A 254,727-nucleotide genomic window follows, 5' to 3' on the forward strand; every position below is an offset into this window, starting at 1 on the left:
AACGTCCACATGTTTTCACATTAAAACTGAGACAGTTTAAGAGCCTAACAAAAGCCTGTTTCTCGTTGTGTCAGGCAATCTTCCAACAGGTTTGCCCTTTTCCTTTCTTCACCCATTTTGTGTGTCAAATCACTACTTTCTTTATCTTCACCTTTTGTTTTCTATTCTCCCCTCACTGGTGAGACACACTATCTGCTGCTTATCTCTTCCTCTTTCACTGATATGATGTGTTACTCTGTCCTCTCTCCATGTCTCTCTCCGTCTACTTTTTGCAAATTCAGTAGTCTCACCTTGTGTCAAGTGGAAGGTAGGGGACACCCAGGTGTAAATTGCTTGGCTTTCAATGGCTAGAGAAAGGCAGAAAGCAATTTCCACACGATTTTTTAGTTTGGTCCATCGCTATGGTTGTGAAGCCCTATAGGGACCTCCTGCAAAAGAGAAACCGCCACTTAACTGCTAGCCAGTCAGCAAGAAGGAGATTAGGAGAAAAAAGGGCAGCAAGAGGGAAGAGAGAGACGTTATCGCAGCTCACACTTGACTAGCACTCAGAGCCAACAGATTACTGTTATTGCCACAGATCTTAAACGGCTGCATCCACACTGTCACCTCCAATAAAGTGCATAACCCCGCTGTTAACGGGTGGGTCCCTTATTCTGGAGCCCATACGATTCTGTACATGGATGCAATGTGCTGAGCCTTTATGTAATATGTACTCTCATGGTGTTATCAATGAGGTTTCACATACACAGGCATAGGTTTTACACTGTACCTGGTATCAGATGTCACGGTCAAAGTATAAAAAAATAGAGAAAAGACTTATATGAAATGAAGCTCTAGCATAAGTTCAGGAAGGAAGACTATAAGTGATCCACGATTCAGGTCTTTCTCATTCACTCTGTCTCACGCTATCACATTTCTGTCGTCATTCTCAAGCTTTCAGTCTGGGCTGTCTTTAGGTTAATTATCTGTCCTATCGGAATCATCCATCTATTCTTCATCTAACTCAGTCTCATCAAGTCCCCAGCTTTACCACCACCAGGGTCCGGACTCCATGGGGGGATCTATCCTAATGACGCTTAGAATTTCATTCTTCAAATTCATCATCCACCCTATAGAGTCCGAGCACCAAAGAATTTTGTCAAATCACATTATCATTGTAATGAATAATTTTCTTAAGATCACTTGTCTCTCCTGATTGAAACTGTTTTGCAGATCCAATTCACAGGGATGAACAGCAATTGCAAATGAATAAATGGCAAAGAAGCAATGTAGGCAGACAGCGGCACATCATAACTGTACACGCGAACTTGCAGAGGTAATGGCCATTGTAGCGTATACTGCTAGCAGCTAATGTAAATTTGCATAATGCATCTGCATTGTTCTGCCTGAAATACAGTTGTACTTCAGTTATTTGGTTTCAGCTTTTTGCCAGACTTCATTGCTGAGGTCAAATAGCCCCCATAGCAACCTTACCCTGGGATCAACTGAGGAGAGTGTGATAAAAAAATGTGAGTGCCCTCATAAAACAGCCTTATCTAGTGGAGCTGAAAGCTGGTTTGAGATGTGCCCATGATTTAATATTCAGTCACAAAAGATGAAACCTCATGTGAAGTTATTTCCTTCATGTGCTTTTTGTCTATCTTGTCCTTAAGCTTGTGACACGAGTTGAACGTGTTTTAGTGGTGCTGTCTTCATTTGCCAGCCTTCTGTCTGTTTGTGACATATGTAACATGTACAACCCTGATTGTAGCAATTTTAATTGCTATGACTGGAAGTAAATTACCAACAAAATTAATAACGACTGCTTCTCAAATGCTTACCCATCAGCAGCATGTAGTGCTATTTGAAGATCCTAGGGCCCAGCTAGAAAGCAGCTCTCGCAGAGTTAGCTGGGGTCTGGGTTTAACCTTCATTCACCTTTTCCTTAGATCAAATCTTTAAGAAATACTGTGTAGACATTTACACTATATCATACTGAAGGCTTTAAAAAAAGAACAACAGGTCTGAAACAGGCACAGTATTATTGATTAGTGGGAGAAGCAGAGCTGCTGGCTAGTTCAGTAGACTAATAACTTCCCAGGTAGCTCCAGTTCATTAGACTACTGCACCTTTTGAAAATATCCAGCCAGGCAGTATTTGGCTCTAATTTGAGTACCAGCTGAGCTGATCTATTAAGATGTATTACACCCACAAGAAATCTACAGAGGGACAGCGAGGTCAAAGAAAAGTGAAGGCCTCACCTCAAGCTGCTGCCCGACATCCAAATCAAAATTTCAAAATCACTCAGCGAGATTAAAAACGTAGGGATTGGAGTGGATGAGAGGGAGGTAGGTAGTCACGCTCTTTACAGGAGATGCAATCTAGGTGCTCCTGCTCGACTGTTGCCATGATTACATACATCTTGTTCCATTATGTATTTTCCATTTTCTATTGCATTTTTTTCCAGGAGATTTGAAACATTTCTAATAGCTTTTTAAAAGACTTGCTGTCTGGATCACTTACTGTAAGGCAAATCGTACTCACTGAGACTGCAGTGCATGAAGAGGAATACATTCTCCTACTGCTTCTCTTTGTCGTTTGATGTATTTTTTCCTTCCTTTCCATTTTTTTTTGTATCTCACCCTTTTAACATTTTTCTCATTTTTGTTCTTTTCTTCTTGTGTGACCATCTATTTTTCATGTCAAGGGTCACTAAATGCACATGAGTATTTGAAGAAGGATTTCACATATACATATACATATATACACATATTGATACACACACACACACACACACACACAGTGAAATGCAGCTCTTCACCTGACTCATTATCACGTCTATCTTTTACAAAGATGTGATAAGCTGACACAGGAAAAATGTAAAAGGGAAGTCATGGAAGGTAAGATGTTGGAGTCTTAATAGAGTATGTTTGTGAACATCTTAAGGCAGTGAAGAGAGACCCTTGGAAGGTGACACTGTGGGCAAATATCAAGGATGTATGAGATGTTTTAGGTTATGGCTGTGATGCTATCTTTATGCTGCTTATTTTATAGCGCTTTTTTTTTAATTGAAGCAGTTTTAATTTTTTCGAGTTTATTTTGACACGCTTTAGTAGGGTTGCTCTTGGAAGGTTATTTTATTCAGGTTTTGTTCTTTTCTGGTGGGCTGGAAAAATATCACTTTGTCATTATAAGGGAAATGAGTAATAAACAGGATTTTGAATCTTGTCAAATGAGTTACTAGCAGGTGATCAATACAAGGCTCTGTTGAAAGAACAGACTGTTGCAAACGATACACCTCTGATTGTAGACTCTGGAGGATTAACTGTCATCATATCAGGCAACTGAAAGACGTCAGGTAAATGACAAATTTATGTGGGGAACAGAAAATAAACAAGTACAGTGGAGAAAATGTAGGAGAATATCTTTTCAGATACTGACTGAATTGAAGATGACACATTATGTAAACTGAACATAGTATCATATACAGTTGTGTTTGAAGACTGCAAAATGGAAAAGTAACAGAAAACAGACTTTGACAGTGACAGGCATGTAAGCAGGAACCCAATGCCCTTGAGTAGATTTCTCTGCCTTTTTGTGGATTGATATGATCAGAATAAGTCCTTTTGTGCTGCTACAATGGTCTGTTATTCATAGCAACAGTCTGATATTAAGAAATAGCAGACTTTTGCAATGCATAATTGGCCAATCAGAATCAAATATTTGACAGAGTCCACCAACCTGTATTAACGACCCACTCACTGGATATAATCACAATAACACTGACCAGTAAATTTATAAATACGTGTGGGTTCAGCGTAATTCCATACTGTTAAAGTTGTTCTCAATTGTTCACACACAGTTACTGATACTTGAGACACAATGATGGCAACATGTAACCAATGCACCAACACTCTGAACCAATTCTGCTAAATTTCAAGAGCAATTCCTGCTTTACACTCAATTTGCCGTTCTAAAGCACTTTTTTCAAAACGCTCCACACAGTTGACACAATTTTCATGAAGAAAATGTGTTGTTTTTACGAGGAACGTCGTTCAAAATTCTAAAATTAATCGCCCTACTATGCACACTGACTCAGCACACGGGCAAACACCTGACACACAGTTTTACACAGACAGACAGACAGACAGACAGACAGACAGACAGACAGACAGACAGACATTTAAAATAGACTTGTGCTTATGGATTCAAACATTGCAAACCGAGGCAGAGGAGTGAGAGTAAGAGGAGGAGGATGGGAAGGAAGAGGACCGTGATCTCTGATGAGATCTGAGCCACTTTGGTTGACCATGTGGTCTAACAATAAGGGAGGCTGCATGGCAAAGAGTACAGCCACATTTGAGCAGGCACACTGCATCCAGATTTTCAGAAATGAGAATAGGTAAGAAATCTACTCTCACTAGAAGTACTACAGTACTCAATGAGTAAAGTAGTATAGTATTGTCTATCCTACACAGGATTTACAGTATTTTACTTTTCGTTTGGAGGAACTGAAAGACTCATCATGACAGTAAATTATTTTGTTTTGTATGAGCAAGTTTGTGTTGGTCGGGATGTACAGTGTGAATAGTTTTTGTGAGAAAAATAATATACTTGATCATGTGTTTGTGTGTTCTGAGTATAAAAACAATATTCTCAAATATTTTACAACACATTGATATATATTAAGTGTAACACTGAACAAAAAAGGCCTAAGCCATTATGGTGAATGGAGAAGAAGTGTTTTCCATTCATCATAGTGTTTTACATTCAGTGTTCAACTGGTTCTTATAAATCTCTATTCGTATGATGGTTCATGTGTGTCATTTGAAAACAAAATACCATTTTGAGAACAAATTACATTATTTTGAATGTGAATGTTTAATTTGCAGGATAATTGAGGGGTTTTGCCCATTGTGTGTGTTATTTTGGATTTAGAGTTCTGAGAGTATGAGGCATGCTTTCAGAAAATGTGTGTAAACAATCGAGAAAAACTGTACTAAAAAAAATGTATATCTGAATATAATAAATAGTGTCTGATAACGATTGTACTGACTCAAACTTTCACATGGGCAATATAAACATAGGCTACAAATGCATGTGGAAACTTGTAAGAACACAAATGAAGCAATGCACCAGAGAGAAAGTGACATAACACACCCTAAGTCTCAGCACACAGTGATGGATGAGTCCAGGCGTCCCAAAGCGAGTCCAGGCGTTCTAGAACACTGACAGAGAATGAGACAGGCATTTTGGGTGTAAGAGAGAGGGAGAGTGAACGCAGGAGAAAGGGAAGAATGATTTTTGGGCGTGCATGTGAATAAGAGAGACATGTTCATTATTTTGTGTGGGTGTGTGTGTGTGTGTGTGTGTGTGTGTGTGTGTGTGGGTGGGTGTGTGTTTGTGGGTGTGGGTGTGTGTTGATGGCTGTTGTCCAGCCAAGTAGAGCGGAGGGTGACAGTGATGGAGAGGTTCATGGGAGAAGAGGGAGAGGAGAGTGGCAAGCAGGACAACTAAGTGCAGTCGGTGGTTGATGACTTGAGGAAAACAGAGAGAGAAAAGAGAGACATCAACTGACAACTTGGGCGGGGGGACAGAGCAAGACAGACAGAGAGGGGTCAGGACTTTCAAGAGCGGGAGAAAGATTCCATTACTAGTGGGACTAGGAGACAATTGTCTTCTCTTTCCTTGGGTAACAAAGGAGTCGTGGAGTCAAAAGCTCACAGTCTGGAAGATTTGAGTTCTGCTAGAAATAAATTAGATTTTAAAAAGAGAATGTGCTCTGATGTGTCAACAGACATGAACAACATACAGAGAGAGGGCTGAGAGGCTATTTTGATCTACAAATGTTCCTGTTTACTTTACAGTATATCTATGTACAGTAATGGATGCACACAAGCTGCTTTGACGGCCTATCTTCAAACCAAAAACAGGCAACTGTGGCTCAGTGATAGAGTCTTCCTTTCTCAACTGAAAAGACGGCAGTTTTTATCTACTGTAGACCACACGTCGAAGTGTCTTTGTACAGGACACTAAAGCCAAGATGCTCCCGAGTGACAAAGCCAGTCGTGTGTGAATGTGTGTGCATGAGAATTAGAGTATACAGATGGACACTTTACGTAGCATCATTTTGCCAGCAGTGTATGAATGTGTGTGTAAATGAGTTAATGTGATGTCCTGTAAAAGCACTTTGAATGGAGAGATGACTATTAAAGCACGACATGAGTATGGTCCACTTACCTTCAAAATCATATTTAAGTGTACAGGTGGCAATGTTAAAAAGTCCTCCAACTAACAAGAGAGTTATCTCTCATTGGTTGATTGGACAGTGTGCGTGCACCGACCGCGCAAGCTGCTTGTTACTGTTGCTTCTCTTCATAGCGCTTTACTTCTGTACTGTGTTTTCAAGCAACGGTAACAACCGAATTTCCCCCGGGATTAATCAAGTATTTCTGATTCTGATCAGTGGCAAGTAAGCAGACAGTCAACCAATGCTGTGAAATCTCGTGTGTATCCTTCTTCTGACAATATTTATACAGCATTTACAAGACAACAGCTGTTTCTCGGTAGAGACAATACAGAATACAATACAAACAATATTACCAAAAAAAATAATAATTAAGAGGTGTAATTCCTCATTGAGTCAATATGGTTAAACTGTTGTTTAGTGTTTAAATCCAAAAGGCCTCTCTTCTTAGTAGTTTGTTTAATGTCTCCCCCACTCTGGGAGCTGAATATTTTGTCAGTGCTTTGTCAGGGAGTTATGAGCATGATCAACTGATTATTGGTGCCACCAACAAGTTTTTCTTCAAAAGCTGTCATATGACTGTCCTTTGTCTGACACTCCACTTTTAAGTTTAAGATCTATTCCAATAAGAGTGTGAAAGTGAACTCAAACTGACTGTATTTCCTTTTTAATTCCAGGTATTTAATTAACATAGACATTATCTCTCACAACCCTAACACAACTATTAAATACATTATTCCATAATTTATTGTGACCACATCATGATTACATTTCCAGAGTACAGACTTCAGCCGTTTTGCACATGCAGCTTAACATGTAATGACATATTGTGTTATAATTTGTCTTTATCTGTGATTTAATTGTTTTTCAACACAGTATAGAGACTTTGGGCTGAGTGTCTTGGTGAGCCTAATTATTATCAATTTGCTGGCAGCAGGGCAACAGTAGGCAGCCTAGCATCACATCATTTATTTTCTTTTGCACCCTAAGTATGACAGTATCCTATAGATTGTTTTCATCTATTGTGTGTCCCAGTTTTGCAGTAACCAGAGACACTGAACCAGGAGGGGGAACAGTCCAGAGCTGAAGGAATATTTGAATGTTTACACAAACAGTTGCTGCTGTGACTGAAGCCCCCTGAAATATACCAGACTGTGCAGTTTTAAGTCTATTAGGAGAGGAGTCATTTCTGCATGGATGACAGTTCTTTAGGGTGTATAAGGACATGGCATGAACATTTTCATATTCATAAGGAGCTGTTCAATATCATATTAGCAGGTGATTTTATTGGATATGTGCACATTACATAAAGTAGACATTGTTTGTAGAGACAGACATATTCCACTTAAGCTCCTTGTTATGAGCTAGAAGAGTCTCCCTTCCCTTGATGTCAAACCCTCACCCTAACATAAAATGATGAACACACATCATCCCTCAGCTGCTCATAAGTTGAGCAATTAACATTGCATTACACGTGTTAGGGTTTTATTTATGACTAACAAGCAGTTAACAAATCATGATTTCCTCCATGACTGAGTGTAATGTCGGGCCTCAGTGGAAATTCAGCTGAGTTACAGCAACTTGACAGCTGCATTTCATAACGACCCGGCCACGCAAAGCACAATAACGCTGATTTAAGTCCCTGTCTGAAGCAGCCAACGCTCACACTGCAGCACTGTATCACTTTATTACACCCTGTATCCATCTCCCACTACAACACAAAGCTGCGGAATAAGCACAATACGAGTTAAGTGGTGCTAAAGTTAAAGAGATGTTGATTTGTTGCCTGGCTGGCAGTTTGTGTCAAGGGAAGTAATAATGAATGAAAACAGTAGGAATAAGAAGGTTAGGGGAGAGATAGTTAGAGGTACAAAGAAAGAATGGGAATAAATAAAGTTTTTCAAAAAGTACAAAGGAGCACAAAGATGGAATAATAAAGGAAAAGAGCAAAGAGGCAGACGGGAGACAAAAAGATGCAAGCAGAGAATGCAAATTAGAGGGGAGAGGATCACGGAAATGATTGCCCCTATTACAATTATCATTAGCATGTGTTGTTGGCAATAAGTCGTCTCATTATGGTGGATCCTATCATCATGCTAATTGTGGAGGATGTAAGGTTTTAGCATGCAGGGAGCTGTCTGTTACGCCAAGCCGGCTTGTTAAAAACATGCTCATGGTAGCTTCGACTAAAAGACTGACAGATATAAACAGAAGCTTGCACATTTGCTCCAATTTCATCATTACAAATGATACATTTTCAAGCATCAAAGACTTCATCTTAAGGGTTAACCAACATACTTTGTCTGAAGTTTCATGTCGCTCAGCTTTCCACTAGTTAGCTATTTTCTGAACGACCATATGGCATCAGCATCCATTGTTATGGAGGATTCCAGTTATGAGATTATTCAAATATTTCAAAAAATCATCAAAGCCAGAAAAATCCTTCATTTCTAAGTTGTAACGGATCAGGTCTTGTAGCCGGCTGCAATGATGGGTCACCATGAAGCAATCAAATTGATTTGGTCAAAATAGAAATACTGTCAACTATCCATCTACTATCCAACTATCCATTCGATGACACTGTTAAATTACGATCTCTAAAGGTACAAAAAAACAGGAATGTTCGAGCCATTAATGATTGTTTGATGTTTCCTTTCAAGCCATCAGCAGATTTTAGTTGGTCAAATTTTTGCAATATTTTTGATCAGGATTGATTATGTTTATAAACTCTCCCATGTACCTTATATAGCTCCTAGTGTCAGTCCTGTACTCGATTGTTTTTTTATTACTGCCTAGAGATTACAAACTAAAAGGCAATGTGCTGACCAAGTCTTATCTTAACGCAGAGCTAAACCTTCCTGAATGTCTGTTAAAATGTTGGGGATACTCTGTCTACAATGATTAAAAAAATATCTAGTTAGATATGATTATAGAGTTGGAGAATTAGTTAAAAAAAAAAAAAACCTTCAAACACAAAGACTGTTGAACGCATTTGTTGTTAGCTTAAATTTAAAACCTATATTTCTTCCTCAAATTTGTTTGTTTTAGTATGTGTGATGCGTTGCATAACATAACGTTGTCTAATACATTTACTTGGATTCAAACATAAAATTATCAAAGAGCAACAGGGTTCAGGGAAAGGGTAGTTCCTCGCCTAAAGCGGGCATCACACGTGCACGCCTTCATTCAAGCACGTTTGCAGTGTGCTGCATTTACTTTCCTCTCAGGCAGTATGTGAAAGTTGTTTTTGGAAACTAACTTATTCCAGCCTTCTTGTTTAAGGCCTGACAGTTCAGAAAGTAATTTGCCCAGTACTATCTCCCCAAGGAAGCAACATACCGTAAATGTTGAGTTTTTCAGTAGTAGATACAGTAAATGCTGAAGCAACTTGCACCGGGGGATTTTACATCTTGAAGAGTCTTAGCTCTTTAGCCTCTAGCTTTGGCTGAAAGTTGTTCATGTTCATTAATATTAATTGGACAAATTCAGACCTAAGGAATAACTCACACGGTTTATTAAAAGTGGTTCTATTGAACAAAGATTACAGCAGCTAAGTTGTAGCATTTTTATTCTCTACTTTTAGTCTTTGCCAAACAGATCAAAAAAGTGCAGGAAACAGATAGCTATGTTTATATGGAGGGGCGAAGCAGATCTGGAGGCTACATACACTATGATAATGTGAGAGGCTTAATCAACACAAATGGTCAAGATCTCTGACATGCTATCTTGTCAGCTCCAGGTCAGACAGTAGAACTATTACGTGATCTTTAAAGACAAATGTTGGTCAGGGTAGCTCGATGTTAAATGTGACGTTAATCTTACTTTCTTAACTCTCACCAAAAAATTTCTTGATTTCCTACATTAAAAATGTTGTTAAAATGTTTGTTAATAAATAAGAATTGTCTAATGTTGCATAATTGATTTAAACACTGATGTCTGATAGAAAAAAAAGTCCCCTGCCTTATTTCACAAACCCCAACATGAATATTAAACTCTGATGTGTCGCTTATGCCAGTAAAGGATGTGGAATAGTCTAATATATTCATAATGAAAATCACAGCACGTAAATAATTAAATAATTAAGCTCAATACATGAAGTTTCCATGAAATTTATTTTTCATTCTTCATGACTGCAATGGCCTTAACGTTCAAAAAAATGTCTGCTTAAATATTGGTGAAAGATCTAAGAATATCACTCGAGTGTAAGTACAGGGGACAGATCCTTTTTCTTTGTGTTTTTTCGCTCCATCACTGGGCCTATCAATCTTCTGCGCTCAAACTTTCGACTCTCACAATGCCTGATGCCAGCTATCAATCAAGCTAATGATGCCTCAATTCGTAGTTCAAGAGAGGAGGAGAACAAAAACAGCAGGAAGAGGTTCAATTTTCACTGACATGCTTTACATGCTTTTGCTTTCCTGTTTGATTCCTTTCTTATGTATGTTCTGATCACATGTAAGTCAAATGAATTGTTAATGGATTATTTAGGAATTTGATTTGAATTTGACCCTTTTTGGGGTTCATATATCAAGGGGAGCTTGTGCTTGCTGCAACGAACCAATGGACTTAGATCAGTGACATCACGGATATGTGCTGTCACAAGCCCCTTTTCAGCAAGGAGGATTAGGGAGAAAGCGTTATGCAGCTATTGCTTCAGCTAACATGAGGACATAGGAGAGGACGCGTTTCTGTGGGCTTTGAATTTTTGCAAATAGGTGTGCCTAGCATGAACAAGACATCAGAAAAACACATTACAGAGCATACCAGAAAAGGCATAATATGGACTTTTAAATATTATTCATTAGGTTTAAGTCTTTAGGTCACAATGACCCAAATATTGGTTATTCACTTAAGTAAGATGATAATTGTGCAATAATTGCTTCTGCGATGCTGGTGGCTAGATGGTTTAGAGGCTCTGTGTACATAGGCTGTAGATCAGATGGAACTGGTTTGAATCCAACCAGCGGCTCCTTTCCCACATCATTCCCCACTCTCTCTCGCCCCAATTTCCAACTCTATTCACGCAGCCTTCTTGTGAAGGCACAAAACAAATCAATCCTAAAAATACAATTTGTTCCTTACCTAGAGTGACTGTTAACTCCTTTTGTAAAGAAATAATGTTATATCAGCTCATACAGGATATATAAGGGGCTTGCTAAAATAGAAAAATATTATTGGAGGGAAGCATGTATATACTGCAGGGTTTTCTGTTCTACTGAACATAAGCACAGATCGAATTCAACTCTGATTATTACAAAACTATTACAACCTGATCTCGCTATCTTGAACCTGAATCACTGCAGCAATTGATTCCATAGATTTAGGCTACAGACAGTTTCGAGCAAAGAGGGAAATTCAACATTTTTATTAAATGACTGGATGTTTCACACGTCTGATGTATTGACTCTAAATGTGGAAGCTTCCTGTTGTTTTGTTCAGCAGCATTTAACAGCATCAAGGCAGATTTTACTTTCACAGCCAGAAATCTTTGGCATGAACCTGCACCACCCGTTTATATAATTCTATTACAGAACAACTTCACAGTGTGGGTTCAGATGTTATCTGTAGGGGGGGAAAAGTCAGTATGACTCACTGTTAGAAATGCACAGAAATGTGGGCAGGTGCAGAAAGGAGTGGGTTTGTGTGTGTGCAAATGCCCTAGGTGCATTTAAATATATGATTGGAGTGTGAGTAGGCAGTTACCGGTACATATCTCCACCTTTGGAAAGAAAAAACTAAATCGATCAAAAACTCAGCAACAAGTCTCCACGCCCAATGTTTTAAGGCCACCACTGCTTCAGAGCAATTAGAACTTGATTGCAGCTACCGAGGGGATGCTGATAATGGACGCTGCAGAATACTATCTCTGAAACACTGTGGCACATTCAACTACAGAAAAACACCAAATAGATACATTTTGCAAACAAAACCAAATTATACATTCACACTTGCTTTGTGTATTCTCAGTCTCAGAGATCAATGCATGCATGAAATACATTTCAGACACATGACCCCATATATGGTGTATATTACCAGTTGAAGTGCCTATGATTACGCCTGTGAGTGTCCAGAGTATTCCCACAGCAGTAAAGACCCCCAATCTCACCAGAAATGAAAAACTCCTTGATGTGTATACTGTCTCTTATTGTGAAGTCTGCATACATTATGCATGTAGCTGGTTGAGAATTACTGTACTTTTGCCTCTTAGATATGCCCTTATATCACAACACTGGCCTAATGAAAGTTAGGAAGTAATCGTGAAACTAAGGCCTCCCCCATTTCTCATTTTAAATCTTTCCGCAATCAAGAAAAAGTCTCAGGTGGCAGTGTATGGGTAGGCGACTGTAAATATGACAACCCCTTCTAATTAAGTCTTTGGGTCCCTGACTTTATTGTGCTGTTCGAACTGTGCAGTGCCAGCAGTAATAATTAAAGCCAAGCCCTCTTCTTCGGATGTTTTTTATTCCCTGATTTAATTACCTTTTTTTAATCAGAAGAAAGAGAAAAAAATCTCAAAGTCAGTTACTTACTTTTTTGTTTTTTTAGCTCACAGTTTTAGTGATATTGCAAATTGCTTTTGGTGGATTTATATAGATGTGATAATTATAAAATACAAGATCGTTCTGAAACATCAAACATTGCACAGACTGAGCTTGCTGTTTTGGGATTTCTCATTGACCTTTCACCATGAAAAACTTGAATTCCATCTTTGAATTAAGCACAGCATATTAATCAACAATACCTGTAAAAGAACAGATAAGACAACACCAGTGTTTGAACCTGGTGCATAAAAGAGGAGCAAAGAGGTATGCAGAGAGTGTGCCCAAAGGCTCAGTGCTGTTTGACTGAGCCTTTGGGCTTTTCATTTGTTTTATAAGTCTCTCCTGTTAAAGCAAAGAAGACCACACAGCTTATAGTCATCAGACCCTTTGCTCATGATGTGCCAACTCCAAAAGATGTCATATATGAGGAGGAAGCAAGAGAGACAAAGAAAGAGAGCATCATGAACCTCATACTGCTTCTGCCAGTCAGAAATCAGCAGCAGACGCTTGACGACTGATGGTAGTCTGAACTACAAGAAGACAAAAAATCGCAATTTCAGGGACACAGAATTGGTTTTAAAGTCACAATAATATGGAAAACGCCAGCCTGTCAGCTGTTCTTTATCATTCAACATTTTACAGGCATAAAATAAAATGTAAACTTTATAAAAGCTGTCATGGTAAACTTTGACTTCATGTTGATTTTGGCACCCCATTGTGGACATGGCTCTATTCTTGCACTCTCTGCTGGTCCTCTTAAATACATAATGTACAGAATGTGTACTATTCTCTAAGTTACTATTCTCCTAAAAGTACATTCATAGTTGTCAGTTTTAAGCTTTTTAATCTTTTGTTTGAGTATACAACTGGCTGGATCCCAATAGTGTTTCTCATGCTTGACTTCACACACATGTACAGATAAAGTGATCAGATAAGATACATCCTTTATTCATCTCGCAAGCTAAAAAATTTACAAAAGCTCGAGCTGTTACCATAAACATAATGGGGGTGTAAACTACAGACAGGTTATTATGTTAGTACTGAGATCATAGCAGAAAGAGCAACAGTGGTCAGAAATGGTACTGTACAGTATGTAAGGTCCCTAAATAAAGCGCATTTGGACAATGGTGAATTTTACAGGTTTACCTTCTGAAATTAAACTTGATCAGTCACCAGCTATTTTGACGGTATGTTTGTAGCTGTGTAGTGGCAATGGCACATCATACAGATGTGGGTAAAATCAACTTTTATTCAAAGGGCTGTGGCTTTGTTTTGCCTTCAGCTGTGTTGACTCTGGCACATCTCCTCTGCCTTTACACTACCCATACCAATCATGTGCATACTGCATCTATCAACCATGTAGCATTAATTTATTTTAGGAAATGCACAACTGGCAGCCAGCATGTGCTCATAACTAAATAGTCAAAAGCATATAGCTATGTCTATGGGCTAAGAAAAAATGCAATTAAATGCAAGTAATTTGCAGTGCATACACCTGTGGGATTTAATCTATTTGCCATCTATGATGAACTACTGAAAATAATGCTATGCCTAACTAGCTTATATAATGCAAGGAAGTGCAATCTATCATAGATAATACAGTTCAGGATACGAACGGTCATACCTTTTATCTTGACCTCGAACCACAATGGAAATGATCAAATATGAAATGCTTTCCTATCTCTAATAGCTAGCACAATGCAATCATCATCGCTACTGCAATATGTTGAAAGTGTTCAAAGCGTACTGAATAAAAAAACTAATGTGATCATGACACCTGATGAATGACCTTTCTTTAAAGTGAACAATAATTGTGCCAGTTTCATGCTGGTATGACCTACAATTGTGTCAAATCAAAATCCAAGGGGACAAAAATAAGCTGAAAGGAAGAAGACAGTCGAGCGTAGTTTCTAAAGCCAATGGTCTCTTGTCATCATGTCGCCCAGGGGGAGTGAAAGGATGTATGACAGAGACTGAAGGAGTGTAGCTATTTCCTCAAGAGAGGTGAGAGACACACTTGGCATGAAATACATCATTTGTGCATATACATAACACACCAAGCTAAAATATTGAGCTAATGCAGATGTTTTACTTCTTTCTGCTTGCACACACAAGTCCATTTACGTATTTGTAAATGTGCATATTTAGACAAACATGCTTCACGGGCATGTTTACGTATTTATTTATTTTTTTTTACATTTGTGAATATGATAACTACTTAAACCCACAGCGTAGCAGCAGAAACCACGGAAGTTCCATGGTAATCTGCAGAGAGACCAGAATCAAACCAGACCCAGGATGAGCTGATGGCTTATTAATGCACATGGGACCTGGTGTGCACCAGACACATTCTGATTGTGCATTTAGCTTCTTGCCCCATTACGGGCAATATTAAGCTGAGGGGTGCAGGACCCATTTCCAAAGAGCCGGCCTGTAATGAGAGATCAGAGGCGAGGTTTTATCATAGGCAATAAAACATGAGAACTGTGTGTCTGTTAATAAGACCCCAAGAGGATTGTAGAGGGGGGGGGGGGTTGAAAGGCGTGGGAGCGGAGGATCAAAGAAATGTCTGCCTGGAGGAGAGGCGAGGAGAGGAGAGTAGAGGGAGAGGCGAGGAAAGAAGAGGAAGAGAAGAGGAGAGGAGATTGTTACATATATGAAGGAACTGACTCTTACAGCTCTTTTCTCCATTAACGCGTTGCATGTGAAGCTTTCTATCAGCTTCTCTTTTCTTAAATCGCACCATGGTCTCTGTTCAAGTGCTGCAATTGTTCCCATGTTTGTCCTCTCTCTGTAAGACTTTGACAACTGTGTCTTTCATTAAGCTCAAGTAGCTAAGAAGTTAACCTCTCCTGCATTTACCATAATTTAAAATACTATAACTAACTTATGCCAGTCGTACAATGTAAGATTTATGTTGTTGGGTTTTTTTTTCATCTTAGCAACAATTTGTTTTCAGCTGATAGGACGAGCTTGTAGGATACCTGTAATATTAAATCAATAGAAGTACAATGTTTCTTATAAGCTTCAACCATGGTTTGCATATTTATGACCTTGTGCAAAGTAAGACATCAGAGCGCTTAAACAAATGGTGTGAAAATGATACAATAACGTCCTGAAATGTTGAATACTATACAAACAAGTACAAGGGTCTCAATTCATAAAAGTATCAATACTTTCAACCACTGACCAATACTGATGTGATTATTTATTTGGACATCAAGACCAACATTTGTGTTCGCATTTCAACATATTCATGCCTGTATTGTTTTCAAATCAAACCTTTTATGCACAGGTAAGTAAGAACAAGCAGTGGCACATACCTGTCTGAAGTCCTTTCTCATCTCTCTACACGAAGGTCAAAAATGAGCAGCTGCACTTAATGTGACAGGAGCCTTCCCGATTTATTTTGATTGGCCTTGCTTTATGCAGGTAGATTTCCCATGCGGTAAACTTTGACTTCTCACTGGGAGACTGGGAAATTCAAAAATGTGTGATTTTGTTGCAGCCAGTATGTGTTTTTCACAGGCTAATATCTTTATTTCCTGACCACCAAGGTGGACTTTAAACATGTTTACTGGGCTTCTGAGTACATTATGATAATACTACAGCATGAATGTAGTGAGAGGACATGGCAATGATTGTGAGTTATCAATGAAGTCTGCTCAGTGTATTTACACTGTACCTATACTTTACTTACTGTCAGGAAGGAATCACCTTGATAACCACATTCAAATGTTTCAATAAATGTTTCTTTTGATTTTATCACACTTCTATTAAAATTGGAACAATTAGATATGAACATGTTCAGTGATGACGTTTAAATATGCGTTAGCTAATTCCGAGAGTGAAAGTGTGTGATTAATCAACATAAAAATGATAATGGACTTCACAGCATGCATTGTGCGGAGGTGTGAAACTCAGCGTGATCCTCATCTGCAGCCTCAGCGGGCACCCTGCTGGCTGTGTCACAGCGAGTCTTGCTAGATGGTATCCACAAACCATCTGATCAGTGTGAACTGTGGAAAGATGTAAAAATGTCTTTTTTTTCGGACACCTTCAATCTCTACATTTCCATTGATTATGATTTCTTACCACCTTCTTTTATCAAGTGTCTCACTGTAAACACATATACATATGGATATTAGGTATATACATATATGTATACCACATAATGTCAATCATTAGTCATCTGAAAGGAGCTTGCAGAGTGTATTTTGGGTGGTTCTTTGATTAAAAAAAAATAACCCAGCAACCAGACTGACGCGAGTCTAGTCCCTTATTTCTAAATCAAATCGTCTTCAGTGACAGATTTCTGACCATGAAACATAAAAATGTTAAAATTTGAGATAAGGAAGAATAATCGTACATGCCATGTACGTCTAGGCAACTGCAAGAGTCATATTTAACAAAGAATTGTATGGTCATTTGCATCAAACATAGTCGATGACTGTAAGAGAAGTACAGACAAAGTCATGGAGAATCTCTTTCCCATCAAATGAGACAAGTATGAACATTACCCAGCAACAGGTATACTCTGATTGAAATTGTTGCAATCTTGCAAAAGAGGAGCTTCCATTATTCATTGTTAAAGGTGTCATAGAGTAACATTGTCTGCTTAAGCCTTCATAACCATACCTCACCTCTACCTCTTCGATTAAAATGAACCCCATCAGATGACAGCCTTATAGAATAAAAATCATGTATTATTCAAGTAAGAAGACGAACCATGTTTTACTGCTGCAATCTAACCTACATCCACAAACTCAAACATGTAAATACACAAATTAAAATCTGTAAGAATAATTTAATTATCAGGAAAAGATCATTAAATTAAAGATCATTGAGATCATAATCATTCAAATTATCCATGCTTATACTTTAGTCACTTCATATTAAAAACAAAAAAAATCTGTTGAGAAGCATACGATCTCTTTTTACATGATTGCTTTCCTGCATGCGTGTGCCATCAGTGGGAATTTAAAATTCATTAACAGGGCTGACTCCTCAGCCCACGTCGCTGAGCTGGAAGGCAAACTCTGTGTTCCTCTCACTTCCTATCCTGTGTGTCCTTAATGAAGCAGGATTGATGGCACGCCAGCTGAAACACAGCTCACCTCATCAACGACCAGCCAAGGGAGGGATGCTTTCCAATAAATAGTGCAGTAAACACACAATTGAGGGCCCACATATCACTGTTCCGTTATTACATCCTACCAATTAAGCATTGGGGGCAACCTCCTCATTTGTATCGCTTTACGCATGTAATCAGTAATTTAGTAATGATGTGCTGAGTCTCAGCTGCAGACTCAACCAGTGAGAGGCTCAAAGTGGGTGGTGTGTTTCTACTTTCTGCGGTGACAAAGTTTAGGGAGACAGAGTTTGTGTTGTTGCTGTGTTAAATCACTCCTTTTGTCGACCAGAAAAACATACACTGTCATTTATTACTTTTCTAATTATTTAAAAACCTCTGCTGATTCCAGAAGCTACAAGCAAACAATATATTTAACTAATTGTCTGTAATATAGGCCAACAAAAACAGAGCCAGAACGTTCATCTGCACTCACACTCACTTTAATATTGATATTGTTTCAAGCTCCTTCCTTTTTCCTTTCTCTCTCATCAAGCTGAACTCCAGAGCCCTCAGGCTGCCGCACAGTGTCACAATGAAAGGTGCACTGGAGCGAGTGAGCATGCATTTATGACCTGTTTTTAGTGCAGTGTCTCAAACAAAGAGATGTGCATATTATCTGCAAACAAGTTTCCCCCACCACCACCTGAACTCCCCCTCCATGGATGTGGACATGGAGAATAAACGCTGCTATCAGCTTCATGCTGAATAGTTATGTTTGACTGCCATCTAGTGTGAGAGATTTGTCAGTCAGGTGAACTTTAGAAATATATACAGCTGAATGATATGTTCCTCAAATATCTTGCATCGTCACTGAGATATCGCACAGTATGAGTAAATCTGAAACTAGTAAATTGAAAATAAAGAAGTTGATAAGTATTAAACATGTAAGCTATATAAAAGGCACAGCTGTGGAGGGGAGTAAGTGTAACGTCTCGGCGTAAGTCAGAATTATAGGAGTTATAGGTTCTCTGCACACAGAGCATGACTTCAAGATGTCTTGGATGGAGGGAAGAGCTTTCGTCTGTACCCTTTCTGTAGGGTCTTACATTCTCCTGCTTTGCAATTCCCTATATAAGCAGAAGTCCATTACCATTTCCAGGTCTTTGTACCTCGTCAAGTGTTTGTTTGATTGCAAACCTCACAGAGACCAGATGAATGTTTCCCTATGATATAGTACTATTTAAATTGCTGTGACAGGTTTTTAATCTTATATGTCCTTCCCTCTTATGTCGCTCCCCATATATTATACTCTATTGAAAATACATGGCTATTTTTTTCTGATTGTTCCAATACCATTTCCTTTTTTTGTGTGATTTTACTCTATATAATTACTTTCTTCTCTGACTTAGAAAAGTTGATGTTAATATAAAATCCTCTTCTTTATTACAGCTTTCTTCGTCAACCTGTCCACTTTTTCATTTCTGGCAATACCTGTATTGTTGAACCCACACAAATGTCATGTCTGAGCCCTGCCTCAAAGCCTGTGGATGTGAAAGTATTATTTTATACGGTAAGCCTTTGCGACTGCTTGATGATCCTGATTGAATACTGTATAAAGCACTCGCTTCGTCACAGCAAATCAGCACTTTGCTTCCTTTGATTTGTTCCAACCATTCTAAAGCTACTAAACTGAGATACAGCTCTACTGTATTAATGTTCGGAAAATCTGACATTTTCTTTACTGCTTCAAAAATGCTAGTGTTAGATTAACACAGTTGATCGTGTTGCGTTTATCAATGGGGTCTTTATCACTCTTTTGCTTTATGTGTTCATGAAATTCACTTACTAAATTAACATTTATTTTCTTTCCTTTATTTCTAATGACAGCACATCTATTTCAGATGTCGCAAGCATTCACACTCAAACTTGTGGCAATGATACAGTGGGACTTGTCTCCCAGATCTCTCACCACTTCATCCACCCAAAATTGGATTTTTGTGTTTTCTCTTTTTCCCAGCATGCCTTTAACTTGGTTATTGTTGGATGTCTGTCTGTATGTCCTCTCTCTCAGGTTCAGACAATAATTTGCTGACTGCTGGTTCCTCCAGCTCTGCTACCTCGAACTGAAGTGTATTGGAGATGACTTAACTGCCCCAGTACATATTCAAAGAGCCTGGGCCTGAATTATATCTAACACTACAAGTCTTGTTTTAACTGCAAATCCTTATCCCCAACTTTCACACTCAATCCTATAGATCAATAGCAACACCCCATATATGTAAAGCAGCAACATCTGCACCCTCATCTACATTAGGGTGACTTATACAATGTCTTTACATTCATCATCAGTAATATTGTTTGTATTTCTTGTGTTGTGTTAGTCTATGTTAGTCTGGCATCAACATATACTCCACAAAAAGGGAATGAGTAACTTGATATTGGTTATATTCCCTATATCCACTTTTTTATATATATGCTTTATTTAAACGTTTTCATTTTTGTTTTATGAGAAACGTAGAACAAGTGAGGGCTAGGGTGACTTGAGCTTTTAATAGCATCCTCTAAACAAACCACTGGATCAATACAGTAATTCCTGGTCCTTTTCAAAATCCACTTTGTTATTCCACCATAAAACCTCTTTACTCTTAATATTAGACAAGTCTTTCATAACCACATGTTACATGAGTTTATAAATAAACAACTTTAAGTCTAATCACCTGTAGTTTTCTCCATTGCCCTGATCATTTTCCTGGTTTCTGTATGGGGAATATACACACACACATAGGCCTACACATTAATAGTTTTATCTGTATTCTATAACATATAAAAGGACAATCGTTAAATCATCCCTAAATCCAACTTGGTATAGTCTAGACTGCTAACACCTTGTGTAGCAGGGGGCATTCATGTGAGAACCATCTTCAACCAGTAATGGAACAACAGTGAGAACAAAAAGTAAGAATCAAAGCAGCAAGTTACAAGAAAGCAAATGTGTAAATGAACACGTATTAATCAATTAAAACATTGATAATAATATAGGCCTATAAAACAACAATCATTAAACTTGAACCAAATAATAGGTAAAGGACTTTTCACCTTATTGTTGGAGTAGTTTAGTTTATTAGTTCATTTGAGCAGCAGACAAAATAATAGAACAGATTTACTCACAGGTAATAAAAGAAACAGGGAGAAAATGCTCTCAAAAGGAGTAGGGTGAAGTTCCCAGAACTTATGTGACCCCTACCCCTGACTTATCAAACATGAAAGAGCAGTTTGTGACAATCAACTTGTGATCATTTAAATTATAAAGAAGGAATACAATATTTTTTACCATCAATTAATCCTTTGATAGGTCCTTAATAACACCTATTTGATCATTTATGATCGTTCAAGTTTTAGAAAATGAAAAACAGAAATACAAAAACATTTACCAAGTCTTTCTTAGACCTTTGATAGGTCCATACGGAACCGTTTTTGAACGTACAAATTGTTAAAGTAGGAAGAGAGATACCAAACTTTTACCATATATTCTAGCAGCATCTAGAGTCATGATTCATGTTTTACTCGTTTTGTTCATCTTTGAAAAAAATAAACTCTTTGTAAACCTTTTTAAAATGTGCCAGGTTTTTGCAAAGTCTGATGTTTTCATCTAGATTATTCCACAGTTCTACACCACGTCTCGTGGCACACATGCTTTTCAAGGTAGTTCTGGAGAACTGTTTATCAAAACTCTTTTGAGTAAATGACACTCATTCACTCACAGTTCTTCTCATCGCCATCATTATCCTTCATGTGTGGTTACATCGACACCACATGAGCAACGATTAGCATCATGACAGCCAGATAGTAAACTATGCGTGTTATAGATAACAAACATAGCCTGATTCATTATCAGATGATTAGCGCTGACTTATTGTATAACAACAGACAGAGTCCAGATGATTACCTCCAGACAAGAAACTGTTGGAAACTGCTGGAGAATGCTGTTGTCACATCCCTGGGTTAAGTATCGTGTTTATTTCTGTTTTTCTCACATTTTATGTTGTGTGTTTTACTTTGATCACTTACCCTGTGTCTTGTTTCAGGTTTGTTTCTGCACACCCTTCCCCCAGTGTCTCCCACCTTGCTGATGACCTGATGTGTCTCACCTGTGTCTTGTTAACTCCACCCCCTTTACAATTTCTCATTTAAATCAACATCAAATAACAGCAAAGCGTCTCCACTATATGAAAAAAGAATGTATAAAAGTAAAGGTCATGTTTTTTTCACACTAAATAAATTACAAATGCTAATTTTATGGAGCATCTCTATCTAACTAATTTTAAGTCAAATTAACATAGAAACTAATTACAGATTGTCTCCACATTTCTCCTCGTTAGTTTTCGTGAACGCTCGGATATGGTTTGGATGCGCTAGTCACTTTAAAAGTTGTGGCTGCAATTAATTGTGAGACGGCACTTTCTTAGCTCCTTTTGTAAATGATGGTCCAGTGTTTCCTATGCCAAAGGAGGTTATAAAGGAAGCATTGAGCCTTGAACCTTTCCCTAACTTTTAGAGAATTCGATCTGTTAAGTTCTTGGACCTCATCTTTAGCCTGCCGATTTGGATACTTTTGCCTGGAGTGTTTTTGGATTTTGTGTACCAACCTTTTGCCCGATTAAACATACTTTGAAACTGTGTTTTGTCTATGTGTCGTGCATTTGGGTGTTCTGTGTGTAGCCGTGACAATGTTCTCATTACAGCCAATCTGACTATGAGGAAGAAAACCAAGAATGCAAACCTACCATCCAAATTTGACAACAAACAGCAACAGTTTTTGGAGTGAAACTATTGAACAGCCTTAGTGATGAGTTGCCTTTTTAAAATTCTTTGTTGAATTTCTGATGCTTTGTGTTATACAGGCAGAAATATGCCTTGGGCTTCAGCCTCTTCCTTTTTTGGTAGTTGAATATTTGAATGGTTGACTTTGTATTTTTTAATGAATAACCCAAACTGAAAATATTGATAAATTCATCCTCACTCCCAGAAACATCATTGCCTGAATTAATCTATGATATTTAATTTTATATAAGTATGAACAGCGTTGCTTTTTTTATAAAGCAATTCATATGCAGATATTTTTGTCATAAAGTTACTGAAGTTACCCCCACTTAAAGCAGTTGTACTGATAAATGCATGTTCAGCTTTGGGACTCGGCCAAAAAAACTTTATCTTAACTGACGCTGAAGGCATTCAATACTCCATGATGTCGGTGTTTCTGTAGGGAGGAAGGAAGCTTTTATTAATCTCTTAGGACTCTTCCTTTTCTCCCAGAGACATCTGATGGGATATGAATATGATTGACGAAAAATGTGACACCCTGTCGAGGCTCCTCTGGGCACAGCAAAGTTTGAGACAGATGTTCAGGTTTTATGCTACCCTACTCTCACTGAATTGCTTAAATGCTTTTTCTGCCTCTTTTGGCTTCATCTATCATGTACAGTAACTCATGCAACATCTCTGCGTTTTTGAGTGGTAAAAGAAGGATTCATTTGGTTCAGATTCTATGATTTAGATCTACCTTTGAAGATATAGGTAAATAAAAGTATTGTTCAGGGAACGTTTTGATCAAACTAAAGCTTCAAGTGACATTAATTTATCAATAACTAAATCGGTCCTTTCTTATGACAATAAACATGGATCAGTTTTGGACCATATTTGTTTTAATCCCATACCTTAATCCACCACTGAAAAAGCATTTGGCCCAAACCTGCTGCCTTAATTGCCTGCAGCTAGTGGGATGGAGAGAGATAGAGAGAGACTGTTGATTGACTTCTTTGTAATAATTTTTTAGTCTGCTCTATTGCTTTTTCAATGGATTTTCTTCTTGATATGTTTGGTAAACAACACAACTCCTTAAACACAATATTTCTAGGCAGCAGATTTGAATATTTAGAACTAATTGACAAAGTACACAATGTTTGGAAGGAGAGACTGAAATAAAATGTAAAACTGAAAAAGTATTTAGAATAGCTAGCTAATTTCTTTAAAAAATATTTCTTTGACCAATAAAACAAAACACTCAAGCAAACATGTGTTTTGCTTCAATAATGTTGTTTTTATAAGGTGTTGCTGCTAACTGCATCTGGTATTACTTTGTATCTTTAAATAAGTAACGCATTATTCATTAATCTTGTTATCCTCCATCCACTTTGTAGTTGACAGGGCCCAGGAGAATACAACCAAACACAGCGCATGACTGTCATTTAAGTACACAGATGAAGATGTGAACCGACTGAAAAAATGAGTAGATCAGCAATGTGCCTAAAAAAATTTGTAGCTAAAAATAAGCTTGGCAGATGAAAACCACCAGTTTGAGAAGTCATGAATAAATCATCAGGGTCATCCCTGCCAACATGTTCTTGCATCCTTCTAATTGCTAGATCAAAGCTATAATACTGTATCCAGGATTTGGAGTCAGGTATTTTTATTTCTTCTTTTTTATACCGTCTATGTCTGAACTGGTCAGCATCATCCAGGTGACCAGTATCAATGAGGACATAGAAATTGTTAAAGTGATCCTTTAATTTATCAAGACTTTACGTTTACTGCTTATGCCTACACTGCAATGTACCTCACACTAGCACAGGCTAACTGCTAGTGGCACCTGCCTGTCCAGCAGGAGAGAGCAGGCCAACTTCACGTCTGTGAGTAGAAGCCAACCCAAGTTTCACCCTCATTTGGAACAAGCTTTACCCGCTTGGAGTTACGCCTCACTATGACAGTATTTCTATTATTTGCTGCTATATGTCCACATCTGTCATATTCACATTTGAATTGAACCAATAGCTGAATTGTATCCACTCTCCAAAACACCTGTGCGCTTTTATTGGATGGGGGACAAACACACCCACTACCTGCCCAGAAATGTCTGAGTAACCAAAACATGAAAATCCAGACAGAAGACAGGGTCTCTGCAGACACACACATCAGGTTTGTGATGATTGAATGGCAAGTCTTTTTTTAAGGAAAAAGCTCATGACTCCATAAGTGGGACATTGTTTTTATTTGAGGAGATATGCCTTTTAAAATGCACGGCACTTTACAGGTGAAATAACAGTACAATAACTGATGTCAGGCAATAACATACATTCAAAGTATTCTTGTTCTTTGTGACATTGGAGAACACCTTTAACTACCACATGGACAGATGTTTGTTGATGACTCTAAACAAACGTACCTCTGAGGATGATGAGTTTACAAAAGTCCAACTAAAATCCTCACTGAAGATATATTCTCCTTATTATATTCAAAAATGCAATAGATTTCTTATTTAGTAAACATCTACATGTTGATTTAATACTATTTCATGGGTATGGTGGATATGAAAGAATCCTCTAACTGTGTGTACTGACTTAATGATATAAGTGTAGTTAAATATGAATTATTGTAAGCAGCATCAACATCAATAGACTGAGTTTTCTCATTATTGAACCCAGCTGGTAAGAACCAGCATTGTAAATAGAAAAGTACATGAAACATTCTTTTTTCCTTTTCATTTAGCCAAATCCTATGTATTTAATCAAGCATAAGAAGTTAAAACACTTGAATTTATTTCTATGTAAATTCAAAACTGTTTAATAAGTAATAAATTGTTTTTGTGTCTCTCTCCCTCTAAACAAGTGGGAGTATACTTTATGTATATAGTGCAGGAGTAACACTCACAACATCTCCTCTACTTAAGGATTAGACTTCATTTGACACACAAACCTATTACCTGTGTCTTGACCATGAAGGACTCAGGGTTAGTAATATGGGTATTTTAAAGTTCCCATGGTGGGTTGATTTATTGTGTCATTAAGGGATTTGGAGTGTCCTATGAGTGTGGTTTGTTGTGCTGCTAATGGATTATTAATGTGAGAAGACCCATAAAATTGATCCAAAAACCATTAAATGAGCCCTGACTGATTAGCTGAAATTACTTATTTAAAATCTAAGGCGTGCTTGTTTTTCTACACTAGGTGAATTTAATTAAAAGCAATGTATTTCCTTTTATCTCAAGCGGCAATGACTTTAATGATAAGATGGGAAACAACCTATATTTTATTCTTAATTGTCGACATGCGCATGAAAACACCAAATCCAACAATAAATTGCTGTGAGTTCCTTGTGCATTATAGGTCTTTCTTCGGTGTCACAAAGATGCATAGCTGTCCTAACACTTTCAAGAGAACATCATTAATCCACACTGCTCCACTGAGACATGTCTTTCTCTAAAATGAGCATGGCACAGTGAATTATTTTAAACATATCTACCAAATGATAGGAGAGTGACAAAAACATTGTTGAACAGCTTAAGTAACACAATAATCCTTACGAACCTCTTAAACATACACACTGCTGTGCACACCACACACCAGACTCCCATCCTTTGCTACCTGTCTTAGTTTTGTTTTTGTTTGATTTCTTGTTTGGTACCTCCGTCTTCTAAAGCTTCCTTGGGCCTCTTAAAAGGCGCTTTATAAACTCAATATTTTGTACTGTAGATAACTGCAGCAATGGTCTTTCTTTATTCCACTTTTCTTATCACTCCAAAAACTCCTTGAATGATCAACAATTAAAATCAGCCACCATTACTGACTTGTATCTGAACCACCTGCTGTTGTCCTATCTTTTTGATTATCTTTGTCCCGACTCGCTTTACCACAACATTGCTGCCAAAGGAATCTGGCACAGCTGCTAATATCTGATTCAGTCTGAGACAGCACAATATCAAAGAGCTGTTGTTGGCAGAATGTGGAGACTACAGGTACAGAGTACCTCACAGGGAGTAAACAATATTCTGATATTATCTTAGGCACATGGTTAAGATTTGTAGGAGAACATAAAGGTGACAGAAGTGAGTGCATGTAATCGTCAGTCTTCAAAGCCTTACTATTTGACGGTGTGAGTGATTTTTAAAGAGCAGCAGTAGGGGATGTATCCGCCTTAGTCGGTGATAAGAAATAATCATAGGAACACTTTGCAAGCTGACCAGTAGTTCTGCAAAGTTATGAGATGTTAATCAGATACAATTACATACGCACTAATAGAAAAACATCACACACATATATAGGCCTTTTCCGACTGGAGCTGTTTTGCTGTGAGATTATATCTCTTTCTCTGATCTGGGGAAAAACAGTGGTGTTCTCTACCATGGGTCAGAAGGTAAACACAAATCACAAATGCTATTCTGTCACCCAACAACAAACGAGATATCTGAGAGACCAAACAAGCATCTACAAACTACATGCTCTGTATTTTTTTTATCTCTAATTATCAGTCATTGTTGAAGTGATTATTAAACAGGGATGGCTGGCAGAGAGGGATGAGAAGATTTGAGGAAGGGGACCAGGATAATGATGTGTGTTTGAACTAGCTATTTTGGCTACAACACTGTTGATTGGAGGGAAGCTTCAAGTCGCTGTTTGAGCAGAGATGAACACTGACATAAACATACCTTCACACATACCAGTCTTTTTCTTCTGTCACGTGTTCCTATTGACCCCACATAAGACAAAAAATATTGTACAGGATACTTCTTAAGGGATGATAGCAAAGTAAAGCTCATTCGCTTCTGCTTTATCTCTGGAAATGTAAAATGAAAACTGAATTCACGGTCACCAATACCCTGCTGAGAACATACGGTAGATACAGTTAAGTGCCGACTCATATAAAAATCAGACATCAAAAAATGTTATAGCAGTAAAAAATAAATTAGAAGCTTCTTTTTTTTAAATGGGCTTGTTGTGCTTCTATTGGAGAGCTAGGACAGTGAACAGAGATGGAAATCAGGGAGAGATAGTGGGGACTGACGTCCTGGAAAGGAGCCACAGGCTTGAGTCAAACCTGGGCCGCCTGCATTGAGGACTATAGACTGGTATGGTATAGTAATGATGCATTTTTGTAGGCCAACCTAAAAAATGGTGCCGGTGGTTCCTACGAAAATTTGCCTATGGGATTTTTGCATTGGATTTTGGATCAATTCAGAAAATAAGCTCTGTGTCAAACACACCTTTCTGATGCGTAGCTGTTTTGTTCAGCGGGATAATGTCCTGTATGTGCTGCATTTATATATATTCTATTTTTATATAGTATTCAATATTATCACAATATTATTATGTTACCTTTATTATATTATATCTATATTACATTATACTCCTATAACTATATATCTATACCCTAGTCAAAACTGCACTATTTTTTTTACTATATTTATTATACTTTTAACTTATTACTTATAACTGTCAATACTGTTTACATAACCCTATGATCACAAATGTCACTTTAAATTCTTCACTGGTGACTTTAACATGCCATTCACTGCACAGTATTATTACTATCTATTTCATTGTCCTGCTGAGTCCACCACACTAAAGTCCTCTGTATATCCCCCCCACCCCCTAACAGTACCTGGATTGTATTTATGTTTATGTTATTATTTTATTAGCTTTTTTGACTTTTTGTTTTGATTCTACACTGCTGCTGTAACGCCCGGATTTCCCCATTGGGGATCAATAAAGTTATATCTTATCCTATCCTATCCTAATCTTTACAGATGAACATCATTTATATGAAGTTTGAAGAGTTAATGTAGCCGAGAGAAGTAAAAAGCTAACGTTATGCTCTTGCGAACTACACCGCGGTTGGTTTATAATGACGCCACGACCGTTATGCTTCATCGATCTAATCAGCTAAGATAGCTAAACGTTAGTTTAATAAGTTGTTTATTAACCTAATATTTGCAAGAACACTGAAAAACATGACTAGAGGCTGTAAGGAGGATTAGGGAGAGAGTTCCCGGCATGATGACGTGTAATGTCTGCAACAGCCACTGTAGTTTCTGTTAGCTACCTGTTAGCAACCGCCGTTTAAAGTTCACGTAAAAACTTTAAAATTCACAAGTGGGGTCTTAGCTAACGTAATTTATCTCGTCTAACAAAACGTCAACATCTCTAAAGCTTGTGTAACCACAGACCTTATTTCAGGCGTCTAACCACAAACCCATTCAAAATCCCCATTGACTTTTAGAGTTTGGAACCCATGGCACTAAAATGCTAACTCACTTCCTGGTTTTAGGACTGAAAACTATACCAGTCTATGGCATCCACATTGGGACGTGCACACTGATCACTAAACCACTGCACCACCAATTCCCCCCACTTAGAAGCTCATTTGACAAGTCAAGATATCACAGTTTTGCAGAAAGTTACACAAGCCATCCAACTCCATCAAGAGCTAATTACTACAATGCTGTTTGTTTGTTTTTCTTTAAATTAATAAATGTATTTTTTTTTTTTAATTTTGCACAATGATAGGCCGTAAATTCAGTCGCTTTCTGTCCTCCATATTAATAATATAGTGGATTCTGTGTCAACGACTAAACCTTGAAATCACAAGAAAAATGAATAACATTTTACAACAAGTAAGCTAAATAATTGTAGAGGCTAATGTTACAAATTGAGAGTTGGCCTAGCAGGCTACATTATTGGAGTAGCCCTCCATTAATGTATCTTTGCTATTTGAAAACTGATTGTCAAATCCAATCTCATTTTTACAAAGCAGGTAAATGTTGAAAATGCATGTCGTTTGCTCTGTTTTGTAATTAGATTTCTAATGCAGTAGATTTAGGTATTTAGAAAAGTGCTATATAAAACAAATTTATTATTATTATTACTATTTTTATTGTTGTTGTTGTTATTATTATTATTATTATAGCAGCATGGATAGAAACTATTGTACAATTCCCGATCTCACCCTCAGTGCGCTTCCTAAAGTGGCCGCTCGAAGTCGCTGTTGCATCTTCCTCACTACACTAGGAACTTGTTTGCTATCTGCCGCGTGGTCACGTGACACATCTGTCAGGGGACAGCATGGCGGCCATACATGTGGAGCCTCAAAAGAATTCGCACCGATTGTCCAGTTAACACCGCCGCGAAAAAAACATCGACACCGCGCGCAGAAGCGGGCCAGTGGCGCCCGAACAGACAGCAGGATGGACGAGGAGAACAAACTTCAGTTCCCGTCTCTGCCCGCGACAAAGGAGGAGCTTCTGGTGAGAGCGAGCCTCCTGCGCGAGCTTCTGTGTCTGTGTGGCTAACCTGAGCTAACCCCGGCTCCAGCCTTGTTGTCTGGCTGCTCCAATATCCGACCCGCTGTTATTGTGTGTGTCTGTGTATCCAACATGTCTCACCCGACATCTCTCATAATGTTCATGTTACTGTGAGACACTAAGGAGAAAGTCTCTAAGAATTAGCCACGTATGTACAGAACTTCCATGGCAGCCTTGAATATCTTACCCTGTCCGGAGGCTTTAAAAACCTGCAATATTAACTGTCACATTTACATGGTAAACTTACAACAAAAGAGCGCATTTTCTAACCTTGCATGTATATCTCCCTTTCGACAGGACTGGGCTTATCCGATGAGACGGGAGATGCAGGTATGTCAGAGGTTCATGTTGTCGTCTGTTGAGGGAAGAATGAGCCTGACAGGAGAAACACAGCTACAGATCTCTGTCTCTTCACATTGAATAGTTGTTTAAATATCATCTGGGATATTGTTCCATCTCCTGTTTTATCCACCCGTTAAGACCAGCTCGTGTTCATAAAACTAGAATTAAGTGTGCAGCTTCTAAAACTAAACACTGAAGGCTGAGATGGCATAGGCTGTTTCATGTCATGATGTGTTTTTTGGAACAGATCTGCAGACTGTAGGACAGCTGTGTGGATGCCTAAAGCAAACACATGAAATATAAAGAGTAAAGAGTTCCACAGTGAATTAACAACACATTAGTTTGATCATCGGTCACTGATGACCTGCTCTGTTCTGTCGTTTCAGGAGATTTTGCCAGGACTCTTTTTGGGTCCTTACTCGGCTGCAATGAAGAGCAAGGTAATGAGTTTACGCTAACCCTGCAGGCAGTGATGCAGCAAAATAAATGCATGATGTGCTCTAGGTTCAAAAGCTCTTATTACAAATGTGAGGTTATTTTGTATAATTTCTTCAATGTGCTTAATGTTGTATCCCCTTATTTTGGATCTTAAACATATTTCCTATTTAATTGTCTGCGTGATAGTTAATGTTTTTTTTTAAATGTGTTCCTCTTTGTTGTGGTGCTTCTGACGTCTTGTGTGAAGCACTTTGAATTGCCTTGTTGCTGAAATGCTTCCTTTCCCCCCCCCCCCTGTTTGTGTAGCTGCCAATTCTTGAGAGACAGGGCATTACACATGTCGTGTGTGTCCGCCAAGATATTGAAGCCAATTTTATCAAACCTAATTTCCCTCATTCATTTAGGTAAGGCAAAGCTTCTTCTTCAACGTGAGCAGCTGTCTGCGTTTGTTTAAGTGTAAACGTTGAATTTGAACTCATTTTCTAAATGTTGTTTTCACAGATACCTTGTGTTAGATATTGCTGACAATCCAGTGGAAAATATAATAAGATTTTTCCCTTCGGTAAGTTTTAAATATCGGTTTTCTCTTTGATGAAAGTGATTACATTTACATTATACATTGTTGTGTGCTGTTTGTTTTTCTTCTCCCTAACAGACTAAAGAATTTATTGATAGCTGCTTGGCAACAGGAGGTAAGGATGGATGCCCTTTCTACGTTTCATAACCACAAAAAAATCAAACAGGCAAAATAATTCTTGTGACTGAACTGTTCTTTGTGTTTTAAGGGAAGGTACTGGTTCATGGTAATGCAGGGATATCAAGAAGGTGTGTTGTTGTTTATTTGTATCCTACCATTTCATATAATTAAATGTGTTTATGCTTTGAATCTAATCCACTGGTTTCACATATTCAAGTACCAGACTAGAGTCTTGCATACTTTTTTGACTCGGAGTCTGGACCAGCAGAGAACCAAACTGTGTCTCTCCTTTGATTCTTTCAGTGCTGCCTTAGTGATCGCATACCTTATGGAAACATTTGGAATGAAATACAGGTAAGATTGAGTTTTTCTTTTCCCTCACATAGCAGTTTCTCCACCTGGTAGAAGTGAATATAAAAATGCTATACAGTCCTAGACATCTCAAACATACCGGAGCGTGTCATCAGTGCTGCAGTAACACGGTGTGTTCTCTCTTTAGGGATGCATTCAGCCACGTTCAAGAGAGGAGGTTCTGCATTAACCCCAATGCGGGCTTTGTGCATCAGCTACAGGTAACTTTGGACTTGAAGACACAAAATTTGTGTCTTCACACCGCTATTTAATAGAAATGACATGACTTGAAAGAGAAAATAATTGATGTATTAAAACTATAAATCCATCCAGTTCTAACTTTTAAATGAAGAACATGTGATCTCCCAAGCCCATTGACATTAAAAAGCCAGAGCGTGTAGGACTGAGCACTTCCAGCACTCTTCTTGAAAAGGAAAAGAACGTAAGAGTGGACATGACAAATCTCTCTTATCAGGCTTATTCCGTTGACATTTTCTCTTACGAGTGATCACTTGTGACTCTGTAGAAATGATCCAGTGTTTGGTCTCTCCGCTCTCCTTTGAGTCGACCCTTGTTTTATGCTGCAGGCCACGAGTGAGTCTGACGTGTGGCTGTCGAGTAGGCATGCACATAATGAGATAAAAGTGTGACAAGTTCATAAAAATCAAAGAGTGCTAATGAGCTGTAACTCAGCTGTTATGTCTGCTGCTCATGTTTCATGATTCTCTGCTGGATTCAAAATAAATCCAAATAGCAGTAGGGGGTTTTTTTCACCACTAAATTGAAAACAGAATGATATGAGGGTAGCTCATAGCTAGCTTGAGCTTCCTCTGACTGCATGAAAATGATGCGAAAGCATTGCCATTACTCTCTGGTCTCAATGCAGCGTGTCAAACGTGCACATCAGTGCTCCTTCATTGTAATGGATTCAGACTTCTGTGATGAAGTGCTGATTGATTTCAGTCCTCCTTTTTTTGCAACAGAAGGATGACTTGGCTCTTTTTGAGAAGAGGCAAACACCATTCGATCATGTTCAAATGGAAATATTCTGGTGTTAGTCATGCCAGTGTACAGGGTCAGGGTTTGTAGTCTTCTCTTTATGCATATGCTATTATTTAGAATCTAGGTTTGTTTCTTAATTCTTTTCCTGTTTTGTTTTTTTTTCCATGTAAAGAACCATGCAGGAAAGGTATTCCTAATTAGCTTAGCATTGACTTGCTTCATACTAGTCCTATTACAGATAACATGATCTAAATGATTAAGAAGCTAAACTCTTTTAAACTAATGTGTGGTTTGTTTCCTTAGGAATATGAAGCGATCTACCTAGCCAAATTGACCATAAAAATGATGTCACCCATGCAGTTGGGCAGGTCCTTCTCCATACAAGCTGGGATGCCAGGTACCTGTCCACTTAGTTGTAGTTGATTTTTTTCCTGAGTTTGTTTATTTCTTCTCTCAGAACGACGAGAGAAAATACATTTGCGCTTTGGCTCTTCTTTAAAACTCAAATAAAAGCGAGTGACAGTGTGGACCGCAGAGGATTTCATAAGCTGATAATGTTATTTTTCACCAACATGAACACTTCTATTAAAAGACTCAAAATCTTGGAGATCTAAAGACATCCTGTTCCTTCCAGCTGTAATCGGACTCACTTAATGTTGTTTTGGTCATTAAGAACAGATCATGATGTGTTCAGGGTCTAGTTCATGAGCTTCTTGTTGTATTTGTAAGATAAGTGTCTAGTTATTCTCTGCCTGTGTTTATCGAACAGGGAGCCGAAAGCGCAGCCTGGAGGAAGATGACGACTTTGGAGCAATGCAGGTCACAGCGACGCAGAATGGATAAGCTTCGCTGATACTTTGCTGTGTGGCAGCGCACTGCACTCAATCCTGTTTTTTCTTTCTTTTTCTTTTTTTTTTTTACATTTTTAATGGGATTAAAAATGTACATATTTGAACTTTTTCTAAGGGGAAGGGATGAGGGAGGGAGTGGGACCACTCGTGTCTGAGACATGCAGTGGTGATGGGGAATGGGAATATTTGATAATTTCTTTTCTCAAGCTGTATGCACTGATGGGAGATTTTTTGCAGTTTTATAGTATTTAAAGCATTTTTGCATTTGCAGCGGGACAGTATTGCAATAATGCACTTTCAATACTTGAATTTGTGTAGACGACCAGCATGGGGCAGTCGACAAAGGAAAAGTAGCCAGGACGTCGCCCAGTGGAGGACATGAGAGAAGACTAGCTAATGCCTTTAACATGGGAGTAATAGGATTAAAGACTAATATCAGACTAAAGGTGGGGTAGTAAGGAATGGAAAATAACTCACTGCTTATTAAAAAAAGAAGTCTGACTTCGTCTTGTGCTGTTTTTATATTCTCTAATTATTTGCTTCACAACTTTACATTCTTTGCAAAATGTGTAAAAATGTTACATTTGAAAGATGCATGTAGCAGACGACGTAAATATACATTCTACGTTTTCTTCTACTTGAACTCTTTTTAACTAAAAAAGGAGCTCTTACTGCACGTTAACAGTGTGCGGAGCTATGGGGTCGTGTGGCTACAGGAGGGCTGAAATCTGTTAGACTTATCAATCTTTATTTGTATAGCGTCAATTCATAACAGGTTATCTCGAGACACTTTACAAAAGCAGGTAAAGGACCTTACTGTCTGTCTGTTAATATTAACCAAAGAGCGGGTAACAAGACCATGCTCATTATGTTTACAAAAAGCAGGTAAAGGACCTTACTTATGAAATACATTGGGAGTAAATGCGAGTAATGTGAAAGAATTTAAATTCAAAGTAACCTTCAAATATCATGAAAGGTGTCTGCAGAACTATGGATCCACTTTTTACTGTCAAAGCTGAAGACATTTATTTGACAAGTAGAAATACAAATGCACACGCTGTAGATTGTAGAATATTTTATGTCACTTTAACAACTTAGAAATAAATTACATTAAATATTTGACCCTAATCTCCAAAATTAAACTATTTCTTTATCTGCCACCCAACACCACCATGTTTAGATCATTGTTTTTGATCATTTAAAGTACCGATAAATATAAAACCTGCTGATCGTATGTCCGTTTCACTGCCTCACACAGTGTAAGCTTTCTGTTCACTAGAACTGTTCTACATTATAAACTAGAAGTAGATAGTTCTACTTTGTCTTATCGTCCAGCAACACCACTTTCACAGAAAGATCACTTTTCCCAAAGCAGACATTAAGAAACATAAAAACCCCGTTAGAAAAATCAGGACATGTAAAGGAAGAGATTGCTTTTCTTTGGTTCATTTTTCCTCCTGATTAATGAGACAAAGCTTCAGTTGTGATCATTAATTACTTCAAGCATTCTTGTTTTTCTCTGGTGAACATGAGATGCTGTGGCCTGTCCTGTAGTGTATTATTAAACTATTTGATTTGGAAACGGTTCATGTGCTACCAAAGATTCCCAAAGCAAAAGTATTTACCTAGAGTAAGTTGCATGGCAGTCACAGATATGATTAATATTTAGTTTGCAGCTAATAACTTCATAATGCATAAGAATAAAACATGACATTCACAGTAGCTTCCTTTCTTCAGATGGTGGGGGGGGGGGGATGGTGATGGAGCGCCACCCTGCTGAGGTAGCCATGGTTACCAAAGAGGTGTAAGATTGACATTTATGTATACTCAGGTATGCTGAAATGCTCATCCTCGCAGCTCTGTCAAGTCTGAAGACAAATGTGGAAATGCCACTTCTCATGTCACTGGGTGTGTAAACTCAGGGTCCATGCCCCCAAAGTCAAGGTTCAAAGCTGCTGGTGTCCTCAGTCCAAAAACCTACACTGCATGTAAGTCTCATCAGAGGCGGTGTAGCCAAACTTCTGATAGAAGGCAACATTTCTGGGTGCACATTCCAGTGTGATTTTATAGCAATTCAGTTTTTTGCTGAGAAGAGTCAGAGTTGAAACTAATCTGTAAGGGACAGGAAAAAAAGAAGACGAAAGAGTTAAAAAAAAAAAAAGACAAAACTGTCCATCGAAGTGTCTTGCACTCATCATTTTCATTGGGACCAATAAAAGGTGTAAAAGGGGCTGAACAATACATCCTTGTGTAAGGCTCCAGCAGGTCCACTTACAGTTTGCCAAGCTGCTTCCCTCTGCACGCATCACTGACGACGACTTCCTCCACCCGGCCTCTCTACAAACCAAACACAGAAGAGGGCACTTCGATTCAGGCAGGATTTATGATCATTGTCTTAATCAATAAGCCTGTATTGTGACAATGCAATTGTGAATGTGACCTCCCCTTTGGTTTATGGTAGTTAACTATTTATTACTGCAGATATCTATTAACCACCACATTGATAAGTAACTTTTATGGCATCACTTTTTCCCTGAGACATAAAGTTCTGTTGTTTTCTTTGTGAAAAATGCACAAACTGCTCCGATAGGTGTAGTTTACCTTTGCACAGGAGTGGATAAATTTGTGCTCTGTGATCAAAGTGGCTGTGGCAACAATCTGTCCCAGATTTGTGTCCTCCACCACCACAACGTAATAGTCTCCCGATGCCTTCATGTGCTCAAACTTTTCTGGGAGAAGACAGACAACATACTTACAAAGGTTTGGAATTGAACTGTTTCTAGAGGGAGGGATTTTTCTTTTTTTTTTTTTAAATATGGGACCGGAGAAGTGAAAACACTTTAGCATTTTATATAAAAATTGTAGTATTGATGAGTTCTGCACATAATTAAAAGTCTTACTCGTGTCTAATACAGGGGCAGCATGATGCTAAGCATGACTTACTTGTGAACTGCTCAGGTGTCACATCACCTGCCTGAGTTAGTTGAGATAAAACTTTAAAGAATCCTGAAACACAGACCAAAAAACAGTGAAATGCCAAGAAGTGACTGTGTGACCTCAACGCTATGGAAATGTGGTCATCGTAGACAGTACCAAAACATGACTGTACTATTGCTTCCATCTCTGACTTACCCCTGTTTAAGTCTGCCGTACAGAGCGGCCTGAGCACCAGGCCTTCCCCAGGGCTGGACGGGGAGAGTGGGGGTGAGAAGGGGACAGTGTTACTACTCCAGTCAAGCTCCTGAAGCAGGGAGGGCTCAAACAGAGGAGTCTCGTCCAGCAGCATTCCTTAATCTCTGTGTAAGAAAGAAACAAACAGGTAATTAGTTCAATGACATACACACCCAAAAGTGTGTGTAAGGAAAACATACACATTGAATGTAAAAGCTTTTCTCTCTATCTAAGATCATATTTAAGGATATATAGTGGTTGACGTGGCCACAGAGTCAAACTGGATGGGAATTATGTTTGTTCTAGCACAGAACTTTGACCTGGCAAATACAAATTCACTTTGTTAAAAAAAAAAAAAAGTCAATACTTAGTTTTTTTTTGTTTTTGTTTTTTTAAACAAGCAGACTTTTATTCAATCAATTGATCATAAAGTTTAACGTTTGACAAAAAGACTCTTGTTCTTCACTCATGATTTCCTGTTCAGGATTTGCTCCAGGATATGTAACCTGAGAAGAGTCATGGCTAGGTCAACAGGCAACATCAATGAAGCTGCTTGTAACTTTACCAACTAGCTTTTTCAATATCGACTATTGTATGACAATAGTTTAAGACAAATCAACGAAGCTGAAGGAGACGGGTCCTAAACATGGTTACCATGGCAGCAAAGCACAATCACACTACTGATGTCACTACATTTCCCTGCAGTATTTATAAGGCTGTTGAAAGGGCTCGTTAAGATTAACTACCTGTAGAGGACATTGTTACATATTTACCAGTCTCTTCATCATGACTAAGCCACAGAAAAACTTAGAATACATTAAGTAAGAAAGGTCATGTTTAGCGTTAGCAGCAAACCATTAGTGATGTGACAGCTCACTAAGTAACACGAAAGAAAAAGGCGTCCTCTTGTGTTTATCCTCGTCTTTTTAGAAGACCTGTCAAATACCTGTGAACACCTTAAGCCGAGCAAACAGTCCAGCCGAAGTGGTGTCGTAGCTGAAGCTGAAAAGCCGCATTCAATCTTAGCTTCACCTACTTCTGGGCTGTCTGACATGCTAAGCAGCTAGCTGGCTATGTAACTGGCATATACACCTTAACTACTTACCAAAAGAAAAACAAACACACAAGAACAACTGAACGAATCCCAGTCAGAAGTTTCCTATAATGACAACAGGGAAATTCTTTTACTTTTGAATGAGGTTGGGCTTCATCATTAAAGCAAACAGCGTGGGTGTTTCCGCCTGGCACGTGTCTTCCTGTATGACGTGGCAGAGACGTTGGAAGGGAGGGGCGCGAGCAAATGACGTCAATCCGTCGTTACGTTTTACATCCCAAACTCTTATACAAAGACAATTCATTTCGTTATGATTTATTTATGAGCCATTTATGACTCTAATCAGACTCTAATCACATTGAATGATTGGGTTTAATATTACAACTACAACGACTTACCTTAGAGTCCAACCTTTGGCTCAGTGCAGCACACACACTCACATATTCGACTTATAAACTCAAAGATCTATTGTTACTTTTATTATTGTTACCTTCAATAATGCCCTGGCCCATAGGTCTACATAAGTCTGTAGGTTTACTTTGAAGAAAAAGTCGAGCCAAAACTGAAATAAGCCCTCGAAAAGAAATATTAAAGAACAGTTGTTTTGTTAAAAACCTTTAAAAGCTGTTTATTGAGTCCTCTGTATTAACATATCTTACAAAATCTAGATTTACAGAAATTATCCATAACTGAACCATTCTTGATTTAGGCACAAAATACAAGAAAGCTTAGTCAAAATGATTAAATAAGTAATGGTATGGAAAGATAACGCATGAATGACAAATTCATATTCATGGTTATTAAATAACTGTTGAAAAAGATTAAAGTAAAAACTAATCGTCCCCGTTTCTTTTTGTACTAAGATAAAGTGAAATCTGAACTCTCAATCGTAAATATTCTTTCAAAGTTTGATTTGCTGTAAATTATTTAAATAAAATCTTTGAACAAAGGATGATTTTATTCATCGCTGGTATGATTTTGAATTAAGAGTCCTCAGTGTGAGTAGACAAAGGCGGCACATATCAACCACTCTCAACATATCTTAATAAAGGCTGTCAGTCATTCAGGCCATACGACCAGGGAGTTCACTGTTATACGAAGTTATTTAATGGGAAATAATACTTATCTAGACTAAAATGCAAAGTAAAAGATGGTAGATTTAGAAAGACTGAGAGGATGACACCTGTTGTACAAAATATAATACATCCCTCTTGTCACCTATGCATCTCAAGAGAGCAGTTATAAGAAAACAAAGTTTGACGTGCCCACTCCTCTTGTTGAAAAACAAAATGCAAACGGTTTGTAATGGTTAATATTACACACTAAATACAGCAAACACTCCATGTGGGTAAAACACTGTAGTTTGCAGCATAATTTTGATAGAAACATTCATTTGACAGAAAGGCTGAACAATACTAAAGTGACATTCTCTTACTCCACAGTAAGAAACAAAAAACTGTTACTTTGCTCACACTAAATTCACAGTTGAAAACTTGTAAAATAATAACAAGTACAGATCAGATGAGATTCTTCATCTGACATGTTGCTTTCCATTATAAGCAAAACAGCAAATTGAAAACGCGTTGATGAAAGGAAAACTAACTAAAAAGACCCAGAAAACTGAAGCTAGTGCTGAAACCTTTGAAGACCTCTTGTAAAAAAAAAAAAAAAAAAAAAAGACTCTTCTGAGTGGAAACCATGCTCATTGTTAAAAACCAGTTCCAATTATGGCAGATACTGACTCCCCACTGAAGCTGGTGGTTGCAATGTGTGGCACATGAATAAAGGGTAACATAACCTTGCATTTAATGACTTGCACACAAAAATGTATGATGCTCCAAATCCTCCATCACCAATACCGTTCACAGTAGTCCCACTTAATTTAGGCAGCCCAAAACAGTCCAAAGGCCATGTTTGCTATGCTTTTTAATATTTTCTCAGAGCTGATGACCACCGACTGTACACCAAATGGACCAAGGGGGGTTGGGCAAATAGCTCTTATTGGTGCCTCTTGGGATGATGACTCTGAAGCCCGGCTGTGTCTCAGGGTGCTGGGTCTTGTTGATTCTGCATGCGTCTCTCTGCAGCTGCTGCCATGGTTCTACGTCTCAGCATAGTCAAGTCCAATCCAGGAATAATGTCCTCCTCCAGTCCAGGCAAATCATCATCCTGGTCATCTGGACCCTTGTTGAGATATATCCTACAGGAAGAAATAAACTATACATGATCAGACATGCAGAAAAAGAAAGATAATTTTGTAATAATTATCTTTCTTTTTTAATTATGCCTCTAGCATAAGTGATCAAATGTACTGACAACTTAGTTATTTAGTCAAGTATGAATCAACCTTTCAGCTGGTCTGGCAGCTGAGCAAAGAAGACCTTTAAACATCTGATTTGCTTAGCCTTGGTTCAAAGATTGAACTCTGTAGAAAGGTCAATTTTATGCAAACAAAGACGAGCTGTGATGCCAAATCTTTTCAGTGCACTCCCACTCCCAAATCAACTTGTCGATATAAACACAAACTGAAATGCCTGCCTCAGGAAGAGAACTCCAACAAGTCGTGTACAAACCTGCGAGCTTGCTGAAGCATCTCTTCTTTTCTCTGCTTTAACATTTTCTGCCTCTCCTCTGCCGACTTGGAGAAGCGACCTCCTCTGACCTCCATGTTGTCTATCTCACTGATGCCATGCTCGTCTGTTCCACTGGGCCCTTCCTGTTCATCTGGTGCAGCGCCCACCTGTAAGGGGGCACGCTCGATGGCCTGAGAGGGAAACAGACTAAAGATGTGACAGGAGTTTTTGTTCTGGACTTTCAGAAAAGCCATAGGAATGTAATCGACAGAAAAAGTACTGTAAGAACTGACTTGGTAAGCATCTATTGCAGAAAATGTTAAACAAGTTCATTCTATCAGATGTATTCATAAAATATATATTTTTTTTTAAAACACGTTATCAACCCCTAAGTTGACTTATGTATGTACCTGTGTGGGGAAAGGCACCTGGATACGTCCCTCCAGAATGTTGTCAGTAGTGACCTCAACTGAGCGGGTCAGCTGCAGGTCTTGCATGACTAGGTAGGAGGGCACCTGGGGGAACATTTCCTGGATCTGATGGGCCTGATGACAGGGAGGTGCATCAAGAGCAAAAACAGCAAAAGAGAACTTCCTTAGGCCATACACAGTATGTGGGTTAAAACAATATTTATTATTCTTTTGACAAGCATTAACCTGGAAGTCAAAAACTATTTGAGCGTTGTGTATTGGCAAGAATCTGAAGTACAATCTGAAATGAAGGAGAAGTTGTACTTATGTCATTCCTGCAAAGAGGAAGTCATACCTCTACTTTTTATGCATTCTGACATCTGTACCTGTTTGTTTGTTTGGTTTTTTAACAGGTTAACAGATACAACATGGCCACTAGAAGGGCCATCAATATTTTTTAACTCCCCTCGAGCAAAGTAAAGACATGACGAACTTCACAGACAATCAAGGAGTGGATACTCAAGAATAGTAGGAGTGAGTATTAAGGCAAAGTGTTGACGGCAACATTTTTTTAAGCTAATCAAGTAAAAAGAAATGTTCAGCAAGTGTCGTTAAAAATAGCGACGACCGTTTCATTTTTTCATGGAGCCAACAGCAGACACGGACTCACCATGGCCATGAGCTGAGAGTTGTTGGCCTGTGCCATTCCCAAGATGTTGGTGGTGTGCATTACTTCCACTGAGAAACTGGGCAACCAGCTAGCAATGCGGGATCCTGTTAAAGATAGTATGGTTCATATCATTTATTAATTCATATTTAAATCAATAAGATTTGATGTCACTTTGTCTTTTTCCACTTACCATCAAAGTGGAAGAAGTGATTGTGTTGGTTGATATGTGGTCTAGCATCTGCAGCTGCTCCGACTGCACCAATATCGCCTTCCCCGCCCTGTTGCGGGCCCCTGGCCTGGCCCCCGTCCCCATTAATGTTAAGTGACTTCCTACATGTTGGACATGACGTGTCCTGCTCCAGCCAAGAGCGCAAACATGAGCTGGGATCAAAGAGAGACACAATGCACAAGTTACATCTTATTTATCTGAACCTTTATAGTGGAGTTCAGAACAAGTCTACAGTAGCTGGACTTCAGATCAACCTCTGATGATTCAACAGGCAGCAAAACTTGTCAAATAAATAAATCAAGTGAACTTTTCTGTTGTCGAGGTAACTGTAGAAATACTTTAAGAATCAGGGATTAGCCGAGCAAATGATAGAGCATTCAATACTGGAATATCCTAGAGCAGGGGTGTCCAAAGTGCGGCCCGGGGGCCATTTGTGGCCCTTGACTTCAAATCGAAGAATCAGAAGATTTTGGCCCCAGGCCTCATCAGATGGCATGTTTCGTTCTTTTTTTCTTTTTCATGTTAGCGAGGGAGACCTATAAAAGCCTGACTATTCTTTCCAAAAGATTAGAACACAACAGTTTCCCACTGCAATTACTTATTGTGTATTTACATAATTTTTTGAAGAGGTAAAAATACAAAAAGTTCCTTCCAATATTTATAAAAAACAAACAAAAAAACCCTGTGGCCCGTGAGCGATTCTAACGCGACAATTTTGGCCCGCAAGAAAAAAAGTTTGGACACCACTGTCCTAGAGCCTGCAACTCTTGCAGTTTAGCCATCTAGATTCTGTAAGTAGACTAAAACGTTCTCTGTGCTGTAAAGACTTTGTTCATGGTGCCAGAAAAACACTATATTGACAAGAGCAGTGTGTGGAAGCTAGTCCGGCTGCTGGAGAAAACACCTTACTTGTGGAAGAGATGGCCACAGGGTAGTTTGCGTGCGGTCAACATTGTATCCCAGCAGATGGCACAATCATCATCATTAGCTGCAAGCTCTTCTGCTGTAGCAACGGCAAATCTGCACAAATGGAGTTCACAGTCAATTTGTTTATAATAGACAGAAAACTCGAGCTCCCAAAGACGAGCCGGCCACAAAAGCACGAGGTCAACATTTTGTAGAAAATATTGTAATACCTGGCCTCCATGTTGTTGATGACGCGAAGGTAGTTCTTGTGCCTGCGTACGCGGCGCTGGACCTCATGGAAGAGATATCGCAGCTGCATGAAGATAACCAAACTCGCCATGGACAGCCAGATGTTTCCAAAAAGCTAACGAGAGACGTGTGAAGAGAGAAGGTGAAGAGAGCAAATACACAGAATAATCACATATCCAACTCCTGTCCCTCATCCGTCTTACCAGCATGTGGATATGGTGCATGAGGTCCAGGAAGAGCATAGCCAGCTCCATAATGAAGTCTGTGTAATAGACGTACGTTCCCTTACTCTCCCAGGTCCCTGGGTGGTTGAGATCCCACAAATGAATGGAGTATCTGTGAAGGGAGATGCATAGCAGCTGATTCAGACGATGACAGTCCAGGTAACACAAGAAGTAGAAGGAATAAAGTAGTGAGTAACACCGGTTGGAGAAAATCCTTGCTTTTTCTTTTTCTTTTTTTGCTGTCAAGCCACAGAACTTTTTCTGACAACAGTTAACATGACTTAAGCTTCTGTATCTGATCAAAGTTGTTCCTACAGCCTACGTATTCACATCCATCCTCTTTGGAACACAGAAGCCTTTCACACTGATGCTAATGTAACTTAAGCCCCTGAATCTAAACCTGAGCAAGCTATGTCATCCAGACTGCTGCTGGTATGTAAAGCCAGCTTTAAGAAGGGACTTACCGCATGATGACATGCCCCGTGCGTACCGTCACCAGCAGACACTGAAGCATACAGAGGGATGAAAACAATCAACAAATGAAGAAAAACAAACTGCAGATGTTTTTTTTTTTGTTTTTTTTTGTTTTTTTTTAATAAATCAAGCAAAATTAGAAACTTATGTTCTGTGATTTAACTGGTACTAAGAATGGCTGCATGACTAACACTCCCGTTTTTAAGAATATAATGCTCCATATATAGTAGAAATACACCCTTGTTTTCTTAGCATGACTGTGAATAAATACATTAGAGAGGTTTCCAGTCCCTAAGTAATGAATCCCCAAGATTCTGAATGATACTGGTCTGAACTAAGTTATGTGTGAAAAGGTTAAATCTGTAAGACATTTACTGAATTACATTTTAAAAAGGACCTTACTGTATCATCAGACATTAAAGAAACACGCTATGTAGAAATGCTGGCCAGTATGTCCTCTTTCTAAGTTTGAGTTCGGATGCAGAATGGTCTTTGGTTTGACCAGAGAAGGTAAACGGTTTTAAGGCATCTCCACACGGCCGGTGTTCCTCTCGCCTGTCGGTTAGCCAGGCAAACGCTAAACCAACAGGTGTTACAGCGATGAAAGCAGGCAAGCATAATGGTTCACAATAAAACCTAAAAAGCCTTTGCATTTTTCAAATAAGCTTCACGACCAGAAATGTTGTAAAAACTGAGAATATCAGAGATGCTTTTGAAAAATAGAGGGAGCAGAAAAGTTTCAATCAAGACTGATGCAGAGCTGGCTAAACACTGAAGCTTTTAAATAGAACAAAACAAGGAACCAGTAAAAGAAACTAAAATGTGTTACTGACCCTGCCCTACCTCAAATAATAAATGCTTTCACCCCCCATTTTAACACATCTGTGGCTAAAGGTTCTCACCTCTGCTGCCATAAAGGAGAGGGTGTGCATGCCATGGGAAGCTCCCAGCAGACCACAGACTACGGCCAAGCCGCAGCAGTCCAGCAGTAAGGAGACCAGCAGACAAAGTACTCGCACATGACTGTTCATGGGAGTGGAAGGTGAGAAAGACAGCTGTGGGAGAGAAAACAATAACATCTTAAGTGGACTGCACCTTTTCTCAGTTTAGATGCGTCACTTTTTCACCAAGACCATACATGTGTTCTGGTTCAATCAAGTAGAACGTATTAATTTTTTGCTTCTTCTTCCATGCATATTGTTTGTTTATTTTATAAGTTTTTTTCCAACGGAAGAGTGTTCTATGATTTATTCTATCTTATTCTTTATATTGATACTTTTTTTGGTACCTGCTACATTTTATTGTATATGCTGCTGGAACCTAAATTTCAATAAAGTTCAGTCTAAGTCTATTACTCACAGAAAAACAACAAAACATGTATAAAAGGATCTCATGAAACACAACTATTCAAATGAGTATCTGGCTTAGACAGCTAACATTGTCTACAGTGTAAGTTATGTGAATGAAGATATCAATACCAACAGTGAAGCAACTCAGAAGAACTAAGATAGAGTTCATGGATTCTGTTCAACTTAAAAACAGAATGTTTTATACCCAGCACACTGACAACAGTAGTTTAACATACTGTTTCATCTTTCGCAGTTTGACCTACATGATTGTAAACCCCAAAGCAAGGAGCCCCCTAAAAAGGGAGACAGATGCTCTCAACCAACGGACAGACTCGAGAGGAAATTTCAAAATGTAGATCTCCAGTCAATGCTGAGAGACAAGAAGCAAAGACTCTCAGAGAGTTACACAAACACAGAGCTCCTTGAAGCACAGGATATTGACAGACTCCGCTGTTAACAGCAATGAGCCAGCCTGCATTACAACACGAGGAACTAATCAGCATGAGGCTCGTTTCAAATGTCATTGCTTGCATGGAGCTGCTTAAATCTGATATTTTGTTTACTCCAGCGCGCAGGGCTCTGATACACGGTCGTGTCAATGCTGCGACTGAAACTGTATCAGTGACCTAACAATCCATTACAAGGAACTATTAATAGGACCAGAACTAAAAAGAGTGCAGTTGCTGTCAGACTTTTTGGTCCACTCGCTCATCCTTTGAAGAGTTTAAAGTGCATTACTACGATGTCTTCAAAGACCAGACTTTTAACATTAACGTTTGATTATTCTAGGAGCTAATGGGTAACATGACAAACAATGCAGGTCTCATTCTATCAAGAGTCAAGAGCAGAGTGTGTAGGACCAGGTGTCATACTGGGATAATAAACACTATCATAACCATATAATACATCTTAACAAATAACACAAAAGAAAATATTATATTAACATTTGTATTACTTCCATCAGTATTTGTGAATATAGTACAGGTTTCTGTTACACATTCTGGTCATTACCAATGACTACATCTATAATACAACGGCAACATTGAAAAGTAGAAACACAACACTTTCATGAGAAACAATACTTACTTTAAAAAAATTTATCTTTACATTCAGTTTCTATCTAATCATATCAGGTCTATATTTCAATTCTGTTGGTTTCAATTAGTTTCAATATGACCCATTTAGATAAACTACCCACTTGTGTTCTTAGCTGATGATTGGTTGAATGTCAGGTATAATGTTAGTGATTTTGTATTTTCAATGGACTTGCATTGAAAATAATGATGAGAGTACTAAAGTAAGAGAGGACGATTCATGTACAGTATATCATTTAATTAAATCGGGATTATTGGACTACCATACGTCTCCACACAATCAAGTCCTAGATGGAGCTTTATGACCTTTGGAAATAAAAAAAAAGTCACCTTTTAGTTTTAATACTTACATATTCAAATCGGTCTTTGCAGAGCTGCACCATCAGATGAAGAAAGACAAGAGCAGAGAACCACAAACACCACATGACCACCTCCTCCACTGTCTGCACATTCAAGACTCCAAAGATGAAAATGAACTTGTAAAAGATGAAGTTCCAAAACTTATCCTTTAAATGCTGGGAACCAAAAAAAGAGAAGGAAAAATATGTTAAAAATAAGTTACATTAAATAATTTGAGGCATGATCATTTTAATAAAAGTAAACAGACTCACCTGCTTCTCGCTGACTCTAAGTGGGCCAAAGACCACATATTGAATCATTTTGGCTATAAGCATCAGAGAGCAGCAGAAAGTGTTGACTAAGACCTGAAGGGGGTACGAGAACTCAAGTGATACTTTTTCCTCTGAAATAACATCTTAATAATGAAAAGTACCTAAGCGGATAACACTTACCCATACAAAGAGGCTGTCAGTAACAAGATACCACAGAACAGTGGTAGCCAATTCTGTGCTGCTGATTGCATTGTCCAGATGCTCTAGATTCACATCAGTGGAAGCTGGAGTTTCCTCGGTCTCCAAGGACCCGAACCCCGGGTCTGTCACAGTGGTGTAGGCGCTGAAGATACTGCCCGCAAGCAAAGCCACACTCAGCGCCGTGTAGGTCTGCAGGCTGGGCCAAGGAAACCTCTCCAAGAACAGCAGAGGCATTTCCGTGTTTGATGGTCCCCCTTCTCAGCTTTTTGGGACTCCCGATCCAAGAACTCAGAAGAAGCTGTGAGAGGAGAAGAGACAGATGTTGAAGTTACGCACATAACCTAGCAACAAATCATTACGCACACGATTTGGGCTGGTTTGAGTATAAACAACTTAAGATTTTAAAGAAGAAAAACGAAACAATAAATAATTAATGTATGAAGGCTCTCAAAGTTTCAAGCAGCACAGCTAACTTTATGATGCTCCAATACAGAAACGTTTTTCTTTATATGTTTTTTTTTTTACTTCGACCTCCTCTGTGAAAAACAGTGTAGCTGTGAGAAAAACCAATGTTAAACCCCTGGTAGTGCTAACACTATGAGCAGCCCACGCCCCTGACATTAGCTGTATACCTGGCTAACGTTAGGTAACATAATACTAGCTTACTTGTTCTCTATTAAAAAGCTACGAAGCTAGCACAGTTAGCACGCAACACTCACCAACTTATAATAAATCAATACTTACAGTTTGTCACAAACCTTCTCGACAATAATGTTTAATGTCAGTTGTTGTTTTCAGTGTAATGCTTCCATGAAAGTCGTAGTTGTCAACATCGTCATGTTTACTCCACCGAGTACGGAGCTAGCTGACGGGAAGCTGCTTCTTCTTCTCCGCTTTCTTTTAGGTTTAAAGTGTGTGTCCTTTTCTGCATTACCGCCACCTTCTGGCGCTAGTTACCTCTTGCTCTGTGCGGCTCGTCAGGGGTTTATCAGTCCTGTTATCGTTGGAAAGTTTACTTTAACTAAACTTTGGTTATCTTTCTTTAGTCTTATTATCTATTCAACTCTTAACTTGTTCGTTAAAGATCTAACAGGTTTGTATTCTACAGTTTTTGGTTCCTGAAAATGTCCACAGACCAGTCTCACGGCGATGTTAATTATGCTGTTTACATAAGAGACAAGATAAGATAATCCTTTAGTCATCTTGCAGAAATGTACAGTTTTACAGCAGCAAAGCAGGATAGCAGAGAAAACCACACAGTGCAAAATTAGATAAAAATGTAAAAAAAATAATTAAAAAATGCAGCAAAAAACAGAGTGCACATAAGGCTGGGCATGTTATTGCACAATTTGTCCCATAAATTATTATTGCAATGCAAATCAAACTAAAAATAAAATACAAATAACATTATTATTCCTCAAGAGGTAGGAGTGAATAGTCTGGTTTGTGGGTGTGTACATGACTGTGGTGTGTACATGACTGTGTTATATTCCTAATTTTATTACCATAACCTCCTAATCATTGTCCTAAAATAATGTTATGTTAGTTGGGATGCAAGGAGTCTGAGCAGCACAAGTGGAATAAGTGTATATATTTTTAAAAGTCACTACTAAAAAAACTTTAACTGTTGAAATGTTCTGCTCTGATCATACAACATAGCTCAAGGAATAGATCATCTAATGTAAAACAGAGCCACAAACAAAGCCGCATAGAGCATAATGTCGCTATGCTGTCATAGTAGATCCTCTTACAATTTAAATTCAGCCGCAGATCACTTCCATGAAGATCACACTGTTGACAATTAAAACTGAAAGCCTTATCAAATTCAGTATTTCTTTTACTTTTTACTTTGTACAGCAAATCCATATAACCTACACCTGAAAGAGAGAAAATGTTGTTGTTTTCTAAATGGAGGGACATTGTTGTTATTGGGGAAAAACATATTCAAAACATTGTTCTCTGTTGAGGAATAAATCTGTCTGTATCAGTGCAGGGAACGTTTAGTTAGCAATTAACTCCTTAAATAGCAACAGAATCTAAAGTTAGGGTCTGTGGGAAGATGGTTACAAATATAACAGTAAGGGCTTTTTATCATACCAGAAATGAATAAATCACATAAGAGAAGATATCTGAAAAATGTTTAAGAGGCCTACCAGTGATAATTACCTGTGGAAAAAGAAAGACTAGCATGTTTAAGGGAACAACAATAAGATCTTTACATTATACCTTATAACGATGACCATTAGAGAGATGGTGACATTTACTTTGCAGGAAAGTCCCTTGACCACTTTATTTTTTTTATTTTTTTTTTTTATTTGTTGTAGAAAATATGAGAAACAAATGTAACTATTTTTCTCTGATTCCAATTCTTGTGCAAAAGATGGCAATAATGAACACAGTGCAAGGCGCTAGCACTCTCACAACAGAACTACAAAAGTGGGATTCCATACAGTAAGGGAACTCGAGGTATTGTCATTTTGAAAAGAGTAAGAATAAGTTTTGTTATCGATGCAGAGTAAATCATTAATATTGACATAATCATTATTCTACTGTCAGAGACGAAATGAAACACAGAGGAGAAAAAAAACAGAACGGGAACAGATTTCAGCCTCCATAAGACCAGTTGCCAGCATTTTTATTTCATAGAATCACGTCTGGGACTCTCTAATGATCCTGTTAAACCTTAAAGGGAAGTGAAAAATGGCTGGTGCTGTACTTTACTTCTTTCCAAGCAGATACTACTGTGAGCACACACGCTTGCACCAACCACTCAACAGAGCAGACTTCTTCAGAGAAAATTCTCACTGATGGATTTGCATGTAGGACAGTGGTGGCTTGTGTGATCCTGCGTCTGTCCCTCCTGGTAGGAGCTCCTGGGAACCTGCAGGTGATCTGGACCATCTTGAGACATGTCAAGCAGCGATCCCACACTGTGATGCTCATCCTGAACCTGGCTGCTGCTGACCTACTGGTCCTCATCACCCTGCCGCGGTGTTTGTTGAGGCTTTCTGCGAGATCTTAGTTTATGCTGTGAGTGTGTGCATGTTCAGCAGCATTTTCTTTATCAACCTAATGAGCATAGAGCGCTTTTTAAGCCATCTGTCATCCATTTTTAAGGCTGTGTTGGATGACCATGAGTGTTATGAACGGATGTCTTGTACTTTTGTGGATCCTTGCTTTGTTTCCAGGATTGCCTTCTTTACTTATGCACTCCGATAGCAAAGCAACCATTTATTGTCTCATCAAAGAATTCAGTTCTGTTTCTCAAGCAATTGTTTTATTTTGTCTGGACACTTTTGTAGTCCCTTTTATCAGTCTATGTATCTGTTACTGTCAAGTCACATCCATGCATCATGTGCACACTGTGGTGACAACATTTATGTTCTGCTGGTTGCCTTACCATGTCATCAATATTATTGACATGTTCTGTATCCTAAGTCCAACCACAGGCTATGACTGTGTGCGAGAGGGTGTTGTCTTTTGCTCAGTTGCCCTTGTTTTCATCAGCAACTCAGTGAATCCTGTGTTATGCATCTTCTTTGTGAGGAACCTGAGAGGTATTCTGGAGGAGTCGCGATTGGTCCGGCTGTTCCAGGAAATGGTCACTCACACGACCAAAATGAGGGAGCAGGAGCAGCAGCCAGATGGCAGCAGAGAGAGCTGATTTTCAACTCTGTGAGAAAAATCTATGTCACAGTTATGTTGTGGAGATGTGTCAAATGTATTAAGCCGTTTCTTGAAGGTCTAAACTTTATCAAGAAGGACCAGATGATCAGCAGCAATGAAAGTCTTTATTTGACATGTAAAACACTGCTACAAAACTGTAATATACAGTTATTCATGTCATTTTACATTCACCGTCCTATCCCAGTTTCCCATTTTCCTTTATATGTCAATATGAGCAAATTCATGAGTGAAATATTAATGTGTTTACCAAATGTGATTATAATTTTTTGGTTTTATTTGGGCAGACATATTCTCACAGTGGCCATTTTCCTCTGACGTCAAAGTCAGAGAAGGTAATATGAATTTAAAGTTATTGTGCTGCGTTTTCAGGTAAAACACTGTGTAAATGTTTTCAGAAAAAAAGGGTATACATTTATCTTCTTGCTGTCAAGCAACTGAAAAGACAATGATAGGGAACATGATGTAAGCAAACAGCAAATTAGATGAGGTACCTCCAGACGTTATAAGCAGCCACTTCCTCGCCAACATCACTGTTTAATAGTGTGACAGATAATTATTTCTAACCTATCCTGGGAACCCTTCCCTTTACAGTCCCCTATTTATCATGTATTTATCTGGTAATTGCATGGTCATTTTGGTGTATTATGGTGTAATACCACTGTAAATAAGGAGGTAATAACAGGGAAACTATAGCTGAATTACAGATAACTTCTGTTAAGTATCACATATTAACTCAGATTTATTGTGTATATTAGAGAAAACTAGTCAACAATTTCATAAAATCACCTCCTCTATTAACAATTAATTCAAAATAACCATGTCAGTTAATTTTATAGTGGAACACAACATGTTACATCATGTCCTGTTTGGAACTCTAGATGGTAGTTTCCAGTGAATTACTTTGTTTATTTGAGTTATCGTGTCTTGGTTTGGTTTGGTTTATGTTGTATTTCAGTGTTTTGAGTTCTGTTTCAGTAATTTTCAAGTGTTGCCTTTTGTGTGTTTCTTAGTTCAGTCTTTAGTCTGTCCTGTTTTAAGTTATAGTTCTGGTCTTCAGTGTTGTCTGGTTTTCTGCTTCTCTGTGTTTCCCTCCTGTCTTGATTACCCTGATTGTCCTCACCTGTCTGATTAGTCTCACCTGTGTCTGATTTCCCCACGTCTATTTAGTCTCTGTTTTCCATCCCTCCAGTTGTCAGTTCAAATAGTTTGTTTGAGTGTCATGTGTAGTCTGTACTCGTTGTTTATTTCCCTCTGCTCCCTGGATTTACTTTGTTTTCTGCTTATAGTATTTTGGATGTTTTTGGATTTGTTTGAGTAGGTTTTGGTTTAGCCTTTTTGTTTAAATAAACCTTTTGTATTTTTTACCTGCAATTGGGTCCTCCTCCCTGTTTTCCTACCCGAGTTTGTGACAGAATGAACTGACCACAACATGGACCCAGTGGTAAACTTTAACACTATGGACCCTTTGTCCATGGTTCCTTATTTTTAGAACTGTTTTCGTTTGGCCAGGAGCACTGCTATGTCTGAGCAGTCTCCATGGACAGGCCCCCGCCTGGCCATTTTCACTGGGAAACATGGATGCCCAAGAAGAAGTGGCCGCCATGGCTCCCGTTTCTCTAGCGCCCCAGTCACTCTGCCCTTGGGCTCCACAAAGCCTCAGCTCAGACTTCAAGCCTCAACCCGAGCCTCGGCCCAGTGTTCAGTTCAAGCCGCAGCCCACGCCTCAGCTCGGGCCTAAGTCCAAGCCTTGACCTACTTGTGCCTCTGAATCCCTGATTCCTGTTCCTGATCCCGCAGAGCACTCCTTACTTCCTGATTCCGCAGAGTGCTCCCTACTTTCTGTTCCTAGTCCTGTTGAGCACATTCTACTTCCTGATCCTGGTCCTGTCTTCCGTTGACGTCCCCCCGGCGGTCCGGCCGATACCTGACATTCCCTCGGCAGTCCGGTTGACTTCTGATGACGTCTCCTCTGTGGGTGTGTCCCCCCAGCGGCGGGGCCGACACCTGGAGACATCTTGCCGGCCATCCAGCCAACGCCCGATGTTCCCTTGGCGGTCCGGCCGATGCCTGACGTTCCCTCTGTGGTCCAGCCGACACCTGGACTATTCCCTGGGATTGATCAGCTTCCCGGCCCACCTGAATTCTCCCCATTGTCTGGTTGGCCTCTGGGCCGTCCTTCTGAACTGTCACAACTAATACCTGTTATTGATCCCTCACTCATCTGTGAAATCACCAACTTCTAACATTTATGTTCCATGACATTACTAATTAAAACATCTGTAGGTACTCAGTATAGGTAAGTGGTTACTGGACTGTAAAAGGTTTTCAGGTGATTGAATGCTGACGTTAGCTTTTGTTAACGGAGACTCATGTTAACAAATGTGCCGTCCCTCAAACTTCATTGACCACCAGATTTTTTTTTCTTTCAGTGACTGATTTATCAGGGAGCAGTTTAAAATAGTTTTTCTGGTGAGATTTATAATCAACACCACAACATGACTTTGAAGCAACATTTTAGTTTCCCACCTTCAGCATGAAGTCACAAATGGCTGCTGTGTGAACATGGTGAAATGTTTACTAAACTAAAACACGTTACTCTGTATAGTGTAATGTTCTATACAAAAAATGTTGAACTTGAACAAAATCACAATATTGTTGATCGTTGTACTTTCTTATTTTTCTAACATTTGTTTTTAAGAATTTTTTTTTGTAACTTATTTTCAACAGTTTTCTAAATCACTTTGACCACAATTTTCTTTTTACACCCTGATTCGTGATCTTATGACGCATACATGAATCACCACTGTGTCTCTAATAGCCCTATAAGGAAACCCCTTTCCTGTGCCGTCTATTCTTAAAGGGAAGTGAAGAGTTGCTTGTGTAGCAGTTTGTTTCTCTTTTCAAGCAGACGCCCATGTCAGCATACACACTCACACCATGAACTTCTCGTTTAAGCTGAATTCTACTGAGGCAATGGCTCCCGAGGAGTTTGCAGGTGGTACAGTGGTGGCTTGTGTGATCCTGGGTCTGTCCTTCCTGGTAGGAGCTCCTGGGAACCTGCTGGTCATCTGGACCATCTTGAGACATGTCAAGCAGCGATCCCACACTGTGGTGCTCATCCTGCATCTGGCTGTTGCTGACCTGTTGGTCCTCATCACCCTGCCTGTGTGGATCTACTCCCTGGCTCACTCCTGGGTGTTTGGAGAAGCCTCGTGTAAAGCTATGGTGTTCATGATCAATGCCTGTATGTACAGCAGTGTTTTCCTCATTACTCTCATGAGTATAGAGCGCTTTTTGGCTGTGCGCTATCCTTTCGCCTCAGCCGGTTGGAAGAGGAAAAAAGCTTTGAAAAAGGTTCTGCTGGCTTTGTGGACTGCAGCTTTCTTGTTCAGCATACCTGTCATCCCAACACAGGTGGTAGGAGAGCATTCTGGTGAGGAGTACTGTCTGTATCGCTTCTACACCTCTCTGACCCAGGAGTTGGTGTGTTTGCTCCTGGAGACGCTAGTGGGCTACATATTACCTTTCTCAATCCTGGTAGTCTGCTATGCCTGCCTGTTCAGCCGAATCACTCAGATGACTTTTAAGTCCAAGCGTAAGTCCACCGTCCTGATTGCCAGTGTGGTAGTGGTGTTTGCCGTCTGTTGGACGCCTCATCATATTGGAAATATCATCTCACTCATCATCCTGGCCATGGGGGACTCTTTCCCTGATGAAGCTGCTAACCTGGAGGATGTCAGGAACACCATGGCCTTTATTGCTGGGGCCATGGTCTTTATCAGCAGCACTGTCAACCCTATCCTGTACATGTTTGCAGCTCGCTCCTTCAGAAGCTCTCTGAGGGACACAGGCATCCAGAAGCTCTTCCGCCACATCTCCAGCACCTCCCCAGGTGAGGGCAACAGAGAATTGTCCTTTGTATCCAAGAGGCAAAGCAACCAGACCAACAGCTCTCAGTGCGTGTATACAACAAAAGACTTTAGTGAAAATGTGTGAAAATAATCCATCCTGATATTAAAAGTGTGTAGAGATTTCTTCATGTTGTATATCTCTGTAAAAATAGCTATAAGTTAGTTTTTTATGAGGAGGAAATTTGCTTCTTGTGAAGCTTGTTTCCTTTGAAATAAGAGAGAAGTGGATGAGGGGGGAAGTAATTGTCCAATCCTGTAAACAAGCTGTTTAATATCTTGTCTTAAAGATGTTTTATTAACAGTGAAGGCATATTTAAAATTTATTGTATATACTGTACTTACATTTATGATATAAAATATATTCCTTAAGACCTGTGTCAATGTGCGTTTCTTGATGATGTGTTGTTTTTTTTTCGTTTTGTTTTTTTCATTTTGTTGATGTTGACAAAGGGAGACTTTGTTGATGTCATTTTGAAAAAAATAAAAATCCTCCCTGTTGAAAGTGGGGAACATAAGTCAGGGCGCAGTAAGTATACAGCTGGTTATTCTGTGGTTTCCTCTGCCACTTCTTATTTTTAACACTTTTGAAACTTTTACCCCAGCTGGTCTCGTTCTCACTTGCTGTGTTGGGAAACTATAACATCGTGACACATTCCCACTCTTTGATATGAATTAATTTGACAAACTTTTATCAAATTCCCGTTGTTTATTAAAACCAAGAATGAACAACTCGAATAGATTAATTATGTCATGAAAATTTGAGCATGCAATTGATTTTTTTCTCTAAAGCCAGTCAGTTCTTTTACTTCCTCTTGAAGAAAAGATTGCAAAATGAAAAACTGCAAGTTTCCTTTACAGAGCATCAAAAAGAGGAATTGTGTCCAATGTTTGTCACAGTTTCTTAAAACTCAAGTCAGCCCTTTAAAGTGGGAAGGTTCAACAACAGCTTATCTAAATGTATATAACAGCAAGAACTGTTTTATATATAAATATAATAGCACGTTATGTTTTTACCTTGCCATGGTTTATTGCACCAACTGAAAAATTGCACAGTGTTTTTTTAAAGGACATTTCCATCAGCTCAGTGTGGCTCATATCAGGATCCTTTGTATGTTTATTTATAAGTATTTATTCAGGTTTTTCATATAGGGTTATAAATTTAAAAGTTTATTTTTCAAATAAACAGTGTGACAAACATAACTTAATAACACTGAAAATACGGTGGCCTTTCTACCATAGCGTTTCACTTCAAAATTTCCCATTGGACAATGGACAGTAACAGCAAATGAAGCAAAAAAAAGAAAACAGGTAAAAAAAAATTAAGTTTGTCATTTAAATGTATGTATTATTCTATATGCATCCATCCATGAAATGATCATGATTGGTGTTATCCTGGGTGGGAACAGTTTGCATTTACTGTTCAGAGAGACATGTGCGGGCTTAAAGTGGGCTGACTTTCTTGATATGTAAAATAAGGCATGTATTTTTTTGCTAAATAAAACAAAACTTAAAACAACTGGAATAGTTGACACCAATACCTAAAATGATGCCATTGGTGAAATATAAACACATCATTACGTGACAGAAAAGGAGTAGGAAGAAGTTTAAACTTATCTAATCCTACCTCCTTATAACTCAAATATATGATATAAATAATAGGATTAAAAATATATAGTGTAATATAATAATGAAATAATTACTTGTATGTCATTATTGAATAATCTAATCACACCAATAATGCTTATTCACATCATCATAATAAAACTATGTACAGTATACCATCACCAATGGTATGAATACAAATGAACACACAACCTTTTTCTAAGGATTACCATCTTGTTAAAGGCCATGCACTGCAACAGGATTGGGGACTGAAATTCCATTTTTGTTGCTCACAAATCTTTAAAGCCAACTCTGAAATCACAAAACGCAATTGGTCTTGGTTATGTCTTAAGTGCAATAGAAGCTTTTTTTACCACTGACTTAGAAGAGCCGCGCAATTTCCACAACATGATATCCGCACTGCATGACACTGGCATAGTTATGTTCTGGGTACAGTGCTGGCTCACACCGGTTGCAGTCTAAATTACTCAACTTTTAACAATTGCACCTGCTGCACGACTTAGCCCGTCATTTTGGTGCCACAGTCAAGACAGCATGTTCAAGCATGCCTGCTATGAGCAACTTAAAGACAAATGTTCTTCACCGTTGTTTTGTGGAAATATCATTACGTGTCTAGGATTTCAGCTGAAGTGTTTTCCAGTGTAATCCTCAACTGATCAGACTGGTTCAGCTAGAGAGAGTGGGTCTGCACAAGGAAGGAGACACTGAGAATTACTCGTGGCATTGGGGGATTTAAATGAGTGAAAGGAGATGAAGAGACAAAAGCCTCACATTCACTACAGTCTGCTGGCCCATAGCGAGCAAAGCTGGGAGTGTCAGCAGCAACAAAACAAAGAATTCTGGGATCCAGGCCAAAGACTATTGAAAACTTCAGCAGGCCAGTAAGGACCTGTAAAGTTATTGAAAACTTTAGGTTTTTTTTGTTCTTGTGAAGTTTATTCATTATGACATAGGTTTGTAAGTCTTTTGCTTTCTATTCTCCTTTCCTAATTTCTGTTTAGTCCACCCATCTTCCTTTTCACAAGAATGGCATTAGTCTACACAATATTAACAAAATTAAATGAAGGTAAATCTCCAATAATTTGCTAAACATCAAGGCAAAGGTATAACTAGCGATTTCATCAACAACTTTATCCCACCACACATGGTCAAAGATTTACAAAAAAAGGGCCATTGTAAGTTGCAGAGTATTTCATTAAAGAAGCTCAGGGGAAGTTTTAAGAAGTTCTGATGTGCAATCAATTTTTGGCAATTATAGTTTTGCATCGTTTTAGGAAAATTAATATAAACTAGTATATTAAACCCATTTGTATGTATTAATAGCCTACCAGAACAGAGTAACATGAAAGCACAGAATATATATTTTTAAGATATTGAAGATAGGACAGACAACAACATTGAATCACAACACAAATAAGATGTGACAATCAAGATAGGCTAACTAATTCAAAGTTTTCTGAACTATTTTAAAACATAGGACTGACTTGTGGAGACTATTATAAAATCTGACTGGCCTATAGTCATGTGATACAACATGGGATTCATATTGAAAGATGACATGTCATTAGTTAAAGACTTATTTTTAGTGTCTTCTCAGCATTCAGCAGTAGCCTAGGCTTATGATGATTTACTATGTTTCGTCGACTGAAAATATCAGTCAGCCAATGCCTCATGGATTTACAATCAACCCTTTTCCAAGATTAAGCTACTTCCTTATTGAACAGTTCTGGCCAATCATATTTTAGCACTCACACCAGCCTCCCGCCCTCACCTTTCCAAACCAGCCAATAGAAGAAGGCTCTCCTCGCGCAAAGGCTGGGCCACACAGGTAACTAAAAAAAATAGAAAGGAGAGGAGAGGGGGAAAAAAACTCCACGGCTTGTTATGGAGTTCGTGTGAACGAAACACGGATTTCCACCCTTCTTTACCAGTTAAACCAGTATCTCAGGATAGAACACACTCAAGTACTTCAACAGGTAGAGTGTCTGACCACAAACTCTTCCGTGGCTCTTCTGAAAATAATCTCTCCCTCCGTTTTCTATCTACCGTTTACCTCAATTGAGTTTCCAGCCCTTTTGTTCGCTCTTCTTATCACTTGGAAAAAGGTGAACCCTCGTGTTATTTTTATTTTAATCTTTGCTTTAATTGTAGTTTTTACCCTTGTGGTCCCTGATGGCTTCGCACAGTGATACTCTGGTGGTGTTCTTTGGGGCAACAGCTGGTGCAAATGGGGGTAAACTGGGTTCGGATGAGAGGGAAATAATTCTCTTGGTGTGGCAAATTGTGGATCTACATGAGAAAAAGGTACGGACCTTACTGACCTGTTCGTTCGTTGTACGGTGTCTTATGTAGCGACAGTGTTTGTGGCATAGTAGTAGAACAGTAGTGTGACATTTAAATCACTATGGTGTGCTCTCTGAAACCGTCTGTAGACTGCTTTTCTCTTGTGCCAGCTAACGCTACATCAACTCTCTGTCCACCTCACCTTAACAGGTGTGCGACCAAAATTTAACAAGCAGGTGAGAAGTGTAACTAAGGGAGATAAACACCTTTTGTTTTGGTTTGGCATGTCAGCTTGTTAATAAAAAAAAAACAACGCTTTATTGACAATTAATGGCTTTTTTTGCAACTACATTGTAAATTGTTTGTTTGACTTTTAATAAGATAGCCTACTCTGTCATTAGTCCTAAATGAGGCATTTATTTCTCGCTGTATTGTACGCCATGAAATGCTGAATCCTTCCACAGGTGGGGAAGCTTCAGAGGTTTCTTGTCAAACCAGACACTTTGGAACTGACAGATCAGTGTAAAGAGGAGACAGGACTGACTCTGGATGAAATCGTCAAAGCTGAGCCCCTGGACAAAGTCCTGCAACAGGTGAGTCTAAAAAGGAATTTAAAAAATAAAAATCCATGTAAAGAAAAAGGCCTTAAATCTCCGATTGGTCAGCTCTACTCTACGTTTTAAATATCTCCCTGGTGAAGCTGCATAATTTAAGGAAAAAATCTGCTGTATTTGATTTGATATTATTTTATTGTCAGCCATGGTCTGAAATTGTTCTTGCGTCACAGCGGCTCAATTTGCAACATAGAAATGACAGAAAACATACAAACATATAACACTGCATTCAATCACCCAACAAATATCCAGAGGCCTTAAACGTGCTGTGATCTGGGACTCTGCTCCACATTACATTTTAGTGTTGACTGCTGACCAAAAAAAACATGGGACCCTGTGTCTCCAGTTTGATGGGACTAGTTCACATTCTGTGTTCAGAATGTGGTTAGAATCTGAGGCGATGCTTTTAGCCGGCCTTGACGTGTTATAGTTCAATATTCCCATGGTGGTAGGATGAGCAGTGAACAAATGAACTCCTTTTGTTTTTCTGCTGTTTGCATCTTTTACACGGGATCTGTTTGTAACCCAAATCTATTCTTTTTTCCAAATAACTCAAATGCTGTTCTCTTTCACCACAAAATCTTCCTGAACCCTATTTTCCTTGTCATCCTTCCAAACATTACCACCATCATATTGTGTTAATATTTAGTAGATGTATGAAGGGCATAATCTCATGGGTCAGATGCTTGTATTGAGAGTTTAAATTTTTTTTTTTTGGAGAGTTTTTTAATTATGCAAACTTTGACGTGCAACCTTAAATCGGGGAACACTGAACTAACACAGTAAAAAAAAATTGACAGCCACAACTTCTGAAGCTGCGTTGTAATTGGTTGTGAAAAAGAAGCATAAAGCAAGCTGACTTTCCTCTGACAGTTTTTGCCCACAGCGAGATCAGATGCAACAAGCCTGACTATTAAGCTGTAAATGAATGTGAGTAGTGTCAAGTTTCCCTGATGACCTTTTAAAAAAGATGGTCTTCCACCTGGATGGGAGATGTCATAGGTCTGTTCTTGACAGTTTAATTCTGCTGACAGTTTGCAGAAGCTCTGGGCGGAGGATAGGCAGAGCCCGAGGCATGTGGAGATAAGCAGGAGTCGCAGGTCTAGTCTTGTCCCGTCCTGATGTGTGCTGCAGACATCTGGAAGGCGGAATGTTTACCTGGGACCGCACCTCTGTTTTAGGCTGCAGGACAGGCAGGAGTGGGGGGCGTTGATTCTCATCTACCAACCTGCAGTCGGTTACAGCACGTCTTAATGACCAGGATGTGAATCGGTCGCTGGTTCCTCCCTGTCAGGAGGTTTGTTTGTGCAGAAACTTGTTACGCTGTCAAACAAGTTTTCCAACTAGCCTCCCAAAAGTGTTTGGTTAAAGTTAGTGCCACTTTCTAACAGTTACACTGTCTGACAGTTTTAACCTCTCATTATGATGATGAGGGTCGGTTTGGGTAATCATTTCCCTCATCTCTGCTCCACTGAATTGTTTTTGTGTGGCAAATAGGGGCCAATAATTGGCTAAACTGAGGAAAACTTGTGCAAAACACCAATAAAATGTTATAAATCAATAAATAAGAATCACTAAACGCAAGGTTTCGAACATCTGGGACAAATGAGGAACATGTTACAAGAAAAGCATTTGAGGACTGTAGTGATAAATGAATGAAAATGAAGATCTGCGATGTTTGGATGATCAAAGTCATTAAAAGCTTCTCGGGGGTTTGGTCTCAGTGCTCGTCATTGAGTTCGTAAGGACTTCAGCTCTAGTGTTGGTTAGTTTGTGTGCTGAACCTTTAAATATTAACCCAAGCAATCAGTTAGTGCGTTTCATACCTCTGTCTCTGCAGTCACTTCCTCACTTTTTGAGACTGGTAACAAATGAAAAAGAGGGAATGCACATTTCTTGGGCTAGTTTAAAGTTTTGCTTAAAACTATAGTTTTGAAGCTTCTGCTTAAAATGGGTTAGCTGATGCCAAAGTATCCAGTGATTGAGAGAAACCTACAGTTGCCTGTCATTGACAGGCTTGTAGTATTGATCTCAGAGCCCCGCAGGACATGTGTTAGTTTTCTATGGTGAAAGATTAATCGAGGTAAAGAAACCTTGAAAGATTAGCAAAGCTGTGTAACACTTGGCCTTCTATCATTTACCAGCTAAAAATGAGCTTCTGTTGTTCTGTTTTTTGTTTTTTTTAAATGATTCTGTGATTTTACATGTTGCTCTTCTTGTTTTTCATAATGATTTGATCCTACACACTTTAATCCAGAATGACATTTAACCAGTATGCATATCTGTCAATGAGCCAATTTCAGGTAGTCCACGTGAGCACACTTGCAGCTCTACGTCTGTCTTTGTTCAAACACATGTTCTGCTTAATGTGCATTAATATACTTCACCACAAGGCTTGGTCATAGATATGAGATCAGTTGAATGAAAAGTAAATTGCAGATATTGAATTTAACATCACTGCAAGGCAGGTAACCAAGTAAAATAAAAAGATTTAGTCTTATGATACTGATTAGTTGGACAAAGCTCCTGTAGTTCACTGTAAATGACAGAGATCAGAAAGGATAGTCGTTAGTCATAAGACAACAACTTCAGGTATGGATAATGATGCTGTGTATACATGCTAAATTATATATTAGGGGACATGTCAGAACACTCTGGTTTTATTTGATAGATGGTAACTACCGACAACACGATTTGTACCCGAGCATCTCTGTTTTTTTTGTGTTTTTTTTATCTCGTTGTTGAGCTTGAACGTCACACTTGCTGCACAGTCCGGGAAGTGGTTGGCGAATGGTTGTGTCGTTTTGTTGCTGACTGCACTATTTAAGATGCAACATCGATGGCATGTCTCGGCCTGTTGATCTGCACGTAATGTGAAACCTCAAACACCTTGCTGCCGTTGTTAAACTGACACATTGCTTCTCTTATGGTAATTGTTTTTCAACTGTTTAAGACCAAAGCCTGAAGTGTTGACCACAGGTTTTGGCACTGAGTTAACTTATTGACCATTGCTACTTACTCAGAACAGCATCTGTATTGTGACATGAGTTGAGCTCGTGAGTCATAAAACCCTTGAGAAGAAAGGCTGCGTCAGGATGACACATTCACATCTGATGTGTTTCATGTTCAAGTTCTCATAGTTCATCATCATCATTATAGCCAACTCAGTCTGCTCGCTGTGACCTCAAGATCTCCAGAAGTGTGAGGTGAATGCCTCCACAAAGCATTGTATGTTGTTTTGATGAAGATGTTGACATGTGTGCCTTTTCCACAAATGACTGAGTAATACTGGAAAGTAGAGAGAGCCATTTGAATGTAGAAACCAGATTTTGCAAGATTGGAAAAGACGAGAAGAATATGTTATGAAGCATCCTCTATACCCAGTCAGTCTATTGTTAACTGTGGGAACTTGCTTTTGGTTTCAGTTTAGATTTACCTATTTGAGCTTCCTGTAAATCATCTACTTTTTACTCAATTTTTTTTCTCACATTCTAACCCACTTTCCTTTGTTTTGAAATTTACCTGACAATGTAAAAAAAAAAATGGTTAGAAACTGAGTTGAATGGAGGCAAGAGATAATGTTTTAAAAGCATGACTCAGATTCTATTACCAAGATGTTTATAAATCATAAACAGTTAAAGAAAACAGTCCATTTGTCTTTGGAGCTGTAAACTCATTGAGAGAACGCCTAGTTTACTTGAAACTCTTAATTCATCCACAGAAACATTTAGCATGAACCCCATGTTTTTCTGTCTTAATCTCAGTTTATTTTAGTGTCCTGTGTCTTGAGACAAGCCGGTGCTGTGGCAGCAGTGTGTTTTTAGCATTAGCTGCCCTAGCCCAGGGTCTGCTCTGCTCCTGACACACCCTGCTGCACTTATCGTAGCTCGTCTCAACCACCCTCACCTCTGCACACAAACAGTCCGATTACACCGGAGAGCGAACTCTGATAGGGTCATGTTCAAAGGCCACTTCCTCCCCCTCAACTGTGGAAATGCCTTCCAGTGGGTAGAGCGAGACTGAAAGCTGATCAGGAAAAAAAGAAACGTTCATAGTGTGTGTGAGACCTCAAATAATTTTGGAGGGAGAATCAGATGAGCTAAAACAAATCCTCTGACTTCCAGGGGTTAAATGGTATTTTTCATCACATTATGACTCATAATGATCAGCCCAGAGCCAACTGTGCGAGTATGATCATGTAAATGTGAAAAATCTGTTTTTTAATGTGTAATCTCTACCAGTAGTACAGCTGGATGCTTTTGTGAATAGTTGTTGAACAAGGAGCCTGAATCATAGTTAGTTGTTCAGTAGCCTGTTGTCTCCATACAAACAGTGTAAGATTTGTCTTCAATTTGTTATTTGCTCAATTTAAATCGTGCTTTCGGAGCCAGAGGACAAAAGAGAGACATTTGCTTTTCTCACCTTAAATAATTGTCCCAAGGCGGAGCTGGGTACACTGCTGTGAGCAAACATTAGTTCTGTTATCACTGTAAACATGACACAGTGCAGTGGGACTATGCTTACAATGTTCTGCTGTTTAAATTGACGAGCGTTTGGATGCCACTGTTTTGGATTGGTGGTGTTGGCACAGTGAAATCTTCCGGCGTTAAGTAGGATTAAAGCAGATACCTTTTTTTGGTTTTGCGATCTTTTACACAAACACTTCTCCCTTTAGAAAAAAACAAAAGCACGTTAAAAACTGTACGGGTGACTTCTCGTAAACACCACATACAATGAAAAATCTGTTGACACATTAGATGTGTTCAGGGACTTTGCCTCATGTTTTGTTACAGTATGAACTTACTTAGTGACTCTAATTTTAGGACTTTAAGACAGAATGTGAAGAGATTGTTGACTCAAAATGTGAAATGCAACCAGAGCTAAGCTAAGCTAAACCATAAGGGGGCGTACAAATGGTTAAAAATTTGACGAAAGATGGCTTCTTAGATGTTAATCCTGATATATATGTAGAAATAAATGTAGCTGCTTTGTGGATAAGAAAAAGGTTAGTGTTTTATTTTTTCTTTCAAAGTTTGACATCCAGCTCACATGACCTTGACCTATAAAACTGCTAAAATGGTGACAAAAAGTTGTTCAAAGAGCCGAGGGGCTGTGTGGAAAGACTTGTTAACGTCTGTCTGTCTTAGACAGTTTCACAGGAAGATTATTGTGTAAAAAAAATACATTATTAAAAACATTCAGTGACCTGTGAGCTCATTTATGGTTAGTTATCCTCGGCACACTGAAAACAGCCAAGCAGTTGTTTTTTTTCTCTCAAAGACTCTGTTGGGTTTATGTCCAGCCATCCCCAAGACCATCTCAGTCTAACCCTGAAGCATTCCTTCCCCCGTCAGCAGCTGACCGGCGTTATAGCCGTGCTTTTCTCTCTGTTAAGAAACTTGCCTCAACACGCACCTCTAATTCTCTCTCACCGTCTGAAGAGCTGTATAGCCTGTGGCCATGTGAAACTTGTCAGACACTAGGTATAAGGTGGTCTCACACCCCAGATGGTAATTTTGCTGTGACAGAAGACTTTGAGGGTCAGGGAGGAAAACATAGTATTTTCTAAGGTGGCCAAAGACACACACAGAACGTAGTCTCCGTTTTACATGGGAACGTTTAGCAAGAGGTGAAAGATAGCACTCCACAAAGAAGTTTTAAAACCTCCAAAATTACACAAACCTAATCTTTGTTTCACCAAGAATATCTGCACTTTTTATAGTCCTTGCGGTCTCTCTAAATACCCGATTTGAAGAATCTGGTGTGGCCTAAACAGACTACTGAATTTGTTGTCTACTGTCAGTTTGATGGATGGAGAGGACAAAAAGAGAGACGGCTTGAAAGTTAAAATCAAATGTAAGACACAGAGAATCACTTTCCTTCAGAAGCTTGATGTACTGATAATTACTAAGGGCTTTAGTTTCACAAGTTTATTTCCATTCATGTTATTTGGTCCGAAGCAGAACTCACCAAGAATCAACAACTTTCGCTTGTTTTAACTCGCCTATGTGTTGTTGTCTTGATTTTAGTATGAGCTCCACTCTGATATTCTGAACACTTGGTAGATTCCGCTGATGTGAAAAGGGGAAAGATAATTTGACTTTCTTTCTGAGTGCCCAAGATGTTGGTTTGTGAAGTTTTGTTGTCATTGTTGCGACTTTATGGTAGGTTAATAACTGTACAACACAAACGGCTTGAACATCACTGCTCTTCATTTATAAGCCTCACATTGTTAACATCTCTGAAATGCAGTCCTCCCACCTCAGATGTCACTTGTCTCAGTGTGCTGTATATTAAAGGGATGGACTCTGTTGAGAGGTAAATGCTGCCATTAATAGATGACACAACAAAAGCAATGGGCTCATTTAATGCGGTGGTTATAAATAAAAACATGCACACGTGGGAATTATTTCGGATTGGGTGTTGTGGCCAGCTTCAGCGTTTACGTCGAGATGAGACCGGCAGGTTGGACTCGTATGGGTTGTTTTTCCTGGGACTGTTGGTCACGCTGTGAGAAAAGTGTGATCCTGGTGATTAGGGGTGTGATCATTCCTCTCCTTTTGTCTGCCTCCTTCGCCGCTAAGCAAACACGAAAACCTGTTTTACGAGCCTCGTTCCTCGGCAGAAACAAACACAAACAGTCAAATGTCAAACACAACACCACCTTCACTTTTGTTGCACACAAGTCTTTGTTATCTTAACTTTTAAATAGGTCATGGTTTTGGCACAGTAGACATTTGAACAATAATAAACAGGTTTATTATAGAAATAAATAGTCTGGAAGGTTACATCTTGTATAATCCAAGAGTTTGATCTGTTATAATTCTGATGTTTTCTTTGAATAAAATGGATGTTTCATGTTTCATTGTGCAGTTCCAACAGTCGGTGTCATCAGAACTGAAAACTCTGGGCAGAAGCTCTTACACACTTTGTGTCGACAGCCCCCTGATCATCCGACAGGCCCTCCACCCAGAAGCCTCCAAAAAAGTAATTTCTATTTTTATTTTTTTGCCTGAAGGGAGAAACTGTAAAATGTATAACAATAAAATAATTGTTTTAACTTTTATTGTGAAAACATGAAATTTAAGCCTTAGATTAAAAAACAAAATACACGTTTTATGTAGAATCACAGTAATCCTATTTCTCATACTTTTTGTTCATAGCTTAAGTTATATGATATTTAATAAACCACATTTAAACCTTGAGGGTTTAGAATCTGTGGAAGTATTGCAATGTGTTAGATATAAGTAAAGCGGACAGTAAGGTCAAGAGGTCATGGCCTTATGATACATGTTTTCCTTCTTTGTGTTCCTGGTTGTAACTGTGACACACGATGATGTCAGCATGAACATATGAACATCTTCTCCGTTTCATCTCTTTGATGGGTTGCTTCCTGCTGTATCCAGTTTCCATGTACGGTCGCCACACCATCAAAACTAAATTCTTCATGTCGTTCCTTCTCTCTTCACAGAACCTTGTCCTTCCTGAATGTTTCTTTTCATTTGTGGACGCGAGGAAGGAGTTTCACAAATGCTGCCCCAACGCTGGCCCTGTGGAGAAGCTTACACCCGCCTCCATGTTGGAATGTATCTTTTACTTACTTGTGTTCTAAAGTTGAATTTATTGTCAAAACTTGATTTCTAATGAATTTATAAACTCTCCTTTCCTAGTTCAGTTCAGGTTTACTTATCTAACGGAGAAACTAATCCTAACAGCGTTCCCGTCACCAAGTCTTACAAATGACTGTGAGGCAGCAGAAACTGGTCATTATCCTTAACTGTTTGTGCAGATGTGAGTCTTCCTGCTGTATCAGAGCAGATGATTGGGGTGAGGGAGGTGAGAGGCATGGTGCAGCTGACACTTTGCATCCTTGCTGATCCCTACAGTAAGTAACAGCCACTTTTTGCACAAGGATGATAAGATATTAGATTCTCCATTTGTTTTTTTTGTCAAGTAAATACAAACTGATACTCATAGAAATACAATACACACACGTGCATAGAGAGCAGAAAACCCCACGTCAATATGAAGAACAGGAAAGTGCCATGTGATGTTCACAGGTAGTGGTTATCGTGTATCAGCCCTCTTTGACTTGGCTTTCTATAAACAGCATGATGACTGTAGAACTAAAGAAAACAAACCGTCTTGCTGGGGTTTTTTTTATTATCTGAAAGGTGTGGTAGCTTTAAGATCTCCAAACAATATCCTGATTTTATATAATTTGTAATTAAAAAGGCACAATGACTCAATCAGAAGTTACCAGATCATTAAACTGTGTTCTAAAACAACAAACGCGCTTCCCATCTTTTTATGATTTTCTGCCATCAGTTTATGACAGATGACTCCAGATATGCTGCAGCAAAAATATTTCAAACTTTGATTGATTGTGTTTGAGCTGTGGCACTTGCCTCTGGCTTTATTCTTCTTAATAACAGGCACGTATGTATTTGCACGTAATGGGTAACAGGAATGCAGAGTGCTAAAAACGCATGCTGCCTGACAGGGTGAACCTGTTTACTAAAGAATACTGAAAACTTAGTTTTAAAACTTGATTGTATATCCGCCCTTTCTTTCTCTTTAGATCACAAGTTCTCCTGTGTTGAAACCGTGAAGTACAAGTTTGATTCTGGCACGTGGTATGTATGAACTTCTCAATAAATCTACAAGTCTGTATGTGTGTTCATGCCACACCTGTGAGCCAGCAGTGTTGTTCACACGCTGAAATCCCCCTCCAGACATCTTCAGACCTTTAGCATTGATTACAGCAACAAGGAAGGCAGCAAGTAAAGCATGTTATTTAAGCTGTCCAACTTTGCCATCAAGTGCTTAGCTGGGTTATCTTGTAGCAGAGCCTCAGATCCGGCAGTCAAAAGCCTGTCACCTTGACAACCCCCTGACATTTAATCATGGTAGGGTGTTACTGTGTTGAGCACTCGCTGAGAGTGGCCTCTGTATCTGAAGGCTGTGGACAATTTGTTCAAATGAAACAGGAGAGGTGTTGGGGGTGGTTTTTTCTCTCTTCTTCTTCTAAAAGCTATAGTCACCTGGCGAGATTGTTTTTGTAACCTGTAAGTTCTTTCGTTGTTCATAAGCTCATAATTTCATTCATGTTTCTTTGTTTTCCCTGATCAGCAGTAAGACTGAGCCGGTGGACAGTGAAACGGTCATTAGAGCTCGAGGGTTGCCGTGGCAGTCATCAGACCAAGACATTGCTCGCTTCTTTAAAGGCCTCAGTATTGCAAAGTATGTTTAACTAGATTATCATATCATTAGCTTAATAGCATAATTAGTCCTAAGTCATTTTTTGGCCAAAGTCTGATATCTGCCTAACGTTACTCTCCACTGCTGCATCACCCTACCTTATTGCCTATATCCTCAACTGATCAGAACACTTGTTAAAGTCTGAAATCACTGTCTGCCTAAGTCCTCTCTTTGACTTAGGCATTTTTGCCGTACATAGAAAGATGGCGTACTGCATGAGTAAATATGACTTGGGCAAATATGCTATTAGGCTAACGATATGTCAAAAACCCCTTTACACTATAAAAGCTATTTGAAGCGATTGTGACTATTTCCTCTTTTTTTTTCTCTCTTTTTTTTAAAAATAAAAATGGACATAAACTTGCAGGCACTTTGACTTCAGCTACTACAGTACAGCTAGCCTGGCTCAGTATGCTCACACTTGTATCCGTGCTTCTGTCTTTCAGAGGCGGTGTGGCCCTGTGTCTCAATGCTCAGGGCAGGAGAAACGGCGAGGCTTTAGTCCGTTTCATCGACTCTGAACACAGGGACCTGGCCCTGGAGCGCCACAAGCACCACATGGGCAGCCGCTACATCGAGGTTCGACTCAGTATTTGTCTTGTTGAGGTGTACTGTAACTTTATGCTGAGCTGAAAATGAATCCCCCCTTTGAAGATCCTAAAGATGCTTGGATGAGTTTAGTGAGAAAAGGATGAGGAAGAAATCAAGATACATTTCAATAAATGCCTCAGAACTGTTAGAAAGAAAATCAACACTTGAATGAAGGAATTTGTTATGGCTAAATCCATTCCCCCTTGTCTACAGGTCTACAAAGCTACAGGAGAGGAATTCCTCAAGATTGCTGGAGGTCAGATTTCAGATTTTGTTTCTCTCTCTCGACTCTTCTCACCCATTTGTCCGCATCCAATGGTGAAAGGCTTTCTGTTAGTTAGAGTAGACTTCTATTACATGGATTTCCCGCATCTCTGAGGAAAAACAAGACTCTTCCACATCTGTAAAAGAGCAGCTCTTTAGTGACTGTAAAAGAAGAGCTCTCATTTGCTCTCCTGGTCTCTCTCCTGTTACCTGTTTTCTCTACCTCATCGCACTGACTCTCCAGCAGCTTATCTTGGGCTAATAAAAGACGCTTTGTGAAGGACTTCCCCCACTGCTCCCATCCCTTTCCTCACCCCCCAGATCCCCAGCGTAAACCATCAGAGGCCAACAGGAGAGAAATTTGGCTCTTCGCTAACAGCCGCTCACCTGTTCAGTTCTAGCCTGGGGCTGTACTCCCCTCGAGGGAGAGGAGGCTGACGGTCAGTGAAAGGAGCAGCTCAAGGCTGCTACAAAGGGGGTGTGAAGAGACAAAGGCAGGGCCTGAGGCCTCCGGACCACAGGGCAGCAGCCCGCAGTCACACAGGACAGAGATAGCAGACAAAGAAGCACAGTCACCGGCAGCAGATAACTTACAGTGGCTGCCGGTCTGACTGTGGACTTTACTCATGTGTGACTATCAGTACAGGTTGACAGCACATTGGACTTTAAGCCAATTGTTTTGGCAGACAAGACCCCAACCTCCTTATCAATTAAAGCGAAAGAAGTTCCCTTACAGTCGATTCTCTTGGTACAACACATATAGTATGGGATATCACGCCCCCGCATGGCCTACTGAAGACACCTCTAATCACGCCTTCTAGGCAGATGATCTGTGATGACGTATATGTGCAGGCAGAGCCTCGCATAAATACAACTGTCATCACAGTCATCCCTCAGTTCTTACGCTCTTCACCTCGCTAAGAACACCTCTACCGAGTAGAGCTAACCTAGCTGCTGCTAGTTAGCTCTGTCTCTGCTTTGGCTACCGCCAGATTGAAATTAGCTCAACTGCCCCTCTCGGTGTTTGCGGCTGCTGCTGCTGCTTCCCACGGAGCACTAATTTTGGGTCTACAAGCTTGCGTGTTTCGGGATGAGCACGAAGGCTAACCTTTTGTGGAAAAAGTGCTGGGGAAAACTGCGGTCGCACGGCATGACCCTCTCCTCTCCTCTACGGGATCCAGCTTCCTCTGAATCCGATGGCGAGGAGCCTTTGGTCGAAGTCCCCGTTACTAGCTGGGTGGATCACATGGATTATACTGACGGGTTAGCCGAGCTCGAGCCAGAGCTCTCCGGTGGCGCTAGCTAGCCTCTGTTGGGGCTAGACGCTAATGACGATGACGTGCTGGACATCGGCTTGGATGTTCATGGTTTGTCGGAGGATGAACAGGAGGCTTTATCATCTGGTCAGTGTGCCGCCGCTGCTGCGCCGGTTGACCAGGACGACACATCCTTCTTCTCTCTGTATCGCCGTGCAGCTGAGAAGCTGGAGGTTGAGTGGCCCTCTCCTCCGCCAGCTCAAAAACCGTCGCGTTTCGCGGGGTTTTTCCTCCCGCCTGAACCGACGACGGTCAGAAACGGCCTGCCCATGTTCCCGGATTTTGTCTCGGAGTTAACATCGACATGGCACAAATCACTGTCTACCCACGTCACAGTACCCGGCTATGGACAGTATCTGGATTTAGATGGAGCTGAAAAGGCAGGATTAGTTAACCCTCCGCCTATGGAGCCTTCTCTGGCAGCTTATCTGGCCCCCTCTCAAAACCATGCCGTGAACGGCCCCACAACTCTCCCGTCCAAGCACTGTAGGTTCTCCTACTCGCAGCTGGAAAAAATCTACAGAGCACAGGCAGGCGCTGCTTGTGCTCTCAGCTCTGTCACCATGCTGCAGACTTATCAGGCAATGCGTCTGGCGGAGCTCGGTTCAATGTTTCCCCCCAACAGCCCACTGGCGCCTCTACTTAACGAGGTCCGGGTTGCCACTGACTACATTCTCCGGGTGTCTCGGTGTGCAGTGCTCGCCCTCGGCAGGGGGATGGCGTCTACCGTGGTGGCACAGAGACACCTGTGGCTGACTCTATCTGATGTTCCAGAGAGAGACCGGGCTGTTTATTTAGACGAGCCGTTATCTACTGATGGATTGTTTGGACAGTCGCTCGACGCCATCCTGGCACGGTTTGAGTTGAGATCCAGAGTGCGAGGGCATCTTCCACTCGAGGCCTTTATGCTTATAAATGGCGGGCATTCGAGCAATGGTGTTGGGACCGAAATGTACTCCCATTTCAGTGTTCAATTGTGGAAGTTTTGGTTTTTCTTCAAGAGTTACTTAATAAAGGTTTATCTTTTTCCACGATTAAGGTTTATTTGGCAGCTATATCTGCCTGTCATGTTGGCTTCAATGGAGTGACGCTGAGTGTGCACCCACTTGCCATGCGTTTCTTAAAGGGAGTTCGCCGGCTGAGGCCTGTGGTGAAATCTATCATCCCGTCATGGGATTTAACTTTAGCGCTGGATGCTCTCTGTGGTTCCCCATTTGAACCTATTGAGTTAGTCGATGTGAAATTTCTTTGATACAAGACAGCGCTACTTCTCGCTTTGACCTCTGCGAAGCGAGTGGGCGACCTTCATGCTTCATCAATGCATCCCTCTTGTACCCAGTTCACTTCAGATTCCAAGGTCACATTGAGCCCAAATGCGGCGTATATGCCTAAGGTTATCCCTTCAGCCCATAGTTCCATGGTTTTTGAGTTTATGAGCTTTCGACCCCCTCCTTTTGCATCTGAGGAGCAAAGGAGGTTACATTCCCTGTGTCCTGTACGTGCTCTACGCGAATACATAGACTGCACGCAGAGTGTGCGTTTGTGTGACCAGCTGTTTGCCTGTTTTGCTAATCCAGCCAAGGGTAAAGGCCTGTCTAAACAGCGGCTTTCTCACTGGATTGTGGAGGCTATCTCCCTGGCCTACAACAGCAGGGGTCTTCAGTTAACTCATGGTGTGAGGGCACATTCAACCAGGGGCATGTCTACATCATGGGCTTTGTTTAAAGGGGTATCTTTAAATGACATTTGTTGTGCGGCCAGTTGGTCATCACCGCACACTTTTGGTTTTATTGTTTGGATGTATAATGTTTTATCTAGCATGTACTAGAGTGCTGAAGGTTTTATTTCGGTTCATAGCTGCTCTGCGGGGCGTGTATACATGTCCCATACTATGTGTTGTACCGAGTGAATCGACTGAAAGGGAACGAAATGTTATGACTCTAACTTCTGTTCCCTGAAGGAGAGGAACGAGGTACAACACTTCTTTGCCTCACTGCGCAGCTGGGCTTGGTGAAGAGCGGCTATTGAACTGAGGGATGACTGTGATGATAGTTGTTTATGCGAGGCTCTGCCTGCACATATACGTCATCACAGATCATCTGCCTAAAAGGCGTGATTAGAGGTGTCTTCAGTAGGCCACGCGGGGGCATGATATCCCATACTATATGTGTTGTACCTCGTTCCTCTCCTTCAGGGAACAGAAGTTAGAGTCAAAACATTTCGTTTGAACTAAACTTGTGAACAGAAGAACCAAGAATTGTCGTATCTGTTTGATTGGAGGACTTTTGTAACCTTCCATTTAAGGGAACTGTGACATTAATCATTACTCTTTTCAAGTACTACTTTCATGCTAATGAGTGAAATGTTTTTATTTTAATTGAGATTTATATAAATATTATGACAACTAATAACCCTGTTTCTACCTCTGTACTTATGGTTGATCAAAGCTAAATGCAAAGGGGTCATGTTAAGGCTCTGCATCAGTCTGCTCTCATAACTCTACATAGCTAAAAGAGATCAAAATAAGCTTACTCATGTAACATTAACCACAGTTGGTTTAACAGCTCTAAACCAGATGGAGTTATTTGTAGACTGAAGTGTTAACTGAGGTCTGATGAGAAAAAGTCTTTCTAGCCCTTATTTGTCATTGAAGTAAATGAGATATAGGCAAACTGTAGCAGAGTGAAGAGGAACATGACATTGACAAAAGGAAACCATCTGCAAGGCTGAAGCAGGTGGTTGTGTCGTGGGAATCTGCAAATGTGTTGAAACCGTAGTACAAATGAAATAGTGGCGTAGGTTGTCTGCCTCTGCTCAGGTCAACTTTGAAAACCTTCGGAACGCTTTTTGGTCTCTACTAGCCTGACTTGTGTTTCTGTTTCTGCTCCTTTGCTGTCTTACACTTATGCCCATCTTTCTGTTTAATATTTGATTCTTTGCTGTTTTCTAATGCACTCAGAAATCCATATTGAAAGGTTTATTACATAAAGAAAAGTTTATTGTACATGAAACAAGAACAAATGCAACAAATGGGATTCAAAATACATGTTTAAAACTAGTTGACTATGGACATTATTTAAATCTTGAGTTTAAGATATCTGAGATTGAATTTGTTGGGTTTTTGATTTGCTGGGTGCGGGTGGGGTGAGGCAGTACTTCATCCAAAGTAAAATATCACAGGAACTTATGTAGTGAATACCATGTATGGCCCCTGAAGGATGAATCCTTATAGAGGATTTCCAAGAGGAAGAAATATCGCAATCCTATGATCAGCACTTTATGGTAGAAATGTTGATTTTCAGCCTTGTGGTTGTTACGATGCCTGGGTTCACTGCCGTTCTGATGTGTAGCCTCCAAAAGGTGCTAGCATTGCTGTAGTCTCCTTAATTTGCTTCTCTTAAAAAGGTTTTGGAGAAATTTGACCAATCAAAGTATCATTGATAAAGCAGTATAAAATCAGATGCATCCTTATCGGGGATAGTGGATTTTCTGCAGCTTTGAAAGTTCAGCTGATTCAAGAAAGCAAGACAGCAACATTTACAGTATAAACTATGTTCAGGCACAAAACAAAGAGTGTCTCAGAAGGCCTGTTCCAGGTATTGAATCATTGCTGTCTTCTGACACCAGGTACATCTAATGAGGTGGCCCAGTTCCTGTCCAAAGAGAACCAGGTGATCATCCGCATGCGGGGGTTGCCATTCACTGCCACACCTCAGGAAGTGCTGTCATTCCTTGGTCCAGAGAGCCCGGTTACAGACGGTACAGAGGGTCTGCTGTTCGTCAAGTACCCTGACGGGCGGCCCACCGGCGACGCGTTTGTCCTTTTCTCCTGTGAAGAGTACGCCCAGAACGCCCTGAAGAAGCACAAGCAGATCCTGGGGAAGCGGTATATCGAGTTGTTCAGGAGCACTGCTGCTGAGGTGCAACAGGTACATTCTTTGGAGTTTTATGAGCATGGAGTAATGTAATAATATAAAAAGGCAGCATGTAAGATTTCCTACATTACTGCTGGAAACATGTGGTTATGATACGGTATGCAGGATTTAAGGTGGATTGCACACGATTATTACTTTATATATAGATTTGTAAAATACCTTTGTGAAAATACGAAGATGGGAAGTTGTGGCTTTGGAGGAAATCAAGACCATACACTGAAGGAGAAAACCAGAGAACTTTGTTAAATCAAATAAAGTTCAGGCTCATGAATTATATTTAATGTTTCATGTATGTATACGTATAGCTCTTGGTTGTTTTTCTTTATCAATGAATAAAAAAGCACACGTAAGTGGCTTCTCTTAGTTGTTGGACACGCCATCATACAGAAGAGAAGTGATGAAACCAGAAGGTGCTACAGTAAGTGTGTGATGAAACCAGGAGGTTTGGTGATGACATATTAATATTGCACAGTTTGGATGTGGTCCACATGTGATGCTGGTAACAATCCTCTGAAAGGCTTCATGTCCTTTTTGTCTCAGCTCATGGAATGGCACCTCATGTCATGTTTTATTTTTTTTCCCTGTTTCTTCAAGGTGCTGAACCGCTACATGTCTGCACCTCTGATCGCCACACTGCCCCCCTCACCCATCGTTCCTGTCCCGGTCCTTGCCACGCCTCCATTCCTTCCAGCATCCAGCAACACTAGAGACTGTGTACGCCTCCGCGGCCTGCCGTACACCGCTGGCATCGAAGACATCCTGGAGTTTATGGGAGAGCACACAGTTGACATCAAACCTCATGGAGTCCACATGGTCCTCAACCAACAGGTCAGAGTGCCAGGGGCTCAGGGACAAAATTACCTGGAAGACTTTATGTCTCAAAAGTGTGAAAAATGAATGTTTTCCCCAAGTTATTGTGTCCCTTACAAATACTACCCTCGTGGATCTCAAAGAAGGTTGCTCATGATATAGAGACGGCGTTCTCTAGATTCATATGGCACGACAAGAGACCCAGGCAGAAAATGAAAACACTATCATTAAAGTATTCAAATCCACCTGTAACAAATTAAGAGAAACAGTATGAAATATTACACCGTCGACACAGAACTCCTTACAAAGTAAACAAGATGGACCGTCAGCTCTCACCTTTGTGTAACAAGTGTCATAGAGAGATTGGAACATTTTATCATTACTTCTGGAAATGTAGATTGATAAAAAGATTTTGGGGTATAATTTCACAGGAACTGAGGGGCATCTTTCATGCCAAAGTTAAGAGGGAGCGAGGCCTTTTCATCCTCAGCCTCTTTTAAGGGAGGTGACTCTAACATGTATAAAGTTCAAACTATGCTATTATTGGTGAGAAAATGTATTTTTATTAATTGAATCACTGATAAACCGCCTATTCTCCTATATGGTATCAGGCAATATTCAAGGTCCTCCCTGATGAAACAGTTGCTAAGGGTAACGAGAGGTTTTTCATTGAAGTGTGCGCTCCTCTGCTTGACTACCTTCATGAGGATGTGACATGGCGAGTGATGAGGGGCCAGTTTTCCCTAAAATGGTCGTGCCCAAGTGTTTTCTCTTGTACTGTACTGTGAAGATGAAGAGGGGTGCAGCGGACTGGGACATTTTCCTGCTAGTAATAAAATGATGGCTATGTATAAATTTTTTTTTCTTTTATCTGTCTCTGTCACTGACATGATGGTGAAATGTTTAACTTGAGTGTCTGTTGAAAATCAATAAAAATATGAAGGGTAAAAAGCCAGCTCTGTTTTTGATCATTTTTCAGTGAAATCAGTCATGTAACTAGTTTCTTCTTTTCTTCCCTCTGAAGGGCCGACCGTCGGGTGACGCTTTCATTCAAATGAAGTCATCAGAGAAGGCGTTCATGGTGGCCCAGAAGTGCCACAAAAAGACCATGAAAGACCGCTATGTGGAGGTGTTTCAGTGCTCCACAGAAGAGATGAGCATCGTGCTGATGGGAGGAACCCTGAACCGCAGCGGCCTCTCCCCCCCGCCCTGCAAACTACCCTGTGAGTCACCTTCCCTCGATGGCTCATCGGGGTACAATCAGACCTGTGCTCCTTTAGTCTTAGTTATTATTATTCAATTAAGGAATGTATTATTTCATATGATATAAAGGCTGCTGGTATTACTTTAGTAACCAACCAAAGGAAAAAAAAGACCTGCATCAGAAAGTGCAGCTCCAACTGTGGACTTTGCTCTGTTATGGTTCATATCTTCTTTTGGTATTGACAAAAAGATTAGAACTGGCTACACCAGAGACATAGATGTCATTCCTATTGGAGTTGTACTGTGTAACTATTTGATCGTTAATTAACAAATAATTGTATTTTTTCATTTAGATTAAATAGTGTTTTGAAAAAGGTGGTTTTACTTTTTCTCCTGCATCTTTTCTTCAATTTCTGAAGAGTCAAGGTCATTTCTCAGAATCTATCTACTGATCAGTCTCCATTGAAGGCCTTAAAACCCAAAAAGAAATATCCAGGAAATAAAAACTAACCTGGAAACAATCTCACAAGGACAGCAGTGTTGTGTGTCACGGTGACGGTGCTAAAGGACACCACAGCTGCCCACAGCCTCACACTGATAGTGGCTGTTTGCATGTAAATACAACCGGACGTGTGTGTGTGTGTGTGTGTGTGTGTGTGTGTGTGTGTGTGTGTGTGTGTGTGTGTGTGTGTGTGTGTGTGTGTGTGTGTGTGTGTGTGTGTGTGTGTGTGTGTGTGTGTGTGTGTGTGTGTGTGTGTGTGTGTGTGTGTGTGTGTGTGTGTGTGTGTGTGTGTGTGTGTGTGTGTGTGTGTGTGTGTGTGTGTGTGTGTGTGTGTGTGTGTGTGTGTGTGTGTGTGTGTGTGTGTGTGTGTGTGTGTGTGTGTGTGTGTGTGTGTGTGTGTGTGTGTGTGTGTGTGTGTGTGTGTGTGTGTGTGTGTGTGTGTGTGTGTGTGTGTGTGTGTGTGTGTGTGTGTGTGTGTCAGACATTTGAACCGTATCATCAAACCCTCTCATTTGCAAGTCAAATACAAGATGAATGTAATCGCAGTGAATAACAGAAACATGAGGTGTCAAGAGGTGTTATGCTTACATTTCAGAGTTTTTGTCCGACTGCCTGAGTTTTATAGATGTGAGTGAGTGACACTGTGTCCGTCAGTCTGCCAAGGCGCAGATTGTGTTTGTACACCAAGGATTAATGCGAGCGCTCAAACATGTTCTTACATTGTTGATGACTTTGTGTTGAACCATTAGATAGTGTGGACAGTGAACCATCTGAAAACTTCCAGAATAGTTCTGTCACCTCTGAACTTTTAAAGGATACAGGTCTATAGGGTTCAGTTCTGTGCTTTCTCTCAGACCCAACAAGTGAACAACCCGTCATGGTGTTTATGTACAATGTTTTATGTTGTTCCGTAGGTCTGTCCCCCCCCACTGCCTACGCTGCCTTCCCCACCCCGCCTGCCATCTTCCCTGAGGCCGCCCTCTACCAATCCCCCCTGCTGGCTCCTCCCAGACCTGCTCCGACCACAGCACACAACCCGGCACACACACTGGCCTACTACCCTCACCCTCACCAACCACACCTGTACATGAACATGAACATGAACTACACAGCTTACTACCCCAGGTAAGGTCATTTTAAACTAAAGCTAGCTACTTGGACAGAACACAAGCATCAGACATCTCATGTCTTTGTTTCCTCTTCTTTCTTCAGCCCTCCAGTCTCTCCCTCTACAGTCGGCTACTTTGCAGCTCCTCCAGGAGCAATGGCAGCAGTGGCAGCCCAACCCCACCATGCTGCAGCCGCAGCTTCATCGGTTCTGCCTCAGCCTGGGGCCCTGGTCAGGATGCAGGGTCTACCCTACAACGCAGGAGTCAAAGACATTCTAAGCTTCTTCCAGGGATACCAGGTCAGAAATGTGATGAAGAAATAGCCCTGTTGACACATGCATCCTCAGTGAGCGGGACACATTTTTCCACATTTGTGAAGCAGCGTCTATTGTGACCTGGGCATGATCAAAGGACCATCTACTTTCTATGAAGGGAAACAATAAGACCATTATGACCTTTACTGTTCTTTGATGTACTGTCTCTCTTTATTTTTTTTTTTATGTTTTCATGTTATTCTAAAAATGTGCAAACATAGTAGACGCATTAAAATGGGACAAATCACACCTGTTGATTCAGTAAGATTCAGTGTATTTTAGTTTTCTATAAGGAAAGATCACTCTCTGGGATGAGGGAAGAGGCCGAGGACGTGTACAGATGCAATAGACGGTTTCAACAGAGAGCAGCTCATCCCTGTTTGGAGTCCTGCAGGGTTCTGAGTATGTTCACAGAGTCTGAAGCAGACCTGCATGGATGCATTTTATGTACTGTTTCCTGTGATATCAAGTCATTTCTAGTTGTTTTCTTTTTGCTGACTTATTTATCTCGTATCTGCAGAGTTGAAAAAGCCCAAACAGAAATGGGCTTAACTTCCCTGGTTAGTTCAGGCTCTGGTCTGCACTATCACTGTGATCAGCCTATTACGTCCTTTTTCTAGATTGTCATCATCCAAAGGGATCATTTAATGGCAGTGTAAGTAAATGTTTACCAGGCTGAACACAGCCTGTGTGTGTTGTTACATGCTGTTGAGTGGGAGCTCCTCATACATCCCACATGTTAAAGTCAGGACGTCTGAGCTCGCAGCCCTACAGCTACTTAAGATTTACCACCACTGCTTGTTATTGCAAAATCACACCACAGTAGTGTCTCATTAGGGGACGTGTGTGTACTTGTTCGCTCCCCCACTCTTTGTGCGTCCCGTTTTTTTTTTTTTTTGGCTGGCAGTCTAAATTAGGTGGAGTCTTCTAAGGGGAGGTATGACGCTGATGGTTTGGCAAGGAGGAGAGTGGGTGGGGTTTTAGGATTAGGGGCCAACCTGCTGTCGTGGAGTCGATCTTTATGAGTTATTCTAGTATCTATACAACCGTGAACTTTGAAAGGGTTTTTCTCTTCCCAACAACACATTTATAACATATAAGAGGAGTTTCACATGTGTGTTTGAAAGAGGGAGAGTAAAGCTGACTCCTGTTGGGCCTCCTGAAGCTGAGCTACACTCATTTTACCCTTAAAAGTTTGGCTGCGTATGTGTGTGTTCTCCTGGTTACAGACTCTCGCACTCTCCCTGGGTGAGAAAAAAAAACCATTCACACATTTCTGCTGGTGTCTGTGGTGTTTTTTTTTTGTTGTTTTTTAAAGATTTATTGGTTGGCTTTTTATTGCCTTTGATTGTAGAGATAGGACAGTGGTTACAGTCGGAAAGCGGGGACATAGAGAGTGGGGAATGAAATGCAGAAAAGGAGCCAGAGGTGGGAACCGAACACGGGGTGCCCTCCAGAAGGACAGAAACCTCTGCTAATCGGGCGCATTCCTCAAGCACTTGTTGTTCATATGAAGCGTGTTTAGCCTGTTTGCAGCGTGTGTGAGTGTACTTTTGTTTGATGTATATACATTTGTATCTGTTGTGTATTTCACTCTTAATATGTGACACCATGTGGAGGCCTACCACCCTGACTGTGCGTTCATTATTATGCTGTCTGTAGTATGCACCTGACGAGTACAGCGGCATGGTTCAGATGAGCGAACAGGCCAGGAGTCTGATTCAGCCCAAAGAATGGCTCTGTCTTTAGGGGCTCCCACACAGGTAAGAAGAGGCTGCAGACGTGGAGAACAGGGTGGACAGAGACATCTTTTTATACACATTTATAACCACTCTGAATAAATAACGTACATTACAGGCTAATGCATGAACGAACCATTGCCACACTAGCCAGAAAACACTAAGTCGGTCACATGATGGTACAGACAGTTGTTGTGCAGTTGGGATATTTATTTACGGAAATGATCATTTTCAAAGTTTTTCAAAACTTCATAAAACATGACCAATATGAGTGTACAGCCTTTCTTTGAAAATGTCCGTTTATCCAGAACTGAAACAACAAAATACTATACATATTAAAACCTGAACATCGAAACCCAAAAACATATCTTAATAGAAATGCACAATCTTGCCATCATGGTTCTGAACTCTTAATCCGGCATGTTGGCTCGCTTTTTCAAACAGACGTGTGCGTCTCACCTGAAGGCTGTGAGGAGTTCTGAGTCTGCACTTCTGACACACTCCATAAAATGTTTTGTCAACATCTCAACATTCCTACATTGAAAGCATTCGTTCAATGGGGGGGGTTGATTTCACAAAAGCTCAATTGTTTAAATGCCAAGCACGACTCACCACACAAAATAACATCAAGTAGCTTCATGCTAACTGATTTCTAAAGGATCTCTAATGATCTAAAACGGTAGCATCAGTCTTCAGCACTCTTCATTAATGACCTACTTCAGTACTTTGATCATTCCATTTCCACTCTCCCTCTCTCCTCCTCTAACATGTAGACTTGATGCCTTGTACTGCTCTGTGTACAAATGGGATCAAGGGTGTTTCATTAATATTGCTCTTCCAACAACTCATTTGTATGCATCAAAGTTGATCTTGATGCATGATGTGAATGCATGCAAATTTATCAGATAATCAATGAGTGTCGACAAAACTCCTCTTGTGGCTTTCAGATCCTCTGGGAACAGCATGTTTTCTCTCTTAGCTCTGCCCATTTATCTCTCTCTTCTTCTTTTTTTTTTTTCTATCTAACTGGACCGGTTTGATGAGTCTTCTTTTCCAGGGATTGTTCCTCCTATACTTTGTGAACTCCCCCTGGTGTTTAAAGGTGCAGCTCCATTAGACAACATTGTTTGTCTCACGCGTTTCTTTCTTCTCGTCTGTTTTGTCCTGCAGCTCCAGCCAGACGCTGTTCTCATCTTGTACAACTTCAGTGGGCAGTGCAGCGGTGAGGCCTTGATCACCTTCCCTAGTGAGGAGATGGCAAGGCAAGCTGTAGCAGAGCGCTCCAACCATCCCTTCTATGGCCAGCAGGTCAACCTGATCTTCTGTAATTGACTAAGAGCCCTTCATTTTTACCTCCTGTGGCAGCAGCCATGTTTCCGTACAGTGCCATTAAAACAGCTGCTGAACCTCTCCCCTTTTTCATCATCTGTCATTTATTGAACCATGTGACCACTGCTGGCCCTGACACTCCCGAAGCCGTTTGTGGAGTTGAGACTTCTGCTGGTGAAGCCATACGAGCTTGATTTTGGAATGAATACCTCTGTGGATGTCGAGCTACATCATTTCTTTGCAGAAATGAGATGGTGTGGACAAAGCTGTGGTTGTGCTCTGCAGAGTCAAACCTGCATGTATAGTTCTAGTCTCTCTATATGAACCTGTACAGATGTTCTTCCTGAAATGCTTGAGGCTATACAGACCACTTCTGCCTTATGACCTCTTCTTTATATTTTTGGATTAAACTCTTAAGCACTAAAAGATTTGGCTTTTCCTTCAGCATTTATGATCCTTTGTGGTACCTACATGAGGTAACAGAGGAAATCTCAGAGCATTGGCATCAGCATTTTCTATTCTTTAAAAGTACAGCAACACCACAGATGTGCCAGCTGCTCATTTGTTACATTTATTTTTTAGGTAAACAAAAACATTAGTGAGACTTATTTGATATCATCCAGTTGATGAGCACTACAGGTAAATTTGCTTCGCAAGTGTCTTTAAAAGAGAAGATTGTAAAATAGAGATTAGTAGATTAAATATCCTTACAGTTGATTCATTTGTAATGTAAAAAAAGACTCGGGCGTATCCTCCTAATGATCAGCTAATAGATGTCTTCTTCTGTTGTTTCCAGACTATTTATGACCAGTCTGTAGCATGCCTTATTTCCTGTTTCAATCCGGAGTACTGTGTAAAAACTGCATGAGCTTTTTTTTTTTCTTCCTTTTGACAGGCCTGCTGACAGCTGGTGTAGTCCCCCCCCTTTACTGTGCCTACATTACCCAGAGTGCAATACTGTCTAAAAAACAAGGCTGTGTCAACCTCTGGTGGCAGAGGAGATGTTTTTCTTTCTTTAGCAAGTTTGTCACTTGTATGAATTTGATCTGTGTATATAGGACTGTAAACAATAAAGATGTTGACAAAGAGCTTTTTTCTCCTGCTCTTCTTTAAATAGATGTATTGATAAGACACGTACACACTTTCTCCTTTCAGATAAAAAGAGCGTGTCATGTTTTAAGTTCTCTAACAAAGAGGATGTCTGATGGCACTAACGTAGATTAGCTCTGTTATGTGACGTGTTTCTCTTTCGTTGAATAATCTGAGCTGAAGCCCACCTCTCACTGACTGAGGAGCGACGTCAGCACATGTAGTTCTTGAAGCAAGGCTTCGTGAAACAATGCGTCTGGCTGTGTTTACATCAGCGATGTTCCTCTACGTGTAATCCATGAACAGTTTACGGGACCAACTGGATTTTTAAAACAAAAAACAAAAAAAAGAGCTTTTTCGAGAAGAAATTTTGGTGAGAAGACGTTTCAAAAACAAATCAGACAGACCCATAGGTGAGTTTTCTGTTTTATTGATCTATACTACTTTAGAGCCTACATTATGAGCAAGGTATTCCCTTTGAATAATTTCAAAAAGCACTGCAGTCTTAAAAATTACAAAAAATTGAACATACAAAATATACAGGAAATGACAATACAAGGCTCGGTAAACATCAGCTAAACCTGTATTTCCCTTTTATTTTACAAAACATATATATAGATGTGTGAATATATATATATATATATGCGTGTTTGAACATATATAGATATAAAAATATCGATGCATATTCAACACCCATACATGTCCCCAAACTTTTAGGAATGAAATCCATTTCAAAGTATCAAAAATAGAGCAGAGCAGTCTCTGTTGCTTTCTTGTTATGTAAAGGGGGAACGTCTTGTTCGGTCTTTGGTTGTGACAGAAGAGGACGGCAGCCTCGGGTTCTTTCATCTTGATGCTGGTTTGGTTGTTTGTCTTCCATAGCTCGAGTCTTTCAGGCTGCAGATCTAGCTTTATGTGAACAAAAGTCACCTCCCCTCTCCCCTCCAAACATACTAAAGTCTTAAAAGGTTACTGACTTGCATCTTTGTCATGGAAACATAAATCAACCCAGAAAAGCCTACAGACAGTTTCTTTAAACAAGAGTTAAGGCATCCTAACAGTTGACAGAGTGACATGATTCTCTCACTATATGAATGTTTTCTGTGAAGTTCATAAACATGACAAAAGGTTTTAATCTCTTTCTTAAAGTTGTGTCTCACATTTACTGCTGTTACAGCTTGCATAGCCTAAATACATGTGTGTGCTTCTGTTAGTGAGAATATCTTCTACAGCATATTTGGTACAAGCACCATCCGTACTCACACACAGCTGAACTGGTGAAGATGCTTGCGGTGTGTCCTTGATCAGGCAGATCGGCTGATGAACAACTCCAGGATGCTCACAGAACCAATCAGCAAGTCTACAGTCGACTTCTAGAGGCATCAAGGTCTTTTTTTTCTTTTTTTCTTCTCTTTTTAAAAGGCATTAGGCTGAATTTTTAATGCATAGTAGAATCTTTTTCACCTGGAACGCTGACTTGGAACAGTCATTTGCAATGCTCCTCACGCACAGGAGGAGGAGCGTCATTGTCGAGATTAAGGCAAAAAAAAAAAAGCAGATGCAAATGTTCACAGCAGAATCTGCATCAGTCTCTTCACTTCCACACAATCCGACTAGAAAAGCTACCGGAAAACACTCTTTGCATGTCTGTCAGATCAGGAATAAAATGAAAGTGTTGAATAAAAAGGGGGGGATACAGAAATAAAGCCTGTAATACTCTGAACTTTTGCTACATTTGTTTTTTATTATTTATTGACGCTGCCGATGATGCTAACACAGGTGTGGTGCCACCTGGGACACAAGGCACACGAGGGCCCCTGGAAAATGTGGGCTGTTATGCATAAATAGAGGAAGCGTGACACTTTTCTGCGTCTCGTGGAAAGAATGGTCTTCATGTCTTTGAATGTAAATGTTTCAAAGGACTACCTCTAGACATGAAACCCCCACTCGCCCATCCCTCATCAGGAGTCATGAATCAAACAGATCAACACTGATCAACTCGGACATCTGTAAAAAATAATAATAATAATAAAACTGTGCAAAAATCAATAACACAACTAAACAAAAAGCTGTTGCTATCATTCAAAGCTGCTAAGTGTTAATAAGGCATTTGTTCAGCTTGAAGAAGAAAACGCAGTGGGGGGTTGGAGGGGTAAGAGAGGGGGGGCTCATTTACTGATAACAGGTTTTTACTAATGCCACGACAGACTGGATACTTTTTTTTTTTTTTTTTTTTGAAGACTTTGTTTTGCGTTGGGTCATCTACTCTTACGGCATCATGCCACTGTGGCTGATGCTCACTCAGGGGAAAAAAACAAAACAAAAACAAGAATGTTTTCAAGCATCCTGGGAGACTTTAAGTACCGCCTGAGAAACGCTACGCGACATTTTACAATCCCACTTCTGGCTTCCTTTGAAAACCAGGCTTTCTCTTTCTGCCTCAAAGTATCCTCATTCATAAGGGTCAATGCTGGTGAGCGGGTGGACGACAACACGCACCGCTGTATCGTCACAAAGCGAGCTGATTGTTCAGGAAGACGGCGGTGCTTTAAAAAGGTCAGACACACAGGACAGACCTCCACAGTGTTTTCACCCACATGAGGCTGCAGCTCATCTTGTTGAACTGAAATCTGTTTCTCTGTTCCTGAAATCATCCGAGCAGAGGGATGAGATTGTCAGGCTTGTGGTGCAGCAGGTTCATGACGTAGCAGAAGTATCTCGTCCCCCCCTGCTCATTTTGTCCCACTTCCTGAACATGGACCAGGGTCTTGGTCATGGTCAGAGCTGCACGGGGGGGGGAGGTGGTCTGATTCCCTGGAGGCCTGCACCAGGGCCGAGGTGTTGACTGAGCTATGACTGGCTGTGTGCTGATGGAGACACATGGGTGCTGGGTGACTGGGACATGTCTCTGCCGATGATTTCATTCACTGTGAAAAGAAAGCAAACATTAGTTACTTCCTCGCTTCATATTTTGGAGCTACATCAGCCTTTGCCTTTCACCCATTAGTCCTGAAGTGAAACAGAAGTACATGTATCTGACCAGCAGGGCGCAGTGTTTTACCACTTTAAGTTCTGCACAACACCGAAAGCTCGAGCTCAACCTGAGGAGAGCTCAAAGTGGAAAAACTTCAAAAAAAAAAAAACTGGCAAACCCCAAAGTTCACAGAGTCACAGGTCTGACTCGAGAAGTAATCACTCCTGACACACGCATGAGAGAAACCATTCCATTCACAGTTGTGACCTTTGTGAGAGTCCAACAACTGTTCGAAGTCACCACAGCAGACTGACTGAGCTGTAAACACTCCCGTGTCTATTACCTCAGCACAGCTTTAATGGTGCTTCAGAACGTTTCCTCGGGCTGTTCAGCGGGTTTGTGAGCGTGGCAGAAAGGCCGTGCTGAACCCAAAGCATGGTTTAAAAAAAAAAACCAAAAAAAAAACCGTGCTGTCGAGCTCAGAGTGGCATTCAGGCGCAGCGAGGTTAATTAGTCCTCCGACTCAGGCAGAGCCGCCATTTAAATATACAACAGATAAGTCATTTGCTGCTGCTGTTTTTCAGCCAGCGTGGGTGATTGTTTTGCATCTGCTGCCTCCATTCGCTTTTCAAACTGGGACCGAGTGGGACGCAGCAGGGAGCTGGTCAAAGTGCAGCCGGGAAGTAAATCAACTTTGAGTACTTGGATGTGGAGAGCAGGAGTTTTTAGTTGTTTGGAATTGATTCAACACCACACTATGTGCGTGTTTCCCTGAATACTTTGGAGCGGACGTTACAGGTCAGAGAAACGTTTCAGGCTGGGCAAACTGGTTTTGGAGGGTGCAGCAGAGACCTCTAACCCAGTTGGATGCTGGGAGCTTTACAAGCAGACCTGTCTACACATGACAGTCCACAATGCAGCTCCTCTTTGTTCCCCCGAGCCGTACGAGTATATTTCCCCCCCTGAGCTGTAAGAAAGAAATGGATTACTGTAAGTTGGACGGTGAAAAGTGAGTAGCGGGTGACTCAGTGAATGATGAGCAGCCCAGTGTGTTTCATGAGAAAAAGAAACTGTATTTAAATTGGATGACACACAGAGTGTAAAAAAAAAAAGGCTTTAACAAGCACAACTTTTTTTTTTTTTAACTCAGTAAAAGTTGATGACTTTTTTTTTTTTTTTTTTTTTCCATCTTATCAGGTAGCAGCGTGTTTTACTTCACACGTATCGTCTGATTCTCTGACAGCATTCGGCTGTATTTTTTTTCCCAAACTCTTCATTTCTTTCACAGGAGCATCAGTTCAGCTGTGCTGCACCGTCTCTTGTTTTATTTGTGTTTTCTGCTGCTTGCTTTTGTGTCTGGCCACCATCACTCACATCATCCTGTTAGCGTGGGAGGCTCTTCCTTTCCCATGTCATCTTTGTTCACACACACACACACACACACACACACACACTCACAGCACCACCACGAAGTGACGACGTTACACTGAGACTGTCAGAGTAAACGTATTCATACGTGACAGACTCTTCTCTCAGGCAATATACAAAAACATTTTCTGACACTTTATGGATTCTGTCCCACAAAGTCGTCGTAAACTAAAACTACGGCCGAGGTCTATGCGCTGGTTTTAAAGGCTGTGACCTTTCAAAGGAGAAGCGGTAAAACACTGAGCTGAGAAGAGCAGCGTCTTGCAGCTTTAAAAGGACAACAGAGACGAAACAAGAGCAGAGACTTTTCTGTCCACATGTCGCAGATTTAATCAAACGTCAGGCACCCACAGTGCGTGGATCCAGAAGAGGAGAGGAAACCTCAGATGAGGCTAAATGAGCCTTAAAGAGAGAGATGGTGTGTGTTAGGGTCTAAATGAAAGTCTTCTGTTATTTTTGATTCGGTGGTTCAGTGTGCAGGCCTCTTCAGTCTGAGGGCTGCAGCGGTAAACTCTGCAGCTCTGCTGATTGATGGGAGGGAATGTGCTCTATCACCACAGGAATATGAGCAACCAAGTGAGACATCAAGTGGGCGTTTGCAGAAAATACCACTTTCCGCTGTACTGATTAGATTATTGCAGAGGCAAACGTGAAGCTGTAAACACAGATACACACGAGAGAAGAAAACGCTCTGAAACAGCAACGCTTGATCAAAACTCCACGTCTCACTTGGACTCAGTTATTACAAGCTGCAGGATGAGGTTTCCCCACATACGTACCTGTCAATAAGTGGCACCGCGATCAATATTACAGCTGCACGTATTCATCTTCTCTTTGACTTCCTTTTGAGTCGGATTTGACGCTGAGCTGATTTTGTGAGCACATTTCAATCCCAGTCCCGAAACAGGCGACAGAGTAAGAAGCTGCATTTCCTCTTTCTAGTTTCTTATTTTATTGGAGGGTCGATATGTCAAGAAAAATCAAAATCAAAAAATAATATTCAGGTCAGGATTTGTAACCGTTCCCCCTGAAGGTAAAACGTTCCAAACCCTCGAGAAAGCTTTTTTTTCATAAACAGTTAATTTCCCATATCGATGAGCAATAACCTCTGCTTTCGTATGCACTCATTCATTTCAGGCCTGGGGCTCCACACATCAATAAAGCAGAAGTGAAAGGCAGCTTTGACTGAGGACTTTCATATGCTGATGGTGTTTTCTCACATTTACTCATATCGTTGAAAACAGTGCAACAGAAAGCCGGTGATTCAGCGCTACCCGCCATAGTAAGGCTCTGAATGGCTCAGTCGAAGGGAGATCCTCTGCAGATGACTGGGAGGGGGGCTCCCGGTTCAAAATATACACCTGCAGTCAGCCGACCACTACTACTACTGCTGCTGCTGCTGCTGCTGCTGCTGCTTTAAGGTCGTCTGACATCAGATGGAGCTGTCCCCTGTGCTTTACATGGGGAATAAAGAGGGCGAGTGAGGTCTGCTGGTGTCAGAAACTGATTTCTTATGACGCTGCTTTTCTTCATCAGAACATTTATTTACTCTTAATATTGAAATGCATATTTCGGATGCTTATTCAGGCCACCTTCCTTACATAGCAACAAAACCAAGTCGAATAATTTACCTTTTTTTTTTTTTTTTTATAATTAGGGACCAAGCTTGTTTGAGCCGACGACGGATGGAGGGAAACACCGAGACTTAGAGGAAACATTAAAGAGAAGAAAACAAAGAATTCTCTTCTCAAGATATACTTCAAAATGTCACTTAGCCGAAACAAGCGCATCCTTGAATCCCCAACGACCACTGAGATTGGGTAAACTCTCGTCTCCGTTTCCAAAGTTCATGTCAAAGGAGGAGAATCAAAACAGGCTTCCATAATGCAAAACAGAAGTGGAACAGGCAGACGGACAGTCGGTACAATAAACATATCTGCTGTGGAGATGGAAAACGGGGGATTGTCATAAAGCTGTGACACATAGAAAAAGGTTCCCTCACCCAGGCTTAAAAAGCATTACGCTGGCAGAGCAGCTTTAAGCAAATAACTGGAAGATTGAGGGACTGATTTTTGAGTCCAGCAAACGAAGACAACATGCCACAGTGGAAAAGCTTTGTGGAGAGGGAACAGAAGAGAGGCGAGACTTGGTCTGCCTTCAAGAGGGAATATCAAAGCGCACAGTTTCCACTCGCAGTGCCCCGTAATGACACACACACACACACTCGTCTTTACAGAGCCTCAGGTATGAGACTGAATGTAGAGTCAAAATCCACTGAGCGATCACACACATTGGAAATACATGATCAGTTGATGGAATCTGTTTTGAAACCTTCCAGATCTTTCTCTGGCTCGCTGTTTGAAAGTGTGCTGCTGCTCTGTGACCGTGCTCTGCTTCGTTTTCATTTCACTTTGTCGTCACTGAGTGGGCGAGGGCACAGTGCTCCGTAGAAGCTAATCTAAAGGTCAGTTTCTCAAAGTCACGCATATCTGTTAACTGTCTGTGGATTTCCCATTTCATCTGACGGTAAGTGATTCACAAGACTTCTCTGTCTTTGCTGTGGAGACGCACAGCGACGGGCTTTAAGAGGGAAACCGCTCGGGCCCAAACGGGCGCTCGGGGAGATCAGCAAAGCCAAATATATTGGTTAATAGGTTTAACTGCCGGACCAATCAGCAGAGAGCTTGATGAGTCTCTGGTGTGGGCCGGGGGTTGTTAGACGTCTTTCTAACCCGGGCAGAGAGTTTAGTTTAAAGGATCCAGTTAAAGACAAAAAAAAAAAACAGCCGCCATAAACTATCATCATTTACTTCTTTAAAACGTGAGAAAAGAAAGAATTTACTGAAGTCCAAAGTGATGCCTTTCAAATATTTGATCGTGCTTCTGAAGGTGAAATAAACTCGAATCTTTATTGAGAGGACAGTGATGTCGTGTGAGAAAGAGACCATAAGTCGGGCTTGAGAGGACTATGGCCTCCATACAAACAGCGCCACTTCACTGCTCCCTCAGTAGATGGTGACGCTCGGGAGCAGCCAAAGACGCACACAAAAAAAATCCAATCCAAGCGCACAGCTCATGTTTATAATTGGTTAAATACAGATTCAGAAACACAAACTGAGAGTTGATGAGTTGTGCTGATCCCTGCTTCAGGATTTCCAGGCTTCTTCTTCTTCTTCTGTCTAAAGGAAAATGCAGCACTGGCTCTGTCTCCATACCAGGCTCCAGCCTCTTCCAAGACTTCTGCATTAAACTCTCTAAGACCTTAATTGTATGGAAAGATGACACACAAAGTCCATTTCCACTTGTTTCAGGGGGAAAAGACCAGCAAAAGTTTGCCATTGTTTTTAATGAGCTGCGGCAGCGCTGGATGGAAACCTTTTTTTTCCCCCTTCCATTGCTTCTTTTTTCATGCCTTTCAGTCTCCAGTTCTGTTATTTGGATAATGGTAAGATGATGGTAACACACACACGCACACGGGCACACACACACAACCAAAAATGAGACTCAAGATAATGTCTGTGTGTAAGCAGAAAACCAAACAGATCATGTCTTACTCTGTTTGGGATGAGACCGGAGAAACTATTTCTGGCCACCTGTCCGGTCAAACTCTAATATTTACTTGTTTATTTTTCCACATGGTGTGATCAACTAGAGCGAAAAGATCAGAGTCTTTTGTTGATTTCTAGATGTTAGCCTCTCCCATCACTTGTTGGGCTGTTGGCTGAGGACAGCTGCTCATGATCTAAAGTGCACTTAGATCCTGCTGTTGTTTCTCAGTGCTGACCGCCGTTTTTCTATTACAAAGAACTACTGTTCAAGCCATAGACGACACTCTCTTTCCCAGAGTCACAAGATTTAAGTTACATCTCGCTTATTTCTACTGTCGTGAGCTAACTAGTTGAAACTAGTTTTGGATTTACAGTGCTTAGTTGCTCGTCTTTTCTTGTGTGAGAGAAATCGCCGAGCAACCAAAAGGACATGTCATGCTATGACTGCTTCCCTCCGAAGAAGTCGCCATGCACATAACTTTATTTTATTTTGAGTCTCCCTACTCGCCCTCTTCATGCTATGCTAGCTAACCGCTGCTGCGTCATATCACATCTTGCTAATTGGACTTTTTTTATTCTGTTTTATTCTGATGACGTTGAAAATGTAATCATAAATTGGAGCTTTAAAAAACTATATATATATATATGATTAACATGTGCTCCATCATACCTGCAAGTACAGTAGTTTCTCCCACACTGACTCTTTCATTAGATTACATCTTCAGGATGATGTGTCGCTAACTGTGTGCATTTGTGTCTGGCAGCAGGGCTCAGCCTATTGTTAACCCTCAAAGCAACAATGGAAACAATCTGAGGCAGCCGTCAATGAGGGGAGGGCCCGACAAAAAGAGCAGCTTTTGTTGTGCTCACAAACTCGGCACGGGATGGACGCCATTGTAACAGTGTACCAACACACATGGACAAACGCTAACGTGTTATCTCTTCCCATGTGTGCTCTGTCAACAGAGAGATGATCAGTTTGTTAAATGCACAGTTCAGCGGCACAAAGATTCAGTCGCCATGACGACTTCATTCAACTACTTTATGTATGAGTAAGAAATCCAATTCAAGTTTACACGGCTTCAGCAGCCCTAGCTAACATGAACACTAACATAAAGACGAACTCTGGGGATTAAAGAGTAGAAATGCAGTCCAAGTATTCGAAATCCATCTCTACCTGCTTACCCTTCAGTCCTGAAAAAGACAGAGAGTGAATAGAGCCTGTCTTTGTGTGTGTCCAGGTAGAGACATCACATGGTCTCCATGCTGATTGTAGAAAACAGTTAAAGACCCGTCTTATGATTTCACAAAGGTGGCACCCTACTTTTCTTCTTTTCATCACTGACATCACAGCAGCAGCATCTTTTTATGTATAAAAGCCCAAGAAGATAAATCTGTGATGTTTGTTTTCTGCTGTAGTCAAACTGACACAACTCTTTTAGAATATATATTCTTTAAATGATCGTACATCTACAGCCCACAAAGCACAACACTATGTAGTATTCCTTGACTTTAATCTGAGATGCAAAGTACATTTTCGATTGAACGTCTCGGCTGAGTGACCCTGCAGTGGGCTTGGATCCTGACCTCGTCTGTCCATCTGTCTGTCAGTCTGTCTTCTCACCTCCTGTGTCTCCTGCCTCGCATACACACAAACCTAAAGTGCACTCACACCTCCACAACATCAAACAGATACACACAAACACAATATCTCATCTAATACACACACACACACACACACACACACACACACACACACACACACACACACACACACACACACACACACACACACACACACACACACACACACACACACACACACACACACACACACACACACACACACACACACACACACACACACACACAGCTCGAGCGTGCTCTGGTGTGCGTCACCAGGGCCATCTGCTTGCTAACCGGAGCAGTTTTCTACACACTCACAAATCTGCAACACTACTGCAGAAGGTAAAAACAAAAAGTATGACATTCAAAATAATGACTTAATCTAAAGCCTTTTTTTTAAAGGTGAAAGACAAATTATGAAGGGGCATTTATCGAACACAAAATGTTTTACTTTCATTATTTGGAAAGTTCAAAAGTGAGAGATTAACAGAAAAAAGAGATGGAGAAGGAGAAAGGATGTCACCTCCTTCATGTTTGGTGGGATTTTAACTGAACTGTGTGCAGCCTTGTTCCTCACTCCACTGATCATGTAAACAACCACTTTGGTCACATGTATTTGAATGATGATCGAAGGAATAATTCTGGATTACATGAAAGAATTTTTTTTAAAGAGCAAACACGTCCATGTTTCAATCTGCGCTTTTGTGTGTTTTTGTTTATTCTATGTTTGAGGTCACCATCTACACACATCTATGTTCCAGCATCATCTCTGCCTGTCAAACCTAACTGAATACGGACCACTTCAGAGAGTGTGCCGCGACCTTCTAAAACTCACAGATGTAGTTTGAAGTCTCATGTTGCTCCTCCAAAGCGTGGCCTACAGAGCTGGGCTGGCACAGAAAGCTATTTTTAGCCGCAGGCTAAAAGGGAAAGCTTACATTCACGGCTGAACTGTGTCACTCACAAACTTTTCTCACACTTGTTATTCATAAGAGTTCGAGTATGGCAAGCTAGTTTTACAGGTCCCTCTGCTTATGTGATAAAGACACCGACTAAATCTGAGTGTAACGTGAAATATGAGTGGACGTGCGTCGACAGAGGTGCAAAGATGGACATGAAAAGAGGAGAGAAAGGAAAGCTAATTCATCAGGCGTATGTTGGACACAGATTAGACTCGTTGATTGCATGTCAGAATGTGTGTTCGCAAAAGTCTTATGAAGTGATGCTGGTCGTCGGTGTTTCACACATCACTTATTGACCACCTCCTTGACACAGCCTCAGCAGGCTACTTATTAACCCCAAAACATTGAGGAGCCTCATTTGAACACGGCGCTGGAGTTAACAAAAACCCAAGCGATCCAGATAAGGACGTTGATGATTTAGAACAGTTTGGACACGCTCATTACAGATAAGGAAGTAGTGTTTATGAATGAGGGAGAAAAAAAAAAAAAAGCTGCTATATGCGTGTGCTGACTTCACTAGTCAATTGTTAAGTCAACAAGTCTCATGAGCATGCTAATCAGGGTTGTTAACACAGCCGCTCTCATACACACAGGATGTTATTACTGCCGCAGCACATAACTGTAGTTTTTGTTTTCCAGCTATAACCCTGAGTAACCGCTCGCAATGATGCGATCCCCTCAACTAGATCCAAGAGGCCAAAACATAGAGGTTGTAACGAGCCTCCAAAATGCTGCTACATTTACAGAAGCTAAGTGTTTACAATTAGGCTCCTTAATAGGATCCTACAGTTATCGCTCCTTCTATCTATGTCTATGTAACACTATACTGAAGAAATCAACCTGCTCTCACTACAGCATGCTCTGACAGATGACACCTCATCAACATTATCAGGCAGCCCCATGAACATACAAAGAGAGCTTCAGCTGTTTCACTACCTCGGAAAAGTTATTATTGTGTTGATGATCGTGCTTGCTCAGCCCGTCTCTACCTGTTTCAGCTTCTCTTTTCATTTCTTTGTACTGTTTTAGAGCGCTTAAAAGAATGTGTCTATTTCTGAAGCCACTGGCCGATTTGTGGACGATGAGTTCAGTGAGTTTCATGTGGAAATATGTTTTTCATAGATGCCTGTGCCTTTCTTTGTGACATATCAAGATCGCATTTTGTGAACACCAGACCTGGAAAGAAAAAACACAAAATAATGTTCTTGCAACGCAGAGTAATGAGGTCAACGAGTCGCTTACCGTCATCCAGCGTGATGTCCTGCAGGCCAATCGAGCGGAAGGTGGGCTCCCTCTCCTCAGGCTCTTGTTTGATGTTCAGCCTCTCCCCGTCTGATGGGAAGGGCACCTGTGGGCTCAGAGGGTGAACCAGTGACCCTGCTGCAGCCGGGGACAGGCTGGCGATGACCGGGCTTGTAGCCTGGGGTGAAAGCTGTCCTGAATGGTGCTGCTGGAGGGGACCCAGAGGACTGCCTCCTGAGGTGGGGGACGATGAGGTGGGAGACTGGTAGGGCAGTGAGTGCAGCTGAGGGGAGGAAGGCCCAGAGTGATGCGAGGGAATCAACTGAGGAGGTGGTGGGGCAGTGGACGTCGTGGGACAGGATGCCGACCTTTGACCTACGGGATGGTATCCCATGGCCCTTTGCAGTTGAGAGGAGTGCTGCCCCACGAGTGGATGGCCACCTGGAGAGGGCACCTGGGGAGGATTTGGGTGATAGCCTCCGAGTGTGTGGAGGTGAGGGGAGGAAGGAGGGAGCAGGGGTTGCTGGCTCTGGGGAGACCCAACTATGGGGTTGGTGGAAGAGGAGGGTGTTGATGGCGAGGAACAAGGAGAGGAAGGGTACACCATCCCCATGCCCATTTGGTGGGGCGCCGCACTGGGGCTGTGCTGAAAGGGCATCCGTTCGTAAACCTGAGGAGGCAGGCTGGACTGGCCGTTGTAGGGCAGGCTGTGAGCGTGACTGTGGCTGTGCTGCATAGGCTGGTAGGAGGGCCGCGGGGGAGCGGAGCTCGTGTGGAACGTCATGTGGCAGTCTGCGGGAGGGTGGTGCAAACTGCGTCCCTGGAGGTGAGGCAGGTGCTGGAAAGACGGGGAGCCCATAGATGGGCAGGGGGCCTGTAGGGGTAGAAGGCCAGGTCCGGAGCCTGTGGCCAGACTGCGAGGGGAGCTTGACAGAAGGTTTTCCGATGGGTGGCCCTGCTCAGGAGAAGGCAGCTGGGTGCGCACCAAACTGGCAGCATGCGCCAGGGGCATGGATATAGGGGATACTGCAGAAAGGTCCAGCTCCTCTCTATTCTCCTGTTTCACCATGACTACAGAGAGAGAGAGAGAGAGAGAGAGAGAGAGAGAGAGAGAGAGAGAGAGAGAGAGAGAGAGAGGAAGAGAGTATGACGAAAGAGGAAAGACAGACAGGATGAAAGAGAAGAAACACATTGTCAGTGAGCTCTATCAAATGCTGCTGAGAGTAAGACCAGACACGTTATCTTTTGTTAAGTCACTGCATTTTAACATTCTCAGTGTCACTCTTAATTTGCTCCAGTTACAGAAGAGTAGTGACATCAAGCCACCTTAACAATTGGAGTAGTTGTTAAACATTGGTTTTGAACCCCACAGTCTCAGTGTCAGGATTTTATGTTGAAATATCTTTCAGTTCTTGCTACTAAACTAGGTCAGTAGAATCTCAAGCAGTAAAAAATAGTCTCTGTAATGTATGGATTGTGAAAGGAGGGCTCCTTCCAGATGAAAAAAAAAAAAAAGCCTCAGACTGACAGACATTTTGATAGTGAATGAGGCCATCCGCTTTTACTGTGACGGCTCACAGTGCTGCTTTGCCAATCAGTAACCTATTTCCCAATCTGGTGCCTTGTGACAGTGAGTTTTATTTTTATCCAGCTCCGAATCAGAGGGAGAGCATATGTTGTCATTTCGGGTGCCATCATGTGAAATGCTGTGTGGGAAGAGGAGCTGAATGCCCCCCAGCCCAGATCAGACAGCAGAACAAAAGAGTTCAATGATCGTGCCCTCCACCCCCCCACCCTGCCTCTGGGATTGAGAGGCAAGGGGCATGAAAAGGCCAAACAGGGTTTACTTTGGCTAAAAATGGAGCCAAAAAGATATAAAGGCAAGGGGAAGGCTAAAGTACAGTATATTAAAGAAGGAGTAGAAACAGGTTCTCCAGGCTTGTTTTCATTTTTTAGCCAACTTTAATTCAAATTAAACCAGAGTCATTTTCTCAGAAAGGTTTCTAAAAAAATACGTTTTTTATCCACAGACTTCTTTCCCTTAATTGGGCCAAGCCTTCTGAAACCCAGCCCACAATAAAACATCTTTATTTTTTGTCCACAATAAATAAAGCAAGCATCGTCTGTGGGTGACACCGGCGCTGTCAAACACCCAGCTTCCCTGAAAGAGCGGCGTTACTCTACTCTGCTTTCATTGGCTGCCCTGATGTGTGAACAGTGAAAACAGGAACTGTCTGCGTGGAGTGGGCGAGCTTGCAAACAGAAAAGATGGGTGGGTGGACGGGCAAGGCTGCTTGATGCGTACACTCGCGCAAATAACACACTGTTGTGGTAAAAGTCAGGGTTTAGATATGCTGCACAAAGTGCTCACATGTCAATATATTTTTGCAAGCAGGGTTTTCACTTTGACTGACTTCAAGAGGAAAATAAACAATATCAACTAGCAAGGAAGGAATTTGACTTTCATGAAGGAAACTTGGAGATCAAAGTATTATGAACAGTCAGTATCCTTCATGCTTGGATAATCAGATTAAACCTCAACTTCAGACTGATCATTGTATATAAAAGTTTCCTGGACAGCAAAAGATCTGCATCAGGAAATCTCACGCATTAGACGCATTATGTTGTTTTAGTTAAGTTTTAGAAAACTAACAGTTAGCAGGTGTTAAGGTTAATGTGCCCCCCCCACAATCCCCCCACCACAGTGATGCTTTGGAGAGAGAGAAAGAGAGAAAAGGGGTCAGAGAAGCCCCGTTTGGAGAAGTGTGCAACACAAAGATTGTGTAACAACTGTCACTGATGCCGGTCTAACTTCTTTAAAGTAAACCCTGAGACACTCTTTTCTCTTTTTTTGTGTGTGTGTTAATGACGGTAACCGTAGCAACCATAAAATGTCCCATGATCGGAAATATCAAAGCATCTTCCAAATCCAGTTTGTTCTTAACAAGTCCTTCAAAAAGGCTCTCTGGTCTCACCTGAAAGGTAAGTGAAGCGTTGTGACTGGCTCCTTTTCCGCTTGCCATTGCAGACATAAAACTGCACCTGTGCAGCTGAGCCCACCGTTTTACTGTGGTAAGGAGGAACCTCCACCACAATGCATGACTACAAGATAAATGAAGAAACATGTCACATTATTTACGCCCAACTTTCGGAGAAATAAAAAAAAACAACAACATCATACCATTAGAAAAAATCTGTTGACAAAAAATGACAGCAGAAGGTTTAAAGACGGGCAATATTACAGACAGAATGGAGCGGAACAAATTAATAAATGAGTACTTACTCCTTGAGATTTCTCGCGAATGATTTTTGCTTCCACTTCCCATTGCGGTCGCCCATCTAGAGGGAGGGGGAGGGGGACATTTACTAGGGGGCTGATAGCTGCACAGTGGGGGTATCACTTCTTCACCATTATTAGACCTCCATCACATTCGCAGTAAAGACGCAATGCCACAGAGCCGTAAATGATGCACTCTGGAAGGGTAGGTTGAATAAAACCTTTTGGAAATGCTAACACTGCAGAGTTAACGTTTCCAGAGGAACAACAGAAGTAGTGAAAATAAAAATGAATGTATTTGAAATGGGTACATAACAAAGCTAAGCCGCTCACTCATTAATGACTACATTTCTTCTGAAGCGTAGTTTGATGTTGATCTTTTCTTTTTCCTACTCTTTTCAAGATGCTCAGTGCTTTTTTTCAGACAACCAAACAACAGTTCAAAAAAAAAAAAAAAAAAAGCACAGGATTTCAATTTGTTCTGCAGAACCAGGAGACATCAAAGTGAGGTCCTTTTTAAGGGCCCATACGCCCCATGCAGAACATCTTAGTGGCTATTAAATACAAATCAAATGTCTAAATATTCTGCTGTTTGTCTTGTCTGGTCAAACTTATGGAGAGAGCAGTGGAAGAACTGAATTCATTTAAAAATGCTTTTACGCAGTTGGCAGATTTCTGGCGACAAAACATCCTTTCCTGTTTTCCTTCGAGCGATCTAATTATTTGGCCAGACATCTATAGGTAGAGGCTTGGAGGGAAGCAGTCGAGGTGAAAACACTGACAGACTTGAAGTGTGGATGGATGGAATCATAGTCATCACTGTGGCAACAGAATTCAAACCTTCAACAATAAAGGTGAGCGCTGTACGCGCTGTACGTGCTGTACGATGTATATTCATCTGCAGACTGCTTCTAAGTGTTTACATGGCGGTGCACAGTCTGCACCTGCTGACATCTTCCTTTCAAACCAAAAGCATTTCCCCAAATACCGCCTCAGGCATCTGCAACAGATCTGCAGAGAGGGCAAACCTATATTCAAAATAAGCACTCAACTGTAAGCCTGGTACCTTGAAGCTTATTCAGCTTTCGAACAGAATTCAAAGTCTTCTGTGGCTTTAAGCCGGCGATTAACCCTTTCAGATGTCTCCATAACATTAGCCTTATGTGTAATAATCCCCCGGCACATCAACGAGGCGTTACGATAAACTGTGAAGGCAGAGCTGAACTTGTAGACAAAGATTTTTTTTTTTCTTTCCAGTGAACAAAATGACCTTGAATGTCTTTTCAGCTGACAGCAGTGCATTATTGCAGCACCACTTGTTGACATTCAACAGGCAGAATGAAGGGCCCCACATGCTCTGTCAGACAACAAGCACCAACATGCACTTCATACCACGCTAAGACAATGACTCCCATCCTCTCAGACACCAAGTCAGAAGGGAATAAAAACGTGCACCCGTCGTGCTGGAAGACCGACCAGAAATAATAGAGGTGATTACTGTTTCTGTTGTAATCTCTTTGGAAAAGCAAGCAGCTGTTTGTTTTTGCCGGTGGAGTAGACATGCTCGATCAGTTCCATGTGTGTTTGTTTATAAAGGAATACGAGCTGCAAGAAAAGCAGAATAAGAAGACTTGGGGAGAGGTTCCTTTAAAGACGTTAAAAAAACAAAAGCTCTGCAGACTGATAGCAAACTTAAACATTCAGATGTGACATGAACAAATGCTGTCTCTGTCTACAGTCCAGTCATTTATAGTATGACCCAATAACCTCCACAGGCAACAATAGCTCATTCTCTGCTGTTCTTTATCAGCTTAACGTCGTCCTTCATCGGTCTCAATCATAAGAGAGGATGGAAAAATGTCTGTCACTGCCTCCTCTTGTTTTCTTTCCTTCCATCCCTATACTAACAAAATCAGAGTCTTTCTGCACTAAAGTGGGAGGATTAGACATGATGAGGGGGACCGTTTACAAAAACCTAATTAGCATTATCTTCCATTCCTCTTGCTTATGCTCTCTGTCTCTTTCCACAGTCGGCTGCCGCCCTGCACCATGGGGGCCCGGCTTTCCTCCCTACCCAACGTGCACCTCTCTGAGGTTTCCACTAGCTTGACCATCAAGTGAATAGTTTCAGCCGTGCCACACTTCGCCTGGTCCACCTTTAAAAACACTGAAGACATTCCTCCAGGTGGCTTGTTTTCACCCTCGAAGAGAGAAAAGCTCTCCCTTTCAAAAAACAACTCTGCTCAACTCTCAGTCATGTGTCAACTTGATTTTGTTGCTCTTCAAGACAAAGGTGTCTCGGGCAGGCAGAGACTGGCTCCACAAATACTACCCATTTAAAATTTCCATTCCAGAGATCCCAGCTATTACATGTGTTTTCCTAATTGTGAAGTGGTGTAAAAAGAGAAAAGATAAGGCAGAGTAATGGTTGTTGCGCACTGAATCTTTTTTTGGTGTTTTTTTTTTTAAATGCGTTTTTATAGATCCATAATCCGACAAAAAACTGGAGAAACCTTGCACGCTGAGGAGTGACTTGAGAGAAATGACCTGAAAAGCACAGAGAGCATGTTGCTGATAACGTTGAACATCGTTTATATTCTTAGATTTTTCAGGAACCACAGACTCAAGCCCTGTGCAGATCGCCGCTCAAGGCACAACTCTCTCCCCAGTGATGTCACACTTTCATTTCCAATGTCACAGAGGCTCATTTATGAGGAAGAAGTCTCTGTACCGCCATTGAAGGTATTGTAGTAACAGAATGGGACTGGGATGTATGATTTATTTACATTTAATCAAGCCAAACTTCAGTGGATCATAAAAGTAAACGTATTAGTTGTGTGTCTGTAAACCACAGGAACATTAGGACAGAAATAGAGAAAACTGTCGTCTTTAAATCGATTATTGAGTCGAACTTTGGTCTCAGCACTTTCATCAACTGAGGCCGTTTTTTTAATGTGCTGTATGAATACACTTTGACTTGACTGAACCCTTTATCGTGCAAGTGACTATTTTTGGCAATTTTGGTACCCATTACATACGGCCACCCTTCTGCACCTCAGTAAGGTCGAGAAGCATGTGATCCTCACTCAGCCAATCAGAAGAGATCGCCCCACGTCACTGATCCTGCTATTGTGGCATTTGAACCAAATACGGTAACTTCGTCAGTGTTTGTTTTTCTTAATGAAATTAAAAATTTTTGATTTTGAATTGATTATTTATTATTATTTGAATTTGAACATAAATCGACAGTTTCAAATCTCAGCTGCTGTGCGGATGTTACACATACCGGGGCCTTTCTCCAGGAAGATGACCTTGGACTCCGGGAAGAAGTTGGAGCCGGTGATCACCATGTCTTCTCCCCCACTGACCAGACAGCTGGTCAGGCTGGATTTCTCCACCTGGGGCAGCTCCTGAGCCGAACGCTGGGCTGGGAGAGACGCAGCGAGGGGTTGAGGAATGAAGAGGAGGATTATTTACTGAGATTTCTTCATACTTCACTTTATGTGGATTGAGGAATAGAGCATCACACATCAACACAGCTTTGCAACAATGGCCTCTAGAATTCATAGTATTCCAGTAGAACTACAGTCAGGGATCCTCCTTTAAATGTCATATTGTTAATTGCCTAAGTCCAGACTTGGTGAGACAGGTAAATAAAGAGGTGTTTTTGTGCGTGTCTGTGTGTCGTCTTTCCTGAATGAGCATGTTTTGCTGACTGTGCGTGTGTAAGCGAGTTTGGGAAATTGACACTCACAGCACTCCACGGGGATAGAGGCAGCCTGCAGTGACAGCACCTTCCCGTTAGCTTGAGGGATGTGCACTCTGAACACCACGCGGACTCGTGTGTTCTTCCTTCCAATATCCGTCTCCCCCTTTCGCAGCTCAATGTCGGAGTTCCGCAGCTTAAGGATGCCAGCACAGTCGATACTGCCAAAAGGAGGGAGAATAGTTAGTCCCATGAGGCGCAGCGGGGACGGCAATCATCGACGGCACATTTTAGTAGTGAAGGTCCGGGAGTGATAAAAGCAACCACAGGCCCAGCAGGGGATTGGCAATGAGGAGAGTTAAGTGTTAAATCACAAAATAAAAATGTCTGTAAATTTGATTTATTACAATAGTAAATGAGAAAACCCCAACCAAATGCCTTCCTATAAATTCCAATGTAAATGAAATCAGACCCTGTATTAAAATAGTCGTACGAGTATTGCAGAATCGTAAAAATCCAATAAAGTTTCTTTCACTGCTTATTAGGAAACCCTCAAATCCCCTATGTGTCAAACTCTATTCATTTGAATCAAGAAATCAGCATGTAAAAACGTTGCATGAACATTAAACAAATCATTTTGTGTATCATTTAGGAATGTCTTCATGGAGGTCCTCTCACGACTGATTGGTCGATGACTGCAGTGCTCCTGACACTCACCTGGCGGTCATGTTGTTCTCAGGCAGGAGAGGAATTTCAAGAACTTTGGTGCTGGAAAGGATGATTTCTTGGCTGGCGGTGGCAACGGTTTTCCCGGTGATGCGGTGCACCTGGTAGAAGGCGTGCGGCCTCAGGTAGCGGTCGTCTGCCGTTCCAATGAACATCTGCAGGTTGACGGGCTTCTCGCTGTAGCCAATGAGCTGAGACATGACAAAGAGGAGCACGGAATCAAAACAGATGTGAGTTCTTTGGGTCCACATTGACAGGTGTGAACAAAGACATAGACGTTTTATTTCCACAGCCTTCAGGCCACCTTTTTGTTGGAGGGAATCTAAATGTCAAGGGGGGTTGTGATTTTTCTGGCAGGGCCACTGGAGATTTGTCTGCAGTTTTGGCTTCCCTCTACTTTGACTTGATGTTCTCAGCCTTGCTCTCATCATTTTTTCCCTTTGCACGCCTGCACTTACACATGATTCACAACAAATTTCTTTCATGAACCTAAAACTTGACCTGGTCAATCTTTTTAAGAGCAGATACATCGGCAGCTATGACCATAAAAAGCATTTAAAAAAATAATAATAAAAAAAAAACAAAAACCCAACAACACTGAACTGACTTTAAGAGGCAACAAATATGCTACATAAGTCAGGAGCTAAGCTCAGTGAAGAAAAAAACTACACATCATTTATGCCTGTTAGTTAATACATTACGTTAATTTAGAGTTCATACATTACATTTAACATGTCATTTTAAAATAGTATGTTCACAAAACATTCAATTCATGTGTGACGGTAAAAACGTTTTTTGTATGCTTACACTTTGGTTTAAAGTGGAATAACTGCTAGTAAAAGTGTCAACAACATTTTTAATCCAGCTGTTGATGTATGCCAGCCTGGTGGGAATGGGCTCTTGGACTAGCAGCTACCCTCCCTCACTTAGCCGCATAGTACTGCTGCCCTCCTGCTCTCCACACAGACAGACAGGTGAGATGTTCTCGAAACAAAACGTGTTGCATGTCGAGAAGAAACAAGAAAAAAAAGGAAGGGGAGCAACACCTTTCCTCCTAAGAGGGACGGAGCAAACACACAGGACACACAATGCTCCTACTGTTGTAATGTTGTGCTTGGCAGACTGCGTGACGACAAGATCCCCCCCCTCTCACATACAAGCTCCAACTGAACTGCCCTTCCAGTCCACACCTCCGGCTCACACATGAAGGGCAGCCCATTGAGTGAGGGGAACAGAGAAGAACAAGACCATTCATTGCTGTTTCACCCCAGAAACTGCCAAACCTCAACCCTGCCACAGATGGTTTCTGACCCTTTCCTGCCGGCAGATTTGCACCACACACTGCACTGTGTTAATGTTTGGCACAAATGTAGGGCCGGGTCCGTGGAAGGAGAGAGAGTGGGTGCAGCTTAGGACTGTTCCAAAACCAGCTAAAATAAAAATTTAAAAAAAGAGCTCAACTGGTAAGGCGCTGGAAACGTACCTGATGATGAGCAGTGTGAGCAGGCGCCTCCAAAGAAAAGACCTGCTTGGTTTCAAAATATTGACTTAGTTTCTCTGAAGCTAATTACCTCAAGTCCAGCTTTCCGTGTCTCCCTCTCTTTATGTGTCACTTGTTACTGCACCTTACGTCTACTGGATCGAGCTGTGAAATGTTTAAAGTCTGACCTCGGCATATCAACGAGTGAACAGAGGACCAGCCTGACAAACTCCTTTGGTTCAGGAAAGTCATTCCACACTTGATGTTTATGTTTCCCTTTAGAGCGGGACCATGAGAAACAGAAAACAACATCAGCATTGGCACAATGCAAGCCCACAAACTTGTTTTATGGAATTACAGCTTACACTGACATGTTGTGTTTTTATTGTGTTGTTTATTGTTTTGTTTTTTCTTATTTGTTCTTTAATATTGTGTTTCAAGTCTGATCAGCTCAAGTTGGTTTCTTAAAACAGTCAATATCATGACCATTAACTTTTGAACTCTTAAATTTTCTCACCCTTCTACTTCTCAGGAAAACTTTGAAAAGAATTACTGTGTTATATAAGTATCGTTGAATGTCGTGTAAAATTATATGCAATGAGGGAAAGTTCATTTAGGTGTACTAATAAATAATAAATCGTTGATGACCTTGACAGCTGGGGTTTTTTTATTCAGCGTATAAATTTGCAACCCTGCGGCATTGTTTCATAGCAAAAACTCCCCACCCTATCGTATGTTGTTACTCCTTCACCACATCCTCTGTGTTTAAACTGCTCGGTGATGGAGGCTCGTCTGATTTGGAATGAGTAAACAGATGAGTAACTTGTGTTGATTTTTTTCAGTGTTAGTCCTTCCTACATACCGGTGAGCTCTACTGCTGGTTTAGAGTAAAAGCTGCTGCAGAAAAAAAGTTTCCTCACAGCTGAAGCGCACACACACAGACTGTCTGTTTCCCAACAGGAGCATCAAACTGGAAGCTACCCAACCATGGGAAATGTATTTGGAAGGATGTTGCACCAAGGAGCAGCTTTAAAAGGCCCCTTTAATAACAAGTAATGGGTTCATCTTTGAAAACCACATCGGATCTCAAGAGCCACATGAAAGTATAAATGTTGCTAGTAACAAGCTAACAGGTAATTATGCATTCCGGTCTGAATGGGTCCATGGCAATAAATGACATGATTATTCCTGATTCAAGGAAACATGGAGTCTCAGGGATCAACAGTCTTGTGGCTTGTGCTGCTTGTTTTATGATCATGTCTGCACACTGTGGAAGTGAGGACAGACAGGCAGAGCTCGCACATGTGTCTGTGTGCATGCATGTTGTGTGCTTCGCTGAGTGTGTGTGTGTGTGTGTGTGTGTGTGTGTGTGTGTGTGTGTGTGTCCATAAATCAGGGCATGTTTATTTCCAGCACCATGTGTGTTCCAGACAGCATCAAATGAGTGAAAAGTGTCTGGAGGAATCTATGAAGACAGAGATTGTACGTCACATATGCAAATAAAGGTACTAAAAAAAAAAAGCTCTGGAAGAACTGGACAAAAAAAATAAAAAACATTGGGAAAAAAAAGAATTACATTTTTAAGTACAGGATTTTTCTCTTCAAGCACAACCTTACAAAGTCAAATATAGTAGAAAATCTGTCTGATAACACGTTAACCTCTGAGTCTCTGAACATGAGGGATTTGGTGATGAACCTCAGTGTTGACAAACACACACTTAGCAGGCCAGAAGGTCTTTCCAAATCCAATAACTGACCGTGAAAACCTGATTAGAGGTCCAGAAAGAAGGACTCACTTCAGCGGTCCCAGTGAATCAACGCCCCTGGCCAATAGAAACAAGCCACACACACTCAGGCTAATTCAGTCACTCTGCAGTAGTTAGCTTTACAACACGTGCTAGTTCGAGATGGAAATTGAATAAGAAAAGAAAAAGAAACATGGGAACAGGTGGGATGCACCTGTTTGCACTTTTCCCCACCAAAAAAAAAAAAAAGTCAAAACAGAAAGTATGTTATGACTGCTGCTGGATTTATAACATATAAACATCCCTAAGACAACAGTCGGTGCTTTTTGTGTCATCAGTGAAAAAGTCAAAAGGATCAGGCCGCCCTTGCACACACTGGGACATTTAGACAAGTAGGCCTACACATGGACGATACCATTGTTTGTGTGAAGGACACAACTCCACAAAGCACACGACACACACACACCCTTGACTTGTTTCACATTCCTCAGTCGCCACTCCACCGCCCCCTAAATCTGTGCTCGAGTGTGAAATACCACAGGAGGGTGGTCCCTGCACTTTTAACTCCTCACCTTTTTGCCTGTCCAGATTGCACTGAGCCCAGTCAGACAGTCAGTCAGTCAGTCAGTAACTGAGTCCTGAAAGAGATCAGCTCTTATGCTAAAGCATGTTGACATTAAACCTGGTCACATGTCCCCTCGGGTCTGTGCTTATCAGAGCCTTTAACTAACTTACGGCTGGCGCTGCTGCTGGCTCTTCTTGTTGGGATCAAGTTTAGGATGAACCCTCTCCCCTAAAATAAAACAGCTGGATACTGTTTCATACTCAGCTTCCCCTAAATAAAATCCCCATTTATTTTTGGCCTTCATCTGTTCCACTGATCCAGTAATAAGGCTAGCAAGCAGAGGGGAAAACATCTCCAATCACTGCATACGCACATAAATGACACCCAGACATACGTAAACAAAAGTGTTCAACTTCAAGTTCAAACTATGACAAGGACAGGGACATGAAGACCTAATTTGATGGAATAAATGACAGAGATCCCCTGCTCTCTCTCTCTTTTCAACTAGCTTTTAACCTTTCTTCATATTATCCTTTTTCCTTTGTTCACTTGTTTTCATCTCTCCTTCCCCTTGTCCTGCTTCTTTTCCCTTTGTCCCTCTCTCCTCTCCGTCCCTGTCCTCACCTCTCACTTTCCTCAGCTCCAGTCCTCTGCCGTAACTCGACACTTTCTCACAGCAAGCGCCTGACTCTGCCAAGTTGTTTCCCTGTGTTGCTCCACTGTTGCCATGGTGAGACAGTGTGTGTGTGTGTGTGTGCATGTGTGTGTATGAGAGAGTGAGTGAGCAGCTACGTACACTAAACTGCAGCCCTGACGCTTGTGACAGAGAGTGTATGTGTGGATTCAAGCAAACTAACTGCTGTAAAGTGTAAGCTTTGAGAAGGTTTGTGATGTGTGTATCAGCAAAATAGTGTGTGTGTGTGTGTGTTTGTGTGTGTGTGTGTGTGTGTGTGTGTGTGTGTGTGAGTGGCTAGCATGTGTATTAAAACAGATTTGAAAAACCAGAGCATGATGGTCAAGGTCATGAGTGGGTTCATTTTATCTGGCACTGGTCCCTACTGTGGCACCACATGGGCACGCACTCACACACACACACACACACACTCTCTACAGCTCACACAGGCTTGCTGTTTGCCAGGCACACGAGGGAGGGCAGAAAGCGCCAGGGGGCCAGTTGACTGTTTGTTTAAACAAGGTCAACGCACACGCACACGCACGCACGCACACGCACACACACACACACACACACACACACACACACACACACACACACACACACACACACACACACACACACTGTATACTGCATGAGGGTTGTATATGGTCTTACTAGACTGGTCCAAACTCAGTTCATGCTCATTCTATCCTCCCCCACTCTCTCTCTCTCTCTCTCTTTCACACACACCACTCTTTCTCTTTCGCCTCTCACTGGCTCTTTTCTCACTGAGCATTAAGCCTGATTACAACACATGAGATCCGAGCCTCCGACATGTTTACATCGAACACAGCCCCGAGGCAAAGCTACACCGTATACATACACAGCCGGTTCACACAGTGCAAACTGCATGGCTTTGCATTGCTGTCTGTGTCCCGTTCCCCCATTATGACAGCCAGTCCATTGACAGAGCCATGTTGAGTGTGAGAGAAGCCAGTCAAAGACTTCACTACAGAAAGACTGTCGACCCAACTCAGCTAGAAAGTGATGGAACGAAACGGGTTAAAAAAGCGTTTAAAATGTGAGAGTGAATGACAGAAACAGACAGTAATGGGGTCACGGCCCTCTATTCAATCACTGGGATCAAAATCCCTTAATGCATCTGAGCCAGCGGAAATATATGACTGTCTTGGACAGCTTCTGATATATTCTGTTACAAATCCTTGTTACCAGACACCATGGCTTCATTTAGATTTATCAACTGTCGCAACAAGTTTAAAGATGGGCATCGCATTTCTCCAACTGTCTGTTTTCTTTCTTCAGTGTTTGAAATGAAGCAATGTCCTAAGTTGTGTCGGTGTGGTTTTCTAATACTGTATGTGTAACTGTAACTACTTTCTTTTGTGTTGTGTCTGCCTGCCTCTATCCATGGCACCAGGTAATACCAGTGGGGCTCCTTATATTTGTGTGGGTGCTGCAGCACTCAATTAAGCTGGTTAAATACGCACAAGGATACCTCAGCCAGCCAGAGAGGCTTTGGACTTATATGTCTCCTAGCAACAGGTGTACCGATTATGGTCTGCAGCGAGCCCCAGAGGAATGGCTAAAGTAGCCTGTCAGACATGCACAGGCAAGGCCATCCTGCATGCACTGAACAATTCTTTTTTTAGAGTCAGGTCCACATATTAAAAACCGTGTGGAGTGTAAAGATTTTTAAATATCTTTTAAAATGTGCATTTGCAATTTTTTTTTGGTATCAATGCCACAATGGTTGTTCCAGTTCAAGATTTCTTAATTCTCTTATATGTTGTGCTGAATGAAAGCCTCACAAACTTTGCTGACAGATGAACTTCTACAACGCTCCGCTGTGGCTAGTTACGATATCATTAGCCCTGAGGAGGAGTCTCTGCAGCGTTCATCATTAAACACAGAGCAATGAATCATGTCTGTCAAAACCATTTCAAAGTAAACACTCTCACACTTTGTGGTCTGTGTTTGTCTGGATACTGTAGGAAGTGGATGATCTCCATTGGCAGACTGATCAGCAGCTGTTTAACACGCTCACATGGCTTCTCTCGAGTGATATCACTTCATGTTGGTGTCCAATCCCACCGCTCTGTAGTCTCATGCTTTAACCTTTGAAAGATTGAAATCTATTTTTCCCAACTACTGTAACATTTATTTCAAATATATAATAAGGCCCCAAACACTGTACGCTATGGCTTTTACAATAAAAACACATGCACGTGGTAGAGTAGACGCAAAGTACAAGAGGAAATGAATTGTCTGTGTTTGTTACCTACATACACTCTGGATGAACATTTAGAGGCTTACAGGGCAACATAAAGCCTTCATACTCCATGTAGTATTTCACCAAAAAAATACAGTCGCTTTAGAGCTTGATAAACAACTTTATAAGTAAAACAACAAACATTTATCACTAACAGCAAAACACAATAGCCAAGGTTTGTTGCTTCATGTAGGAGCAAACGACAACTTCCAACTATATTTGAATTGGAATATAAAGATGTGCCCCGTCTGCAGGAGTTTGCTGATGCCCTGTTTTAAATGGATATGTCTGTCAAAGAAGTGCTTACAACCACTACTTTACCTGGAGGTCATAACTTTAGTATCGACGTTGTGGTTGTACCGATGCTGTTTGGGATGCTTTTTTTTTGCAAAACTATCCCAGTCTAAAAGAAGTGACTTCAGGCATTACCCTCAATCTGTTTGTTCAGGCCTGATGAATAAACACAGCACAGAAGAGTGAAGGGTAATACATCAATAGGACAAAGACATAGCAGCTCCCTTGTCTTACTCATACACTCTCCCTCCAGTACATCATTTTAGATCTTTAAAACGTGTTCAGTACACATAGGCCCACAGCTCCCTCCCAAGACATTGTCTTCTTTTTCTGTTAGTCAGCAGCTCAGTGGCGGATTGATCTGGGCAACAGAGTGGCCACAAAAGGAAGTCATCGCCATGTCCAGATGGCAGCTATGCCGTCATCTGGTGACATCACGCCCCCAGAGTCAAGACCTAAGGAGAAGAAAAGGTCCCGCAGGGTGCAGGCGACATAGAGCTACGATATGTATTCAGGGTGTGTTTGGTGTTAGTCAGCAGAATGATTGATTTATAATAACCAAAACATGGTTTAAAAAAAAAAATCTACATTCAATGTTGGAGAAGCTGGAGAAGCATACATGCTGGCACCAGTGTCATTCTGCCTCCTGGGAACAGCTCGCTTCACACCTGAAGTACACCTGGGAAAAATGCAATGTGCAAGCTTGTTAACGCAGCCCAATGATTGGCTGAATGACTAACATCTACTTTAGCTTCATGTTTTGGCTGTATGCTATTTTTCTTTGCGTAGAGTTGGCTTAATATCTGTCATCTTGATGTATACGAACCCTAAAAGAAGAAGCACACACACACGTTTTCTGTGTCTGTGTGTGAGTATGTATGCTTCGTGTTTGATTGTTTGTTCAACTGATGTTGTTTCTTTAACAACAGTAATGGAGTCAGAAACTAAAGAAACAACCTTTAAAAATGCTCATTTTTGCATTGTGCATCGAAAAGAGGTTTCGATCACCAACAATAAAGGAGTGGGTGTTTAGTAAATACAGTCTGTTAGACCTGCTAGACAACCGCTGATACGATCAGACTCAGACAGAAGATGCCACCTGTTCAGATGTTTGTTTTGATCTTTACGTTTTTCTGGGACATAAACTTCTGTGTCAGTGTCAAATAAGTGGGTTAAAGTCAGTCCAATAAAACAGAACATTGATTTTAAACAATTCAAAATGAGTCAAATGGTAATTAGGTTAATCGAACAGCTTGAGGAGGTGAGAAGTGAGTGTGTTAAAATGAACAGTCTGAGACTAGCTGATGTGTAGAAAAGTGACATTATACTGTAAATAAATATTTTCTCCTTTTTTACCCCCAATTCAACTAATGCACAGATCTTTGATAAAGATCTAAAGATAGGAACGCTGATATTTATCATCTGTTACACCACTAACATCTGAGCTAATCATGTAGATCCTGTGGATCAGTTTCCAGCTGACACAACACTAATAGAGCTCGACTCATAAGCTTCTGCAAGGAAACTGCTATAACCAACATTTCCCTCTGGGGATGGGGAATGAGGGCAAGCGTGGCAAACGTTCGGTTGAAAAAAAAATTGGCGGGTAAATTATGCATCGTCACATATGGCGGGATAGGATCTTGGTCTAACTGAGGTTGAAATGGTTAATGATTGGCCTGGAGGAAGCCTGAATGTATGAGGACACATGCTGTTTCTAATGCAAAACAAATGGCAGTGAATTAGCTAGTTAATTCTAGTTGTGTTGGAAAATGTCTCGACTGTTTAACACAAGTGTTTAACATACTTTTCAAAACGGTTCAACTTTGTCTCGTGTGCAAAATAAATGGCAGGGAAATCCCTACCGACAATGTGAGGTACCAATGGTTTGTACAACACAGTGATGAGAAAATCAAAATATGAATAATATATAAACATGTGGATGTGCTCATCTTACCACAGATAGAAGAAACGTATTTAATAAATCACAAGACGATCAGATCTTGTATGTGTTGTGTAACAACAGTGCACTTTCTGACCATTTATGAACATTTTGTCCATGAAACAATGTGATTATTCAGTATCGATACAGGCAGCACTGCAACACTGGTAGAATGGATGCAAGTCCCATTGTTGCCATGGTCCAGCTCTTAATCATACACACAAAGGAAGCTTATCAGTGTGGTTTTGAAAAATTAATGGGACTGATATCCTCCGCTCTCCTACAGCAGCCCGAGCTTTGTGCAGGTGCACCTCGTCTCTCACTGTTGCTATCAGATAACAAGCAGCTGACGAGGCTGCAGTGACAGAATCCTGCCTGCCCGGGTGACTTCCTACCTCAACAGGTGGATTTACAGTCTAGCTATGGTAGAGGATCCATGTGTGACAAATACATATAGTAAATGCCAATATGTGAAATGAAACCCTCGAGGTTATGTTCTCATTCACAACATGTGGATGATGTTTGAGCTCTAATATATTGCAAAAATTGCTCATTGTATCATGAAAACGTTCAAAGTGAAATGATTTAATATGTTTGCATGAGGTAAATTCACAAGGAGTTAGATAATAAATGCTTGGTGCAGTGTTGCTATTATTATTGTTATTGTTAATATTGTATAAATCAGCCCTGACCACAGAGAGAAATGTAACCCCTCGTAACACATTCACATCAGTGTTCCGATTTGTTTAACAGGACAAAGAACAGACACTTCTTGATCTGTTAAAGAGATCTGTGGTTTTCATTTGCATGTGATGACAGGGGGGAAAAAATACATTTCTACCACTAAGCACATCCGTATTTGAATAACAGTGTTCACAGTTTCCTATTATTTCCACCCTGCTTCAGATCCTGTAGTATATTGTTACCCAGACGTGTGTGGAAATGTCCCAATTTGTTACCTTGACAACCGGGTGGCCTCCGGATGCTGCCTTGATTGCTCCTCGGCTGCCCTCCGTCTCATAGTGTGCTCGGTGGTGGGCTTTGGGCTGCACCTCTATCTTCAGGTCATACTGGCTGAACTGGTTTGGCAGTGGCCAATCAAGAGGAGGCAGAGAGGAGGTCCTGAGGAGGAAAAAAAAAGACCACAAGCATGCACACAGATTATGCACACATGATATTTTTAAATAATTCAGTACAGGTATTTTAATCAATGCAAAATCCCAGAGTAGGGTCTATCAAGACCACCTCTTACTGTCGTTAGTGGCTGATGAAAAGATCTGTTAAAACCTGTAGTATTCCCCTTTCATGGTCAGAGACAGTATAATAGGTCAAATGGGGGTAAACATGCAGGGTACTCAGCCCCCAGCAGACGATGAATCACTGAAATGCCCACATGCACTACTCCTGTTCTTAAACATCACACTTGTAATAAGCCATGTTCAGCTTTTTGGATGAATCACTTTCTAAAGGGGCTTTTCTTCTGTGAGTCTTCAGTGTGGGTCAGTGAATAGCAGTGTTTGTCAGACAGTGAGTAAATGGCTGTGAGTGTGAGGCTATGTGAACACTGTAGACTAAATTACTCGTGCAGTACGCCACAGGAGCTGGCATTGTGTGTTTTTCCTCGCTGTCTTTTTTAGTCTGTGTAGGCCACAATCATATTTGAACAGCTGCGCTCAAAACTAAAAATTCTCTGGCCTCTCCGCAGATAAACGATGACCCTCAATCTGAGTGCATTAGTTGAGTTCCCCCCCCAAATTTTTTTTGTAAACATTAAAATCGACGGTTAGCATCAAAGCCCTGATCTTTTCCAAACGTTGATTATATTTTGTTTTATCAATTTTATCAAACTGAAAAACAACCAACAACATCCACTAAAAAAAGCTGATTTTAAAGTATAAGGCCACATGCTTTTTTGGGGCTAATTTGAAAAAATTAAAATTAAAAAGAGCACAAAAAATATGAAAAGTTAATGTTCCTTTCTTGTTTTATTAATGTCTCATTTTCCATATTAAAAACATTAGTTGTTACATTGCTAATCCACTGTTTTGTCCACTAAGTTTTCTAAAGATGTCTGATTGACTCTAGATCTTAATGTATTGGTTTACATAGTTTCATATCCCTTTAGACACTACAACAGTACACAGGTTTAACATGGCAGGGGACTTGGATTGTAGTAAAAGCCACAATGAAATCCCTGATCACATCTTGGGAGTTTACAAAATAAATGATTCATTTTTAAAGACGAGCAGTTGGGACAACACAGGCTGTATGTGGGCATTCAGCATACTGTGTCTGGTCTTATGTATACACAAGCCTAAATTACAGACCCTCCCAACGTGTCCATGCATGTGTGTCTGTGTGCCTATAGCTGTGTATGCTACGAGCCTGAGTCAGTGACAGGAAGTCTAATGGGCCCACCTCATGTTTCTCTCTGAGCTCTTCATCAGTGTTGGCCTCTGTAGGCTCTCCATCCACCACATGGTGGCCTGAGCTCTTATTTGGAGGCAGCACAGGCTCCTAGCATGCGAGTGCACTGCATGACAGATATTTGCATGCATGTCTTTGAGGTAAAGTCTTTCAACTTTAAGCGTATAGGATTGACTCCTTTAATTCTTAGTTTTCTAAAAGACTGCTGAAGTGTTGGCTGTGTTCAGACACATGTGATCACACTGAATTAAAAACATGTTACTCAGCATTCAGCGAAGCTACTTCACTTCGCAAACTACCTGACAGGCTGCCACTTAATCCGAAGGGAAGACTGCATTTTGGAATGATCATGAACACGGCTTATATTTTTTTGTTTTGATCAGCTGACGAGCTCCATGCTACAGATTCCTCTTACCACAATAAACATGAAATCTTTTAAAAAGGCCAAGTAGGATATGTTTTTCTGGGCACATAAACAACTTTTTTCTGATTATTCCTTCCTTCAAAGTCACAGTTTTAATTGTAAAAAAAAAAAGGAATAAAAAAAGACCTTCTCTCAATATATTTGAATTTCAAACATATCTAAGATCTACAACAGTGCAGCAGAGGCATCCTGACCCATATGTTTCCTCATGGCAGCCATGACACAACGGCCCAGGAAGTGTGGTTTTGCTTGGCTGCTACGGTAACAGGAGCAGAGTATAGAACATAGGAAATATGAGCTTTGGGACAGCAGCCCATGTCATGACATCACATAACCTTTCTCAAATGTCTATCCAGGGTGTCAGGGTCCGACCCAATCCCTACAACCTGCACTGTTATCTCTTTAGTCTGGAGAAAACAAAACACACCAATTAATTCCATTGAATAACGTATCTTGCATCTGAAGCTGTCATGTGAATTTTGTGAACACAGACTTTCAGTTCTTACTCTCGAAAACATTCTCTCCTCAGCTTGCTACGATGACTTAAACTACGACATGTTTGACACAGAGTGTTACAGGCCCATTGATATCATTACACAGTGCTCCTTTAGGTTCTCAAATCAACATGTATATTTTTTTGAATTGCATAAATCGCGGGATAGTTTGTCCCTTTCTGCACACCATAGTTAAGTTGCTGTAGCGTCTTCCTGCTCTCACAGTGATGCTCCACTATTGCTTGTTTCATTTCACTTGAGAAACTCCTCGATGGCTCAGTTAATGAGTTCAAGTACTTTTTCATCGTCCCCTCGTTTCTCTTTTCATTTAATTTTAATCCAGAACCTTTTTCCTTTCCCATGGTTAAGTTCATGCAGTCACTTTCTGTTGATGGGAAGTTCCTTAATGTCTTTCAAAATAAAGCAGGATTTGATCCAAACAGGAAGTGAAGTACCTAGCTTACAAGTTAGACACACAAGTAAGAGTAATTAATACTGATCAAATGTTGAAATTATGCAATTAAAAAAAATTATAGTTTGACATCCCTCATTTTTTATTTATTTACCACTACATAACTATAATGTAGCCTTGTGTCTTTAAGATCTATGATTTGTTTTCAGGCACATTTTCACACTATGACAACTACATTCATTTGGTGTTCAGCAAATGTATCGTTCAAATTTTGACATTCAACAGGCAATGTGCGCTGTATTCTATAATGGCTCCTGAGGAAATGTTTGTAGGTCAAGGTAAAGGTAAACAGCAGAGTTCAAAACAAAGTAGTAGCTGCTGTGTTTTGTCATAATAAAGCTACCAACTCCCAGCAAGTGTGTGTGTGTGTGTGTGTGTGTGTGTGTGTGTGTGTGTGTGTGTGGGTGGTGTCCCTCTTGCCATATGTGCCCTGTACTGATTTACAGTGCTAGGGGCCAGTGTGAACAAACAAGGCCATGTCTTCATCTGCTGCACACATTTGAGAACAGACAGCCCAGCAGACTTGGGAAAAAAAAGTCAATCATGACTTTCTGATTGCATCCATCGCTCCTTCATGTGGAGATGTGTGCCTGTGGTTCCGTGTGCCTGTGGTTCCGTGTGCGTGTGTGTGAGAGGAAAGGTTGGTGCTATTAGTTTCTTTCCACCCACTTACTGATCAACTTGTGTCACTCGGGTTTGACGAGGTCAGACTGTTGATACTAAGTTTAAAGTTCTCTGGTTACTCAACACTGATTTCAAGTTTTATCTACAGTCATAACATTTATCCATCTTGCTGATTGTAGTTATTTAGTACATGGCAATATTTACACTCCTTGCCTTGATCAAAAAAGTGTTTTCAATCTTTATGACAGCACATAATGATCAATAATACTTTTACCACATAGTTAACTTAGATTAGCAGCATTATGAGCTTTCTTGCCAAGCCATCATTGTGTGAGTGTACAACAACTAAACTATCTGAACAGGAAATAGAAAAAAATCGAATACCACAGAAAGAGGTTTCAACAAGTTGACAAAGTCCTTGCTGACCCTGAAAGCTATTTGTACATGTTCATTCAATTTTCTGAAAGCTTCTCTTCCACTGGATCTTAACTGGATTATTTCTAGCTGACTGTATCTACGAGATGGTGCTGAAAAGATTACCGTGACTTTGTTCCCCCTTTTTCTGCTTTTTGCACAACATCAGCACATGTACCTGAATATAGGTGTGTGACCAGGCTTGGGTTTATTCCATGAGAAGTGGGAGGGCACGGAGAGAAACTGCTCCCCTGGTCCGTCCTTCTTCAGGCTGTGCAGGGCCTCGTCCGAAGGCGAGTCCAGGTTTGGAGACATGTTTCCTTGATCATCCAGCCCTTGCTCCCCTTTCCCAGCCTGCATAACTGTTCTGTCCTGTGAGGTCTTCCTCGTCTTGGATGGGATATCAACCTCAGAGGGGCAACACTGAAAGGGTGACATGCTTACTGAAGGACTACCGACCCAGGTGTCTTCTGTCACGCTGCCCCTGGGTGAGGGTCCTGGTGTAGGTGTAGGTGAGTGGTGAGGAGACAGCGAGCTGGAGTAGCAGATGTCGGCGCTAGAATGGCGCCTCTTCCCGCAGGGGGAAGTGGGACGTGAGGACGGTCTGGAAGGTGGTCGGGGGCTGAGCCAATTTTCATCAGTGACGCTGGTGCGCGGCGAGTGGCAGGGCGACTGTCTGGGTGAGAGGCTGATGGATTGGGAGTGGTGCACAAAGGCAGGGTGGTGGTGCTGCCAGTGTGGCTGCTCTTCCAAAACGCCACTGGCTTGAGGGGAGGCACCGCCTGGGGAAGTAAGCGGGGAGCCCAAGGTGAAGCGGGCGGCTGCTTCGTTTAGCTCTGAGTCGACGTCGTCGTACACGTGTGAGAACGATTCACAGGAGGAGGCGTCAGAGAACCAGCTCCGAGAGGAGAGGCTACTGCAGGGGCTCGGGCTGAGCGAGGAATCCCGATATGAGTGATCCAGGGGTAAGTACAGGTGGTCCCTGGACAGCGGTCGATCACCGTGGTAGTCCCCGTCAGGCCCATTGGCTCTCAGCTCATCCTCGTTGGCATCCATCTCCTGCTGGCAGCTAGGGGAGATGGAGGTGATCTGTATACTGGGACACTCAAAGGCTTTGGGTGCCTCCACGGGAGCAGAGGGAAGCAGGGGCGACGTGCCGTACTTGGAGTCGTGTGCCTCATAGCTGGGAGGCTCCGATCCCGCTTTGTGCGTCTGAAAGCGCGGGGAGCTGCTGATGACCTGGGAATGGGACTGCATGCCATGACGAGTCAGGCCAATAGACTGGTGATTGGTGACCATAGACTGAGGCTGACCCACATTTAGGATGTAGAATGATGTGTTGTCATCAGGCTCCAGATCTGCCAGAGGAAAAGGAAGATAACATTATGATACACATCATCTGGGAAACTTTGAAGGGAAAATGTGATGGTTATTACAACATGTTCTTTGTTTATTATCTAATGCAAATATCAGAGTTGTCAATAAGCTCATACAAAACAGAACCAGTTTAAAGACAGGTTGTGTTTATGCAGATCAGACACATCAGCCATTGGTTTCTAACCTGTTATTCAATCATAACCGTCACTAACTGCATTCCTAATACTACAACTGTATTCATCTAGTTGCAGCCCTGTTTATACACTGTCCTGTTCTAAACTGTAACCAGGCTTGCCACCGACCCATGTGCCGTTGCACCTTGAGTTTACATCGACAACAGAGCCCAGTGTCAGGAAATGAGAGGCCACAGTGCTGCGCAGGCATTGTTCCAAGAGGGATAACCGATGAACAGCACTACTCAGGAAACAAATTCACACAACGATGCGTGCTGTCGGCTGTCATCACAGCTAGCGCCGACAGGCTATTTATAACAAAGGTCATCCGGCACAGGCAGTAAGCACACACACACACACACACACAAACACACTCCCACACATAAACAAATAGACAAGAGCCCACTGTCCACATTGGTGCAACTCTGTTAGAGCTTATTGATACATTTTCATTGGATATGCTCTGTTGCTTTCAGTGGGAGGACCCACCCCTCTACTCCCCGTGTCTCACATGTGAGATGTGCGTTTAACATCCGGAGACACTTTCAGACTGGAACACACGGAGAAGAGAAAACAAACATTTGTATTCTTTCAGAGCAGACTTTCATCTTAAAGGTTGGCTGCTCGTCCATCAAGCAGAGCAGAAACTCAACGCTTGTTTGTGTCCAGTCACCAAATCCAAACTGAACTTTACATGAGTAAATAAAGAAGCTAGAATAAACCTTTTTTTTAATTGCAACATAAAAAGTGAAAGCAAAGCAAGCGTCATGTAACCATTGCCTCCATCTCATGTATTGTTTGTTGGCTCTTTTGACTTCGGCTTCACTGTAAAACGTAAGACGAATCCTTTTTTTTTTTTTACATCAGACGTTAAGGAAAGTTTAAACTAAGTTATAAGAAAAGTAAAATCATTTTTGGTTTCTGTCCCTCTATCCTCTTAACCCAACAGCAGCATAGCAGCAATGTCTTTATTTATAGCTGCCAGACTTCCACTGGCCCTGCCTGCATGTCACAAGACCGAGCAGTGGATCCTCTGACGACAGCAACCGACTGACTGACAGAGAGCAAGAGAAGAACAGCAGAGGAGAGAGAGTCTGCACAGAAAAGAAAAGACGGCACTCTAGTTTGAAATGATAACTTGACCTCGGCGATAACGTGGAACAGAGGAAGAAAGTCAGTAAAAGAAACAAAATAAGACTGAAGCCAAAATGACACAGACATGCTCAATAATAATGAGGGCAAGGCATCGCCATGTTCTCAAAGAAAACATAAAAAACAACTTACTAACACCCATTGTTTGGTGTTTTATCTTGGAATTAAAATGTTCCGTCTCCCCTCAAGATATGAAAGAGAAGATACATCAGTGCCGTCTGTCGTCTTTCTTCCTCTATGATCCACAAGAAAAGAAAAAAGCTGCTCTAGCAACTCAACAAATCCGTATTAAAACTATTTTGAGACAATCGACGAATCAGCATAAATGATTTCAAAAGATGCTTGGGTCTCTTGTTTTTATTTTCATTGACATGATTTATGTCATGAGAAACTTCTGTCTTATGACTCAGCATTGTTCAGTGAATTTCTGGATTTCTCAGTGTTTGTTGGACAACCCAAGCTGATGGGCTTCACACTAAGTAAATATCAAACAATCCTCATTCAGTGAGTGAAAATGTGGCTTTTCTGTGAGGAAGTGTGAGTTATAATTTTTTTTCCTCTTTGGGATTTAATTTGTGCGTCACATTGTAATGTTACAAAAATGACTTGGAAAGTGAGTTTGTATCTCAAAACTAAAGAATGTAGTGAATTGAAGTTGGGGTAGGTTGAGATCTCTATCGTGATATTTCCTTTGTGACACTATGCTGTGAACTTTAATGTCAACAAGCAGAAAGAATTGCAGTTTGGCTGCAACGTTTAAAACATTGACAAGTCATCTGTTACCCAATATCAAATGTGCAATATATAAAAAAGGTATCTTAAAAAGTCATTTTATTAGAGTCTAGTACTTTGTATTAGATGTCTCTGCTGGCCTGCTTAAAGTAATAAGAGCAGTCTCCGGACTGTCTGTTCCTCACTCCGCTCAGATAACAGATTAGAAATCCTTCTGTTGGGTTGCCTCACATTTAAAATTCTCACTTCACATATAAATCTTTTCTGCGCGTCAGTTTTCTAATAAATATTCAAGAGAAGACGCCCCGAACAATCCATCAATCTGCATTCTTTGGCTCATCTGTAACCATTTTAAACCGAGTTTAAGAGAGTGAGCACACAGGTCACAGATATAGATCAGACAGGGGACGACCATGTTACCTGGCCCACAGACCTCTCCTTGCCATGAGATCAGATTAGCTTGCTACCTTAAACCATCCAGTGTGAATGAAGAGGTGGGTGGTGGGAAACCCCCCAGTCTGAGCCAAACACCAGTCACCTTAGGACAGGAGGGTCAAGAGGAGAGGAGAGGAGAGGAGAGGGGAGAAGAGGAGAGGAGAGGAGACGAGAGGAGGGGAGAAGAGAGGAGACGAGAGGAGACGAGAGGAGGGTAGGGTAAGGGAGGGGAGGGGAGAGGAGAGGAGAGGAGAGGAGGAGAGGAGAGGAGAGGAGGAGACGAGAGGAGGAGAGGGGAGAAGAGAGGAGACGAGAGGAGAGGAGGGTAGGGGAGAGGAGAGGAGAGAAAAGCGATTGATGGAGAAGACAAGCGAGCAGTGCTCAGTGCAGTACTCTTGTTTTATGAATGGCCTTGACTGCGCACACTCCTTCAGTGTCCATACATCAGACAGCCAATCTGGTTAAATAAAGACCTCTAAGAGGCTTTGCTGTACCTAAGATAATAATAGCTCCTCGTCCCTGGGAGATGTTATCGTGATGTGCAGGTTGTTGGATGTTACTGACACACAGGCACAACAAAAAACCATTCTGTTTTCAATGTAGCCACATGGAGCATGGTGATGGTGGCATCCCACTTGGCTCCTTGACACAAAGCTCAAAAGACCTCTGGGCGGGCCGTCACACTACCTTGGAGTTGTGGATAATCTGCAAAAACTTTGTTCCTCCCTCCTCCTCCTTCTCCTGTCACTGCACACAAAGTCTGTCAGGGTCCTCTGACCAGCACATATTCTGAGAAAGTGCACTTTACTACTGAGGGAGAGAGAGAGAGAGAGAGAGAGAGAGAGAGAGAGAGAGAGAGAGAGAGAGAGAGAGAGAGAGAGAGGGATGTGGCTCTTCAAGAGTAGATGAAAGGCCCTTTACTTCCTTTACTTCAGCAGGTTCCTGCTGTTGCGTGGCACCCACAATCTTTCTTTCTACCTCTTTTATGTGTTCATGTGCATGTGTGGAAGGGTAAAAAAATGTGAGTCGTGGTATATGAATATGTGTGCTCCTGTGGTTGTAGCCATGTGCCTTCCTGTGTGTTTTTGTGATGATCTACAGGGAACATGTGTGAGTGTTCTTCTGTGTTTGTGTGTGTGTGTGTGTGTGTGTGTGTGTGTGTGTGTGTGTGTGTGTGCGCTCTTACACCCCAACAGGTATTAGTGTCTTGGGTTACCCACAAGCAACAACAGCGCTCCGTGTTTGAGCTAGGGTGTAACCTTAGCCAGGGTTCCCTTTGTGGTGGTCAAGCAGATTGATTAGAGCGGGCTCTGCTTACATCCCCTGTACAGAAGGCTTTGTGTTGAGTCCAGTCTCTTCTTTCAACTCTTCTCAAGAGCTGCTGACCGACAGACCACAACAAAAGTGTGCCAGCACAGCACCAACTATATGGGTGTGTGTGCCTTATGGGAAACACTGCATAAAAACTCAGATGAGAATTCAATTAACACCTGCTAAAAAAGGTTTGCTTGATAAATGACTGCTACGTCTGCTCATATATAACATCTGAACGCCTCACTGTACAGAATGTGTCAAGTTTTAATGTTTATGTTATGGAGTAACAGCGTGAGGATTTCAGTAGCACTAAAAACTGGGGCAATGATCAAGCTGTGACGGACACTAAACACATGACTACGAGTACAGATACAGTCAGCGGCGTGTCATAGTTGGGGGCGAGGCCTCCCGTGGGGGAAAATAATCCTTCTCCCCTGGCCACCAATAACGCAAACAAATTAAATAAATATTGAAAAAAAAAAAGAAAAAGAAAAGAAAAGAATGGTTACGTTTGATTGACTATTTTTAACATCTGGGTTGGTGGAGTTGCAGGGATTCCCAGGAGCGCTAACATAAGCAAATGTAATTCCTTCCTCCTGGGGATTCCAGGAACTCTGCGGCTGGCTGGTTGCCTACACTAAACACAGAGTCTGTGACGCACATGTACACAGGTATCGTTAGGGGTGACCTGCACCTAAACCTTCCTGTCTGGGGTTGTGCCAAATCTACTGGTGATCCCTGTAATGTGGGTGGTTGGGTCCGAGTTCAAACAGAATCTATTGATAGCAGTCATGACAAAAATCTAAATGTAGGCGAATAAAGGACAGGCCAGATGTACGTATGATAAAATGGTATAATGCGCTCATACAGTTCAATTGTGTTCATTGTACCTTTTGAAAGATCATTTATGGTTTTCCCCTTTTGACGTTATTTTAGTGTTCCATCAAAAAGCCTTTCTGTGCAGTCACAGCAGATTCAGCGGAGGCTTAACAATGACAGCCTGCACCAATGCTAACATATGCCGGCAGCTAAATTAAGATCCTAATTAACAATCTCATGCAGAGATAACATCATGGGATGAACATAAGAGTGCCAAATTACAACCTGAACTTAATACCCACCAACGCACAATGATCCCTTTCAAATACAAATCTAGATACTAATTACTTGGAGGATGTTTTACTTTGACACTGAACAGAAGATCAGAGAATTTAAATTCAAGAAGAATATTTGCAGTCATACAGAGACAGACGAAAGTTATCGGAGTGGAGAACCTCCATCCTAATCCAAGGTGGCAGAAATGTGACCGAACAAATCCTGAACATGATACATCCCTCGTGATGGCGTGTCTTTTATTCGCAATTTCATTTGTCAGTGTATTTATTTAAAATGTTCAAATCAGGAGATATTATACATTTCTGTGTTGCTCTTTGATTTTCTTTGTTTTTCTGATTTTCTTTGTCTGATGTGTAACTGTAATGTGTCCTCTCTGTACCTGTACAACCCGAGTTCACGACAAAATGTGTGAAGAGCAAGTTAAATGCTCTCGAATTACACCGAAAGTCTTGTGGAGAAAAATCAAGAAAGTAAACAAAGACTATTTGACTCCTGCGTGCTGCTGCTCTAAAGCCACTTTCCAATTACAAACAGGACAGACAACTATTACGAGAAGGAGGAAAGAAGGATAACATGCAGGAGAGAGAGATCAAGAATTAGGTGATGAAGTGTTCAGGTCTGGGCAACAGAATTCCCGGTTGTGTTAGTTTGGAGGATTTAAAATGAGATGAAACCAGGATTAATTATCTGACCGGTGTAGTTTTTTATTGTTAAAAACTTGTTTGAAATTGAAAGTGTTACTCATCAGATGAAAGTCGCTTTAGCGGAGCTACAGTCAGCATTGATTCTTCAGGTAGACCCGCTGTAATCATGATGCTAGTCTGTGCTGCGGTCGTCTAAAGAGACATCGAGCCATGCCATTCTTGTACTGACTCCATCACAGTAAACACTGAAAGGAGGAGGTGATGTCCGAGCATGCAAGACCAGAAGGCTCTGCGCATAAATTCAGCATTCAGACGTAAAGTCAGCAAATGCAGGAGAGGGATTTAATTCATGTTGTTTTCTGTCTGTTAGCCTACATGACTTTTTTGGGGGGTTTGAACAAACCTACTCGACGCTGCACAAGACACCTGCATTTGGCGCTTGGCAGGAGCTTTTTTTTACAACTTTTGTCAGCATCGCTTATGTCATGTCCCTGCATCGACGCATCAGACAAACAATTGATTCCAACACGACGTTAATCATACGTCAATCTGTTTCATTCTCATCATATTATATGTTGTTATCTAGTTGTATGTTTATGAGAGAATGTCAGTACAAAGTGAGGAAAGAGAGGAAGATGATGGGTGAGAGTTAAGAGCAAAAGAATCAGGTTGGGCAAATGCTCAAATGCTGTCTTTTGATTCTATGCCCCACAAAAGGAACATAAAGGGACCCAAGATAGAGTCCTGAGGGACCTCACAGACGCTTATGAGCCAGAGTATTTTTTCCTTCAACAAATTCGAATGTAGCTATTCAAGTGCTTTTACAACCCAGGACTAACAAATCCCATATGTACGCCACTGATGAAGCAAGCAAAATTGGACATGGGGCTGCAAGAGCAAGGGATCGAACCCCCAACCTTGTGGTTGTGAGACAACCACTCTACAACTGAGCCACAGCTTCCCAGTCATGGAAAGTAACCAAGATAAAGAGAGAAGGTATTAACTCCTCCCTGGGGAAAAAGCAAACAGCTGTTTGGAAATATTTGGGACATAGACATGGGTGGGCCACCCCGCTTTATTTACGGACCATTTCCTGGCATTGGTTCTTTTTTTTAATCAGTACACGATCAGCATCTAAAAAACAGTATGGAAACGTTATCTCTTCTTGCTATCTACTCGTAACTTCAGTAGTGTTAGTAGCATCTGATACAGGCTCTGCAGTACAGTACAAATACTGTGAGTCACCATTTATTGCATCAGTTTAGGATAAGGATTATTACCGAGTCAGAAAACAAAATAAAACTCAGTTTTAAGAGCTGAAGGGTTTCTCTAAAATGTGTATTCACAAAACAAGGAAAAAAGATCAGCTACCCCAAACAGTATTTATTTATTGTAAATATTCCAGCTTCAGTCAATATTTTCTACCAATAACCTTGCATATGTTGTATATTCTGCTCAGACGTGCACAGAAGGTGTCACACAGATTGTTCTTCAATGGACAAAGACAGCCACGTGCATTAGAAGATTGAGCTCCAGGCAATAATAACCCGAAGAGCTAACAAGAGCCAACCTCACCAACAGTTCCGAGGAACCTAAGAGAGCTCAGGAGCTCCCAAAAAAAGGAGAGGTTAGTCAATGTAAAGATAGTGACAAGCTGTAATAAGATATGAAAGCAGGGAGAGATAAGACTTGAAGGGTTCAGTTCCCCCGCTCGTCTAGGCCTATAGCAGCATAACTAGGAGGTGGTCTAGACCTGATCCAGCCCTAACTATAAGATTGATCAAAAAGAAAAGTTTCGCACACAATGGTTTCAGAGAACAAAGTGTGACTGTACTAAATACCACTGATGATGGCAAGTGTCATCCACAATCCTCCAACCTGGTTCAAATACATGGATTATAATAATGTATACCATGTAACTGTAGAATATTACATATCTAATCATTCATAAAAGAATGGCAGTATTAGATAAGAATGGCTGATGAAGATATGGTGACATGCATTGTCCTCAAGTCCGTGTTAATCTGTTCTGCTTGGGGGAAGTCCTCATTACACTCCTGTATCATGCCTATAATCAGGTCAACACGGAACAACAGGACATAATCCAGGTACAAACAGGAAGACATAAACTGCCCAGTCAAAAGCATAGTTAGTCCTTCCTTTACCATTTTTGTTCCACCGGGCTCTACAAGTTCATACATGACTGGAATATCTCTACAGCAGATATCCCATGCACGTTTACTCCATACAGCAGCGGCTCAGGACCCAGAACATAAGAAATCACAAACCATATGTAGGATATTGTTAGATGAACAATTAGTGCAGTTTGAACCTCTGATGGTACAAAACATATGACGGAAACAAAATAAACATCTTATAAAATGCTTTTTCCTCCCACACACTTTTGCACCCCATTGAAAAAAAAAAAACAACCTCCACGACCCACTGGCCGGGCTTTCAAGGATCATGTTGTCAAAATCTCTTTCCTTTTGTGCAAGGCCATTGTTTCGAAAACACATGGGCCAAAATAGGAAGGCAGCCATCATCTTTAAACTATGGCTACTACTTTCCTCTGAGTTTTAGATCACAATATGTTCTTAACTATCACATTTAAAACCTTAAACTGTTGTGTTTAGTCAACAAAATAACAACAATCAATATCACTGATATCTCATTCACACCTGATCAACTGACTCAATGGGAGTGGAATAGAATAAACTGCATGGGGTAGAGGTGCCAATACCAAACATTAGCATGGCTGAAATGTCGCTGTGAGGGACAACCTAAAATAAAATGGGACTCAATCCATCCTAATCCCTGTGTAGCAAGCCATGCCTTGTAGTAAAAGGGGACCAAAGGAAGACAGAAAAAAAAATAAAGCCAAATGCAGCAGTTCAACAGCTTTCTCTCCAGTGTAATGCAGCCTTTGACATGTTGATACAGCGCGGCCAGCGGTAGCTTCAGTTACACTAAATTTAAACTAGACAGATGCCACACATAGTTACTCATGCCTCGCCCCGGGAAACAAACGTCTCATTCATCACACTGGGTGCTCGGACCCCTTCGGTTCAGCAGGGTTAGGGGGCAACCTCACGGTGATCTAGCCCCACATGTCGACCTCATGCATGACCGTCTGACCTTTGACCTCTCCGTCTTTTACGTTTTCATAGAAGTGTAAGTTCTTTTAAGTCTCTAATCTCCCTCCTTTGGACACACAAAGCCTTCAATATAATTAACAAAAAGACAGCTGATTCATAATTGGTTAAACAAACATAAATATGAATCATTCTATTATCTATTATACCTCCTTTCTAAAAGTGTTCACAATGACAACAATGAAACGATCTTATTAACAAACCACAACAACCCAAACTCATTGCACATAAGGGTATAATGGAAAACACTAAGGGAAAGATTACATTTTGGATATTTAAACAAAGACCTCAAGCAAAATTAACCAAATGTGTTGTTAACAAAAGATTCCAACCTTGTGTCATGGTTCTGGACAATGATGAATATCATCTCTGACAGACTTGAGGACAGCTCGTACTGTAATGACGGCTGCCTGTTTGAGTGGAGGCACCCACCCCTCATCATAAAAGTCTAGACTACACAGGACACACCTGGCTAGAGTTGGGAGTGCCGACACACTCACCTGGCGACGTAGTGCACAGCATTCTTCCTCTCCTCTCCCCGTTATGATTGCAAAGCGCTCGAGCAGTAAAAAGTTGAAGGTTGCAGTCGTGCTGGGGCGAGAGGGGTTCGCCCACCCTAAGTACAAACAAGTCACTAAAACCTGTCGCCTGCCCTCTGCCACTCTCTTTGGGAGCTCAAAATAGTCCACCATGAGAGCTATGTAATTTCAGTCTTTCAGTCTTTCCCACGACGAGGACTGAGAGGATCATGCTCTTGATTGAGAGGAACGCAGTGACAACAACATAAACGAGGGTAGTACAGTTTTCTTGACTCGCTTGCACTTTGATTTTTAGATTATGATAAAAAATGTGCTTTGACATATCCTCTTATCGTGGCACAACACAGACAATCAAACAGGTACAGGAAGTGTCAAAGCACATTAACAGAATAAAAGTCAAACCTGACTAGTCACAGTCAGTGGTTGTGGTGACTGCTGGCATCTGGAGATTTCATTAGCCTACATCAGTCCCTCTGATGTCACTGGTGGTCTCTTTCATATCCTGCGACAGCAGTGAGAAAGGAAAGAAGCCTCAGTCGTCCTGGTGGTAGTGGGTCTAAAATTCTCTGAGAGATGGTGGCAGCCAACAAACCACAAAGACTTGTTTCAGTTTGTGAAAGAAAAAAGTCAAAGTATATGGAATAAAAGAGAACAAAGGGAGAAGACAAGGTCTTGAGACAAAGGAGAGTTGTGAACAAATATAGTGCTCCCTTCACCAGCAGCTAGAGAGCATTGTGTGTGTGTCCCCCCCCCCCCCCCACACTTAATTTTACCCTGCCATCTGAACCCCACATGGCATGTCTGGGCACAGATCCAGTCACCTTCACTGTATAATACTCTGCCACCCATAAAGGGCACTTACCATCTCCAACACCCAATGAGACCATTGCCCATGACCTGCATAACCCCGACTACTCACTCCAAAACTTATTCCTCAAACTCCCACCAAGGGGCGAGGATCCCTGATTTTGAGACTCCTTAACAATTTAACAATCCAAGTCTTCACAAATAACACAATCAATACATTTATCTGGTGGAAAGATGAGACGGCAAAATATTTTAACAGAGGTGATTTTATATAATGACCCAGGTGTTGTCCTATTTGCTCTAAAATGAGAAAAGACAGACTGACAGACGCGTATAGGTTCATTCTCCCCACAGTTTAAAAGCAGAATGCCTCGTATTTTTCAACAAACAATCATTAAATGTGGAAGTGTCAAACATCAGTACAAGCAAAGCACATGTGTCTTCAGCAATCATACCAATTCATATCTGATCTGTGGATACCAAATACATGAACTGAGAGTTCAATAAGTCCAATGTCCCCTTAAAGTTGTTCTAGTTTTAGGTCAAGCACGGTTCACTACCTCGGCCCAGGCAAGCTTGGAAGAGATGTGCTTCGGCACGGTGCAGTTCATGCACGAGCACACAACGTGGATAGCCTTCATAATGCAGAAATCGTGCAGTGTTATGACAGTTTCTGACGAAAATGACCACAGAGTAGATGTCATATTCTCTGATGTGCCGACATGGACTTTTCTGAGAATTTTTTTTACTACTGCACACTACTCTTGCTAAGTATCGCCGATTTATTAGAAAAATCTCAATGTTGAGGTGCTGTTGGTGCAGCGGTTAGTGCACTTGCCCCATGTATACGGAGAATACAGTCCTCCAAGCAGGCAGCCCAGGTCCAAATCTGACCTGTGGCTCCTGCCTCACTCTCTCCCTCATATCTGACTCTATCCACCCTCATATCTCTGTAATAAAGGCATACAAAACCAACATATAAATGAAAAAAGAAGACAGAAACAATGTGGATGAATAGAGATCACACTGAACCTGGGTGAAGGTTTCTATGTAATGTAATTAATTATCATCTAACTTTTATTTTTCAACCTAATCTACTCATTTGAACTCTTTGCTTCTTATCCACACATGCTCTTCTCCTTCCTTTCTGTCTGTCCCACCTGCAGCTTGGTTTAATACGTGTTATATATATATATATATATATATATTTATTTTTTTTTCCAAGCAGAAGGTGAGAGACCCTCAAGTACATAAGTCGCATTTTCCAAGGTTCCACTCATTATTTCGTTATCACATCAGGAGGAACCGCGCTGAATGATGACACGCTACACTACAGTCACCACAGCTGCAGCTCTCTCTCTCTCATACATACATGCATATCAACAGATTGTTGTCACTGTTAACATTAGTCAAAAAACATGTTGATTGGCTGATTTGGCCAAAAACAAAAAGGCTGGTGACATATCATCACACTGACAGCTGATGCCAAAGAGTTTGTTGTCATGGGTCAACTTTTCCCGAGCATCACCAGGTTCCGGACTCAGGAAGCTTTTGATGTGAGTAATAACTGTATGCTATGCTAAATAAAACTGAAACTATTTCAAACTTCTCAATGCTGCATTCATATAAAAATGCTTTATTATGTTGTTTGTAAACCGTGTCGTATTTAATATGACGTCTTCTGCTCTTGGACATGTCACCCTTGTGAAAGAGATCTTCATCTCGAAGGGTTAATCGCTTGGTTAAAAAAAGGTTAAATATACAAAGCCAATTATAGTGATAGCAGGGAGGAAAGTAGATTGCTACACATATACATATATATATATACACACACACACACACACACACACACACACACACACACACACACATATATAAATGTTACTCCATTGACTATAATGTATTCATGTTAAAACATACAGCATGTTAGATATTTTGGATAACGGTCTGTCACATTTGATTATAATACATGGGTTAAACATTTAATAATTTGTATTGTTAATGTATGCACAGCAAACCTATCAGCTCCGATCCAAAACAGCATTAAGTCAAAGATGTTAGTGGCCAAATAAATACCAAGTCTAATAATAAACGTCTTATTAGGTGTAAGCAAACCCAAATTATTTACTCATTAGATGATTTTCATTAGAGAAGATTTTCAAATGTTACATTTACTGAGTGAACAGTGATTAAACTGTTTCAGCTCTTGTAAAAGGCCTTAGTCTAAAAGCCGGTCTTAATTTCATTGAATTTACAATGACCCAATCCAACTCGCTGTTTAGGTTGATTACAAGAGGGTCTTGTTCTTCTATTCAGTCGGCACTGGGCATAATCAGGGGAAAACCCTTTTAGTAGGCTTGCCTAAAGCCTCTGAATAGAACAGTGGCGTATTTCACATCAAAGCGTTGACTGTTTCCTGAGCAACAAGAAAACTGAGCAAAAGAAGGAAAGGACAGACATCCATTTGGACAGGCAAGAGAAAGGAAAAGGAAAAAAGACTTTAAATCATATTCAAAAATGCAGAAATGCTGCAATAAGAGCAAGTATACAGGAAGCCAGTATTCACAAGATCACTTCAGTAAAAAAAAAAAAAAAAAAAAAAAAAAAGATTTAAGCAATCCGCTTGGCCTCCGTATATTTTCACAACACTTGAATTCACATTTTTAAGATATAGCTGCATACTTTTAAAAGCTAAAGCACAAAGTATCCACTTGAAGCTCAATGGATGACAACCTGACAGATATTGACTGTAGAGTTTTTCCTGTTTGTAACAAAAACAAGCCCCGACTTGATCCTTGCCTTCAGAGAAGGAGACTTAACTCCCGAGTTTGCTCGCTGTAACTCGGGCAGTGTAATCCTGTATTTACACGAGTTATTAATTCAGAAACAAGCTGCCCCCCGTTATGCCAAGTCATACAGTCCAGACCAGATTTAAACCACTTGCACAGTGGGGCTTTTATTCTTAGGCTTAGTTTTTTACCCTCATTCCATCTCTGAATCAAACCTCCTTTTTGAACTGGAGGACAAACAATCAGAAGTGCACGTGCCAAACCTCAAGTACACTGCCAGAGTGACATGAAGGACAGAGCTGGAGAATTCACCAGGGTTTAGGTCAAGAGGCAGAACCAAACGAAGAAAAGGAACTTTGCATAAGCGAGAAATATCAGAAACAAATCAGCTTATTTACATTTGTGGTTTTAAATATAGGTTTTTGTCTGTAATAACTACAAATGATATCACTTACAGATTACACATTTATTTGTTAAACTAATTAAGTATAAAAGAGAGTCAGACTCTATCATTAACAGGAGTCACTCCATATTTCAGACGAATTACAGACACTTCAGCGTGAAAACACAGACTGATCAGAAAGCATAAAATAAATAATAAGGATTATTCTTGTTTTCAGTCCTGACATCAGTAACATACTTTCAAACATCTGAAAAAAATAAACATTTAACTGACCAATAATACAAGAGACCAATAAAAATATTCTTTCTCATGAGACAATGTCATTAGTACGCCCAACACGTGTCATTATGGTAATATTTCATTTGTACCTGCTCTGTCAATAATCTGTAAAACACCCGTAATGCAAAAACATTTAAAATCTAAAAATTACATCTTTTATGTTCAATATAACATGGAAACTTTGAAATGTCTTCAGATTTTCGTCATCTGTACATTCTTCAAGTTTTACAGTCTAGTTTCCATTTTAAAGTATTTTCTAAAATTAATCGACAATATAGTCAAAGTATACGTCATCATGTATCCCCATTCCAACTTTTTTCAACTGATGGATTGGTTTCCATGGTATTAAAATTATTTTTAATCTGTTTACTTGTTTTTTTTTTAACCCATGCAATGCCTGTCTATTTCATTTCCTTTCTTCCTTATTGATGTACAAGATGTCTAAAAGATGTATGCTGTCCTCTGAGTTGTGTCCGTGTCCGTTTTGTTCTGCCCTGTGTTAAATTAAGCCAGATGTGGGGGGGTTGCAGTAAACGTGTTTGTCTAGATTGGAGCCCATTAAGCATCCTATACATCTCACATCATTGACACGCCAAGACAAAGACTACTGTAAAGATCGTTTCCCATTACTGAAAGCAGCACAATAAGAGCCTGATGATCATAAATATACCTGATTTCTTCATGTCCACCTAAAAGGTGCAATATCTCGAAGCAATTATTTAATGAAGCAGCTAAAATAACATTTCAATCTCAAACCAAGTGCTGCACTTTGTTTAGACGTGTCTTCCCTCCTACCTGCTTAAACTGGAGACAAACTTTAACCCACCATGATTTACTGATAGCCACATGTATGAACTTTTTTTTTTTACAAACGTTGGCCCATTGTTGAATGAAAATTAATCTGACAGCTGTTTAGAGCTTTGAAAAAAAAAGCATTATGGTGACACCCATATTAATGTTTTTTTTTTTACACATCCAATATTATATGTACTCTCATTTAAAAAATATATTCAACTTATTTTTAAATGTAAGGGTCAGATGGGGGTAAATACTTTAAAGCCATGCTGACTTTGATAAAGCTATATACACATCATTTTAAATAGTCAAAGCATGACTGTTCACAAACATACGACCAAGTTATTTTATGAATTAAATCAATATATTTTTTAACTGTTGACAACAATTAACTAGTTATTACATTAAAGAGCATTTTTATTACAACAATGCTATTGACAACATTAGCATGTCTTTGGCATTAACACTGGTCTCTCTCTCTCTCAGATATATTTCACATTAAAACTTAACATCCAAACTAACTACTGTCACCCCACCAGAGTTCAAAGCTTTCACTACACAGCTGCCAAGAAAACTGCAACTGCAACCGTTTTTGTAGTTTAAACTGCATGCAAACACAACTAAACTAGCATATGGCCATAACAGCACCAGTGCTACCCTGCTAGCATGTCGAGCTAATGACAGCTGGTGTGTGGAAACTCTGAGGGAAACCACGATTGGAAGTATTTTAAATATCTCTACTTCTTAAGTATAAATAAAAATTCTTGTCGGAGCCGGTTCCACTTTCATTGAGCACAGACAGTATTGAAAGCTGTCATGCAAAACTTAAGCCCTGTAGCTCACTAAACTGAAGAAGTTGTGTTAAATATATTGCATATTGTAACATGCATGGTCAGGATATGTTTGTGCGAAACACAGCAATAAGCAAAGGGAGATAAACTAACCTGCGGGGCCTAAGGGCTGCTGCTGCCCGTCCTCTCCAAATATCAGTCTGAAATCCAGCTCCTCATTCCCGGGGCAGTTTGCAGTAGTCATCGGGTTTGACAGCTCGGGCTTCACCCCGCCACTCGACCTACCGTCGACCGCTGGAGCACTTTATGCTCTCCAAACAAAAAAAATGTCACATTTACCGACTGACACAACGCCGAAGTTCAACTTTAGTTCAGTTTAAAGTATGAGCACGCGAGCTGTAGTTTTCCTCTCGTTTAAAAAAAAAGAAAAAGAAAAACATCCAAAATAAACGAGTCCTCCACTGGCGACAACTTCAGAGAAAGTCGCCGGCTTCCCTCGAGCTCTGCTCTCACTCTTCCTTTCTCGTCTCCCGGCCGAGTCAACGACAAAGAAGCGCTTTCTTTTCCAGTGTTTAATGTTCGCCAAAATGTCCTGTTCCCAGTCTCCCTCTCTCTCTCTCTCTCTCTCTCTCTCTCTCTGTCTCTTTCTTTCTCTCTCTATCTCTATCTCTCCAGTCAGTCTCTCTCTCTCTCTCTCTCTCTCTCTCTCTGCCGGAGCTCCTATCCCAACTTTTACTAACCCCGCGTGACAAGGCAGTTACAGCGGTGACGTAAACAGACACAACACAGGGCAAGCGCACACAAATGCACGAACACGAGCACGCATACACACAATACAAACACACAGCTCCATGTCTATGGAGTTAACAATTTAAACAGTTAACGATATATTGGATTCAATTAAAATACGTTTATAAAGCTTTTATTTGTTTTGTTTTTAACCTATGCCATTAGGTATCAGTAGGTAAAATAAAACATAATAAACACAATAAATTTCACATTTCTGATCATGTTCTTCACCTCCGATTAAAACTTTTTTTTTTTTAACAATTAAAAAAATGATTGTCTCAAACCCTTTGAACTTGCAGTAGCTTTGTCTAACATGCTCGTTTCTCTGTTTAATTGGCACTCCATTCCATCCCAACCACCTATGGAGTTAGATTTGTGTTTTACCACCCACCATTAGATTACATCCGATTGCACCTAGCTCTTAACTCTGCCTCTTTGTGTGGTTCCAATCCAAGCCTGGATTGGTAGGTATAATGACATGATGCACTTTTTACCTTTATATCCCTTGAGCCTTTCAGCACAGAGGCCCATTCATTTCTAATCAGTTAATTCAGGCCTGTAGTTGGAGCTATATTAGGGACATCAAGACATTGTCAATATGGATGATTTAATTATTTACATGGTGGAAAAGTGTCATATAAAACTGAATGAAAACAGTGGTTTTATGCTGAACATGCAAGTATGGTGTTGAGAGAGGGTGTTCTCATGTTAAATGTTATTTAAATGTATTGCTCTCAAACATTTTGAATGTGTGAAGTGTGTGAACCGAACTTTACACTAAATGTTAACCATCTGTTTCATTACCATTTAGAAGATGAACAATTTGGACCCAAGCATTTGTAAATGTGTTAAATGTATGGCCATACACATATGTGTACTCCTTAGACCTGTATATTGAATAGACACTGTTTAACACAATCTGACACTGAAAGGTTGTGAGTCGTTTTTCTTCATGTGCAGTCTCTACTCATTCTTGATATTCTTGCTGTGAGGACTCCTTTCTGCCATGATATTTTAGTATTTATCACAATTCAATTCTAAGTCAATATTAACTGAGACTTGGTACTAACTTTCTTACTGGACTAAAGCAATGGTAAATCTGTCTTTGTGTAGGCTGTTCCCAACCCTTTAACCCCTGTGCCACTGTGCAACCCATCAATCTCCTAGGTTAATCTTTATTGGGCAAGCAAATCAGAGGTCTAAGCTTTAATGTGTTGCTTTTTTTGATTATCTCTCAGCTATGAAGCCCCTGAAGTCCAAACATTTTTTTTTTTTTAAACCCTCATATTTACACATATGCACAAGACTTTTTTTTATATCACTTTTTGGGACCTCACAGGGTAAGTATTTTTCTTAAAATTGGAGAAGCATTGTGGGTTTGATTAAAACAAGTAATATTTAACCTCTAGCTTTTAAATCATGCTACTCTACCAGTCATACTGAATATTGAGGACAACATTATTTTGGACTTTAAAGACCAACTTGCATTAAGTTGCCTATCTTTCTAATCTTTTTCTATATTAATGCAAATCATGTACAGTAATATACCATTCATAAGTAATAAGACCATTAATTTTAAGCAAAAAATAGTTTATGCACAAGCACATTTTAATGTCAGTCAGTCCATCCCCAACATAAAGTGCATGCAGAGCAGACAGCAGCCTCTCGTTTTTCTGACACAGCCACGATACATATACTTTTGCTAGAAGCATGTGGGCGTACAGACAGCGGCTCAGCTCACAAATGCATCTAAAAGCATCAATATCACATTTCCTGTGGTCTTTATTTCCAAGCAAAAGCAAAGGCTTTAACTCTTTTTCACTTTTATGCCATGTTGAAGAATTTCATGCTAAGCAGACATGTTGCTCCTCTCAGAATTGTTGTCATAACTATCGAAATTTCCCAGAGTCCTAAATATATAACAAAAACACATGTTTATTTAGCCATTTAAGTCATGAAGTAAGCAAATAAAAATGAAATTCAGTATTTGGACATTATTCTCATTCACTCAAAACTATTTGTTTAATGTCTGCAGTAAGATCTAAATGGTTTGCTAAACTAAAAATAGGTCTTCAAACTGGAAGTTTTACTGGTTTTGAAACCTCAGAGAAAAATGTGTTAATCTGAAGGACTAATTTGTGCAACTTTGCAACTCAGTGCAGTCACATGGGATTTTTATAATAAGTAATTCCATACTACAAAGCCAACTCCAGTCTGTAGTATTTAAGAGCTGTTTGAGCTATTTTGATTTGTCCTAAAATGTTCTATATTAACTATTTCAATTTTAAGCTTTATTTGAGTAAGGTAAGTAAAAAAAATATAAAGGAGAAGCAAACAACAGAATTAAAATTAGAATATCCTTAAAACATCCCTGAGTGACAGAAAGGAAGACAAGTAAAAACTATTGACTCAAAAAGGTTAATTCAGTGCATATAGATTATATCTTAGACAATCATAATACCCATGAAGGATTTTTTCACTTTTCAAAAGTGTTTTCAAAGGTAGGTGAGAAGGAGAACATGAGATTTTAGTTGTAAATGAAACAAATGATTTGTAAGTAAATGAGTGTTCATTTACATTTGATGTAAATCTATTCTTAGCACATTTTATTTATTTAAAGGGTTCATCATCTTGCTATGTGGCAGTCACATGACTTAAATGAACTTTCTCCTGTGAAGACCCACCCAAGTCTAATTCAGGTTACCTGTAGGACTTATCTCCGCAGATGACCTTTGAAGGGAGAAGATAAAGAGGACAAATCGTGTGGGAGGCTGCAGATGTGGTTTGTGATATTATGTTCTTGTCAAGAAAGTTATGAACAAAAAAAAACTTGCACCTGCCCCCACACTGGTCCCATTTGAGAGAGGTGTCACTCTTTCAAGGATCAGGGTTTGCACACACTGCAGATGTACAACACAGCACTTTGGCAACACATGCAACGTTCACTAAATGTCAATAAAGATCAGAATTGCACACATCTCTATCAGAATGTCAGCTGATAAAGAGTTAATGGTGCACTTGTGCAACTGCTCTGGAGTAAGTTGCACAGTTTTTATTCTTTCACCAACATCAAACAAACATGCCTAAACATTTTTAAGTGTTTTGATATATCTGTTAAAGACTAAGAGCCATCAGTGAGGCTGTCTTAATAATATTGCATCCAATATCCAATCCAGTATCCAAGCAGAATAATAGTCTATGTTTTCTTTTTCATAAAAAGAGCATGAAATACCAGACTTGGGAAAGCATGCACAAAGGCTTTAACAACTCTGATTTAGAGTTCAGTTAAAATGTCCCTTGTTGATTTATGCTGCCCTCTATCATTCAGAATGTGTAACTACATTTGGACTTAGTCTAATGCGTAAATTGGACAAATGCTTCAGTTTAGACAATCACAAGCCCAGGGTCACATTTAAAAAAAATACTTGACCAGTGGGGGTGTCACTATTAAAATGCATTTTTATTACATTGTTTATGTGATATAAAAATTCACATAGAAGGAACCATTGCATGCCCACCTCAGTTTATGTCAGGAGGAAAGAGTAACACAGGGACTCCAGCTGCCACAGCCTTAGTTTGCCTAGCATGTGACAGACAGAGTCTATTACCGAACGTGTGTGTAATGTGTTAAAGCCACAGTAAATCAATCAATGAGCCAGTGTACGCACCAGAGTGAAAGGCTAGATCAATACCAGCACTGCTGTAGACATCTGATTCGGTTTCTATGCTTGCTACAGGCCTAAATGTAATGTAATTTGTAATGATGGGATTGTAAAATACCTGACCGAAAAGCAAAACAAACTTCCCTGTAGGCTTTTGGAGGTGACTGTGCCAAACAGAAGAGAATGTCCCCTGTTGGACCCCCCTGGATGCATTAGATTAGTTTCCTTTTTATTAGCTTTCACTGCCAGTAACAAAGAAACACTGGATTATCCCTCTTAAGTAGCATAAAAAATTATGCTGCCTTTCTTTTGCAGTAGAAGTAGAAACTAATAAATAAATGCTAATAAAGACTACTCTGTGGACTTACCTAAAAAGATAAATAATTACTATATTAACTGTGTTGGCATTTGGCCATTTTCAGATTAAAAACAACTTCATGCCTTCAGGCTTGGTTTTGCTGAAAAGGATTGACTGGATCTCTGAGTCATGTGAACAGATATTGACAGTCACAGTTGTGTCGATGACTGAGCTATTTCTCACCCCTCTCTAAACCATTACAACCTCTGGCATACTGTAGCACAGGCAGTGCTGATTCACCAGGCTAGTGATCAGCTGATTGATTAGTTTCAGAGCAGGCATGCAATTCAAGACCTCGAGATGAAGTGATAATCAGGGTTAAAGAGGTGATTTATCCAAGGATAAAATGTATTTTCCTCTACTTAAATGATTTATAATGTAATATAGGCCTACATCAATGTAAGTAAGTAACATATTTATATCGCCCTTTTAAAACACTTTTGAATGTGAATGTTTCTGACACAAACACAACAAGCAGCACAGTTTTTTTTGTTTTTTTTAAAAAGAAAATTACATTACATTTGTTATATCCTTTTGTCAACAAGGGGGTTTTGTAAGTAAACCATGTTTTTCTTTAGCAGTGTATATAGTTTTTTTATTCAATGTATAGCCTATGTATAGCTATTGTGAATTATTTCAGCATACACACACACATAAATACATACATACTGTACATACATACATACACGCATGGCACAAACAAAAGCAAAAACTATATGTATACACATTTATACATATCTATATATATATATATATATATATATATATATATATATATATATATTGTTTGTGCTTATCAATGTTTTCATCTCGACGTAACGATTACGTCAACAGTCCGTTCCCAATTGACGTCATCAACATTCGACAAAGAAGCATGGCGATACAGCTGTCATGGGAGGCAGGATGCGAACAGATTAACTTTGTATTGTTTTTTAACATTTAAAGTCACTTACCTTTCCAGGGGTCTTGCATTATCTCATTCTCATGGTTTAGTCGTGTGTTCACGGTTTGTTTTACCTTCTAGCAGACTTGGGGTGGCTATACGCTAGCTCAAAACAAACATGCAGTCCCTAAAGGTCGTCTGCTTGGGGCTGAGAGTGTCGCGCTCAAGCTGGTTTTTCAGTCCTGAATTTATGAAGTTATCAGCCTTCCGTCGTGTTCATTGTTTTCATGATCATGCTCGTTCCGGTCATACGGTGGCCAAACAAGAAGAGATTCCAGTCATTCGTGTCCCTCGCTACTTGCAGAAGCAGGTTGAAAACGTCAAACAAACGCGGGGCAAAAACCAGATCAACACCATCAGAGCCGGCAAGCTCCTGATCCAGAGCAAAAATCCCGTTCAGAACCAATCTGCAGGATACATACTTGGAAAATTTGAGCAGCCTGTTCTCTGCTCAAAAGGATGGAAACACGCCAAATCCTTCGGGGACTATTTCATCATCAACAACACCAAGACAGCTGCACCCTGTGTCGGAGAAAAGCAGGAGGACATTGAACAGAAGGCAGCTGAGACTTTTGATAAATTCCACATCTGCAAGGAGCTGGTGGAAACTTTGGAGAAAATAAACATTACCCAGCCAACTACTGTCCAGCTGCAGACCATCCCAAAGGTCTTGAAAGGTCACAATATTCTATGTGCTGCTGAAACAGGCAGTGGTAAAACATTGAGTTACCTCTTGCCTATTGTTCAAAGACTGCAGGCTGAGAAGAAATCAGAAATGGATGCCGAGAACACACACAAGATTCGCACTGTGGTGCTCGTACCTTCCAGAGAGCTAGCTGAGCAAGTAGCAGCTGTGTCCACGACTCTGTGTGCTCCATTTGGCTTTCTGACAAGGACTGTGGGTGGTGGGCGAGGTGTTGGACACATCAAGATGGTGTTCAAGAGGGATCAGCCAGAAATTGTCGTGGCTACCCCAGGTGCCTTGGTCAAGGCCCTGCGAAGAGGCTGTCTGGAACTGAGTGAGCTGAGCTTCTTCGTGGTAGATGAGGCGGACACCATGTTTGACCCGAGCTTTTGTGATATGCTGCAGGACATCCTCCTCCACGCTAACATTGCAAGCGATCCCAAGGAAACACGAGGCGCTGGCCACAAAGCGCAGCTGCTAATGGTAGGCGCCACCTTTCCTGGTGGTGTTGGAGATGTGCTAAGTAAAGTGACAGACCTGGGCAGCATTGTGGTTATCAAGAGCAAGATGCTTCACTTCCTCATGCCTCACGTGAAGCAGACTTTCCTGAAGGTGAAGGGAGCCGACAAGATCCTGGAGCTCCACCAGGCCCTGAAGCTGCTCCAACAGAAAAACGGAGGACTGGAGGGTTCTGTTGTGGTGTTTTGCAACAAGTCCACCACTGTCAACTGGCTGGGATACTCACTGGAGGAGATGGGAGTACAGCATGCACGTCTGCAAGGGGAAATGCCAGCTGCGGTACGTGCAGGAATCTTCCGCTCCTTTCAGAAGGGCTTGGTTGAAGTGTTAATATGCACGGATATTGCTTCGCGAGGCCTGGACACATCTAAAGTGCATCTGGTTGTCAACTATGATTTCCCAGAATCCCACACGGACTATATCCACAGAGCAGGGCGGGTAGGAAGAGCAGGAGGGGTGGAGGACGGGGAGGTGCTGAGCTTTGTTTCTCATCCGTGGGATGTCGAGTTGGTTCAAAAGATCGAGACGGCTGCACGCAGGAGAACTATTTTGCCAGGGATGGAATCTGATATACATGAGCCGAAGCCAAAGATAGTGGGAGACGAGGAGAATACTTCTGTGTGATTACTTACTGTTTCAGAAGTGTTGGCAAGTCAAACTCTCATTGCATAGTAGTCAGAAATGTTTGATCCAATCATAAGCAATGTTTTTCTGTGCACTCAGATTTAGAAATATTTTGTTTTTGTGCAGGAATTATGAATTCTGCAGCTGTTCTTAATCTTAAATTTAAAGAAAATAAACACAAACAAAATCAAACATTTCATCACGTAATCAGTTAACAGAAAAACAAGTGACACGTTTCACTATGGTCAAACTTTGTGGTCAAACTTGTTACTAATTTTATTAAGTATAATTTAAAGCTGAAGCTTTTCTTCTTGTGGAAATATGGAGAATGTGTTCATGTGCTTTTTGACTTCATTTTGTTTTGTTTATAAATGTTGATTGTCTGTGCCTCCTGGTAATAATAATGTTTCTGATATGCAATAACGTATGCTCAGCAGATTCCAGTATTTTCAATTAACTGCTGCCATACATTTGTTTCAATATGCTTCATTTTCATAATAAAATACACGTATCATTCGCACTTTGTCTCATTCAACTAAACATTATTTAGTAGTAAAGTGTTTCACTAATTCACCTAAAATAATGTAAGTAAAAATGTTTTAGAATAACTAAAAATTGGATGTGTACTACGTTAGCTTCTCTCCTGATGTAAATATATTTTAAGCACTATAGTTCAAATAAAAATGGTCTTTGGTGGGTGAAAGGTAATTTTAATTACAGTAGGTAACAGAAAGCAATTCAGCTGTGGATTTGTAATAGTATAAAATAAAACGTGTATTTTTACCCCACCGAACCAAAAACCATCCCGGACATGTCTTTAAAATCCAGACAGTTGGCCCCTTCAATCACTGACCAATGACAGTGAAACTGAGTATCATGGACCTTAATGTAGACAGAAAAATGTGTTTTACAATTACTTAACTGCTTCTTAAACTAATCTCAAGTCTGAAGTGATTCCTTACACAGGCAGTGCATGTGTTTAGCCACAAGGGGGAGGCATTGATTTATTTTTTGTTTTGTCATATCACCTGTAAAGTCCCTTGTTTCACTCATCAAAACGTGTGCTTTGTTCTCTGTTTTATAAACTTTAGTGCAACATTTACAAGCCAGCTGGTTTCTAAAAGACAAAGTGTGATCAGTGTACCTTTATTGCAGTCTAAAAACTTAGAGAGCACTTATAATTAATCACTAGTGAAGATTAATACAGGGCAAAGCATAACAAATCTGTGACCCCCTCACCCCCACCCCAATCTAGCAGGACGCTGTTGAAAGAAACCACAAAAGTGTCAAGATGGAAATCTGCCAGAGTGACCTAAATGTTCGGATCATGTTTTCAAAGTCGGCTCTATTCCTGTTGTAATGGAAGCTGGTTTAATTGTTTAAACATCACGCTGCTTTTTCAGGTATTTAAGACAGATGACAACAAACATTTTAGTAAACAATTCTTCAGGACATGCTCTTATTTTGAAGAGGCTTGGTTTGCCATGCTACACACTCAGTGATTTATGCTGAGTGTTTGTGTTAGTATGGAGATTAGAGGAGCAGAAAGACCTGAGTGTTATGCAGACAGGCAGATGTGTTAACAACTCTGACAGTAACTCGGGGCTTCCATCAGAATGTCTGGAATGTAGTTGGGATTGTCCTACTGGGGCTCGGGTCAACACTCTTGAGCTTCACCCCCCTCTTAGGGTTCACATTTCACCCATCTGTACCCTGACAACAAGGAGCCAGTGCCCATTTATAGCATGTAAAGCAAATCCCTCCAATCCCTTCATTTATATTTCTTCCCTGAGTCTTCTAAAAATATATAAAAACAGATTTCTCCCTTCCAGTAAGTTGTTGAGCCCTATATAAGTATTTTACGTCTATAATAGTTTTAGGCTATAGATCTAAGCTTATATGTCATTCTCTGACATCACACATGATCGGTTTGCTAAGTGTAAGTCACAGTCTGTAACATTAGTTGTTAATGTTTGCAAATCTGGAGAGGAAATAACCAAAATCATAGTGATATGTTTCTGTTTTGTCAAGGGGACAACTCATTTTGACTAAGTCTATTTTGTATTCTGGTTATTTCTGCCTTTGTAGCTGAATTTTGACAGTTTTTAAAAGTCCTGCTTCAAATTTTTTTTTTTTTTTTTTACCTGTTCCAACTAACATGTGCGTGCAGGGGTCTTACATGGAGATAGATAGACTCTTTGTTTTCATTGTTTAAAAGAACACAACAATCATGTACAGCAGCGTTTACAAAATCCTTCACATTTTATAAAATAGACAACATATTCATAGTTATATTTAGTTTGTGCAAGGTTATTAGTGGGGAAGTGAAAAGGTAGCTGTGGTACAGAAACAACTGTTGTTCAATAAATGAACAATCAATTTATCTTTCGAAACATTCCTGCATGTAAATATGAGGGGGGACTAAGATTTTTAGAAGAAAAGGTTGTTTCAACAAACCCTAAAACATGCCAGGAAGGAGTCTTTTTTTTTTCTTTTTTCAAAAAGGTCCTTCAATGTTAAGAAAAGTTTAATACTCAACTGCTGGAGTAGCAAACCTCTTGAGATGCTCTGCTTCACGACCCAGCCTGTAGTAAAACAAACAGAGAGCTTTTCTCAGCTTCCTCTCAAATATTTGAGCAGGCGGTGGTGTCTCTCTTTAGGGAATTTCCCCTTTTCTTTGCTCTGCTTTTAGTCTTAAAACATTCAAACAGCCTGTTTAAAGGGAATATAGCCGAAAATTCACATTACACAGTCATTTCATACTTTTTTTTTTCAATAACAGAATTACATCCATTAAAAACTCAAAATAAATTCATTGCATTCACGCGATCCCCAATTTGTAGTCCTCGTGGACAGATGGACTACAAGGCATTCTGTCCATTTACAATGACGTATTTCCTCGTCGCTCCACCGTGGGATTATCTCCCACTCCCCTTTTACACACACGTTTACACACACACATACACACACACACACACACAAACACACTGTGCCGCTAGTCCAGCCACTTGGAAATTTCCCTCAGCGCGGAGGATATTGTGCCGCTAAGAAGCTGTATGTTAGTGTGCATCTCGCTTGAAATGCTCCAGTAGAGGATCTGAAGGTACGTTTACAACCACCGTAATCGGCTTATTCTGATGCCCATCTCCCCCCTTTAACAGTCTCGGGGATCTGTCTGACCTTCTCTGCGACCATAAACCCGCAAACACACGCACGCACGCACGCACGCAGCGTGATTGTGCTGCTGCTGGATGGGAGCCTTTCACTTTGACTGCATTGCCTCTCAGTCCGCCTCTCTCCTTTGAATGTACCCATGCTGTAAATTGCGTTTGGCAGCGTTGCTTATTGGAAATCAACGCAACTTGAGGAGCCTTTAACTGTCGACTTCTCCAGTTGCATCGGTGTGCGGGTTTTCGGCCGACTGTAGGGATCAGCGGGCTTCAGCCGCGGGTTGACTGGTAAGGATTTTCTATGTTGGCAAAGCTGCTGTTTCTGTAGCCGCAGGATCAGCATGTGGACTGAGGTTTGGTGCTCGGTTGGTAGGTGAAGAGTCAAGGAGGCATGGAGAGTTCATGTAGGTTACATTGCAATGGTCGGGGAGAAAGCAGCCTCCGCCATGTTACGTTACTATCTTAGTCAAGCTGCCACTTAACGCCACAATAAATTGTTTACAACTTTTTTGGGGGGGTTTTCTGTTAACAAGGATGGTAAGCACGAAACGCACACATTAAAGGGCGGCCACCTGTGCCAAGCATGTGGCTGCTGCTATGCTTAAAACACCGGCTTATGAAATGCAAGCAGCCCCACATTACAGCTCCTACATGCCGGCTGGTAAACAATCACATAGCACGAAACCATCAGTGTTGTTTCCCTTAAGGTTCTTTGCTTGCAGTTCCCTGGCAAACCGCGTGTGCCTTACATGCCCAAGGTGAGCAGCATTGAGGATAAAGTGAGGGTGCGACATGAAGGATGATGTTCTCTGCAGCAGGTTATAGTTTTTGAATGGTGAGGATGGCTGCATGTATCGGCTCTGTTGCCACACCCCTTCGCAGACAGCCTCTGATACTCTGCCATTTTCACATTTAAAGGACCAATCACGTGCTTCTCATATCTGTTATCATTACTGCAAGGGACCTCATGTTTTTTTTCCTTCAAATGCATCCCTAAGGAATCCATATGAATGAGAATTTGTTTTTGTGCCAAGTTTGTGCACAAGGATCAATACACTCCATGCTTGCATTGCAGTCAGTGGATCAATCCATTGCGAGCTAGATGTGACAGTTCAGATGCCTGCAACAATTGATGTGCAAGCGAGTTTCTCTGACAGTCTTAACGGGAAAAGTAGACTGTAGCCTGAAGCCCCCCCTTCCTCCCTTATTCTCTCTCTCTCTCTCTCTGTGACACACACACACACACACACACACACACACACTCTCCCCTTCCCCAGTCCCCCCTGGCTTGTCAGAAAAAGACACATGACCTTATAGGCTGCAGGCTCCAATGTGTGTGTAATGCGTCTGGAACGAATGCTTCCCTCTGCCTGGTTTGTTACACATCCTCTAGGTATGTCTTAACTTCTGCATGTCTGTGTTTTGATGAGGTCGTTTTGGCATTCAGGAATGCATTTCTTGTTTGAGTTCTCTGCGGTCTTGAAATATATTTTCCGATAAATCTGTAGTTAATAAAGGTGCGGCGGAAACCGACAGCACGAGAATGTCAAGCCATATCCTCAGGTTGCCCTACGTTAAAATCTGTCCTTTCAAAATGGCAGCCCCTGTCTAATGAGCCGAGCCCCTACTCTGCATAGATCAGTCTTGCTTCTGTTTCATCTCTTTGAAAATGTCATTTTTTTTCAGAGCCTCATTTAAGCAGCACTATCATCTGCTGCTAAATAAATATGCAGCTCTGCCACCAGCCACCGCACCGATCATTTATTAAACTGACCAAACTCCCTCTGACTCTCCTGACATTAAAGCAGCAATCAAGCGCTTTTTCATTATATTAGCAGCGGCGCTGACCTTTCAAAGATTGTGTTTATACGTCCATTATGCGTAATTTGAAACAAATCTACTTAAAGTGGAGTGATCAACAAATACACTGTTGATTTGTGTAGCTGTTCAGTTATTGAGTGCTGAAATCAGCAGCAGGAAAAGAGTTTTGTTTGGAAATGATGTCAGAGTTTGTACAAACTGAAACTATATGAAGTGTTTAACATTATTAGTGGGCATTCAAATCAACAAATGGCTGTTTAGTCAATACCTTAGTTTCTTGTGAAATAGCTAACACTCGGATACTAGCAAACAATTTACTGACTGTTGCCTTGAGACAAACTTTCATTGTCGTGTGCTCCTGTTTGGTAAAACACTTCTTGGTCAATCTTATATGGGATTGGAAGAGTTTCTCATCAACAGCACATATATTGTTAATTTATTGATCAGTCCCTGAAAACAAGCCAGCACAGACCACCGAAGGGAAGTAATGAGAGACCCATAAGGACACCTTGATCACAAGAGGCACAACAGTGAAACACAGAGACAACGGTTTATTTCTCAGCCAGGTCAGGAGTGGTTAGAGTTGTAGGGTACAGTCGACGACTCTTAAATTCTTAAAATTGTTTCCTGTTTCCTGTAGGGGAAGAGCTGGAGTCAGGAAGAGGGAATGCTAAGCTTTAGACAAATGTATTTGTGACATACACTTAATCTGCTCTGACTCTACAGCAACCGGATGAATTAACCAAGTCACCTCTGCTTATATCCTGGATCCCAGCCCGTCACCTGGAACTCATCCAGTCCTTTTTTTTTTTTTTTTTTTTTTTTATCATCTCAGAGCCTGAGAGTAAATTCTTGAATGGGGTTGATAAATGTGAATCATTTGGTAACATGGGTAAACATGATTGCAACATGTTTTGTTTATTTGGTGGCTTGAGTTATGAAATTGAGCAATTCAACCTGTCACGCAAGTTTTCGGGCCATTGGGTTGGAAAACGTTTAAGAGGGTAACACTTCTTTGGCTCCACATGAACTTGAGCTGACACCCATACAAGTTTGACGTTTAAGCTTTAGTAGTTGAGTCAATTGCAGTATTTTTAAATAACTGAAGTATGATTTTTACAAATTTTCTGCAAAATGCATAGAAAAGTGTGTTGTGTAGATGTGCATACTGTCTGGAGGGCTGCATTGTGAAGGGGGGGGGGTGTCTGAATGAAGGAGGAGGAATGTCTGGCGTAGTTCAAGTTAACAATATCACAGAATTTCACACTTTGTTGTGACCAAGCCAAGGCATGTGTAGCCTTAAACATAAGAGTCAAATCACAAGATTCCTCCTGTAAGAAAGAGGGCCCCTGTGTCTGCGTCTTTTGGACAGACAATCCTTACTTAGTTTTGAACAGTGTTCATCGAAAACACTTTCCTTCCTTTGTCCATGGCCACAATACTTTATTAGAGGAAAGAAGAAGACTGAATTGTAGTGAAGACTGTATTAGAGGATAATCTCGTTTCAAAATGTTGAGAAGGAATGTATATTAAAATGAAAAGATTGATCATTTTTGAACATTGACATACAGATTGGAAACGATTGTAGTCGACTACATTGAGATGTGTCCATCCCTTCTAAATGCTGGTCATTGTTGGTTCCATGCAGCAGAAGACGCCTTCTTGGCAAATCCAATCTCCGTTCCGTTTTTTTTCCTCCCACCTCCTACTGAGTTCTGGTTTGCCTGCCTCCCACTCAGTCCAACGTCTTATGTTCATTGCATCACAAATATGAGCAAGTACAGCGACTGCCTGCCAGCAACATGAAGAACTAATTTTACATGAGTGGCCTTTGCTAATTGATTGGTTTTAAATTCCGGGTATGACTCAAGGATAGGAAATGTTGTGGGGGGGGGGGGGAGTTTCTGGTCTAAAATAACCCATGAAGTATGTTTCAGGAGGAACACTCTGTGTGAGTAACACATGGACTGCAGTCTGTGGCTGTGGTTCAGTGTGAGCAGTGACGACATCTCTAGACCCCTAATCTGGTTTTAAAGACAAAACTGTGGCAATGTTGAGCAGCCGTTGCTGGTCCGGTTGTCATAGTGACGGAAGATGAAACTCCATGCTGCCTACTACCTAATGCAGTTTGAATGGAGTTGTTCATTTTAGTTGTTACAGTAGAAGAATAGAAGATTAACAAGCAAGTGCATGGTCACAGCAGTTTTTATTGTGTTGAATTAAGAACAGCGGTATGCATCTATCAGGTTGTTATGACGCAGAAGATGAAACAATCTTATGACCTGAAGCCTGAAACATCTCTGTGATGAAATGAGGGGAAGTCTTCTTGTTTAAGTTTGGAGCTCTGAAATGAATACCGGCTATTTCTGTATTTAAGCATCTTCTTTATTAGCTTCTCAGAACAGCCCGTCAAAGGATTTGGAACTCTTTTGGGCCATAAATATGTGAACACAAGCTTTAATGGTCTTGGAATTTAATGTTAATTCTTTTTTTTTTTTGATCTTGCAAAACTTCTTGTATGCCGATAGTGTGCAATCACAATGAAGTATTCTTCGATGAATATTATTTTTTATCCACATTAAAATTGTTTTTAATTTATTTGCTTAGTTTTGGACGAAGCCAATTATTTTAAAGCACAAACTAACAAAGAAACGAAGCATCACAAATACTTGTAAAACATGTAACTACTCACCTTGCCTCATTCAGGTTAAATACAAAAGTTGACTTACAATTTCAGGGGTTTAGGCCGATGCGTACTGTCATGTTGAACCCTGGCTGAAAGAGGATCTGCTCTGAAATGTGGTTCAAGTTGCAGCTGAGCTCTTCAGCTATTACTGGAGTGCATCTCTGGCAGAAATCCCTGCTGCCATGGTTGCCACCTTGAGGCCTCATGCCTCTCAGTCACCAGGGCAGAAATGTAACCTAATCAGGTGTCTGCTGCTCCCTGTACACAACCACAGCAAACGGTGAGTGTGAACAGAGTGTAGGTTGGCTGTTTTGTAAGAAACCACGTGTGATTGAGCACCTTGGTAAAATGTGTGTCAATAAGACGCCCTGTAATTTTCAAATGACCCTTTGATTCCTACTTCTTATGTTTTGGGAAAGAACATGTTATTTTCTATCCACCATGTTTTTCTCTGCTTGGGGCTATTTGAGCATCCAGAACCATGTTTTTGAGTTCTTCATTTCAGATTAAGTCTGTGACCAATTGATTTCAATTTCGACTTGTTGTGGGGTTTATTTTGGTACTGTATCCACAAGTGTTGGCTTCTTACTGTCACAGAAATGGGGTGGGTGTGCCAATGCATTCCAGTGTGAGTGAGAGGACAACATTTAAGTGTACATTTTGAACAAGAAATTTCAATTGAATATGCAATAAAAAAAAAAAAAATATGCATGAGTGATAGTTCTGTATCAGAATGGACTTGATGAAGATGAAAACAATCCTAAATTAGTTTCTTCTCTCACTGAGAATATCCTTCAAAAGTTGCCTATTAAGTGCATCTATTCGTGAACAAATGGTGGTGTCATTGCTACTTTGTTGACAAATTTCAACATTACATTTCATATCCCTCATCGAACTATTTTCGTCCCTGTTGATGTTGTGGTTTGTGAAAGTAATCCTGTGCTGGAATTCCCCAGGAAGTGGCTGAGAAGCAGCATGGAGCTTTGTTGAGCAGAGCTAAGTGATCAATCTGGGAGTGCTTGAAATCTATCCCAGCCCTCTGCTGCTCCTGCACAACCCTGGGGCAGCTATTCTTGGTTTCTCTGGAGGATAAATTCTTGCTGCAAATATTTGGTACCCAACTTGTATGGGGAGTAACCCCTCTGTATAAGGCAGGCGAACTAAAATGGTCCTCGTGTTGCAAAATCAATAAGGTTTTCAGTGACGTATGGCTACCATCAAATGTGTATTTAAGAGGGCTCTGGGTTTGACACATTGTAAAGTCCACCTGATGTCGGTGGATTTCAATAAACAAACAAATTTGCTAAATGTTTGAGTGTTAAAATAATTAGCAGCTAGCTCAAATGATATCTTGCTATTTGTAGTGCATGCTGTTATTAGCTGATCTAGATATCTCAGCAGCAAATATTTGATCCACACATCAGAAACACATTACAGTCGGTTGTAGACTGGAGTTTATTTTATAAATATGTTCCTTCCTTTGAGTGACCCAATTAAGAGAATTACTTTGACAATTCCTTTTTTTCCCCACAAGAATGAAGAGTTGTATTTTTTGCTATGCAGCAGCTTTTGGAAAATGACACTTTAGAAGTATTGTGGGAGTACTGATATCCAGAATAGTATTAAAAAAAAAAAAGAAGCTCAGGCGCTGTTTTCGACTGCTTATAGAGCATTCCATTTACCTCAGAACTCGGATCTTAGCGCTGGAAATGACGTAAGCCTGGAGTTAACCACGTCCCAGTTGCGAGTTGGCAACATGTCAAACGAGAAAACATGGACGCCTCCAGGAGTACCTGTGTTTTGTAAGCTAAGGCGATTACTGATGATGCACATATCAGCCATGTTGGATATAAACTCTGGCTACATGGGCTTCTCTGAGTTTCCAAGTCGGAATTCCGTTTTCAGAGACTCTTTCTTGACTGGCAACTCGGAATTTCCGACTTCCAAGATCAAATGGAATGCACCATTAGTGCTAGCCCATGCATCAATACCTGCTTGGGATTAGCTAAACCTGCCAGCGACACCCATTACCAACTGGCCGTGAGAGGGTAAACTTCCAAGCTTCCAGCAGCACCTGTTGTGGAACATAAAATATTCCTTTGTGGCATTGCCTTTTTAATCCATCACTGTACTGTACCACCACAAAGCGTCCACAATGAGTATGTTTACATGGAATTGAGCATCCTGGTTATGAGCCTGATAATGGTTACAGAGAAAGTGTTTTGGTTTCTGATTACTGCTTCTTGATTGCTCAGGTGCCTGACCCGATCCACTGCACGTGTTGGGAATCCTGTAACCTGTTGATCACAGATTTGAATCGGTCAGCATCTCAATTCTTTCTCCTATTTAGACTTCCTAAAATTCCATTTCCTTTTCGTTTCAGAGGTAAAACGCTCTCGTTGCTGCTGACATGTTTGTTTTGCTGAGGCTGCCCCTGCACAGGTATAGACAGCTGTCAGATAGCAGGGTAAAGTAGTATGCGTGCCACAGTATCCTGACTTCTTTCGGAGGTCTGCAGGTAGTAAAATTAGGAAACTCAAGTCCATGTAAATGCACTCAGTGGAAAACAGGCTGTTATCAGAAAATTATATTCTCTAAGGCTTGTCGAAGATAACCCTGATGACATCACTGAGATATTTTTGTCTTGGTGGAAATTTTTTCTTTTTTTTGTTTTCTTTTAAACATTTATATTTATATAATCTATTATATTTAGTTTCTTATTTGTATTGGGCCAAATGCATTAAATGTCACCATTATACATTGAAAGATATTGGATTATACAAGAAGTTGAAAATGTTTAAACCCAGTGTTGAAGTAGCTGTGTAAGCCTATTCTCTATTGGCCATGAACTTTCTTTACCTAAAGCCATTAACTGTGTTCACTTAGTTTTCTTTTCTTTACCTGTGACTCTTTCTAATAGTTTTCTGGTGGATGTGTCTTGCCTTGCCACCCTCTCACACACATCCAACCTTACGCTGCAGATTTCTACTGATGGATGGCACCAGAAATAGCCCTTTAAGTGGCTGTTAATGTATGACTGTTATACAATCATACTGCCAGTGCTCCTTGCCCTTGGCCAGAATCTCTCTGTCTGAAACAGGCTTGCTTTCACTCTCCGCCTCCCTGCAGGCCTCTGATGTTGATGAGTTTGAATAGAGCTATATAAGGGAAACCATTCTTTGTTTATTAGTTAAGGGAGAGTACATGGGAGTGCTGCCAGCCTTCTAAGACGAGAAAATGGGGACAGAGCAGGGAAGACGAAGCACCAATCAAATAGTGTCTATGTGGCTGTGTAGCCTATAAACAGTGCTCTTTTTTTAAAGGCAGCGTAATGAGCATGGCAGCTGGCTTACATTACATGTGGAAAGCTTACTGTTAATCAAGTGGCTGAAAATAGCTTTTTATTTGTGTGCTGTGCAATGGACAGTGTGAATAATGCAGCAAGCCACAAGGATACATTAGCTGTCTCCCGATGACTTCAAGTGGCGAACGCCTTCAGGTTGACTATTCACCTGCTGCAGGCTGATGGATGGTCGTTGGTGGGAATGTTGTTTGCTGCTTTTTAGCCTATGTAACCTACACACCTCTGTCCATGAAACATTTACAAATAAGTATATGTTCACAGTCCAATACAGAAGAGGACGTTATGCATTGCTGGTTTACAAATCCGCTTAGAAGAAAAAGTGAAAAGAAGCAATCATGGCAACCACTTGCGCCATCACTTGGACTTTGGTTGTGTGTCGTGTGTATGAGTCTGTTTTGTTCACACTGATCAAATCAACCAGACTTTGGGGTCAAGTGTACTGTATCTGGACGCGTGTCCCTGATGTGAAACTTCCCTGACATGATGCCACAGGCTGAGAGTGATAATAATCAGTGAACAGAATGACCTTTCCACAATATATCTGTATCTATCTGTTGTGTGATTTTGCTCTTACAAAACACTTCATTTATCAATGAACATTAACCAGAAACAAAAGATATGTGTATATTTCATATTCTTTCTTTTCCAGCAACAGTCCCCCAACTTGTGTAGAACCTGTCTGCTGAAGAACACATAACATTTGCTTGCTCTTTTTTTTGGTACCTTTTGTGTTTTCCTGCTGAACTGCTGCTTTTAACCTTTATCTACGTGTTATACTTAATTAAATATTGGTTGAAAGTTGATCTGGTTTCCAACCACTATTTAGAGCAGTAGCCGACAAGAAGAATGGTATTGTATATGCGGTCCACCTAATCATCCATGGCCATTAATTTGAACTGTAATCCACATGTCGACAAATCTCAGATTTAAAAGAAACTGCATACTTTATGTTGAGAGAGTGCTGTTCAAAAGTTTGCATGCTGAAAACCATTTCCTGGCATCCAATACTCAGATGTTGTAAACAAACAGTCACAAGTCAAAAAGAAGTTAGCTTTTTTTTGGGGTGAAATCCATGTGTAACCAGGGTGATGGATAGGCTTGATCATACAAGACAAACATGTCTTTTGTAACATTAATAAGCAGTATTCAGAACACATGAGGTGGAGTGATACACCAAAAGTGCTGGCAATGTTGAACACCAGTGCTGCTACAATGCTTGTTGAAATCTGATTCCTTGGTTGGACAACCTGTTGTGAAACCAGAAACATGTAATATCATAGTTATGTGTTTCAGCGTCTTTGTTGGCAATTGATGTGGTCTGAAGGTGGTGGGCTTTCCAGTTTTTAAAATAATAGCTTTTTTTTACCATGGGGGCAAACTATCCATGATCTCCACTATTAGAGGTATAACTGCGACTATGTCTGTCTGTGGAAAACACAGTGTAAGAACGTGTTTAAAATTCTTAGGTTTATTGGAAGAACAGTTGCTGTGGGCGGTACGAGGGGTGGTGCGAAGTAATAAGTTGCATTACTCACTAATACAGTTTGCAACTGTAGCAATATATTCATTGAATACTCTACAAGAACTGTGTGCTGCTGAACAAGGCCTGACCTTCAACTTGTTGAAGGTTTTTTTTTTCCTGTTGGGTAAAATAAAGAATGGAATTTGATGCTTCATAATTGCTGTATTGATTTTCTGAGTCCACTCTCTGAAAACATTGCATTACTTTTGTGTCAAGTTTGAATCTAACTGAGACCATCCAATATATCATCATTTTGTGCTTTGCCAATTTAAAACAAGATTGTTTCCAATTTTCTTTTGAGCTCAAAGTTGGTGCACACACTGTTTCATATCAACATGTCTATGGGGAGCTTGTTCTCCAGCTGGCACCGAGACAACTGCTGCATTGTCAGATTCCTCTCTTTAGATGGACTCGGGCGTTTTGTGTTTTGGACTAGGGGTAGAATGCCAGCCTTGTCCTCAGTCGTGTTACTTATCTCCCCAGTGCAGAGCACATCCTCAGGGAAATTACTTGGGGGGTGTACCCACCCACCCCTTTACCTTCCAGAAAACTTGAGTCAATGTTTCTTCCTTTTGAGGAAAGAATCTTCTTTGTCGCTCAAACTTCAAAATTAGGCATCCTCTTAGTCGGCCACAAGATTATGGGAGAAGGCTGATCGGTGAACACCAGGTGGGAAATTCACTGCTGGCTGCTCCAAGGGAATGCACATGTGATTTTGAGTTTGCAACATACGTAAGATAGTGGATAGAAATGCCATACAAGTGGCAGATGGGAAATAGGATTTATGGTTTTGATTTGTTTCCCCCTGATGTCAAGTGCAGCTTGTTCTCTGATTGGAGTTGCTGAGGGAGCAACTGAGCTGCAGAACAAACCAGGCATCCCTGTGCAGGTTGTTCACAAGAGAAACAGACACATAATTGTGTTTAGTCTATGAAAGTGGATACAGAGATGGTTGACACATTGTGTTTATGCTATAGTATAGTATAGTATGTGTTAATATATTGGTTAAAAGTGTGCAAATGTATTTGGCTCAGTGCTCACAATACGATTGGAAGATAAACACACTTCTTTTTTCCATTATGTAATCTGTACTCAATATTTATGTAGTCATGATAGATGCAATACTGGAATCTAAATCACAAAAACTCTAATTAAAAGTTGTCAATGCTTCAGCGTTTTGATCTTGGTTGCCTCGTCCTCAGCTTCACGCCTGGTTCACTCTCACCACCCTCTTTTGGTGATCTTTATGATGGTATCCAACCGACTCTGCAGCCAACACGGCTTCAAGTAAAGCTGCTGCTTTGTATATTATTAACACATAAGCCATTATATCGCAAAATGCAACAACTATATTCTGCTTTGAATATATGCCAATGATGTGTGACACTTGTTGCCCAAATGCTACCAACAAGTCTTTAAAGGGAAATGTTTGGAATTGTTTCATTAGCTTATCTTAAATACTAGAAACGGGGAGAAACACTAACACCTGTAGAGGCTGACGTGGGAGTGCTTGTTTTACTCCTCTCCTATCCCAATCCCACAAAAATAACCCTGTCCCATCCAAATCCTAAACCATGATAAAGAAACACAAAATCCCATCCCAATCCTGGTAGAATAACTCCCTTCCCATCCCGCCCTGTTCCCATTTTAGTGAGGTTTTTTCTTTTTTTTTCTTCAGTTTTGTTTATCATTTATGTTCTTTGTTTGGCCAGTGTGTTGGCCTTACTGATCATAGTTTACCTGTGGTAATGTGCCATAAGGATCTATTGCCTTAACCAAGAACACCTCACTGAAAGGTACAAAAAAATGTATTAGGAATGTTGGCTGCACGGTATGTGAATAATCATGTAGTTTAATTGGGAGTTAACACCCACTCTGGTGAACTGGGAGACGCTCCTGTCTGAACCAAAGACAGGATGGGACGGAGGTGTGTTTCTTCCTGTAACTTTAGTGAGGGTGACGATGTTTAATCATGGAGTCGGCTAATCATGCACATCCCTTATGTTGACAGTTCTTATTGAAGAGAATTTACTTGAGTCAGTCACTGTGTCCTCTGTCACTGACTACAGATGCAGCCTCTCTGACGGTGTGGTAACATAACTCTGCTCCATGTCCACATTAAAGACAGGAAGTGTGTAACTATTCAGACCATATACGGAGCAATTCATCATCTTTGTTTACACATCTAACTGAAATGAGAAAAGGAATATGTCGTTGTGTATATCTGAAAATGTCGAAGACGCCTTAAAACATAGCAGAGTGTTATACATGGATCTGAAACATAGCACTCTAAAGCTAAGCTAATGGTCATTTTCACATTCTGGGCTGTTTCTTCCTCTTTGACTGTGAAAGTTCCCCTGTAGATAGAACTGTTTAGAGTTGAAGGTTTTATGTTCACTGTAGTAATCCCAGCATTTTGCGGCGTGAATTAAACAGTACTGATCTCCTCCTTCCCTCCTGTCCCTGCTTTTGGTGCCGTTGTGATATTCCTGTTGAAAGATAATCCGCCCTGGAATCAGCCCCAGTCTGCTGACCGAGCAGGAAACGGTAGCAGCCATCCCCCACCTCCTCAGCTCATCCTCCGTGCATCCCTTCTTCACCTACTTTTTTCCCCTTTCTGCAGCCCAAAGTATACCCCTATCTTACCCTATCTATATTTCCCCACCCTGCCTCTCCTCTTCTCCTCCCAGCAGCTAGCAAGCATGTCAACGCCTTAGTTGCAACCCAGAGGCAGGGGTGAAGTGTCACAGGTTTCCTTGCTTGGCTTTAAGTCAGCACACACATCTGGTGAACACATGAATACTGATTGATGGACAGAGTGTTCACCACCACCTGCATGATATTTTGACAGTTTTTCATCATGTTGGTCTTGGTATCAGGAATGATGTGTGATAATGGGAAAGGGCTGGAGTTAAATATCCCTGTCACTAATGAAATTATGGAGCTGAGATTATTTATGTGCAGTTTAGTACGATGCCTGAAGAGAAAAGTCAGCCTTCACAGCATTTACTTCAGATATCTCTTCATGCTTATCAATTACTTTTAGGTTATAAGAATGTTTTCTACAAAAAAAACCCGTACATAGCATAGATTGAATCGATTAGATCAGCCTCATGGGTGGTTTATTACCACAGAGTCCTGATCTAGTCTTTTGAGTTAGGATCACACTGATATTAGAAACCATTGTAGGCATTTTAATTTAGATAACTCTTCATGCTTATAAAGGACTTTTAGGTTATTAGAGAATTTAAAAGAAGAACCTCATTATGATAAGGATTATCCATGAAAATAAAATCTGATTTCTTCCCTGTGCTATACTGATAGTGGACCAGCTGAATTTAAATGATTAAAATAGAAACAAATAATATGTTGACAGTCAACTACACAAACTTTTTTTCTACGAATGAAGATAAATGCCAAATATGCTCTTAATCAGTACAGATGATGCATAAGCTGTCATTAGTGTCAAACTGCTACTCCACTTTATTTTCTTTAATATCAGTTCTCATATCTTACCCATCGTGGCACTACGGTCCCTTTATTCTTTCAGTATTCCTCTTTTTTTATTTAACTTTAGTATTTAGTCTAGAAACTTTATTCTTTTGTTGACATTTTATCTTTGGTGAAACTTTAGTATAGCTGCACTGCTGTTCATTCACTGCTCTGTGTGCCTTTGAATAACAACGTTTTTTTGAATTGAATTGAAGCAGTTTTCCTTCAAAGCAAAGTCAGGCCATTTAACCATTTCAAATGGGCTGCAAACATGGAGGAGACCTTGTGTGCCTGCCATTGCCATCTGACTCCCCAAACAATGCAGAGTATTTAATGTGTATGAGGTGAACTGGGAGCGGCTCCTCCCTGACCCTAACAATAGAACTGACAAGCAAGAGGCCAGGCTTTCACTTTGCAGACCATAGTTGTGGAGGGGAGGAGGAGGAGGAGGAGGAGGAGGAGGAGGAGGAGGGGGCGCTTGATTGTTCTCCCTCAATAGGCAGCCGCAGCCCTGTGAGGCGGTTTACCTCCCTTGTCATGTTTTCCTTCTTCTTCATGTGTTCCTGAGCCTCTGTCTGCCTCCCAGACTGCTCTTTAATTGGTTCTCCTGCCCGGCCTTAGCTTACCTGCCGGGAATTGTTATCACATCATCTTGCCCCTGGAATTGCACTGGACTTTTCTAAAGGGCAATAAGGAAAGTGTCACACCTCTAAAGGCACTCATCTGTTAAGAAAAAAACCTTGACTGTAAAAAGCTTCCAAGAGGAAAAGATAAGAAATGGCAGCAGAGCAGTGCTTTTGTCTAATTCAAATGAATGTCATTCTGTATAGCTGTTGACTATAGATTGGGTTTGTGGAGGCCAGAGTGGGTGGGGCTACAGTAGCAGACAGTTAAACGTCTGCTTGCAGCTGTCCACCCAATGATCAGATTAAAGAGCTCCCACATTTCTACGGCTGAGATGCTAAAGGCGATTAGGATAGCTGCTCATTGAGAGGGCCAAAGCATCCTAATCTGCAGGACAGACAGAGAGAGACGCTGCCTTTTAAACAGGCTTTTGATGATTCATTGTATCTTGTTAATGATCTGTGGCTGCAGAATGTGTTTTTAAGGGGTCGTGTTAGGATGAGTCCACGAGTGAGAATAGCTGCTCAGTCATGAGAATCATCCTATTTTTTTCCCTTAATTGTGTCCATGTGCATAAAATTGTAACCCTTGAACGAAGTCAGATACTAAAAGTACTTTGTGTGGAACTCATGATGTCTTCTAATTAGCTGAGATGTTTTCTTTCCTGTTTGTTTTATGCAGCACTGTTTTTGTGTGGAGCTTTAACAGAATTGTTGTGGTACATCCAGATTGCAGTAGTTTACAGTCAATGATTAAGCCATTCGGGCAAATCATCAAAACTACCTCGTATGCAGTGCAGTTTGCTTTCACTTTCAAATCCAATCCAGGTGATTTTGGTCTTAATGCAAAGTGACCAGGCTGTTTAACCGGAACACAGTATTTGCTGTGCAATATCAGGATTTCAATCAAGCCTCTCTGCTATGCTATGACTGCTTGGCAGCTGATTTCTCTATGACCAGCCCAACCTAACAGACGCATTGGAGGCTTCCCTGGGAGGGAAGGACGACTTCAAGTGTTTTGATGCGCGAACACTGCACGTGTTTCAAACAGGCTTGTGCAGAAGTTTATACTGCAATAAAAGAAACCGTCTTTATGACCAGTACAGAACATTTTCCTCTTACATTGTGACACTTGTGTGTTGCACTTTGCAGAGATTTAAGATGTGCTGTTTGGAGTGTATTGTGGACAGTGTTCTTGTGTGTTGTGGCTGCTCAGAGGATGTAAGTGTAGGGCAGACTTACTCTTTCTATTTTATACAAAAAAAAAAAAAGAGAGTAAAATGCAATTTCCTTGGACCATTAGGGTAAAATGTCGCCTTCAGGCAGCAATCACTTGGAATGGTATGGCAATGTGTTTTAAGACTATAAGGAAACAGTTCGACCAATCCCCTGTGTTTCATTCTTACCCAGTTTGTATTGTCTTTATACACAAATGGATTACACAGTATCACTCGGAGGTTATTTCATGGAAATTGGGGCGAGAGAAACACATCTTTCTCAGCGAATTCCGACTCTGCTGTTCCACACTAATGCTGCACACCTTTTTTAGCAAAATGGGACTTTATGACATTGAAATGATAGTCATAAAGTCCCTGAAACTGTTGCTTTTATTTTTTTTTTATAACAGTTCAGACACCAGCATAGAGTGTTCAGCAGCAGGACACAGACAACCTGCCTTACATGGGGGGCCAACTCCCAGGCGAAAAGAAACAAGTGTTAACAGAATGTAAACGCATTGTGGCTTAACTCCGCCCTCAATTCTCCGGATGGGTTCGATTCCATTCTTGGACCTGGGTGTTGGCCCAAACGGTGTGTGTGTGCTTGTGCGTGTGTATGTCAATGTAAATGAATTGGTAGCTGTTGGCTGTAGGGGCAGGGCTAATACTGTGAATCTCTGCCCTCCCAGAGGGTCGAATAGTTTCCTTGTATAGAAGAGAGACGAGAGGGGCTCTGTCTGCTGTGTGGTCCTTTTGTGTGTGTGTGTGTGTGTGTGTGTGTGTGTGTGTGTGTGTGTGTGTGTGTGTGTGTGTGTGTGTGTGTGTGTGTGTGTGTGTGTGTGTGTGTGTGTGTGTGTGTGTGTGTGTGTGTGTGTGTGTGTGTGTGTGTGTGTGTGTGTGTGTGTGTGTGTGTGTGTGTGTGTGTGTGTGTGTGTGTGTGTGTGTGTGTGTGTGTGTGTGTGTGTGTGTGTGTGTGTGTGTGTGTGTGTGTGTGTGTGTGTGTGTGTGTGTGTGTGTGTGTGTGTGTGTGTGTGTGTGTGTGTGTGTGTGTGTGCATATTTCTGTGTGTTAACGTGGCTGTGTGTGGTGTTCAATTTCCACAGATTATCCATTCCTAGACCAGATTAAATGGTGCGTCTGGACACTGGGCTCCTGACCCATTGACCTCTGATGGGAAGGTCATGTAACAACTGTGCGTACGTGTGTGTGTGCGAGAGTGTGTGTTTACATGTGATGCAAAGCAACAGCTGTTCTCCAGATGTCCTCAACCCCCCAAAAAGCGGAAAAAAGCACAAATGAATGAGACTTCCAAGACCAAAGTGATATAAATGAGGCTCAGAGAGTGTGTCATGAGGTCTTCATTTATAGGACTTATACACAGTTTGCATCTCTAAGAAAAAAAAAAAGATTTGTCGGCAACATGATATTCATTTATTTTAGAACAGGGTTAGGGTTAAAATGTTTTCCTGGCTCATTTTGCACCTCGGGTAGTGCTTTTGCATGGATCCTTTTTCCTGGGTTTCATTTTCCTGGAGGCTAATAAACTCTTCCTGATTAATGTGATTCTCGACAGGTGGCTCCCTGTGAGAGGGCAGTGAGTAATAATTCCTCCAACTCACAAGAGAACTTCCCCCTACATTTATCAAGTCCTGATCACATGGTCCCATTAAGCTAATTGTCTTCTTCTAATCCATGGGACTGGAGGAAGACACCAGACTATTTTTCAGTGGGTTTAGGCAGTCTGAGCTACAATTCTTAGCTGTGATGTTTGCCATGATTTAGCAATTTAAATCCACAGCTACAGTCAACAAAAACAGCATCCTCATGCATGAGTTTGCTTTGGTGTTACTCATCACATTTCTCACCATCTGCCCATTCTTTCTCATTGTCCTGTTTTTAAAAGTCCTCTTAGCTGTTTGGAGGAGTTGTGCACTGGACAGAAATGGTCACTTTGTCTTGTGTGAAAACACGTGTGTTCAGTTTCACCATGATGTGCTATTGTGATGCATATATAGGCTGAAGAAGTGGCTCAGTACCCCTATGACACTTTTGTACAAGAAAAAAAAAAAGTTCAGATGAATATTATTATTAAACAGTTCTCAGTTTTATCACACGTTATTACATCCTTCTGCAGTAATTACAGGTAATATTAGTTGCTATTTGACCTACATGTCATCCAGCTGTGTTTGTGACAGTGTGGGGAGTTGCGACCAGCTTTATTAAAAAGCTCATATTTGGAGCAGAAGCACGGCGTTGCCAAGGCACCATATTGTCTGACCTGTCCCCACTCTGTCCTTCTCTGCAGCATGTGATTAATGAAACTGCAGGACAAGCTGAACAATGAAGTCTCCAGTGGCGTATTGTTCTTCTCAAGATTGCCAGTGGCAATGCGCCCCTGTGCCCCACCTCTGGAGACCCCAGGGGACCAGAGGAGTCTCGACCACTTACTTGATTTTTTTTCACCATACTCATTTCCTGACTTTTTTCATCACAGGTCTAATCTTGTGACCTATATCATAACATTTATTTGAGATTTGTAAGTTACAGTGACTTCTGGTGTCTGAGACATCTCACACCCCCCCAGGTGATGTTGGCTAATCTCAGCATGTTGAATTTTGCTCACAGCCAACCCCACCCTTGGGCTCAGTTAGGAGAATGAAGGGAATGCTAATGTCCCCAATGTTGTGTGAGATGAGGCTTCTCTCTCCTCGAGCGTGTTTTGTTAAATTTTGGTGCTCCTTCATTTTCCTGGAGGCAAATAGCTTAGTATTTCTTCATTGTCATATCATTTTCAGCTCCTCTAAATGATTCCTTTCAAACTGTGTTCTTTGATCTGTGAGAAAATTTACCTCTCATGTTTGTTGTAGGTTTAACTTAAAATGAGCCCCATTACTTGGTCCCTTCATTACCACTTTCTACTCTATATTGAAATAGAAGGAAAAACCGGGGTATACGGTTGGAATAGCATTTAATGTTTATCAGTGTCATTTAAATGTCCTTTATATCTCAAAAGTTCTTTAAACATTTTGCAACTGAATTTGAGCAAACCGTTTCCTTGTGACGTCAACATCTGTAGTCTTTGAGAAAGGGTAGACCTCATTGTATTCATTTAAGTCTGTTTGCAGAGTTCACAGTTCTTGGGTGTGATCGAGGTATACAAAAAGGTATAGAAAAAATGTAAGCATTTATTTTCCCAGAAGAACTGTGCAAAGCACAAAACCATCCCTGGCCTTGAAAAGATGCATCATTGATGTCTGTATTGTCGGCACCAGGATTTAACCAGGAGGGAATACTTGGAGTGTAAAAGATCTGTTTATTGATTGATTGTGGGTCTCAAGTAACTCAAGACAAATTCCGATGGCAGAATGGTGGGAGCTGTCATTGTTTCCCGCCATAATAGACTGGAATAGTGATGACGTATTTTTGTAGGCCAACCCAGGAGTAACTTCGCCATGGGATTTTTGCATTGGATTTTGGATCATTGCAGAAAATAAATTCTGTGGCAAACACGTTTCTGATGCGTGGCTGTTTTGTTCAGCTGGACAGTCTTTAAAGATGTACACCATTTTATATTGAGTTTGAAGCATTAACGCAGCCGAAAGAAGTAAAAAGCTAACATTATGCTACAAGCGAACTACACCGTGGTCAGTTGATTTTGACGTCACAACCGTTATGCTTCATCGATCCATTCAGCTAGTCAAACCTTAGCTTAATAAGTTGTTTATCAACCTAATGTTTACAAGATCACTGAAACACACAACTACAGGCTGTAAGACGGACGAGAGAGAGATTTCCCGGCATGATGACGTTTAATCTCCCTGACAACCACTGTAGTATCATCATCCACTTGTTAGCTACCGCCGTTTTAAGAACGCATAAAAACTTAAACATTCACAAGTGGGGGTTTTATCTAACGTCGTTTATCTCTTCTAACAAAACATCAACATCTATTAAGCTTGTGTTAACCCACAGAACTTAGGTCAGGCGTCTAACCACAAACTCATTCAAAATCCTCATAGACTTTTAGAGTTTAGAACCCATGGTGCTAAAATGCTAACTGGCTTCTGGGTTTTAGGACTCATTCCTGTGCCAGTTCAGTTCAGTGATTGTTGGATTAATAAAACGCTGATTTATAATATACCACTATGCTTTGGTAAAGTGTACTCTTCAGGAGTTGTGGCTTTGAATTTATTTTAATTCACAGAGCTGGAAGAAAAATGTCATATTTAGATAATGACCAGAAAAGTCAATTGTAAAAATGAATTTCATTTTATTTTATTTATTTACAGCAAATAAAAATAACAGTTAAGAAACTAATTTACAATAAGACAATCAAATTAGAAATATATCAGCACATTAAGCAGAAAAAATTAGCAGAAGAACTTTTATCCCTTATTCATTGTTCTTTGGTTGAACAACACTCATGAAAATGATTATATAAATGTTTTCCTCATCTGTGGATTTTGAAAAAGTAGTCACCCTTTAAATCAGCTTATCCCCCCAAAACGAAACGTTTTCCTCTGCCTGCTAATGTCCCGTGTTTAATGCACAGGTTATTGTGGTGATATGCTCTGAGGCTGCCTGATGCGTAAACAGGAAGCAGTAAAATGTCATCAACAAGCGTTAGTGCTACTGGCCAAAGTTGTCTCTCATCAGAAAACAGCTGCTTGGTTTGGGGGAACAAGTCACTTTACCTGCTCATAGGTTTGCATTGCTAATGCAATATCACTCTGAGCACATTGTTGTTTGTGTGACTGCAGTGTGCAAAATCTGCGTTTGCATGGACACAAAAAATAAAAAGCCTGATCAGAATCAAAATGCTTCATGTAAACATGTCAATCAGAACGGACTGATCTGATCAGGCTCATTTGAAACGAATTGTCATTCCTATTTGAGAGGGGCGGTTTATGCGGATCGTTGTTCAGATCAGGATCCATGTGCAGGCTGTCTTCCTAACTGGGGTAAAATGTTCCTGACTGCACATGTCTGCTCCTGTAAAGTGACGCGTTTCCATAGACCTCTCCATCAGGACCTGATGTTTACAGTCTATGATCAGAGCGCAGAACTTCATCAATGGCTGCCCTGTCATTTGAAAGTTTAGTTTCTATTCTTGATCGGTGATCTCCATGAGGACTCCTCTCTCCCAGTCTAATTTGGATCATATTTATGTTTTATGCTTAAATGTATCTTAGTCCTCTCTTTCATACAACCTTATTTTCTACAAATATTACATTGGGGTAAATTTTTAAAAAAAAAACAGTCTACTTTGTAGCGATAGCATCTTTCCCAGCGAGCTATAGTCACACCTCTGATATCAATAGATTCATAAAAGATTCGTAAACTGTTTTTTTCATCTGACATCAATGTTGTCTTGCGTTAAGACTGATTCTGCTATGTCTGCCTAAAAAACTACATTTTTATCGTCTAGTGAGACGAATGATAAAGTAGTTTTAGAAGAATCAAAGTGAACTCAGAACTGAGAAGAACTACTACCGCCTCATTTTAGGGGGCAGCATGTTATTTCACATTCATTGTATGTTTACAGTTTATCGTTAATGCCAGTAGAATGTGTTATTGAATAATCTATTACATAAACAATGCGATCATGTTTAGACGGTGAAAGCCTTTAGATCATGAGGGCAGCGCTTGCTCACTCCGTAGGGACTTGGATTTAGGAACCAGTTCAAGTCCTGGTGCGGACCAAATATATAGATTGGTCTGGGAGTTGGAGAGGTGCTAGACCAGACCACTTCCTTAGCACTACCGGAGTGCCCTTGAGCACACTTAAGCAATGCACCGAACCCCTCATCAGCTCCAGAGCGCTCGACCGGGGGCAGCTCCGTTACTCTGATGTTTCTCCGTCAGTGTGCTTCCATAGGCTCGATTGTTCACAAACACAGGCTGAAATGTCGCAGCAGATGAGACAGGTGGGGCCAGTCTGTGCATGTCAGAAGGGTTTTGTTCTGATTTAATACAAATGCATGAACATGCACGGCATAATCTGCGTCCATTTAAAAAGTGAAATCGGAATCCCCAATCAGAATGAATTCAATCAGATTGTAGACATTATGGAAACGTAACCAGTGAGAGCCTGTGGTGTGAAGCTTTTCCCTCCAATAACCCAGTGAGTGTGTCTCTCACTCGTCCACCATCAGTCTCTGGCCTGTCTGCGGCTCAGGTCATTAACTTTGCCTGAAGGTAAACTGCTGACTGGTCAGGTATAATAACCCTCAGCAGCACTTACGGTGTGAAATATTCTTGACATTTGGAAACTTAGACTGACCTACCATGAATACTAAACTAACTGCAGCTGCTTTTGGTAAAATTCTGTAATGAACTTTTTTGTGCAGACTTTTTCTGCTTCTAAGCTTGCAATGTGTCGGACTGAGATTCAGGGAGACATGAGAGAAGTGAGTCTTTCCATACAACAACAAGTTAGCTCATTACCTCCCATTTACAAACGAGTAGCTAGCAGCTTGTTAGTGAAATGAGCCACAACAGTGAGCGCTCAAAGTTAGCCTCTGCGACATAAAAATAGACTCCTCACTTTATCTCCCTTTACAAAGTCTATATTAATATTAAGGACTGTAAAACTCCCAAATCAAGTTTTGCCCCACCCAAGAAAATAGACAGCAAATAACCTGACTTCCCTCAAATGAAAAAAAAAAAAAAAATAGCAGTCATAAATATTAATACTTTTGTTCAGATTTTTTCTTGAGTTATTAACATTTTCAAAGCACCTGACCTGTGCCACAAAGCTATGGTCCATGGATAGAGCAACAAGGCTGAGCCTCACTGTCTGTTTTAGGGCTGCAACAACGTTGTCTTCAATGTCCTCCAATAGTCATGGAGAACTGATATTAAAATTCAGTATGTAGAAAAGGCAGCTGTTTCTGTTAACAAGATTCAAAAGCAGCAGTTTCATGGTGTGTTGCAAAATATCCACAGAGTGACCATTCGTTTACCCCTGAAGGCTCTGCTCTTATCTGTCCCTGGTGGAGCTGTCGCTTGCATATCATTGAATAGAAATGCTGGTGTCTTTCTTTTTTTTTTTAACTCGTGTTACTCTGAGATTGTTAAATTGTTTCGGCTCAGGCTTTCTTTAAGTATTGTAGTACACAGTGGTGTTTTATTGAAAGCTCTTATACCTGGAGTGTAAAAGGTCACAATGAGCTTAAGGTTGGAGTTTGCTATATTCAAACGAAAAAAAAAAAGAAGCCCCGACAACAACAGCCCAGAGCGACTCTGATAACAAGGCTGTACAAATCTCTGCTCACAAAATGTCTGAGTAAATATTAACCCTGGGCCCCAACAAAGTAGGATGCCGGATTTCAATTCCACTATTGTCACAGTTAAAAGCCTCTCAAATTGATATTGGAAAAATACCTGTAATGTAGATTTTTACTTGGAACAATAATTCATAATACTAAAAGATTCAGTCAATTAATATTCCAATACTTTCAGGCAGTGTTGGTGCATTGGAAACCACGTGTTGCTGTGTTTGATGCCTGTTATATGGCAGCTTTAATTGTTTCATTATTCTTTCATTAATTCTCATATATTTATTTAGTTTTCCCTGAGTTGAGCTTAACCTCCTGTCCTCACACGTGGTTTATTTTATGGAAAAATATCTTGTTGGGTATTGGGTGTTGGAGCTCTTTGTACAGCAGAAAATGGAAAAGTATTACCTCTAAGTTGTATTTAGCTGAAGTAGCTTGACTTTTATATCTCACACATACTCTCTAAATCTTTCTCATACATGTCCACCATTTGTCGTTTCAGCTGTGAGGATCAGCAGACATCCAAGGCTGCGTTTTCTTCAGAAATCAGGTAAGACATTTATATCATAGACACAAGAGCAGGAAGTGACACAATGGCCCTTTAAACATTTGTTTTGTTTTATTGTGTAGTGTGATTAGACTGGAGAATGTCTTTTGGCCGTTTACACACTGCCACATTTTATAGACGTACAGTATGTGTTATTAGCGCTTCACACATTATGGTGGTGCACAACACACGCGAGAAAGTGGGATGGAAAGGTACGATTTTGGGCTTTTTTTATTTCATTAAATGAAAATGTGAATCACAAATTGAAAGAATTATGCTGGAAACACTTCCCTCTGAATGTGATGTAGGTTGTGTTGACAGACCTAAAGCCAATGAAGTCTCACTCCCAAACACCTCTGTTGCTATGTTCCACCTTTAAGAAGTTCACACACACTTGATCAAACACATTTTAGATAGTCCAACATTTTAGAACTAGTAACATACTTTTATTAATGTATAGTAACACACCAGGGTCATGATGCCTGTAAAACGTTAAAAAGACAATCAGTATTTTCTATATGATTCTGTTTTTTATCTTCTTTGTCACTCTTAGAAGAAACAATACCAACTGCAATTTCTTTTGTATTTTCCTTGCACTTATATTTGAATGTCGTCTGTTACCTCTTTTAGCCTTATGATTCATTCTCTGCACTTTAAAATCACACACACACACACACACACACACACACACACACACACACACACACACACACACACACACACACACACACACACAGTGGAAGCATTGGCATTAATCTCATTCCTCTCTGTCTGTTTTCCTCCCAGCAAAGCTCCGGCTGTGTTTGTGTGGGACTGTTTGGAGGCCAGACATAAATGTTTGACTGACACATTGCACGTGCACTGAATTGATTACCATGTGATCTTCTGTGTGCACGCGATGTATGCAAGGCGATGGACGTCTTCATATGTTGAGTGTGTTTGTGCCTGCACATGTGAGTCTCTCGAAGACATCACATTATAATGTGCATCATCAAGCTGACTCAATGACAGTCACTGGCAGCATCTGGTGACCAGCCTCTCACTGTAACCATGCTCCTCTCAGCCAATGAGGGTGCAGTTCCCCAATGATGAGTGACCTTTTATGTGAATTGGCCTTGTACCATGCTATACTTCAAGAAGGAATTGCTTCTAAAAAAAAAATACAAAATACAAAACTGCAGGCTGAAATGTGAAGCACACGCTTTAAGTGTCAATGGTTATTCTGTATTTTCTGTTCGAAAATGCTCCCCTTTCTATTTGCTTTCATGGCTTAGCCTCCTGCAAGTGTTCTAAAAAGACAGGGATACAGCAAATCAGTGTACCATATTTGAAACCAACCACACTGTTTATTTATAGAGGTTTGAGTGTGATTCTGCATTTCAGTTCAGCTTTCCCCTTTTTTAAAATCAATTTTTACAGTACATTTTTAAAAGGATGCTTTGCTCGCAGGACAATGTGTTCAAAAAAATAATACAGTTGAAGTTCCTAGAAAGTTAACAAAGCAAGATTCATGAGGTTTCTTTTGAACTACAAGACTATTATGTAAAGTTAAAAGAGACCTAACAGCTGGAAAGCCAAACATGGGCTCAGCTGATGAATCAGTTTTTGAACCAAAGTCTGCAGGTAATTCAGGATAAGAGTATTTACTGCACAGTATTTAACTTATTTTTATATTTCAAACTTTTTGTCAGTCCTAGAAATCTTGGCATCTTTCTTGTATTCAGTGGCTGCTTCATCTGTGAAGGAAGAAATCACATGAAAATCTGCCTTTTTAGGATTTATGTTTTAATCACACATCCTTATAATATTACCTGACATTTCAAAATGAGAAAGACTTGTACTATGATTGGGCAGCTGGAAACACATCAAGTACAATAATCCGTTTGTTACTGTTACTGGCATATTTTTGGGTTTAATTCCTCAGCCAAGACGAAAAAACCCATTTAATTGGATTTGGCTCTTGATTGTTTTTTGTGATACTGCTGTAAGTACTATGCATGTAGGTTTAAACATCCTGACTTTTCCACATGGCTCAGTTTGTTCTCAGTGGATTTTTTTTTTTTTTTTGATGGTGGTTTCGAGTCAGCCGTTTTCTTGCCAGCTTGAATGTAGACCCTTTTAAGAGCACGGCAACAGCTTGGCTATGTGTTTTTTTTTCTTTCTTTCCTAAAGACAAAATGTCTGTGCTGACGATGTCTCTTCGAGGTTGATTCACAGCCGCAGTGTAGTCTCATGTTTAGACCGCTATACTGAGCGTGTTCCTCTGGACTTCAGCCAACATGCCAGAGTGTGAATCTGGGTGCAGGATTACTGCAGAGTCAATCCTGAGGGCTGCAGGCGTAACATCCGTGTTACCAGTCATTGCACTCTTTATTTAACATGTTCTTTGGATTGACTGTTGAAGGAGATTTTCATCATTTTAAGATATATCAGCATTGTTTGCTCCAAAGTAGAATTTTCTTTTTGAATATCCAGAATGTTGTTCAGATTGACACAGACATTATCTAATATGATGACTTCAAACACAGATTAACATCTGGATATGGACAGATGTGGGGAAATTATTGAGTCAACAAGGCAGCATCATTTAACTGCACCGTTAGCTGCTTTTAATACATTTCTGTTGATCACATGCGATGCCAACTGGCTCTACTCAGCTCTATGTGCCGACTGTCTATCACTCTTCTGTGATGTGCAGGGGAAAAAGAAAGTGATGTTAAACTTAAAATAACCCTTTTTTTATTGGTATAACTAGGATGCCATTAACCATTGTACCACTATGTAAAAACAATTGAGCAGTAAAAACCTTAAAATTGCCTTTAAGCTTTTTGGAAATGAGTGTGTCTCAGGGTAATGATATGGTAAAGTAAAATATCAGTTTGAGCACAGGGGGTTGTCATGATTCATTCTGAACAGATTTTGTCTGTTTCACCAGGAAAACATTTTTTTTTTTTGTGCTGCATATTTAAATCTTCTAGCCTCAGGGCAGCGATGTGACTAATCATTCATTTTGTCAACCTGCCATTCCTTCTTCTTATGAGGACTGCTCTATGCTTGGAAAATGACTGGCTCCTCCTGACCACATCCTTCTGTTTCAGCCTCACTATCACTGCATGCTTTACACCTAAACAGACACCTTCCTGGTAAGCGGTGACCGTGCTTCTTTGAGGGGTGACTGAGGCCAGCTGCTGGCTGCCAATGTCACAGTGAGTCACTGGTCTTTCCCAGTAGACTCGCTGTTTCATTGAGAGCGTTGTATAACCTCGTCGGTGCCACGTGACACGTCACAGACCCATTGGCCCTTCTGATCATTTGATTTGAAACAGGCTCTGATATTTTTGGTGATTTAGTGAGTGAACGTCTTTGATGCTGTTTTTTATGTGTACATGTATATTTATTAACCAATAATGATATTAAACAGCTTAAATCCTTGGCCTTGAAATGTGGTCTCAACAAACCACAGTATTTTCACAGAGTCAAACCACAGACTAAAAACGTTCTGACTGATCCTCACCCACATCAAATTTAATAGCAACTTCAATTCACCTGTATGTTTTGATAAATTATAGATTTATTCATATTAGCATCTCATTAATCTTTTCTAAAAAAAAAAAAAAGTTATTTTTTAACTAACCAGAAAACATCACCAGGAAGCCAATCCAGATAAAAGGTGTTTTAAATCCACCAAAGCACAGATATGATGTTGACCTTCACACACAGGAAGGTTTTGTTGATTCTCATCACTTTAAGATAACCTAACAGACAGGGTGCTTCTGACATGTACTTTTCTTTCCTCTAAATTGATTAAAGATTTGAACGCACTAGAAAGCGTTCATGTTATTCTAAAGGACATTTATTGCATGAACTCAGGTTATACAATATGATAACACACTGTTGCATCACAAATCCCGAAACGATAACTTTACTATATGGGCATGATGAGAGCAAAACATAGGCTTTTGCTGGTGCAGCTGTTGGATCATTAGGTAGACACATTTTAGCAGTTAAATACAGTGTCGTTACTGTAGCTGAAGTGGTGAAGAGTCTAGTAACTGAATAGATGTCCATTGTACTGCAAATATCCACTTTGTGTGTTTTTCTACACATTAACCAACTTAATGTGCTGGAACAACATTTAGTTTTCTTTTTTGGAAAAACATTGAATATATTATTTTCTTTCTCTTTTTATTATGCTCCATCACATTATCAGAGGTTTAGGTTTATTTCTTTTATTCTGCTGTTTATTTGATTACAAGAACAACTCGTGTTAAAAAGTGAATTTAACATTGGATATCTTAAAAGTAGCTCAGGATTTAAAATACATAGCATATAAGTTTAAAGAAGATTTGATGAGAAGAACATTTAATAATAATAACAGAGTAAGTGCCCTCCAAAATGTGTAGTGCTATTCTAATGACTTCTACCTTCGTATGTTTGTAGTCATTGAGGGTTTTATTTATCAGGATGTGTATTTGTAGGTGAGCTTCAAATCTGTAATATTGTAAAAAGTGTCAAAAGTCCTTCAGGAATGAAATGATTTCCATTACACTATTTACAACAAAAGCCTGTAGCACTCTGCAGAAGAATTTAGTTTTTTATTATTATGGATTTTTTGTAAGTTGAGGCACAATCATGCATCATGCACATACCTCTAGATATTAGTTCACCTCTTCCTGTAAGAGCCTTCATTTCTGGGAAGCAGTAACATAAAGTGCAGTGAGTCATAAACATGTGTAAGATGTAAGTGTCATTAGTGGTCTATGTCTGCTTTTGGCAACCTTTGCGTCTCAGATGTGACCGAAGTGATTTGAACAGCAGAGGAGCATGTTTGAGAGACAGAGCTGTAGGACGTCTTTAGGTGTCTCTCGATTCAATTTCAATTCCTGAGGTCACGATTTGATTGAGAATCTAATTTCGATTCAAAAGCATTCTGGATTCATGATTCAAAGTCTGTTTTTGAATTAGTACATACTTCAGGATCTACTCCAGTCATCTGTGAGACTGACTGATTTCTTGCAGCTCCATTTGAATTTGCTAGCCATAACACTTATTACTTACCAGAGTGACTGATTAGCCCCAAACAAATATATATATTTTTTTTCAAAGTTATCTATTTAAAATCTCAAAAGATAATTTTAACATAAATTGATTTTTGTTCCTCCTCTGGTTGAATATCTGCATAGTGATCAAGATCTGGATTTCTCCTCGACTAGGCATGTAAAGATTATTCACGAGGCAGTAAAAAAAAAAAAATCAATTCAAAGGTGTCAGGATTTGAATCAGTTCTCTGAAAAATGAATCACAGTAGTATCGTGAAGCGTCAGCAGCTGTATAGCAGAAGAGGTTGATTGTAATAAGCAGCCGTAAAAATCAGCCGCGGTCATGGCAGTGGAAGCATTTTGGCTTCACAAGATAGAAAATGAAAAACAGAAACCGTGTGCAAATATTACAACCAGACGGAGAACTTCACAAACGGCACAACCAACATGATGCAGCATTTAATCAGCAGCACAATGAGAAGCTCCAATCACCTCCAGATTCTCTTAAAATGAATCGTGAGAGAATCGTGTCATGAGCTGAGCGAATCGTTACATCCCTATCCCCGACACATTACTGTTATTCGGTAGTCGATTGTGCTGTGAAAAGTTGCTGTTGAAGCATTTTCCAGCTTAAAAAAGAATTGAATTGGGGCGCGCGCGTGTCCCATGTAGCGAGGCTGTGGTCCTCGCGCAGGCAGACCGGGTTCGCGTTCGGCCTGTGGCTCCTTTCCCGCATGTCTCTCCCTGATTTCCACCTCTATCCACCTTCCTATCTCTGTAATAAAGGCGAAAAGGCCAAAAACAAAATCTTAATTTTTTTTATTTTATTAAGACTGACTTGTCACAGATTTAAAACAGCACGAGATGTTACTTTAATAGCAGAGAAGAAGTGATTCCACTGCAAACATGATCAACACTGATCTATTAAAGACAGTGTATGAGCAACATCACACTATTAAACCGGGAATTCATTTGTAAAACTGGACTCCTAAAGATGTCTAAGCAGACTCTTAACATGGGCCTTTCCTGCAGATATGACAAACATGATTTGAACTTGGAAAGCATGTGTCACTAAGTAGAACCTGTGGACATTTGTAGCAGAGCATATCTAGGTGATACGATTGCGGTGTCTTTGTATAGAGGGGGCACGATTATCCCGGAGGCTGCATGAAGGGGATTGTGTTAATTAAGGCTGTCTGGAAAATTATTTGTATAAAAACTCACAAGTTATTCCTGCGACTGTCTTTTATTGTTTGCCTGACAACGTGTGCTCTAAAGACAGTCTGAGGTCATTTCACTGCCTCCTTAATGTCAACCTCTTAAACATGCATTAATGTCTAATTAATCCTAGTCTAATTGGAATCAAATTTCAAATTGATACTCTTCTGGTCAAAATTCTGAATTGATCTCAGGTCGATCTGGGAACCCTCAGGAAAAACAAAAAAAAAAAGCAGAAACAAGGCTCAGAAAAAGCAACTGTTGTTCTCTTGGACCCCAGTTTGTGAGATTAATTTTGTTGGTTCTGTTGCATGAGGCATAACCAACAAGGTTGGTGTGTTTATGTTCTGGGATTGTTGGGTGTTTGGCTCTCCTCTCCTCTGCGTGAAACATGACCCCTGTGTCTGTGCTGCTGCCTACAGAGATGCAACACCTGCCTGCCTAAAACATTCGCCAGGCTAGCTCGAGTTGAGGCTCTCTCTCTTGCTCTATCTCTGAGTGAGTGAAACACACACACACACACACACACACACACACACACACATGCACACGCACGCATTCCAATATGCGTACAGGCGACACATGGAGTATTTATTGTGCAGTCCGTCACCTGATCCCACCACCATTCAGGTTGATAATTATGCTCACAGGTTCTGTTTCTCAAATGCAGCTTCGTTTTCAACAACAAGTTTGTATGAGGAAGGTTGTGTTGCTTTTGTGCACATGTTTATTTTTTTTTTAATTCTATGCAAAACTTATTGTAATAAAGTATTGATATATTTAGGCATTTAGTATTTTTATCCCCCTGGGAAGCATATCTGACGGCAGACAAAATACTTAAAGAAGAACATGTATGAAATCATCAGACACTTGAAATACACAACAGGTGAATTGTGGACACGATTCTGCCTCCAATGGGGAAACTTCTAGTATTCCACCCATGTGGCTCAAATTACACCAGTAACAAACTATTTATGAGAAAGAGTAGATGAAAGTTCACTTGAGCCTGTGTAATCTTAAAGCTCCACCTTGAGCTCGGAGCTGCAGCAGGCTGTCACTGTTTGACTCAGATGCACTCAGCTAAAGCAGAGTGATATTTACCCTGCTCCTCACCCTGCACTTCCCACAGACTCTACAGTCACAAGTGTACTCTTTTAACCCCCACCACTGCAGCTCCATTCAGCGTGCTGGACTGGTTGATGATGATCTCACTGTGAACTGTGCCGACTCGCTCGTTTGTGACTAAGACTGTGTGCTTTAGTTCAGCTCCATTTCGGCCTGATGAGTAGGCAGAGTGAGTCTCAGATAACTTGTTTACGCTGTGTTTGCATGGAGATGACGAAAGCTGTGATTAAAAAAAAAAAAAAGTGGATTGTTTGCAGCTGAGGTTATTTCGAAGAAAAAAATCGACTTGTTCTCGAAAACAGTTTGAAATGAATTCACTATAGGCTGAAAGTCAACAATCAGTCAGACATGCAGAGTTGTTTTAGTTATACTAGAACATATAAAGGTGCACTTGTACTGCACTTTTCCTTATTGTAATAGGCTATTACTAGTAATAGACTGCATTACAGTGCTGCTCAGTAAAATGTGATGCACATACATCAGTTAATGGTAAGGACAGTGGACAAGCCTTTCATACGAGTTCTGACTTCAGACAGGTCTGCTTGATCACTGTTCAGCTAACTTCATAGAATTATAGCATTAGCCCACAGCAGATGTTAAGGTGGCTTAAATGGAAACATGGTGTGTATGAACAACAACATGAATGTATTTGAAGGACACACATTTCACAGCTGGGCTTGTTGTTACTTTAACTTACATTAAAAACCCACTCGTTTGGATGACTTTTTATTAGTGAGTTGTTTACAGCCAGATCTGCTGAAGATAAAGCCTGACAAAGTGGTGCATTACTTATTCTAATTATTACTCAGCAGTGGTGCATACAAAATAGATGACTGATAACATGCAAATGACCCCGCACCATGCAGGTTAGTTTGGAATAAAGAAAACGCTCGTTTCACAGCAGACGTGTCTAGTTCCAACTTTACGAGTTGTAAAGCTTTTAAAATGACTCCAATCCTCAGTGCATCTCCGGAGGTCACGTGTGGTGTGTGAGTGAAAGTCACTGTCATCACATGAGGACATATCGCTCTGTTATTTTACCTTTTCCATTGCAGGGTCAAACAGCCTTTTCTTTTTAAATCAATACAAACAACAAAAGACAAGTCTTCAGCATCTATGGAGACAAAAAGATGCTGAGTTGGTGTCCAGTTGAAATGGTTATTTCATCAAAAAGAGGTCAGCGTATTTGTATACATGTTTTTAATTGTGAAAAGGAATTCAAGTTTTTATGGGAAAGATCAAATGTGTTCCTTTCCACTTAGCTGCAGGGGCCGTGTCAGTGTTTGTGTTGGATCCACAGCAGCTGCTGTTACATCACAGGGTACGAGAGACAAAGTAAATAAACTTGTGCTCGAGCTAACATGTGTGAACAGTTGTTTTATTCTGTTAAAGAGAAAGGACCACAGCATTGTACCCACTGCCATCAGAAGGTCTGTTTACATGCTGTTTAAGTAGCTGCAGCTGAGAACTATCAGACAGTCTGCTAACCGATGTTAGCAATGTTCATTTGATGGACTATAAGTTAGGCTGCAGGAGACGCCTAGTGTGTGTGTGTGTGTGTGTGTGTGTGTGTGTGTGTGTGTGTGTGTGTGTGTGTGTGTGTGTGTGTGTGTGTGTGTGTGTGTGTGCGTGTGCGTGTGCGTGTGTGTGTGTGTCCCGATCTAAAATGCAAAACCATTGGGATCCATTAAGAAATTAAAAAAGCTAAAAATGTCTCCCTTTAGAGTTTAACTTCATCTTAAAGGACAACTCATCTCTCTTGCAAATCAATGGTTAATCAAACTATGTAAACACATTGACTCATTTTATATTCCCTTGCCCGAGTTAGCCCCGTTTGGCTCTGGTGGTGGAATTAGGCAACATGCTCTGGCCAAATATTGAATATGTTCTCTGGTCCAGAACTACACAGGGGTTGGCCTGTTTAACTTGTGTGCTGTTCTATTATTGGATTAGAGGCCATGTTACTGTAATAAGGTCTGGGCATTCCCTGCAGGCACAGCTCTGCCTCATTGATCTATTGAACAATAGCTACATGTTCCAGTGCTTGCTCTCATTCTCCCTTTATCTCACAAGCCTTTGTCTGACTTTTAAGCTGCCAGTTTTCCTCCAAATGAAATCCAATTCTGTGTGCACAGCCACAACATGCCTCCTGATTTCTTCTCACTCTTAGCATCCTCCTCTGCTTTGATGTCTCTGTTTATTGTGTCAAAGCCTATGTCTGTGAGTCGCTGACCCAAACACCAAAATGCTGAACCCAAACTTTACCAATAGCTCGTGAACACTATTTGACATCTGTCATTTGTTCTCTTGGAGCTGCATTTCCCATCAGCAGTAGAATTGGGCTTCTGTCTTCACCTCATTATATAACAAGCGACCATTCTTGTAGTTAATGTAGACAGAGGAAGCACTGACTGCACCTACGGCGATCGTACACAGCCTGCTTATTTATGAAACAATTCATTTTTAATGAGTGTAAAAGATCTGTCAAAAACTCTTCACTCCAATGGATCAGTAAAGTGTAAAATGTAAAACTGAACATCTGGTGTTCTAAACAGACCTTCCACTTATTCCTCAAACTGTATTTAATTTTCTCTCTGGAACTCATTCAGTATGTATGAGTCGTTTCCTTATACTTATTATTATATATATATGCACACGTTTACAGCAGGTGCCAATGTAACAGTAATGTATTTAGTATTTCCCTGCAGTTCCGCTCTAGAATGAAGAGAGCACAAAACGCTATTGACTGATGTGTGCTTACTGCAGGATTCATGTTTCTGTGGTTTGATTCAGGAGCAGTTGTTCTTCAGTGACTCTGACCTCATCCGAAGTGAAACATCCAGGGTGCCTTCACTTTAGCTCCAGGCCAGTCTGTTGTTAAAGAGAAGTACAAATACAGTATCAGTTTCCCAGTGGCCTCAGCTCCAAGACGTCTTTGACAGCGAGTAGACTTCATCTTTGGTGTTTGTTCTTGTCTTTAATACGATATGGAGCTAAAGGCACCTCGAGGGCTTGACTGCTTGAATTGCAGCTGACTCTTTCCATGATCAGTGAAACTCAGGGCAGGCTTTAAAAATGCTAAACTGAACCGGGACTGTGATTTCTGATCAAGATGTTTGTCTTTGTCAGAGAGATCTTAAATAACATTTTGACAAACAAACAAGTCCTCAGTCATGCTAGTAGCCCTGGGAGGTTGTAGATCTGCTGATTATATTACAATAAATAGTATACTAGTGTTGGGGTGTTGATGTTAAGCTGCTAAATTATGATTCATGTTCACCGTTGTAGTTCAGCCTGTTTGCTTTCCAACTATTTCTTTATGGCGCTGACAAGAATTCCAGTCCCTGTTTAAAAAGAGTATTGGATAGATTTAAAAGGCGGTACATAAAAGGTCAGGTGTTTCACGTCTTTAGAATTCAACCTCCAGGCACCATGGAGACGTAACAAATTCCAAGTCTATATTTCCCTTGTTTGCAGAGTCACAGCATCACCAAAGTTGAAACACGTCGAGAAGAATCCATAAATCTCCATGTGATGTTTAATGGCAATCCTCGGCATTATCGAGTGATCTCACTCAGAGAGCTTCTATTGATGGTACAGGAGAAACATTTAGGAGCAGCTTAACACTGTGAATAACTTTGCTAGATGTCACAGCTTTCCACCACAGCTAAATAAAAACCCAGACATGTATCATATTATATGACAGCTTACCCAGCAAAGCAATGTAATCCTGTTAACTAAAGACCAGTCCACTATGGTTTAATTAGCCCTGATTTAGCCTCTGTTGCTGTTGGTGTAAACCACGTGAAAAATGTAGCTCACAGTAAAGGGGTGCTGTTGAATATTCTTTGTTATGTGAGCCTGCAGTAGATCAAAACAGTGTAGGTGTAACTGGTGCAGTTTGGTTTAAAGTCACGGGGGAGGGAGGGATACCTCGTGTATCACAGTGTAGGAGTGTGCAGCATATTAGTGATTATGGATTTGTGTCTTCTCTGCTTGTGTGTTGGTTTTCTCCATGCATTGATGGTTCGTAGCCTAAATGTTTAGGGACAGTGGGTCTTTTAATTCCATGCTTGACTGTGCATTGTTTTTCTATTAACTAATGAATGCAAACAAGAGATGCGTAGCATTAACAGAAGGGGGCAATGCGTGAGACAGGGAGTTTAAGTTGACGGATAAAGCTTGAGACAAACAGTCCCCTGGTACAGCAGCTGCATGAGGAGTAGAGTCAGAGGCATCAGCAAGGCAGGAAGAGGACTGAAGCAAACAGATGGCCTGCATCCAGATGATTTAAGGATATAAGATGCAAATGGAGCTCACATAGAAACTGAAGTAGCAAATGGTGTGTCATCAGCCTTCGATCAAGTATTTAGGTGCACTTTGTTTTCTGTTGCACTGTTAATAAAAAAAATTGCGCCACTTCTACATCCGTAGTTTAACTAGCTTGTCAGTCTAAATTGAATTGAATGAGGGGTTTTTTTCAGCTACAAATGTGAAGCCTGGGATTAGTTAATGCAGACTACTTTAATCCATTGAGGTTTTTTTATTTTTATTAAAATACAAAATACATCTTTTCAACATTGTCAAATTCTAAGGATTTGAGTGTCCCTATAATAAGACATTGAAATATTTGTGAAGCATGGGGCTCAAAATGGCAACACTTATCTTAATGTTCTGACAACTTTCACAGAGACTACATGTACACAGCCCAGACATTTATTTACACCAAAGACTTTTTCACCATTTTTTTTCAGTCTAATCGGATGGTTGTACTGACGTATCACATTTGATCTCAGCAAATCCTTTTTCAAACCAGAGAAGAGAAAATGTTTAATAGCTTGTAGCGTGATGATTTGTTTGTTCTACTCGTGTCCCCTGCTCAAATTCATGGTGATTTTAATTAGCATGTTTCCAGCTGCTTTAATGTATGAAACAAGTCATTCCTGATTATAAACGTTTTGTTTGGCAGTGGAAGAAATTCAGTTTCACAGAGGACTCGCACTCAGGTGCTACATTTGAAAAAGAGTCTGTGTGGGCTTATTATGTTGTTGGTTTCACCTACATTATTATGGATTTGACTTTAAGCCTGTGGTATCGCTATCATGGGATCATGGGGTCAGTTTTAACTCAATTACTAAGGGAAGTTGACGGTCCAAATTATTTAGCGGGACCTTTCAAACATAAACTGTTAACTCACATGAGTCTCAATATTTTGAGAATATTTCCAAATCAACAATAAAAGAGTTTTCATATAACTTCTCTCCACATAAGCCCAAAACATCATTCATCTTTAAAATCATACTTTAGTTCAGTATTCTTTGAGTGTTTTTTTTACGATTCATCTTTTTTTTTTTTTGCAAGCTATCAAACATTTAAAGCAAGAAAAGAAGGCAATGTCTCCTCAGAATACAGATAATGGATTTCACACAAAGCTGTGCAGTAAGCCTTTGCTTATTATCTCAAAAGATAAAAAAAAAAAAAAAAGAAGATAGAAGCCAAAAGGAGCAGGGACTGAGAGCTTGTCCGTCTTTGTGGACATTAGAGCTGTGTTAACAAAAGTGCAACCTTTGGATCGTGCTCTTTTTCTATGGAAGCACAACGCTTAAAAAAACAAGTCATCAAGCTGCTGGTAAAACATCTCATACCCAATGACGTTGATTGTGGATAAATTAGCCTAATAAAAAAAGTTGCGACGTGACTTAATGTGAAGTTGTGAACATTGATTTCTGTGTTTGTAACACAAACTGTACATAAATAAATGTTCTCTTTATATAGTTCTAGCAAGTCCCACTGAGCCTGCCAATGGTTCCACTGATAAACAGCTCAACAGATTATTAGCTTATCTGCCTCGTTCTTCATCACTTCCCCTTATCTCTTTACTTCTCCTGCTGTTTGTCAGACCATTCTTCAGGCTGTTAGTGGCTGATGCTGCAGCGATTACAGTCCAGAAAGGAAATGTCTGATTGTTCTGTGGTTTTTCTGGTGGTTGTTGAGGCAAAAAACGGCAACATCTGTACCACTGAGGCCATCCAGTTTACAACCTGATCAAAGCAGAACAGGGAAGGAGGGAATTGAACCATTACTCTTTAACATTGGTGATACAGAGTTTGTAGTATTTCAAACAAATCCACCCCAGTCATGTCTCTGTGTCCACAAAGTCATCTTTGTTGCTTTCGTTCTATGAATCACCTCTGTCGTTGGTCTTTGAAGGGCATCACTGAGAGTTTGTCTGTTCTTATTCACCCATTGAGAGAGAGAGATTTACATTCACAGGGTTCAGTTGACCAGCATGGTTTCATCAGAACAACGGCCGACATCTGCTTCAAGATAGTGTTTGTCCTTAAAGCGCAGTCAGCCGCTGAGTGTGTGAGCAATTTTAAGTCTTTGGCTTTGGTCCAACCACTATCAACAGGAGGTTTTCAGAAGTGCTTGACTGATTTGAGACGGAGCCCAAAGCAATGAGATGGATTAAAAGGCTAAGCAATGAATTAAGTCAGTAATTAAGAAATGTGTTCCAATATTCTCTGGAAGAAAAAAAAAGCTTGACAGTGTCCTCAAAATTCTCCTTTCAAAGGCCGTCGTGTTATACGTAAATAAGTGTGGTTCATTGAAAGTTTGAAGGTGAATGCTCGACTTTTCTACCATTACAATGTACGCCCCATATTGTCGAACGTCGGGCTGACAGTGAAGCGCCAGGATCCAGGAGAGAAAAACACCCTCACTCTTGCATGTGAACACATCTCACATAGGAACCAGATTCTAAGCGTCTGAGTCAGGGTCAGGGGCGACCCGAGCAGATCAGAGGCTCAGCATGTAATTCAGCCATGGCCAGGGTTGACCTCTCGCCTTTTACCCCAAGGCAACAGAGGAGCGCTGTGTTTCCATTGGCCCCACACAGAAGATGCTCTGTTTGGGAGGTCACAGCTCACTTCTTCTTCCTACATTTTATCTCTTGTGAATCACAGCAGACGAGTGTAGTCCATCGAATGTATATGGTCACCTATTCACTTTTTATGATTACTTTCATGCTGCCTTCAGCCTCTTTTTGCTCTGTTTTTTTTTTTTTTTTGGTCACACAAACCACCGAGGTAAACAAAGGTCTCTCTCTTAGTTCTTTTAATGCCTCTTTGTGTAAACCGTTTTTATTTCTTCTGTTTGGATGATCTCTTTGGATAGCTGAAGAGAGACGGGACATGATGGGAGGGGAGAGTGGGGGATGACATGCTTCAGGTCGGATTCGAACCCGCAGCCTTTGTGCAGAGGACTATAGCCTTTGTACATGTGGTGCGCATTATAAACGCTAGGCTATATTGGCGCTCCAGGGTGTAGAGCTTTTTTTTTTAAAACCTTCTGGCAGCGATTGAAAAAACAATGACAATGAAAAAAATTGTCAGGTCGCGGATCCGACGGCTCGACAAAGAGCTAAAACTCTGAGAACTGTAGACATGACGTCACCGTGAACAAATGAGGTGGCAGTGTTTGTAAAGTGTATTGTTCTGTGGTTGGAAGAGATTTGATGGATTTTGCAGCTATTGTACACATCAAGATGATTATTTGTGATTCAACCTTGTAGATTCTTTGGTCACTGCCAAAAAAACAGTTTTTTAAGTGGCCTGTTTCCTCCATCAAATATGACAAGAGTGTTGAGAGATCCCTCGTCTGTTCCTGTTTCCTGTGGATCTCTCAGTTCCCCGTCTGCAGGATACTCAGCCTTGTTTTTGTCTCCATCAGGGGCCAGATGGGCTGTTTTTTTTTTTATTTGTTTTTTTTATGTTGTTTTTTTTTCCAAAAAGTGATACATTCGTTGTCGGCTCTATTGTCTCATGAAGCATGACAATGGCCTCGCTGTTCACAAATTAGCACTTTCTTCACTTTAAGAAAATGTCATCGTTTATGACAGTGCGAGGGAAAGCGCAGCATGCATAACGACGAGAAGGCACAGAAGCATGAAGGGAGAGAAATGGCTCCAGGTTTGACGACGTCTAGTGGGAAAAAATGAAAAACAAAAACCAGTTACCTGTTTTATCAAGCATTGCAAGGATGCCTTAGAGGATTGCAACTTTTAGTACAGTAGAATGGAAAAAGAAATCGCCGTTTGTAAGAGAAGTGTGTGCAGCCTTTTTCATAACGGAACAGTCATTCTTGTACTTAAACATCTGGCTCATTTATCTCAATCAATGAGTTTCATCACCAAGCATGTGTTTAACTTGTGGAATAAACTCAACCCTCCCCCTCTCTCTTTCCTTTTTTTTTTTTGCACAGGTGTAGCTGCAGACCCCGCCCACGTCGCCTGCAAAGATGGTGGTGCTGTCGCTAAAAATTTGTGTTCGGCAGTGCAATGTCGTGAAGACGATGCAGTTTGAGCCCTCCACGGCCGTCTATGACGCCTGCAGGATAATCAGAGAAAGGGTCCCCGAGGCGCAGACCGGACAGGGTGAGAATGACGCAGAACAATTCCACAGGGGGGACAGTTGATGAGCTGTAAACTGAAGACAAGAAGGCAGGACGAGAAATGTCTTCAGGACATAATGCTGGGATCACATCTTGTAATTGTCTTCTTGTAAACAAATAAGATCTTTCTTTTACATGGCCACAATTCCTTCAAAAATCAATCATATGGTTGTACATTCAGTAAGTGATTCAGAGTGACTCTTTTTAAAAGCAGAATAATCACAACTCCCACTCACAGCTCTGAATGTGAATGAGTTAACTTTGTGCTCAATAAGAGGTGAACTGGACCAAATAAAGCACGAGCCTTCTGCCTCTGACTTTCAACATCTGTTGGGTTGGTGTCCCTTTCAGAGCTGATGTTTTGTACTTTAGTCTGTGCATCACCAAGAAATAATTGCTGATGTTTATCCGCCCTGCTGCAGCTTCAGACTACGGTCTGTTTCTGTCAGATGAAGACCCAAGAAAAGGCATCTGGCTGGAGTCTGGAAGGACGCTTGATTACTACATGCTCCGCAATGGGGTAAATATATGTTTCTCACACACACGCGCGCACACAAGCGCACACACTGAATCTGATCTCATGGATTGAGTCTTGGTTAGCTTATGCTTAAATTCGATCCAAAGTAGAGCCTAATATGAGATCTTTTAAACAGGCGATGAACAAAGTGTGTTATAATGGAGGACACACAATCTAAAGTAGGTAAAATGAAAGGTAATGACGGTTTTTCAATGTAATAAATGCTTTTATTCCGTTTAGTAGAAGCACATTCGGTCAGCTATCATTTTCTGTTTGAGCAATACAAAAGTGGAATTTATGAACAGATATACTCCACCTTTAAACATGTTTACTGACAACTATAACTGCACACATTCATCTCTGTCAGATGTGATATGTATGTTCGATGTGACACGGTCGTTGCTGCTGCCGCTCCATCTCTGCTGCCTGCCTGCGTCATTGTTATGTCTTGTATGTATTTTAAATGTTTCCTCTGTTCTGTCTTTGTTGCATGCATTGCTTTGATATCTCTGTTCAAATTGTTGCTTGCACCAATTGTGTGTGACACGTTATATGTCTCCCTTTTTGCATCACAAATGTAATGTCATTTATTGTATTTTCATCTTTGATTATGTACTTCACGTTGCCTGGCCGGGGACTACAGCCGGAAATTAGCCACAAAGGCTAAAGCTGCTCCTTTTAATGTAAAAGGAAATTGTCCACGAAATAATAAACTTATAAATTAAACTAAACTAATGGTACATGGGATATACAAAACAGTGAAGTAGAGTGAGAAAGTGAATGCACAGAATACTATTACATGTCAAGAAAAATGTCAAAGAAAGCTTTTAAATGTGACTTAAAAGAAGATTCCTCCGCCCAGCTGTAGATCCTTTGCCAATCTCTGATCCTCTCTGCCAAACGCCCCACTGACTGGTTTTTGTCATGTAGCGCTCCGCTCTCTGTACATCGGCAGCTCTAAATGCTTTCTCCTCCTCAAATCCACCAAAGGCAACCCAGGTGGAAGGCATGACTGTGACCAATTATTCTGCACCAAATCTCTGCTCATTGTTGTGATTGGAAAGGAGAAGCGGGCCGTGATAGGCAGCCGTTAAACAAGGTTTTCTGGCTTTTATTCTCTCCGCTCTCCATGCAAACCTGGATGCATTTGATCATTTTCACAGCGGGTTCTCGTCTCCCCCCCCCCCTTTACAGCTCTCTGTCTTCTCCTCTCATACGTTCAGCTCCTGCATTCCTCTCTCGTCCTTTATTGTCCCCTGATCTCTCTTCTCTCTACCTTTGTCTCTTTGCAGGACATCCTTGAATACAAGAAGAAGCAGAGGCCTCAGAAGATCAAAATGTTGGACGGTGCAGTTAAAACCATCATGGTGGACGACTCAAAAACAGTGGGCGAGCTGCTTGTGACTATATGCAGCAGAATAGGTACAGAGCTTCTTTTAGCATTCCAGCTGTCTTTGTTTGTCAGATCGTTTATTAGATCTTAGTTGGTATAAGATATTTGAAAACACGCTTTCACTTTCAGCATCACAAAGTGTCGACAACTTGTCGATCTGAGATTTTTACATTCTCCACTGTGCAAAACCTCATTTTTAATTGCACCTTTTTGTTTGCAGGCATCACAAACTACGAGGAGTACTCTCTGATCCAGGAGTTGGTGGAGGAGAAGAAGGATGATGGGATGGGGACGCTGAAGAAGGACAGGACGCTGCTGCGAGACGAGCGAAAGATGGAGAAGCTGAAAGCTAAACTACACACGGATGACGATCGTGAGTTTGGCTGAACCTTGTTTGATCTGATGTCATAGACGGGCAACCCTTTCACGCTGTACTCCTTTTCACGTACTGCTGTGCAAACCAAGTCATGAAGTCTAAGTCGACAGTCTTAGGTAATGCTTCAAACCACACAGGTCATAAGCTCATTTTAATTCAAACCTTTCTTTATTCTCAACTGAGGTGTCCCTCATCTCCAATTCCATTGAGATTACAAGCACAGTAAAAACTAACAAAAAACAACAAATAGTGAAAAAAAAACACTGATTTTATTTTAATTTTATCTACTTTATTAATCCCCCTTAGAAGGAGATTGTGGTTCGCACTCTGTTATTGTAGAAACATGCTTCTCACACACACAGGCCTGGATCACACACGCACAAGCAGGACCTGTGGACATGTATTAATGGCGAGATTTCAGAGTGCGGCGGTTGCCCCCCCACTGAGAGCGCCCATTGAGCTGGTGGGGGGTTGGGCGCCTTGCTCAAGGGAACCTCGGCAGTGCTCGAGAAGTGGTCTGGAATCTCTCCAGCTACCAGACTAAATCCGGTATTTTGGTCCGCATCGGGACTTGAACCACGGACTGAGCTGCTGCCGCCCCCACAAGACGAACACATTGACAATTATCCACATCTCTGTTCTGAATCTTCTCCTCCCCACCGCACAGATTTTGCTTGTGTGTAATATGTTTTTCGTGTTTGATTAGTGAACTGGCTGGACCACAGCAGAACGTTCAGAGAGCAGGGGGTGGACGAGAACGAGACCCTGCTGCTCAGACGGAAGTTCTTCTACTCGGATCAGAACGTGGACTCCAGAGACCCGGTCCAACTGAACCTGCTTTTTGTCCAGGTCTGATGATCATTTCTTCATATTTTGACCAACAGACGAGAATGTAGCGTATAACATGTCTAAAGCAAAGCCATCAAAATGCTAACTTTTACATAAAAGTTAACTTCCTATCACCCTGATTAGTAAAGATTTTGTTTGTCTTTCAGGCTCGGGACGACATCCTCAACGGCTCGCACCCGGTATCGTTTGACAAGGCCTGTGAGTTTGGAGGCATTCAGGCCCAGATCCAGTTTGGACCTCACATCGAGCATAAACACAAACCTGGATTCTTAGAGTAAGGAATTAAGGATGAAAGAACATGTTAGAAACTCACAGTCTTACTATAAAACCCTCTCTGCTTCTGATTGAAGCTCCCTTTATTCTGCTCCCTTTGCAATGACGCCCTTTTTAAAAGAGAGCTTTTATCTCACTGAGAATTTTCCTGATAAAATAAAGGTAAAATAAAAAACACTGGAGTACAACACAGTATTGAGATAATGTGACAGTTAAAAGAAATAGTCTTTTTTTAAAACATGTTAGATGGAGAACACTATGTACAGTGAAGTGGGATGATTCGTTTCCATGAATTTGTCTGTTTCATTTATTGTTTTAGTTTGAAGGAGTTTCTACCAAAGGAATACATCAAGCAGAAAGGCTCTGAAAAGAAAATATTCCAGGTGTGGTCACATTGTCTTTTTTTTTTTAAATAAATATTCAGATTTCATGTTCAGCTCATTTCACATTTTGCCATGATTGTTCAGAAACTGACAGCTTGTCTAATCGTACCGGCAGGACCACAAAAACTGTGGAGAAATGACCGAGATCGAAGCGAAGGTGAAATACGTCAAACTGGCCCGCTCTCTTAGGACCTATGGCGTCTCCTTCTTCTTGGTTAAGGTAAGTCGTAGATCTAATTTTGTGAGCCTTTAAATTAGATTCCCCTGAACCGTTTTATTAAACAAAAAAAAAAGATCCTCTACCCTCGAAAAGTGAAATAATCTAGCCTGAAGTGAAGCAGATCTTGGAATTAGTTGTCGGAGCCTTTTATCTCTTGACTGTGAAATCTGTTCTCTGGGCTCGGTGTTAACTGGATAAAGAGTTTGGAGGCAGCTCACAGCAGGAGGGGAAATATTCTGTGTCCACCTGAACCTTCAAAGCTTCTTATGTCATCTACACACAGAGGAATAACACCCTGCTCACAAAGAGGGACAGGAAGGACTACTTTTAATATTTTACAAGCTTTAACCAGCATCAAAAGCTTCAATCATTGGTGGATATAACAGGCTTTTTATTCAGCTCAGCCTGAGATTGAATATTTAAACAAATCCAAAAGAAAGATCTGTTTGCATCTGCATTGGTCACGGTTTAAACAGCATGCTTTAATTCTTAATATAATGCTTTCAAAAGGTGTGTTATTCAGAGAGTTATACTTTAACATTTACATCAATTAAAAGTGAAATGCTACAACCATTGAATCATTACACTTGACAGATGTTTTCATGGGCCAAAGGATTCATTTATGATGCTTTTTTTTTTTCTTTCTCCATCCATAACTTTATAAAGCACTTAATTTTAGGGATTTACATGACCTTCTTTCTGTCACTTATCACACCTACACACACACACACACACACACACACATAGACACACACACACACACACAGACACACACACACACACACACACCTACACACACACACACACACACACACACACACAGACACACACACACACACACACACACACACTGGATGGCGGCAGCACCACCTCTGCAGGGTGGTCAGTGTAGTTGCTGTAAGGAAACCAAATGTGGCAGTGCAGTCGAGTGTGGCTCTAAAGAAGATCTCAGAGTGAGTGTGGGAGGAAGTGGAGTGTATGAGGGAGACGACTCACAGGCAAAACCTGGAACACTAACTTCCCCAAATAAGTCCAACTGCCAGCAGATGTCTGCTGAGAAGGACTAATTTACTGCTACGACTTTGTAACTGCTATGACAAGGGTGACAGATAACGCACATCCAAAAGGACGTCCTGCATATAAAGATGGAAAACGTCCGTCTCTGCATCAATGAATCTCTTCTCACTTGTCCCCTTCAGATTTAATTGCTGAGTTCTCTTGTGGAAGATGACATCGTTTGTGGATTGTTGCTTTGAGATTAAAAAAAAAAAAAAATTGTTCTGGTGTCATTGACTCTGTGCCAGACAGGTCCTGGCTTTTAATCAGCAGCTTTCAACACCAGAGGATAAGAGCACTGACAATGTTTAAGAAACAAAAATCTCCATTAGATCAGAGCTCACCTCATTTGATTTTCACACACAGGAGCTCACATTCTCCACAGTCCTTCAAGTATCTCACCTTTTGTTCTTTCTAAGTGTAAAAAACACACATCCCACCACCTTGTCTTGGATCTGTTCTCTTCATGATCAGTTCAGTTCATTCTTTATTTCCCCACCTTTGTCATTTCTCATTTCTTCAGGATAGTCTCGTGAAGCAGGCACATCTTTCAAAATAAACACTGGAAGAAATGCAGCTTATATAGTCCCTAACCCGTAACCTCCTGAGGCCCCTGGAGAGTTTACAGGCCCTGCTGGACTTTAACACAACTCACCTCTTTGCCCTCACGCCACAGCCCATCACAATCCTCCCATCTGCTCGCCGACTGCAGCTCCTGAAGAAAACGCTCTCTCTTTCCATGCAGCGAATGAAATAAAACATCAAAGGCTTAGTGAACACAGGGGGAGGCTGAGAGTTTGTGACAGGCAGACAAAGACATGATTAAGACATAACGCTTTAATTACTAACCGGAGAACGTTTTTTGTTTTTTTTCTCAATGCTTAGTCAGATGAATACTCATCTTGGCAGATCATTGTGACAGCAAAATCTGAATTTTGAACTGCTAGGCCCATGAATTCAAATAGTGTTGCTCGAGCTGTTGATGTGTCCCCTTCTCTGAATGAGTTAAATTTAAATGATACTCCCAACAGGCTCAGGAATGCATCATATTGAGAAAAATACATTTGGGGAGATCAGTTGACAGGATTGGAATAAAGCTAACGTTAAAAAAAGTGTGCTTCAATCATGAGGTTTGGCTGTTGTTCACAGATCATCTGCTTTCATGAATTCAGTCTGACTGTATTAATACAGAAAAATCCAAACAAAGTAAAGTGTCCTCTGTGAATCAGACAATAAAACACAAAAGCTACTGACGATAAAGCAGACAGAGCTTTAAATGATGGATCTAAGGGGGCACTGAGCGATTGGCAGCAGCCAAACTGAGAGCACTTGTCCATTTTTGGTGATTGTTATGGTCCTAGAAAAGCTGCAGAAAGTGGTATATCATGTTATGAGTGTTAATAGCACCAGTACTGCTTTCAGAATCAGAGGAAACACTCCCATAAGCCTTTGTTAGAGCCCATAGCCCATTCATCCTTCCCTGCACATCATTTGTCACTCTCCCTCCCTGGTTTCTGACTCTATCCACGGCCTCTATAAGAAAGGCATGACCATCCTCTCAACTCTTTTTTTTAAATTTAGCGCGCTTATGGTTGAATGAAGGTTATGGTTCATCATTGCACATTATGAAAAACGAGTTGGAAAAGCATCCAGACACTAATAATGAATAGATACAATTTAATTTGAGATAATGCACAAACACAACATACTTTGAAAAGTATTGAAGAGTATTTTCAAATCTATGTAAAGTTTACTAAATTTTAAAATGCGTGGCTCTCACCTGTTTGTGCGAGTTTGTCTGGTACCATTCACTGACTCTGTACGGGTCCACCACAATAGCTCCCATACATAACTGCACTGTACCTTTTCGCTATTCAGCCATGGGCAGGTGGCTTTCTCTCTTAATGCAATTACCAAATGGAATACTGTTTTGGATAACATAAAAAACTGTGAGTTGTTTAGTAGCTTTAAAGCTAATCTAAAAAATCACTTTTTTAACCGACAAAATTAGTGCATTGTTGAGAGAATTTTAATCATTTTTCGTCTCATTTTTCTTTACCTCCCCATGGGGCTGACAAAGTGTTTGTTTGAGGTTGTGTATTGTGTGCTTCACACAGTCCCTCCAGGATGTTGCGATTCACACAAATTCAACCAATCCCCAATCCCCGCGGGCGATTTCTGGGCGACCCTGCAATTTTGTCCAATCGCAGCAACTTTTCTGCAAATTTGAACAATCAAAATGGTTTTCCCCGCAACTTTCACCAATCAGAGTAATCCCCCGCGAAAACGGCGAGCTCTATGTCACCAAAGTTTAGTGACCACGGACCAAACTCACTTCCCTGTTTATATGCACTCAGGAGAGTGTGCGTGAAGCGTTTGTGCGCTACATGATGAATCGTCCTGTCTCCATGACAACAGTTTGTTGACAAAGTGGTAAAGTAACGAAGTGAGGCAGAGGTATATGCTTCACAAAGTAAATCGCAGGTTAAAATATCACTCAATCACATCAAAGTGTGTGCAACAAGAAAGACATGAAAAAAATCACAACTATTTTGCGTTTTTGCTTCCTGCTGCAATTTAATTGCAAAAAAACAGCTAAAAACATCGCAACATGCATGGCAATTTTTTGGAAAAGCTGCCGCGAAATCAGGCATTTTAGGCCGGAACAATCTCCCAAAAAGTCCACGAAATCCTGGAGGGACTGTTTACCACTACGTCCTCTGATGATTTGATGTGTGTGTGGGCCTGCAAAGGAAATTTCACGTGCAATATATTGCCATTTGTTTCTTGTCCTTTGCTTGTCGAGTGATGTGTGATGTTTTATACAGTATATGTTGGATGTGTTACCTGCCAAGGGACTGCAGATGTAGATTAGCCTGAGGCTAACTGGTGCAATCAGTGCATGTTTGATTCCATAATTGTTTTGTGCTGCGGTCTTAATTGTCCTTTGCAGGAAAAGATGAAGAGTAAGAACAAGCTGGTGCCGCGGCTCCTGGGGATCACCAAAGAGTCTGTGATGAGAGTGGATGAGAGGACCAAAGACGTGGTTCAGGAATGGCCTCTTACCACGGTGAAGAGGTGGGCGGCGTCGCCCAAGAGCTTCACGCTGGTGAGACAAACACACACACTGCACAGCCACACCAGAAATTTAAACACAGACTCTTGTGTGATTTTTCACACAGATTTACAACACAGGCATCTTTTTAAATCCTTTTTTTTCCACAATCTTCCGCAAATTCTGGCTGTTTTTTTTCCCGACCTATTTGATTAATTAGTCGTTCAGTCCACACTGAGCCTTATGTCTCGCATAGTCAATAAAAAATGTTTGCAGTCACCCAACTGTTCTCTGCAGAGGCCCTAAAACAATCACTGTCGTGCTCAGCCTGCCTCTCTATTCAGTCCCTTGTGCACTTCAGTTATTGAACTCACTCTTTTGTCTTCTCTGTCAATATCCCTCCTTTGTGTCAGCACCTATAGTCAGTGAGCAACATGGATTTAATCTTGTAGATCTGGTCGAGAAACTGTCTCGATTAAATTAACAAGCCTTTGCCTTCTTCCTGTTAATTCAGCTGAGTGCTTCAGACTGCGTGTCTCTTTGACACTGGGATGTGAAATAGTGTCAAAGGTTTAATTTGCTCCTTAAATATTTAAGGAGTTATTTTTAAATGTTGTTAGAATGGTTCCCTGCGCCACTTCTTTGATGCATAGTCCAAGTGAGCCAGATTATTTTTTCTGCTGTGACTCCTCCATAAATTCCCCTCCACTTGGTTTATTCTGTCTCTCAATGCTTTGCAGCAGTTTGATCTCACCCAACACAATAGTGTAGCATTCATCTGAAGCTAGCCGGCTCCATGGATTTCTCAGTAATCCTCAAAGTAAATCCTGTATACAGCGCAAGCACTTGCAGAGGTTTTTTCCACAGTCCACAATAAAATGTATGTTTAAGATGATAAAGTGTGTGGTTTTTTTTGTGTTAAGGACTTTGGGGAGTACCAGGAGAGCTACTACTCGGTGCAGACCACTGAAGGGGAACAGATCTCTCAGCTCATTGCAGGATACATAGACATCATCCTGAAAAAGGTAAGACAATACTCTGGAGATACAAATGAATCATGATGAATCGATGCGCTCCTGTGGCAGATGAAGTGTCAGATCTTTTGATGTTTGACGTACTCAGGCTGCTGATGTTAAATAAAGACAAACACAGAACAGCTGGACTCATCTAGAACACTGTAAGACCTCATCCTGCTGTTTAGAACCAACGCCAACCAGAACTTTTTATTAACTACATAATTAAAAGCAACTGTTGTTTCAATGGCCTAAAAATACAGTTTAAAGTGTGTTAGCCAGAGACTGGTGTCCTACTATGAGTTGCTTGAATTAGGGCCTATTTTTGTCTTTTATGTCGTGCACATTCTGAAATACAGACGGGTCACCTGAGCGTCTCTACACTCACTGTTCTTTTTTCTGAAAGCTAACATTTGGTGTATTTTTCCGCTCCCCTTCCTGCAGAAGCAAAGTAAGGATCGCTTTGGACTAGAGGGAGATGAGGAGTCTACTATGCTCGAAGAATCTGTATCACCAAAAAAGTATGTAACCGATAACTAAAAGATTGTTTTTATGTTTAAGACTTTCATTCTAATAAACAGAAGCTTTATAAAATAGTAAATAGAAGTACGCAAGCAAACTCACCGAACATGGTCTACTCTGTACAACCAGCTGCAAGCCAGCGAATAGCATGTTACCTTTAACATTCAGACCTAAATCACATTTATAGACTATTTTGATGCCAGAGGACAAGCAAGACTTCTCTAAACTGTTGGAGACAGATTTAATTTTTTTATTATTTAAATGTTGAAAGCAATGACATCTTGAAAAGAAGCATGTTAAGCTACTGGACAAAAGACGTGTTGCATTATCAATCATAAGTCAAATGTAAGTTGTGGATTGTATAATGATGGTCTCTCCCATGAGGAGAAAAGCAGCACACAATATATTGCCAACTGTTAAAAAAACATCAATAATATCAGGCTTTCTTTTTTAATTTCCTCCTTACAACCAAAACTCACTGATCCATTTAATGGAGCCTAATTTTTAACCTCCTAAGCTGGACTTCATCCTGAGAGATAATCACTATGTGAGGAAATCTGTCTGCTCTGGACAACCAAGGGGTCTACCTGAACATTTTTACTGATTGGATGTGTATTATTACATTCATTCTCAGGGGACTCTGAGTATGAAACTGAAGCCCTCTTTCCTGTCCAGCCTCGATTGATATTGCAGTCCTGCTTTCAAGCAAGAAAGCCTTTGCTGGGATCATTTTAGTGTGCAGTTTTTCCCCTGTTGTTTTATCTGGGCTTGTGTTCTCTCTTGATGGCAAAAAAGTCTTTAATACTGCAAACATGCAGCGAGCCAAACTCTGGATGGCCTTATCTGAGGAACAACAGAACAAAGCCTTGTCTTCCACAATTACACATTGAGAAGGCTCTGCAGTGTTAGTCTGCTTTGAGTTTTTGAACCACTGTCACAAATAAGCACACCAACATTGGGTGGCTTTCCAGTAAACACACTCAGGCATGCAACCAAGTCACAGAAACACGCTCACTTATAGTCTTCATCTAACTGTATAACTGACCATGATGTTGCTTTTTCGTTGTGTGTTTTCACTCGCTTACTTGCATTACATTACAGCTGAATGTTTAGCTTAGCTATTTGTCTTTCATGTTTAATGTTGTGAGTATTTTTTTAATTGAAAAGGATATTTTTTACATTTAATGCCACTATAAATAGATTATTTAGCATTACACTTTAAAGGATTAAAAGAGACAAACTAGTATGCTAAGCTTAGCTAAAATAAATTATTTGTAAGATGAACTCTCATGTACATACTTTTAGCCATTGTTTTATTAAACTACTGCCTTGTTGATATCAGATGAAGCAATTAAAATGTTAAGCTCTTGGAAATAAAATGTTTTTCAAATACAGGTATTTAGTCAGAAAGACTGATGACTAATATCTTGCTCAGGCTAGCATTAAGCTAGCTTTAACTGAACAGTGATTGGGTCTGAAATCACACTTTTCATGCTTCCGACTCCCCACAAAGAGAGTTATCTGTGCTTGACTATGTAGCGCACTCTTTCAATACAAATAATGAAAATTAAAAACATTTCAGATACTCTAGCTGACAAACAGTCAGTAGTTACTATGTTTTGTCATTGTACATTATTGTAAGCGTACTACCTTGCTTAAATGTCCCATTTAAAGATTTCCCTTTTGATGGTTTGAGTGAACCATTGAGCTCATCTTAATACTTGCAGACGTTGAGGCTGTTGTAGAATAAAGATGAATGTAATAAAAGTTCAAGCTGTTCTCTGTTCTGTTAGTTATTATCTAAGCTACTCTGTTGCAAAATTAAACATTTAACACTGTGGGCATAAAATAAACACATGACACTGTGAATGACTAAATCTTTCCTGAAACCATAATATTTCTTCCTGGTAGAACATTTTCTTCTCTCTTCTCTCCTCTCTCCCTCCACTGAAGTATTTTCAACCTGTGTCGGTGTGATTGGCACCGATTTTTTTTTTTTTTTTTTTTTAAAGAGCTGTGAGAGCAGTTATTTGAGTGGGTGAGAGGATGATGATTAATCACAAGTTTCCGATAATTTATATTCCACCTAATTCCCTTTGGTAATAATGGCCACTATGCCTGTATTAAACACATTAGAAGGTGTGCTTGAAAACCTTTCATTTTCTGTGCTGGTCAGTGCATTCAAATAAATCTCATTGATTGTCAGGCAGTATATTTAATTCATGTAACTTCTCAGGTTAACTCTCTCTTCCATGCGTAGTGTTCCATTGTCGTGAATGTAATATAGTTTTAAAAGTACTGGCATTTTTTGAAACTGTTCAAACTTTGTGTACCTGCAGGTCTACCATCCTGCAGCAGCAGTTTAATCGCGTTGGTCGGGTGGAGCATGGCTCAGTGGCACTGCCGGGAGTGATTCGCTCCGGCTCCATCGGCACAGAGTCGCTCAGCATGGGCACCATGCCATCTGCTCAACAGCAGATCACAATGGGTCAGATGCACCGTGGTCACATGCCCCCGCTGGTAAGAAGAGCAACATGGTTCTCAGTGAGATGTTTGTGTATTTTTCATTCATGAATAATGTACTTTGTACAGTAAGTATGTCTTGTTTAGTGTAGTAGACTGGTTCCTACACATGCTTAAAATTGAAAGAGGCTCAGCTCAGGGTGGCAGTCAGTTTCTTTAGCAATCCCCCTGTCTGCTTTCTGTCTGAACCTGATTATCTTCTTGTAACTGTAGAGTTCAGCACAACAGGCTCTGATGGGAACCATCAACACCAGTATGCAAGCTGTGCAGAAGGCCCAGATTGACCTTGGGGAGGTGGACAACCTGCCTCCACTTGGACAAGACATGGTACTGTATAGTCTGAATGTGTCCACAGTTAACCTAAGTAGTTTACAGCACACTGTATCCAATTTTCCTTTGCTCTCTGTATTTGCGATTCATTAAAGTGCTGTTAACAGAACATGTTTTAGCTGGATTTCATGCATGTCCTCTGTTCACCCAGGCTTCCAAGGTATGGATCCAGAACAAGATGGATGAGTCAAAACACGAGATCCACTCCCAGGTGGACGCCATCACTGCGGGAACAGCTTCTGTTGTTAACCTCACAGCCGGTGAGTGGCACTAACATGACTCAGCAGAAAGTGTTCGGTTGTGATGAACTATGGTTTACTTTAAACAAAGTAATAGATTGCAGAGTACAGCTGCCTTACATACTTTACTAGGAAACCCTTAATGTAACCACAGAACATGTTAACTGTGCCCACAGTTTTACAAGGGGATTTAAGTGTTACTATTCTGCAAAGATAAAATTATCCAGCCAATTAAGGGCTTGAAGTAAAACCTTTCCAGCAGTCTGCTGTTGATTAACATTATTGTAGACCCTATATATTAAATCTTATAGTCTCCTTATATCCTGCTGTGGTTTAGTGAAGTTTGACTCTGTGCCAAGACACACATCTACAAGTTCTTTCTGTCTTCTTTCTGTACATTGATCATGTGCTTAAATAGACTAACATACTTCGCAGTAGAATTCTTTGTATTTTTGATTATTTATTCTGTCCTTTTCCCCCCCCATACTCAGGAGATCCAACTGACACTGACTACACCGCGGTAGGCTGCGCCATCACCACCATCTCCTCCAACCTGACAGAGATGTCAAAGGGTGTGAAGCTGTTGGCTGCGCTGATGGAGGATGATGTTGGTGGAGGGAATGACCTGATGAGGGCCGCAAGGACGCTTGCAGGGGCAGTGTCTGACCTGCTGAAGGCTGTCGAGCCCGCTTCTGGAGAGGTGAGCAAAGGAACCTCAGACCCTTTTAAAATGACGCATTGTATTAAAAAAACAGCTCATTATATGGTCTTTTAATCATCATGACTAAGACACCTAGTTGTATTATTATCCTGTGCTGCTGCAGAGGTAGGCACAGGTAATCCAAAATGTAACTCTGTTCTTTCTAATGCATTAATAACAAAGTTAACTTGGATATCAGTTAACTGAAGTCAAAATGAACATTAACTGGTATTTTAAAATAGATCAAATACATCAGCTTTTTGCAATGGCAATAGATTTTATTTCTTAAGATGCCAGGGTGTCTTAGAAATCTCAAACACGCATGTCGTTTGATATATCCTCCCCCTGACGACCCTCCCAAAGAGGGGGTCACAACAGGGTCTGCTGTCTCTTCTCATTGCAGAGTCGGGAGCAAATGAGGTCAGCTGACCTGAGTTTGTGAAATTATATTCAAGTAACCAAAATGACGTTAATGGAGACCAAATTAACCGGAAGTTCAACATTAGAAAAGAAATGCTGATCGTTAACGCTTAACGAATGCGTGTCCAGCTCTGCTGAATACTCAGTGTGGGTCTGAGTGAAGAGACTCAGACTGAGGCCAAGCTGAATGACAGGATTGTTGTGCCTATGTTAAAACAAAAGCTGCATTAGAAAATCTTCAAAGGGCATTTCATTCACTGTCATTAGTGAGTTCTGCGTGTACTTGAGCTACAATGTTCTCACTGAGGTCTATTTGGAGTTTGCTGCAGTTTTGTTGTGGCTGTATCATTCAGAAGTTAATGTTCTGTACAGTTAATGGCTGTTAATCTGCATAATGTACAGGCCTCTCGCTTTGGGACAACCCTGGGCTCCGTACGCTTGTGCATTATGCGTGCATGGTAACATCTTTCCCCAAGGCCAGTGTGATGAAATGATGCAGTCTGATAAATAGAGCTTACTGACTATCCTCATTGTTGTGAATCTTTTTATGACAAACTGTTTTTAATTTTGTAAATTTCATTAAACATAGTAATGATGTCGGTTTTAGGGGTTTGGTTGAACAAGGGCCATATATCAAGATTTGTCATGAATTCTTTCTTACCAGACGATTGAAGGCTGTTCACAGGCTGATGGTTTGTGTGTGTGTGCTTGTGTGTGTGTGCTTGTGTGTGTGTGCTTGTGTGTGTGTGTGTGTGTGTGTGCGTATATTTGTGTGTCTGCAGCCAAGACAGACTGTGCTGACAGCAGCAGGCAGCATCGGGCAGGCCAGTGGAGATCTCCTGCGCCAGATTGGAGAGAGCGAGACAGACGAAAGATTCCAGGTAACTCTGCACTCTGTGTAGCCGTTTATCATTATCATCCATTTTTGAGTTGGGGTCAAAGAAAGCTGAGGCCAAAAACTTAACCACAAACACATTGTAACCAGGGAAATATAGAAACACTTCTTTGTATTTAACTGGAAAGTGTTATTTCATTTAGAAGCTATTCTAGCTGCCATTGTAGTTCCTTTTGATGTCATTCATTCTTAGTTGATTTCTGATTGTTGTTGTAATACACTCTTCCATACATAAATAAATAACAATCAATCTGTATTTGTACAGCGTCAATCCGTAACCGATATCTTGAGACACTTTACAAAGGGCAAAAGGATTTTTTTATGTTACAATGACTGAACATCAATCAACATCAAAACATTTAGCAAAGTTACAGTGGCAAGAACAAACTTTTTAACAGGAAGAAACCTCGGACAAAACCAGGATCATGATGAACAGCCATCTGGTGAAACTGCCTACATGTTAGCCTAAGTCATCACGTAGCCATCACATGGATTCTAGTGCTCTATAGAAAACAGAGATGATGACTTGTACAGATGTACATTTGGTAACTATGTTTTTCTCAATAATTCTGGTTGGTGCAGCTCATCAGTTAGGACCATATACTGAAGTTTAGGATTTTTATTTACAAAAAAAGCCAACATTTGAGCTTCTCCTCTGAAAAGAAAAACAAGTTTTGCATCTTGATGTAATATTCTCACAAGCTTAGCTCCCCCACCTCCTCTCTTTGAGCTGCATTGGATAATAGTTTGACCTCCAATGTCCACATGCCAAAGCTTCATTTTTTCATCCTGTTATGACATTAGATGAAATGGGTTTTTTCTCTTTTTTTTCTTACTTTGCTTTGTTGTTGCAGGACATCTTGATGAATCTGGCCAAAGCAGTGGCCAACGCCGCAGCCATGATGGTGCTGAAGGCCAAGAATGTGGCCCAAGTGGCGGAGGACACCGTGCTTCAGAACCGGGTCATCGCTGCTGCTACACAGTGTGCCCTGTCCACCTCCCAGCTGGTAGCCTGTGCCAAGGTACAACAATGTGTCTGTGGGATATTCCAATGATATAAAACACCACAAATATCAGCTAATGGTACTAGATGACTCGCAAGGTATTTAAATAATGTGCATTCAATTCCTCAAGAATTCCACTGGTGCTGTGCAGTATTTCTTTTATAATTACAGTAGAATATCCACGACTGTTTGGCACACAGATTTGTTTCGTAAAATTAAGAGTAACCTGCAGTTTATCAGCATGTTTGAAAAGGGTTGTTTGGAGAGTGAATATATTAGGATGCATCAAGGCCCAGTTAAATACCCGGTGCCCTCATTAAATTTGCACACGCCTCTAATTAGCTTAAATAGCCTCCAAGCTCCCTCTCTGAATTGTTACATTACTGAACAAATCTGCAGCTTTTTGCATGGCAGTACCATGAGAAACATCGAGTGAATTAAACAAGTTCTTCTCTCTTCTCTGTTTATTCTTTATGTCCCATTCTTTGCATTGTTATTATTTATTTATTTATTTATAATCTACAGTCACATTAGGGAAGTTAGTCTTATTTTTGTTTTTAATTTTTACACACATTATTAGTCCCCGAGGGGAAATTCAGGTTAACACTCTGTTATTGAGAGACATGGTACTTACACACATTGGCCCGGAATACACAAATGCCCAAACAGGACCTGTAGATATGCATTAGATGAGATGTCAGAGGGATTCTCAAGGTTTTCCATTTGAGGTTCAGGTGGCCGAGCTGTTAGGACACGCAACCTGCACGGAGGCTGTAGTCTTCGATGTGGATGTGGATGTGAGCCTTTTTTTCTTTTATTCCTTGTCCTACTTTTTATCTCAACGCTCTTCACCGTCTCATGTTGTAGGTGGTAAGTCCCACCATCAGTTCGCCTGTTTGCCAGGAGCAGTTGATCGAAGCTGGAAAGTTGGTGGATCGCTCAGTGGAAAGCTGCGTGCAGGCCTGCCTCTCGGCCACAGAGGACGGGGAGCTACTCAAACAGGTCAGTGTGATTTATGTATAGACCAGTGTACTTAAATTCCGTGGCTCAGAAGATAAAAAAAAAAAGTACATCACAAGTTGACCCAGAAAAAAACTAATTAGCAGTGAATAGGTTGACTCAATCCTACAACACTGATTCTCAAGCTTTCCATTTAAGCCACACAGGATATTCTGTTCATGTACTAACACAGGGATTAAGGGGAAATGAAGATAATGACTTCAGTGTGTCTATAACCAGCCTGATGGAATAAGAAGCATGGAGAACTGCAGATTAACAGTAAAGTTGATGGTGTGTGTCTCTTGCGTTGAAGGTGAGCGCAGCAGCTAGTGTGGTGAGTCAGGCTCTGGGAGATCTCCTGCAGCACGTTCGTCAGTACACCTCCAGAGGAGAGCCTATCGGGCGCTATGACCAGGCCACCGACACCATCATGACTGTCACCGAGAGCATCTTCAGCTCCATGGGAGACGCAGGTGAGTTCAGACAAGCTTATTGTTTGGTGATGGAAAGCTGAGATGCAAATCCTGCCATTGTCGTTACAATATTCACCATTAACTAATTGCTCATTAGCATGCTAATACTTTAGTTTCCTTTTACTTTATCTCCAAATAAATCAGAAGAAATACATTTCCTACCAGCCGTTGTTCAATCTTTGGTTCTATCTGAGGATTTTCCAGAAGCTAATATGCTAAACTTAAGGTTGGTTGTCATCGGAAACATATCTGCTTAACATGAACATGTTAGCAGTTAGCATGGTTGGACACTCCCAGTTTTGGTGATGGAGGTGTTGCCCTCAAATTAAAATATCAAACTGTCTTAATTCATTCAGAGCTCTAAGATAATGTGGGAAAATTGAAATCCCAAAATCTTAGAGGAAAGAACAAAGGTAGTTAGTAGATCATTGCAGTGGTTACTGTTTGGGGGTGTTTAAACCAGTTTAAGAATACATTTCATGAATAATTGTCTTACTTGGCTCCAAGTTAGCTAAAATGTTGTTGTTATAGAAACAGGCTTCCTAGGCTTTAAAGCTTGCTTACGTAAACCTCTAAAGTCTCTGAGTAGATGTCCTGTGTGTCTCTCGTCATCCTGTCTGCCCCTCAGAGGCTCTGCAGTTTGGATTGAATGGACTGTTGTCAGCGCTGGTGAAGCCAAAGAGAAACGCTGACAGTGATGTTTACAAGTCTGACAGCACAGAGAGAATCACACTGATAGCAGGAGATGCACAGAGAATGCCCGTGACCCTGTGCTCAGCTTCGCCATATTGATCAGCTCCATAGACATGGACCATCTCTGTTTGCTTTGACGAGGCCTGAATACATGCAACTAGTTTGAGAATTGCCCTTTTGAACTGGTGTCAAATATGTCTAGTAAAGCCAAACCTGCTTTCAGGTAAAAATGAAGAAAAGTCAGAGTGAATCCCTCAGCAGTGCGTCGTCTGCAGACCGTCTGACACATTCACATGAATTATAGAAGCTCACTGCCGAGTTGTTTTTGTGGTGTTCCAGCTCGACTTTCCAGAGAGAATACAGACCACAATCCGTTTTGTCCACCCTAATTGTTCTGATAAACAGGGAATACTTTCTGAGTGAATTCAAAAAGAAGAGCGTTTACATCCAAATGTTTCTCCACAACTCACCTACAGGTTGTTGGAACATTGTGGACATCAGGTCATGCAGGAAAAAATACAAGTGTGCACGAGTTTTGGAGCATCTTCTCTTGTCACACAGAGGCCTGACAGTTACACACAATGTCTTCCTTTAATACAAATGAAGTGACGTGGAATTAAACTTCGAAGCAGTTTGAAAAATGTTTCTGTTCCACTAAGATTCCTCGACATTTAATAACTCCAATCTGAACATCAACCTATAGCAAGAGACGTTAGTTAACAACCATTGTTTGACCGTTCCTTCATGAAAAATAACGCACTAAGATGGATTTGAATTGTCATAAAAGAACACAGTTTGCAGAAAGAATTCATGTCACTGAGATAGAAGAGCAGGTTTATCAGTTTAAGACTCTTCTCGCATTAGCTCAGCCCGTCCACTCTCCTCTGTCCTCTCAATCCAACCTCTGTCCCACCGTCTGTCCCCTCAGGAGAGATGGTTCGTCAGGCTCGGGTGCTGGCCCAGGCAACCTCAGACCTGGTGAACGCCATGAGGTCGGACGCTGAAGCCGAGATCGACGTTGACAATTCCAAGAAGTTGCTGGCTGCTGCTAAATTGCTGGCCGACGCAACAGCGAGGATGGTGGAGGCAGCAAAGGTAAGAAGTGATTCGTGTTTGTTTTCATTTGTATTTCAAGAGCAAAAAGCAGAACGATTACTGAGCTGTTACAGCTTTACTCTTTGCATTCATCATTGACCTTCAAAATGTCCTTGAAAGTTAAAATGACAGTAGTGGCATTTCTTTCGACCAGACGAGAGTCTACAGGGTAGAATTTAGTTCCATGTACACTCAACAAAAATATAAACGCAACACTTTTGTTTTTGCTCCCATTTGTCATGAGATGGACTCAAAGATCTAAAATTCATTCCAGATACACAATATTACCATTTCTCTCAAACATTGTTCATAAATCTGTCTAAATGTGTGATAGTGAGCACTTTTGCTTTGCTGAGACAATCCATCCCACCTCACAGGTGTGCCACATCAAGATGCTCATCAGACACCATGATTAGTGCACAGGTGTACCTTATACTGCCCACAATAAAAGGCCACTCTGAAATGTGCAGTTTTGTCTCACAGCAAAATGCCACAGATGGCGCAAGCATTGAGGGAGCGTGCAATTGGCATGCTGACAGCAGGAATGTCAACCAGATCTGTTGCTCGGGCATTGAATGTTCATTTCTCCACCATAAGCCGTCTCCAAAGGCGTTTCAGAGAATATGGCAGTACATCCAACCGGCCTCACAACCGCAGACCACGTGTAACCACACCAGCCCAGGACCTCCACATCCAGCAGGTTCACCTCCAAGATCGTCTGAGACCAGCTACTCAGACAGCTGCTGAAACAATTGGTTTGCATAACCAAAGAATTTCTGCACAAACTGTCAGAAACCGTCTCAGGGAAGCTCAACTGCATGCTCGTCGTCCTCATCGGGGTCTTAACCTGACTCCAGATCGTCGCCGTAACAGACTTGAGTGGGCAAATGCTCACATTCGATGGCGTCTGGCACGTTGGAGAGGTGTTCTCTTCACGGATGAATCTCGGTTTACATTGTTCAGGGCAGATGGCAGACAGCGTGTGTGGCGTCGTGTGGGTGAGCGCTTTGCTGATGTCAATGTTGTGGATCGAGTGGCCCATGGTGGTGGTGGGGTTATGGTATGGGCAGGCATCTGTTATGGACGAAGAACACAGGTGCATTTTATTGATGGCATTTTGAATGCACAGAGATACCGTGATGAGATCCTGAGGCCCATTGTTGTGCCATACATCCATGAACATCACCTCATGTTTCAGCAAGATAATGCACGGCCCCATGTTGCAAGGATCTGTACACAATTCTTGGAAGCTGAAAATGTCCCAGTTCTTGCATGGCCAGCATACTCACCGGACATGTCACCCATTGAGCATGTTTGGGATGTGCTTGACCGGCGTATACGACAGCGCGTACCAGTTCCCACTAATATCCAGCAACTTCGCACAGCCATTGAAGAGGAGTGGACCAACATTCCACAGGCCACAATTGACAATCTGATAAACTCTATGCGAAGAAGATGTGTTGCACTGCATGAGGCAAATGGTGGTCACACCAGATACTGACTGGTTCTGAGTCCCCAGACCCTCAATAAAGCAAAAACTGCACATTTCAGGGTGGCCTTTTATTGTGGACAGTCTAAGGTACACCTATGCACTAATCATGGTGTCTGATGAGCATCTTGATGTGGCACACCTGTGAGGTGGGATGGATTGTCTCAGCAAAGCAAAAGTGCTCACTATCACACATTTAGACAGATTTATGAACAATGTTTGAGAGAAATGGTAATATTGTGTATCTGGAATGAATTTTAGATCTTTGAGTCCATCTCATGACAAATGGGAGCAAAAACAAAAGTGTTGCGTTTATATTTTTGTTGAGTATACATCCTGGGTGACCTTTTCATTGACTGGAGAGGAAAAATACAGCTTTGTCTGCAAAACAAAACTGAAGTTAGAGACGTCCTTCTGCCTGATATTCTATGCTGAATTTTACTAATAAAAAACTGACCTTTAAGAATGTTTTCTCAATAACAATTTAGGGAATGGACAGATCTTAAACAAATACCTGGATTCTCTGCGTTCATGTCTGAATGGAGTATAACTGTACTTTAGGTTTTTACTGTCACTCCAGATGGGAAATGAAACTTCTGCAAACTTTGTCCACTCTCCCTGAGCTTTAACTTGAAACATCAATACTTGAGTCAGTGCATTAATGATCGAGTTGGCCTGCCAGTCGTTGAATTGTAGTTAACCTAAATGTGCAGATTGGTCTGAATTGAGAGATCCTAAATGATAGTTAGTGAGTTAAAAACAAACTTCATGTTTTGTTAAAAGAACTGAGTTCCCTCTCCGAGAAGCTGCAGGAAAGGACTACAACGCACGCCGTGTTGGGTCACCACTTATTTCCCCTCTCGACTCCTGCTCCTAATCCAACTTTTTACTGCTCTAACGTTGTCACATACATGAACTTCTAAGATGACTCCGAACCTTCAACTAGATACTGGATGTTGTTTTAATCCTCTCTTAACCACTTGTTCCCGCTCTCTTTAATCCTGAATGTGCATGAATGTAGTTCATTTGTGCAGTGAGTTCTGTGTGTTGAAGTGACCTAAAATAAGTCAATTAAAGAGACGCTGCCTTGTTGGCAAATAACGAATGTTCAATGCAAACATAGTAGTGTACTCTCCAGTGAATGAATGCTTTTAGGAGATTCATTTACACAGTGTGTGTTTAATAGCAGTGAGTTCAGGTACACTTATAGACTGTGTCCTTGTCAACAGTGATAAAAGATGTCAGTGTACAGGCTGCACGGTCAGAAGTACAGAGTAAGCCATTTGAAACATTCAGATTAAGGACGCAATTTTCACAAGTTTTAACAGTTGGTGAACCTCTTTCTTCACACACTGTTTCAGGGCAGGGTTCACTTCCCCACGCTATCATTCACCTGCCATCTCGCTCTCCATCATCCTCTTCGTCTGTCTGCAGAATCACACGCTGATATTAATAACCCTCCACTTTCAGCACGGAAATTAAATGACGCCCTCCGGCTGGTTGGACGCTGGAGTTTGATGCCAGACTTCTCATCCTCACAGCTGTATGTTGATCTGTGTCGATGGAGGCTCAGACCTCCGAGCCAGCCGTAACCCCGGCAACTGATCATTTTAACTTGTGCCGTGTAGTTTTCCAGCTGGCTGTCTTTATGCTGATTTTTCCGAGGCTATCTCGGGTAACGATTCGCCTCATTCAGACGCTTACAGTAGAGAGTGTTCTATCGCTCTGAGACAGACTTATCTTCTCAGAGGCTAGCTCCACATTATGAACCCTTGTGTGCGATATCGTGTTACTTCGCCTGGAAATCAGCACTTTTTAATAATTATGCAAATTGGCTGTTTAATTTACAACGACGTCAGCAGTTGCCAGCAGGCTGGTTGACAGCTGCTACGCTCGAGCTTCAATCATTTGTAGCTGGCCGCCAACAACATTTTACTGTGATTAATGTTGTGTCAAATGTTGCGAGAGAAAGTCCCGAGGGAGGGAACAAAACATGTCCATCCTACCAAATGACCGTTCGTGCGTTTGTGTGCTCTGCTCACAGTGATATCTCTGTCTGCGGTGACGGTTGCCAAGTGCAACTGTGGGGTTAAACATTAATTTAATGACATGGATTTTCAGTTGCACACACACCCACCTATCTGTCGCGGCAGGTGAAGTTCCCAAGTAATTAACCTAATGGCAGCAGGCTTAGCTCTCTCTCCAACAGCATGACACACGGAGCTGCTGAGTGATACGAACCAGTTACCTCACACTGCTGGATTCAAAAACGGAAAGATACAAGAGCTGCTCGCTCATATGAATAAACATCCTTAGTCGACATTTTAGTGCTCACAAAGAGCTGATTGTTTGGATGAAGAGGAGCTTCAGCTCAGTGTGAGTGCAGTGATTAAGTCTGATTCATTTTCTAAGGCCTGTGTACACTGTTAGGATGTTGTAAGAAGACTTGTATGTGCTGATGGCCGTGTGGACGTGTCCGCTGCTCGTCTGGGCGTCTGATGTGAAGTCTAAGGAAGTGAGGAGTCTTCCCAGCTGTATAGGAGCTGTTTTCTACTCTTCATCACCTGTTGTATAGTTGCTGATGTGTGTGTGTGTGTGTGTGTGTGTGTGTTCGTTCACAGGGCGCGGCAGCATACCCAGAGAATGAGGACCAGCAGCAGAGACTGAGGGAGGCTGCGGAGGGTCTGCGTGTGGCCACCAACGCTGCTGCTCAGAACGCTATCAAGAAGAAACTGATCAACAGACTGGAGGTCAGTGATGTCTGAAACGCCCTATCAGAAATGATGTCATCATGGCATGATTAGTCTTTCTGTATCAGTGATGCTTTCATGCATTGTAACGAAAAGTACAAAAGAGGCGACAAAAGATCAGAGCGAGTGTTTAAGACAGATTCAGGTTTTTTTGTTATAGTGTCACTTCTCCCAATATATCAGGACTGTAACCTGAACGCTGATATCCTTTTAAATGTTCAGTCTCCAAAGCAGTGATGTAAAACGGCCATGTTTTTATGTGTTGCCATGATTTAAGTGTGGATGTTCAAGTTTCTAAATATTCTTCAGAATGCTGCCAAGCAAGCTGCTGCTGCGGCCACGCAGACGATCGCTGCCGCTCAAAATGCTGCCGCCTCCAACAAGAACACTGCTGCTCACCAGCAGCTGGTCCAGAGCTGCAAGGTGAGGATTAAAGCGTTGTTTTATTTGTCTTCCTTTAAACTGTTTAACTACTTATTAATATTTTTCCTTTATGCCGTTATTAATCACTTTTTTCTTGAGCTTTCAAGTGTCATTCTTTTGTGTGCATCCAAAATGTTCAAGAATGGTTTAGATGTATTTTATACCAAAGCTCTGACTTCAAATGGGAAATCTCCATTTGGACCATATGTACGCTTGGTTGTAATTGTGTTTGTGTGTTAATGTGTTAACAGGCAGTGGCAGATCACATCCCACAACTGGTGCAGGGAGTGCGCGGAAGTCAGGCCAAACCAGAAGAGCTCAGCGCACAACTTGCACTGATCATAGCCAGCCAGAACTTCCTACAGGTGCAGTGCACACACACACACACACACACACACACACACACACACACACACACACACACACACACACACACACACACACACACACACACACACAGACGTCTGAACACATGCAAAATGAAGAAAATATTCTAACAACTTTATGTCCCCGTGCTCCAGTGGAGTAACTTCAGGCTTACATTGGGAACCAGGCTGAACAGAGTATAAATAGTGTTTCTGCCATGAGGGGATGCTTTAAAATAGGCCTGTAACCTCTTTCTGGTGAAAGCAGGCAGCTAAAGAAGCAGTAGTGTGATGGGATTATGTGTTTAATGCCAGTGGGGCTCTTTTGGAGGGGATACAGAAGCATCTGCTCCTAAATACATCAGCATAATTTAACCTTTGCTTCTTTGTTGTTCCTCAGAGCAACACTTACTTTTCCGCCTGAACGCTCAAAGGGAAAAACCTCTACAGTATATTTTAGAAAACAATTTTCCAACTCAAAGCTATTCTTTTCCTCTCTTCAGCCTGGCAGTAAGATGGTGACCTCAGCCAAGTCTTCCGTTCCCACGGTGACAGATCAGGCTGCAGCCATGCAACTGGGTCAGTGTGCCAAGAACCTGGCCACCTGCCTGGCTGAGCTGAGGACGTCTGCACAGAAGGTAGAGCACACATACACAAACTCCCACATATGTGACGAGCCTCTGCACTCAATATGCAAAGTGCATCCAAAATCACACCTAATATGCAAACCGCAATCCAGACAGACCATGTAGTATAATAAGCTTTGTGTAAAATAAGCCTTGTTGAGAAGAATTCTCCACAAACTTTTGAAAATACGTTTAGCAGAATTGTAGCAACAGTTTAACTAGTAAAAACTAACAGGAGCTGCCAATTGAATTTTTCAATGTTTCACTAGTGTCAAGTGAAAAATTTTTTTTACCTTTAACGATAGTAGAACTTTTTTTTTTTTTTTTTTTTTTAGGCTCATGAAGCCTGCGGCCCCATGGAGATCGACTCTGCGCTCACTGCCATCCAGACTCTGAGAAGCGAGCTGCAAGACGCCAAACTTGCTGCAGTTAATGCCCAACTGAAACCTCTACCTGGAGAATCAGTAAGACACTTCTTAGACCTGTTTGACTGATTTAAGATTTATTTTACAAGGTGCGTTTGGAAAAAGAAAAGATGTTGACCCCTGCATGGAATTTCCTTTTGAGCGTGATGTTGTTTTTGTGCATCAGCTGCAGTCTGTTTTACATTTCTCTCTGCTTTAGTTGGAGAAGTGTGCTCAGGATCTGGGCAGCACCTCGAAGTCAGTGGGATCTTCCATGGCTCAGCTGCTCACATGTGCGGCACAAGGAAACGAACATTACACTGGTATGCAGCTGACGTACTGATTTAAAAAAAAAAAAAAAAGTGTTTATATATATATATATATATATATATATATATATATATATATATATACCAATTTGCCCATTTTTTTCTTTTAATGTGATTTTTAAAGGGCTTTAATTAATGTATTTTACTCTTTCTGGGAACGTGTACCTTGTTACTGTTGTGTTACCTGTTGCAACTCATGACAGAGGAGTCCCTTTCTTTCAATTACACAATGATCCTGTGCAAGTCGGGATTTGGACATCTGAAATTGTTTTGAAGGTATATCAAGAAAAAAAACTGCTTTTGTGTGCACGTCTTTACCCTCTCCTCTGTGGCCCTGTGTTTAGGTATAGCAGCCAGGGAGACAGCTCAGGCTCTTAAAACACTGGCCCAGGCAGCCCGCGGTGTCGCTGCCTCCACCACAGACCCCAAAGCTGCCGCTGCCATGCTGGACTCGGCTCGTGACGTCATGGAGGGCTCAGCGCTTCTCATTCATGAAGCCAAGCAGGCGCTGGTTTCCCCAGGAGACGCAGAGAGCCAGCAGAGGCTTGCACAGGTGAGACTTTCAGGGTTGCTCGGGGCTCTCTCGTGCTCTCTCTGTCTGTCACACTCATGCTCTAGTGCCTTAAAGCTAAGAGTGTCAAATGTCACTGCAAAGACATCGTGCTAACCTCATAACCAACAGCTCATTTAGGGAGAGGTTTGTATCATGTTTGTCTCAACATGTACAGTGTGTTTGAGTTATCACTGAATTGCATATTTAATTCATTAGGTATTTAAACACAGTATTTTTAAATGGAGATCATGCGGGTCTTCTCTCCAAACAGAAAGTTTAATGAGAGTTTCCCCCCCATGTTTTAACATAGAAGTAATGTGATGTTTAACCAGCATGAAAGCGAATCTGTTTATTTGTATAAATCAAACATGCAGTCCCGTAAACTTCAAGGAAAATTCTGCGTTCCTGTCTAACAGCACTTCTTCTAAATATGTTCATCTGAGCCAGACGAATGTCAACATCTAATCATTAATACATGAAAGTGAACACCTGTCAAACATGGCAGGGGACTCCATAGCAAACATGGCGGCATGTTTACAGGCCGTGTATCTTTAAATTATTGATGTCTTGTCCTCTTCATATACTCTCCACAGAATAAATAAATCATGTTTTTTTAATAGGGATGTAGAGAATTTAGTGATGAAACCATTTAAAAAAACATCGTTTTTGTTAACTTGAGAGTTATTCTATGTTGTCGTTCGAAGCCTGTGCTGATTTTTAACTAGCTTGCTCTTCTTTGTCTCTCACCAACTGCTTCACTGATTCTTGTTATTTTCTGCTTCTGTTTTGACCTCTGTTATGTAACAGCCTAGTTTTTGATGTTGAGCACAATCATGGACATTAGGTTTGATGTTTCTGAAGAACAGTGAGGATACCAGTTAGTTCTTCTTCTACATTAGCATTTAAAATGCAGATTTCTTGTTTTGCCTGGTTGCTCTCACTCAGCCCGCTGTGAACCTGCTGTGTGTTCCAGGTGGCCAAGGCGGTGTCTCACTCCCTGAATAACTGCGTCAACTGTCTGCCCGGACAGAAGGATGTGGACATGGCTCTAAAGAGCATCGGGGAGGCCAGCAAGAAGCTGCTGATTGAAACTGTGAGTTTGGTGTGACTCACCACAGCTCTGCCTGCAGAATTAGCATCCGGTGTTTTCCTTAATTACTCCAGCAAAAAAAAGGCCTGCAAGTTTAAGTTTAAAACTAAATGCTATTAGCATTCGCATTGCCTGCAGAATTAGCATCCGGTGTTTTCCTTAATTACTCCAGCAAAAAAAAGGCCTGCAAGTTTAAGTTTAAAACTAAATGCTATTACTCTAGCGCCAGTTTCAAATATTGTTTTTTCATTTGCTTTTGAAGAATGTGCTTCACTCTCTGAACGGAACAGTTCTTTGATTTGAAATGTGGATAAAATTTTAAAAATATGGATTAAGAAGAGGATTTCTCACAGTCCAGACAAAAACATTTTGATACATAGTTTTATTGTAACTGCTCTGGGAAAGATCAGATATGATAGTTTTTTTTATTTTAATACAATTTTAATGAATGAATTAATAATAAATTTAATTTGAAATTAAAATAAACCACCCGGCTGCTGCTACAGTAGCACCGGTCCAGCACTGTAACACTGAGTGCTTCTGCATAGTCATAGTCAGTTGAAAGAACCCTGGGCTGTCCGCTTAGAGGAGCACAACCTCAGGCTTCTTCTCCTTTTCTTAAATATCTATAGTTTTATCATGCCCTCCTCTGTGTCCTCCATTCAGGTTCCTCCAGCCTCCAAGTCCTTCCAGGAGGCTCAGAGTGAGCTGAACCAAACTGCAGCAGATCTGAATCAGTCAGCAGGGGAGGTGGTGCATGCCTCCAGAGGCTCGAGCAGCCAGCTGGCTGTGGCCTCTGGAAAGTTCAGCCAAGACTTTGATGAGTTCCTGGATGCTGGTATCGAGATGGCTGGCCACACTCAGGTTGGTCTTTCATCAGACATTTAACGATAAAATCTTTTTTTAACAAATCGTCACACAGAGCTGCATGTTGAGCTAATGCAGAATGTTTCTTTGTCGTGGATGTATCTTGATTTATGTTGTGTTTCAGAAAAAGGATGATCAGGTGCAGGTGATTGGTAACCTGAAGAACATCTCCATGGCTTCGAGTAAACTGCTGCTGGCTGCTAAGAGTCTGTCCGTGGACCCGGCAGCAGCAAATGCCAAGAACTTGCTAGCTGCTGCTGCAAGGTACCACAACCGAACACATACACACCTCCCAAAAATGGAATAAGCTCATCTGTACGCATCATTAACAAAATGCTTTCTGTTGTCTGCGTATGATCAGAGTTCAAACCTGGTGTGTTAAGGCCTTGTCTAAACTGATACTAGCTGCCAATCTCCATTGTTATTCAAAAGACTGAAAGCAAAGAATTTCACATTTTTCAAAAGGAAATGTAAGAAAAATCAGTTGATCAATTGCTTAATCTTGCACACAGACATAAACGTAACAGACGTGTGCACATGTGTGGACTTTTTACGAACAGATAAAGAAACATCAAAACCAACATGTTCACAGCTAAAACGTTCTTGAACACTTCTCGCCATACACCTTTAGCTGTGGTTTTAAATTCCTCTGTGTTTTCTATGTTTCAGAGCAGTGACTGACAGCATTAATCAGCTGATCACGCTGTGTACACAGCAGGCTCCAGGCCAGAAAGAGTGTGACAACGCCCTGAGAGAGCTCGAGGTAAACGCATCCTTTTCAAACTTCACAACTTTCAAAAGTGCTTTTTACTGATTCCCTCAGTGATCAAACAGGAACATTCAGAAGTCATATCAACACATGGCTTTGTGAGAAATTAATCTAGGGTCATATGTTCTGAGTGATGCAACAGAAAATCATAAATAAGGTATAAATGTGTTTCCTCTCCTCTCGCATTATGTGACAAAAGTGTCCTTGGACTCACTCTGCTCACTCTTCTTTCAGGCTGTCAGAGGAATGCTGGACAATCCGAACGAGCCGGTCAGTGACCTCTCCTACTTCGACTGCATTGAGAGTGTGATGGAGAACTCAAAGGTAGGCCCTCAAATCAAACAGCCTCGTAATGAAGAAAACCCACACTGTGCGCTGCTTCACACACAGAGCTTAGCATCCTAAAGATTTCTCTCCCTCTCCCTCTCTCTCTCCCTCTGTCCTTGTGTCTTGCTCTTTGTCTTGTCTAGGTCCTCGGAGAGTCCATGGCAGGTATTTCTCAGAACTGTAAGACTGGGGATGTGCCGGCGTTTGGAGACTGTGTGGGATCAGCCTCCAAAGCCCTGTGTGGCCTCACAGAAGCTGCAGGACAGGTAGAGAAAACAGCAAAACAACGTTTACAGTGCAAGGAACAGTCAACTGATCATCTTCTTTTATTACTTAAAGGCAATACTTGGCAATGCTCCTGATGATGGTGTATATTTCCTCCTGTAGGCTTCCTACCTGGTAGGTGTGTCTGATCCCAATAGTCAGGCTGGTCACCAGGGGTTGGTGGATCCTATTCAGTTTGCTAAAGCCAACCAAGCGATCCAGATGGCCTGTCAGAATCTCGTCGACCCAGGCAGCAGTCCCTCCCAGGTACATGCACCTCCATCATTTTCTGTATCACAAGTGCTCACAAGTGTTTTATTGATGAGCTGTAAACTTCAAAGACAACAGTTTGTGGTGATTATTGGTAGTTATATTGCACATTTCCTCTCCACATTGCTTTGTAAATGAATATATCCCTGAATCCTAGCTCATGTTGACGGTACCATGCATTGTTGGATTGAGTAAGTTAAAGAAATAAATAGTTTTTAGTTCTCTTTACTGGAGGGAAATACTTTCTATGTTCTGCAAAAAAATGTTTTGAAAGAAACTTGAACAGAAACTTCCTGCATACACTTCATGCAGAGGTTTTAGGCTGTGTTGCCAGATGCTTTCACAGGAGGCCCAAAACTTTACTATCGATCTCATAATCCCCTTTATTTTCTTTGACAACACTCTTTGTAGAGTCACACAGGCTACTATGGCCCCCCACAGAGCTCTGAAAGAAGCTCACCAGACGTTCAAAGGGACATTTTGGATCCTAGAAATGACAGCAATAATAAAGCTGGATGATTTTCTGTTTTCACTGTCCATGTGAGGTACAATCTCAGTTCTTAATTGAACATCTTGTCATGTGTTTGGCGACAGGTTCTCTCTGCAGCCACTATAGTTGCTAAGCACACATCAGCACTGTGCAACGCCTGCCGCCTGGCTTCCTCCAAGACAACCAACCCGGTCGCCAAGCGACACTTCGTCCAGTCTGCCAAGGAGGTGGCTAACAGCACGGCCAACTTGGTCAAAACCATCAAGGTAGGCTATCTTTGCCAGTCACCTTAAAAGGTTGGCTCTGTTGCTTATTTGGCAAACAACAGAAGAGACGAGTGGAATAAGTGTCAACAGTAATGTCCTCTGTGATTAATGTGGGCTGCTGTTGAGGAATCCTCTGCTGAGTGAATTTAGAAACATTCATATTAACTTCTGCTGTTCTTTTCTTCTTGACTTTTGGGTTAAAATAGAAACATACAGGTAATCTGCTTCAGTCAGATTAGTTTCATGCACCTGACGGTCGGTCTCTCTCACTTTCCAGGCTTTAGACGGAGATTTTTCAGATGAGAACAGAAACAAGTGCAGAGTTGCCACCGCTCCACTGATCGAGGCCGTGGAAAACCTGACCACATTTGCGTCCAACCCAGAGTTTGCAAGCATCCCAGCTCAAATCAGCAATGAGGTATGGCTGTAAGAACACGAGGGGTTTGTACGCTTTGTTTCGTAAACAGCGATTTGTATGCATTGTTAAATCAATAAAAGTGGCAAGAATCATTTTGAAATGAAAAAATGTTTTATTGTCTTATTGGATCTGAATTTTTTTTTTATTTTTTTTTTATTTTTTTACTTTAGGGCTCTGCAGCACAGGAGCCCATTCTCCAATCAGCACGTGCCATGCTTGATAGCTCCACCTACTTGCTCAAGAGTGCACGTTCATTAGTGATCAACCCTAAAGATCCGCCTACCTGGTCTGTTCTGGCTGGACACTCTCGCACTGTGTCCGACTCCATCAAAAGTCTCATCACTGCCATCAGGTGAGTGAGCAAAGATCTATTCATTGTTAACAAAAGGGTAACAGCAGAAGATTCTTCTTGACGATGTCGTCTTTTTCATGGCGCTGAGATCGTCCATGTCTGAGAAAAGTCACTTCCTGAAGTCTTGTATTCCACATGAAATGTTACCAAGCAGCCAAACAAAATTAAGAAAGATAACGGAACGACTTCATTTTAATTCTCCACCCGGGTGTCGCGCTCTCACGCTCCATCTCCCTGCAAAGATGTGGAAACTTTTGAAAACACAGATGAGATTATGTCATGTGAAAGTCAGGTCTGTTTTCCCATTTATCTATGTAATTACCCTTTAAAATGCTTGGGAGGACTAACACAGCTTCCTCAGGAATGCATGCCCGAATGCTGTACCATAGCCAGTCCAACACTGGTTCTTATACCTCAGCAGACTCTATTTTTAATCTCCCCTTTCACCCATTTTGTACCCGACTTTGATCAGGACAAAACCAGTGCCTGGAGGAACTAATTCCTGGGTCAAGCATGCAGAATTTCAATGTCTTAGAACACCTGTCACGTTAGCATTCACAAGCATCCTGCCGAGCATCACGTTCAGTTGTTCTGCACTTATCCAGTCTTCCTTTGCGACTGCAAATGGGCTGCTGTGTGTTTCGCCCCGGCCTTTAAGAGCGGTGATACACTGCTTTGCCAAAGAACAGAATTCGTCAAAAGCCAACCTCTTTCCTCTTTCTGGTTCATCACCCCCAAAATGTATTTTAGTTTCACTCAGTGTGTTCATGGTAACGGTTGTTTAACTAACCTCGTTCGGCCCGTGTGGTCGCTGCCCCACACCACTCGAAGGCTTCAAAGCTAATTTGGCTGCCCAGCTTGATCTGGCTGTGCAGCGACAAGGCCCTGCAGGCCACATTTGGCAGATGTGAGCAGAACAGCGATGAGATGAGGCAGCCAGAGGAGAAAATGAGACATCCTGAAACCTGTCTGTAATTTTAAGTGTTTGTTATATTTCCTTTCATTCTATTCTTATATTCTCTCCTCTCCAATTGTTTTATCATCTTCGGTGTCCTGTTTTTCAAACTATACATCCTCTCTGTTTTTAACCATTTTTATTGCCGCCTGTGGTCTCCTCTTTTCCGGGTTCTCATTTTATTCTCAGGGACAAGGCCCCAGGCCAGCGTGAGTGCGACTCATCAATTGATAACATAAACAAATGTATCCGGGACATTGAGCAGGCCTCTTTGGCAGCAGTCAGCCAGAACTTACCCAGCAGGGATGACATTTCACTGGAGGTAAGCAACCATCAGAAAATAAGCTGACTTTTTCTGCAAACACCTACCACTACCTTTCTCTCTTTACCATTCTCATTATTTGTTTGTCTTTGTGTAGTTCTTTTCTTTCATCCTTCTCGATTTTCAGTCTCAGTTTTACTTTTAAATCATTGTTTTGTCTTTTTCTCGCCCCGGTGGTTTCCTTTTTTGTGACTATGTTAAATAATGGATTTATTGTTGGTGGGTGGCATTCAGCTTCTGTCCATTCTTTGTCACAGGCAGCTTATTAGACAGTCAAGCATTTTACCATAGACTTCCTTGTCCAGCTGACTTATTTAAATGCCCCTCCATCTCCTTGTAAGACCAAAATGGATTTTGTTTTATTTCCTCTCTTTAGGCGCTTCAGGAGCAGCTGACGTCCACTGTTCAGGAAATTGGCCACTTAATTGACCCTGTTTCCACGGCAGCCAGAGGCGAGGCCTCCCAACTAGGACACAAGGTATTAAGAACAGGAGGTTAATTACTTCTCTTAAATACTCTTTCTCTGAAGCAACAAAGTTCTACTTTTAATGATAAGCAGCGTTAAAGAGTTCCTCTCGTCAGCCGTCATAGAGACAAAAATAGATACTTTAACAGAACTATATCTTCAACCGGAACCGAACTTGGTTTGATTTTTCTGCCTCATGAAAGCATAGAGTCAAAGATTTCATTCCAAGTTTGATATTCAAACATGTAAAAGGTTTTACTTTTTTACTGTTGATTTCCTGTACGTCTTGAAGTTGAAGAACTCTCTCTGAACTCTTCCACCCTTGGCTTCAGGTGACCCAGCTGGCTGGTTACTTTGAGCCACTGATCCTGGCCTCCGTTGGTGTGGCGTCCAAGCTGAGGGACCACCAGCAGCAGATGACTTTCTTGGACCAAACTAAAACCATGGCTGAATCTGCCCTGCAGATGCTGTACGCTGCCAAAGAGGGTGGAGGAAACCCAAAGGTAGAACTCGAGTTGTCCTCCAGCAAAGGAAGGTTTATATGGACGTTTCCTTTTTTTGTTGTTGTGCGTCTTCTTATGTCTCGCCATCACACTCCACAGGCGTCCCATACCCATGATGCAATATCAGAGGCTGCCCTGCTGATGAAGGAGGCGGTTGATGATATCATGGTGACACTTAATGAGGCTGCGAGTGAAGTGGGAATGGTTGGAGGAATGGTGGAGTCAATCGCAGAGGCCATGGCCAAGGTGAGTGGCACAAAGCGGACATTAGAATAAATAGCTATTAGCTCTCCATATGTACATGGGTGCAAAAACTGTGTCTGGTTAAATCAATTTAACGGCTATGGTTCGTTATTATGACATTACCAAACATTCATCTATTAACCAAGAGTCCTTCCATTCGTCCAGTGGCAGGAGACGAGCAGAAGGAAAGCTCACAGGCTCCAGGATTAGGCTTCACTTAGCTTATTTTTAATTGCAGAATAAACAAAGTCGTTGCTGCCACACAACACATTAATATTGATTACACTCTTAATGACTTCGTAAAATAGTGGGGTGGAAACATTTTGATCTGGCAAGAACACAAAGCAAAGAGATGAAATAACGCCAAGAAAACAAGTGGAGTAAATTGGTAAGAATGAAAAGTGGCAGGGAAGCAGATGTTTGTCAGATTTCAAGATGTTCCAGGAATACCAAAAACTGAGCATCCTTCAAACTGAAATATTCTTTGGCTCATTTTCTTTTACCTTTGTTTTTCTGTCCCTGTAAACAACGTATTGATTTGAACCTCCTCAGTGTCTTCAGGCACCTTGAAAATCATTTATTAGCATTTTAATACAAATGATTGTCTGAGCAGACAAAAAATAACTTTCAAAACAGCTGCTCTCAGCCTGTGCACGGCCTTTTAGACCATCGCTCCAATTATCAGGCACACTTTTGGCAAACGCACATGGTGTGAAGAGAGAACAAGCTTTTTTTTTTTTTACTCTGGTACAGACAGAATAGCATCAACTAATTACCTCCTTCCCCGGCTTCCTGACTGAGACTCACCGCAGGGTTGAAAAGGAGCCTCAGGTGTGGGTCAGCAGAAGGGAACAACATCTCAGCTTCAACTTTGTGCAGCACGTCATGAATAATGGATGAAAGTGGTTCACTTTGGGTCTGCATGATGAGTGTGTGTGTGTGTGCGTGTGCGTGCGTGTGTCAGCAGTTGATGATAATCCTCTTAGATAACCCATCAACATAATGGTTGTTCAGCTGTGGTTTTAGCAGAGGTGATTTTAAATGCTTTAAGTCACTTAGTCAAAATGACAGATTGTAAGGTGTCATTTCCCTCAGTCTGTTAAACTGGCATTGTGTTCTCAAGATTTTGTGAATTCATTAATCACGAGCATGGACACACACACACACACACACACACACACACACGTGCCTTCGTCTCTCTTGTCTCCACAGCTTCCACGCTACAAAAATAATCTCTTCACTGCGTGCTGATAAGGAAAAGCTCCTGGAGTTGATTCTATTTTAAAACTCTTAATTACAGAGCGGAGCTAGTCTCTAATATATAATGTGTTTTCCTAATTCACTTCCCCATTCAGTGTTTATTTAAATAGAAAATTGCATTAACACTGGTTCACAGATGATGTTTATCTGGTTGGCAGATCATTCTGCACACCTGGCAGAATCCTTTTAATTAAAGGCAGATCAGGTTAGCATGCAGCTAAAGAGCGGAATGATTGATTGTCGTCATGTTTGAAGATGTTTGTATATTTAGTGAGGGACAAATTAATTGCGCCTGAAATGAACACTGCAGTGCTGTGATAACTCTGTGTGTGTGTGTGTGTGTGTGTGTGTGTCCGTGTGTGTGTCCGTGTGTGTGTCCGTGTGTGTGTGTGTGTGTCCGTGTGTGTGTGTGTCCTCAGTTGGATGAAGGTACACCGCCTGAACCTGAGGGCTCATTTGTGGATTATCAGACGAGCATGGTGAAATATTCCAAGGCCATCGCTGTCACAGCTCAGGAAATGGTAAGCCATCACAATAGTTGTTTACATTGATGGGAAACGTGACGGTGACTTTGGTATACGTTCATGTCAATTGGATGGAAAAAAAAAACTTGAATAGAGATTTGAATGAGGCTTTGCTCAATAAACTTTAAGTTCATGAATAATAAATGGAATGTGTTCACTTCACATGATCATGTCAGGGACAATTGCCGACACACTCCGGGGTTTATGGAGCGGCATTTTTGGAGAAGAACAAGAAGAGTCCATCATTGGATACATCCTTGTTACACAAGATTTAACTCAGAAACAAATATTTAAACCAAACACAAACAGTACAGATGTAAGTCTTTAAACTGTTATACAACAGCAAGAAAACAAGACGCTGATTGATAAAAGACAAATAAGAGTCTGTTAAAAGTTTAATGGTAGTTAAATTAAGGCCACTTTTTTATTCGTTAAAATTAGTTGTCTTGAAGGATTTCTTTGTTCATTTTCTTATTTTAATACAAAGCCGACCACATGTACTTTTCTATAATGAAACACATTTTAATTCACAGACATCCCATGTGTGTCAGGTTTGTTAACAGTGAGCTCAGAAGTGAACCTGGAGTTCATGTTTGGATTGACAGTCAGTGTGCGTCTCTCCCTCAGATGACCAAATCGGTGACGTGTCCAGATGATCTGGGAGCCCTCGCCTCTCAGGTGACTGTGGACTACGGCCAGCTGGCTGTTCAGGGACGCCTGGCCGCTTACACAGCTGAGCCAGAAGAGGTGAGGTTGACCCTGGGTGTCCTCCAGAGACAGAAAGTCTTCCAAAAAAGGTCTTCTTCTCAGATAAATGAGAGTGGGAATCAAATACAGCTGCATTTCTGGAAAAAAAGGATGTGAAACATCACTTTTTAAGGAATTACATAAACTGAAACTGAAACATGTAATTGTCTAAACATTTATGGAACAACACATTACCTAATAGACTCACTAAGTTTCCGTTTTAAAATGTGTTCTTTGTTCACCAGATTGGCTTCCAGATCAAGAATCGGGTGCAGGATCTCGGACATGGATGCATTTTCCTGGTGCAGAAGGCCGGAGCGCTGCAGATCATTCCCTCTGACAGCTTCACCAAACGAGAGCTTATTGAATGCGCGCGTGCAGTCACAGAGAAGGTATTATCTTCTTATTTCAAGATCTGTTTCAGGAATACTTGTCTGATTTTGAAGAATCCCATGTTCAATTTCCCTCAAATGCCTTCATGTGTTTCTTTCAAACTAACTGCATGCTGTTCAGAGAAGTAAGGCATGAGCAACAGTGAAGTCTTTTTGTGCTGTGATTGATTTGACCCTATGTCTTCTGAATCTGATCATCTTGAAAGAAACTATTCGCCTAAGGCATTCTTATGCTTCAAAGGCTGACTGTTTAATTCATAGTACTTGACAAAATACATGACTCTACTGCAGACCGTTTTAATGATTCACTTTGAATCATTGGACAGATCACATCCAAAGCAGTACAGTAGCATTGTGTTGATATCTTGAGAATGCCAAAAAAAAAATCTTCTACAGATACATTATCTATCCACAGTTCTGAAGTCTCCTCTACATCCTTATTGCAAGAACAATCTGGTTTTCTTGATAACATGTCGTGCTTGTCCCATTTGGATCCTCTAACTATTATTTCCGTAATGCAAGAATTCAAGTGTTGAGCATCCAGGAACATGGAGTTAATGTATTTCTGCGCTCACTCGGGCATGGGGTCTAAAGCAGTTTGACATGTACTCATTTCCACGAGTGAGTGATGTTGCACGTCCCTCTGCGACCGGCGCTGTGTTGTGCTGACGCAGCAAAACGTTTAAATCCCCCTGAGTCTGGCATTGTTGGCTTCTCAGTTGAATGAATTATTTATGGAAAGATGCGTGTCACACACGATGCAAGACTGAAGTGTTGATCTACAGTTATAGCCACGTGGGATTTGTTTTGAACAGTAAAGGTTTGTTCAATCCCATTTAAAAATCACTAGAAGACAAAAATAATTCTCTCCAGTGAGAAACTCATGATGAAAAATGGCTTAGTTCTTAGGATTCAAGAGACGTGAAATACTCTTTAAGATGCTTTTCAAACAGTTACTGGATGTGAAACCTGCTCCCTGCCTTGGGTCAAATATCTGTAAATGCTCACCTGCATGATTATAAGGTGTGTGTGTGTGTGTGTGTGTGTGTCCTCAGGTGTCTTTAGTGCTCTCAGCCCTCCAAGCAGGAAACAAGGGCACTCAGGCGTGCATCACAGCAGCCAGCGCCGTGTCTGGCATCATCGCAGATCTGGACACAACCATCATGTTTGCCTCGGCCGGCACTCTAAACGCAGAGAATGATGAGTCCTTTGCTGACCACAGGTTTGTGCTGGAAATGTGTCCACGACGATGTCTCTATACATATAAATGTGCAAAACATCTCAAAGTGCGAGACGTGCCTGGAATCTAAAAATCTTCCCTCTGGTTATCTCTCTTCCGAAAACTGACAGAATGACATATTATCTGGTTAACAGGGAGGAAGAAGTCTTTTTAGTTGGAAACTACAAATTACCCTCAGGGTTTGAAAGATAGCGGAACTGTCAGATTTAACACTTCATGTGCTCAGACTAAATGCTCCCTTTGGAAACACGCTAAAGGATTTCCGTAGTGATAGAAAAAAAGAGAGCTATGGCAAGGATTAAGATGATTCTGGTTGCGTTCTAAGAAATACCTCGAATGGTTCACTAATGTTCACTAATGTTCTCGATCTGGTTTTTAACTTGTCAACTTTCTTGGACTTGTCATAATTACATGACTGGTGTTCAAGCTGGGAAGAATGAAAGACAATATAGACACTTTTTTGCTCCTGATATGTCACAATGTTCCCTTTTTAAAATCAATAAAGAAACTTTCACATCATGTCTCATGTCAATTTGAGAAAAATGTCCAACTGAACAGATATGTGATATATGACATGATCTTACAAATCCTCCTTGTGTTAGCATCTGCTTTGATATACAAAGACATTTGTGCAAGTGTGAAGTGAACGTCGATGTCGACTCTGTTGCTTCGCTTCAACGCTTTTTCTTCCTGATGTCTCTCTCAGAGAAAACATTTTGAAGACAGCCAAAGCTCTGGTGGAGGACACAAAGATGCTGGTGTCTGGAGCAGCTTCGGGTCAGGACAAGCTATCGCAGGCTGCTCAGTCTTCTGCCAAAACCATCACCCAGCTCACAGATGTGGTCAAACTGGGAGCGGCGAGTATTGGCTCGGACGACCCCGAGACGCAGGTAAGCCAGCCTTGTTTAATTCTTCTGTCGCTTCCTGTTGTGTCCTTAATTCATTGTGTCCTTTTTCCTCATTATGAGCTGTGAATGGGGATTACCTCTCAGAGCTTTCTCTCTTTCCCATTCTGAGTTGTGATAAATTGGTGGCTGTCTGTGCGTCCTTTCTCTAGGTGGTTCTGATAAATGCTGTCAAAGATGTGGCCAAGGCGCTGGCTGAGCTCATCAGTGCCACCAAGTGTGCTGCTGGCAAGGCAGCAGATGATCCATCCATGTACCAGCTGAAGAGTGCTGCCAAGGTGAGGGGATCGCAGGAGTATAGAAGGCCCCCTGTTGGATTGATTACTGTAGTGTGTCATTTAGAAGTGTTAAAAATTAAAATGTCAGCGTTTATTTGTATTTTCTTCTGTTAACGGTGATTTATTGATTAAATGTTTTCGAATGCAAAAATAGTTTCCATTCTTGCTGAAATGAAAAATGACTATAAAAGTAACACTTTACACAGACTAGCAGAGCAGACATCCGCTTGTTTCCTCAGGCTGGGGCCATTAATCAGTTGAAGCACCCCTCCTGTCACCTTGAAACCTGTTCACACCAGTTGAACTCTGAAGCCTCCGTCTCTGTAATGTAAATAACATAAAAATGATGGCCTGGATAAGAGGAAACTGGACTATTGGATCCAGCATAGATCAGATCAGCTGAATGCTTGGCTTCAACACGTATGCCGTGTTATTTCTTGAACCAGATGTCATAATCAGAAGATGACACCTTCAGCTGCTCATTATCACTTTGAGCTGTGAAGATTACAGAAAAAAGAAAACATCACCTTCAAACTCTGTGATGAAGTGTTTTACAGTCTCACAGGTGATTGGGAAAAAAAAAAAACATGCCCCACATGGTATTTTAAGACATGAAGTGTAAAAAGAACTTGGGAAGCATTTGGTGTAAGTGGTGCGCTGAGCTGAATGGGTGAGATGCGCCCCCTATCTTTGAGAGGCATGTAGTGCACCCTCACTGTGCTGCGCAATCCTCACCTCATAATACAAGGCAAGAGGATCTTTTAACCATGATCAAGAGTGTTGGTGTATGGGGTCTTATTGGTTACTTAAAAGACGACAGTTGGAACCATGCCTGCATGTATCAATACTGTATGTATCTTTTAGTTTTGTCTCATATAATTCTATTCTTTTATTGTGTTTGGAAGATGTTGACTGTTTCATGTTTCTTGTTCTCTCATTGTTTCTTTTTTTATTGTGTGTAATCTCCCTCTCTTGAATTTCTTGTAGGTGATGGTGACTAACGTGACGTCCCTGCTGAAGACTGTGAAGGCTGTGGAGGACGAAGCCACTCGGGGCACCAGAGCGCTGGAGGCTACAATTGAGTGCATCAAACAAGAAATGGCGGTGAGGATTGGTGGAGGGAATATGTATGAATTCATCATGGACACGCAGTCATGCAGTACCACTAATATGCTACTGAGTGATGTATTTAAGACCTAACATTTCAATCAATTGGATCGGGACAAAATGTCACGGGGCTGATGAGGATTAGTTCTGCTCAAATGGAGACACTTTTTTTTTTTTTTTTTTCAAATCTCGCTCATATTTTTTTTAGTACTTTTGTACGAATTACTGTAACCCACCTATTTCATCCCTAGCTATTCCAATCCAGAGATGCTCCCAACAAGACAACCACACCTGAGGAGTTCATCCGCATGACTAAGGGTATCACCATGGCAACCGCTAAAGCAGTGGCTGCAGGGAACTCTGCCCGGCAGGAGGACATCATCCACACAGCCAACCTCAGCCGCAAAGCCATCTCAGACATGCTCACCACCTGCAAGGTTCTTTACTTACCTTCACACATGCATCATGTCATGAAGTTGTCACAAGTCAAAAACAAGCTTTCGATGTGTCCAACATACTTGTTGAGTGATGGGAAGATGTGTGTTTGTCCTCCAGCAAGCAGCATACCATCCAGAGGTGAGTGAGGAGGTGAAACACAGAGCACTGATGTTCGGATCAGAGTGTACGACTGGATACATTGACCTCCTGGAACAAGTATTGATGGTGGGTTGAACATTTTTCTTCTCATTTATACATTCTTTATTTTGTAAAATGACAAGTTAATGTCATTCTACCATATAAAATACAAAGACGTAGGCTCGGTGACATCGCCCATTGGTTTCTGAAGATGCGTTTGAAGCTTAACACTGACGGTCAACGTAATGGAAATGCTGACTCCAGCAAGAGGTGGAGTTGAGGCAGGTCTTCAGCCTCCTGGCATACAGCAACAATGTGAACGATCAAATTAACCGTGTTGCTGATGATGTGAATAAATTAAAACATCTTTAGCCTTTATCTCATCCTTGGATTAAAGAGCCTGCCTCAAGAGGACAATTGAGGAACTGCAGGTTTTTGTATTTCAGCTTCATCTTCAACACTTGAGGCCGCCTTATGCTTGATTTTGCTGAAAACATTATCACTCTGATTTCTTGTTTCAGATAAAAATGTAAGGGATTGGATTCATTGTGAATCATGTACCTGATGTTCCAACACACTTTGAAACCGTACGATGCGCTCTTGAAATATTAGAAGTCCAAGATGTCACGTCTATGTCAGACGCAGAATTGTTAATAATCCTTCCTGCAATGCAATTTCAGTATAAAACACAACTATTGCCAGTCGTATGAGGTTGTTGTTCGATGTGTGTGCAGGTCCTGCAGAAGCCGACTGCAGAGCAGAAGCAGCATCTGGCAGCGTGCTCCAAACGAGTGGCAGGAGCCGTCACAGAGCTCATCCAGACCGCTGAGGCCATGAAAGGTAATCAGAAGCAAATACACAACAACATGTATACACAGACCCCATCACCACGCACTTGGACCTCTTCTTCAGTGTTAAAAGAGTCTGCATCAGTAAGTGACGACCTCTTTTCCCTCACAAAAGATGTCTAACAAAGTCCATGTTGGAGGCTTCTTCCTCTCTATGAGAAATCATTTTTGCTACACAAGTCAAAGGAAAATGCTGCTTTTAAGAAACCTTTAGTAATATTCCTGTCCTCCTTCTCTTGCTACAGATGGAGGTAAGTTGGTGTTGGTTTGTCTCCTGTGACTCATTTCACCAGGGTTGAGCTGTTGAACACGTTTTATTTTTAAGCGCTAACATTGATTCATTTCATCTCGTTTTGAAATCAAGCCGCTCGCAGTGTCAGCTACATCCCTCACGCTTTGCCGTCAAGTCAAACAAAGCAATCTTTTTTTTTTTTTTTTTTTTCATTTAAGTGAATGGCAGTTTGTGTGTGTGGTCGCTCAGCTCTGCATGGGGTTCAGGGTTTTATTTATTTTCTTGTCATCACAGTGATGTTGTTGTGAGGCATGACCTTTTGACACGCAGCTTTTTCACCAGTCTTTTGAAATCCAATATTTCAATGAAAGTCTTAATCCTAATTGCATGGATGCATGCTCCCCTCAGGTTCCGAGTGGGTTGACCCGGAGGATCCGACAGTGATTGCAGAAACGGAGCTCCTGGGAGCAGCGGCGTCCATCGAGGCAGCAGCTAAGAAACTCGAGCAGCTCAAACCCCGAGCTAAGCCCAAGGTGGGTGACTGCAAGACTGATTACTCACTGAGACTAAGAAACACTGAATCCAAAGAGGGTGGAGCTTGTAAAAAGCTATAATATTCAATAGAAATGTATTGATTGTAGTGGAGGAACTTTACAGATCCTTTGGTGAACTCAACTGCCGGTACACATCTTGTATTCAAATCTCCCCAAAGTGAAATATTAAAAGTATCATGAGAAACATATCTAGACATGAAGTCTGCAGAGGGTTTTTCAAATTGGCGACATGCAAAGATGTGTTTAATGAAATGATTTCCCCCAAGTAGTTGAGTAAAGTAGTGAATATTAGACACGTGTGCTTGTGTAGCGATGCGTTGAAGCTTTAAAGCCTGATTCAATGTCCCGAGCTTATCTGTAAACAACTCAGTGTTTCTACTACGTGTCAGTGTTGGAAGATTTCACCGTAACAAAATGACACATTTTGTTTTGTTTCTCACAAAGGCTGCTCTGTGTCTTGTGCTTTCCTCCCCCCGATCACATTATCCCGTCAAATGTTCTTTTACCTTCATTTCAGTTCCCAACCAAACCAAAAACTCCCATAACAACCACGGACACCCTCGTTCGAACCCGTTCATTCGATCCATAACCATCAGCGTTTTGCATTGACTGATACTTCTCCACATTCTCCACATCATCTTCAGTCGTATCCTCTTCTCCCATTCAAAACATCCGCCATGTTTCCCCCTCCCCTTCTACCTCCAATCCATCCATCCATCCATCCATCCATCCATCCATCCATCCATCCATCCTTCCTCCATCCATCCATCCTTCCTCCATCCATCCATCTGTATTAGATGTAGCTAAAGCCTGTCTTCTGGCTCCCAGTTAACCCCTCCCCTCCCTCCCTGCCTGTCCCCACCAGTGGAGGCCTTCTCTGCAGGGCTCTGTCTGATATGTTTGATATATTAGGTTGTTATTCAGTCCCAACTATATATCAAACATATTCCTACAGTGTCCCGCTCTGTCTACAAACTTGTGGTGTGTTTGTGTTTTACGTGTGGAAGTGTGTGTGTGAGATTTTACAAATGACAGACGAGAGTTTGAGTGGAGATGTGTCGTACTGACAGATAATCTTCGTGCGGAGTCTTGTCTTTGCTCTTAATCGTCACCGAGCTTCCAATCCGCAGTTGTGGTCTTATGAATGCTTTTTATCTGGCTGTGGGAAGTCATTACAACTTGGCAAAGAATGTGTCAGTATCAATGAGAAAATGGTTGATATGTTGTAACAGTACAATAAAAAAGGAGATCACAGTAACTCGTTCAATGCAAGGTTCTACACTAAAATCATTGAGTCATAAATTCAAGTTTATGTGAATATGTTCACAGCGAAACTAGTAGAAATATTGTTTGAAAGGGAAGATACTTTAGCCTTGTGTAGGAGCCGTCCTGTTTTACTCACTGGTGTCCTTTCCCCTCAGCAGGCAGACGAGACGTTGAATTTTGAGGAGCAGATCTTGGAGGCAGCTAAGTCCATCGCTGCAGCCACCAGTGCGTTGGTCAAATCGGCATCTGCTGCCCAAAGAGAGCTGGTGGCTCAGGGCAAAGTAGGCCTGATCCCTGCCAACGCGGTGGACGACGGGCAGTGGTCCCAGGGGCTCATTTCTGCTGTAAGTGTTCTCTGCAGTCCATAATCAGAGCTACGTTTTTTTGTTGTTGTTTTTTTTTGCAGAGTTTCATTTGGCTAATTGATTATTTTCTCTTTGTGCCAGGCGCGTATGGTTGCAGCAGCAACCAGCAACCTGTGTGAGGCAGCCAATGCCTCAGTGCAAGGCCATGCGAGTGAAGAGAAGCTCATCTCTTCAGCCAAACAGGTAGCAGCCTCCACCGCTCAGCTGCTGGTGGCCTGTAAGGTGAAGGCGGACCAGGACTCTGAGGCCATGAGGCGACTGCAGGTACACGAGACAGATACGTTGGTTAATCGGTTCAGTTCAATCCTTGTTCGCTCCCAGACTTTTGTAGGTTTCATATTTAACAGCACCATAATGATTAATTCAATTCAACTTACCTGATCTCTTCCTGTGATAGATCGCTGGAAATGCAGTTAAGAAGGCTTCAGACAACTTGGTGCGGGCAGCTCAGAAGGCGGCGTTTGACAAAGCAGACGATGACAACGTGGTTGTCAAGACGAAGTTTGTGGGTGGAATAGCACAGGTGAGAAGGTGGAGTGGCACTCAACATGGTACTTCAGTGTTATCAGGAATACTTTCAGGACAACCTGCAATCTTATCCCTCTAAACCTTTTGTCTGATGGGACTTTCTTCCATTTTTTTTGTTAGCATTAAGTTATGAATGAGAAACAAAAACAAGGATTTTAATCAAAACGCCATCTGTTCTCACTTAAATATATGCTAAAAGTTTCATTCTTCTGGTTGCTTTCACATTCTCTGTAAAGATATTTGACTTTCCTTCTTTAAACTAAACAAATAGAATGAAGCCATCGAGGAAGACTTAGCAGGAAGACTAACAGCATGTGATCTTTGAGTTAAAAGCAGAGTTTTGGAAAACCTTACATGTCAAGTTGTTCAGTCCTTAAATGATAACGTTATTGAAATGAGCATATTTGTGTCCGTTAGATCATTGCAGCTCAGGAGGAGATGTTGAGGAAGGAGCGAGAGCTGGAAGAAGCGAGGAAGAAACTGGCTCAGATCAGGCAGCAGCAGTACAAGTTCCTGCCCAGCGAGCTACGAGAGGACGGCAACTAATGATTCAAAAATCTCCATCGCTGCTGATGCATCTACATAAAGCAGCGTGAGGAGCACATCTGTGTCTGTCTGTGTGCGTTTTTTGTGTCCTTTTCTGAAAGGCACTCTTGAATGAACAAGTACGTGGCCTACAGAGACTTCAGATATGTTCAACACAACAGTTATGCCCAAGTCTGCAGTGACCACATGGAGAGATCTTAAAGTCAACTAATAGCATGTCTGAAATACTACTGCGTGAAACTGACTACTTTCTGATAACAGAGAAACAGTGATCGACTGAAGAACTGGGTTTTTTTTTTGTCCTCAATGTTTAGCACAACTACTTTGACTGAAGTCGTCTGAACCAGAATGTGACATGCTTTAGGACAAACAGTACGACTCATACGCTCTCATGTTCGCCTGTAAGCGACAGCTTCTATTTCGTTTTGGTTTGACAGATCGCAGCTCGAGCTGTATAAGATGAAGAAATGATTGTATCACTGTTTATTTGATAAAGCCATTTAACTGCAGCCTCTCTCACTGAGCAAAGGATTTCTGCTCTGATGTTGTATGAATGTTGGCCTTAACTCTCTCATTCTGCACCTTTTAATATCTGTGATGGTCATTGACGTTAATATGAAGGACTTAATATATTGGTGTTTCAATACTGTACATTTCCACAATGAATGTTTTGGCAATCTGTTTTTTGGCAACCATCCTTTAAAGTAGACAACTGTGCGAGCCTCTTCACTCACCACTTTGATTTTTAATGCAGGAAAGAATGGTCCCGACACAATGTCTTTTTTAACATGCAGCAAATTCAGCGTTTGTCTTTGCCCTTAAATACATAGGTGTCGATGTAGAAGGAATATTAATTCCTCCTTGTTATTTTTCAGAAAGCAGAAATAGTCTTTAACATCATGAGCCGAGCCGAGACGTTATCCCCAAGACTTTCAACTTTTTTTTTTCTATCTTAAACATTTCAGGTGTTGAGAACTTCATACAGTGAAAATAGAATTTGATCATGATGCAATAACATGGATGGTGCTTTAGGGGGCAGTATTGGTTTCCCTTACAGCATGCAAACTTCAAGTGATAATGATAAAACAGAGGAGATTTTAGAGACTATATTGGCTTTTACATCATGCAAACTGAGAACACATGTAAATACCTCAAGCATTAGTGCCGCTGCTGTGCTTTGTCCTATAGTGTCAGCTGCCTATAGATTCACTTTGGCCCTTCCCTCTATGATTTTTGTACCTGCTGTTGAAGAGCACATGCAGTCTTTTTCCAGCAATACTGAGTCACTGCCAGGGAACCAATTCAACTGACCTCCTACTTTGTAAGTTGAGGAAAGAGCGAAACGAAACATCTGCAACCCTTTTGAAGGCAATAACTTAATTGTAAGAAATAGAAATTGTTAGATTCTAATTTGCAATCAGTGAAGTGACTGCAACACAAATAACTGCAGTTCATCTCCTTCAGTCTCTGAATTTAAGGGTGCTCTGCGAGACTTGAATGGATGTTTCGTTTTCTACAACAGAGGAGCCTTTTTTTGTTAACCAAGTTTGATTGTAGTGTGTTCGGTTCCTTTCGTCTTACTCTATGGGCTGTGTTTCAATATTAAACTACATTATATTGTAAGGTTCGGTCCTGCTGTGAACATGCATGGCTTTGTGATTCAGATGCATCTCGTATAAACGGCAACAGAGTTCAACTTTAAGAAGTGATTCTGACCTCCACATACAGACAGTATATAGACAGTAAGTTAAGCCACACAATCACTTTTCTTTTTTATACAGGTAGGTTTGAAATCAGAAGTGTTTTGTGACATTGTATTTGTGTTGATCATTGAAGAGCGGGGTATGGGTGGATGCAGGGGGGAGGGGTGGGGGTCAACCGCTCATCACTCAAGTTTGTAGTGTCATTATTAGTGCCTTAGTCCGTAGCCCATACAGTGTCTGGTCTGCTTGAGTGACAGTTTCACCTCATCAATTAGGAAGGAACTGGAAACAACTGTTTTGGGGGGGGAGGGGGAATGTAGGTTCATGTTTGTGTTTTTTTTTTTTTTTATTATTATTATTTGATTTGTTGTCCCACTTGTTCACATGAAGTTCCTCTAAGTGCTGAAACAACAACTCTTACTCTCTCTTAAAGGCCTTTTTGGGATCATAGAAGAACTGTCCACCAGTCAAAAAAAAAGAGTGGCTGTTTATACCATCAGTACATAAACATATATATAAATATAAGAAGGGATATTATATATATATGAACACATTTTTGTACTGCATTCCACGGCCATGTACTTCTAAACTACGACAGACTGACGATTGAACTCTGTCAACTGCTTTAATGTACGTTTATGAAGTCACTTTAATTTTATGGACAGGTTTTTCTTTCCTGTGCTTTAAAGTATCTCAAAGATTTACATAGGATCAAACATTTCAATATATCTGTCACCATTAAGATGTCGTGGTGCATTTCAATGATGTGGAGTATTTGAAGTGTTCAGAACGTTCTCCCTCCCTTAACAGAAATAAAGTCAAGATAAGAGATAAGATAGTGTAAAAGATATTTATCTGGCCTCAATAAAACTATTTTTTGTATTCATGATAAATAAAGCATTTCAATGTAACGGTGTGTGTGGTTTTCTTTTGTGAAACAAAGATGTTTACATTCTACACCTTAACCTCGGTCTGGGAACACTTCATTAAATACATTTCCATAATGTTCATTTGAACTCATATCCAGGTACCTACTCTTTGTTTGTTTTTTTCAAATTCAGGTTACCTGCCGCTCTGAAGTTTGTGATCAAAAGCAATATTATTTAAATTGGTCAAATTGTAGTTTTTGACAGCAAATTTTCAAAGAAACATTACAAACACTTCAAAGTACCAAAATATCATTAGTCCCCATCTTAAAAAAAAATTCCAAAACCTGCTTAGATGTGAAACATTTACAATTACAGCTTTTATATTAAAATAGAGACCATTTATTATTATATTCTTACCTACTCGTCAGTTTTTGGACACTTACGGTAAGAAAGACAACTTTCCAGACTTAGTTTGACTTCAAAGTTACATGTCCTCAGTATTTTCTGTCTATTGGGTAGAATAAACTCAAGGGAGTCAAATTTAGTTTAATTTAGTTAAAAAATTTAGTTTAGTTTTAAAAGTTACTTTAATAGTCTGATTTGAGAAGACTCATAATAAAGAAGACCTACTTTATGAATCACTTAGGGGAAATTCTCTTTTTAAAAAAAACTCCTATTGAACAGGCTACTTTAATCCACACCCCTCCAGCAATCAGCCCCACTTTCCATACTATGGGCTTACACTGGAACCATTCAGTTCCTAACCGACCTTCCAACACAGACTGAGCTTTTGATGTCCCAAAAGCCACTGCAGCCCCGAATTCTGTGGAATTCAAAATTAGAAAACTTTTTCGTAAAAATAATTTAGCAAAATTTGGACTGGTTATCAGTATCGATGCTGATACAACATTTAACTTAAGGAATATAAACTCTTCCTGAACATATAAAAGATTTTGTATCAGCATCAGTTTACGTAGTTTTGAAGGATATGACCCACTTCTGAGCATCAGTCAACAACACAGAGGCGATTTCTGGCAAGTGGACAAGGCCTCTTGTGTTTGTGTCAGTTTAGTGTCAGGACAAGATGGTATTTCTGAGTCAGCACTAAACCTGAAGCTATATTGGTTCCAATGCTATGAGACCTGTTCTAAATCTGTCTGACACTAAAATTTGAGGCAGCAATGTCATATACAGAGTCGCAGCTGCTCCTCTGCCACTGTGTTTAAAAATGGTAATTTTCCCTTCAAGTTTGTACAATGTTTGTTTTGTGTGCATGCTAATCTAAGTGACAGAAATGTCAATCTAGTGACTCATAAAGATTATCAAGTTGTTATTTGATCCGACTTGTAACAAGAGGCCTTGTTAAACTGACTTGGCTGAGAGGGAGAAATCCTGGCCAAAGGACGTGTGCATTTATTTTAATGTGGACAAGCAGCTGACAGAAGACAGCTCATCTATTATTTCTCCTTAATCTAATTATGATAAACGTTGGAAAGTGGGTACAGTTACCGACGACTGCAGCGGCTGCACAGAAAGGATAGAAGTTCAAAGAAGCACTTGTATTCAGTCGGAGATGACCTGCCCTGACTTGGGTGCATAAGTCGGATTTTTGCTTGTTATTGTGTTTTACATATAACGGACCAGTGTCACATCAGGTTGTTCCTCCTCTGATGTAAATGACACGCCAATGTCATTCTGAAACAAGCACTGCACTCATCACTCTGATATTTACAGTATACATGACCTCCCACAAGAGATCTGCATGTCCAAAGTGTTGGAGATAAGCCTGATGAGCTTGAAACAAAAGACATAAAGATTGACATTGATGAATCACATGTAGTTTTTATTAACGCAGTGAGAGGTTTCAGTCAATTCAAAGTACACACACTTTGTCTGGGAGCAAATCACTAAGCTGCCCGACTACATTTACAATACACCTTTAAAACTACTCTGTCTTTAACCTTTAAGCTTTTACAGTTTGGTGCTGATTCCTCGAAAACAGCAGTTCCCAAAGTGGGGTCCTGAAATGCCTTCCTTTTAAAAAAATAATTTAAATTGTGTATTTTGACCAATTTCTTTAAAAACAGATACAAAAACAAGTTTAATTCAGATAAGGTCATCAAGGGAGATGAGCATTGTGTAAAAAAAACGTAAAAGGAAAGTCTGTACATGACAGGAACAATGTCCGCCTGCTGCTTTCTACAAATAAAGATGAACACACCTGTGTGTCTATTCACTGCTAAAGTCTGTAAATGAAAATAATTTGGCTTCTAACCTTTCTTGCAATAAATTATTTTATAAAATGATTTAATGGGTTTTAGGCTGCTGTATTCATGTGTTTGGCTTTGCGCTACATTATTTACCTGAACCTCCTCCAGGGAAAGTGGGGGTCCTTGCTCTCCAACACCTTATTTTGAGAATGTGAGCTGAAAACTTTGGGAGCCCCGTTTTAAGTATAGATCATGATCCAATTTTTATGGAAGTCACACAAAAAGATGCAAGAGTCCCTACTCAACCAGTAAAAAGGGGAATATAAACACCATCAGCAGACAGTCTATTAAAATCAGCTGAAAATGTTTTTGAACTTCACTTGTGGTTCTTCAAAAGGCTGTAACTCCACTGACAAGGTGCAACATGCTTCCCATCATGCCTCTCAGTCCATCTCATAGCGGCATAAAGTTAACTTACATTGGCTGTAAAGTTTTGTATCAAGCTATTACACAGATTTACATCGTAATGTTCCACCTTAACAGCTTCAGGATGAGCAAAAAACAGAAAGAAATACTGTGTTTTATTTTGGAGTATTTAAGAACTTCATAAAAGTCCAAATTAAAAAAAAGAATCTGAGTCAGTAGAACTCATATTGTGGATTGATAAAATCCCCCTGGCTTTAAACAATGTCTGTAAAACAAATACTGTAAACATACACAAATATGGTGGCAACTTTTAGAAATAGAAACCCAATTTTAACTACAGGTAACAGAAAGTGACTGAGTTAAATTAAAAAGACCTCTACATGCTCTTTAGCACTCTATAAATAGAAGTCCTTAATCTAAGTAAATCATTACGTTTTGGACAGGTACAATGTGGTGATGTTCGTCTCTCTATCTATTCAGGGTGATAGGGTGACATGAATTGCGCCCTGAGCCTCTCTGATCTCTGTATATGACTGGCATGCCTGGCTGGCAGATAAACAGTCCACAAAACACATGGCAGGAGGACAACACAGTGACAGCTGACTGCCTTAAAAAAAAAGCTGCACAGGACGGATATCAGGCGGACCACCACAGAGATGTAACACAGGACAATAAAACACAGAAGATGAGGGACAATCTATTTGAAGCTAAAGTTAAGATATTAAAACATTAAAAGATAAGGACTTATTTATCCAAAATAAACGTTCTTTTGCAAGTGATTCTTAGCTGTTCAAACCAAAAATTATTTTTTAAAATATCAGGTCAAGGCTTTCCTATCATTAGTCAAAACAAATGAATGGAGAAATAGCGAAGGCTTTTTACTACCAGTGCAATTTTTCAATATGGCGAATGATCTGTTCCAGAAGGTAAGGCCGCTTGTCTTAAAAACAATGGAAGGGTGGGAGTGGCTCAAAGGGCCTTGTATTTTAGACAGAGTCAAACAGGTGCTTCTCCAAGACCTAAAAATAGACAAATTCATTGAACAAAACACTTACAAAGAAGCTTGTCTTAAGAAAGGAGAAAAAAGAGTGGACGCTCAAGTCTCATTAAAGAGAGTTAAGCAAACTGTAACATAAACAAGAGGGACTCAGTGTGGATGTGAACAAGAGGGCTGTTCATACTGTATAGTATTACATAACAGCGGGTGTGTGTGTATTTGTGTGTGTTTAACCTTTCCTTATAAATCATCGTCACTTCACCTATTAACATATATTTGGTCCTCAATGCCTTCATCCCAAGTACAATTTCCCTATCATGCTCCAAAATTAATTACTGTAGTCGACAGTAAACTATTATTACTAAACCCTCCAGCTATCCTGACCACAGGTTGTGTGTGACAGCTGCGGCTCTGCCAGTGGCCCTGTGAACTATCACAGAGGCTCTGCGAGGGGGGGCTGCTGAAATGCCAAATGTTCCTGTATCTTTTTCACTATACCCACTGAGGCCCATTTGTGATCTAACTCTCAGGCATGTTTTAGCTGTGAGGAAAGCTTGATGATATACCTCTACAGAGAGCAAAGCCTATCTGATTGCTGCTTGGATGTTGAGCTATGCGGAGAGGAAGCTGCTGAAATGTTCCCTGGAAGACAAACAAGCCGTACTGGCTAACGTGACACCCCACAGAGGGAGAAGAACTTCCACAGGGGCTTATCCAATCACATGTATTTGTTTTGTATGAATAGTTCAGATTGCAGTTACAATTCATTATGGTACTGGCCTCTGTCTCAGGGATTACAAGATTACTTTTTTTCAATAAAAGTGTCAGAAACCTTAATTAAGATACAGTTGAATAAAATGAAGTATTGAGGCAGTTGTTGAAATTACTTTATATTTGTAATTTCTGTCATGCAGATTCTGATGTCTTCCTGGAACATAATAAAGTAGGTATTACCTTCATGTTTCACCCAAATACCCAAGAGCTACAACCTCTGATTCTTGACGCTCCACTTCCTGCCTGTCACTTACGTCTTGGTGAGAGGGGGCAGAGTCTCTCTGACGTCCACACCCCATGTATAGTCATAGAAGTGGTCAAATGTCATTGAAGAGCGAATCACAGTGGAGATCCAGAAAAAAAAGACAGGTCCCACGTTGGCAAACAGCTGCATTTGTTTCCAAAAAAGTATTGGGTGTCCAGTAACTACCCATCAAAATTACATATTTGACTCACTGCAATCAAGGCGAGCTCGCACTCCAGCTTGGCTATCAGTGTGGTTCAGACGCTCCGGGCCTTTCATTCTGTTTCTATTGTTTTTGGTCTGCGCGGACAGCCACCGAAACTAAGCAGCCATGGATGCCATCAAGAAGAAGATGCAGATGCTCAAGCTCGACAAGGAGAACGCCTTGGACAGAGCTGAGCAGGCCGAGTCAGACAAGAAAGCAGCTGAGGACAGGAGCAAACAGGTCGGCATGAAGTGTGAAACCCGCCCGTGCGCTTTTACGCACCGGTGCGAGTGGCATGGCGCCCATAGGGATGAATGTCCAGTGTCTTGTGAAAAAGAATTTGTACATTTGTGACTTAAATTAAGCTCAACAGTCTCAATTGCATGATTTTACACGCCTTTTTAAAAAATCCCATTTAAGACATGAATGAATGTTGCAATAGGATAAATTTAGCATTCCAGCTCTTTTGTTATTCCGTTTGATTTATCTATATTATCACAGTAATAAGTGCCTCAACAGCTTAGATACATTTTATTTGTAGGTTCCTTATACAAAAAAATATTGTGAATTAGATATTTAGTTGTTTTTCTAAATGAGAGACATTTAAAAATGTGTCCTATACAGTGTCTATTTGTGTCTGAGAGTCTACGATATCTGTCTTCTGGATGTCAATAAATTTCTCCTTGTCTGTCTGTGTGCCAGCTTGAGGATGACCTTGTAGCACTGCAGAAGAAGCTGAAGTCAACTGAGGATGAGTTGGACAAGTACTCTGAAGCCCTGAAGGATGCCCAGGAAAAACTGGAGCTCGCTGAGAAGAAAGCCACAGACGTGAGTTTGGGCTAACTGGTGGGAAGTCCTCACTGAGGAACCCACTGCCAAATATTTAACCACCCTATGGGTCCCCATGGGAAACTAATATCACAAGCAACCATACAGATCTAATTTAATAATTAAATTATGAAGTCATCAATTATAAGAGACTCAAGGGCTGTATTGGGATAAAGAAAAATGGGTAGTTAAATTTAGCTTGTGCTCTATAAGGTAAGGTCACTGCTCACTAGCTTAACACAACATTCCACAGCCTTTGGACAAATCAGTGTAGGGTTTCAGAGCGGCATTTTACAACATATTTGGCCTGTATAATCCTTAATAGGTTTGTGGCTGCTTCATTTGGCACACTGCAGTTACATCCAGTCCTGATTGAATTACTAATTTATTGACTGCAATTACAATTTCACCTATTACACTTTATTAGTCATGTCAAAAACAACAATGAAAACATGTATTTTTCATCAAATAAAATGACACAAGATTACATTTGTTCCAAAAGGGGACTTTATTGATTTATTGGCAGGTAAACATAATAGAAGCCTTGCAACAAATAGATACAGAAAGAGAAGTAGCCTACTGAATAGAACTTGTGAACATTTTCAGATAAAATGTGGCTTGTGAACAGTTACAATTCAGATATTTGATATTTCTGTCTTGATTTACAGTAAATCACCCCAAAAAAATCACATTACTCAGCAAGTTGGTGGGTTGTGTATGACTCATGAAATAAAGTTATTGCACTTGTTGCCTTAAAAAGTAGGTCTATTTGAGTTCAAATCAGTGCAAATAGGGCTAATAACACTAATACTGTTAATGTCAGTTAATCAATTATGTACACACGATTACATCGTGGTCAATACTGCTTTAACTCCTAACTAAATAAGTGTCTGATGTCTGGATTTATAGGACCAGCTCAATTTGCCAGTAGGGGAAGTCCTCAAAACTGCGCATGAACAAATTAGTTTTAAGATTTATAATTGTTATAAAACATGACATTAAAATAATGTCAACAACAATTAATAGAAGCACAATTCATAAAGATATTGTAATTATATGAAAAATAAAAAAAAGTCGCGAGTAAGATCGGATACTTCCGGGTTTGATGGCACGTCCCAATCCTCATCAGCAGTTGATTAAGGGCGGTGGGGGCAGGGATCAAACGCGCCGCATCTCCAAGTGTGTGTGTATGTGTGTATGTGACTGTGTGGAGGCAGCCCGCACAGAGCAAGCAGGAATACTAGCTTAGCTGAAACATACAAACAAACACAAAAAAGAAGCTAAACATGGCTGGTGGGAGCTCCCTGGAAGCTGTGAAGAAGAAAATCAAGTCCCTGCAGGAGCACGCCGATGCGGCGGAGGACCGGGCGGCGTTACTACAGCGGGAACTGAACCAGGAGAGGAGCGCGAGGGAAGCTGTAAGCCGCTGCTAATTATTTAAGGCAATTAGTGCCCAGACTGTCGACGGCATTAGGCGTAAATCTGGTCAAAAAGCGTGGCCGCTAGGCCCAGAAAAAGGGGTGGTGTATGCCTAAATAGAGTCAGGTAGCAGGTAGACATGTCTGGATTCAGCCCACTGTGGGATGTGAGAGAATGGATGTAAGGACATCACCCGGCACGTTCAGAATTTAAAACGGCCTAGGAACAAGGAAACGATGCTGCAGCAGCAGCACAGGTCCTGTGTAAAACTCCTGCATGCTATCAGCTGGTTTAAACACAAAACAATCCATAAAAAGTTGCCCTGTTTTAGCCGATGTATGAATGGTGCAAGATAACTACGTCACTGACAGGAAATAGCAGGATAGCCTGCAAACATGAAAGAAGGGGTAGACAAACTGGTGTAGCCTTTTCTTCATATGAACTGATACTATGCGTTAGATTTATAATGGGTGTAATATAAAGGCTGCTTCCCCTCAGCCTGGATATGACGTGCACATCAGAGCCTGCACCCCTACCTTGGGCGTGTTCCTGACCCAGGCCAGTCTCTCTTTGCAGAGCATGGGACGGCTTCAAAACCAACTTGAACAATATTATTGATTAATTTAATTTTGTTTTGCTCCCCTAGGCTGAGGGTGATGTCGCTTCCCTGAACAGACGTATCCAGCTGGTTGAGGAGGAGTTGGATCGTGCTCAGGAGCGTCTGGCCACGGCTCTGACCAAGCTGGAGGAGGCTGAAAAGGCTGCTGATGAGAGTGAGAGGTGGGTATGCTGCACCCGGGTCACATCACCCACTTTGTCAACACAGCCCACTCAGAAGCCAAGCTATCGGTGCTTGGCTGACATCTGTATTAAAAAGAGTCTTGAGGAAGGATCAAGATGATTTAGAATTTAAAACCAATCACAACGATGCAGGAAGAAGTGTCTCATCCTGTTTTTAAGATCACATGGGGTTTTTCTGTCACAGAATGTCTTGAGACAGATTGAAAAATATACACTTAAGTGCTTACTTACTGCTTCTAGCAGCGGACCCCTTTATCATTTAGAATAATCTGGTAAATGCCTGTTGGCATTACATATAATAAATAAACTCCCCTCACATTGTTCTTATTGGTGTTTATTCATACATTTATACTGACACAAAAACGTCATGTAAACAGTCTATCCCACCAAATCTGCACAGACCATTCCATTCATCTATTATGTCCAGATAGTAATCAGACATATTTAAATGTCTACATATTCCATTGTGACGTTAAACCCCTCATTTATCCTTTAAGAGTGATCTCCTCTTAGTGGCACATTGTCTTGTTATTATGTCGGTTAACCATGACTTACCTGTCCCCCACACCCTGATCTGTCCCTCAGAGGCATGAAGGTTATTGAGAACAGAGCGATGAAAGACGAGGAGAAGATGGAGCTGCAGGAGATCCAGTTGAAGGAGGCCAAACACATTGCAGAGGAGGCTGACCGCAAATACGAGGAGGCAAGTTTCCCAGCTGATCACAACACTCTGAACTACAAGCTGAGCGTTTTCTCCATTCTTTGACTTTATTGCAATAGCTGTCTACCTGCTGTCAGCCGGTGGGACTAAACTTATGTTTTTGTGACTTTAGGTGGCACGTAAGCTGGTCATCATTGAGAGCGACTTGGAACGTACAGAGGAGCGCGCTGAGCTGTCTGAGAGGTAACCGCTTCTTTTTCTTTGGCTTCCAACTTTAACCCCCCCCCCCTCAAAGTCCCCACCTAAACAACATCTCCTACGAATTCTGTTGTCATTTTGTGTTTTTGTCTGCCGACTCTTTTTGCTAACCGAGCGTGAATCAACAGCAAATGCTCGGAGCTGGAGGAGGAGCTAAAAACTGTGCAGAACAACCTGAAGTCTCTGGAGGCTCAGGCAGAGAAGGTAAACTGGCCAAACAAAAAAAAAACACTAATGGTGGATAATCCAAATTATAAGCCCATGAAATGTATTTAAAATGATCTTTTATACTGTATTTGTTTTGTACATTTGCCTAACTCTGGCCTTTGTATGCAACCACAGTACTCGCAGAAGGAGGACAAGTACGAGGAGGAGATCAAGGTTCTCACAGACAAACTGAAGGAGGTGAGTTCACTAAAATCAGCCTAAAACTCAAATGTGTCCTTGATCAAATTGAGTTTGTCCGTCCTGTATTTTTGTATAGTGTGATCAAATATCTGCTCATTACTACCTGGAGTTAATGTTGCTGACTGTTTGTGTTTCTTTATAAGTAGTGAGGCTCATTTTTCTTTCCCAGCACTTCAGGGCTCTTAAGTGTTCCACAGGTAACGAGTAATGTAAACCTTTTTAATGCGTCTCGCTGATGTTTGACTGTGTTCCTCCCTCCAGGCTGAGACTCGTGCTGAGTTCGCAGAGAGATCAGTCGCCAAGCTGGAGAAGACCATCGATGACCTTGAGGGTATGAATCTTTCCCACTTGAGTTTCGGAGATCTATATTTGTGGGGTTTTTCTCCCTCTAAATGTAGGGCTGCACGTCAAGTGCATTTGTAATTTACAAGACTGCTCAACCAGTCAACACAAAGAAAGAGCTCTTCTTTTCCTGATATAGTGAAATCGTCCTCAATGTGTCACAGGGACACTCATAGGAGACAACATGAGGCTCCTTTTGCAAAAATAAATGCAGAGTGTGAGGGTATTTATTTGTCATCAAGGTGACAGTCCTCAGGACGAATATGCACCGTCAGTTGTCGACGGGTGGAGAAAAAATAAAGGCATGAGCCGCAGAGGCTGGTGTGAGATTATTCAGGGCTGCAGCAACATTTCTCACCACAGTGGCAATCGGCATTCTATTGTCGTGACTGTTGAAGGCCGGCGAGTCTCGAGCAGTCGTTGTAGGGTCACGGAACATGTGAGGCCGTTTCTCAGTGACTCCTCAGGAATCTGACACAGCATCAGCAGCTGTTCCCTGTGCATTTACTATTTCTGTCCTTCCTTTTCTCCCCCCCTGTATTTCACTTCTGTCATTTTTCTGTTGTCTTATTTTAACGCACGTCCTTCTCTGCCACTTCATGATCGTTACCACACAATAGATGAGCTGTATGCCCAGAAACTGAAGTACAAGGCCATCAGTGAGGAGCTGGACCATGCCCTCAACGACATGACCTCCATGTAATTCACCACCTTCTTGTTTCTGATGCTCTGCCTTAGATCTCACCTCCTCTAACCATTGTGACGGCACACAGTAGCTCCCTCTAGTGGCATGTTTGAGTGCGGTGAATTTCTTTCAGCTAAATTATGGATTGCCTTTTTAAAAATATGCTAATCTAACACTTGTGTGTGATCTATAAGTGTGTTTTTTACTGTTTGGCGTCCCCCCATCCCAAAAAATAGATAAATAAATTTAGCAATGTAGCTCCTAACAATGAGTTTTAGTGTTTTCTTCCCCCACAATCCCATGTCTCAATGGGCTTCATTAAGATTGTCTTTAGCTCTTCTTGCTCAGTTCTGCGTCCCCTCTTATTGTTTCTGCACGTCATTCATCTTTCACTCTTCTGTTTATATCTCCCAACACTTTTGTTCTTTCTTTTCTTCCCCCCCACAGCTAAATCGTTTCTTCATCCCAGACGCTGGTTAAGCATCACCACCTCTCTCCTCTGCAGCGCAGTCCAACTTTCTGTCTCCGCTGTCTCTGTATATCTCTACTTCTGCACATTGGGCCGTGGCTGCTGCCATCCATTTCTTCATGTCTCGTGCACACCGTTGAGCCATTTTGCTTTCTGTAAAATAAACATTCTACCATCTCTGATAGTACTGCCCCACCCTTTCTCCTGCAATGTTTCTTTATTTCCATTTGTCCCATCTTCCTCCTCTTTGTCTTTATGAGTTTATTTTATTGAGTAGCTTTTGAAATAAAATATGAGCTTCTCTTTTATTCATTCTTGCTTTTTTGCCTGATGGCATTATTTCTTTTGTTTTATTTTAGTCATGAAAAAAAGTTTTTTTTCCTGGTTCTGCAGGTTCCTGAGTGACGTCTAATGTCATAGTTTATTCAGAAATGTTTACTGCTGTTTCCAAACACTTGTGTATTTTTATTTATATATATATATATATATATATATATATATATATATATATATATATATATATATATAAACTGACGGCCAAAAGGATCCATTTTCTAAAGAAATGTAAGTACTTTGTCAAACATTAGAATCGTGGTTACAAGTGTCCATTTCTGTTCAAAGGAAGATAAGCATGCCTGAGTATCCTCAAGAACAGAGTAAAACAAATAGATGTTTGTAACCCAGAAGTCAACAGTCGATGCGTTAGTGTGAAAAAGTGCCTTTGATTGAAGTTTCTACTCGTTGGTACGCACTGACAGTTGTAGCATTATCTTCCAGACATGACTAATTCTTTGTCATTCTTTGTGTTTTATACTAACATGCCTTCTGTCTCTTTACCTGTTTTTTCCTTGCCTGCTTTCTGACTGTCCAGACCATCTATACAAGCAGCTTGAGAAAAACCGTCTTCTCACCAATGAACTGAGAGTTGCCTTAAATGAAGCTTAAAGTGGGAGGTTCTCTTGCCCGCTTTCTTCCTTCTCAAACTCCAACATTCAGACAGATTGTCTAATGCCGTGCTATAAAAGAGTGTAGACAACTACGTGTTGGACACAAAAAAATGCTTCCAGCAAGCAGGAGTACTTGAGTAAGGTTTTCACATTATGCATGATCACAGTTTGAGGTGGGAGGTCAGCTCACACACCCTTATGTTAATGAAACTTTCAGAATGAACGGGAAGCATTTCCTCAGCTATCCACGGGGCTGTAGCGTGTGAGATCAGGGCAAGTCTGCTTGGTGGTTTTGCTAATGAATCAAGGATGGTGCTGGTGCTAGTGCAGCAGCCCCCTCCCCCCCAAAAAAGAGAAAAAGTTAATTAAGTTTTGACTTAATGCACAAGAATCATTGTTTTCAGACTTAAAAAAATAAATAAATAATCAAACCTTATGTATTTATTTCAGTGCAGATTTGAAAAGCTCTCTTTCTTGAATTGAACTTTTTTTTTTTTTTCACCCAGCTCATGCAGCCCTGTTGATAGCTGGAGTGTGTTACTTAGAGAGAATACACAAAGAGTTTTGAAGTTGAGAAAAGCGCTTAATGAATGCTTCTTTCTTTGATACAAGGGGTCAAATGTCTCTGACTCAGAAGGTGGATTATTATGTAGCACTCGTCTGACACTGTTTATCTCAAGCTACAGCTTTGTCTCTTTCTACTCGTGTTTTTAATTTTTAACCAATGCAATGCTATATTAACAGATAAACTGACACGAGTTAAAGAAGAGGGCCTGAGCGTCAGGCAGACGCTGGATCAGACTCTAATGGAGCTGGTTAACATTTGAAAAACACAATGCCTACTCACCTCTGAGTATGAGTCACTGGTGTGGCTGCTAAAGTGATGATGGAAGGACATGCCTTTCTGTCCTCTGATCTTGCCATCCGGGAGAAGCTGATGAGGAAACCCTGAACTGCTTCAGTGAGCGAAGGTTACACCAGTCTGTTACACACTGTTATTATATATATGTTCTGTACAACTTTACATTTACATCTCATGTCAATTTGCACTTTTTTTGGGGGGGTTCACATTCATCGAGAACAAAGCCATTAGCTAAGCCAAGGTTATATAAAAGGGACTTTTATGATGTGTTTCTGTAAAGTTGCTTGTCTGTCTTTGTTCTGTCTGCATTGTAAGCATTTGTTCTGTCTGCGATCTTTCAGCTAAACAAGGAGGGAGGTTTTGATGCATTTGCTTTAATGTGCTGTTTTGTTCAGCCAACCGTGTTTGTGCACTACTCACTCTTCATCCTGGGGAACTGATTTCTCATTTTTTCCTATTTTATCTTGGAAATGTAAAGATCATGAATAAATGGTTGGATCAGGTCTCATTTAATGGAATTCTGGCTTCATTACACACATGTCGATGGTATTACTGGTTTTGGGAGACTTCAAGATAATTTACTCCTGGCCCGGCTAACTGAGCTTCATTGCTAACCCTGTTCGGACTTCATTTTTAGCCCTCCGAAAAAGGCTTATCAGGAAGAGCACAATGTCATAACTCGAGTTTATCCTTAATTTTTTATTTTAAATGAAATGACCACAGGTCATAAACCTGAAATAAACATAACATCAAATATTATTCAAAAATATTATTCAGATAATATAGAAATCAAAGAAGCCTGCAACGACAAGAAATGTAGTAAATCTGGCTTAAACGATATAAACTACATTACCTAGAATGCCTAGCGCCGGTGGAGCATGCGCACAGCGTCACTGGTTGCTATTGATCAGGGGTCGGCAACCTTTGTGACATGGAGTGACAGTTTGAAATGTTCTTCTCATCTAGTGTGCCATTATCAATAATAACGCAAAGTTAAATGACACAAAATACAAAATAATTTCCACTATACCTGAAATTTTATTCCATCCATATACAGCACATCTCAAAACACAAACATTTCATAAACATAGTGCTCTGGGAAGAGAGGCCAAACCAAAACTGAGACCACAGTACCTTGTCTTAAAACCTGCATCTGCTCAAGCTTAATAAAAAGTGAAACTGTATCTGTATCATAACAAAACAATAACATATCTGTATTCTTAACAAAATAGCCACATCAACATTTCAAAGACATGGACAAACAGCTACACATTTAAACTAAAACCTGTGTAGGCTGAGGCCACATCAAATGATCAGATGCCTACTAGATAGTCAGTGTGATCCCTGACCCTGCTTTGCTTGGCTGAGCTCTGTGATCTGGGGCTTATAGTTGGTTACTTTGAGTTGCAAACATGCCTCAGAGTGCTCTGTTGTTAGCCGACTGCGGGTGGGGCTGAGCACATGTTTCGTGTGTGAGAACACCTGCTCACAGAGATATGTTGACCCGAAGACTGACAGCAGCGCCACTGCAATGTCCTGGAGACAGCGAAATTTCTCAGGTGCAGATGCCCAGCAGGTGAGGATGTGGGCCCCGTGATCTCGCACGGGTGTGGCTTCCAACTGTTTCCTGAGCTCTGCAAACTCGGTCACCCACAGTGTTGAGCTCTTCAGCTCAATCAGCTGCATTTCCATGTCCTCTACATCCATCCAGTCGAACAGAGTAGCGTCCAAATCATGTCCATCAAAGCTGTCAGGCTTGATCAAGAAAGAGAACATTGGCCCGTACCTTTTGAAATCCACAAATCGCGTTGTGAACTCAGCCTCCAGCTCACGCATGTACGTGGTTATTTCAGCGGTGCTGATGTTGCGCTGGGAGGACAGTTCTCTCAGGTGTCGAAAGTAGCGGAAAGCGGAGGTGGAAATGTCACCTGAGAATACTGCCAGCTTACCGACAAAAGCCGTCCATGTCTCAAACATGTCCAAAACAGTTTGTCCTGCACCTTGCAGTCTGAGATTGAGCCCGTTCAGGTGTCCCGTAATGTCCGCCAGAAACATAAGTTTTACAATCCACCTCTCGTCCTCCAGTTCTGGATACCTTTGGCCCTTTTCGGCCAGAAAGGCCTTGATAGCATCAAAGCAGCTGATAAATCGCTCCAGAACTTTTCCGCTGCTCAGCCATCTCACTGCTGAGTAAAGAGGCAGATCCGCGTATGCGCTGCCCAGCTCCTCCAGCAGGGACTGAAACTGCCGGTGCGTCAGTGCAGATCTCTTCACTATGAAGTTAATAATCTTTGACACCGTGGCCATAACTTCATTGAGATCCGAATTTGACATTTTTGCACACAGATTTTCTTGATGTATTATACAGTGGAGTTTCATGATGGGGTGGCCGACTTTTTCTTCAATCAGTTTGACAGCTCCCTTTTGTTTCCCAACCATAGCGGGGGCGCCAACTTTTCCGATGTTAATCCCTCGTTCCTCAAAATGTTCAATTAATGCCTTGGCTATGTCTTCACCTTTTGTTGTTTCAGGCATTGGCTTCAAGCAGCAAAGTTCCTCTCTGACAGTTGAATCACAGTACCTTGCCATGACTGCCAAACGCGGGATGTCATTCACATCCACGCTTTCATCGAGTGCAATGCTAAACACCGCAGTATCTTTTAATCCAGCTGTTTGCTGAGCTCTGACATTTTCAGCCATTTCATCTATACGTCGCTGAACACTTCTAGCTGACGTGGGAATGTCCTTTATTCGTGACTTGATCGTTTCTTTATTTGGCAAGCTTTCAAAAAGAGCATCTGAGCTACTGAGAAAAGCCTCCTTAATAAATTCGCCATCCGTAAACGGCTTCCCATGTTTTGCAATGCAATGCGCAATGCGATAGCTTGCTTCTGTCCCGTGATTTTTAGCTGTGGTAAAATTTTTGAGGGAACTAGCTTGTTTGTCATACCTTGACACAGCACGTTTAATCGACTCTGCTTTGTCCGCTAGGTCTTTGAAATTCTTCTCGTGCTTCGTCTCAAAATGCCGCTTAACAATTGATGTTCGGCACACAACATTCTCACAGCATAAAGTGCACACAGCACGGCCCTTCAAAAATACAAAACCAAACTCTTGTGTCCAGGAGGACAGGAATGCTCTAGTTTTGGCCTTTTTAACAGCCGGCGTAGCCATCGTTGACAACATCATGTGTGGGGGTCACTGGGAACGTGGGCGGGACCGCGGCTACAACGCTGTGGCTGGAGCTGTCACTCAAACCCATGAAATCAGGACACACAAAGTGAGGAACACTGAGGTGCCAGCGTGCCAGTGTTTATTCCGCGGCGTGCCACCCATGGCACGGGTGCCAAAGGTTGCCGACCCCTGCTATAGATGGACGCCGTTGTTATGGACGCTGTCACAGAACCCATGCCACCCGTGCTGCTTCCAAGTCATTTACACGCACAAACGCAACATAATGACGCGGCACTACACCGTGAATCACCAAACCAAACCACCACCTTCACCAGAAACCAGCAGATTGCTCTAAACCAGGGGTGTCCAAAGTGCGGCCTGGGGGCCATTTGTGGCCCTTGAGTGGATTTTTTGTGGCCCTTGACTTCAAATCGAAGAATCAGAAGATTTTGGCCCCAGGCCTCATCAGATGGCATATTTCGTTCTTTTTTTTCTTTTTCATGTTAGCGAGGGAGACCTATAAAAGCCTGACTATTCTTTCCAAAAGATTAGAACACAACAGTTTCCCACTGCAATTAGTTATTGTGTATTTACATTATTTTTTGAAGAGGTCAAAATACAAAAAGTTCCTTCCAATATTTAAAAAAAACAAACAAACAAACCCTGTGGCCTGTGAGCGATTCTAACGCGACAATTTTGGCCCGCAAGAAAGAAAGTTTGGACACCACTGCTCTAAACAAACTCCCGTAAGTGGCTAATAATGATAGTCTAATTTTACACAGCTTCTGCGTTGCCGAGCGATCGTGTCTCGCGAGCTACAAGCTAACAAGCTACTCTCGGCCAGATAACGCAGACACATTGATGAACAGTGCTCACACATATAAGTTAACAGTCCTGATGATGGTTTGAGTGAAAGTGCCATAATTAAAGCTGCGCATGCGCACACAATGCGCACACGTCTATGGTCTGAGCATTAAAACATCAGACTCATCAGGATTAGCTTAACTGAAATAAAAGATATTTCTATGCATAGATAACTCTTTCTATGAACATGACTATATTTAAAACTTAAAATTATAACATACTTTCAAAATTGAATAACATAAAACAGCCAATGTATCAAAATACTCTTACAAATACAGAAAATGTAGAAAAAAATAAAATATAGTGTAGACAACAGCAAAAATCAAAATTGCTCAGCTATCTGGTGGTGCAACTGCACAAATGTTTTTGGATCCATTCATTTCTGGTGGTATGCTACGAAGCATTGCTGGTTTGCATTCAAACACAGGAAAACCATGCATTTCTGGCACTTCCACCTGGACACGCCCTTTTGACAGAGGTTGCACCATCCCCACTTGTCACAGTGAAGTGGCAAATGCCCACAGTTGTCATACCGCACATCTGGTTGTGGTTGTGAGGGTCTTGGGGTGTAGCGTTTCTTCTGAGATGGCTCGTGTGGTGGGGAGGAGGTAGATGGTCGGCCAACTTTGGATGCAGGCTTGTTGACTTGCTTCAAACTGTGCACGACTGCCAGTCGAAACCTTTTGAGAGGGATCAGCTTCTCTTTCAGTAGGCCACAGTCCCTCTTGTAGACCAGCCAGGAATTCGAGATGCACAGGTCAAGGATGTAACCAAACAGAGGAATGTATCATTGCCTTGACTTGGCTGGAGTCTTGTACAAGTGCACCAGCATGTCAGAAAGATCAATGCCACCCATATGCTCATTGTAGGCAGGAATGAGTGATGGTCATGGGATGGAGATCTTTGCGTGGGCCTCCTTGCTCCACCATTTGACTGTTGAAAGAGGCTTGATCCCACATGCATTGCTGAGAAGGTTGACACATTTGTTGTCAGACCATTTCACCCCTTCAGCTGACCGGTAATGAAAAGCTCCACGACCTTTCTTCATCAGTTCTTTGTCTGTCATCAAGGGAGCAGTGCCAATGCACTTGACACCCAGACATCCAGAACTAGGGTCAGGGCTGTCCTCTATCTCTTCCAAGGAAATGGTTTTGAGGACATTTTTCCCTCTTCTCCTCTTCTTATGGGGCGTTGGTTTGGTAGATGTGCTTGTTGAAGCAACTTCCTCCTCATCCATAGAGTCAAAAGAATCCCCAGTCTCTTCTACTTGTGTGGGCTGATAATCAGGATCCTCTGTACAGTCGTCATCATCATCACTTCGATCAGCATCAGAGTCTTGAGGATTTTCTGGTATAAGGGCCAGAAAGGTGCGTGGCTTAGCACCATAAAATGTTTTTGCATCCATCAATTATTTGCAAAAAAAGTGAAATACCATACTGATATAAATATTTCATGATAAATCACAATAAATCAACAGTAATAGTGTTTTCAATTTCACAGAAATTGTAAATTTCGTCTTTCTTTTTATCATTCAAGTTACACAGTTATGTTCAGTAACTCCTCAGGCATGATAATATGTCAGAAAACATGAGCTTACCTTTGAAAATGATGGCAAAAAGAGACCTCATGTCAGGAGTGGTTTTGCTCTGGCTAACTTCCTGTGCGGAGGCTAACTTCCTCTGCATGCTATTTCAAAATGCAGTGACATCTAGTGGACCTTTTTAATATAACGTACCTCAACAACTGGTAGAGATGGCTGAAACAGGTGGAATTAAGTAAAACATGTTGATCTGTTGCCCCGGTATGCAAACTGGTAGGGGTCCAGGGTGGAGGGAAGGGTGGATTTGATGTGGGCCATGACTAATCTTTCAAAGCACTTCATGATGATGGGGGTCAGTGCAACGGGTCTATAGTCATTGAGAGTGGATGGTGATGGCTTCTTTGGAATGGGTATAATGATGGTTGTTTTGAAGCAAGTCTGCCTCAGAGAAGTGTTGACAATGTCTGTGAAGACATCTTTGAGCTCCTCTGCACAGTCCTTCAGCACACGGCCAGGGATGTTGTCTGGACCTGCAGGTGTTAATGCAGGTCCAGGGGTGTTGCGGGTGTTAATGTTGGAGAAGGTTCTCTTCACGCTGGCACAGGGTCTGGTCGTGGGGAGGAGGGGTGGCCTTCTGTGCGGGCATGCTGTTGTTTGCTTCAAACCTGGCAAAGAAGCTGTTTAGGTCGTTCAGCAGAGAGGTGTTGTTGTCACAGGTCTGTGGCTTGGATTTGTAGTCCGTGATGGTCTGGATACCACGCCACAGGCTCTGCACGTCTCTGCTGTCCTTGAAGTGTCTGGTTACTTTAAGTGAGTAGCTGTGTTTAGCTTTCCTGATGCCACGGGACAGGTTGGCCCTCGCTGTTCTCAGGCCGACTGCATCCCCAGCTCTGAAGGCGATGTTCCTGGCCCTCAGTAGCCCGCGTACCTCTCCTGTCAGCCATGGCTTCTGGTTAGCCCGGGTGGTGGTGGTGACATCATCAATGCATTTGCGGATGTAGGACGTAACAGTGTCAGAGTACTCCTCAATGTCTGTGTGGTTGTTGTAGGTGGCTGCCTGCTTAAACATCTCCCAGTCTGTGGTTTCAAAGCAGTCCTGCAGTGCAGCAGAAGCCCCCTCTGGCCACACACATACCTGCTTCAGAACTGGTTTGGTGACTTTAAAGAGCATATTGCAGGTTAAAGACAAAACTTAACTAATCATAGGAAAATACGTTAACAATACTGTTTTTAAAGAAATTCTGAAATTAATAACCCACAGGGTCTCCTAGAGACGTTTTAGTACGTTTTCGCACGTCTTTGCTCTTTACTTCCGTATTCGGCTGTGACGTAACATAAGGGAGTCCCGCTGAATCCCCGTCTGTTTAACATAGAAAAGCATTGATCCGAGTGTCACTCCCGTCAATAAAGAGGAAGAAAATATGTATTCCTTTACATATAATGGTCCACTGGCTTATTATTCTGAACCTATTAGATGTGATAGAGAGCAGAAACAGGCAGGATTAAAGGAATAACGGCCTCAGGAGAGAAGTGAAGTTGTGGTGTGAGGAGAGACCCTGAGCAGGCGTCCTGCTGAGTGACAGGTGTCAGCTCGCTATATATGGGCTCGTGCTGTGTTCACGTCAGCATATGTAAAGTTTGTAATCACATTCAATCCATTAAAAAACAATTTGTAGAAGGTGCAAGTGCCGATCATTCCCCTTTACATTGTATGGGAGTTGCTCGTAAAAACGGCAAATCTGTACAACGTATTACGGTGCCGCGCTGTGCGCGAGCGCGAGAGAGAGAGGGAGAGACAGACAGACATAGAACACGATTTCACGACCTGTGCTAATGCAGCACTTTGTCTTTATTGTTTATTCCTCATGCAGCCCAGTGCTCACGTTGTTATAGAAAATACAGTGTATGGTGTATGACGTGAGTTCACAGCGCACGTAATCCACACAAACATGCACAACAGCGCACACACTCCACAGTTTAATGCGTGCACATATATTAGGCTACTACAAAAAGTTTAAAGTTTTAATGGGATAGAGGACCGACAGAGCTTGTGTTTCTGTTTGTTTCCAAACCGCGCGTTCCGTCTTTCCCCACTGCGCGCACACACGCTCTGTTGCAACAGAGTTGGATTTATAATAAATCGTATGACTACATATATTAATACAGACTGTCCGGTGTCTATTACGCGCAAACTAGAGAATATAACAGAGGATTCCAGCAGATCAAATCATTAAACGCTTGTCTGCGTATATAATATTTTATGTTAAACAGCCAGAGATTTAAATCATTAATAAGGAAACGCTTTTGTGTCTGATGCTGAAATATTCAACGTGTCTGTTCGATCGTTTTCTGAGGTTGTGGGAATAATTCACCAAAACACACTATGAATAATCAAGCCACTTACACTATGCACCCGAATGTGCGCCGCGCAAATTACAAACTATTGCAGGGAGGCATCCTGTCTATTCTCACTCACTACCACGTATCATTACACCTCTTTAATCATGTTTTAGCCTGTTTTTTGTGCTTTAATTCTTTTGTGCTGCCTTCTAAATGTTTGTTTGTAAAGTGTTTCATGCTCTCAGTATAAGACAAGTTCCCCCAGGGGCAATAAAGGCTTCATTCATTCATTCATACACGCATGAATAAAGCCGATCAAAGCAGAGTGACAGAACGCGACTCCCTTACGTTACGTCATATGACGCGTTGTTGAAAAAAAAGCGAGTTCTAAACAGCTACACTAAAAACAGCCACTTTCTCCTTTAAATTAGAGCACTTATGTTTTGAAGAGCATACAGAAAATTGATGTACTTATTCTCCAGCCCTTATCTGACAACATGAAGTGTTAATCTCAACTTTTTTTTAACCTGCAATATGCTCTTCAACCCTGGGTCTGTAAACTGGCACTAGCATTACACTGATGTGGTCAGAGTGGCCAATGTGGGGAGGGGTGAAGCCTTGTAAGCAACTTTAACAGATGTGTAAATCATGTCTAAGGTGTTACCTTCTCTTGTGGGGAAGTTCACGTGTTGGTGGAAGTGGGGTAAAACCGTTAGTCCAGGAGGCTATTCAGAAGAACTATAAGACGAACGGACAAAACTTAAAGGACTTAGGACATCAGAGAGAGACACGTAATCAATCGGCCGTTACAAATGGTGAAAAGATCATGAAAGAGGCTCGTTATCTTATTGACTTAGGTAAGCAGAGACGTGCGAAAGCTTATGAGTTCCAACAAAACAACCAGTACAATGCTATAGGACACGATGAATATTATTACAAAGAGCTGGAAAGGAGAGGTAAGGAGGAGATTAAAAGACTAAAATACCAAACAGCTAGGCATAATGCACGTGGTTCAGAGAGAACATTCCTTAATGTCACAGGACAGAGGATTCAGCTTGGAAACCAAAGTGACAAAATTGGCAACATGCTGCCAAGGCCACATGTATTGAATCAAAGACAACAGTTTGAGGATGGACGATTGGCCTCTGCATGGCACCCAGACTTCCGCCTTCCCCCATTTGAAAATAGTTCAAGGAAAGAGGCTAGAACTTTATTTCCTTTTCCTGTCCCACCACCCGACTACTCACCATTTCTCATTTTCTGGGTTTTCTCCGGGTGCCCCGGTTTGTCCCAATGATATAATCAATGATGACCTAAAAGATCATTAACTACAAAGTAATAAATTAATAAATAAATGATTGACTCAATTTGAAATAAGAGATATTACTTTTTTGACTGTTAAAGTAACAGCAAACAAAGCTGTTGTTCATTTAATGTATTTTTTCCTCATTCCAATAATTTACAATTATTGGTTTAATCGTTTAATCTAAATTTTCTAATTTATGTTTATGGATTAACCTTTTATTCTATTGGAACAACATAAAAAAATGCAGCAAGACTTTAAACTGTCATACTTAATTTAATCAATGCACTTTTTTAGATTAAGCAAGGTTTGTGTCAACCTGCGTCATGAGGCGGGTAAGCGTGACAGACGCACTGCGCATGCGTCTGTCACGAGCCCACTGTAACTGAAGCGATGAGTCTGCAATTTGAGAGACGATCTGACATTTTTCAAGTACACTCCTCGTAGCGTTCCTGAATGTTACATTGGTAAGTGAAAACTACAAGACATTACATGACAGTGAGGGAAAAAACTAATGGAAAATCCCATCCCAAATTTATTTTACTTTTCAATTAATCTGTTTTATGTATTGACAGCATTTGAAAAAAGCTCCACAACCCAATTTTGGGCCCCAAACCACCATTATAATAAGTTTGTATTCATGTCAAATGTGTTTTCCCTCTAAATGAATTTAGCTTTTGCAACAAACAACACTTATTCCCAGCATGCCTTGCAGGTACTCCCAGAATGCTTTGCCACACCTGACACATAGGTGTGAAGTTTGGGAGGGATAAAACCGGTTGTCTCCCCTTGTTCTTCCTCTTCCACACGTCGTCTGGAGACGTCCGGAGATACTCCTCTGCATCCTTTTTCACAGCACTCTTCTCTTTGTTCAAAAGTTTTGGCGCGCAGCTAACCCAAGGCCTTACCGACATCCATCTTCACTTTCAGTGTAACACTTTTCATTTAAAAATAAATAAATATATATATATATTGGCCTCTATGTATATATATATATATATATAAATTGTTGTCTTTGGGAATTAATAAAACAGTACTTTTGAAGCTTTTCCTTTTCATTTATGTTTTTATAATTTAGAATGTGCTTGCTTAATATTTGTATGGTTTTAGAAGAGAAATACATTTAAAAAACAGCAGTTGTACTGTGTGTCCTTCAATGACTAAGCATATTTGGTAATAACACCATTTATTTTATTGCAGTCATAAAAGTTACAATATTGTCCATTGTATTGCAGTCCCACAGTTTTTCCAAATCCTTAAACTGTATTTCTAACATACTGATTTTTTGCAAAAAAATATGCAGAACATTGAGGCTGAAGACCTGGAGCAGTTGACCCTGGCAAGTTTCATAATTGAGAAAGAGGATCCTTTCCATCAACCCAAAGACATCAAAATTGTCATCGAAGGATCAACAGTCCTGAGCGACAGCACTCAGCACTCAGTTGCAGGCTTTTGCCATGTTGTTTGGTCTGATTTGTGCACTGAATCTGAAGAATCCAAAAACACTCCAAAAGACCTTTGAGTTTGTGCAGAAAGTCCTGATGGAACTTGACAGGAAAAAAATGTCTCCACAACTCCACAGATTAAGCACCCTGCTGTCCAGCCCACAGACTTAACTGTGGCAAGGGAAAGAGACATCAAATATAATACTTTTAAATATATAACAGACCATTCTTGCTCTGAATTACAATGTCATACAGCCCCTTCATTCTGTCAAGACACTGATTTGATGTCTCTGATAGCTGGCAACGGGGTGCCAAAACTTAAGAGAGCCAGGTATTGGGTTTTTTTTGCAGGCCAGGATAAAAAACAGTGGCTCTAAATCCAAGTGCCTGCAATTTTTCAACCTGATGACAAAAAGCACATCATTAAATAAAATAGTGATTTAGTGGAGAAACGGCGATATTTGGCATGTGTGCTGCAAGAAAACACTTCATACAATAGCATACCAACATACAAGCCTCGTCCAAAACATGAGAAGTGGTCTGGTTTTTCCTTTTTTATAATTTTTTTTAAGCCTGAGCTTATGACACACAGTGGAGTAGCACTCACTCTTAAAGAATTAATAGGTTGATTAAAAAAGGTGAATGAAGTTAATAATAAGCAATAGCTTATTTACAGTATAAACTCAAAAGCATTGCATGCAAAAGCAATTGGTACGAGTAAAACAATTTTGCAAATAGCCAAAACCATACATAACACAACAATTATGAACATCTCTTTGCTGAATACAATGAAAATAGATGAGTTATTAAAGGAAAATCTGAGAGAACTGAGCAAGGTTCTTTGGGGTCAGCCCTGGGATGCCAGTAGTCGAGTTGTGAAAAAATTACTGGGGGATGGTAATTTCTTTCACCTTTTTAAAAAATCTGGATTTTGATTTAAAAACTTATGAAGGATTTTGTATTGCCGAATTAGCCTGAATGTAAGGGGACTGCTATGAAATAGCCTGCATTAGAATTAAACAAGACCTGTTGAAATTGAGGCTTTACAAAGCCTAACTGTGAGGCAAAGGTGATGCCAGCACCTCGCAAAGAAGCCTTAGCAAATAATTGTAGTATAGAAGACTTTTTTTCATGCAAACTCGGCCTATACAAAGCAAAATATTGGATCAATTTAACATGAAAGACCAAACAAACAAAATTAGTCCTTTCTATTTTATTCAATTTTGACAATGAACTGGTGGAAATAGAAGAGAACCTTGTTAAATTATCTTGCTTGCCAAAGTATGCTTCCATAACGATATATTAGAAAGTAGGCTCAGTAAACATCAATAGAAATGCTTATGAACATGAAAGAATGTAGGCTGTATAGTGCTGGACTAATTTTACCTGTTGGCCAACACAATTATTTTCCATTTGTTTGGTTATCTACAGTAATTATCCTTAATGTAAGAGAAAGCAGCCCACATTGCAGCAACAGCACTTCAGGTTCAATCCAGTAAGACAGAATGTAGACCTACAATAGGCCTATATAATAAAACACATTCGCTGTTTACTGTAGGCCTAGGCTTACTGTAGGCCAAAGAAGCATAGGCCCCAGAAGGTGGGAATTGGAGAGGAGTTCATCTAAGTGTACTGTGAGTTTGATTACACTACAGCATGTTATAGTAAAGTTGTTTATTTTACTAGAAAATTACTAAAACGGCATTAAGGCACATTTCCCAAAGCCATGTGCTGTAGTTTGTACAGAATGAAGACATTTATTCATGATAGGTTTTTTGTTACACTGCAGTTTAGAAGAGGGATGTTATTGAGAATTATTTACATTTAAAAATCCTCAAAATTATGTAAACGTTTTATATTTCAAAACTAATCAATGTAGTATAAACAACGGGAGATCACATATGTGTAAAATGATTTCTTTGACACTACTACGCTTATGTGTGAAGATTTCGATTTTTAATATTGTATCTTTTTTTAGTGTTGCAATTTGCAGACGGTCCCTGCGCATTCGAGCCAAAGTCTGCTCCGCATAGAGGCCAATACAATTGCCCAAGCGTGGAGGTCGGCTCTTTTTGAGGAAAATCGGGCTGTAGCTTGCAGTCGACCTTGCTGTGATTCTAAAGAGGTATCGGTTCTGTAAAAGCAATGTTCCGCTGGTGATTTATGGGTCCAGGAAAGCCGAATCTGTGAATATCTCTCTAACTTTACCTCAATGTTTCGTGCCCCTATCCCCAGATTTTATTTGACTCAATATGCCTAACATTTTCTGATGATGAAATTATTTTATATAGACTAAGCCTATTTATGATTTATATTTCCATACAACTTGTACTGTAAAATGAAAGTAATGGAGATGGGGGATGAGACTTTTACAGGGGGGACAATATAGATCGATTTTTTTTTTAAGCACCAGTTTTTGTAACACCCTAAATGAACCCTATTAGAGGTTGTGGCCTCAGTGTGGACATGAATTGCTCGCACTTCAACTCAGTTTTTTCTTGTAAAATATTTGAAAGCTCAAGACGTACATTTCACACATACCTTCCAAGTAAGTTCTCTCGCATCTAACTTATCAGTCTTAATTACCCGCAGCCTATTAACTCTCCTCCTACCCTTC

General features: G+C 40.9%; 10 protein-coding genes and 1 long non-coding RNA gene across 19 annotated transcripts; 8 read left to right on the forward strand and 3 right to left on the reverse strand.

Annotated features, from left to right (window-relative positions):
• The first annotated feature begins 29,689 nt into the window (after positions 1-29,689).
• styx (serine/threonine/tyrosine interacting protein) lies at positions 29,690-34,154 on the forward strand. Its single transcript, XM_079340235.1, is given in 12 exon segments — positions 29,690-29,829; positions 29,831-29,915; positions 30,270-30,302; positions 30,701-30,754; positions 31,059-31,156; positions 31,254-31,314; positions 31,408-31,444; positions 31,538-31,577; positions 31,753-31,803; positions 31,949-32,021; positions 33,106-33,199; positions 33,572-34,154. Coding segments are annotated over 12 exon segments (783 nt in total). The 5' UTR covers positions 29,690-29,746; the 3' UTR covers positions 33,646-34,154.
• Positions 34,155-34,713: 559 nt separating this feature from the next.
• On the reverse strand, positions 34,714-38,112 carry gnpnat1 (glucosamine-phosphate N-acetyltransferase 1). Of its 3 annotated transcripts, none has more exons than XM_079340238.1 (6): positions 37,930-38,112; positions 36,786-36,949; positions 36,597-36,659; positions 36,255-36,382; positions 35,929-35,990; positions 34,714-35,765 (listed from the first exon to the last, which is right to left on the reverse strand). In XM_079340238.1, exons 2-6 carry the CDS (start codon positions 36,937-36,939, stop codon positions 35,618-35,620), a joined length of 555 nt encoding a protein of 184 aa, XP_079196364.1. In that variant the 5' UTR covers positions 36,940-36,949; positions 37,930-38,112; the 3' UTR covers positions 34,714-35,617. The 3 variants fall into 3 exon arrangements, with proteins under 3 accessions (XP_079196364.1, XP_079196365.1, XP_079196366.1); XM_079340239.1 differs by having other exon boundaries at positions 38,013-38,108; XM_079340240.1 differs by lacking the exon at positions 37,930-38,112 and adding an exon at positions 37,771-37,921.
• A 365-nt stretch (positions 38,113-38,477) lies between these two features.
• Positions 38,478-47,796, reverse strand: LOC306821677 (E3 ubiquitin-protein ligase AMFR-like). The gene is made up of 14 exons (XM_079340229.1): positions 47,613-47,796; positions 46,848-47,166; positions 46,668-46,760; positions 46,407-46,571; positions 44,516-44,668; positions 43,604-43,644; positions 43,119-43,251; positions 42,897-43,030; positions 42,670-42,780; positions 41,722-41,912; positions 41,532-41,635; positions 40,862-40,996; positions 40,452-40,642; positions 38,478-40,078 (listed from the first exon to the last, which is right to left on the reverse strand). Exons 2-14 carry the CDS (start codon positions 47,100-47,102, stop codon positions 39,922-39,924), a joined length of 1,863 nt encoding a protein of 620 aa, XP_079196355.1. The 5' UTR covers positions 47,103-47,166; positions 47,613-47,796; the 3' UTR covers positions 38,478-39,921.
• Positions 47,797-49,103: 1,307 nt separating this feature from the next.
• On the forward strand, positions 49,104-50,631 carry LOC306821794 (leukotriene B4 receptor 1-like; the record flags this gene model as incomplete). Its single annotated transcript, XM_079340367.1, is given in 4 exon segments — positions 49,104-49,121; positions 49,558-49,855; positions 49,858-49,961; positions 49,963-50,631. Coding segments are annotated over 4 exon segments (990 nt in total). The 3' UTR covers positions 50,533-50,631.
• A 2,300-nt stretch (positions 50,632-52,931) lies between these two features.
• LOC306820752 (leukotriene B4 receptor 1) lies at positions 52,932-54,835 on the forward strand. The gene has a single exon (XM_079338689.1). The coding sequence runs from the start codon at positions 53,493-53,495 to the stop codon at positions 54,549-54,551; it is 1,059 nt and encodes a 352-aa protein (XP_079194815.1). The 5' UTR covers positions 52,932-53,492; the 3' UTR covers positions 54,552-54,835.
• A 3,047-nt stretch (positions 54,836-57,882) lies between these two features.
• esrp2 (epithelial splicing regulatory protein 2) lies at positions 57,883-82,447 on the forward strand. 2 transcript variants are annotated; one of them, XM_079340228.1, is made up of 16 exons: positions 57,883-58,393; positions 58,837-58,965; positions 65,860-65,973; positions 66,458-66,572; positions 66,776-66,871; positions 67,568-67,622; positions 68,119-68,229; positions 68,694-68,826; positions 69,052-69,094; positions 74,046-74,347; positions 74,948-75,181; positions 76,188-76,386; positions 77,783-77,993; positions 78,081-78,276; positions 79,954-80,054; positions 81,201-81,440. In XM_079340228.1, the coding sequence occupies exons 1-15, from the start codon at positions 58,262-58,264 to the stop codon at positions 80,038-80,040; spliced, it is 2,157 nt and encodes a 718-aa protein (XP_079196354.1). In that variant the 5' UTR covers positions 57,883-58,261; the 3' UTR covers positions 80,041-80,054; positions 81,201-81,440. The 2 variants fall into 2 exon arrangements, with proteins under 2 accessions (XP_079196354.1, XP_079196353.1); XM_079340227.1 differs by lacking the exon at positions 79,954-80,054 and having other exon boundaries at positions 81,201-82,447.
• Positions 82,448-82,862: 415 nt separating this feature from the next.
• Positions 82,863-132,955, reverse strand: nfatc3a (nuclear factor of activated T cells 3a). 2 transcript variants are annotated; one of them, XM_079340219.1, is made up of 10 exons: positions 132,418-132,954; positions 115,942-117,121; positions 111,868-112,030; positions 101,929-102,128; positions 101,260-101,432; positions 100,792-100,932; positions 97,512-97,567; positions 97,204-97,330; positions 94,229-95,299; positions 82,863-85,375 (listed from the first exon to the last, which is right to left on the reverse strand). In XM_079340219.1, exons 1-10 carry the CDS (start codon positions 132,506-132,508, stop codon positions 85,299-85,301), a joined length of 3,279 nt encoding a protein of 1,092 aa, XP_079196345.1. In that variant the 5' UTR covers positions 132,509-132,954; the 3' UTR covers positions 82,863-85,298. The 2 variants fall into 2 exon arrangements, with proteins under 2 accessions (XP_079196345.1, XP_079196346.1); XM_079340220.1 differs by lacking the exons at positions 97,204-97,330; positions 97,512-97,567 and having other exon boundaries at positions 132,418-132,955.
• LOC306821690 lies at positions 115,102-117,826 on the forward strand. The gene is made up of 3 exons (XR_013778826.1): positions 115,102-115,333; positions 117,430-117,653; positions 117,790-117,826. It is a non-coding gene; the product is annotated as an uncharacterized lncRNA (long non-coding RNA).
• A 4,944-nt stretch (positions 132,956-137,899) lies between the features above and the next one.
• Positions 137,900-140,364, forward strand: ddx28 (DEAD (Asp-Glu-Ala-Asp) box polypeptide 28). Its single transcript, XM_079340232.1, has one exon. The coding sequence runs from the start codon at positions 138,135-138,137 to the stop codon at positions 139,842-139,844; it is 1,710 nt and encodes a 569-aa protein (XP_079196358.1). The 5' UTR covers positions 137,900-138,134; the 3' UTR covers positions 139,845-140,364.
• A 2,474-nt stretch (positions 140,365-142,838) lies between these two features.
• On the forward strand, positions 142,839-228,950 carry LOC306821529 (talin-2). Of its 3 annotated transcripts, none has more exons than XM_079340019.1 (58): positions 142,839-142,947; positions 165,522-165,569; positions 181,211-181,382; positions 181,822-181,919; positions 183,209-183,338; positions 183,530-183,682; positions 184,392-184,534; positions 184,681-184,808; positions 185,127-185,190; positions 185,306-185,410; positions 189,420-189,575; positions 190,445-190,546; positions 190,979-191,055; positions 193,396-193,576; positions 193,793-193,906; positions 194,061-194,169; positions 194,640-194,848; positions 196,051-196,149; positions 197,018-197,185; positions 198,035-198,169; positions 198,480-198,639; positions 200,261-200,427; positions 204,538-204,666; positions 204,976-205,089; positions 205,341-205,454; positions 205,958-206,092; positions 206,416-206,544; positions 206,705-206,807; positions 207,158-207,366; positions 208,340-208,459; positions 209,123-209,320; positions 209,448-209,587; positions 209,993-210,086; positions 210,327-210,416; positions 210,563-210,685; positions 210,807-210,950; positions 211,548-211,709; positions 211,987-212,127; positions 212,298-212,479; positions 213,624-213,756; positions 214,133-214,234; positions 214,555-214,725; positions 214,825-214,971; positions 216,648-216,749; positions 217,380-217,499; positions 217,745-217,891; positions 218,947-219,113; positions 219,838-220,021; positions 220,189-220,314; positions 221,302-221,418; positions 221,673-221,858; positions 221,977-222,084; positions 222,732-222,837; positions 223,486-223,610; positions 225,053-225,241; positions 225,344-225,526; positions 225,660-225,785; positions 226,208-228,950. In XM_079340019.1, exons 3-58 carry the CDS (start codon positions 181,247-181,249, stop codon positions 226,334-226,336), a joined length of 7,629 nt encoding a protein of 2,542 aa, XP_079196145.1. In that variant the 5' UTR covers positions 142,839-142,947; positions 165,522-165,569; positions 181,211-181,246; the 3' UTR covers positions 226,337-228,950. The 3 variants fall into 3 exon arrangements, with proteins under 3 accessions (XP_079196145.1, XP_079196147.1, XP_079196146.1); XM_079340021.1 differs by having other exon boundaries at positions 225,056-225,241; XM_079340020.1 differs by lacking the exon at positions 142,839-142,947 and adding an exon at positions 142,956-143,302.
• Positions 228,951-235,735: 6,785 nt separating this feature from the next.
• LOC306820887 (uncharacterized protein) lies at positions 235,736-241,530 on the forward strand. Of its 3 annotated transcripts, XM_079338947.1 has the most exons (9): positions 235,736-236,010; positions 236,658-236,791; positions 237,398-237,515; positions 237,646-237,716; positions 237,860-237,935; positions 238,074-238,136; positions 238,401-238,470; positions 239,102-239,180; positions 239,614-239,819. In XM_079338947.1, the coding sequence occupies exons 1-9, from the start codon at positions 235,879-235,881 to the stop codon at positions 239,615-239,617; spliced, it is 747 nt and encodes a 248-aa protein (XP_079195073.1). In that variant the 5' UTR covers positions 235,736-235,878; the 3' UTR covers positions 239,618-239,819. The 3 variants fall into 3 exon arrangements, with proteins under 3 accessions (XP_079195073.1, XP_079195074.1, XP_079195072.1); XM_079338948.1 differs by lacking the exons at positions 239,102-239,180; positions 239,614-239,819 and adding an exon at positions 240,507-240,931; XM_079338946.1 differs by lacking the exons at positions 239,102-239,180; positions 239,614-239,819 and adding an exon at positions 241,327-241,530 and having other exon boundaries at positions 235,739-236,010.
• Positions 241,531-254,727: the final 13,197 nt, after the last annotated feature.

This window comes from Symphodus melops (genome assembly GCF_947650265.1).
Source record: "Symphodus melops genome assembly, chromosome: 3".
Lineage (NCBI taxonomy): Eukaryota > Metazoa > Chordata > Actinopteri > Labriformes > Labridae > Symphodus > Symphodus melops.

Bases quoted from the DNA above. Each gene is read 5' to 3' on its own strand.
- LOC306821677 (XM_079340229.1), bottom strand. From the start codon at position 47,102: ATGCCTCTGCTGTTCTTGGAGAGGTTTCCTTGGCCCAGCCTGCAGACC. The intron at 46,572-46,667 runs GTGAGTCTGTTT...TTTGGTTCCCAG, and splicing joins TTAGAGTCAGCGAGAAGCAG to CATTTAAAGGATAAGTTTTG. The intron at 43,252-43,603 runs GTAAGTCCCTTC...CTCCCTTCACAG, and splicing joins ACGGGGCATGTCATCATGCG to ATACTCCATTCATTTGTGGG.
- esrp2 (XM_079340227.1), top strand. From the start codon at position 58,262: ATGGCTTCGCACAGTGATACTCTGGTGGTGTTCTTTGGGGCAACAGCT. The intron at 74,348-74,947 runs GTACATTCTTTG...TGTTTCTTCAAG, and splicing joins CTGCTGCTGAGGTGCAACAG to GTGCTGAACCGCTACATGTC. The intron at 78,277-81,200 runs GTCAGAAATGTG...TTTGTCCTGCAG, and splicing joins GCTTCTTCCAGGGATACCAG to CTCCAGCCAGACGCTGTTCT.
- LOC306821529 (XM_079340019.1), top strand. From the start codon at position 181,247: ATGGTGGTGCTGTCGCTAAAAATTTGTGTTCGGCAGTGCAATGTCGTG. The intron at 200,428-204,537 runs GTAAGAAGTGAT...GTTCGTTCACAG, and splicing joins GGATGGTGGAGGCAGCAAAG to GGCGCGGCAGCATACCCAGA. The intron at 212,480-213,623 runs GTGAGTGAGCAA...TTTTATTCTCAG, and splicing joins AGTCTCATCACTGCCATCAG to GGACAAGGCCCCAGGCCAGC.
- ddx28 (XM_079340232.1), top strand. From the start codon at position 138,135: ATGCAGTCCCTAAAGGTCGTCTGCTTGGGGCTGAGAGTGTCGCGCTCA.
- nfatc3a (XM_079340219.1), bottom strand. From the start codon at position 132,508: ATGACTACTGCAAACTGCCCCGGGAATGAGGAGCTGGATTTCAGACTG. The intron at 97,568-100,791 runs GTATGTGTAACA...CCCTCCCTCTAG, and splicing joins CTTCCTGGAGAAAGGCCCCG to ATGGGCGACCGCAATGGGAA. The intron at 95,300-97,203 runs GTGAGACCAGAG...CTCTCTCTGTAG, and splicing joins ACGCTTCACTTACCTTTCAG to TCATGGTGAAACAGGAGAAT.
- gnpnat1 (XM_079340238.1), bottom strand. From the start codon at position 36,939: ATGCTGCTGGACGAGACTCCTCTGTTTGAGCCCTCCCTGCTTCAGGAG. The intron at 36,660-36,785 runs GTAAGTCAGAGA...TCTGTGTTTCAG, and splicing joins TACGGCAGACTTAAACAGGG to GATTCTTTAAAGTTTTATCT. The intron at 36,383-36,596 runs GTAAGTCATGCT...GTCTTCTCCCAG, and splicing joins GACACCTGAGCAGTTCACAA to AAAAGTTTGAGCACATGAAG.
- LOC306820752 (XM_079338689.1), top strand. From the start codon at position 53,493: ATGAACTTCTCGTTTAAGCTGAATTCTACTGAGGCAATGGCTCCCGAG.
- LOC306820887 (XM_079338947.1), top strand. From the start codon at position 235,879: ATGGCTGGTGGGAGCTCCCTGGAAGCTGTGAAGAAGAAAATCAAGTCC. The intron at 236,792-237,397 runs GTGGGTATGCTG...TCTGTCCCTCAG, and splicing joins GCTGCTGATGAGAGTGAGAG to AGGCATGAAGGTTATTGAGA. The intron at 237,717-237,859 runs GTAACCGCTTCT...GTGAATCAACAG, and splicing joins CGCGCTGAGCTGTCTGAGAG to CAAATGCTCGGAGCTGGAGG.